The sequence below is a fragment of the Plecotus auritus genome (genome assembly GCF_963455305.1).
Source record: "Plecotus auritus genome assembly, chromosome: 13".
In the NCBI taxonomy this organism is placed as follows: domain Eukaryota; kingdom Metazoa; phylum Chordata; class Mammalia; order Chiroptera; family Vespertilionidae; genus Plecotus; species Plecotus auritus.
Window position 1 is genome coordinate 27,261,135 of NC_137779.1, and position 255,792 is coordinate 27,516,926.

At 53.5% G+C, this 255,792-nt stretch overlaps 7 protein-coding genes across 19 annotated transcripts; 3 read left to right on the forward strand and 4 right to left on the reverse strand.

Moving 5' to 3' along the window:
• Positions 1 to 3,960: 3,960 nt before the first annotated feature.
• Positions 3,961 to 31,374, reverse strand: THOC5 (THO complex subunit 5). Of its 6 annotated transcripts, none has more exons than XM_080650791.1 (21): positions 31,310 to 31,374; positions 30,060 to 30,175; positions 28,676 to 28,807; positions 27,901 to 28,044; positions 26,935 to 27,048; positions 26,687 to 26,784; positions 25,442 to 25,588; positions 23,955 to 24,069; positions 22,459 to 22,591; positions 20,462 to 20,539; positions 19,736 to 19,776; positions 19,393 to 19,492; positions 17,229 to 17,337; positions 13,644 to 13,745; positions 12,549 to 12,645; positions 11,850 to 11,964; positions 10,426 to 10,529; positions 10,216 to 10,303; positions 7,668 to 7,783; positions 6,821 to 7,011; positions 3,961 to 4,157 (listed from the first exon to the last, which is right to left on the reverse strand). In XM_080650791.1, exons 3-21 carry the CDS (start codon positions 28,769 to 28,771, stop codon positions 4,094 to 4,096), a joined length of 2,052 nt encoding a protein of 683 aa, XP_080506917.1. In that variant the 5' UTR covers positions 28,772 to 28,807; positions 30,060 to 30,175; positions 31,310 to 31,374; the 3' UTR covers positions 3,961 to 4,093. The 6 variants fall into 6 exon arrangements, with proteins under 6 accessions (XP_080506917.1, XP_080506920.1, XP_080506922.1 ...); XM_080650794.1 differs by having other exon boundaries at positions 30,060 to 30,205; positions 31,310 to 31,349; XM_080650796.1 differs by having other exon boundaries at positions 30,060 to 30,308; positions 31,310 to 31,344.
• A 1,913-nt stretch (positions 31,375 to 33,287) lies between these two features.
• On the reverse strand, positions 33,288 to 49,905 carry NIPSNAP1 (nipsnap homolog 1). The gene is made up of 10 exons (XM_080650004.1): positions 49,776 to 49,905; positions 42,653 to 42,780; positions 42,418 to 42,463; positions 42,072 to 42,166; positions 37,221 to 37,291; positions 36,921 to 37,061; positions 36,584 to 36,615; positions 36,145 to 36,239; positions 35,976 to 36,059; positions 33,288 to 33,602 (listed from the first exon to the last, which is right to left on the reverse strand). The coding sequence occupies exons 1-10, from the start codon at positions 49,862 to 49,864 to the stop codon at positions 33,538 to 33,540; spliced, it is 846 nt and encodes a 281-aa protein (XP_080506130.1). The 5' UTR covers positions 49,865 to 49,905; the 3' UTR covers positions 33,288 to 33,537.
• Positions 49,906 to 60,382: 10,477 nt separating this feature from the next.
• Positions 60,383 to 139,833, forward strand: NF2 (NF2, moesin-ezrin-radixin like (MERLIN) tumor suppressor). Of its 2 annotated transcripts, XM_080649840.1 has the most exons (17): positions 60,383 to 60,971; positions 86,413 to 86,538; positions 88,907 to 89,029; positions 92,550 to 92,633; positions 102,250 to 102,318; positions 103,670 to 103,752; positions 105,035 to 105,110; positions 108,360 to 108,494; positions 112,918 to 112,992; positions 113,708 to 113,821; positions 116,721 to 116,843; positions 118,063 to 118,280; positions 120,024 to 120,129; positions 121,271 to 121,398; positions 123,940 to 124,105; positions 125,746 to 125,790; positions 137,255 to 139,833. In XM_080649840.1, the coding sequence occupies exons 1-16, from the start codon at positions 60,858 to 60,860 to the stop codon at positions 125,779 to 125,781; spliced, it is 1,776 nt and encodes a 591-aa protein (XP_080505966.1). In that variant the 5' UTR covers positions 60,383 to 60,857; the 3' UTR covers positions 125,782 to 125,790; positions 137,255 to 139,833. The 2 variants fall into 2 exon arrangements, with proteins under 2 accessions (XP_080505966.1, XP_080505965.1); XM_080649839.1 differs by lacking the exon at positions 125,746 to 125,790.
• An 18,764-nt stretch (positions 139,834 to 158,597) lies between these two features.
• On the forward strand, positions 158,598 to 168,933 carry CABP7 (calcium binding protein 7). The gene is made up of 5 exons (XM_080650293.1): positions 158,598 to 159,126; positions 165,129 to 165,272; positions 165,977 to 166,089; positions 166,336 to 166,486; positions 166,717 to 168,933. The coding sequence occupies exons 1-5, from the start codon at positions 159,018 to 159,020 to the stop codon at positions 166,842 to 166,844; spliced, it is 645 nt and encodes a 214-aa protein (XP_080506419.1). The 5' UTR covers positions 158,598 to 159,017; the 3' UTR covers positions 166,845 to 168,933.
• On the reverse strand, positions 168,098 to 186,417 carry ZMAT5 (zinc finger matrin-type 5). Its single transcript, XM_080650292.1, has 6 exons — positions 186,324 to 186,417; positions 177,634 to 177,786; positions 174,665 to 174,727; positions 173,249 to 173,329; positions 172,208 to 172,319; positions 168,098 to 168,455 (listed from the first exon to the last, which is right to left on the reverse strand). The coding sequence occupies exons 2-6, from the start codon at positions 177,758 to 177,760 to the stop codon at positions 168,326 to 168,328; spliced, it is 513 nt and encodes a 170-aa protein (XP_080506418.1). The 5' UTR covers positions 177,761 to 177,786; positions 186,324 to 186,417; the 3' UTR covers positions 168,098 to 168,325.
• Positions 186,418 to 186,705: 288 nt separating this feature from the next.
• UQCR10 (ubiquinol-cytochrome c reductase, complex III subunit X) lies at positions 186,706 to 189,241 on the forward strand. The gene is made up of 2 exons (XM_080650294.1): positions 186,706 to 186,907; positions 188,984 to 189,241. The coding sequence occupies exons 1-2, from the start codon at positions 186,758 to 186,760 to the stop codon at positions 189,020 to 189,022; spliced, it is 189 nt and encodes a 62-aa protein (XP_080506420.1). The 5' UTR covers positions 186,706 to 186,757; the 3' UTR covers positions 189,023 to 189,241.
• A 12,307-nt stretch (positions 189,242 to 201,548) lies between these two features.
• On the reverse strand, positions 201,549 to 233,026 carry ASCC2 (activating signal cointegrator 1 complex subunit 2). Of its 7 annotated transcripts, XM_080650820.1 has the most exons (21): positions 232,926 to 233,026; positions 229,638 to 229,735; positions 224,695 to 224,853; positions 224,167 to 224,337; positions 222,604 to 222,733; positions 220,243 to 220,310; positions 218,830 to 218,940; positions 217,715 to 217,827; positions 213,549 to 213,623; positions 213,030 to 213,137; positions 212,711 to 212,779; positions 212,426 to 212,500; positions 211,935 to 212,115; positions 210,021 to 210,235; positions 209,062 to 209,181; positions 204,384 to 204,477; positions 204,168 to 204,298; positions 203,525 to 203,624; positions 202,619 to 202,698; positions 202,429 to 202,521; positions 201,573 to 202,127 (listed from the first exon to the last, which is right to left on the reverse strand). In XM_080650820.1, exons 2-21 carry the CDS (start codon positions 229,716 to 229,718, stop codon positions 201,956 to 201,958), a joined length of 2,346 nt encoding a protein of 781 aa, XP_080506946.1. In that variant the 5' UTR covers positions 229,719 to 229,735; positions 232,926 to 233,026; the 3' UTR covers positions 201,573 to 201,955. The 7 variants fall into 7 exon arrangements, with proteins under 7 accessions (XP_080506947.1, XP_080506952.1, XP_080506951.1 ...); XM_080650821.1 differs by lacking the exon at positions 202,429 to 202,521 and having other exon boundaries at positions 201,549 to 202,127; XM_080650826.1 differs by lacking the exon at positions 202,429 to 202,521 and having other exon boundaries at positions 201,549 to 202,127; positions 224,695 to 224,780; positions 232,926 to 233,020.
• Positions 233,027 to 255,792: the final 22,766 nt, after the last annotated feature.

The following is a 255,792-nucleotide window of genomic DNA, read 5'->3' on the forward strand; positions in this document are numbered from 1 at the left end:
AGGGTCCCAGGTTCGATTCTGGTCAAGGGCATGTACCATGGTTGTGGGCACATACCCAGTAGGGAGTGTGCAGGAGGCAGCTGACAGATGTTTCTCTCATCGATGTTTCTAACTCTATCCCTCTCCCTCTCTGTAACAAATCAATAAAATATAAAAAAAAATAGTAATGTACCAACATTAATCTCTTAGTTGTGACAAGTGTACCATGAACGTGTATGATGGTAACATTAGAGGGAGCTGAGTGAGGGTATTCAGGAACTCACTGTAAGTACTATCTTCGCAACTTTTCAGTAAGTTAAAAATTATTTCAAAATGAAGTTTTTTTAAAATTGATATATCAAGAGATTACATATGATTAAAAACACAGAGGTAAACACCGGAGCCTAAGACCTGGAGTTGATGATAGGGGTCAGGGAGAGGAGGCAAAGACCTCTGTGCATTATTATTAACAGATTGTAACCAAAGAACTAGGGACCAAGACATCATTCATTCGTTCATTTTAAAGTATATTTTATTGATTTCAGAGAGGAGGGGAAGAGAGATAGAAACATCAATGATGAGAAGAGAATCATTGATTGGCTGCCTCCTGCACAGCCCGGACCTGGGATTAAGCCCACAACCTGGCAGGTGCCCTGACCAGGAATCAAACCGTGACCTCCTGGTTCCTAGCTCAATGCTCAACCACTGAGCCACCAGCTGGGCTCATCAGCATTATTTCTGTTGCAAGTAGTCAAAACGGAACTAAACTAGTTTAAGCAAAATACTACTGCTACTGATAATTTATAATAAAAACTATATTATTTTATATAACCAAGCAGCTCAAGAAGTTTGCATTGCTTCAGCTATGGCTAGATCCGGGGGAAATCTCAAATGATTGTTCTCCAAGATGCTGCCCACTCACTTTGCCATCTCTTGACTGCTTTCGTGTAGGCTTAATTCTCAGGCAGGACCTTTCCATGAGGTCTCAAGCTTTAGGCTTACATTCCACCCGTTTAGCAAACTTGGGGGCAAAAAGAACTCTGTTCAATATTCTGGGGAAGTCCAGGGGTTGGTTCTCATTGGACTGGTGTGGATAAAAGGGGTCTTTTGGATTAATTTGTAAAGTTAGGAAAGGGCAAGCTGGGAAGAACACAATGGAGAGACTAGAAGATAAGAAATCAAGAACATGGATGGCAGCTTTAAAAAGGCAAGGAACCTGGGCTGAGTCCCTCCCAGGGACAGAACACCAGAAAGGGCCTGTAGTCTGGTACGTGTCCCAGGGCGGCAAGGCCAATTCTGGCTGAGGAGGAACAAGCCAAGCCCCTCCCGCTAGTCTGTCCAACCAAGCCACAAACGGTTCAGTTAAGTAGCTCAAAGGGGCTGGATTGTCCTGGGCTTCTCACTGGTTTTAAAACCCTCTCCTTAAGGCCAAAGGATTCTTTTGTTCAGCCTTCTCCTCCAAGGAAGAAAAACTCTCTTCGGGAGGGTGACAGGCTCTGACATCCCTGCCTAGGAAACCAAGCCTCCTCCCAGCCTCACAAGCTGTTTGCAACCTTGTCCCGGCCACCAGTTACCGGAGACAAGCTTTTGTGCTGAGTCAGTTTGGCTGCCTTCCAGCCAAGAACGCAGTGGAGACTGCAATGCAGAGGCCATTAAAGGAACTATTTTTAGGCCCATTTCAATCTTATTCAGCACAGGCGGTGAGATGCAAGGCCTGAAGGTGGCCAGACCAAGGGGATGCTGGCAGGGAGAGTCCCAGGCAAGTAGGTCAGAGAAAAGACAAGGAGATCTCATTCTGTGGAGAGGAAGAAGCAACCAGAGGCTCATACCGCTGCCCAAGGTGCAGAAGACAGAAGAGGGGGAGCTGCTCACAGAGAAAGGGGTCCTTCTGCATTATTTGAGGAGTCACCAAAAAAATGAGGGAAGAAAGAACAGTAACTTCCAAAGAGAGACCAGGCAATGTGCACCGGGAGCTCGTGAAAAACACTTCCTCAAGCCCACCTTGGGCCACCGTGTCCTATTCGAGTGGGGCATGGGAAACTGCATTGCTAGTTGGCTCCCGGGATGGGTGCCTCCTACGTGTTGAAGTTCAAGAACCTCTGGGTTGGAGAGGATCCATCTCTGGAATTCAAAGGAATGATGCAGGATGAGGGGAAGGAGAGGCACAGGTAGTGGAGGTTATTTAAGAGCCACCAGAGGTGCCCTTCTCCACTCCTCACCTGGAGGGCCCTGACTGGGCTAGGAGTCTCCCAGTTCTTCCTCAAGAAATCCTTGTCACCCTAACCGGTTTGGCTCAGTAGATAGAGCGTCAGCCTGCGGACTCGAGTCCCAGTTTCAATTCCGGTCAAGGGCATGTACCTTGGTTGCGGGCACATACCCAGTAGAAAGTGTGCAGGAGGCAGCTGATGGATGTTTCTCTCTCATCGATGTTTCTAACTCTTTATCCCTCCCCCTTCCTCTCTGTAAAAATCAGTAATATATATTAAAAAAAAGAAATCCTTGTCTCTGGGTGCTCAGCGATCAGCTGAGAGGACAGGAGAATAATAGCTTTTATACCAGAGGTCCACTTATCCAAGGATAATGAGTACAAGTCTACTTACAGTGAACACACATACATTGGGACCAAACTTCAAAGCATGTTGTGGGAGAAAAAACACATCTGATTGGGACTATCACATAAATAAAATTTACATACGTTAAAAGTTGCTAAGAGTAAATCTTAGAAAGTTCTTAACACATACACACACACAAAACTTACTCTGGTGATCATTGTGCAATATACAAAAAATCAAGTTGTGCCCTAGCTGGTTTGGCTCAGTGGATAGAGCATTGGCCTGCGGACTACAAGGTCCCAGGTTCGATTCTGGTCAGGGCACGTACCTTGGTTGCGGGCACATCCCCAGTGGGAGGTGTGCAAGAGGCAGCTGATAGATGTTTCTCTCTCATCGATGTTTCTAACTCTCTATCCCTCTCCTTTCCTCTCTGTAAAAAATCAATAAAATATATTAAAAAAAAACACAAGTTGTACACCTTAAACTTATACATTGTTATGTCAATTATATCTCAATAAAGCTGAAAGAAACTTACTTCATCTTATAGCTAGCAAACTTTAGGTCATACTTGCAACTAAGTAATAATTCTTATATATTTTTACATCTTTATATCTGATTGTTAAAATGAATAAAGAATGGACAGGGTACTGACTTGGGGGAGTATAACATTTCAGATGAACCGCCCAAGAACACTTGAGGCCACCCCTTCATTTTGTTCGGCTTTCGCAGGATTACAAAGAGGTAACTTTGCAAACATTTTAGCAGGTGTTACCTATTTCCCCCGGACTTCTCTTAATCCTTTGAGAGTCAAATCATTATTTTTGGAGGCACTCAGCCTGTCTTCATCATGAAGATTCTCAGATGCTACCTGGCCTCACTCTGCCAGAGCCTCACTGAGTGGTAGCTCTGCATGCGAGTCTCCAAAATCACTCATCGACTTCACCAAATCCTGCGTGATTTACAATTATTCTTTGTGATACCTTTGTCTCCTCTTTGCACTGCACTGTCAGACATTCATGACACCCAAAGATCAGAGAATGTGGCCATGGGAGACTCGGACACGACAGGTCCAGTGGGAAGATGAGGGGAGGGGAAAGAAGAGCTTTGGGTTTTGTGCTATGCTGATCTGGTTTCCCCTGCCACCTCCTAAGAGCACGGACTCAGGGTAATACATACCTAGATCAAGCATGTCAAACTCGCGGCCTCTGGGCTGCATGCCTCGTTTATTTGGTTGGTGTTAGCCTCAGAGTTTGACATGCTTGACCTGGATAATGAGGACTGCCCAAAGCAGAAACAAGTAAGGTGGGTTTGGCCACCCAGAGGAAGTCTATCCACAAACGCTCTTTCACACTGTGCTGTGGCTCCTACTGGCCCTTACAGACTGCAAAGCCACCCACTCCTCCCAAAAGAGCCACCAGAAAAAGGCCACTTAGTCAGATGACACTTTAATTGGCTAGAAATATAAAACCTGTCTCTGGAGCCTATCAGGAGCCACCCGTGGAACAGAAGAGAAAGCGGAGGCACAGCACTGAGGGCCCAGGGGAAAAAACAGGCCGAGCAGGTCAGCGGTGGCTGAAGAATCCTTGAGGATGGTTATATTTAAACGGCTTCATCCTGCTGGGACCCCTAGAGAAATAGGAGAGGGGGGTCAGTTCATACCATGCCCTTCGGGCTGACGGGAGAAATTACGGTTACCTGCACAATACCATACAGCTGTTAAGGGAAAAAATAAACGTGTGAGAAAAGCAGACGGCAGAACAATATGTAAGGTGTGATGCCATTTTTGTAAAAATGTCTATATGCTTGCAAATGCATGAACACAGGCCTGGAAGGGCCCTCACTAACAACGGGCACTTCTGGGGACAGGGTGTGGGCCCCCTCACTTTTTAATATATTTAACAACTGTGACTGTCTTTCTGTGTTTAACAATGTACATGGTTTAGTTCTAGAATTAAAAAAAATAAAGGAAAAAATTTAAAACCTCTTTTGCAGGAAGAGTCCCTGCAGGAGGGAGGCAGGACTCTGAAGTCAGGGGGTGAAAAGAACCTGCACCAAGTGCCTGCTCTTAGATGTCACTGCTATGATTTTGTAAGTTTTACAGATGAACAAACAGTCCCAAGGAGTTAAGCTATCTGCCCAGCATTATACGGTCAGAAGGTGGCAGAGCCCCAATTCAAGACCAGGTCTGACGCCAAAGCCTTGACCGCATGAAGCTTAGGTGCTCCAGCTATCATCCTGGGCCCCCAGCAGAACTTCACACAAGAGGCCCCTTCCACACAGCTTCCCAGTAACTGATGTCCAGGTGAAGGGCCTCCTTTATTCATCTGCCTATGACTGACATTCAGTAGTAACCCCTAGAAAATACCCTGGATCTTGGTCTGAGTCAGGGAACGTGGGGGGGGGAGGGAAGAGAGAGAGAGAAAGAGAGAGAGAGAGAGAGAGAGAGAGAGAGAGAGAGAGAGAGAGAAGAGGAGAGGAGGGGGGAGAGAGAGAGAAAGTGTGTGTATGCGTGTATGCGCGCACGCAATTGTAGATTACGGAGAAAAACGGTTTTAATTCCAACACCAAGAAAACCACTTACCTAAGTGTGGGTTTATTCGCCTGCACCGTGCTTGGCACTAATGCTCCAGCTGGTTTAATTTCACCCTCCCAACCATACCTGAAGTGAATGCTGTTTTACCAGCGAGGAATCTGAAGCTCAAAGAGACTAAGTATAGACCCTAATCCCATAGGTAGGAGCAGCAATTTGAACCTAAGTCTTTCTGGCCCCAAAACTTTTGCTCGTAACCATGAGGTCATATACCTCCCAACTCCAGAAGGGCACTGTCATTTGGGCAAATCTAAGCATACGTCTGATGGAGAACCTGCAGCCTGAAGGTACCCCCCAGCCTCTGTAAAGTTTTGTGCTGAATGTTGGGACTGGCTATGCTAAATAAAATTTGTTGCATTAAAAAAAAAAAAAAAAAAAAAAGTTCAGCCTCCTGGCTTGATCCCCAAGGGTCAGAAGGACTTTAGGCCAAGAACCTCACCAGTCATGGAGTTAATTAGATCTGAGTGGTCAAAGCAGCACCTTCCAATGCCCTTACAGAGCTCAGCGTGGGTGACATACAAAGCACTTCAGCAAATGGGTCCTTGGGGAACCATTAGATAACATCAGAGAAACACTGGCCATGTGAGAGATCCCACCCTAGGAATGTGCTACAGCAGCTGGGAGGGTGGGAAGAGCTGAGGTCTCACACAGACCCACCAGGGAGAGCAAGTCCTAGAAGGCACCAACATCCAGCCACCAGCACCACCTCCCAGCAGCCACTTGGGGGTTAGAGCTGGTTATTATCAGAGTACCACAAATCAGGCCAGGCGGAGGTGCCAGACACAGGGGGGAGAATGCTGGGGACACGTTCCCCAGGCTGGGACTGGCTGCCTGAGAAGGTGAGGGGCAGATAAGGCGCCTCTTAGACTGATAGGGAACAGGGGGCTGTCCTGATTAGAAACAGATTCGTCCTTCCTCTTCCCAGACACCATTCCTCTCTTGCCCCAAACAGAAAGGATGCCTGAGCAATATGAACTTGGGAGTTCTGGAATGGACTCTAAGAACATGAGTTAGGGGACAAAAGTGAAAGAGAGGACCCCAAAGCGAAAGAAAAGTATCTAGAAGTGCTAGGAAAGCAGGCATCATGCTAAATACCATTCTGGAAACTTTACATAAATTAGAGATAATTTATCGTGAGCTAGACGGTAACATTTCCACTTCAGCCTGTAGGAAACAGACTCAGAGCTTAGCTGAAGTGATTCTTCCAAGGTGAGCAGCAAAGGAGAGATCTGTACTTGTATTTGTCTTCCTTCAAGGCTGGTTCCTGCTGTCCAGCCCGACTGCCTAAAGCTATGGTTCTCAAAGACGTGTGAGCACCTCAGGAAGAGTACAGGAGGACTGGTGGAGGTGCGTGCCGATTAAAAGGCTTATTTGGATGGTACAGAAAGTATAAAGTAAAATTCAGCCAAATCCTCTTGGTTCATGGTTCAGGGCTGCTCACTCAGGGGGTGGTCCCCCTTCAGAGGGTGTTTGTGAAGAACAATTGGACCAGGCTGGTAAGAGCGGCTGCAGGAAGTTTCAGGAAAGAGGCAGCAGGCTCTCCCCAGGAAATTCGGCAGCAGGATTTTAAATTCCTCTGTGAACAGAGATCAGTGCACCTGGGAACAGGTACGCCCTCTATGCCAGGCTCTGATCTCTGCCCCAAATCCCCGTGTGAGGCAGGACTGGAGGTCCCTGGCACTCTGACCCCTCCCCTCACCTGAAAAGCCGCAGACACATCTTCTCCTGGGGAAACTCCTTGGGCCCCTCCACGCTGTCATCGTGGATCTCGGTCTCCAGGTAGACGTCCAGCAGCACGCACAGGCGCTGCAGCTGGTTGGTCAAGAGCTGATGGCCGGGCCGGGGTCCACACAGTTCCTTGTAGCACACATTGACCTCGCTCTCCATGGCCTACAGAGTGGGAAGTCTGGAAACTCAGCACGACTTTCAGACTGCTGGGTCTGACAGCTCCACAGAACAGCAGCTGGGCCTTGCAGGAGCTAGTGCACACCACATCAAGCCGGACTGGATTACCCTAAACCTACCCTCCTCAAAACATGGGATCTTCCTGATTTTGACGCATAGCTTTCCCTGCCTTGCACACCAACAGCCAAGAGGACGGAGGTGTGTAGAGAAGGAATCTCACGCTGAGATCCAAGTCAGAAGGTGTTAGGGTTAAAAACATGCTCCACAGCCTTAAGGCCACCGCGCAATCAAGTCATCAGGCATAATCATAATTAACAGCTGCAATGATCTCATACTCATCTCATTCCAGCAATCCTATGCTTCTGAGTTAATTCGCATTTGCACAGAAGCCCAAGAGAACCACCTCTTAAGGCAGGTATTTATATTTTCCCTAATTTGTAAATGGGGTGAAACCTGTGGAATTCCAACTAGGTAACTGGTTGAGATGGGCCCAGGTTCTTTCCTCCGTTACGGCATGCAACCTCCAGCATGTTCTCTAAATCCTGGCAGGCTCCTCCGTCCTAGGAATTACACCAGTGTCCCAGCCCTTAGCTCCCCAGAGAGGCTCTCCCTGCTCCCCTGGTCGCCCAGAAGGGCCTTACCCGAATATTGTCATCATTGCTGTTGGTTTTCTCCCCTTTCCAGTTCAGACAGAGCTGGAAAACGGGTGGGATGGCGGAGTAGCCGGGGTTCAGCACCACAGCTGCCTGGAGTTTGGCTGGGAAGGGAAAGGAGGAACAACCCGTTGGGACCCAGATTGCCAGCCACGCACCGTCCCCATCGGACCCCTAAGGCTAGCTCTGATGTCCCATATTGATCCGAGTGCTCCAGAGCACATTCTGGTACTAAACTGGCTTTTGTGTTTGTTCTGGAATTTCCGAAGTGGAACTGCCAGGTTGTAGAACATAATGTCTGTGACTCTGGTGCCTCTAAGGAGGCAGAGGGGTGTGGACTCCCCAGAGTCGAGTCCACACTGGGTTTGCCTGAGTTCTATTTGTTCCTTTGACAGAAGTTGGTTTTAATTGACATTTATTTGCCAGCAAGTTAAGGATTTTCCCATGTAAAGGCGTACTGTTTTTTCAATATTGTGTATCAGCTGTTACACCAAAGTTATCCTCTCTATTCTGTTCCTTTTATTTTTAGATATTTTGTTATGTAAAAACTCGTTAACAGCCAACATTTATTGAGTACTTACTCTGTTTCCAAGCACTGTGCTATTCTGCACACTTTATTATCCTAACAATGATTCTGAGATGGGTACCATTATCATCATCCCCACTGTACATATAAAGAAACTCAGGCTCCAAAAGGAACTGTTTTAAGATCAAACAGGTACAATGCAGCAGTGCTGACTTTACTGCCTGATGTCAGTGCTGTGTTCATAATCATTCAATGAACTATTTGTATTTCTTTAACATATTCATTTTTTCTCTGGGCGAAGTCTTTGCCACTCTCAATAGGATGACATGCATCGTCTCCACCAATGGGCTAAGTATGCCATTCTGCTTTCACTGTTTCTGGGAGGATTTAAAAAAGAACTCTCTGACACACCAGTAATTCAAGTAACAGCGGGCAAGAGAGTGCGGGTTAAGACAATTCTTCCTCGACAGTCACAAAAACGTTTATTATAAAGTGATTCCTTTCTTTTTTTTTTTTTTTGTTTTTTTTTTAAAATATATTCCATTGATATTTCACAGAGAGGAAGGGAGAGGGATAGAGAGCTAGAAACATCGATGAGAGAGAAACATCGATCAGCTGCCTCCTGCACACCTCCCACTGAGGATGTGCCCGCAACCAAGGTACATGCCCTTGACCGGAATCGAACCCGGGACCCCCCAGTCCGCAGGCCGACGCTCTATCCACTGAGCCAAACCGGTTTCGGCAAGTGATTCCTTTCTTTACTGTTGTGTTGCCTCGGTCACAGTAGTCTGCATATATTTCTGGATTGAACTCTATTCACTAACTTTTTGTTAATCTATACTATGTAAACTTTTCAAACCGATCTGTTGTAGATTTAAGGATTATATATGTACTTGGGTTTGTTGCCCACTTATTCATTTAAATTTCAACCTTAATTTTTCAAATTCTCCAATACAGCTAATGAAAATTTTAATTTTCCTTCATTTTATGGATGAATCTAGAATACTTATTATCATTCCAAGCTTTCATCTGATCAACCAGGAAGCAGAAGTAATGTCTTCCAATGACTTTCTACCCTTGGGGCTTCATAAATTTTTGGGCTGCATAGGGATGAGGTAAAAGTATATTTTAAAACAGGAGAGGATGAAAAGCAAATGCAAAGCCCTGGCTGGGTAGCTCCGTTGGTTAGAGCATCGTCCCAATACACCAAGGTGAGGGTTCAATCCCTGGTCAGGGCATAAACAGCAGTCCACCAATGAGTGAATAGATGATGTTTCTCTCTCTAAAATCAATAAAATAAAATTTAAAAAAGCGCAACTGCACAAATTCAAAATAGTAGTCCCCTACCATGAGGGAGAACATAAAGTGGGATTGAGAGCCTCACTGTATCTGAAATACTTAACTTTCTCAGAGTATTTTTAAAATCACACGAGGAAAAAGAGAAGGGAAGAAAAAACTACAAACAAGTCCCCCGACCCTGTGGCCACAGTACCAAGCCCCGGGAATCCGATCCTGTGGTCCGAGCCAGGCCTGCTGAGGCTGGGGCCGGGCTATAGCATCCCAGGCAGTATCTGGGTGGCTCAAGCAGGAAGCCCTGGCCAATCAGATCAGTTTTGATGCCTCCGATGACCGCAGAAACTGCAGAGGGAGGAAGGTCCTGCCACCCTGCACCTCACAACCTGAGAGGGACACGTCAGTCCTTCTGGAAAGGGGGGTGATTGATTCTAGAGAGCAGTAAAGCCAAGACGAGCTCAGGGTCAGAGGTCAGACTGGGTTTGTGACTAAGTCTTAACGTTTTCACCAATAAAATGAATATTCCCATCCCTAGGACAGTCATGAGAATTAAATGAGATAAAGTACTCACCTAATGATGGCTGTCACATTCATTACTATTTGCTAAGTCCTGCAGCAGGATTCCAGATATTTTGCTTTCTTTGGGCAATTTCCAGGAATGTTTTATTCTCAGCACTCCCCTTGCCTAGAACCACAGTTATGAGCAGAACAAATTACCTGTGCCCCTTTCTACGAGTGCCATGTAGTAGAGATTGGTGTCCCCAGCCAGTCCTGCCTCCACAATGTCTTTGGTGAAATGCAGCTCCTAGAAGTCACCACGGACAAGGAATGAATTGCTGGCTCCTTTAAAACCTCCTGCCCGCCTGGTGGAGACATCAGCCTACGATCCCCAGGACAGCAATGATGACCCGTCACTCCTCTACTTACCACGTAATCCTCATGGGCAATCGTCACCCACTTCACCAGGCGAGAGACCACCTTTGCAGGGAAGAGGTAGTGGCAATCGCTAGTAACGGGTACAATGCCATGTTCTAAAAGAGAGCAAGACAGGTGGAGTCACAGGTAGAAATCAGGTGCCACAGCTAGATAACCAGCATCCTCTAGAGGGCTCAGATGGCCTTGCCAGATGTCTAGGTACACCTGGCACTGAGTATGTGCCCAGGTCAACATGTGCCGGGAATGCAGGCACACCAACCTGCATTCAATTTTTTAAAATTTTATTTTATTGATTTTAGAGAGAGAAACATCAATTTGTTGTTCCACTTATCACCCAGGGCTACGTGCTTGTGGCCAGACCCAGCACCAGCATTCACGGTGCTTTATCCTTAATGCAAATGACAGTCAGCAAAACAAGAGCCCCCAGCAGCCAAATCCAATGACAGTGCCGCTGCAGCAGGGATGGTTAATTAGATCGAGTCGCCGAGAGGGCTGTTTCCATAGCTGACCTTGATGGAGGAAAAGACTGAAGTGTTCTGTGTCAGCTCCTCTAGGGGAGAAAGGCTGGAGAACTGTTCCAGCGTGAATTCCTGCTGGCATTTCAATAAGCAAATGTGCCAACACAGTAAATGCTGCCCAGGATGACAATCATCCAACCTTGAGACAAACAAATGCAGCAATGCTGATGGGGAGAAAGGCCCGACGGACAAGCAATGCTGCCCTGGAGAGACCAGGGTCCACGTGGAGCACAAGACCGAACCAGAGGGGTAGGGTCTCCCGGTGGTCCTAGAAACCCAGTGTCTGTCCTGACAGCCCTCTTGTATCAGAAAGACCTTAACCCTCACTATCTTTCAAGTGCCTTGTATGTAGTAAGCCTTTGACAAGCATTTACTGAATGAATAAATGAAAAGAAGCCCCATATGGCCACCACCGTGGTCAATGGCTCAGCAGAATCACCTGGGAGCTTAAGAAAAAGAGGGGCTCAGCCTTACCCCGGAGGGTGTTAGCTCAGTAGGTCTCAGGGAGGGATGAGGAGTGGATCCCTATACAGCTGTATTCAAAGAAGCTGAAGGTGGGCTCCATGAATCATGAGCTGGACTCCCACTAAATATCTGTAGAATGCACACCAGTCGGACATCCGCTAACTTAGGATGAGCTGCCCCTGACCAATTTGTGCCACCAGAATGCCTCTGTGAGCCGAAACCGCCCTGACGACCCTGGGGGAGCTCAGATCTGTGCCTGGATGGCCTGCAGCTCTCTCCAGTGGCCCTGCCAACGCCGCAGCTCAGTAAGAGCCCGAAATCCAGCCCTCTTTAATTTGTCGTCAGGATCCCAGACCTCTGAATGAAGAGCTAGGTTGTTTTTGTCCGTGTTGAGTGAATGGCTCTTGAGCCACAGCCCCAACACCAGCTTACCCAGGGACGCGAACTGTTTGTGGAGGGCCAGGCGGGACTGCACTCTGGTCTTTAGCAGTTTCATGGTGGTCTCCATGTGGCTGGAGCTCAGCGAGTGGTCAGCAATCACCGTATGCTGTGGAGGACCGCAAGAGGCACACCTGAGTGCTCGTCCCTTCCGCAGGCACCGCCTCTCCCCTAGGCCCTGCCTGCCTGTGGCAGCCGAGCTCACCCATGCCCTGAGGTGGGCACCTGACGGGAGAGGCAGGGTTTACCTGCTGTGACAGGCCAGACGCCGAGTCCCAGCAGGAGCGACACAAGCTGCTGGGGTCTCAGGAGGCTGTGGCCAGCTCCTGAGAAAAGGAAAGCTTCTGCTAAGGTGCCAGATGCCCTGGGTTCTGCTTCCACTTCCTGTTTGGCCTCTTTGTACACAAGACCAAGGGGCAGCAGAGCCTCCCGTTGCGCTGCACCCGGAGCAAGGACCCAGGTTACTTTGATCTAGAGGGTTTCTGGACTCAGGGAGAAGGCAAAGGCACCTCAACACTTGGAGGCCTTGGACATTTTAGTGGAGTCCTGATTGGAGGGAGGACAGATCACATCCTTAAGGGAAAGCATTCTGCTAGTGTAAAGCCCCCAAAGGCCATCAGAAGCCTTTCTGGATCTGTCTGGGTAGAGAGGAGGTAGAGCTCTCCAGCTAAGGAGACGGATCAGTGTACACACCTGGGGCTGCTCTTTAGGGAAGTGGAGGCCGCCCAGCTTCTGTACCCACAAGTAGGGGTGTCCTAAATCAAGTACGTAGTCTCTCAAAGTCAGGATGCTGCATAAAAGAATAAAACGATTTTGTAAGTCCTTTCTGCAATGGTCCCAGGATATAGTCTTCCTCCCAATCACCCCAAACAGATGGGTCCTGCAGGCTCAGCCATGCTTATAGCCAGGCTACCGGCAACGCCTCTTGACTTCAGCGGTTCCCTATTGTAAATTTCATCTCTCCCATGTTCACTTTTCTCTTTTCCCCTGACAGTCCTCAACTAATAAGCAAATCTCAATAAAAAGTCAGTGCACACGATCATTCTCCTTACTAGTTTACCAATTTATAAAGTACTAGAGGCCTGGTGCATGAATTTGTGCACTAGTGGGGTTCCTCAGCCTGGCCTATGGGATTGGGCCGAAACTGGCTCTGACATCCCCTGAGGGGTCCCAGACTGCAAGAGAGCGCAGGCCAGGCCGAGGGACCCCGCTGGTGCCTGATTGGGTCCGGGGAGGGATGTGGGAGGTTGGGGCTGGGGAGGGACCACCGGAGGGCTCCAGGGCATGTCTGGCCCATCTCGCTCAGTCCCGATCTGCCGGACCCCAGCAGTAAACTAACCTACCAGTCGGAGCATCTGCCTCCTGGTGGTCAGTGCACTCATAGCGACTATCTGCCCCCTGGTGATCATAGCGAGCAGTTGAACAGCCTTAGCATATCATTAGCATATTACGCTTTGATTGGTTGAATGGACGATCGGACACTTAGCATATTAGGCTTTTATTATGTAAGATTTTAAAATGTTTTTAATCTTCAGAGAATTAAAATGTTCAACATTTTTATTATATCACGTGTTCTTATCATGTTCCTCACCCACCCATCCATGACCTCCGTTTGCCTCATAAGCAGGAAAGATCATGTGTTCCCTTCTCTCAATAGAGCATTCTCTCCTGCCCCATGGTCTCCCTACCCCCTGAGAGGCTGCTGGCCCTACTAGGTCTCCTGCATTAAGCTTGAGCCACAACTCAGAAGCAGAGAGGCTGAGAAAGGAGGAAATGCTGCTGACTCACCCAACTTTATCAAACTGGTACTGATTGGCTGGATTCGGAGTTTTCTTTCCATGATCCCCAGGATACAAACAGCTCAGGACTGAGTCAGGAGACAGCAAGTCACTGGAAAGGGAGAAGACTGCAGTGAGAATGCGGTCCAAAACCTTGTCTCAAGGCAGACTTGGACATTCGGGGGTGGTAATGCCACTTTGCATTGATGATCAATGCCACCATTTAATGAATGTTTCCTGTGAGTCAGACACTTTATACACCTGAGGTCATTGGATCTTCATAACCCTATGAGGTTCAGAGTATTATCATTTCCATTTTATAGAGGAGAAACTCAAGGCTTTGAAAGATATGGTTTGCCCAAAATCATGTTGCTAGTTAAGTGCTGGAGCTGAGATTTGCACTAAAAAAAAGGCAGTAGTACTGCCCTAGCCGGTTAGCCTCAGTGGATAGAGCGTCAGCCTGTGGACTGAAGGGTCCCAGGTTTGATTCTAGTCAAGGGCACATGCCCGGGTTGCGGGCTTGATCCCCAGTAGGAGGCGTGCAGGAGGCAGCTGATCAATGATTCTCATCCTTGATGTTTCTGTCGCTCTCTCTCCCTCTTCCTTCCTCTCTGAAATCAATAACTATATTAAAAAAAAAAATGACAGTACTCTTACCCACCAAAAAACAACAACAACAAAAATATCCATCTGGCCAGTGTGGTTCAGTGGTTGAGTGTCGATTCAGGAACCAGGAGGTCGCTGGTTTGAGTCTCAGTCATCAAGGAACATGCCTGGGTTTTGGGCTCCATCCCCAGTAGGGGGCATGCAGGAGGCAGCTGATCGATGAGGTCCTTTCTCATCAAAGTTTTCATCTCTCTATCCTTCTCCCGTCCCCTCCCTCTAAAAGCAGTAAAAAAATAAAATTAAAAAAAACCCCAAAAAACCCTATCCCTTCAAAGTTATGGTGATCAGGGCCTTACCTAAGGGGAGCAAAGCTCCATGACACTGAAAATAGAAATAATCAATTTTTATAGAAGCAGAAAGATCCCTTTCTACCCCAGAAAGGAAGCGTGCAACTTTGGTGCTGTGTCTATCACACTTTGACCAAATTTCATGCTACTCACAAGAAAATGCCCCCTTTATACTGGAAGAAAACGACATCATCACCTGCACTGGAGACAAGGTGGCCCAGTGCTATAAACAGAACGACAGTGACACCACCGCCACCCAACTAGAAGGGCTAGGGCACAGCCCGTAATTAAGTGTGACACGCAGAGAAGAGAACTGGGGGGAGCATAATAATAGAGTAATCGGATCACAAAGGACAACAGGGCCCACTCTTTCCCTCAACCAGCACAGAGGTCTCCGTTTTTTCAGGAACAGCATCAGGAGCAGCTCAGGCAGGAGAGCTAATCCTGCTACTCCGAGCCCCCGAAATGACTTCGGGACTTAATACTGCGGCAGCGGCAGCTTTTGGCTCTTCTCTGTTCTCTGTCTCTCCCAGAATCTCCCTGTCCCCACTAGCCCCCAGCAAGGGTCTGCCCTTTCACTGCCTCACAGGGAAAACTGGCTAGGAAGTAAGTAAGAATTGCCAGTCTTTGGCCAATACTTAGTGACTATTACTAACAGAATGAATCAACCAAAATAAAACACAACAGCTAAAATTGCACATAAGGGTTTCTAATGGACAAATCTTGATGGAAGAATTGTATCTTTTTATTTTTTTTAAAGTTTTTATTGATTTGAGAGAGAGAGGAAGGGAGAGGGAGAGGGAGATAGAATCTTCAGTTGGCTGCCTCCTGCATGCCCTCTACTGGAGATCGAGCCCACAACCTGGGCATGTGCCCTGACTGGGAATCGACCAGGTGACCTCGTGGTTCATGGGTCTATGCTCAACAACTGAGCCACGCTGGCTGGGGAGAAGAATCAAATCTTCTTGACAGAACTTACATCTGTAACATGTGTCTCAAGACAACTGACTTTGGTAAAAACAACAGACATGAAAGGGGAAGCTATAGTCATAAAAATACAACATTGAAACAAAAAGCTATTCAATTAGTCAAATCTTTTTGTTACAAAATTTTAATGGAAAAGGGATTAAAAAAACCTTGGTAAAATGAAAATGAAAAATAAGTAAAAATAGTTTAATGGCTTAATGAAAAATTAATGGATTAAAATGCCCTACTGGAGATCACTCTGGAAAATAATTTGAGGAAAGTTCAGCAAGGCTGGTATAATTCTGATTAAAATGTTTGTGTTAAAAACATTAATTCCCTAATGAATTAATAGATCCTGGCAAAAGTCATCAATATCGCAAAGATAGATAACTCGGGTCTCCTGATGGAAGCACTCAACATCTATGACACAGTCCTGCCCCTCTCTCCCCTCCAAAAAATCAAAATGGAATTTCATCAATCCTCTAAATCTAACTACAATTTATGAGATACATGGGGAAGGAGTAACCCATAAAACTGTACTGTAGGGATGCAATCATCAAAATCTAATTCTGGAGGAAAAATACAGAGAAAACAACACTATTTCTCAACAAAAGATGGCAGAGACATTCGGATGAAAGGTGCCTGAGAGAAGCTTCACCCAATGGCAACATATGGACCAAATAGAGATCCTGAGTCAAACCCAAACTGTAAAAACCAAACAAAAACAACTAATTAAGGGAAAACCAGGGACTGACTATTGGGTGATATACTGTGATCATATCAAGGGGGACAAAAAGAAAGACAAATAAAACCATACATCAGGCTGGTGTCTCCAGGGGCCAAAGCAGCCTGTGCTTGAGCCAAGGCCTCTGGAGTGGGAGTCTGGAGCCCTAGACCCAGGGCTTCCACGATCATATGCTCCCTGGACCTCAGTTTATCCATCTGTACAATAAGGGGATGAGCTAGACAAAACCTGAAGGCTTACCTTCTTCAAAAACCCCGCAGGGCCCACCACAGTCGTCCTCCCACTGCCCAGGGAAGAACAATCTGGGATTGCCCTAACCGGTTTGGCTCAGTGACGTCCTGTGGAGTGAAGGGTCCCAGGTTCGATTCTGGTCAAGGGCATGTACCTTGGTTGTGGGCACATCCCCAGTAGGGAGTGTGCAGGAGGCAGCTGATCGATGTTTCTCTCTCATCGATGTTTCTAATTCTCTATACCTCTCCCTTCTTCTCTGTAAAAAATCAATAAAATGTATTAAAAAAAAAAAAAAAAAGAACAATCTGGGATTGAGCTGAGTTGTAAAGTGAAAACCCCAGCACCTTGCGATAGAAAAAGAAAATCCGTCAACCTGACAGTGTGCCAAATCTCATTTTCATTTCCAAGCTCTTTCAACACTGGCTGTAAAAAGCTGTTACTCTGCCCTACCTACTCGCTCTGCAATCTGCCGCAGTCACTTTTCTCATCTGCTGTGTAGGAGGACGTCACTAAGTCAAGTTGGTGAGTGCTTTCTAAATACCAGTGATGCGCCAGGACTTCCAGGCCAAGTGGACATGACGACAGAATTCAAAGTAGGCACCAACCTCTCAGAGCCAGAGAGAGAAACTGCGAGCAGCCCAGCACCCCGCCTCTCGTCACAGCCCCCTCCCCGGCCCCCCTCCGCCACGCCTGCTCATACCCTGCACTGATGGGGGTGATAAGCTCCGTGGCAGTCGTCACTTTGGCTTTTACTGTCATGATGTTGAGGTTCATGAGATAGTAGAAAGTCAGGTGAAGCACACTGTCATCTGGACAGGGAGGGAGAGAAAGGAATGGATGAGTGAAACATGAGAGCAGAGTTATTAGTTTTACAGAAAGGGAAGTCAATGAGGCTTTAAGATATCCTATATAATAAAAGAGCAATATGCAAATTAACCATCACTCTGCTACACCCACAAGCCACGCCCACCAGCCAATCAGGAGCGAATATGCAAATAAACCCAACCAAGATGGCTACGGCCACAGAGAGCAGGAGGGAGGCTTGGGTTTCCCCGGCGATGGAGGAAGCCAAGCTTTCTGCCTGCCCTTGCCGGCCTAGGCCTCCACTCAAGGCTACAAAGTTTCAATGATAGAAGATACATAAACCCAAACAGAAATGGCGGCAGCCACAGAGCTGGAAAGAGCAGGAGGCTAGGGTTGCCCCAGGTGATGGAGGAAGCCAAGCTTTCTGCACATCCTGGCCGGCCCACGCCTCTGCTTAAGGCTACAAAGTTTCAATTATAGAAGATACCTAAATCCAAAGAAAATGGCTGCTGCCACGGAGCAAGCAGAAGGCTTGGCTCCACTCCAGGCTACGAAGTTTATTTATAGAAGATACATAAATCCAAAAAAAATGGCTGCCGCCACGGAGCAAGCAGAAGGCTTGGCTCCGCTCCAGGCTACAAAGTTTCAATTGTAGAAGATAAATAAACCTCAGATACCAGGGCCTCCACTAGGGTTGCCAGGGGGTGTGACCGGCCTGAAAACCACCACAGGCCCCTCGCCCAGGCCACTCCATGCCCCAAGGGAACCCCCACCCTGATCCGGGACACCCTTCTGGGCAAACCAGCTGGCCCCCACCCATGCACCAGGCCTCTATCCTATCTAATAAAAGAGTAATATGCAGATTGACCATTACTCTAACACACAAGATGGCTGCCACCATATGGTCAAAGATCCTGCCCCCATGTGGACACAAGATGGCCACCACAAGATGGCCAGCAAGGGAGGAGAGTTGGGACGGACCAGGCCTGCAAGGGAGGGCAGTTGTGGGCGATCAGGCCAGCAGGGGAGGGCAGTTGGGAGGGACCAGGCCTGCAAGGGAGGGCAGTTGGGGGCGATCAAGCCTGCAGGGGAGGGCAGTTAGGGGTGACCAAGCCGGCAGAGGAAGGAAGTTGGGGGCAATCAAGCCAGCAGGGAAAGGCAGTTGGGAGGGACCCAGGCCTGCAGGGGAGAGCAGTTGGGGGGAACCAGGCCTGCAGGGGAGGGCAGTTAGGGGTGACCAGGCCTGCAGGGGAGGGCAGTTGGGGGGGGACCCAGGCCTGCAGGGGAGAGCAGTTGGGGGGTCCAGGCCTGCAGGGGAGGGCAGTTAGGGGTGACCAGGCCTGCAGGGGAGGGCAGTTAGGAGTGACCAGGCCTGCAGGGGAGGGCAGTTAGGGGCAAACAGGCAGGCAGGGGAGCAGTTAGGCATCAATCAGGCTGGCAGGGGAGTGGTTAGGGGGTGATAAGGCTGGCAGGCAGAAGCAGTTAGGGGCAGTCAGGAAGGCAGGCAGGCGAGCAGTTGGGAGCCAGCAGTCCTGGATTGTGAGAGGGAAGTCCGACTGCCTGTTTAAGGGCAGTCGGACATCCCTCGAGGGGTCCCAGATTGGAGAGGGTACAGGCTGGGCTGAGGGACACCTCCCTCCCCCGTGCACGAATATTGTGCACCGGGCCTCTAGTTTTACTATAAAAAACAAAAACTCAATGGCAATTTAATGTTGAGGGGAAAAAAGCAGAGTGTCTACAAATTCTTTGTTACTTCTCTCCCCAAAAGGTGGATCTCCATTTCCCTCCCCTTGAGTGTGGGTTGGACTTACAGACCCTGCTTCTGACACATACAGTAGGAAAAGGGAGTGATCCAGTGATCACCAAGTGGATCCGAGTTTACATCACCAGGAATAAGACACAGTGATACCATGTACCCCTGACAATGAAGATAATCAGAGAAATATGAAATCAGAATCTGTTCTTGGGCAAAGAGGCCCCCTCGCTTGCTGGGCCCTGTGTACCTACAGCTGGCTGAACTCCCAAGTGCTATGGGACCCCCAGAACAAGGGGAGCCAGACCTTTGCACTTGAGGTCCAGCATGACGGACAGCGGGTGCCTCTTCAGCATCTCCTTGCGTTTGTCATCCAACTGAACTCCCAGTGTGGGTCGCCGGCGTTTCTGGACAAAGAGAAGAATGGACATGATGAGCACTGGTCGTACAAAACCTCTCCCTTCCTTCTCCCTACCGGCCAGGGCCTCAGCACTGCTGCCTGGGACCTGATGCTTCAGCTATTCAGCGGCCAGGCTCCCAGCAGCCCTTTCTTTCAAACCTTTCTTCTGCTTCTGGGAAGGATGGCACCTGCCAACTAGCAGGCCCCAGGGCAGCTGCTTGGCATGCCCACAAGAGGAATCGGCTCTCACCGTGGTCTGCTCCTCCTCGGCATCCGAGTCGCTCTCGTCATCTGCAGACACGGAGAGAAGGCATGTAGAGTGGAGGGGGCTCCCGATGCCCTTAAAGCGCCTCAACCCAGGGCGGAAAGGGGCCCAGACTCTCTGTCGTTAATAAATTTTTTTTTCTTTAGGATAAATTAATTTGCTCCTTCATATTCAGTATAGAAAACATGATGATGCAAGAAAACAAAGAAAAGAAAAATGACCTGTAATCACACCACCCATCTTTTAGAGTTTTTTACATGTTTTTTAATGTTCTCCTATGGACCATAAGTCCCTCCACTGGTAGTGGTGGTGGTGGTAGCAATAATAGTAATAAAGTAACAATAACAGCAGCTCATATAATTTGAGTGGTTGCCATGTGCTGAGGATGATGCTAAGGGCTTTTGCATGCATAACCTTGTTTCATTCACATAATTCTACATGAGGTATTACTACCCTGTTTGGACAGGTGACTAAACTGAGGCTGAGGAAGATTAAAGAGCTTCTCTGGAACCAGTGAGCTGGTGAGTGCAGGGCTGAAATCCACAGGCAGGGCTTTTCCTGTCTCCCCCTGAACGTAATAGTCAAGCTCCTTCTTAAACAAATCCAGTACAGCTAACTTCCAAAGGACCAGCACTGCCCTCAGGTGGTGACTTAAGTGTCCCCGGAGCCAGCTACAGAAGACTTGGGGGAGGATCCTGACCAGCACATTACCTTGGGATTCCTCGTGAGGTTTAAACAGGGCCTTGGCTTCATCCACACTGCCTTCGATCGCCACAGACAACGTCTTATCTGGGAGCAAGAAGAAGCTTTGTATGACAGCCGCTGAGGGTAGGAGCTCAGCTACACAGGCAGGCCAGCTCTGGGACTGCATCTCTTCTGCCTTTGTCACAGCTCCTTACTGACTGGGGGTGGGAGGACAAAAGCTCTTTCTCCAGATGAAGAGAAACAGGTAGGACACTTAAGTATTTTTTGCATCATTTTCCGAGAACGAAGAACCCAAAGTGTAGATTCCTGGACAAGTATGACCTGAGACTGGTGTGAGCACCTCTGGTTTCAGGCTTAGACCAAGGTGCAGAAATCCCAGCCTCGGGCCTAAAGCTCTTTCAACACGGTACTCTTCTGCCAAATGCCTTAAAGGTTCTCATGCAGAAACCCGTAACTGTCACATCCCAGAAATAATGGCTGTCACCCGACCAAGTGCTCATTCTCTATTCCACATCATACCAAGCACCCGCTGGCACTGTGACATTTCACTGGGAGGCAGGAGGACAGTGGGCAGAAACTTGGACCCTGCAGTCCAGTCCTAGGCCTGAATCAAGCTCAGTTCTATGCAAGATCAGATCTATTCAACTTGAGCTTGGCATCTCAAGAACCATGCCCCCGACCCAACATCTTCCTGAGTAACGCCTGGGCCTGCCTTTGTAGAGCCCTGTGGGTCTAGAGTGGGAGATCAGACAGACCAGCTCCACTCCTGCTCCATTCAAAAGAGAACACAGATTACAGACAGTCACAGAAGCCTGAAATGATCTGTCCAGTCGTACTAAGGAGGGATGACAAACTTCCCCCGAGGGGCAAGCCACTGGGATAATATCCCCAGGTAGCCGACCACTACTCTCTCTGACAAACCTGCATGACCCATCACACCTTACCCCAAATAAGCTGGGTGCCCCCATCGACCACTGGCAAACTTTTGAGTAATTTAGTCCTGAAATTCTACCATGAAATGAGGATGGAAACAGGTCGGGGTTTAAACGGAAAAGAAAATTACTCACCCTGTCTAGGGGGCTGGGAGGATTTCATATGAGCTGATGATGGAAACAGGAAGGAGGACAACGGGGAGGGAGGACAATGGGGAGGGAGAGGACCAGAAGGACCCAGAATACATAAGAAGAGAGACAGTGATGTGGTGGTGCCTACAGCTGGGAGGAGAGGCATGCCCTGGTGGGGGTGGGGAAGAAAACTTTAGGTGCTGGGTGAAAGCGGCAGTAGAGCAAGAGGCAGGGTCTCCAAAATGTCTCAAAACCCTGGAGGAGTAAAGGGATGCCTTTAAGCTTATCACGAGGACACAGTCCCTCACTGGGCAATTCACCGTAATGACATGCAGCCTGTCTGGGGCGTGGAAAAGCCCAGGAGAGCTGGCGGGGACCTGTGTTCAGTTTCTGAAGCTGAGCAAGAGGTGCCAATCCACCTGCCAAGTGTGCTTTGGGCTGTCTGGGCACTGCACCCAACAGGCGACCAGCCAGGCTCATCAAAGACTCAAAGCCATTCTTTCTGAAATGCCCATCAGTTTAGTCCAGCCTCAGGCCAGCTAGTCCAAGCAGCCATGCTGGGTGGTGCACAGGGGAGGCGGTACTGGTCACCTGAGGGCGTCTGAGTAGGGCCTAGAGCAGGGGTGGGCAAACTTTTTGACTCGAGGGCCACAATGGGTTCTTAAACTGGACCGGAGGGCCGGAACAAAAGCATGGATGGAGTGTTTGTGTGAACTAATATAAATTCAAAGTAAAGGAGCGGAGGGGAGAGCAAGAGAACCCTCCGCTCTTTCAGCTCCACGGGCCGGATAGAACAGCTGAACGGGCCGGATCTGGCCCACGGGCCGTAGTTTGCCCACGGCTGGCCTAGAGCTTTCCTCCGCCGGCAGTGCTTCCAAATGACCCCATCAGCCACAGCCGCTGCTCCCACGGCCCCTCTTCACCAGGCCCCGGACTTACCACAGGCCTGCCCATACGCAGTGGCCTGGACAAAGAGGACATAGAGGGGCGGCGGCAGGTGTCTGGCTGTCTCGTATTGTTTGTGAGCCTGGTCGAAAGGCATGAACAGGTACTCTTGCACCGGGAGGGAAGCCTGCAAGCGTTGATGAGGATGAGGAGCAATTAGAACTTTCTTACAGCGCTGAAGGAAATTTCCGTAAATCGGTACAATCACTTTACAAACCTAAATATATTCAAGGCATATTTTTTAACAGGAAAAATTAAGTTCTGCCCACACTCTCAGTTTCCGTTTTTGTTCTGTCCCTTACCCCATTATAAAGTGTTACTGGGAATATTTCTGTCAACAATTCTAATTCTATGCCTAGTGTGGAAGGGAGGAAATGTAGACTTGCCAAACCCCTGAGAAGGGAATTTATAATTTCTCTAGGGTCCTTTTGCCAAGTTCCTTCCTATCAACCATTTACCCTGCTTCATAAACCTGTAAGGGCTTAGACCAAATCTGGCCTCACAAAGCAAACAAAATCAGGTCACCTATATAGAAAGACATTACGGTTTACAGGTCAAGTGGGGACTTTTCACCCTAGGGTACCTAATGGCTTTCAAATATGAGTTTTGTTCTTTTCAGAGTATGTCGATCTACTAAAGATCTTCTCCTGCAGTACAATCAGGGGGATCTAACAGATATCCACAAAAGCACACTTAGGCACCTATAGACTTCGGGGGCTGGCGAAGACCATGCAGGGGGTAAACTAAAGAGTTTGCAAAAGTGGGCCTGTTCGGTGTGGCTCAGTTGGTTGGGCATCAAAGCGTATTTGGGGCGGGCGGGGGGGGGGGGGGGGGGAAAACGGGGTGGCCAGTTCAATTTCTCATCAGGGGGTGCAGGAGGCAGCTGATCAATGTTTCTCTCTTACATTGATGTTTTTCTCTCTCTCCCTCTTCCTTCCTCTCTCTCTAAAAATCAATAAAAAAACTTTTTAAAAAAAAAGTGTTTTACCAGGATAAGGCTTTGGGATAATGCTGGCCAGTGTTGCTCAGTGGTTGGAGTACTGGTCTATACACCCAAGGGTCCTGGGTTCAATTCCAGGTCAGGGCACGTACCTGGGTTAGATCCCTGGCCCCAGTCGGAAAGCATATGGGAGGCAACCAATCGATGTATCTCTTTCACATTGATGTTTCTCTCCCTCTCTCTCCTCTTCCCTCCCTTCAACTTGCTGTAAAAACCCATGGAAAATATATCCTCAGGTGAGGATAAACAAACAAACAAACAGAAAGCACCCCAAGTAAATTTGTGTATATGTCCCTGAGTCCACCTGGCCAGCTTTTCTTCTACCCAGGACCATCCTCCAACTATACTCTAACTCAGGGCAGGGTGACACACCTGGCAAACCCCAAGGGAGACACGGCTGCTGACGGCTCGGGTCGGCAGGGTCTCACTGGTTCTTCAGTGGAGGCAAAGCAGAGGCTGATGGGGTGAGGGTTTTGGGGAAGGCCCTCACCTGCATGATGCTGTTCAGGCGAGGCTGGAGGCTGCTCAGGTATTCCTTCTTCACTTCAATCTCCTTAAGGATCTTCTCCTTGTTGGAGAGGGACTCTCGGTACTTCTCTGCCAACCTGTTGGCAAAGGACAGAGCACTGTCCCTAGATGCTCTCCAGAGATATCCTGACATACCTGTTCACTGTCAGAATCCACCTAATAAAAGCAGCTGGGATGAACTAATGTTTACCTAGCACATACTATATGCCTGGCACTTTGCAGAACTCTTTATAACCATTACTGCATTTACTCTTTGTAAAAACCCTGTTAGAGCCTGCTAGTGTGGCTCAGTGGTTGAGTGTTGACCTATGAACCAGGAGGTCACGGTTCAATTCCCAGTCAGGACACATGCCCGGGTTGCGGGCTTGATCCCAGTAGGGGCCGTGCAGGAGGCAATCAATGATTCTCATCATTCATGTTTCTATCTCTCTCTTCCTTTCCCTTCCTCTCTGAAAATCAATAAAAATATATTTAGAAAAATGAAAAAATAAAAACCTTGTGTCTGTTAAAAACAAGCAAACACCACCAGCCACCACCCTGGAAGAGGGTCCTTTCTATGCCCAAAGGAGGACGTGAGGCTCAGGGAGGTAGATAACCTGCCCAAGGTCACCCAGGGAAGAGCAAGCATGGAGCTGGGCTTTGAGTCCATGCCTGGCTGGCTCCAGAGGCTCTGTCCATAACCTCCATGGAACACCCGTGTCATCATCTGCTCCATTTCTTGCCTCTAGAGGCAAGACCCAAACTTTCACAAACATGTGGACCTACTAGCTATAGGACCCAAATGAGGCCATGGAGTGGCCTGAGTGGGGTGGGGTGGGGAAGGATCCCAGACCACAGGAATACAACACTCACAGTTTAGCCTGTGCCGCGAGCACAGGGGAGTGACAGGCCCATCTGCTAAAAATTGACACCAATCCCTAAGCATCAGACTTAGTACTTACTAAATTTATAACATGGACCAAAGGCACAGAACACATTCTATAACCAAAAAAGGCAAGGGATAAAAACAGCTGCTTCTCCAATGAAAAACAGTCCAATCCAATCAGGGAGCTATTTTGTGAAATACAATTTGTCTATACATGGAATGTCGTACAACCTTCTAAAATAATGTTTGCAAAGCTTTAAAAAACCGAAGGGGGAAAAGGCAAAATCAAAATTAGATTGATGGTATAAAAGGTACTTAGGTCTCAGGTGTTAAAATTTTAAAAGAAAGGTTACTCCAACTTTCCGTTAACAGCCTTAAGCATTTCCAACCCCACTCATGCTGCAGTTGGCCAAATCTGAACTATCAGGTGTGAATGCATCACAAGGTGGGGTTTGGTCTTAGAGACTATTCTGCTGGTCGCACAGAGCTTTGCTGTCTGATTGTGGATCATAACAAAGTGCCATCCCCGTGGTTAAAGGGCCGTGTCTGCACAGGTTAACAAGGTCAGGGGAGAGGAAAGCCACCTTTTCCGCTGCTCCAGCTCCCAATCCAGACGTGCAAGCGTTTGCTGGTGAGGGTCTCCCCTGGTGATTTCAGCCTTGCTGATATCTGGAGGAGCCTCTTGATAAAACTCCTCTACACTGACCAGGTCAATTTCTTCATGCTTTGACCTACAGACAAAAACAAGTGTCAAGCTGCCATTCTTAGGAACCCAAGCTGTGGCTTAAAGAGGCCCCAGTTCCTCCCCGTGTACACCCACTTAGCCCAGGTCTACAGCTACGCAGGGACATGCCTCACTCCAGGGCCACTGGCCTTTCCATGGGCCCAGTTCCACTGCGTCTTGGGTTTGCCAGCTTTCATCTGAGCAATGGTTATAGGCTGGGGCATCGCAGGCATTCTTACACCTGGAGTGAGTTTATTTCCTGCACGTACCCTTCCCTGGGTTCCTCCAATAATAATACCGTTTTAAACGGCACAAAGTCAAAACCAGGAAAGTGGCAATGGTACGATGCTATTAACTCAGATACAGACCTGATGTGGATTTCACCCCTATTAGTATTTAAGTATTACTATGTGATGAATTTGTGGAGCAGATAAAGAGTCCTCAAAAATCATCATCATTATTGTTAAAAATAAAGGAGACCCAATGTCTAATGTGCCCACTCACCCCAAGTTTATTACAGATAACACCTTCAGTTGGTAAAAATGGGTCTGACCAAGCAAGAACATGCGCCCTTCCCTTCTAGTCCTTCCTCCCTTCTCATCTCTCATGGTGGGTTTGCCAAGAGGCATTATTACATTTTAAAAAGAACACTGCCAAACTCTCGTTTGTTCACGAAGGCAGCTAAACAGCAAGAAATTCCGGTTCTAATTCTTCTGCAAAAATGAACTGTTGGACCTTTAGAGGTGAAAACTGGGCCAAAAGGTTAAAAGGACATGACTGGAGGTGAGCTGCTCCCACACAAGGCTGCTCAGAGATCAAACTGGTAATGAATGCAAAGGCCCCTACTAGGGAGAGACAACTGCTTCTGACCAGGTGCAGAGCTCAAAACTCAAAACGGTCAGACAGGCTTGGGAGTGTCTTTGTGCAGCCTGAATCTACTGCCTCCAATCTTCCCACCCAAAGTCATCTATTCATCCTTCTCCCAGGTCCCACGGTCTCCATAACCATCTGATTTCTTTTTAAAGAGACTAGCTCACACAGAGCTCTGCAGGAAAACGCAGTTACCAACAGACCATCTTGCCGAAGCCCTGTTCTCCAAACTCACTTAAACTCCAGACATTTAGTGATCTCCTTCTGCAGGTGCATCACCTCATACAACAGGTTCTGGAGCTGCAGGTGATAGGCGTCTACTTTCTGCTTGGCCTGAAAGGAGGACAAGGTCAGAGGTGAGTGGGGCAAGTCGGGGTGGGGCGGGGCAGAGCAAAGTGGCAGCAAACTCAGAAAAAGGGGTAAAGGGCATTGAGAAGGGGATGGGAAGGAGGCAGGAGGAGGGTTCAACTTCTCAACTCCTACCTCATGGGTCTGATCTCGTCCTTTCTTCAACCTGATGTGGGCTAATCGGTTGAGCTTCTTTAGAGTCATGAAATGAACACAGCTCAGGATCCTGCGATCTTCAATCTCAACTGCCTGCGGGCAAAGAAAAACTGGTAAACACGGAAAGAATGGGCACTGGCTCGCTTCCTTCAGCTCCAAAATAAGGCCATGGGAGGAGGCAGAACCATAAGAGTCAGAGAGAAAGGAAAGAACTGACTGTACAAGGGAAGGGCTTAAGGTTCTCAAGGAAAAAGGCCATTTCTGCTTGGACCAACGTTAACAGGAACTGAATATGGAGCAAGTGCAGCTAATGCATGGAAACATCTGGTCTTACAAATCGCACACAAGAGATCCAAAACCTTGCCATACAATTTTACCTCTATAAATAGCGTTACAGAATAATTTAAATGAAAATAGCAGAATTATAGCTGTAAAATTTGACTCTCTTTAAGAGATATAATAACATGAGATTCCTGTCAAAATATGGGTTGTTTTGTTTTGAACTTATCCATCTAGTTTGTAGTCACATTGTTTAGTTTCTCTGCCCAAAAGCCTGGTTTATTCATTTAGTATTAATAATTTTATTTTTGGTCTCTCTGATTTCCTTGTACATATCCACCCTTATAACAGCAAGGGTATTTACATGTCATTTCTCAACACCTAGCAGAATACTTGGCACTTAACACACATAACTTGGATAAATTATCAAATTATAGTTATGGAAAAAATTCATTATCCTGTACTTTCATTACCGTCATTTGTGAGTGGGTGGTGATGAGAAGTTCCAATAAATGAATAGGCAGGTCCCTAGAGCGCCCAGGCCCCAACAACCTATTCAGGGCTAGGACAGGAGGCCAAGGTCAGGATGGGCTCTCGCTGGTAAGTGCGACACAGGTGCATCTGTGCAGAACCACCAGGTTCATATTTGCCTAGTCCACTCCTTACCACATCTTTGCCTCCCCTGCTCTTCAGGTCCTGGATCTCGGCCATGAGTCTCTGCAACTCCTGGCACGTGTACTTGTACAGCTCATAGTCTCTTCCAGGGTCCCGCAGGTCCACCTCAGCCTCCTCACTGTAGTATTTACCTTCCTGTGGAGGCAAGGATACAGGCCTTGAGTAGGGAGCAAAAGTCTCCCAGTCGGGACCAGGGACATGGGCTGAGATCAATAACAATGGAACCCCAAAGCAGGTCTCTAAAGGATCTGGTCCTCAAATCAAATGTTTTTCTTCTTTTCAAAATGGAAAATAATTCCTCTCTTCTGATTATAGAGTAATGCATGCTTAGTGACAGATTCAGAACATAGTGAGGAGTCTCAAAACAACATAAAAAATGGGGGGTGGCGGTAAGAGATCAACCAAAGGACTTGCATGCATGCATATAAACATAACCAATGGATACACACAGTAGGGAGGTGAGGGCATGTGCTGGGGGGCGGGAGCAGCCGGGGAGAGATCAATGGGGGGAAAAGGAGACACATGTAATACTTTCAACAATAAAGAATTAAAAAAAAAAAAAAAGGCTTCTTGGTTCTTGGGATGCTGCAGCTACAACTGATGGGGATACTCGGGCTTTGTAGAGCCAAGTGCATTCTGGGCACCTTATTAAACAGAGGCTACCTGGAAGGTTGTCCCTGTGACCCTCCGCTGCTGCAAACCCACTGTCAGGTGCTCGGCAACAAGCTGTAATTTCTCAGCAGCATGGCAGCCTGGCGAATCTTACCTGCTCGGTGTCAGAACGATTCCGCTTCCCTTCCGCTGGAGCTCCATCACTTCGAATCACTTTGGGCTTCCGTTTCTTGCTCGACTCTGATGACATGGTTGTTCGGTGAGGTCAGGAAGAAGCGGTAGAGACCTGTTAGGAGGAGAAAGCTTTTGAGATTTTCCTGTGGTCATAAAACTTAAGTCTAACGAGCAGCTGTGGTCATTGACACCCCCGGTAACTCAAGAAAAGACTCAACCCTTAAGCCTGGCGGGGTAGCTCTGTTGGTGGAGCGTCATCGCGTACACCAAAAGGCTGTGGATTCGGTCCCCGGTCGGTGTGTGTGTACGGGAGGCAACCGATCGACGTTTCTCTCTCTCTAAGCATATTCCCAGGTGAGGATTTATTTGTTTTTTATTTTTTCGTGTTTTTTTTTTTTTCCGGGTGGGGATTTAAAAGAAAAAACGACAACCCTCTAAAGCTGTAATTAAATCCTCTGTAAAATGGGGGACGAGGGGTCATCCCTCAGTCTGTCCAAAATGAACTCATCTTCCTCCTCTCCACCTCCTTCAAGGGCACCACCACCACACCACTGACCAAACTCCTCAGCCCGGCCCTAGCACGTCCCCGATACTACTGCCCCATCACTGTGAGCTAGTCCTTGATCTAAGTGCTTTATGGGTAAAGTTCTCATTTGCTCTTTATACAAACCTTTCGGATAAGAACAAGCACCGTTTTATAGATGAAAACACAGGATCAGAAAGCGGAATGACCTGCCCCGGCTGACACAGCTCGGATGTCCCATCAGTGCTCTTAACCACATTATTGTGCCTCCTCCACTTGCCACCATCTCAGCTGGGGATGCCGTTAACTCCATGGTGACCCCTAACATTTAAGAGTAGAGCCTAGCCCTGGCCGGTGTGGCTCAATGGATAGAGCGTCGGCCTGAGGACTGAAGGGTCCCGGCTTCGATTCCCCGTCAGGGCACATGCCCAGGTTGCGGGCTCGATCCCCAGTGTGGGGCGTGCAGGAGGCAGCCGATCCAAGATTCCCTCTCATCATTGATGTTTCTATCTCTCTCTCCCTCTCCCTTCCTCTCTGAAATCAATAAAAAAAATAAAATAAAAATAAAAAAAGAGCAGAGCCTACATTTCACGGAGCTCCCGGATCACGCAGCACCCTCCCTCTGCTCTCTGTCCTGACTGCCACCACAGCCCCTTGAGGAGGGCAGCACCCCCTCCTGTACCCCAACAAATCAGCCACCAACCATCATCGAGGGAGCCAACAGCACGTGGTAGTGGATTCAGGGAAGCCCTGAGCTGGAGTCCGAGTCCTGGGACAAGTCACTGCACTATTCTCTGGGCCTGTGTCCCCCTCACAGACCCAGTGAGAAAAAGGTCCCTACCTCAGGGGTGGCTGTGGCCGAGAACACGGGAATGCCCTCCGCGGGGGAAGGCGATGAAGACGATGGGGAGCGGGGCCTCGGGTGGTACATGCGTGATCTTCAAGGATGGTGGACACCTGAGGAGGAAGTGACTCTCTTTCCGATTCCTGTTAGAAGGGGCTGATTGCTTCAAGGAGCGTCTTATTATTATTGTGCCTCCTCCACTTGCCACCATCTCAGCTGGGGATGCCGTCAACTCCCTGGTGACCCCTAGCATTTAAGAGAGCAGAGCCTAGCCCTGGCCGGTGTGGCTCAATGGATAGAGTGTCAGCCTGCGGACTGAAGGGTCCCAGGTTCGATTCCCGGTCAGGGCACCTGCCCAGGTTGCGGGCTCGATCCCTAGTTTACCATCGATGAACCCCGACGTTCCTTGGTGAACAAAGGGACTCCATCTCAGAGCCTTAGACAAGGAGATCTGGCCGGAATCATGAACAAGGATCTGTCTTCATTTTAAATATATTAATTTTTTTTATCGCAGCCTTCTGCATGACAAGTGAACGGACTTTTACATTTATGACAGACGATAGCTTTTCAAGTAATTTTAAATTTTAAAATTGACTCGATGAAGCCCTGACCGGGTGGCTCAGTTGGGTGGAGCGTCCTCCCGTGCACCCCAGGGTTAAGGGTTAGATTCCCAGCCAGGACACATATCCAGGTTGCGGTTAGATTCACCCCGGCCCCACGTCGGGGTGCCTATGGGAGGCAACCCATCCATGTTTCCTTCTCACGTCGATGTTTCTCTCTCTCTCAAAATCAATACAACGTATTTTTTAAGCGACTCCATTAAGAACCTTTAGTAAACAGTCCTACATGGTAAGTTGATTTTGGCCAAGCCCACAAAGGCGAGAGCCACAAAGGTAAGACCCGAAGGGCTTCAGTGTGAGCAACCACGACTTGGACCCAGTCAAGAGTGTCTTTCACACGCGAGCGCCCAATAAATGGGCGCTGTTTTCACCACCACCTTCGTCCTCGTCGTCTCCAGAGCTGCAGTGTGGGGCCTGGGATGCCGCAGCCAGCGTTTTCCACAAGAGGACACTGAGCGCGCAGCGGCCCTGAGGACCGAGAACCCGGGCCGGACTCCAGCCCGAGGATGCCCCCCGGGCGGCCCGCCCCTCCGTCCCCGAGCCCCCGGCTTCGCCCTGCCGCCCTTCCAGGGTCCCGACCCCTCCTCACCGCCCCGCGCCCCGAACCGGCCCCGGCGTTCCACTCACTTCAGGCGGCCGGCCGGGGGAACTGCAGCCCGCGCACCATAGAGAAGCGGAAGGAAGGAGTGAGCGGCCGGAAGAGCGGCACGGAGGCCGGAAGCGAGGCACGGAGGCCGGAAGCCGGAAGCGAAGCTCGAAAGCCTGCGATGGCAGCTGGCGCACCTTGCTGGCTGCGGTTTGCTGACTTGGGCTTCAGGGGCTGAGGCAACTGGCTTGCCAGGGAGGATCCCCACTGCCCATCACCTCACGCTGCCCTCTAAAACCAGGAAACTGAAGCTGCGAGGGCAAAGACTCAAGGTGTTTTGTTCACGCTTTCACCAGCGCCTAATGCCCGCAACTAGTAGGCTCTCTGCCAAGTATTTGTTGAATGAACACGTCTTTTGCCCAAGATAACACAAAAGCGGGATAGTGGAGAGCCCTAGTCGGGTAGCTCAAGTGGTTAGAGCACATACAAGAATCAACCAATGAATGCATCAACAAATCGGTGTTTCTAAAATCAGTAAATTAAAAATATTTTAAAGTGTGTGTGAATTTTAGCGAGTAGAAACGAGATGGTTTGTGACACATATGCTTCCTAAAAACTAGACTAGATTTTTACTAAATAGTGGAATATCTGATGGTATATGTTTCTTAAAGGTCCAAATGTAATAAATAAAAGGAAAAAGAAAAAAAAAAAAAAAAAAAAAAAAAAAAGTGTGTGTGAAGATTTGGACCCCTGTGAATTTGCCTCCATAACCTGGGTTCTTAACCATCATATTCACCCTAACATCCCACACTATTGAGGGGAGCAAGCCAGGGAGGGCAGTAACCCCATCTTACACGTTGTTTTTCCCACAGGTGCATCAGCAGTTTCCTATTTTAGGCCCGATCTGCCCAGGCAGTTGCAGTCCTAATGCATCGTTTTACAACTTCAAGTGTTTCTACCCCTGGTAGGAATTGCATGGGCAGGTTCAGGACTTTGGTATAAAACCTTACCTGGAGGTAGAAACATGGATGTCCTGAATCCCTAGTGACACTTCCTTCTGCCATGAGGGCGGCCCTCTGTGAGAGTAGCTCAAGGAAGCACAGTACCGTACCCTGAAAATCAGCAGTTGGACCTGGGAAGCTGGCCCTTCCTGGGGCACCAACCAGAGTTCCTCGCAGATGATGGTAAGACACCATGGTTTATAGTAAACATTTAATTGGTTCCATCAGCAATTCCAGCACAAGGGAGGCAGAATCAACCTACCCAGAGGTTCATGAGGTGTGGAGGTCACTACCCAGTGGTCCGGAAGAATGAGAGGGCGATCAGATGCGGTTGGAGAAAAAGGATGCCGGGTGAGGAAAAGCACAGAACCTGGCCCGGTATCTGCCTACAGGAAGGGAAGGGGAGGGCAGGAGACTCCCTGCACAGACGGACTGCAACTACACTTTCAAGTTTTCAACCTCATTGTGTAGAGGTTAAGCGATGAGCCTCTTTCCAGCTGTCCTGCATTAGGCAACCCTCCCAAGTGGTCTTGTCACCTCTGTGCTATTTCCCGCATTCTGTATTCCAAGTTCTGCAGTTCAAACCCAGGTTCTGAATTCTAAGTTCTACCTTCTGGGTTCCTGGTTCTTGTTCTGTTCCATTCTGTTTCCTGCCGCCAGATCCTTTCCAGCCCCATTTCCCCAGCCTTTCTGGGTTAATTAGGTGGACCTCCTGCTGACTTTGCTAACTTGGAGGATTTTCCTTTACTTCTTGCAATTCTAGGCAGTTCTAGGCTTTTCCCCAGCAGGAGGGACGTGGTTCAGACTGTCCAGCAAGTGGATGGCCAGTGGAGACCAGGGAATTTCCCCGAGAGCCTGGTCTGCTTTGACCTCTTCCCTTCCCACCCCACCTCTAACCACTAGACACACTACCTTTTGTGTAACTAAAGCTAAACTGTTGTTTTCCATGGTGCTACTTGGGGACTGGTGGCCTCGAGATGAGGAATTTTAGGGGAGGGAGGGAATATAAGAAGACATAAAAGGTTGTGTTCTTCATTCAAAGAAATTAAAAACTGCTTCCAGCACAGGGGAAGGCATGGGCAGGGCAGGCAGAGCTGCAAAGTCCTCCGAACTCTGTCATCCTCAGCTCCCCGTTGTCTGAGCTGAACACCAGCCCCCCGAGTCCTTCCAGATCAGAGAGAAAACCAAGACAGTGGGACTGGGAGCTCCTCTGTCCGTGGCTGCCCTAAGAGAAGGGCGGTGAGGCGGCGGCGGCAGCAGCAGCATCATCACTGGAGAGGCGAGATCTTCAAAGGGATCATGATCCGAGACTCCATGTGTCGCACCAGGGGGACTGCGGAGAGAGGCAGAGGTCACAGAGGTGAATGAGGCCAGCTCACCCAGGACACTGGCTATTGAAGGGGGAGAGTGCCTGGGATGCTGGGACAGGAAACGCCCCACTGTCCTTCTGGAATGGCCCAGGGAGAGCACCGGGTCTTTCAAACTGTGGGAGAATGGAGGACTTAGGTGGTGATGACATGCAACATGTAAACGTTTGTCATGATTATACATTTATTTTCCTGGGTTGGTGAAAACAAAAAAACAAACAAAAGAACTACCCTAGTAAAAAGTGATTTCAGCCCTAACCGGTTTGGCTCAGTGGATAGAGCATTGGCCTGTGGACTGAAGGGTCCCAGGTTCGATTCCAGTCAAGGGCATGTACCTTGGTTGCGGGCACATCCCCAGTAGGGGGCATGCAGGAGGCAGCTGATCGATGTCTCTCTCTCATCGATGTTTCTAACTCTCTATCCCTCTCTCTTCCTCTCTGTAAAAAATCAATAAAATGTATTTAAAAAAGAAAAAGTGATTTCACAGATACTATTGCCTGGTAAAGAACAAAGTAGGGGGATTTAAGGAAAAATACCCAGAAAATAACTGTAGCAGTAGCAGACCAGTAGGACAAAAGCTGTGAGGCGGTCCTCAAGTGCCTGAGGGCTGAGAAACGGATTTAGTGCAGCCGTCTCACTTTCCTGTCTCCCTCTGGGGACAGTAGCAGGTTAACCCAGAGCAGGTCAACCTAAAGTCAGACTCCTTCCTCCGGCTCAGAGCTATTCAAACTTGGCTAATAGTGTGGTGAAGGTCTGGGGTAGGGGACAGGGTGGACCAGAAGGGGTCGATGGAGAACAAACAATAAAGATTTAACGAATAACAAACTTTGCTTCACATACAAATTACCCCGAGTTCTTGTGAAAGCTCAGGGTTTGGTTGGGTGGGTGGGGGAGGGGTTGGCAGCCAGCACTTCTAAAGGTTCCGGGGTGGGGGGGGCGGGGTGGAGACTGATACTGCTGCCCGCTGGGACCACGCTTGGACGAGGGAGGCTCCTGCTAACGCCTTCAGGAGATGCATTCTCCCCACCCCCGTTGCTTTAAGTGTGGGAGCCCAAGTGGAAGCTCCTCAAGGGCAGGGACAGGCTCCTCTTCATTCTGGGGTCTCCTGCCCCCTCCCCCCACCCCGGCCACACGCCCACCACAGTCCCTGGCACACAGCGAGGGCTCAGCCCATCAACACCTACTGGCTCCAGGTGGTTCTAGGAGGCCCAGCGAAGGGACAGCTAACTCACTAGGACAGTGGTCGGCAAACTGCGGCTCGCGAGCCACATGCGGCTCTTTGGCCCCTTGGGTGTGGCTCTTCCACAAAATACCACGGCCTGGGCGAGTCTATTTTATTTTATTTTTTAAAATATATTTTATTGATTTTTTACAGAGAGGAAGGGAAAGGGATAGTTAGAAACATCGATGAGAGAGAAACATCGATCAGCTGCCTCCTGCACACCCCCAACTGGGGATGTGCCCGCAACCAAGGTACATGCCCTTGACTGGAATCGAACCTGGGACCCTTCAGTCTGCAGGCCGACGCTCTATCCACTGAGCCAAACCGGTTAGGGCTGGGCGAGTCTATTCTGAAGAAGTGGCGTTAGAAGAAGTTTAAATTTAAAAAATTTGGCTCTCCAGCCCTAACCGGTTTGGCTCAGTGGATAGAGCGTCGGCCTGCGGACTCAAGGGTTCCAGGTTCGATTCCAGTCAAGGGCATGTACCTTGGTTGCGGGCACATCCCCAGTAGGAGGTGTGCAGGAGGCAGCTGATCGATGTTTCTCTCTCATCGATGTTTCTAACTCTCTATCCCTCTCCCTTCCTCTCTGTAAAAAATCAATAAAATATATTTTAAAAAAAAATTTGGCTCTCCAAAGAAATTTCCATCGTTGTCCTGTTGATATTTGGCTCTGTTGACTAAGGAGTTTGCCGACCACTGCACCAGGAGATATTCGCTGTGTGCTTCCTCTGTGCCAAAATCTCTTTATCGATTGGCTTCTGGAACCCTCCCTCAAGCCCTCCAAGGCAGGCACTGTCACCACGGCCATTTTCCAGACGAGGAAACAGCCTTAGGGAGGTGGAGAACCGCGCCCGAGGTCACAGGGCACACTGAACCCACTCCTCAGAGGCAGGGACCTCCGGTTGCTATGGCATCCCCTAGAGCACTCACGTAGGCCTGCCTGGACTATGTGCAGTGAGCCACCAGGATGGAACCCCAATAACTCATGGTCTTCAAAGCAAGCGCCACATCACTGGAGGTAGCCAAGGGAGGCTAGATGCCATCCTCAAACAGGGCTGCTCGCAGATGACCTCCAAGGACCCTCGTGCCTCCCCCCACCCCCCACGAAGGGACTCACCTGTGTAGTAGACATTTTCGTCCCAACCCCTCTTCCTCCAAGCTGCATTTCTGGTCTCTTCCCGCGACTGCAGGTCTTTGTAGGCTGTGGGAAGGAAAGGCATTGCCTCATTCCTTGGGCACACAGGACTGGCTGTCCCCGCACTGCCCCTGGGGGGGCCCCAGCCTACCCCAGAGATGGTGCACCACGTAGAGCTCTCCTATCTGTGAGAAGAAGCCGCCCACCGCCTCCTGGTTCTCTTGTCGGTACTTGATGGCCCGAGCCCTGCACGGCAGAGGAGTGTTGGGGAGGCGCCAGGGCCGGTACAAAGGGCCCCCTAAGGTGTCTCTAGGCTGATTTCTCTGCTCCACCTTAAGGGAGAAGCTGGAGGCGCCCAGCTCTCGAGATGATCGGGAATGGGGTGACGGAAGTGAGCTGCGGGCTGGGTGATTCCAGGGGATCCTCTAGAAGATGCTCACCTCCTGGTTGCATCCCCCCACTGGATCCACGAGGGGCAGCGGTTGCAGGGTTCCCTGCCATTTGGCCCCGGGAAAGGTGGTACCCCAGGGGCCTTGGCAGGGCAGGTGGGCAGGGTCTCCCCAACCCGAGCCCCCGGCACTGCCACTCACCAGTTGTTCCCCCACTCGATCATGGTTCCTGGCTGAAAGAGAACCAGGAGAGAATCGAATGAGCCCTCACCTTGGATTCCAGCATCACAGCTGGGTGAAGACCGGAAACTGTCAGGTCTCCCCAGCTCCAGGGGTCACGTGGCCTCATTCAGGGGCCCTGGCTCGCACCTGGGTGTGCAGGTGCGCACAGGTGCATACCCACCTCCGTGCTGGGCCCAGAGGGAGGGAGAGGCCAGAACCCCCATCTAAGTGCTTGGGCACCCACTTCGGGGCCCCTTCCAGCTGCACTACAGCAGGGAAAGCGGGAGCAGGCGGGGGTCGGGCGGGAGGAAGGCACCTTGAGCTTGTATGTCCTCAGCTCATAGATGTTGGGACCTGCTCGGGGCTGCGGCTCATTCCAGAAGCTGAACTCCAGAAGCATCTGGTTTCTCCTGGACAGCAGCATCTGGCTCCGCTCCTTCCGGAACTCCAGGTACTCCTGCGGGCGCGGCGGTCAGGGCAGGACAGCCGGGGAGCACGACTCCCCCACCCCACACCCACCCCGCAGCGGGGCCCACGGGGTGGCGGTGGCAGCCCCCAGCGCAGGCTGGGCCGGAACCAATACGCGGAGAGGTTTGCCGAGCGGACACCAACGCACCTTGTTGTTTTTGAGCTTGTTCATGCAGTCCATGAGGGCGGGGTAGCCGCCGGAGAAGCGCCACAGGTGCACTGTTGTGGGGTGATGAGAGGTTCGGGTCAGGGGGCCCCTGGGCCCCTGGCCTGCTTATCCCCTAATTGGCTAAGCATGTATGTAGGGGGGTGGCCTCCAGTCTGGTTCTCTGTAGCACCAGGACCCTTTGCCTTGTGGGGGGGGGGGGGCGGGGGGGGGGGAGAAAAGAGGGGCAGTGCTGGGCAGGGCATGACCCCAGACACAAGCCCAGAAGACCTAGGTTGGAGCCCCAGCTCTGCCAGGTGGCCTTTGACCCCTCCAGGCTTCAATGTCCTCATCTTTCTTTTTTTTTTTTAAATTTTAATATCTTTTTATTGATTTCAGAGAGGAAGGGAGAGGAAAGAGAGATAGAAACATCAATGATCAGAGGGAATCATTGATCGGCTGCCTCCTGCACGCCCCCCACTGAGGACCGAGCCCGCAACCCGGGCATGTGCCCTTGACCGGAATCGAACCCGGGACCCTTCAGTCCGCAGACCAGCGCTCTATCCACTGAGCCAAACCGGCTAGGGCAATGTCCTCATCTTAAAAACGACAATAAGGCCCCCCCCACAAAGGTCCTTCAACCGCAACGAGAGAACCAGATGTGAATGTGTACCCACGGCGCAGGGCACCCGGAAAGCCAGGCTGCGAGGCACAGTAGGAGGGGGTGGGCCTGATGGGCTGAGACGGCACACTCCAAGACGGGGAATTTAAAAAAATAAACGGAGGAACAGGACAGCACGTAAGGTATGCCACCACATGTCTGGGGTGGAGGGACCTCTCCAGGGACACTGGTCTATGCACCGTCTCCCATGGGACGGCCCTGGGGCCGAGACCTGAGGCCTGGGGACCGCAGGCAGGAAGGAGGCTGACTCTGCACTGAAAGCTCTTGTCCCATTTGAAGTTTTCACTATGGCCTCTGGACTGGGTTCAATGTCCCCCACCCCCCGTTCACGCCTGCCCAGGACCTCAGAAGGTGACTTTATTTGGGAATATAAGCTCCTTGTAGGTATAATTAAGCTAATATTAGGTCATACTGGGTTGGCCTCAAATTCAATGACTGGTGTCCTTATAAGGGGGAGATCTGGACACGCACAGAGAAAGGATACCAAGTGAAGGGAGAGGCACGGGGAGAATGCTGTGTGGCTAAGGAGGCAGAGACGGGAGCGATGCCTCTACAAGCCAAGGAACGCCAAGAATTTCCAGCAACCACCAGAAGCTGCAAAAGGCGAGAAAAGATGCCCCCCTGCCCCCCTCGTCTTTGGAAGGAGCGTGGCACTGCCCACACCTTGATTTCAAACCTCTGGGCTCCAGACCTCTGTTGTTTTACGCCGCCTAGTGTTGGAACTTTGTCACGGCAGCCCTAGGAGACGAATACATCTTGAAATGCTCAAGAACCCTTAACTGTGGAAGCAGAGAACGGGAACAGTCTTCCCATCCCCTGGGAGAATGGCTGGGACACAGGAGGAAAGCTCCCCATAGAGCCATCGGACAGGCTCCGCTGAGGGCAGCTGGCTAACCAGCTTCCAAAATGCGGGTCCCCATCCCCAGCCTGCCCCTCACCTGCCTTTGGACTCCACCTGTGCCTCGACTGTTCCATCTGCCAAACTGTCTGACCCTATGGTTTGTTTAAAGGCCCTTCCCCAGGGGACACGGCGAAAGTACTGTATGGATGGAAGGCTACCAAGACCAGGGATGCTGACCTGGGGAAGAGGAATGATGTTAATACGGGGGGGGGGGGGGGGGGGGGTCGGGGCGGGGGGTGGACTCCCAACAGGAAGAAGTTACAGCAGGGCATTCTAGATTCACGAGAAGAAATAAATGTCTAACCATGAAAGTGGTCTTCTAGAACAGTGGTTCTCAACCTTTCTAATGCCGCGACCCTTTAATACAGTTCCTCATGTTGTGGTGACCCCCAACCGTAAAATTATTTTCGTTGCTACTTCATGACTGTAATTTTGCTACTGTTATGAATCGTCATGTAAATATCTGTGTTTTCTATGGTCTTAGGCGACCCTGTCGCGACCCACAGGTTGAGAACCGCTGCTGTAGAGCCCAAGACCATCGGAAAACACAGATATTTACATGACGATTCATTAACAGTAGCAAAATTACAGTTATGAAGTAGCAACGAAAATAATTTTAGGGTTGGGGGTCACCACAACATGTGGAACTGTATTAAAGGGTCACGGCATTAGAAAGGTTGAGAACCACTGTTCTAGAAGAAGGATGGGTGGTTCTCAGAATTTCGTTAAAATGTAGATTCCCAGAGGGTCTGCTCCCCAGCTGATTCTGCACAGGAGAAACACTTCAAGATACACAAAATGTAGGACGTGCTTTAAAAACTCAGAATCCCACGGCTCAGCATTCATTTCCCAACTAGCAGACACTTCAGAGAATCCAAAGGCTGCTGCTGGAGCTGAGGAAGTTGTCCCTAAAATGGGAAATCTGTAGGGGCTGGAACTGAAGACAGTTTGCTTTTTTCTTATCCACCTTTTGAAGGATCGATGACTATGACTGAAATAGAATAAATGATAAGAGAATTTATCTGGCCCTAACTGGTTTGGCTCAGTGGATAGAGCATCGGCCTGCAGACTGAAGGGTCCTGGGTTCGATTCCGGTCAAGGGCATATGCCCGGGTTGTGGGCTTGATCTCCAGTGTGGGGCATGCAGGAGGCAGCCCATCAATGATTCTCTCTCATCATTGATGTTTCTCTCTCTCTCTCTCTCTCTCCCTCTCCTTCCTCTCTGAAATCAATAAATATACATTAAAAAAAAAAGAGAGAGAGAGAGAGAATTTATCTGCATAGCACAGACTTTTTAAAAAGACACCATTGTCACTCAGCCAGCGGGGCTCAGTGAGCATCAACCTATGAACCTGGAGGTCACGGCTGCCCAGGTTGCAGGCTTGATCCCCGTGTGGGGCGTGCAGGAGGCAGCCAGTCAATGATTCTCTCTCATCATGGATGTTTCTATCTCTCTCTCCCTTCCTTTCTGAAATCAATAATAATAATAATAATAATAATAATAATAAAACCCACAATTATCAGGACTATGGAAGAATGAGATAAGCTGGCTTAAAAGGTAGTGAGCTCCCCATTGCTGGGAGAGTTCAAGGGAAGCGTAGAGAACCTTCTATCAGGGCAGCTCCAGAGGCGCTCCCTGTGCTATGTAGCGTCTAAATCAACCCCGTACAAAAGGATTTTCTCCTGCGATGCAAATGTTCTATAGCCGTGCTGTCCGACTCGGTAGCCACGAGTCACCTGTGGCTTGAAATGTGGCTTGTGTGACTGAGGACTGAATTTCTCATTTCATTTCATTTCACCTAATTTTACCATCAATAGCTACATGTGGTTAGTGGCTACCTTCCCGGACAGTATAGATCTCAAGGCCAAAGCCCCTTGGAGTGGCTGAGCTGCTGTGAGTCAACCAAATCCATGGGTGGCCCCTACCACCTGTGCCAACTGAGGTGGGTGAATAGGGGTGGGATGGGGCATGCTGGGGGGTAAGGAACCAGCTCAGACAAGAGACCCTGTTTGTTCCACAAATATGTGCCACACACTGGGGATTCAGTGATGAAGACAGACAGACAGGGGCCCCGCCTTCCCAGGACTCACCATCGACAAGGGGAGACAGACAAGTACACCACAGGGTGCACCATCAGGGCAGAGAAGAGGCAAGTCTTAGGTGCTGGGGATCCAGGGGAGAGGCCTGGCCCAGCTTGGGTGGAAGGAATCAGGGAGGCCTCCAGGAGGAGGTGATGTCTATCTCAAAATAAAAGACGCGCAGAGGCGTAAACCAGGGAAAGTGGGCAAGAAGAACAGTGTGGAACTAGAGGGTCACAGGGAGCAAGGAGGATGCGGAGAGACGAGGACACAGGCTGAGCAGGAAGGACTGCAAAGCCTCATGGGCCACCCCAAGGGCAGAGAGGAGCCACCACAGGTGTCTGAGCCGGGGAGTGAGTCGATGAGGATTGTATTTACAAAGACCACTCTGGCCCAGCCGGTGTGGCTCAGTGGTTGAACATCGACGTATGAACCAGGACAGTGGTCGGCAAACTCATTAGTCAACAGAGCTAAATATCAACAGTACAACGACTGAAATTTCTTTCGAGAGCCAAATTTTTTAAACTTAAACTTCTTCTAACGCCACTTCTTCAAAATAGACTCCCCTAGGCCGTGGTATTTTGTGGAAGAGCCACACTCAAGGGGCCAAAGAGCCGCATGTGGCTCGCGAGCCACAGTTTGCCGACCATGGAACCAGGAGATCATGGTTTGATTCCTGGTCAGGGCACATGCCCGGGTTGCTGGCTCGATCCCCAGCAGGGTGTGTACAGGAGGCAGCCAATCAATGATTCTCTCTCATCACTGCTGATTCTATCTCCCTCTCCCTCTCCCTTTCTCTCTGAAATCAATAACAATATATTTTAAAAAAGGAAGGAGAAAGGCCCTAACCGGTTTGGCTCGGTGGATAGAGCGTCAGCCTGCGGACTGAAGGGTCCCGGGTTCGATTCCGGTCGAGGGCATGTACCTTGGTTGCGGGCACATCCCCAGTGGGAGGTGTGCAGGAGGCGGCTGATCGATGTTTCTCTCTCATCGATGTTTCTAGCTCTCTCTCCCTCTCCCTTCCTCTCTGTAAAATATCAATAAAATATATTTTTTTAAAAAAAAGAAGAAGGAGAAAGAAAGAAATAAGCCCATCCGTGTGCTGCTGTAGAGGGAGTGGAGGGCAGGCAGGTGTAAGAGGTGCTGGGGGCCTGGGTGGGCGGGAGCGGTGCTGGAAAGGGGGGCACCTCACCTGCCTGGTCCTGCTCCCCATACCACGTGTTCCAGTTGCCCACGAGCGAGCAGGGGTAGTCCTCATCCAGGTGCAGCTTGGGCAGCACGGCCTCCCTGTGGGAGGGGCACAGAGATGGGGGAGGGCTCACACCAGCCACGTCGCACCCTGAGGTAAGGGATTCCACTCAGGCCCTCGGGGCTGGGTGTCAGCCTCCCCATCTCTAAGATGCAGATGCCGGACAAGACATCCTGAGGACCTGCGGCTCCGAAATGTACATCCCTGGGTTTCTGTAAGGAGAATGGGGCTGGGATATGGTCCCCACCCCAACAGGCACTGGAACAGGCGGATGGAGGAAGATGCTCACGTCAGGCTGTTGTAGGCATCCAGACACTCGGGCTTCACATTGTGAACTGCGAGAGAGAACAGAGAGTGGGAGGTGAAGCAGGGTGTGTGTGTGTGTGTGTGTGTGTCCGCGGGGAGCCCCACGGGGCCAGGGCTCCCGGGACAGCTCAGGATCTCCCAGCCCCTCATCCCCCAGCTGAAGCCCTGTGTAGAGGGGCGGGCTGGCGGGCAGGCTGGCGGGCACAGCAGCCACTCACACTGGATTTTGTAGAGGTTGCTGGTCTCCTTCTTGGATAGGAGGGTGGAGTGAGCGTCCTTCCGGGGATCCACCTTATGCACAAAGAGTGAGCGGAACCAGCTGCCTTCATTGTCCTTGGAATAGAAGCTGCGGGACAAAGGAGTTCAGAAGGACGTGCGGATATGGGGAGCCTCAGCCCTTCCACAGGCTCAGATGCCCCACTCCCCTAGGCTGGTGACCCACATTCTGGGAACGGGGCCACGGAATCCCATGGCAGCTCCAGAATGTAACATGTCGTTGGAGCCAGCTGAGCAGACCTGGTCCCTTCTGTAGGGTTCCTGGCACCCAGTTTGCTTCCTGAATCTTTGACGGGCCTCAAGAGGCCCAGAGAGGCAGCCCCACCTCCCATCTCTCTCTCCAGCCTCCCTGCCTCCTCTTCAACCCGTTCCAAGGGGTTCTCCACGGGGGCCACACGCCTGCAGCCCCTTTCCCGGAGGCATACCAAACCCAAACACACCTACTGCATATCCAAAGTCCTAACAGCCCAGCCTATACTGTCAGCCTCCCCCCAAGTGGACCCCTCTCCCGGATGCTCCACCCTGAACACACCAGGCTCTCTCCCTCCGCGCTTTCTTTGGAAGTTCTGTCCCCTCTGACGAGAACGCTGCACTCCCCATCCTTCCCAGCGCTCACACTACACCTGGCCTGCGCCCCCGCTTCCAGCCCCTACAAATGGGTGGCCAGAGATGAATAAGCTTTGTCCCTGTGGAGGTCCCAGTTGCTGGAAGCAACGAGCCTTGGAACACAATGACAGCTGGAGGTCTCTGGCAGAGCCCAGGAGCGTGAGCCTGAACTTAGCCTCTGGCAATCTGGGTGGGCTCTCCAGAGGAGGTGATCTGGCCAGTCTCCAAATCTCCAGGGTAGAAAGCATAGCAAAGCAAGATTCATTCATCCAGCCAACACTTAATTGACAAATATCTGCCTTGTGTACCTCCTTAGGGTGCTATGAGAATGAACGAACGAACGAATACTGTGCCTTGTTCAGAGTACAGGGACCTGTTACCAGGTCCTGCCAGACCATAACTGCATTCCCCACACAGTCCCAGCAGCTTCTGGCCAGGCCTGGAAAGCAAATCTCCCACTGAATGATTTCCGGCAGTGGGAACCCCGTCAGCAAGTCCTCCCCTTTTTCGAGCCTTTTCTGTGGTTAGAATGTCTTGTGAATTCAACGCATTACATCACCGCCCCCCCCCCCCGCCCCCCAAAAAAATATGGAGCAGCCACGGGGACAGATGAAATTTAAAAAGCATCTTAACCCTGGCTGGGTGACTCGGTTGGTTGGAGTGTTGTCCTGCACACCAAAAAGTTGCAGGTTTGATTTCCGGTCAGGGCACCTACCTAGGCTGTGGGTTCGATCCCCAGTCAGGGTGCATTACAGGAGGCAACTGGATTGGTGTGTCTCTCTCTCTCCCTTCCTCTCTCTCTAAAAACAAAACAAAACATGGTGTGTGTGGTGGGTTTTTTTTAAGTATCTTAAAATGGTGATACATTTGTATGAGCACAGAGAAAGGTAAGGATTATCCCAAACTGTTAATATTGATCACCTGGGAGAGGGGTGAGGGAGATGGTTAAAGTTTTCTTTATTCGTTATCCAACATAATAAAAGGCCAGTGACCATAACGGCGTAACGACCAGAACGACCGATCAACCAGCCGCTATGAGGTGCATTGAACACCTCTCGGTCCCTCCCCACAGCTCGCCGGCTCCGATTGCTGGATGGTGAACGGGGAACCACGGGGAACGGAACCACGGGGAGCCGGGGTGGGTGGCGGCGGGGCGGGACTGGGGACTGGGGAGCAGGCAGAAGATGGCCCTGATTGCAGGCTAGGCCTAGGGACCCTACCCGCACACGATTTCGTGCGCTGGGCCTCTAGTAATTCATAAAGCTAAAAAAATTGTTTTTTAAGTGTTTCTGGATTCATAGACCTTCTGTCCTTGTGCATATATTGGCTTCATTAACAAAACCCAAAAAGACAATTATCACCAGATGGGTGGTGCGGTCTATGAAAATTTTGGACCAGAATAAGGGAGTTTCGCTGTTGATAACATTGGCCGAGGACATCTGCCGCTGTGCCAGGGATCTGTGACCAACTTTTCAGTAACGTGATACCACTGACGCTGTGGAATGATGTTACAGTGTTGATACTCTCAGTGTCCCCATTCCCCACATGAGGAAAGAGAAGGTCAGGGAGTTGAAGGAACTTGCCCGAGGTCACATGGCAAGTCAGGGGCCAAACTCTCAGGCAGGGACCAAGCCAGGGCTCTTTCCTCGGGTCAGGGGCCGACCCGGAGAGCGCCAGGCAGATACCGCGAAGAACCAGGGGAGTTTCAACAAAGCCACTGGCAGAGCGGACGTGTCCCTGGAAGGGGCGGTGGCAGGGAGAAGATCAGCTCCTCCAGTTTGTCAACCAAGACCTTTGCTCCAAAACTGGGCTCCAAGTAACTGATTAACACCAGCACTGACGAAGATCAACAGCCAGGCGGCCACCTGGAGAAGAGCCCTGGAGTGGAAGGCAGGTCCTGGAGCCCTCCTGGGCTCCCACGTCTGCCCGACACCCTCCAATCTCTCCTGCCTACGGGCTTCCGTTTCTCCGTGTGTCTGAGGAGCGAAGATCTTTCCCACAGGTAAACCCCAGCAAGGGGCCTGGCCAGGATCCTAGGGCAGCGTCTGACCTGGAAGCCAGCATTCTCAGGCTCACATTTCCAAGTTCATTTTCTCAGTGAAATCACAACATTCTCTTGCCCTTGAACTCCTCTTGAGCTCTCTCACCTTTCTCTATTTTTCCGCAGCTCCTTCTAACACATATCTTTTTAAAAATATCTATATATATCAGCCGTGGGCAAACTATGGCCCACGGGGCCGAAAAAGCGGAGGGTTCTCTTGCTCTCCCCTCCGCTCCTTTACTTTGAATTTATATTAGTTCACACAAACACTCCATCCATGCTTTTGTTCCGGCCCTCCGGTCCAGTTTAAGAACCCATTGTGGCCCTCGAGTCAAAAAGTTTGCCCACCCCTGATATATATACATACACTGAGTGGCCAGATTATTATGATCTCTGAACGCATAATAACCTGGCCATTCAGTGTATATCCTATATAACAACAGGCTAATACACAAATTGTCCCCTCGACCAGGAGTTCGACCAGCAGGCAGGCTGGCCAACTGCCCATGTCCCTGCCCCTGGCCAGGCTGGCTGGATCCCACCCACGCACAAATTCATGCACCGGGCCTCTAATATATATATGTATACACACACACACACACACACACACACACACTGAGTGGCCAGATTATTATGCATTCAGAGATCATAATAATCTGGCCACTCAGTGTGTGTGTGTGTGTGTGTTTATGCGTTCAGAGATCATAATAATCTGGCCACTCAGTGTGTGTGTGTGTGTGTGTGTGTGTGTATATATATATATATATATATATATATATATATATATATATATTGATTGATTGATTTCAGAGAGCAAGAGAGAGGAGGAGAGGAGAGATAGAAACATCAATGATGAGAATCATTGATGGGCTGCCTCCTGCACGCCCCACACTGGGGATCGAGTCCACAACCCGGGCATGTGTCCTGACCAGGAATCGAACCTGTGATCTGGTTCATAGGTGGATGCTGAACCACTAAGCCATGCCGGCTGGGTTAACACATACCTTTTGTTTGTTTGTTTATTATGTGCCTTGTTTACTGATTCCCTGCTAGAAGCAGCACCATGAAGACAGGGATGCTGTCTGTCCTGCGAAGCCCTGCTCTCTCCCCAGAGCCCGGAACAGTGCTGGTCACGTGGCACATACTCAGTCCGTGATTGGGGAACAAAAGGAGAGGTCGGGCAGCTCAGACAGAGCTGCAGGGAAATGGTGAAAGGTGGAAGGCAAGAAAGGGTGGCCCTTCGCTTAGAGCAGTGGTCGGCAAACTCATTAGTCAACAGAGCCAAATATCAACAGGACAACGACTGAAATTTCTTTTGAGAGCCAAATTTTTTAAACTTAAACTTCTTCTAACGCCACTTCTTCAAAATAGACTCGCCCAGGCCGAAAACCGACTTCTGCGCATGGGCCACGAAGTTTCAATCGCACTGTACGTGCGCGCCCGCACGTGGTATTTTGTGGAAGAGCCACACTCAAGGGGCCCAAGAGCCGCATGTGGCTCGCGAGCCGCAGTTTGCCGACCACTGGCTTAGAGCATGGACACAGGGCTCAGGGGCCCTTTCTCTCCCCACCCCCAGCCGCAGAATTAGTGCTTTCAGAGCACAGATTCTGGACAAACGGGGGTTCTCATCCCAGCTCGGCTTCATCTCTCTGAGGCTCATATTCCTCATCTGGAAAACAGAGGCAAAAGGACAGGCCTTTCTGCCTGCAAAACAAAGGCTTGGGATTCCAGCTCTCATCCACTTTGCCAAGCTTTCCAGAGCCAATTCCCATTTGAATGTGATAACCACCGAGCCAGGATTCCCCATCCCAGTGGGTCTCAAATCCCCCGAGAAATTCTCAGGCCCCACCCCAGACCATTGCCACAGCCTCTCAGGGAATGGGCCTAGCGATCCGGGTTTTATTTTTTTAAATATATATTTTATTGATTTTTTACAGAGAGGAAGGGAGAGGGATAGAGAGTTAGAAACATCGATGAGAGAGAAACATCCATCAACTGCCTCCTGCACACCCCCTACTGGGGATGTGCCTGCAACCATGGTACATGCCCTTGACCGGAATCAAACCCGGGACCCTTCAGTCTGCAGGCCGACGCTCTATCCACTGAGCCAAACCGGTTAGGGCGTGATCCGGGTTTTAACAAGCCCACCGGGGATTCTGATGCACAGTCCAGTCTGAGAATCACTGCTCTACAGCAGTCCCAATTTTTTATTATTATTATTTTTATGTCATCTCGGGAAACCATCCCAGAAATGTCAAAGATTCTGTTATTGAAGCTCTACCAAGAATGCCTCTTAGGCCTAGAAAAAAACAATACAGCTTTGTCCAATTTGTGGGAAGGATCAGCCTTTTCCACAAAAACACCTCTCATATTTCCCCCTCAGCCCTGCTATCCTTTTCATATGACTACTAGAGGCCTGTTGCAGGAAGATTCCTGCAAGAATAGGGCTTTCTCGGGCCTATTCCTACATATGCAAATTAACCTCCATCTTTGTTGGGTTAATTTGCATACTCACTCTGATTGGCTGATGGGTGTAGAGGAGGGATGGTCAATTTGCATGTTTCTCTTTTATTAGTGTAGATGTCTCCTCTCCCCAAACACACTGGATGTCTTTCCACCCCCCGGGATACCTAGCGCAGTGCTTCTGGCATGAGAACAGCTCCATGTATGTCCCAGGTGAGAACTTTTCAGTAATGACACATTTGTACTCTTAATAGGTACCAATAGTCTGATGCTTCCCCCCCCACCCCAGGAAACGGCTCCAGAATGTTTTATTTATTTGCTAGGAAGCAGGGATCTATGCACATTCTGAAACACTCCTGTTTCAAGTGGGCCGACTCTAGAAAGGGCCCTATTTCTGCTTACTGTTCCAGAAGCAGGAAGACACACTAGACTAGAGCTAAAACCGAAGTTCTGTCAACAGGATCACTGGTACAGCAGTAACAACTGCTGTTTACTGAGCACTTACTATGTGCCAAGACCTAATCCTCACAATATGTTTTTGAGAAACACGAGGCTCTCATGCTCCTGTGTGGCCTCTGGATGTTTGCCACACAATCGGCTTCTACCACCCACGGATTCTGTAACTCAGTCTTTCATCTCTTCATCTGGCAATTAAGATGATCTCCCCAAAGCCCTTTCTGGCCTATTATGAGGGGCTCATGCAGAAACTGCCCCAGACATAGCCTTGAGCAAGGAGCAATACCTTCCATCCCCAGGGGCTAGCAGCCTCACATCACGGCCCTTTTAACCCTAACAACGCCATGAGATAAGTACTATCTTATCACTCCCATTTGACAGATGAGATATCTGAGATTTCATGAGGCCAAATGACTTGCCCAAGGTCACCCCACCAAGAAAGGCTGAAGGTAGCAGGCTCTTCCTATGCTATCAGCTTTCTCCCCCAAATATGGGGCAGTCCAGTGGGGGCACATGCCACTTCCTCTTTGCCAGCTGCCCCAAAGCCCCACTGCACAGCGCTCTGACATCTCAAGGCCCACGGCGGGCGAGGTCTAGGCGGGGGCAGTTGGGCAGGAAGGAACCCTGTCTCCTTTCCACAGGGCAGACGGGGGTCTTCACTTCTAACCAAATGTGCTAGAGCACACGCTGTCCTGAACCCTGGGCCAGGCAGGGGTTGGGAAAACAGAAAAACGAGGTGACGGTCTAGGAGGGGAGACAGGCAAGCGTGGACAGGGTGTAAGTGCAGAGATGGGGGAAGTACAGGGCGCTGGAGACGGAGGAAGGAGGGGAGGCCCAGGGCCAATCAGGGAGGCGCTGGCCCAGAGCAGGGCCCACACAAAAGCTCAGGCCGGGGGCATGGTCCAGCCAGCCGTCCTCTCCCAGGAGGCACTGGGTGTCAGGAGACCAGGGTCCAGGCCCAGTGCTGCCACGGAACAGCAGGGGGAGTGACCTTGGGCAATTCCCACCCATCCCCAGGCCTCCTTTGCCCCACCTGTACTGTTCAGGGTTGGGGAGCAAGGGGTCTGTGCAGCCGTGGCTCTTGGGGATCCTCCATTGCTCCCCTTATGGCTCTCTTTCCCCCCGCCCCCGCGCCCCCAGAATTCCAGAGGGAGACGTTGCCTCTCCCAGGAGCCCCCAATGAATGCTACCTCACAGTCACCGCAAAGGCCGGGGGCTGAGGCCACTCCTCCTGCCTCCGCTGCTCCAGGGCCCAGGACCGGCCCCTCCCATTCACCCCATCTTTCATCCCCTGCCCAGAGCCAGGCACCCCCTAGAACAAAGACCCTGCGCATACCATCTCCCCTATTCTTGCTCAGGGCTCTACCCCAGGCCTGGATTTTGCCCCCGCCTCCAACCCATAGATTCCAAGCCCGAGTCCCTGCGCATTCCCCACGCCCAGACCCTGGCCCCCGCCCTGCACCCCCGCGCACGCCGCCCCTCCCCGGCCCGGCTCTCACCGCGCCGCAGCCGCCACCTCCGCGCGGCGGGGCCCGGGGCCCCCCAGCAGCCGCGCCGCTGCAGAGATGCTGCACAGCCGCGGAGCCATGTTGGCGGAGAGCAGGTTGGAGGGAGACCCCGCCCCTGAACCCGGCGGCGGCCGAGCGTAAATAAGTCCCGCCTCCTCCGGGTACCCCGCCTCCTTCCGCCCCTTGCCGCCGTTTCTCCCCCCCCCCACCCCCCCAATTCCACTGTGGCTGGGTGGGAGGAAGTCGCGGTTCTTCTCCTCTGAACTCCTGCGCGCTGCTACGGACTTGCTCTGTGACCTTAAGAAAGCCCTTTCCCCACTCTGGCCTCAGTGTCCAGGTCAATAAAATGGGAGCGTTGAACAAGGAGATGAGGCATTCTTAGCTGGGCATTGACGGAGGAGCATCAGAGTAAGCCCCCAGAAACGGTGCGTTTTTCCGGGGATGAGGGGAGCCACAGGCAGTGCCTATCTCATTGTCAAAGACACAAACCCCTTAACAATGTAAGACTGGTGGAACAGGCTCAGGGCCGCACCATCTCTCCATCACCTCCTTTACTCGTCCCAGCCGCCTGTACCATCTCTTCCTGCGCCTCCTGGGGCCCCATACCCTCCTCCTGTCCCGTCCAGCTCATTTGCTCAGCCACAATCCCCCAGATCACAGACCTCAGCAGAAGCAGAGAGCCTGCAGACGCCACACGGGGGCCAGGGGCTTAGTGGCTTCCGGAGAGACATGGAAGCAAGCATGCATGCACACACCCCAGATGAGTGCCCACCGCAGGCAGGTGGCTCCTTGCTGCTGTGCTTGGAGTGGGGGAGTGGAGGGCAGGCATGCATGCACACCCCCCAGGTGAGTGCCCACCGCAGGCAGGTGGCTCCTTGCTGCTGTGCTTGGAGTGGGGGAGTGGAGGGCAGGCATGCATGCACACCCCCCAGGTGAGTGCCCACCGCAGGCAGGTGGCTCCTTGCTGCTGTGCTTGGAGTGGGGGAGTGGAGGGCAGGCATGCATGCACACCCCCAGGTGAGTACCCACCGCAGGCAGGTGGCTCCTTGCTGCTGTGCTTGGAGTCGGAGAGTGGAGGGCAGGCTCTAATTCTGTGGTTCCTTCAGCAAGTACTGAGTCTGCCTGGCTGGGGAACGTGTTAGCTCTGAGACACCAAAGGTGGGCAGAACAGTAAGGCCCCGCCCTCTTGGGACTTAAGGCCTGGTGGGGGAGGCAAAATCAAATCAGCACTGACTCTGAGCCCCTCCAGGGCAGGCAGGCACCTTCGGCCCCTCTCCCCTCACCCGCTCCTGCCCTGACACAAAATATTTACTGGGTAAGTGAGGAATGTAAACAAAAAAATTTTTGCCAATCGCAACCGAGGCTGTGCAGTATGGGGAGCTATGAGGAGGACTTATAATGGGGAAGAAGAGAAGAAAAGGGAGGTCCCATATAGACTTTGAGGGTCAGTGATGACTTCTATACGAAAGTGAGGCTCAAACTATGATTTTTCCCCCGTGTTTTCTAAAGTTGCTACAACGCACATGTAGTATATGTGTGATGTATTTAAAGAGGAAACTATATCATTATGATAAATGTAAAACCTGAATTGATTTCCATAAACAGCCCTGGCCGGTTTGGCCCAGTGGATGGAGCGTCAGCCTGCGGACGGAAGGGTCCCGGGTTCGATTCCAATCAAGGGCACATGCCTGGGTTGCAGGCTTGGTTCCTACTGCAGGAGGCAGCCAATCCATGATTCTCTCTCATCGTTGATGTTTCTCTCTCTCTCCCTCTCCCTTCCTCTCTGAAATCAATAAAAACATATTTAAAAAAATAAAATAAAGAAGAGCGGGGCGGGGGGTGTTAGACACAGCTGGGCGCAGTGGCTCCTTGGGGTGATCAGAGGACCCACAAGGGAGTAAGCTCCTCCTCCGTCAGTGTGATTGGGAGTTCCCAGTCACAGCCACTTCCGGGAAAGCCCAGGTGGGCATATGGAGGTGCAGCAAATAAGATGTCACTGGTGTCGTGTGATGGAGCCGTCCTTCCCTTAGGATCTGAGTGTGGCAGGCATGGGGAGGGGGACGTGACTGCCCCCTCATCTCACCTCACTCTGGGCCTAAGCCAGTGGTCGGCAAACTCATTAGTCAACAGAGCCAAATATCAACAGTACGACGATTGAAATTCCTTTGGAGAGCCACATTTTTTAAACTTAAACTTCTTCTAACGCCACTTCTTCAAAATAGACTCTCCCAGGCCGTGGTATCTTGTGGAAGAGCCACACTCACGGGGCCAAGGAGCCGCATGTGGCTCGCGAGCCGCAGTTTGCCGACCATGGGCCTAAGCCTTGAAGGATAAGTAGGGAGAGTTTGCCAGGAGCAGGGAGAACCTTAAGCCGAGCAAGCCATGTGTGCCCAGTACGCGGAAGGGCTGCCAAGAAGAAACGACTGTCCCGCACAATCCCACAGACTTCAAGGGTGGGGCCCCTTCCCACTCAGTACCAGGGGTGCTTTCCTGTCCCCCGTGCGGGCAGCCTGGATGACCTGTCACTGGATACGCCCACCGAGGCTGCATAGCGACGCGCTGGCCACGCGATCGAGGGCATCTGGAAGGCACGGGAAGCCGGGACCCTGGGGCAGGGAGACGCTGGCCCTCCTGGTCTCCATGGAGAGTCCTCAGCAAATTCTTGGTGTTTCTGGCTGCCTCTGCAGGGAAGAAGGAGGGAGGGCTGGTCTGCAGCCCCCTCACGCTGGTCTACTCTAGGCATTTCCAAAGAGGGTCTCCCCATCTTCCCCCAAGTCAGGCAGGGCATGCTCCCACCCCTGACCCAGAGGGATGTGGGAAATGGGCGTCTCTCGCCATGTCACGTGAACTGCTCACTTGGAATGCAGTTTTGAGAGCCTCACCCCTACCCCAGCTACAACGGTCAACTCATTCCAGTTTACCCAACAGTCTTTGTTTCATCACTGGAAGTGCCCCCCTCCCAGGAAACACCCCTGTTCCGGGGAAACCGGGAGGTTTGGTCATCCTAATTGTGGTCCTTTCCCTCTCCTCAGGACACACACCCCTTCCATCCCAGAATCTTCTCTTTGCTTAACTCACTCCATCCACCCTGCCTCGCAACGCCAGTTAACGGAGCAGCTGGTCTGAATGGGTTCTTGCCCCACGGACGATGCATTCTGGGCAGCAAACCAGAGAGATGTTGGGCAGTGATCCCACGAATAAGGAATCGGGCCATTTCCAATTACGGCGAAACAAATCACCCCCCATTGGAGCAGCTTGAAACAATAAACATTTATTAAATCCCACGGTTCCAAATGGGTCAGGGATTCAGAAGCGATGGGTTCGCCGGGCTGGTTGTGGCTCTGGGTCTCCTGCAATGTCGCAGTCAAGGTGCGTGCCTGGGCTGTGCAGGTCTGACTGAAGCTGTGGGACCAGCTTCCTAGGTAGGGTGCTCCCCCACCTGGTGAGTGAGTGCTGGCAAGCGAGTGGGCCAGACGCCTCAGCTCCTTGCCACCTGGGCGTCTCCGGGCGCTGCTGGGAGGTCTCCACCACCCAGCAGCTGGCTTCCCCCGACGTGAGGGACCCAACAGGAAACGAGGTGGAGACATCAAGCCCTTTTATAACCCGGCCGTGGGAGTCACGCTCCGTCATTTCTGCACATCCCACTGGTGAGACACGTCAGCCCTGCTCAGCGTGGGAAAAGGCTTTACAAGGGTGTGGATACTAACACTTGCCAGTCACAGACGCTGGCTACCACAATTAGGTTTTGCACCAGGCCCAACTTTTTTTTAAATTAAAAAAATTTATATTTTATTGATTTTTTTACAGAGAGTAAGGGAGAGGAAAGAGAGATAGAAACATCAATGACAGAGAAACATCGATCAGCTGCCTCCTGCACACCTCCTACTGGGGATGTGCCCGCAACCAAGGTACATGCCCTTGACCAGAATCGAACTTGGGACCCTTCAGTCCTCAGGCCGACACTCTATCCACTGAACCAAACCAGTCAGGGCTAGGCCCAAATTAAAATATATATATATATATATATATATATATATATATATATATATATATATATTTTTTTTTTTTTATTGATTTCAGAGAGGGAGAGGAAGAGAGAGATAGAAACATCAATGATGAGAGTGAATCATTGCTTGGCTGCCTCCTGCACGCCCCTACTGGGGATGTGCCCGCAACCAAGGTACATGCCCTTGACCAGAATCGAATCTGGGACCCTTCAGTCCGCAGGCCGACACTCTATCCACTGAGCCAAACCGGCTAGGGCAGCCCAATGATTAGGACTGGACTCAGCTCTTCAAGCAATTTTCAACGAGCAGGCCTCCTCAGCACCACTGTGTTCTGCCCTAGGAGCTCTCCCTCACCTTCCTCTCTGAGGTCCCTTCCTGTCCACCACCGAGTCTACGACATCTCTTTTCCCTGCCCCTGTCCATCCCTCCCCTCTCTGCGGAGAGCTGACCCATCCCTTCTCCCTCCCTTCCTTCCCAAAAGCAAGCTGCCCTCGTGGAAGCTGCCTCCATAAGTCACTGCCAAGGCCTGTTGCCCAATTTGTGAAATGAAATGAGAGGAGCCAGGGACAAAGACAGATGGGCAGCGCCGGGCGGCGAGGAGCAGGCCGGTTCCTAAGTGTGAAATATGGGCAGCCCTGCCATTATCTATCCTCTAGGACAAATAGATCATCACGGGATGGGCTGCGGAATAGCCGAGAGACAAATTACCCAGCTCTGGTAGTGTCACCAGCTCCTAACCGATGGGCTCTGATGCTCGGGCTCAACCGCTCTCGGAATTGCCTTTGCCCAGCTCCTGGGGGACCCCGAACAGGAGGGACCCCAAACAGGAGGGACAGGGGCAAGACAGCTTTGCTGTGTCAGCGGGGGCATGAGCTACACCGCCAAGTCCCGGCCTGTCTGTGGTATGTATCCCGTGCAGATATGAATTACGCAACTTTGACACGGTGTCACATAAAACCATCAACAAAGTGCCCCTCCACGGTGACATCAGAAATCATACAAATGTCAGGAGGGAAAAAAAAAAAAAAACAACAAAAAAAAGGAAACATTTTAACTCATTAGGGATGGGGCAATGTCAAAACGTCCCGGGGACGGAATGAATTTATCAACTGTGTTTATGCTACGGCCACAAGGCGGCGCCACTGTAGCCGGGAAACAAATGACCACATTGCGACATTACGGAGCAAATCACAAAGCTGTTAAACATACTCTGGATTCTAGCAACTGGTTTTTTGTGTGGCTATTCAGCTGTCGTTTTGCCATTCACTGTCATTATAAACCACTTTAAACAGATCTAGTAACCTTATCCATGCATTCACAAGGCAGTGATCTAGTACTGGAAAATACACTCCCGCGCCAAATGGTTATCTTTGGAGTGCATATCGGACCCGATGAAACACCGTGAAGAAGACTGAACTACCTCCACGACAGGTGATGCTGTTAACTTAGGAGAGTGCCGGAGGGCATAGATTATGCTGCAAAAGATACAAAGCAGCATCAAAAGCCAAAAAAATGTGGAAGACGGTTGTAGGGTGATGAGCTGTGCGAACGCATTTGATCACTTACTTTACAGGCATTCCCATGGGAAGAGAGGTTCTGGGAATACAAAGGTTTGAATCATGTGAAGTTTACCGAAGGCATCCTTCCTGAGAAATGGGACTTCCCTGGACCTCCCAGCTGTCCTGGCATAAATATGGCTCCTGAAGCCGCCTCCTGCAGGGGGAGTGCTGAGGGTTGAATTGTGTCCTGAGAAATAACGGAAGTCATATATCGAGTCTCTGCCTCCAGTTCCCGGCTCAGAGCTCCTAAAACTTCTGTAGTTCACTAAGTGGTAACAGCACTGGGCACACTTTTTGTTCAAATATTTGGTCTTTCCTTGCCTGCATATATGCATAACCCATGGATGCAGACAGTGGGGCGGTGAGGGCCTGGGGCGGGCGGGGTGGGGTGAGCTGGAGGGGGCCGAGGAGGGAAAAAAGGGGACATCTGTAATACTTTCAACAATAAAGACTTAAAACAACAACAACAAATGTTTGGTCTTTGACCCTGGCTCATGACACAGAGCTCCTAAATCACTTGGCAGGTCCTGGGTGATGGGGATGTCTTTCATTCTCATGAGGCAAAGCTTTGGTGGGCTTCTGGATGGGGCTGGTCACCAGAAAGACCAAGTCACCCTAAGAAGCTTGGGACTTTCGGCTCCACCTCCCATCCACCTGGAAGGGGAGGGTGACCGGAGATGGAGTTAATGACCCATCATGCCTACAAGGTGAAGCCGCCGTAAAAACCTCAAACGTATGGGGGTTCCAAGAACTTCCAGGTTGGTGATCACACCCACGTGCTTGGAAAGTGTTGCACCCCAACTCCGCAAGGACAGAAACGCCCGCTCCCTGGACCCTTCCAGACCTTGGCCTGTGTACCTCTTCATCTGTATCCTTGGTCATATAATAAACCCGTAAACCCAAGTGTGTCCCTGAGTTCTGGGAGACATTCTAGCAAATTATCAAATTCAAGGAGGAGGTCACAGGAACCCCAATTTACTTATTTTGAGGAACCGCAATTTATAGCCAGCCAGTCAGAAGCACAGATGACAACCTGGACCTGTGATTGGCGTCTGAAAGGGGAGCGGTCTCGTGGGATTGAGCCTTTAAGCTGTGGGGTCTGCACTTCCTCTAGTTAATGTCAGAACTGAATTGGATTACAGGCCATCCCGCTGGTGCCACAGAGAACTGCTTGGTGTGGAAAACCCGTTCATTTTGTTTCAGAGGTCCTGAGCACGTGAGAGTAAAGGAGAAACACGAGAATGCTTTTTCGCCGAAACCGGTTTGGCTCAGTGGATAGAGCGTCGGCCTGCGGACTGAAGGGTCCCGGGTTCGATTCCGGTCAAGGGCATGTGCCTTGGTTGCGGGCACATCCCCAGTGGGGGGTGTGCAGGAGGCAGCTGATCGATGTTTCTCTCTCATCGATGTTTCTAGCTCTCTATCCCTCTCCCTTCCTCTCTGTGAAATATCAATAAAATATATTTTTTAAAAAAAGAATGCTTTTCCCCATATGTGGCCCCTAAAAAAAGACTGAAGTCCTAGCCTCAGGGACCTGGTTTGAAAATAGGGTCTGAACCAAGGGAGTCAAGTTAAAGCAAGGCCATTGGGGTGGGTCCTGATCAAACAAGACTGGTGACCTAATGAAAAAGGGAAACCTGGACACAAAGGTAGACAGACATGCAGAGGGAAGACCATGTGAGGACACACAGACCATGTGACGGTGGAAGTGATGCTGCCACAGCCAGCGACCCTCCGGGGGTACCAGAAGCTGGAAAAGGCAATGAAGGATGGACCCTGACAGGAGCCTGGCCCTGCTGACACCTTGATCTTGGACTTCTAGCTTCCAGAGCTGTGAGACAATACATTCCTTTTCTTTTCTTAAAAATTGGTTTCAGCCCTGACCGGTTTGGCTCAGTGGATAGAGCGTCGGCCTGCAGACTGAGGGGTCCCGGGTTCGATTCCGGTCAAGGGCATGTACCTTGGTTGTGGGCACATCCCCAGTGGGAGGTGTGCAGGAGGCAGCTGGTCGATGTTTCTCTCTCATCGATGTTTCTCTCTTTTTTTTTTTTTTTAAATATATTTTATTGATTTTTTACAGAGAGGAAGGGAGAGGGATAGAGAGTTAGAAACATCGATGAGAGAGAAACATCGATTCAGCTGCCTCCTGCACACCTCCTACTGGGGATGTGCCCGCAACCAAGGTACATGCCCTTGACCGGAATCGAACCTGGGACCTTTCAGTCCGCAGGCTGACGCTCTATCCACTGAGCCAAACCGGTTTCGGCCGATGTTTCTAACTCTTTATCCCTCTCCCTTCCTCTCTGTAAAAAATCAATAAAATATATATTAAAAAATTGATTTCAGAGAAGGGAAAGGGAGAGAGAGATAGAAACATCAATGATGAGAGAGAATCATTGATCGGGCTGCCTCCTGCACGCCCCCTACTGGGGATCAAGCCCGCAACCTGGGCCTGTGCCCTTGACCGGAATTGAACCCAGGACCCTTCAGTCCGCAGGCTGATGCTCTATCCACTGAGCCAAACCAGCTAGGGAAAGACATTTCTATTGAATGGAAGCCACCCAGTGGGTGGTGCTTTGTTAAGGCAGTGGAAACTAATACAGAAGGTCAGCTCAAGACCCAAAGTATCTACTGCTACAGTAAAGAAACCGGGAAGAGCAGCAAACTGCAAATCAGGCACACGCATGAGTTTTAGGGCAGAAAACAGTCGGATTTTAGTGCCTGATTAGACAAGGGCCTTTGTTACAGGTAGCTCGCTGTTGCTGGGAGACAATGGGTCCAGAGCTGGACACCAGGGCCAGGTGATGTTGAATGAGTTGTCACTTTCCTGAGCCTCAGGCTGCAGACAGGCCAGAACCTCCCAGTTTGCTTGGTTTCTGTCTCCATCCCACTCCAGAGAATGTGGCGCAGCTTCCGAAAACACATCCGTCCAATCACGAGAAAACATGAGACAAACCTGAACTGAGAGACTTTCGGCAGATACGGGCGGATACTCTTTAAAAGTGTCCCGGTCAGCCCTGGCCGGCATGGCTGAGTGTCCGCCCTCAAACCGAAGGGTCGTGGGTGTGATTCTGGTCAAGGGCGTATACCGGGGTTGCAGGTTCCCTGCCCCAACGGGTGCAGTGCAGGAGGCAACCAATTGATGTGGCTCTCTCACATCGATGTTCCTCTCTCTCTAAAAATTAATGAAGCCCGGCTGGTGTGGCTCAGTGGCTGAGTGTCAAACTATGAATCAGGAGGTCACGGTTGGATTCCCGGTTGGTCGGGGCACATGCCCGGGTTGCGGGCTCAGTCCCCTCTGTGGGTCGTGCAGGAGGCAGCGGACCAGTGATTCTCTCTTATCATTGATGTTTCTATCTCTCTCTCCCTCTCCCTTCCTCTCTGAAATCAATAAAAATATATTTTAAAAAATCTTAAAAAAAGAAAATGAAGACACTCCCACGCCTGGACCATTTCCCCCCGGAACAGTCCCTTTGGAGGGGAGAATTTGCCAGCACTAGACAGAACAGAAAGTTTCCCAACAGTAGCCTCTCTGGGTGTGCCAGCAAATGATGCCTGGCACCTGGCTGGTGCTTCATGGCCTGGCAGGGGCCTGTGGGTTAGAGCTAGATTTATGCTATTAGTATAGTGTTAGCAACAGTGTGTGCTGGTTCTCCAGAAATGGAGCTCATGGTTCCTGGGGCTACAGCAGGAGCAGTTTGGCAGCCAGGACCAGAGAGGCAGAGCGGTGCAGTGGTCACACCAGCGGGCTCTGTGGGGCACAGACCTGGGTTCTAGTCCCAGCTTCGCCTGTCCCTGCCTGGATGACAGCCAGCTAGCGCTCTGTCATGCTGAGCCTGCTTCCTCCTCTGCAGAGAAGAGGCGATGGTTAGTATTTATGAAGTGCTTACGGCTCAGTTAAAACACAGGGAATGGTCTCTATTCAACCCTTAAGAGGTATTTAAAAGTAGGATTTATTCCTTAAAAACAGAAAGTTATGTCCTAGCATGTTTGGCTCAGTGGATAGAGCGTGGGCCTTCGGACGGAAGGGTCCTGCGTTGGATTCCGGTCAAGGGCGCAGGTATCTGGGTTGCAGGCTGGATCCCTGGCCCTGGTCTGGGGGCTCGTGCAGGAGGCAACCAATTGATGTCTCTCTCGCACATCGATGTTTCTATCTTTTCCCCTTCACTCTCTCCAAAAATCAATGGAAAAATACCTTCCAGTGAGGATTAACAACAACAAAAAAACCCCAGAAAGTTATGCCCCCCTCCCCAGCTCATATACATCCCGTCACAACCTTTGATAACATTTAAAAAGCAAATAATACACGTATATGGTTCGAAAACAGAAATCGTAGAGCACAAAGTGAGAAATGCTTTGATTTGCACCGTTTTGCATCAACAAAAACAGCTGTTGCATCGGATTCAACCTCGTTAGTGCCAGCCAGTTAATAGAGCTAACGCTTTTTACTAATTCGCTTATATTCCTTTTCAACCCCACGAGGCAGTTCCAACTACAGCCCCCTCCTGTTCATACTTACTAGTTCTCCTAAAGAGAAGCAGAAGGATCTGGGGGAGAGAGCCGGCAACCTGGGCGGCCTCCAAAGTGAGTTAAAAGTGTGGAGAACAGAGGTCAGTATGTGGAATTATGAAAATGCCAAACAGGATTCTCCGCCGGGTGTCCGAAACACGACCCCCTGGGCGCGTCCCACTCGGCGCCCTTGATCCGCAAGGACCTGGGAGGATCCCCACGCGCGCGCCCTGGGGCCAGCCTCTACGTGGTTTCCCAGGAAAGGCGGGTCGGGATCCGCCGCCTCAACCAGTCTTGCTAGAGTTCCTAACAAAAGCTTTCGGAGCGACCGACGCGGGAGCCAGTCAACGCCGAGCCCAGGCCCCCGGTTAGAGCGGAACTTCCAATTGGTGGAGTCGTTCGGGAGACGAGGGACGGAGCGGGCAAGTTCTGCCTCCCTCGGAGTCCTGCGCCAATCGCTGCGCCCGAGCGGTGGCCGCCGGTTAGGTTGCGTGGTGCATAGTGAACTAGGACCTGAGGGCGGGGCGGGGAGCAGGCGCGGGGCTGCGGGGAGGGGACGCTTCCCGCGGGCGCGCGGAGCGAGGACGGTGACAGCCACGCGCGCACGTGCGCGCTCGGCTGCCGCGCGCCCCCGAGATCTCCATCAGCCGCGGAGAGGCGCGCGGGATCGGGGTCCCCGCCGTCTAGGGGCCGGGTCCTGGTGACCTCAGCGTCCCCGACCCGAGTCCCGGAGAGCCGGGCGGGTTCCACCCCGTCGGTCCCAGCTCGCGTTCCTTCTCTACGGCCGCCAGGGCCCGCCCCGCAACTCCCCTTTTCCGCTCCCAGGGCAGGGTCCTCGCGGCCCATGCTGGCTGCTGGGGGCCCGCGCCGCCTAGACAGTTCCCGGGCCGGCCGGCCGGCCACCATGGTGGCCCTGAGGCCTGTGCGGCTCCTCCAGGGGGGCTAACAGTCCCAGAGCGCAGGCCTTGGGACGCGAGGGTCCCGGGCCTGAGCCCCGCACCATGGCCGGGGCCATCGCTTCCCGCATGAGCTTCAGCTCGCTCAAGAGGAAGCAGCCGAAGACATTCACCGTGCGGATCGTCACCATGGACGCCGAGATGGAGTTTAATTGCGAGGTAAGCGGGCGGGCAGCCCCGACGGGCTGCGGCGAGGTGGGAGCCTGGCGGAATCCCTGCTCCCCGGGCCCCTAGGGCGGCACCGATCGGGGCGCCCCGGCCCGGGTGTCAAGTCGAGGTGGAAACTTGAGGGATTCTGTTTATATCATTTCTGGGCACAGATAGAGATGGCCAGAACCGGAAGGGAGCCATCTAGGCCCAAATCCTCGTATCAAGGATACATTGCTGTCTTTTTTCAATAGGGCACTTGGGTTTGGAAGCACTTCCTGAAAGTTTTCATTCATTGTTACTGCAAGAGGCTGGAAGCATTGGCGGTAGCAAACTCTAGTGTTCCATGTCGGCTTCGGCTCCAGCTCGATGGAGTTTTCACTTCATTAGATCATTTGTGTACCCCGGGTATTAAAAGACATCTCGTCTTATTGGGGAGTCTATACTTGTTAACCTTTCCAAAACTTAAATTTTCTGGAAAAAAAAAACACACACAAAAACACCTCTTTGAGGAAAGAGAGGATGTCTTATACTTAAATTTCCTATACAGTTTGCATGATGATAAGTTATTTGTTGAATACTTTCCAAGTGGCAGACTTTCATACATTTCGTCCTCACAACAACCCAGTGAGGGAGGCGCCCCAAACCATATGCCTAATAAATGGTGAAATGGGGTCTTGAAGCAAGCGCTTTAGCCAACAGGGGACTTACTGTCTCTCAAGTAATTTAAGCCCTTGCTACTCAACGTGTGGTCTGTGGACCAGCGGCACTGGCAGCCGTGATCCAAGTCGGGGCTTGGCAAACTCTTTCTGTAAAGGCCCACATAATAAATATTTTCAGCTTCGCGGGCCATACGGTCTCAGCTGCAGCCACTCAGCTCTTCAGCTGTACCCTGGTAGCACAAAAGCTAACTTTCAGCGAGAGGCGGTCCACTGTAAAACTGGTCAAAATTATTTAAAAAAAAAAATACTTTAAACCCTCTAGGAATGATAGGGGCATGCATCGAGTGAAGAAATACCTATTAAAAATATACATCAGCCCTAACCGGTTTGGCTCAGTGGATAGAGTGTTGGCCTGCGGACTGAAGGGTCCCAGGTTCCATTCTGGTCAAGAGCATGTACCTTGGTTGCGGGCACATCCCCAGTAGGGAACGTGCAGGAGGCAGCTGATTGATGTTTCTCTCTCATCGATGTTTCTAACTCTCTCTCCCTCTCCCTTCCTCTCTGTAAAAAATAAATAAAATATATTAAAAAAATATATGCATCAATAGCCAGCTTGCGTGGCTCAAGTGGTTGAGCATTGACCAGGAGGTCATGGTGCGATTCCCGGTCAGGACACATACATGCCGGAGTTGCGGGCTCCTTCCCTAGTGTGGGGCGTGCAGGAGGCAGCCGATCAGTGATTCTCTCTCCTCGTTGTTGTTTTTCTCTCTCTCCCTCTCCCTTCCTCTCTGAAATCAATAAACATATATTTTTTAAAAATACGTAAACATGCCATAAGGAAGGTGAGGATTTGCGGCATTTGAACCAAGACCTCTATCACCCTCCCTGCTCCCAGCTCAGCAAGGTAGAGAGAGACTGTACTGCTGCAGCTCAGAACACAGGCCCCCTCTGCCCTTCGCGCCTCGTCTGAAGGCTTTCTTCCCAGGAGGAGCAGGACTTCGGTGTTCTTATCCTGCCCAAGGCTGCTTGTTGCTGGGACGGAGTGAGTGAAGTGGAAAGATGGGGCTTCTTTCTTTTACCCCCGCTCCTACTTAGGGAAGAGGGGCTGTGCCCTGGGTGTGGCACAGTGAGAATCCTGGGCCCATTTATTCTTGCCCCCAACAGTTTGTGAGATGGTGCTTCCCGCCAGGAGAGCTAAATGGGGAAGGCCCCACGCTGGTATGTCCCCATCCCCACTGCCACCAAGGGCTCAGAGATTGTGCCTAGAGGGAGAAGCCAGCTTTAAAATCCTTAGGGTTTTTTTGTTTGTTTGTTTGTTTTTGTTTTCTAGAGAGAGTGGAAGAGAGAGAGAAAGATAGAGAGAAATATCCATGTGAGAGAAACACATTGATTGGTTCCCTCCTGCACGGGCCCCGACCAGGTCCCGGGCCGGGGAGGAGCCTGCAACCGAGGAACGTGCCCTTGACCAGAATCGATCCCGGGACCTTTGGTCCGCAGGTCTACACTATCCACTGAGCCAAACTGGCTAGGGCCTGAGCTTCTTTTTAAAAAATTTATTCAATTTATTGGGGTGATATTGGTCAACATGAATGGTTTCAGGTGTGGGTTTCTATGTTACATATAGGTTTCAGGCGTGGGTTTCTATGTTACATATAGGTTTCAGGTGTGGGTTTCTCTGTTACAAAATCTGTATATTGCGCTGTGTGCCCACCACCCGAAATCAAGTCTTCTCCTGTCTCCATATATTAGGACTCCCTTCTCTCCCACCCGCTTTCCTCTGGCATTCACCACACGGCTGTTTGTGTTTACAAGTTTCAGTTTTATAGCCCACCTATGAGTGAAATCATAGAGCTCTTAGCTTTTTCTGACTTATTTCACTTAGCATAATGTTGTTGCAAGTGGCTCTATTTCATCCTTTCTTATGGCTGAGGAGTGTTCCGTTGTGTATATGAACCACATCTTCTTTATCCAGTCCTGTATCCCAGGACACTTTGGTTGTTTCCATGTCTTGACCACCGTAAATAATGTTGCAATGAACATAGGGACGCATGTATCTTTGGGGACACGTGATTTCAAGTTCTTTTTTTAAAGAACCTTAGCTTCTAATCTCTTCCCAAGGTAGTGACTTCATTTGCAGCAGAGTATGGAGAAGTTTATGCCTCGGGGTACTCAAGAACAGTGGAGGTCTTGGTGAAAGGCAATTGGGAGGGTATTTGTGGATTGCATAAGATACAGCCTACCAGGGGTCCTCAAACTTTTTAAACAGGGGGCCAGTTCACTGTCCTTCAGACGGTTGGAGGGCCGGACTATAGTTTAAAAAAAAAACTATGAACCAATTCCTATGCGCACTGCGGGCCCGGGACGAGTCAGCTGCTAAGCAGGACAGGCAGTGGCACCCGGCGGGCTGGATAAATGTCCTCGGCGGGCCGCATGTGGCCTGCGGGCTGTAGTTTGAGGACGCCTGGTGTAGGCCAGCTAGTTTGCAGGAGAGAATTGGGGAATATGACAGCTAGGAAGAGCCCTCCTGGGGCCAGAATAAATATCGAACACTGATCTGAGAAACTATTCCCTCAAAGAGCCACCCATTGATTGGATTGCTTCCTAGAGCAAGTTATGTCCCAGAGCATTATTGAAAACTAGAGGCCCGGTGCACAACATTCGTGCACTCGGGGACGGGGCGGGGGGGGGGGGCCTCAGCCCGGCCTGCGCCCTTTCACAGTACAGGAGCCCTCAGGGGATGTCTGACTGATGGTTTAGGCCCGCTACCAGCGGGGAGCAGGCCTAAGCCCGCTCGCCAGCCGTGAGCCCGGCTTCTGGCTGAGCGGCGCTCCCGCTGTGGTAGCGCACTGACCACCAGGAGGCAGCTCCTGCATTGAGCATCTGCCCCTTGGTGGTCAGTGCGTGTCATAGTGACCAGTCGTCATAGCAACCGGTCCACAGTTTGGTCAACTTGCATATTACCCTTTTATTATCCTTTCTAATAAAAGGGTAATATGCAAATTAACTGTCACTCAGTCACAAAGATGGAGGCACCCATAGCCACCAGATGGTGGTGCCCAGTCCTCTCAGCTCCCCCAGAGTCCCCAGTCCCGGGGGGGCGGCCACTGAAAGCGGGCAGCGTGAGCGGCCTGGCGGAATGCTTGCTTTGTTGCCGTGGTGACGAGGCAAGCATTCCACCCCGGCCGCAGATGGGCCTCTGGGCCACAGAGAGCCTCTGGGCAGCGGGTGCGGAGCGGCCAGGCCCCGCAGAGAGCTACTAGTGCACGGATTCGTGCGCAGAGCTACTAGTATAGGATAATGGAACAATATACCACAGTTAGTGGACTTTAACAGCTGGGTGTGTTAAGGGAAAGAGAACAAGAGTGATTCTAAAACCTTTAGGCCAGGGGTCCTCAAACTACGGCCCGCGGGCCACATGCGGCCCGCCGAGGACATTTATCCGGCCCGCCGGGTGCCGCTGCCTGTCCTACTTAGCAGCCGACTCATCCCGGGCCCGCAGTGCGCATAGGAATTTGTTCATAGTTTTTTTTTTAAACTATAGTCCGCCCTCCAACGGTCTGAGGGACAGTGAACTGGCCCCCTGTTTAAAAAGTTTGAGGACCCCTGCTTTAGGCATACCCGAAGATGTGCCTCCACGAGGAGCAGCAGCAGCAGCCTCCACACTGTGTGAGGGAAGGATTTCACTAAAACAAGTCAGCCAGCCTCTAAACAAATAAATAAGCAAATAACAATAACAAGCCCCGGAGAGGAGGGCACCAGTCCCAAGAGTTGATATAATGTATTATCTAAAATGTCTAGTTTCCAACAGAAATTATGAGGATGCAAAGAAGCAGGGAAGTATGACCCATACAATGGGAAGAAGCTAGCAAGAGAAATTGCTTGTGAGAGTGCCCAGATGTCAGATTTAATGAGAAGGTTTTAAAGTAGCCATTATAATAAACAATGACCTGTACATTGAGGAAGCTCAGTTAACTCCAAGGAGGATAAACAGAAAGAGAGTCACAAACCGACACATCATAGTAAAAATGCTGAAAATAAAAAACGAGCCCATTTTGAAAGCAACATGAGAAAAATGATTTTGCCCTTACAAGGAAACCCCAGTAAGATTAACAGCTGACTTCTCAGCAGAACATATGTGAAGTGCTCAAAGAAAAAAACTTGTCAACTGAGAATCCTATATCCAGCACCAGTGGCTATAAATGAGAAGGACATTTCAAAGATGAAGATGAACTAAAGACTTTCCTGTATATTCAAAAACTGAGAGCATTTGTTGCTTAAAGACTCACCTTACTAAGTACTAAAGGAAGTTCTTCAGGCTAAAAGCAATGACCTGAGATAGTAACTTAAATCCACATAAAAGAAAAACAAAGAGCACCAATAATGGTACTTATATAATTACTAGCGGCCCAGTGCATGAAATTCGTGCACATTAAAAGGGGATTAATTAGAGGAAATAATTTAATATTGCTATTTGCCCTTTATCTATAATACAAGTGTCAGAGATGAAAGAAAATTAGTAAAATGTATATGAAAACCTTCCTCCTGTCAGAGTCTGGGGTGCACCACGGGACCCAGAGTCAAGTCCCTGCCCACCCACATGCTCCTCAAAATCACGTGAGACCCAGACCCGGCTGCCCCTCGCCCCCATTGGGCTAGATCCAGACCTGGCCAGTCCCAACCTTGTCAAGCCTCGCCAGGCAGGGGGCGTAGCCTCAGGTCCCCTAGCCTGGAGCCAGGATGGGGGGCGTGGCCTGAGGTCCCCCATCAAGCCTGCTGGGTGGGGGCATGGCCTGAGGTCCCCCATCAAGCCCTGCCAGGTGACGGGGGGGGGGGGGCAGCCTCAGGTCCCCCGGCCTAGCACCGGGAGGGGGGCACAGCCTCAGGTTCCCCATCAAGCCCTACCGGCAGGGGGGTGCAGCCTCAGGTCCCCTGTCAAGCCCCGCTGGGCGGGGGGTGGGGGTGCGGCCTGAGTTCCCTCAACCCAGCACTGGGGGTGCACCTTGAGGTCCCCTGTCAAGCCCTGCTGGGTGGGGGGCACGGCCTGAGGTCCCCCGGCCTGGCACTGGGGCGGGGAGAGCAGTCTGAGGTCCCCTAGCCCAGCACCAGGATGGGAAACACACCTTGAGGTCCCCTGTCAAGCCCTGCCAGGTGTGGGGGCACAGCCTGAAGTCCCCTGTCAAGCCCCACGGGGGCGGGCGTAGCCTCAAGTCCCTGCTGATTGCTCGTTAAGGCTTCTTATGGGAACTTGGCCTCAGCTGTGGGTGCAGCCATCTTTGTGATGGAGTGATGGTCAATTAGCATATTCCCTCTTTATTAGATAGGATAAAGCATAAATACATATTTTTCTCCTCTTAACTGATTTAAAAAGCAATTATGTAAAAATGCATATAATATACTGTTGGGACTATAACAGAAATGTAATCTATGTGTAATATACTTGCCAATAATAGTGCAAAGGAGTGGGTAGGAACAAAGCTGTAATGGGCTAAGGAAATGACTATAGACGATAAAGTAATAATTATAACAATGCATTGCCAGGCTTGTAACTTTAGCAGATATAATATATGTAACAATACTACAAAAAAGAGGGGAGGGAATGGAGCTATATAGGAGTAACATTTCTCTATATCACTGGAATTAAGCTAATATAAATCTGAAGCTGATTCTGATAAATCAGGGTTATATGGTTAAACCCTAGGGTAACCACTAAAAAAATCTTTACAAATATAGTGGAAAAATTTATTAAAGAAATTTAAATGCTTCATTAGAAAATATTCACTTAATGCAAAAGCAAGTAGTAAAGGAGGAATCGAGAAATAAAAGACTTAAAAAAAACACACACAAAAAAAAGATGGCAGTTCTATACCAAATAGTTATGCAACTTAAATGAAAGGGACAAATTCCTAAAGACGCCAACTATACCAGCATTAGCTCAAGAAGAGACAATCTGAATAGACCTACAAGTGAAGAGTGTAACTTAGTAATAAAAATGCTACCCACGATGAAAACCCCAGGCTCTATCAGAGGACTGGATAGCTTCCCTATTGAATTCTGTCAAACATTTCAAGAAAATTAATGCCGCCCTAGCCAGTTTGGCTCAGTGGATAGAGTGTCGGCCTGTGGACTGAAGGGTCCCAGGTTCGATTCCGGCCAAGGGCACATGCCCAGATTTCGGGCTGGATCCCCAGTAGGGGGCGTGCAGGAAGCAGCCGATCAATGATTCTCTCTCATCATTGATGTTGCTATCTCTCTCTCCCTCTCCCTTCCTCTCTGAAATCAATAAAGAAATATTTTTAAAAAAAGGAAAATTAATGCCAAATTTTCACAAATGATCCCCCCCCCCAAAAAAAAAAAATAGAAGAGAAAGGACCACTTTTTAGCTCATTTTATGAGGCCGGCATTACCCTGATACCAAAACCAGACAGAGATAGCACAAGAAAACTAGAGACCAGTATCTCATGAATATGGAGGCAAAAATCCCCCCACCACATTGGTATCTGTGGAAAGGGATCATAGCAGTGCTATTCAGAGAGGCAGAATGTATACAGTCTGTCAAGCCTTTAAGTGCACATCAGTGACCTGAGGATCTTGGTAAGATGTGTGGTTCTGCATTTCTTTTCTTTTTTTTTTAAAAAAAATATATTTTATTGGTTTTTTACAGAGAGGAAGGGAGAGAGATAGAGAGTTAGAAACATCGATGAGAGAGAAACATCGATCAGCTGCCTCCTGCACACCTCCTACTGGGGATGTGCCCGCAACCCAGGTACATGCCCTTGACCGGAATCGAACCTGGGACCTCTCAGTCTGCAGGCCGACGCTCTGTCCACTTAGCCAAACCGGTTAGGGCTGGTTCTGCATTTCTAACAAACTCTCAAGTGATGCTGCCGCTGAGGAGCAAGTGCGTGGGCTTTGAAATAAGACAGACCCGGGCTTCATCGAATTCCAGCTAAACTGCTTAAAGCTCGGCTAAGGCACTTCAGCTCTCTGGACCTCAGCTTCCACATTAGTAAAATGGAACGAACATCACTGTCCCCGCAAGGCTGTGATGAGGACGGGTGGAATGCGTAGTGCTGGGCAGAAAGAAAGGGACAGTGATTGGCCTAGGAGGCTCAGGTCCCCCTGTTCCCTGGCATGCTGTGATTGGTCAAGCGGTTGCATCTCATTGAACCTCAAATTTCCAGTGAAAATTTACCCGATTGTAAATGATGTTCAGATGTCCCATTGAAAGTAACGGCCGTTTGATCTATGATGACTGAGTGAACTCCGCTTCGGAGAAGCCATCGGTCTTATTCTCCTGCCCTATTATTATGTTATACATTCACCGAGCAAAGTGCTAATGCATTTGAGAAAAAAAAAAAAAAAGAAGAAGAAGAAGAAGAGAGATGGTTCTTGTGGAATTCTTGGCTTTATCGAAGTCAAATGTAGGTGGCTTTTTTTTTTTTAACTAGGGAGTCAACAGACCTAATCGGTTTGGCTCAGTGGATAGAGCGTTGGCCTGCGGACTGAAGGGTCCCAGGTTCGATTCCAGTCAAGGGCATGTACCTTGGTTGCCGGCACATCCCCAGTAGGGGGTGTGCAGGAGGCAGCTGATCGATGTTTCTAACTCTCTATCCCTCTCCCTTCCTCGCTGTAAAAAAAAAAAAATCAATAAAGTATATTAAAAAAAAAAAAGGGAGTCAACTTCAGAACCAGTGGTAGTTAACATACGAATCATGTCACCTTATGTTAATAAGTTCAAACTTTTTTTGCTGCAGAAATGGGGGTGGGGGCGCTGCTTGCTGCATTGCACAATTGGCTGAATGCTTTAGAGGATTTTTCCACTCGAAAGACCTGGTATTTGTCATTTTGAGAGAGTGGGTGCTGAATGTAATTTGCCAGGAGGCTAAACGGTTCTGTTATTTCTTATCTAGGCTGGAATTTTACTCTAATAACTCAACCTACCAGGAAGAAGAGCCAGATATGAAAAATTTCTCCGAATTGAGTTGTGCGAGGTTCTGATACTATCTCATACTGAGAAATAAAGCCTCCTCCTGGTGTTGGTTGAGAGCCCAAATGTTTTCACAGACCCAAGTGGGGTCAGGATCGGTTTAACCACCAACACACACGTGGACACGAAGTTGTCCGTGACAGAAGGAGCTTTCCGAAGGGGAAAACAGAAAAGGACAGCTGGTATTTCCAGTAAGATGTGACATTTTATTTATTTATTTATTTATTTTTTAAATATATTTTATTGATTTTTTACAGAGAGGAAGGGAGAGGGATAGAGAGCTAGAAACATCGATGAGAGAGAAACATCGATCAGCTGCCTCCTGCACACCTCCCACTGGGGATGTGCCTGCAACCAAGGTACATGCCCTTGACTGGAATTGAACCTGGGACCCTTCAGTCCGCAGGCCGACGCTCTATCCACTGAGCCAAACCGGTTAGGGCTATTTATTTATTTATTTTTGGTTCCCTTAAATGGAATCGAACCTGGGATCTTCAGCCCTCAGGCCGATGATGCTCTATCCACCGAGCCAAACTGGTTAGGACAAGATGTGAAATTTTAGACGCCCTGAGATTTAGGCAAACAAACGATTTCCTTCTATTTTTTTTTAAATATATATTTTATTGATTTTTTACAGAGAGGAAGGGAGAGGGAGAGAGAGTTAGAAACATCGATGAGAGAGGAACATCGATCAGCTGCCTCCTGCACACCTCCTACTGGGGATGTGCCTGCAACCAAGGTACATGCCCTTGACTGGAAGCGAACCTGGGACCTTTCAGTTCCCAGGCCGACGCTCTATCCACTGAGCCAAACCGGTCAGGGCACGATTTCCTTCTAGAATGTAAACTCCAGGAGGGCAGCGGTGGTGATTCTGTTGCTTGGTAATATGCAGTAAGAGTAGTCTACAGGAGGCCACTGAGAAACTTTTCTTTTTATTTCAGAAGAAAGACGGACTCTACCTTATTTTATTGGTGGGCTCTCCCATGGGCGTTGTAAGCAGTGCCCCCATGGTGGGTGGCATGGGTGCTGCAGATGAAGTCAAGGGTGCATGATGAATGTAGCCGTGCCTTGCTGGTGAACAGTGAAGAAGGAAGCCTTTGTAATTGTAGACCTTCTAGGTTATAATTAGTCTACGTACGATGAACTTTACCATAACGCCTTATTCCTGTTCAAGGATCTTCTTTTATGAGGTGATATGTAACTGATCTCTGTTTAGCTTGGGGTCCACTGTGAGCGCGGGGTTCTTTTCTTATTTCTGCCATCGTTAATTATTCTCCACTCTTTTGTCCCCCATGTGTCATTTTGAACATTTTCTCTTTTCTTTGTTTTTGATGACTTCTCCAGTTATTCATGCTGGTGTTGCTTTCTCGTCTAAACGTTGTTGCTTGTTGAATTTTAATTTCACAAGTTGCAGCATTTGAGGTCTTTAAAAAAAAACACCCAGAACTGACTTTTCTCAGAGCGGCTCATCTTTTTCAGCCAGGCTTCTCTGGTTTGTTACGGGACGATGCCTTTCGTCCTCCTGCCTGTACTTCGTCTAATTTAGATTCTCAATCCACGTGTTTTAGTATATATATATTTTTTTAACCAAGTAAAACGTTATTACCAAACGAGTGCTGACTCAGGGGGGAAAAAAAAAATCTTTAATCAAATCTTCAGCTGCTCAAGGTGCCGGTCCCAGTGTAGGAATCGCTCCGGCACCACTAGGTGGGGTCAGAGCACATCATTTCGTAAAGGCATTGGGCCCTTGGCCTCTTCCGGCTCCTTTTTGCTTCTTTGGCAGATTTGGACCCAGCGCTGGCAAGGCTCACAAAACCTTTCTGCGGGTGAGGCCCGCTACTGACCGTTCTCCCGTGCGTCCTGCCAGCGTTCGTCTCCTGGTTTTAGTCATTGTGATCATTTGACTTTCAGATAAAACTGAAAGGCCCGAGTCATCACTAAACTCACCTGAACCGGTCTGTGGTTTTAAATTCGCCAGACAGTGTATTTATCCGGTATCCTACACCTGTTGATTTGAGATTCAATCAGTCCCACGAGTGTGTTTAAAAAGTCTTCGGCCCGCAGTAATTCCCCTCCATCGGCAGAAGATCTTACCAGTCCTACCCACTCGTACTCATAACCTGCCAGTGTGGTTCAAGTCAGTGTCCTTATCATGAATGACATGAAACTGAATCAGAGGTCAAGCTAGAAACAGAAACAGAATACTTTTAACATTTCCTTCTGGGCCAAGGTCTGGGTTCTGCAGGAGCTGATTGGCATAAAAGGATTGTGTTCCAGTCCTGTTGTCCTGGGAACTTTTTTTTTTTTTAATATATTTTATTGATTTTTACAGAGAGGAAGGGAGAGGGAGAGAGAGCCAGAAACATAGATGAGAGAGAAACATCGACCAGCTGCCTCCTGCACACCTCCCACTGGGGATGTGCCCGCAACCAAGGCACATGCCCTTGACCGGAGTCGAACCTGGGACCCTCAGTCCGCAGGCCGACGCTCTATCCACTGAGCCAAACCGGTTTCTGCTACTGGGAACTTTTTTGAAGGAATACACTTTTATTTATTTTTTTAAAAAATATATTTTTATTGATTTCAGAGAGGAAGGGAGAGGGAGAGAGAGATAGAAACATGAGTGATGAGAGAGAATCATTGATCAGCTGCCTCCTGCACGCCCCTGACTGGGGATCGAGCCCGCAACCCCGGGCACGGGCCCTTGACTGGAGTCAAACCCAGGACCCTTCGGTCTGCAGGCTGATGCTCTATCCACTGAGCCAAGCCAGCGAGGGCTGAAGAAATGCACTTTTATAAAGACAAAGTACAGCCCTAGCCGGTTTGGCTCAGTGGATAAAGTGTCGGCCTGCGGACTGAAGGGTCCCAGGTTCGATTCCGGCCAAGGGCACATGCCTGGGTTGTGGGCTCAATCCCCAATAGGGGGCGTGCAGCAGGCAGCCGATACATGATTCTCTCTCATCATTGATGTTTCTATCTCTCTATCCCTCTCCCTTCCTCTCTGAAATCAATAAAGAAATATATTTAAAAAAAAAAAAAAAAGACAAAGTACAATTTTTGCGACGGGCAGGCGGAGTTAATTAGTTAGGTAATACTTAATCATGGGTTGTATTTCATAGTCGGCTCATTTTGCCTCATGCCCGTATGAGGCAAAATGGTATGTGAAATTTAGCTTTGCGCCTGCACTGAATTTCCTATTTCCTGTCTGGAGCTCTGCAGAATTTTCATTCTCAGTATTTCAAGCAGTGCAATCATTGATAAATGCTGAATAGCTATAGCATACTTGGTGCTAAAACACTTTTATTTTTCCGCAGCGTTATCATGATCACTTTTGTTACATTGGAGAGTTCACGACCATGAGTCAGCTCTTGATTATTCGGAGAAAAAAAGACACATGATAGCAATAGCAGAACCCCAGTCAGGGGAGAAAATGGAGAATGCACACACAAATGAAATGTTCGGTGTCCTTTACACGCCTGAAAATGGTTTCGGGATATCCAATGGGGTGATACAGGATTAAAAAAAATTATGATAGCAACAGAAAAAGGTACTACACGGTGCATCCAAAACCATCTCGGCTCACAGACTGCGATGGCGTTCATCCTGACAGACCACGTGACGATTGTGGAAGCTGAGACCCCGAGAGGTCAAGTGGCTTTCCCCGCGCAGCGGGCTCGGGTGTTTTATAGCAATTTGACAAGGCCGCGATTGCCCTCATGTTGTGAGCTCAATTCCGAGGACAGAAATGGTCTTCTTTGCTTTGGGGGGGATTGTTGCTTTTATAGCACCATAATCGTATTGTTTCTGTTTGCTTTGTCATCTGTCAAGCCGCTTTTGAAGTGCTTCATCTTTTTAAATCCTCACCCGAGGATATGTGTAGAGAGAGGAGGGGTGAGGGGAGAGAGAGAGAGAGAGAGAGAGAGAGAGAGCGAGAGAGAAAGAAACATCGATGTGAGAGAAAAACACCGATTGGTTGCCTCTCGTATGCACCCTGACGGGGGCTCAAACCCGCATCCCAGTTATGTGCCCCAACTGGGAGTCAAACCTGCCACCTTTAGGTGCATAGGACGATGCTCCAACCAACTGAACCACCCGGCCAGGCCTCATCTTCTTTTCACAGCATCATAAAATCCGGGCATTGTAGGGGGCGTAAGAGATTGACAGGCGAGGACACTGCGCCCCGTTGAGCTGCGTGGCTCACCCAAGAGTGTAGGCTTGTGTGTGGCGGAGGGAGGGAGTTCAGAATGCAGATCTCCGCTCTGGGGTCACTGCGGCTGCCGTACCCTCTCTCTTTTCCAGCAGGAAACATGCCAGGAGCTGCGGACATAAGAACCGCCCCCCCCCCCCCCCGGCCGCAAGAAACTATAGTACCTTTTCTTTTTATTTTTAAATATATTTTATTGATTTTTTTACAGAGAGGAAGGGAGAGGGATAGAGAGCTAGAAACATCGACGAGAGAGAAACATCGATCAGCTGCCCCCTGCACACCTCCCACTGGGGATGTGCCCGCAACCAAGGTACATGCCCTTGACCGGAATCGAACCCGGGACCCTTCAGTCCGCAGGCCGACGCTCTATCCACTGAGCCAAACCGGTTTCGGCTATAGTACCTTTTCTTTTGAAAGACTTATCAGAGTTTAAAACCCCTCTTTTGTGACTTCCCAACGTGCTGTGACTCTCTTGCTCTGTGGAAATTTTTCTTGCTGGTTCTTTGAGAGGGAGAATTCCTTGCCAAGGTATTTTTAGAGAGAGGAAATCAGCCTGTGTCAGCAAAGGGGGGAAAGATATACCTTAAGGCCCAATTATGCAATTACGGTTTTAATAAGGAGCATCCTAAATCCTGGCTTCGCTGCAGTCATTCCTTAGAAGGCTGTTCGACTCCGGAGCCCCATCGAGGTGTCATATCATGATCGTCAGCCGCCCGCAAGCACGCATGGCGTGGCCACAGGCGACGCAGCGCTTGCTCGGCGTCTAGGAGACGGGAAGCAGCCCTTGCTCTGGCGGAGTGTGCGCTGTGCAGAACTGGAGGCAAGACAGGAAGCGCGGGGAAAGGCAGACACCTATTTTTCCGTACGTCCCGACTCACGTACCTGGTGTTGTTTGTGGGCAGGAGGACAGCGGTGAGATAAATGGATCTTAGAAAGGACTGGTTAGGGATAAATGGAAGCGCCTCGTTTTGCTGACTTGGGAAGGTGCAGGCTGGGTTGCGACAAGGCCGGGACATTGGCTGAAAGAGGGAGGAAGTAATTTCAAGGTGGAAGGTCTTGAAACCAATCATTTAAATAGATTTCAAATACTAATAGAGACGATTGGAGGACGGGGACAGGAAAATTACTTGCTATGGTTGATTATGACAGAAATTGACAGGACAAGAGAGTGGAGATGGGATTTTTTTTTTCCAAAGAGGAGGCTCTAGGTTTATGAGATTTTGCTCAGATTTAGATGAGTGACATAGGGCGCTGTGATTGGTAGACCAGAGAAATGAATTTCTTTTTTTTTTTTTTTTTTGCTAAAATCCTGTTTCTGTTTGGAGGGTCCCCTCTCCCCTCGTGTTGAGAAATAATGGCTCATTGGGAGTGGCGTCTCCTTTCACTGCAATAGGAAACGTCATGTTTTGTAGTGTGAGCTCATAAGCCACAGAACCTGTTTCTGTGTATGGTGATACCACACTGAGTTGGGGTGTGCTGGTTTTTTTTTTTTTTATATTTTATTGATATTTTACAGAGAGGAAGGGAGAGGGATAAAGAGCTAGAAACATCGATGAGAGAGAAACATCGATCAGCTGCCTCCTGCACACCTCCCATTGGGGATGTGCCCGCAACCAAGGTACATGACCTTGACCGGAATCGAACCCGGGACCCTTCCATCCGCAGGCCGACGCTCTATCCACTGAGCCAAACCGGTTTCGGCAATGATGAAATAATATTTTCATGGGACTCATTATTCACTGACTGTACAGCAAAATCATTTTTAATAACTCTTTAGATTGTGTTTATCTCGGATCTCGAGGTATTTGGCATCTGTGTTTGTTTTTTTTTCAAAACGGACAAATAAAAGTTGTATTTGGATCTGGGACGTTAGCATCTTCAGTTCTCAAGTCTCCTATAGTAAATCAGTTCTTGTAAGGCCAGCCATGACCGCAAAAGTCAGGGGTAAACACTGAGAGAAGGAGTCACAGCCCTCCTTGGTTTTCCGTCTCCGGAATAACGGCAAACACGTGTTGCATGTCCGGAACCTGGGGAGGCACAGTTCCTTCTGTTGCTCTATCTGTACGGGAGCTGACTGTTTGACACACTTTTTTAAAGGAGTTTTCTTTAAAAAAATTGTTTTTAATTGATTTCAGAGAGAAAGGGAGAGAGAGAGAGAAAAACATGGATGTGAGAGAGAAACATGGATGGTCGCCTCCCATAACACAACCTGGGTATGTGCCCTGATCGGGAATCGAACCTGCGACCCTTCGGGGCGTGGGATGGTGCTCCAACCCAACTGAGCCACCCCAGCCAGGCAAATAAATGGTAGTCTAAACCGGCCAGTTGTACGTTGACTGTCATGGACGTTATTCATGGTTAATAGCCCCCAATCAGCCCTGTGGGTTATTGGTGCCAGTTGCTTCCTGCAGCAGGTAAGTGCCGCATCCGGCCACGTCCCTGCTGCGGAGGATGAGTGTTTAGTGCTGTTTACTTAAAACATTCTAGGTTGATAAATTACAAGCACTTCACTCTGGCTAAAGCTCATAAATTCAGCCCCTAGAAAAAAAATAACACGCTGACAGCACTTAGTCCTGTTTATAAAGTTCATGCACATCTATCTTCGGTGCAGGCACAAGTACATGTCTGTGAAATAGCGCTGCGGACGGTTAATGTAATAGAGAGCACAGCCACAAAGCATGAAGCGTCGCCCTCCCGGCCTCACCACTGTTAGCCCCTACGCGTGAAGGGCACCTTGGGTTCGAGGTCTGCCGAATGGAGGGAGCTCACGTGCCGGGCAGTCCGGATTTGCGCCCCTTCCTGCTTTTCTTCTCCCTGCAAATCACCTCGCCCCCTCCACCTCGATTTTTTCTGTCTGCAAAGTGAGCATCTGCCGCTTAGCTCCCCTCCCCTCCGCGAGGCTGAGGTGAGGCCAGGAGCCGTTGCACTAGTGCGTGCGGAACGGTTTGAACACTGGGACCAGGTGGAAAGAGATGGGCACATACGGGTGTACAGGGACGTTTCATCAAAACCAGGAGCTATTCTATTTTGGGCAGCCTGTTCAGGAAAAATGACAAACCGGATGACAAACAAAACGGCCTTTAGGTGGTGTATACGTGCGAGGCCGGAAAGGCTTATTGTGCCATCGGGTGTCAGAAAAGGAAATATTTTATTTTTTAAAAATATGTTTTTATTGATTTCATTGATTTCTCTGGTCTACCAATCACAGCGCCCTATGTCACTCATCAGTGATGAGAGAGAATCATCGATCGGCTGCCTCCTGCACGCCCCACACTGGGGATGGAGCTCGCAACCTGGGCTTGGCCCCGACTGGGAATCGAACCGTGACCTCCTGGTTCATAGGTCGATGCTCAGTCCTGAGCCATGCCGGCCGGGCAAGAAAAGGAAATATTTTATTTTTATTTATTTATTTTTTTAAAATATATTTTATTGATTTTTTACAGAGAGGAAGGGAGAGGGATAGAGAGCCAGAAACATCGATGAGAGAGAAACATCGATCAGCTGCCTCCTGCACACCCCACACTGGGGCTGTGCCCGCAACCAAGGTACATGCCCTTGACCGGAATCGAACCCGGGACCCCCCCAGTCCGCAGGCCGACGCTCTATCCACTGAGCCACGCCGGCCGGGCAAAAAAAGGAAATATTTTAATAAAAAAATAAATAAACATGAGACTCATCCCACTGGTCGTGGCTTCTTAGAGACCTGGCGGGTGTGGTGACGGGATGCGTGGCTGCTCAGAACCAGCGGCCGAACGCCGTGGCTCCTGACCGGCCGTGGCGCGCCGTCACACGCACTGGGCTGGAGCTGCGTTTCAGTGCTGCACTGAGCATTCACGGCTGCAGCGAGGATCATTATGCTGCTTGTCAGACACTGGGAAAGTGCAGAGAACATCCCTTCATTTGCAACAGCTTGGGTCCAAGTGGCAGGCATGCTGTTCCCTCCAGCTGGTGTGACCGCCCCCCTCCCCCCGCCCCCCGTTTCTTAGCCCCTTCACCAGAGGGGACCAGCTACCCCACTTGGCTTTCAAGACCCAGCGCGGACAGCGGCTCCCCAGCGCAGGCCTCCCCACCCCCCCCCCCCCGCCCAAGGCCAGGGTTGTGTTCCCATAGCGCTCTGTTCTGTTCGCATTTGCCAGGTTGCATTTGCGTTATCCATTTACCTGTCTTCCCCTGTCAGACGTGAATAGGGACAGGGTCTTGCCCCGAATTCATCATTTATCTCCTGTGCTGAGCACAATGACCAGGACGTAGTGGCTGCTCAATAAATGTTTGTCCAATGAGTGATGGCATGGTTAGTTGAATGAGAATTGATGGTGCCCCTCTGATCTGTCATCCATCATCCGTGGAGCGAAATAGGACTGGGAGGCTTTCATCAGTGCCCCTTGAGGATAGAAGGAGTGGCGGCAGGGCTGGAATGAAGGAGTCGCTGCCCTCTGTTGAGTATTTACTGTGGGCAGGTCTCTACCTCAGGGCTTTTCGTTGTATTCATGCCCTTCATCCTTAGATCAATCTGCTCAGATCATCTGTTGGTTATCCCCCTCGAGAAGCATGAGGAAGTTCAGTAACTTGCCCAAGGTCGAGGCCTGACAGGGCTGAGATGCCTGTCAACGTCAGATAGCCATCCCCTGCCCAGGCCCTTTATTTATTTATTTATTTTATTTTATTTTTTTTTTAAATATATTTTATTGATATTTCACAGAGAGGAAGGGAGAGGGATAGAGAGCTAGAAACATCGATGAGAGAGAAACATCGATCAGCTGCCTCCTGCACACCCCCCACTGAGGATGTGCCCGCATCCAAGGTACATGCCCTTGACCGGAATCGAACCCGGGACCCTTCAGTCCGCAGGCCGACGCTCTATCCACTGAGCCAAACCGGTCTCGGCTGCCCAGGCCCTTTAGACTGGTTCCCGGGAAGAATGAAGTCCTGATGTCCCGAGACATCTGTCTTATCTAATGATGTAACTGCTTTCCTGTATCTCCGGAAGGGTCCTAGATGTAACCCATCCTTGGGGACGAGGAGGAAACGGTCACGCAGATAGCGTTCCGTGTCCCGCGGTGCACACGGGAGAGGCCGAGCCAGATGGTTCACAAAGATGTGCCGTTAGATGGCCCTTTTGGGAGTACAGCAGTCGATACTCTCCAGTCTTCACTACCTTCCCTTCCCACGAGGACCAGCTACGCTTTTTTGCCTCTCCGCCTTTGCACATGCTGTTCCCTCTGCCTGGAACACACTTCCCTGCTCACTCCTGCCTTCCCCACACCCAGTCTTCACTCAGCTCCTGTTTCCCACCATGAGAGTCAGTTTCGATGCCATTTCCCATTCCCCCAAGACAGAGGGTCCCTTATAGGGCGTCCCTACAGGCTCCGTGTCCCTGTTGTGGCACCCACACAGGTGTTGTTGTGCTGAAAAACTCAACACCTGGAGTGGATTTCTGTGCGTGGGGTGAGGGAGGTGATTATCTGTTCCTGACTGGTTCACGCTCAAGACCTGGTCTGTGAGAGCAGAGACCAGGGATCCTCAAACATTTTAAACAGGGGGCCAATTCACTGTCCCTCAGACCGTTGGAGGGCCGGACTATAGTTTAAAAAAACACAACTATGAACAAATTCCTATGCGCACTGCAGGCCTGGGACGAGTCGGCTGCTAAGCAGGACAGGCAGCGGCACCTGGCGGGCTGGATAAATGTCCTTGGCGGGCCGCATGTGGTCCGCGGGCCGTAGTTTGAGGACCCCTGGCAGAGACCGTCTCTTTTGTTCCCTGTTTAGCCCCTGCACCTCGGCGCTTGCTTGGACACGTTGGGCGTTGACCAAATATTTGCTGAAAGAGTGGACGGATGGAGGTTCACCTTGCTTTCAGTTTTTAAGGCTCGCGGGTTCTGGAAGCAGTCAGGACTTCCGCCGGACAGCCGCCCTTTACCGTGGCTTCTACGTCCATACTTGGCTGGACACCGTGGGGGTAGAGACATGGCAGATGGTGCTCTGTTCTGAGGTGCCTACAATCTAGGGAGACGTTCAGCTGTTCCGATCACGTCACAGCATCAGCACGGTGCAGTGGATCACCGATAAAACTCTGAGCACGGTCACATCCCGGGCAGTCGGCTGTCGCCAAGGAGGCCCCATTCACAGCCCAAGACCTCCCTGCGCAGGGCGTCCCGAGAACCACTCGGAGCCACTGAGAAACGTGGTTGTTGTTTCTAAAGAAGTAGAACCCCGCCCGAACCGGTTTGGCTCAGTGGATAGAGCATCGGCCTGTGGACTGAAGGGTCCCGGGTTCGATTCCGGTCAAGGGCATGTACCTTGGTTGCGGGCACATCCCCAGTGGGGGGTGTGCAAGAGGCAGCTGATCGATGTTTCTCTCTCATCGACGTTTCTAACTCTCTATCCCTCTCCCTTCCTCTCTGAAAAAAAAAAAAAATCAATAAAATATATTTAAAAAAAAAAAGAAGAAGAAGTAGAACCCTGAGTGAGGAGGACTGAGCAAGCCTCATGCGTCTTGGCGGGGGAGGGCATGTTGAAGAGTGCATCCTCGGGTAGGTAGACAACATGTTGGTGGTTAGAGTTAACCCAGTGGTCGGCAAACTCATTAGTCAACAGAGCGGCAAACCGCGGCTCGAGAGCCGCCGTTTGCCGACCACTGAGTTAACCTAAAGGAAAAAATTCTTAATCACTTAAAGATCGAACGTTTTATTTTCTAACTAGAGCGAAGACTTTACATCCAATGCATGTAGGTCATTTTTACTGGGTTTCCTCAGGCACCTTCACGGATCTTGTCTAAAAATTTAATTGCTCATCTGTTCCCCTTGAAACTTGCTGCTGTGTCCTCTCTCTCCTTTAAAGGAACCATCCGGTGCTCGAGCTAGAAACACGGGCGTCCTTGATGCTCTCTCCTTCGGGCCCCACTGGCATCGGGTACCGGTTCTGTGACTGCCTCCTCCCGGGCTGTCTTCTCTCCCGCCCACCGCCTTTGCTAAGACAGGCGTGGGCCTCCTCTCTGTCCTTCTTGATCCGAGGCTCCTTTCCTCCAACTCATTCTCCGTCCTGCTGTCAGAGCACATTCCACAATCTGATCTGATCCCACCACTCCTCGGCCCAAAAGTCTTCAGAGACTCCAGGGCGAGCCCCCTCCCCGCCCCCCCCGGGCCCACATCACGCCCCATTCCCACCACGCCCCCTCCTGCGTTCAGGCTGTCTGTTTCAGCTCTACCAGATGGCTTGCAGTTCCTTGTAGGTATTAGGATTTTTTAAAATATATACTTTTTTTAAAATTGATTTCAGAGAGGAAGGGAGAGGGAGAGAGAGAAAAATCAATGATTAGAGAGAGAATCATTGGCTGCCTCCTGCACGCCCCACACTGGGAATGGATCCCGCAACCCCAGGCATGTGCCCTGATTGGGAATTGAACAGAGACCTCCCGGTTCATAGGTCGATGCTCAACCACTGAGCTACGCCGGCAAGGTGGTACTATGATTGTTTTGTTTTTTGTTTTGTTTTTAAAATATATTTTATTGATTTTTTACAGAGAGGAAGGGAGAGGGATAGAGAGTTAGAAACATCGATCAGCTGCCTCCTGCACACTCCCCACTGGGGATGTGCCTGCAACCAAGGTACATGCCCTTGACCGGAATCGAACCTGTGACCCTTCAGTCTGCAGGCCAACGCTCCATCCACTGAGCCAAACCGGTCAGGGCTATGATTGTTTTTAAAAGATTTACTTCCTTTCCTCTTTCATCTCTCCCTTGTTCTCTAAAGACCTGGGTCTTTGCTGGGGTCTGGATGCCTGGACCAAGCTGCCACCGTTTTGCATCCTCGGCGTCTAACATTGCCAGGCATACAGAACATGCTCTGTAATGCTTGTTGAAAGAATAAATGAGCCCTAGCCGGTTTGGCTCAGTGGATAGAGCCTGCGGACTGAAGGGTCCTGGGTTCGATTCCGGTCAAGGGCACATGCCCGGGTTACGGGCTCGATCCCCAGTGGGGGGGCGTGCAGGAGGCAGCCGATCCATGATTCTCTCTCATCATTGACGTTTCTCTCTCTCTCTCTCCCTCTCCCTTCCTCTCTGGAATCAATAATAATATTAATAAAAAAAGAATAAATGAGAGGTGGCAGAGGCATTAATTCACTGTGAGCTGTAAAGGAGAAGTATCAGGCTCTTCCGAGAATGGGTTTTGTTTTAGAGCAGGAAGAGAGTGTTAAGATACTGGTTACTTACTGGAAAAGGTGGCTGGGGAGTTCTAGTGTAGAGAAACCCCCCAGATCAGGAAAAAAGGCGATTGAGGAATGGGGGTAGGGGGCCAGGGGAAGGTTTGCTCGCCTCCCCGATCACGGTGAAAAAGGTCAGGGTCTACGTTAGCAGGATCTGTGGCTCAGTTTCCTTATTTATACAAAAAGGGGATGGGTCTGTAGTAGGTAGACCCAGTAGGGTAGGCTTATTTCCAACTCGGACATTCTCAGATTCTTTTCTTTTCTTTTCTTTTTTTTAATATATTGTTATTGATTTCAGAGAGGAAGGGAGAGGAAAAGAGACATAGAAACATCTGGGGATCGAGCCTGCAACCCGGGCCTGTGCCCTTGGCTGGAATTGAACCTGCGACCCTTCAAGTCCGCAGGCCGACGCTCTATCCACTGAGCCGGACCAGCTAGGGCCATACGTTAAAAATCCAAGCAGGGCATTTTGAATCAGTGTGAGAATTTCCCCCCCCTTTTCCTCCCTGGCAACAAAGATGTGGGCTCTGCATTCCACAGGGATACTGTTGCATTTTAAGAGCAAAGAAGTAGGAAGGAATACAAGAAAAGTGCATTAATGCGGTATGATGCTTGAGAATTTAAACTCCCAAGTCAGGACATTCCCTCGTCATCCCCTCTGCAGCTTCCTCCAGATGACCGCGCACCCTGTTTGCAGCCCCTTCGTGCCAGCCTAGCCGGGGCTGTGACTTAGGGAGGATTTGGAATTACTTTGATCTTGGCCCTTGGGTGTTTAACTTCTCCAAGCAAATGTCTGTTTTTTTTTTTTTTTTTTTTTATTGTTCCATTATCCTGGAGCAAGGCAGTCATTTATAATTTATATACTGTGTACTGCCTTACAACAGAGACAAGAGAATAATCAGCGTCCCGAGGCTTCTCGTTTTCCAAAATAACATTTCCTCAGTGCCGTCTGCCCGTAGGAACTGAAACCCGCCGTGCGTTGAAAAACCCTTTGTCCTGTTGTCAGACAGGGACGCGGTGTGCCAGCGAGCAGTATTAAGCCCTACAAAGGGGGAAAGGGATCTTTTTCTTTTTTTTTTTTTTAAATTGTCATTTGATTTTATTCTCTGCGAAATAATTTCTAAAGACGTCAACCTTTTGTAGTGTCTCGGGGGCCTCCCTACGGTCACAGGGAGGGGACGGGGGCAGAGCGAGAAGGACAGATAGGAGACGCGGCCGCGGCGAAGGACAAAGGCCAGGGCGCATCTCAGCCACTCGTCTGCTGCGGTTTTGGAGTCCTTCCATCTGGGCTGCCACTCTGCTCTTTGATTGGACTGCAGGCCCGGGGGGAGGGACGGGCTCCCCTGTTGACAGCCTCGTAGAGAACACGCTGTTCATTCACAGATATTAAAAATAGAAGCCCTACGGGAGAAGTCCTCTGTAGATTCAGGGCTTAGCCAAAGCCAATCGGATATCAGAGGCCTAACTTACTATTTTTTTTCCTCTTCGCTTTTATACCAAGTCGTCTAAACCCTAATTATTCCCTCCTTCCTTTGCATTATGCACCTTCAGTGTGCCCGGAACTGGGTAGAGATTTCTTTCTTTCTTCCTTTTTTTTTTTTAGAGGTATGGTTAGAGACAGGAGAAACTGTTAGAGAACGCATTTTAAGAGGTTTGTACAGAGAGTGATTGTAGAGAATAATTGTTAGCTGGAATTTAGCTCTGTTACTCTGACCTGTGGGCTTCAGAGTATTACAGATTATCTCCATATTTATTTTTTTGCTTACCTCAGTGCCTTTGTGGATGTTTCTGGCAACCTCTTTTTTTTTTTTTTAATATATTTTATTAATGTTTACAGAGAGGAAGGGAGAGGGATAGAGAGATAGAAACATTGATGAGAGAGAAACATCAATCAGCTGCCTCCTGCACACCCCCCACTGTGGATGTGCCCGCAACCAAGGTATGTGGCCTTGACCGGAATCGAACCTGGGAACCTTCGGTCTGCAGGCCGACCCTCTATCCACTGAGCCAAACCGGTTAGGGCTCTTTCTTTCTTATTTATTCATTTATTTATTTATTTTAGAGAGGAAGAAAGAGGGAGAGAGAGAGAGAAACATCCATGATGAGAGAGCATCATCGATCGGCTGCCTCCTACAAGCCCCACACTGGGGGTCAAGCCCGCAACCCGGGCATGTGCCCTGACAGGGAGCCGAACCTTGGGCCTCCTGGTTCGTAGGTTGACGCTCAACCACTGAGCCACGCCGGCCGGGCCTGGGTGGAGATGTCTAATGAGGGCAGACGGAGAGCTGGGTCTGCAGTCAGTGGTGTCCGGCGACACTGTCAATTGAGTCCCAGGATCATTCTTGCTCTGCCCGCTGACGCTGTGATGTGTCTCACGTGCTCATGACTGTACCCGGTGAACATTTGAATGCCCACCTGGGACTTGGGGGCCCACGGGCAGTTTGGGAACAAGCTGGGTGATTTAACTCGAAAGCCACAAGGTGGCAACATTTCCTAAACCGCTGGGCATTTTCCTTCCCTGTGAAGACGTAAAACTTGTTTTTCCAGCTGCGAGACTGGACGGCTGAGGGCTTAGCAGCCGTTGCCCAGGTCCTTATCGGTCTCCATTGGTGCCCTGGTTCAAACGCTGAGCCTTTGAAATTGCTCCGTGCAGGCAAGTTGCCTCCCCTTCGGCCTGCGTTCCACATCGTGGTAGGAATGGACTGACTCGTCTCTAATGCTGTTTTTCTCCATGATTTATGACTTTGGTTACAACGTCTTTTCCTAGGTTGCTTTAAAAAAAAAATGTTCTGGTAAAACCAGCCTTTCCATTTTAAAACAAAGTGAAACAAACAAACAAACAGACCGCTAGCCTTTTATTAAAGGACAAGGTCGTGATTAAAAAAAAAAAAAAAATCGATGACCAAATCTCAAGGAAATCAGTGTGCCTGGAAGAGAGCCCCCTCCCTGGGTCAACGCCAGGGGCCCCGCCCTCCTGGGTGAGGATGCGTGTTTCCCTAAAGGAGCTCTGGGGACGTCGGGGCCCGCAGGGAACCGTCCGAGGGAGGCACTGTGGGTGCTGTGCGGCGACGGAGCCGTGCAGCTCGGGTTGGTATCTCCCCGCTCCCGGTTCGGCGGAGGAAGCCTGCACATTGTTTGGGAGCCCTGTGCCCGTCAGCCACCTTCGTGTCACCTCCACGTCTTGGCACCTGAGAGTGGAGAGTGCGGGGAAAAGGTTTCTGTGCGAGCACATTATGCTTTTGCTCACAGCGTTTTGTGTGTGTGGTTTTCTTTAAAAAATATATATTTTTTATTGATTTCAGAGAGGAAGGGAGAGGGGGAGAGAGGGAGAGAGAGAGAAACATCAATGACGAGAGAGAATTATTTTTTTTATTTTTATTTTTTTTTTAAATATATTTTATTGATTTTTTTACAGAGCGGAAGGGAGAGGAGGGATAGAGAGTTAGAAACATCGATGAGAGAGAAACATCGATCAGCTGCCTCCTGCACGCCCCCCACTGGGGATGTGCCCGCAACCAGGGCACATGCCCCTGACCGGAATCGAACCCGGGACCCCCGAGTCTGCAGGCCGACGCTCTATCCACTGAGCCAAACCGGTTTTGGCGAGAGAGAATTATTGATGCCCCTTACACACACACACACACACACCGGTATCTCCCATTCCCCTCCCCTTCCCCCCTCCTCCCAGCCCCTACCCATCCCTCAGGTCTTCACCGCCCTATTGCCCGTGTCCATGGGCCATGCACATAAGTATATCAGTTCTTTTTTTTTTTTTTCGTAATATATTTTATTGATATTTTACAGAGAGGAAGGGAGAGGGATAGAGAGCTAGAAACACCGATGAGAGAGAAACATCCATCAGCTGCCTCCTGCACACCTCCCACTGGGGATGTGCCCGCAACCCAGGTACATGCCCTTGACCGGAATCGAACCCGGGACCCTTCAGTCCGCAGGCCGACGCTCTATCCACTGAGCCACACCGGCTAGGGCTGTATCAGTTCTTTGGTTTATCTCTTCTCGTCCCCCCAGCCGCACATGGAGGTATGTCAGTCTGTTCCCTGCTTCGGGTCTTATTTTGTTGGCCAATGTATTTTGTTCATTAGATTCCACAAATAAGCGAGATCGTGTGGTATTTGTCTTTCTCAGCTTGGTTTCTTTCACTTAGCGTAATACTTTCCAGGTCCATCCATGCTGTCCCAAAGGGTAAGAGATCCCTTTTTTTTTTAACAGCTGCATAGTATTCCATTGTGTACATGTCCCACAGCTTTTCTGTCTACTCATCTCCCGATGGGCACTTGGGCTGTTTCCAGGTCTTAGCTATTGTGAATCACGCTGGCTCACAATGTTGTGTTTTTGTTTTTTCCTTTCCCCTCTCGGTTTGCTGTTCTGCAGATGAAGTGGAAAGGGAAGGACCTGTTTGACTTGGTGTGCCGGACCCTGGGGCTGCGGGAAACCTGGTTCTTTGGGCTGCAGTACACGATCAAGGACACCGTGGCCTGGCTCAAGACGGACAAGAAGGTTGGGCTGGGAGTGGATGAAACCCGAGGGGCTGGTGTGCGCGCCGGCTCCTCCCTGAGCGGGGGCCCAGCGTATCTGCTCACCGTGGGGCTTGGCGGATCCCGGGTAGAGAAGGGGGCTCTCCACCCCTCCCAGGCTCTCCTGGGCACGCAGAACCCACCGCCGTTAAACTGCTGCCACCCCTGGCTCCTCTCCTCGTCGTCACCAGGCCGACAGCTCATTGAGCCACTACCAGGGGTCCTCAAACTACGGCCCGCGGTCCACATGCGGCCCGCCGAGGACATTGATCCGGCCCGCCGGGTGCCGCTGCCTGTCCTGCTTAGCAGCCGACGCGTCCCAGGCCCGTAGTGTGCATAGGAATTTGTTCATAGTTTTTTTTTTAAACTATAGTCCGGCCCTCCATCGGTCTGAGGGACAGTGAACTGGCCCCCTGTGTAAAAAGTTTGAGGACCCCTGAATCAGGCTTTGTGAATAAAAGTGACATAACGTTACTTAGAATATACGTCGTCGAAAGATTTTCTTGGGGCTCATGTGCTTTATGAGATTTTATTTTAAATACGTTTTTATTGATTTCAGAGAGGAAGGGAGAGGGAGAGAGGGAGACAGAAGCATCAATGACGAGAGAGAAGCATTGATCGGCTGCCTCCTGCACGCCCCCTCCCCCCCACACCGAGGATGGAGCCCCCAACCGGGGCATGTGCCGTGACCTCCAGGTTCATAGGTCAATGCTCAACCACTGAGCCACGCTGGCTGGGCTAAAAGTCTTTTTGAGAAACACCATGGCCCAACTCAGTCTAACCATTCACGCGATCTAAGGAATAAAGAGTGCCGGGGTCCCTGTGATGAAGGAAGACTGTCCATTTATTTTTTTTATTTTTATTTTATTTTTTTAAAAATATATTTTATTGCTTTTTTACAGAGAGGAAGGGAGAGGGACAGAGAGTTAGAAACATCGATGAGAGAGAAACATCGATCAGCTGCCTCCTGCACACCTCCCACTGGGGATGTGCCCACAACCAAGGTACATGCCCTTGCCCGGAATCGAACCCGGGACCCTTCAGTCCGCAGGCCGACGCTCTATCCACTGAGCCAAACAGGTTTCGGCTCGGCAAGGTGAATTTAAGTCGTCTCCCTGAGTGTTGGCCAAATGGCTACCGGACTGGGGGCGTCAGGAGCCAGGATGCCTGCTGCTCGCAGGAAATCAACCGTGACCCATGTTAATGGGGACTCGGAGCCTGTCACATGGCAGGTTTATGGCCTGGAGGGAAATTCGTTCTGGAGAGCAGATGGCGCAGGCTTTTCGGGGGGTGGATGGGATTGCTGGAAGATGAAAGGCGTGTGGCTTTACTGCCTGCGCTCAAGTGTTTTTGTGGGGCTATCTCTGGAGGTTCCTTGAAACACAGGGTCGCCACGGGGGACACCACGTCTCACGTCTCCTGCTTAGCTGGTGTTCAGCTGATTTGACAGAGATTTAGTTCATCATCCTAAGCTCCATTCGAAGATGGACCTAAATGGTGGGGGCTGTTGGCAGCAAGAAAAGAGAATAAATATTCCACTACTTTAAAAAAAAATTAGAAAAAACATTCCCCTTGCCAGAAAGGGTAGTAGCCCAAGACCTCTGGGTCAGACATTTGTAATTATTGACGACCTCTGTGGCCTCGAGAACACTTGTGCCTTAATCTTAGCTCTCCTTACCCCTTGGGCACACATTAATTAGCTTGGTTCAGAAAGGCCAGTGGTCGGCAAACTGCGGCTCGCGAGCCACATGCGGCTCTTTGGCCCCTTGAGTGTGGCTCTTCCACAAAATACCACGGGCGGGCGCGCACGTACAGGGCGATTGAAACTTCATGGCCCAGGCGCAGAAGTCGGTTTTCGGCTCTCAAAAGAAATTTCAATCGTGTACTGTTGATATTTGGCTCTGTTGACGAAGGAGTTTGCCGACCACTGAGAAAGGCCATTTGAAGTAATGCCTCTTGTTAATCACAACCTCTGGGAAATGTGATGAATTTATTACTTTTTAAAAATATATATTTTTATTGATTTCGGAGAGGAAGGGAGAGGGAGAGAGAGAGAAACATCAGTGATGAGAAGAGAGTCATTGATCGGCTGCCTCCTGCACGCCCCCCACTGGGGATCGAGTCCCCAACCCCGGGCATGTGCCCCTGACCGGAATTGAACCGGGACCTCCTGGTTCATAGGTGGATGCTCAACCACTGAGCCACACCGGCCGGGCATGTGATGAATTTAGAGGGGGAAAGATATTTATATGCTCCTTGCTAGAGGTTCTTCAATAGGGGTACGGGGGGGCGGGCAGGGAGAGAAGAGGTGCCAGCGTAGCCTGTTTGTTTTTTGCTCTGCGATGCTGCAGGTGCTGGATCATGATGTTTCGAAGGAAGAGCCGGTCACCTTTCACTTCCTGGCCAAGTTTTACCCCGAGAACGCCGAGGAGGAGCTGGTGCAGGAGATCACGCAGCATTTATTCTTCCTGCAGGTACAGTAGCTCCTCACTCCGGGAAGGCGCACTCGGGCGTGGTTGCAGAGGCGCTAACGCGACCCGAGGAAGCAAGCCTGTCCGTGGCGTCCCCGGGGCTGACCGGGAAGGCCTCACGTGGTGAAAAGGTCCCAGCTCCAGAAGGCCGGTCCTTTCGGTTCTGACATGGACAGCGCCTTTAGGATAGGAGTAGATGGGAGTGGTGAGAAGTGGTGTCAGGCGAAATGGCAAACGTGTGACGGCGAACAATTGAAAACTCTTTGAGGATAGATCGCGTTTCTCTGCTCGCTGAGCCGAAAGCCCTCGGCCGTTGCACAGGGAGCCGGAAGAGAGGCTCACAAAGAACAGTCCTCCCAGGAGTTCAGCGTCCGTTCCCGTTCAGGCAGGACTCCAGGACGGAAGCGCCACCTGGTTCATTCACGCGCGTGGAGCTTCGCCCGTCATGCTTTATGCTACTCCCTGACTGTGGGCTACTCCCCGACTGTCATCGCCTCAGGTCTCCCTTCCTCCCTCATCGGTTACGAGCTCCTTAAAGGCTAGGGCCCAGGCGTCCTCAAACTACGGCCCGCGGGCCACATGCGGCCCGCCGAGGACATGGATCCGGCCCGCCGGGGGCCGCTGCCTGTCCTGCTTAGCAGCCGACGCGTCCCGGGCCCGCAGTGCGCATAGGAATTTGTTCATAGTTTTTTTTTTTAAACTATAGTCCGGCCCTCCAACGGTCTGAGGGACAGTGAACTGGCCCCCTGTTTAAAAAGTTTGAGGACCCCTGGCGCTAGGCCCACGGAGGGCGCAGTAGGCGTTCCGTAAGTAATCCCTCAACCAGACTGAGGGGGTTAGGACAGCGGTCGGCAAACCGCGGCTCGCGTGCCACATGCGGCTCTTTGGCCCCTTGAGTGTTCTAACGCCACTTCTTCAAAATAGACTCGCCCGGGCCGAAAACGGACTTCGGCGCATGGGCCACGAAGTTTCAATCGCACTGTAGGTGCGCGCCCACACGTGGTATTTTGCGGGAGAGCCACGCTCAAGGGGCCAAAGAGCCGCATGAGGCTCGCGAGCCGCGGTTTGCCGACCATTGGGTGGGTGAGGAGATCCGTTGCTAACTGTAGGTTCCAAGACAGCTAGCTGGCCGACCGAGGGCGCGGTGGGGGCTGGGGGGTGGGGGTGGGTTAGTGTGAGGATGAAAACCTTGTCCGTTTTGCCGCTTGATCAGAGCTTCCCCGGTGTTCAGGGTTGGTTACAGTGATTGGCGCTGGAGCTGCTTGTGTGCCCGCAGGTGCCCGCTGTCAGTCATGGGGAAGAGTGCAGCCGGGGTGTCAATCACACCGTCTCCCAGAAGTCGGTGGATGGTCTGTCACGTAGCCCAGGCTCAAAAATTAGTTCGAGCCTCGGGCTATTCATTTATTCAGGAAATATTAAGTTAATAGCATCCCCCCCCAAAAAAAATGTTTTTTCCGTTTGTTTTGTTAATCCTCACCTGAGGATATTTTCCCATTGATGTTTAGGGAGAGTGGAAGAGAGAGGGAAAGACAGAGAGAAACATCGATGTGAGAGAAACACATCGATTGGTTGCCTCCTGCACGCACCCCGACCAGGGCCCGGTCCAGGGAGGAGCCTGCAACCTAGGTACGTGTCCTTGACCGGAATCGAACCCAGGACCCTTTGGTCTGCAGGCTGACACTCTACCCAATTAGCCAAGCTGGCTAGGGCTCCATTGATTTTTAGAGAGAGTGGAAGGGAGGTGGAGAGAAACATCGATGTGAGAGAGACACATCGATTAGTTGCCTCCTGCATGTGCCCAGACTGGGGCTGAGTATCGAACCTGCAACCGAGGTGCGTGCCCTTGACTGGAATTAAACCCGGGACCCTTCAGTCCGAGGGCCGATGCTCTGTCCACTGAGCCACACCGGCCAGGGCCTCCAAATAATTTTTTACAAAAAAATGTTAGTAAAAAAAAAAAAGGATGTATGTATATATACACACAAATGCACATATATGCATACGTATTCCCCCATCCCAGTGGTCGGCAAACTCCTTAGTCAACAGAGCCTAATATCATCAGTACAACGATTGAAATTTCTTTTGAGAGCCAAATTTTTTCAGCTTAAACTTCTCCTAATGCCACTTCTTCAAAATAGACTCGCCCAGGCCGCGGTATTTTGTGGAAGAGCCACACTCACGGGGCCAAGGAGCCGCATGTGGCTCGCGAGCCGCCGTTTGCCAACCACGGCCCCATCCCAACACTTTCTGCTCAGTGGGACGTCCTCTCAGCGTTTCTGTAGTGTGGCTTTTCCCCCCTTTGTCAAGAAACCAAAGGACGAGGAAGTCACCCTGCTTTGGAGGAAACCACAGAAGGCCCCCCCCCGCCCCCCCCAGGCCCCAGAAGGCCCTCGTGCTGTGGAGATGGCCTCCTTGTAAGCCCTGGGAAGCGGTGCCCGTCCCTCACGCGCCTTTGGCGTACTGTCCCCTCGCACGGAAACGTCGGAGCGTCTTCGCGGCCGAGCCGGGCGCAGTTGACGACGTTTGTGGGTCTGGTGGCTGTCGGCATCGGTGAAGGGAGAGCTGGCTTTCCCGTTGTGTTTATTTCGCTGCCCCCACTCCCTGCGGCTCCCTCGCCGCTGTGTCGGGAACATCACCGTCCTGAGAAATTAAGTGCCGTGAGATATGTGCATTCAACATTACGGCCCAAGAGTTATATTTCCTGGACCTCACGTGTGCTTAACAGTTTCATCGATCCCACTTTATTGCTTCCTTTCTCCTTAGAGCGGCCGCATCGAAAGTGACGGTTTGTTCCCCGCAGTCATAACTCGGTGGCCTCGCCGCCTTTTTCTCCTGTGTTCAGACTAGAAATTAGACGTCATTCCCGCTGGTGCAGCGTGTGCTCAGCGGGGCTGAGGCTCAGTCCCCATCAGAGCTGCTCCTCTGTCCCGGCCCAGATGTTAGTCTCTCTCTCTCTCTCTCTCTCTCTCTCTCTCTCTCTCTCTCTCTCGGTTAATCCTCACCCGAGGATATTTTTCCATTGATTTTTTTTTTTTCTCTCTCTCGGTTAATCCTCACCCGAGGATATTTTTCCATTGATTTTTTTTTTTTTAGAGAGAGGGAAAGACAGAGACATCGATGTGAGAGAAACACATTGATCGGTTGCCTCCTGCACGAGCCCCGACTGGGGCCCGGGCTGGGGAGGAGCCTGCAGCTGAGGTACGTGCCCTTGACCGGAATTGAACCCGGGACCCTTCGGTCCGCAGGCCGACGCTCTGTCCCTTGAGCCAGACTTGGTTCATCTCGGTTACTGACCGTGGGCAGAAGCGATGAGGGGTTTCCATGCACGGCCGTCTCACCAATAACTTCTCAGCGCCTGAGCTCCCGGCCCGGCCGCAGCCATAAAATAAAAAGAAACCATACCCTTTTGTCGGAGTCATTAGCAGGCCGGCTTGGCAGGCGGCCCGCATCAGGACGCCCTGCGGCTGCCCGCCGTGACCAGCGGCGCGGCTCACGGCCACGTGTCCCCTGTCGCCCCTTTCAGGTAAAGAAGCAGATCTTGGATGAGAAGATCTACTGCCCTCCCGAGGCTTCTGTGCTGCTGGCTTCGTACGCCGTCCAGGCCAAGGTAGGCTCCAAGGAGAAAAACGCAGTTTTGTGGGGCAGGCACGTGTCGTGCGGGGTCCCGCCAATCGTCTGTTTCTTGGGGTTTTCTAGACTTTAGGGAGGCTTTCCCCAGCAAGGGGGGAGGGTCTGGGGGGAAGCAAGTCTCATGTCTGTATGATCTCGTGAGCATGTGTGTGTGTGTGTGTGTGTGTACAAGTAAGTGTGTAGCTTGATAACTTTTCTTTGTGATCTCATTGTGCACACGTGGTTTCTTACACTTACTGAACCTTTTTCTTTTTCTTTTTTCCTTTTCTTTCTTTTAAAATATGTTTTTGTTGATTTCAGAGAGGAAGGGAGAGGGAGAGAGAGAGAGAGATAGAAACATCAATGATGAGAGAGAATCATTGATCGTCTGCCTCCCGCATGCCCCCCACTGGGGATGGAGCCCGCAACCCGGGCATGTGCCCTGTCCGGATATCGAACCGTGACCTCCTGGTTCATAGGGTGACGCTCAACCATGCCGGCTAGGCCCAACCTCTCTTAGTATTAACCAGGAAAAAGGAATTTACCATCTCCAGCTTGGGTCAAACGTGGTCTTAGGTCAGAAAGGCCCAGGTCCTCACTGCAAACTCATCCTCTGTGGACCAGCAGCCCTGTGGGACGGGGTCCTCAACATCCCCTAGAGAGTGGCCCGCTCCATCCACCCCGATGGGCACGCCACCCTGCTCACGGCTGGGCACTGCGGCTCTTTGGCCGCTGAGCCCAGCTGAGCTGTCTGGTTAGCAGAAGGGCTTTGCAGTGATTGAGAACGGCAGGAAAGGGAGACCCGTGATCTTGTGTTTTTTGTCCTCCCTGTTTCTAGAAGACCAATGACAGGGCCAGCCCAGGGGGCCTGAGGTCCCCCCGATTTCCACTTGCGTCACGTGCCGCTTTCTCTCGTCCCCTCTGCTCACTCACGACCTTTCACCGCCACGTAAAGAAGTTCCGGAATTAGGGCATCTTGATTACTTTTGTGATTTTTGTATCGCCTTCTGCTAGCGTTTTCCTTTGCAGTTAGAGGTGTCCCCGGACGCCATATCCCTGCCGTGTTACCAAAGTGAATAAGACGCTCTTCGCTTCTTAGCCTACTTTTTCTGGAGGAGCTTAATGCGATTTCAGGTCAAAGTCAGGAAGTAAGCGGTTAGCGCCTGTCACTTGGAGGAGAAAAGAGTCTGTACATGCTAGTCAGACGGACGAGCCCCGGGAGTCACTCGATGACTCGGAGTCATCTGGCGACTGGGCTAATGGCTGCAGAGTGCTCACCGGCCTGAATGAGTGGGTGTTGATTCTGTCACAGCACAGACGAAAGCCATGTGCCCAAGGTCGTTCGGGCAACCGTGGGGTAAAGCTAAAAGCAGAATTCATGGCCCTGGGGTTACATTTTGTGCCTCCCCCTCTTCCACTGCCCAGAGAAATGAGTCATTGGGGGGGAAAAAAAAAAAAAAAGACCCACAGAAAAATGGGCCTTGATTCAACGAAGACATATGCTTCCTTTTATGCTTTGATTAAGAATATTAATAACAGGAAAAATGTGCCCTTTCAATCAGTCTCACCCTGACAGTGATGAAGCAGTCATTGTCACTCTCATTAAACCCGAGCACTTCCTGGCCCGGAACGGAGTTCTGTTGAGCACGCTCTCTCTCCAGCTGCGAGGAGGCCCCAGCGCGCAAGGACACCCACCGCCTCTCTCCTTGAAGGGTTTCCATCTCAGAGGCTTCGTTTTCTTTGCATGGATTTTGGGCCACACATTCAAAGGCCACGTGTGTGTGTGTGTGTGTGTGTGTGTGTGTGTGTGTGTGTGTGTGTGGCGGGAGGGACGGAAACGTGTCTGGGAACCAGCAGATGTTTGCTTACACAGATTTCACTGTAGGAAAGCCCTGCTAATTTAGAGATGAAAGTGATTCACAGAGCACATATGTGGCTCATATGGAGGAGGATGGTCTGTGTTTTTTTGTGTGTTTTTTTTTCCGGTGCAAATTCTCGGGATCTCACAAATAAAGCGAATCTATGACTTGGAGTCTGCATTTGGGAAACGAGGGGTTATTTTAACATGCTCCCAGTTTCCAGGACTGCTGGTTAATATTAAGAGGGTATTTCTGATTAGAGTATTTATAAGATCGTAGATGCCTGTAGTGTTTTGTCGTTTTACAAAGTGTTGTAACATGACTATTTTGTGCGATTCTCAGTGTAGTCTTTGCCATAAGCCAGGGCTTGAAAGTATCATGCCTGTTTTATAGGTGACGAATTTAAGGCTCAGAAAGGAGTAATAATTTGTCTAAAGTCACAATACTTTATATTAATTTTTTAAAAATGTTCATTGATTTCAGAGAGGAGGGAAGAGGTAGAGAGAGATAGAAACATCAATGATCAGAGAGAATCACTGATCGGCTGCCTCCTGCATGCCCCACAGTGGGGATCGAGCCTGCAACCTGGGCATGTGCCCCAACTGGGAATCAAACCGTGACCTCCTGGTTCATAGGTTGAAGCTCAACCACTGACCCACACCGGCCAGGCTAATTTTTTTTTTTTTTTTTTTTAATGGAATTTGTAGCCTGCAACTCGGTGGACAGGATTTGAAGCAGAATGGAGCTAGAGAATGGAGTCAGGGTGGGAAACCTGGGGTCTGGTTGCCTAACTCCACACTTTGCTCTTGCCCCTCGAGGTCTGTTGCTTGAGGGAGGTCTCCAGGCGGCACACATGCCGTTCACTACACCCCAGATTCAGCCCGTCTGGCGTGGCTCGGTGGTTGAGTATCAACCTGTGCACAAGGGGGTTATGGTTCGATTCCAGGTCAGGGCACATGCCCGGGTTGTGGGCGCGACCCCCTGTAGGGGTCATGCAGGAGGCAGCCGGCCAATGATTCTCCCTCATCATTGATGTTTCTGTCTCCCTCTCCCTCTCCCTTCCTCTCTGAAATCAATAAAAATATATATTTTTTAAAATCCCAGATTCATTCGTATGGTCACATTAGTTAGTCCAGACTTTTCGGTAAATCCCCCTGGTTCCTTCCATCATGTTCAGTTTGTTTTCTTCCACGGCCTTTCTGAGACGGAAAGGAGCTTTAGAAGTGTGGAGGGGAAAGGGAATTGAGCTCATTAGCACACGGACTGTGATTACCCACCAATCTGTTCATTACAGTGTTTTAGCTGTTTGCATGATATACACACAGTTAATTCCGAAGCATAAAGAAACAATTACCCTCCAAGTAAAAATACAAATAGTGATCATATGGTTCAGTTGACAAGAAGCACACTTCTTGGTTGGGGTTTGAGTTACAGATGAATCAAAAGTATGGGCTGGGTTTTTGGTTCAGTCACGGGGCCCGGCAAACCGTCTCGCCGTGTCCTAAAGCCACCTGTTGGATTGTATGTCGGCAGTTTGGCGTCTGAAATGTGTGCGCGTTAGACATGACTTTGGGAGAGAGGGGTATATAGTTTTATCAGTTTTGCAGTGCTGGCCTGCCGACTCCTAGGGTTCAGAGAAAAGAAGGGCGGGAGAGGAGACTGATGTTTCTTAGTCAGTATTCTTTGGGACAGATTAGGGACAGGGTGCCAGGAAGCAATTAAGAAGTTGGGTGTATGTGAGATACACGTAGAGGGTGGCAAGAGATGAGGCTGGAAAGGTCGGCAGGGGGCCACATCCTAAAAGGTCTTAACTTTGTCCTGTGGGTGATAAAGAGCCAGTGATAGGTTTGTATTTTAGGCAGATTTTTGGCGGCTTGCTGAAGGACATATTGGAGGGGGAGGCAAGTTTGGAAACAGGGAGCCCTTTTAGCAGACTGGGGTCCTCCCGGTGTGAGACTGTGAATGAGGCTCACACCTCGGGCAGTGGTGAGTTGGAGGGGGGGGAGGAGGGAGGGGGTTGGGGGAGGTGCTGACTTAAAAAAACCCCAGGAGGTAAAGGTTGATACAAAAGATGCTTCCCTCTGCTTATCTTTTCCGCACCTCCTTTTTACAAAATGCTCTTTTCCCCACTCCATGTTGGTTTTAAGATGTATCTGTGTTCTATGTATAGATTCAGCCCATTAGTTCTAACCGCTGTATCGGAACCATTGACAAATAAACCTACTTTATCCCTCCTCCCTTCTGAGGAAGAGGTAGGTTTAGTTCCTGCTTTTCCAACAGCGCTTTACTGAAAATCCCTTTATGCGATTCCTGGTATAAATGTGCAAAAGCTTTCTCCCCTTAAGGTAGGTTTCTAGAGGTAGAATTACATCCATATCCCTGAACGTAGGGAACTCTTCCCGTTTATAAGAAAGAGGCAGCAGAAAAATGGGCGCCAGGCGTGTGAACCACAGGCACTTTAAACAAGAGAAAATGAGAATGATGAGTAAAAACAAAACAAAAAAAAATGTTCCATCTCACTAGTAATCAAGAGAAAGAGAAATTAGAGCGACCGTAAGGCAACATTCCAAACCCGTAAGTAAGACTGACAGGGAGGAATAAACCCGTGGATGCAACAGCAGCGCCGTTTAGGCTCCTCATTTGCCTGCCGGGACGGTGTGTGCATCGGCATGGCCTCTGTAGAGCGATGGGTGAGGGAGGGGCCGGTCAGGTGAGGAGACACCCCGCCAACCCCTGAGTCCTCGCTCTGGGTGACTAATCCAGAGAGAGTCCCGAACAATGTGCCCTTTTCACTGAAAACTGCCAGAACAGAGAGATCCATCTCATGTTTTAAAACCACTGAGCCATCTATACTAATAACAGAGTAATATGGTAATTAGACCAGGAGACCTTCCGGAGACCTTCCGGACAAAGCCATGGTGGCGGGGCCGAGGCAGAGGAGGTTAGGGGCGATCAGGCTGGCGGGGGGCGGAGGGGGCAGTTGGGGGTGATCAGGCCAGCGGTGGGGGGGGGCAGTTGGGGGCGATCAGGCTGGCGGGGGGCGGAGGGGGCAGTTGGGGGTGATCAGGCCGGCGGCGGGGGGGCAGTTGGGGGCGATCGGGCCAGCAGGGGGGGGAGTTGGGGGCAATCGGGCCAGCAGGGGGGGGGGGGAGTTGGGGGCAATCGGGCCAGCGGTGGGGGGACAGTTGGGGGCTATCAGGCCGGCAGGCAGAGTCATTAGGGGCAATTAGGCAGGTAGGCGAGCAGTTAGGAGCCAGTGGTCCCGGATTGTGAGAGGGATGTCTGACTGTGGGATCGGGCCTAAACCGGCAGTCGGATATCCCCCGAGGGGTCCCGGATTGAAGAGAGTGCAGGCCGGGCTGAGGAACGCCCCTCTAGTATTTCATAAAAAGGAGGGACTCCAGGTTGTTTAAATCTCTCTTTATTGGGAGATATTTAGGTTTGTTTTTCTTTCTATTATTCTTCAGTTATTTGGACGGATGTAGCGAACATCCGTGAATGTGAGCACATGAACAGTTTCTCTGATCAATACCAAGAAACGGCATAACTGGGTCGAAAGATAAGAACATTTAAAACTTAAACCATGACGCGAGGGCCGCGGATGGGGTGGTTCCAATCCTATGAAATGTGCACTGTGGGCAGCTCCGTAGAGACAGGAAGCAGATCTGAGGGTGGCGATGGGATGGGGGGAGGAAATCGGGAGTCACTGCTAATGGGTACGGGATGTCCTTTGGGGCAATAGAATTGTTCTGGAATTAGATAGTGGTGAGCGTTGCACAACATTCTGAATATGCTGGAAACCACGAAATTAGACGCTGCAAATGGTGGGTCGTATGCACGTAAATTTTATCTCAATTAAAGAAAAAATAGGTGTGGCCACATTGCCCTCCAATATAGCTTCCAGGTGTGTGAGGATACCTGTTCTCCACATCCTCACGCTGTCAGTCTTCTACGTGTTTGCTAATCTGACAGAAGAAAGAAAAAAAAAAGATTTTTCAAAATTTTCATTTCCTTGCTTACCGTTGGGGCTGAGCGTCTTTTCGTAGATTTACTTTCCTCTGTGAGTCTGGTGTTTATGATTTGCCCATTTTTCTCCTCTGCTGTTTATCTTTTTCTCGTTGATTTATAGGAGCTCCGTTTATGATGGGTATTAACCTTTTATCTTTTCTTTTTTTTTTTTTTAATGTGTCAGACTGTCAATCTTTTGATGTTTGGAGTGACTCTTTAGAATGGCTTCACCCACCATTATTATACACATGTCCTTCTACATTTTGTCCTGGTATTTTGATGGCTTTTCGTTGATGGCTTAAGGCTTTAATCCACCTGTGTTCTAGCGACTGAGGTGCGTGCGGTAGGGATCTGATTATTTCCGCGGTATGTGTATTGATGAAATCTTTCATGTTTGGTGAGATCCTGTTCAGAGCGATTTGTCTAATTTTCCATGCATACAGGCAGCGGAGGACATTTAACCTCCAGAAGGATATTCAATATCTGCTTCACGTAAGAATGGATTCCCAGAACCCCATAAACGGTGAACTCCTGTCTTGAATTTAAATTCCGTCGGCTCATATCAGGGGTGGACCCAGGTTTCGTGGGGCCTGAAGTTTCTGTAACTTCACGAGTTTCTTGTTGTGTTGTTTTCGAACCCAAGAATACAAATTACGAGCATAAAGCTGGGCACAGAGACTTGAAACCCCAGCGTCGTTGGCTCCGCAGGAAACTCGGTCCCTGGCTACAGTCTCCGGATGCTTTTGTACATAAAAGGCGGAGGACCACGAGCTCTGCCTGCGCTGCGGCACGACTTCCCTTTACCTTCACCAGCTGCCGCAACCTAAGGCTTTTCTTCTTCTTTTGTGTCTTAAAGGCTCATTTAAGAGCCGACTCACACATCAAGGCGGCTTTCATGTGGCAAGTGGAGTTAGCCCGGGCTCTGTTAGCTGAGTCTTTGCTGCCTCTGCATTGCTCAGACGTAACCTATTTGATCAGCGGAGTCGCCGGGAGCTCAGTATGATAATGTGGGTCGTTAATCTTACAAGCCTTTGGAACCTGGATTTACAACCTGAACTCTGCATATCTGCTTACTTGTGCATTACAGTCCGGTCGGCACTCCTGAGAGGCATGCCAATGCCACGAGCAGGGCTTTCTTCAGCATCCTACCCCTTGAAAAATCTAGCTGGTTTGGCTCAGTGGATAGAGGGTTGCAGGTTGCGGGCTCGATCCCCCACTGGGCGAGTGGGGAGGCGGCCGATCAGTGATTCTCTCTCATCATTGATGTTTCTTTCTTTTCTTTTTTTTTTTTTTTTTAAAAAATATACTTTATTGATTTTAGAGAAGAAGGAAGAAGGAGAGAGCGATAGAAACATCAATGATGAGAGAGAATCATTGATTGACTGCCTCCTGCACGCCCCCTACTGGGGACCGAGCCCGCAACTCAGGCATGTGCCCCTGGCCGGAATCGAACCTGGGACCCTTCAGTCCGCAGGCTGACGCTCTCTATCCACGGAGCCAAACCAGCCAGGGCTCATCGTTGATGTTTCTCTCTCCCTCTCCCTTCCTCTCTGAAATCAATAATAGTAATGAGTAAAAAGATCATAGAGGCAGGCAGTGACCGGTGTCATTCTGAACCACGGAGAGAAGTTAACAATAACAACACGTGACATCGTGACTAGGAGCCAGGCCCGACGCAGAGTGCTTACCCGGATTGTCTTACTTCATCCTCATCACCCACCGTGAGGCAGGCAATGTTAGGACCCTTGCTTTTCAGATGAGGAAGTGGAGGTTTAGAGGGGGGGGGAGGGGTGCCTTACTCAAGGCCACAGCGGGGACGCACTCTGCAGCCCCCACTTCAAACCCTTTAGGACCGGCGCTCTCATTTGATGAGTTTAGGAAACATGCCGAGAGGTGACACAGCTTGAGCTTTTATCGGTTAACGTCAGGTTGTACTGAGTGCTGTGTGTCAGCCATCGTGTGTTTTTTTTTTTAAATATATTTTATTGATTTTCTACAGAGAGGAAGGGAGAGGGATAGAGAGCTAGAAACATTGATGAGAGAGAAACATTGATCAGCTGCCTCCTGCACACCCTCCACTGGGGATGTGCCCGCAACCAAGGTACATGCCCTTGACCGGAATCGAACCCGGGACCCTTCAGTCCGCAGGCCGACGCACTATCCACTGAGCCGAACCGGTTTCGGCATCAGCCATGGTGTTTTAAACGTCATGGGTGTGATGTCACTGAATCCCCGTAGGAGTCCTGTAACAAGGCAAATACTGTTATCATCCCCATTTTACAGATGAGAAAACCGAGTCACAGGGTTCCCACGGTCGCAGCTAATGCGTGAAAGAGCTGGGGTTGAACCTTAAGCAGCCCGCCTCCCGAGACAGTGCATTTCAAGCTCAGAGTTCCTGACTTACTCCATCCCTGGGCCTCTCAGAGGGCGGGACCAACCAGGCCCCTGGACGTTTTAGAAATAGAGGGGGTTACGAAACCTGAGGCATATCTTAAACGTTTAAATTTGACAGGTCAATTCAGTTAACACTCAGAAGACAATGCAACACCATCCCCTGCTCGTCAGATAATGACGAGATTCCTGAGAAAGAGTAATTCTCGGGGCTGCTACAGTAGGGTGGTGTGGGAATGAAGCATGCGTTAAGGTTGCTGAGAAACCATCTTTCCACCCCGCGGGTGGAGTGTCTGTTGCTGGGGGTGTGACTTCATTTGGAAAACACGCCAGGGGTCCCACTGGAGGCTCTTTGGGAATGAGAGGGCGGGCCACATCCTGGCCCCAGTTAGTGGTGTGCGGACCCTAACAGCTTGCACGCGACCTTTCTTTGTTTTCTCATTGTTGGTGGCTAAACGGGATGCACGTTTATAGAAGATTCTCCTGAAATACCGAGCGTTGTGGGTTTGGTCTCAAGAAAAGCCACTGAATGCTGATGGACGAGAGACGGGCTTTGATTTTTATATTCTTCTCTAGGTTTCCTCGTTCCTTTCCGTTTTAAAATTCCATCATTTCTTTGTATTATTATTATTCCCTGGGCAGACTTAGGTGTCCTGAGAAAGAAAAGGATTATTTTTCTTAAGTCGGAAAGCACATCTCCGCGTTCCTATCCTGGGAGAACACATTGCCGTGCAGGGCCCGTGTCTGGCCCGCCGGTGACCTGCGCCGCAGCTTTAGGAAAGCCAGGTCACCTTTCACACGTGTCTTTGTCTGGATGACCAACGTGAGTGACAGCGCTGGCATCCCATCTTCCCCGAGCGTTTTTTTTCAGAGCCTTGAATGAAAGGTATTAAACACGCCGCCAGCCGTATTCCCAGCTCCCACCGAGCCATCGGCTCCGGCCACCGGCCACCGGCCACTTAGCAGCCATTAGCAGGTAAAGGCTCTTATCACACCTGGCGCATCGCAACGGCCACGGTCGCCTTTCGTTTCGTTGCTTTATTTCCGAAGCTCGTGCTTCGGGAGCCACTGCTTCCTCTGCCGGTTTAGAAACCACAGCTCCCTTTCCCGGCGAATGTCACATTTTCATTAGCGCGTCGCCCGCAGGGATTACGCCGCCACGTCCAGAGATGTAATCAGCTTTGAATTTTCACTCGGGGATCACACACCAGCAAGGTTGAAATCTTGACTTGTCATTGGGATTGAATTGCTCCCTGGAGCTGGGAGGGAATGGAGCTGGAGTCCAGCTGTTCAGAAAATGACAGTTGTCTCTCGAATCTCAATCGCCCGCTTTCTCTCTCTCTCTTCTCTCCCCAGTACGGCGACTACGACCCCTCTGTTCACAAGCGGGGATTTTTGGCCCAAGAGGAATTGCTTCCGAAAAGGGTAAGGCATTCCATTCCCTGTTTGGGGAGGGATCGCAGATGTGTGGCCTGTAGGGAAGCAAACGGAAGGACCTGAAGGAATAATGGAAGGACGTGGCAAGAACGTTACTATAGATGTTTTGTCATCAATCTTTCTTTTTAATTTAAAAAATATATTTATTCTTATTCATTTCAGAGAGGAAGGGAGAGGGAGAGGGAGGTAGAAACATCAATGATGAGAGAGCATTATTGATTGGCTGCCTCCTGCGCGTCCCCCCACTGGGGATTGAACCCGCAACCCGGGCAATGTGCCCTGACCGGGAATCGAACCGTGACCTCCTGGTTCACAGGTCGACACTCAACCACTGAGCCACGCCGGCCGGGCTGTAATCGATCTTGAGTAAAGAGTATGGAATTTCTGTTAAGAATATTAAAAAAGGGAAGGTTCACGCAATGAGTTTGGGGCTGCCAGGACTCGCATGGCCTGCAAACGGTCCCTTTTTTTTTTTTTTTTTTTTTCAAATATATTTTTATTGATTTCAGAGAGGAAGGGAGAGAGCCAGAGGGGTAGAAACATCAATGATGAGAGAGAGCCATCAATTGGCTGCCTCCTATCGAGCCCATAACCCGGGCATGTGCCCCTGGCCGGAATCGAACTGGGACCCTTTAGTCCCAGCAGGCCGACGCTCTATCCACTGAGCCAAACCGGCTAGGGCCAAACGGTCCTTTCGTTAAAGGTTGGTGAGCGTCCGTGATTCCTGGGACGGAGCGTGGAGCAGCACACGTGCAGGCCAGGGAGCCGAGCACTTAGGAGCCGCGTGGGGCACGTAGAGGAGACGAGTTAGGGGTGAGCGTTGTAGTTTTAAATCCTGGGTGGTTGTCCGTCTCGTTCATGAGCTGCAGAAGCAGGCCCTCCCTCCCTCCCTTTTGCTGCTTCTGATTTGATAGCTCCACTCGTCCGTCACTTGGAACACAGGCCCGATCCTCACCTTCTGGGCCTGCCTTTCCCCGCTCCACTGACGGCTTCTGTGCAGGCGGAGGCCGTAGCACACGCAGCCTGCTCGGCTGGCCGGCCCCAGATCAGTGAGCCCGAGACTACTGAGGTCCTCTCTCTGGGACACACAGCCCAGGAAGGGGGGGGCCCTGCCCGGCAAGGCAGGCACCTAGGCCTGAAGTTGCGACTCAGACTGAATGGTGCCCGTTGACACGCCCACCCCTGCGAGCGACGGGCTCCCTGAGAGTGGCTTTTTGAAAACAGCCGTGCTGTTCTGTCGAAGTGATGCGTCATGATAAGCATGGCACACAATACCGAACCTCCGTGTGTGGGTTTTTTGTTTTTTTTTTGTTTTTTATGTTGCCCTCTATTTCGCCAGGTAATAAATCTGTATCAGATGACTCCGGAAATGTGGGAGGAGAGGATCACAGCCTGGTACGCGGAGCACCGAGGCCGGGCCAGGTGAGGTGGCTTCCTTTCTGGTTTCTATTTTTTTATGGGCTTTTTTTTTTTTTTTTTTTTTTTTTAAACAAACTACAACACGAGGACGTGCTTGTGGAACCAGGTGCATTACTGGAGGATATGAAAGAGAAGAGAGAGCTGGGAGTATGTTCGGTTTTGTAGGAATCCTTTTCCCAGCGCTTGTGAGCGAGGCTACTTCCCGCCTGCCGGGGTATTCGTTGGTGATTTCGTTCCCTTCTCAGAATTCCACCGTAGAGAGACACCCCACAGCTTCTGCGCTGATTTCTCTACCGGTGGCATCTGGAGTAGCTAGAGGTTTTTCACTTTTACAAAGCGTGCCGCGGTGTGTCCCGCGTTATATCGTTACATAATGGTCTGCGTGGTCTGCCTGCGGATTCCTTAGAAGAGTTGCTGAGTCACAGGATGCATTTTGAGTTTTGACAGGCGCCGCCAAATTGCCCCCCAAAGAGGGGGTACCTGTTCACATGCCCATCAGCAGTGTTTGAGTGTCTCCACGCCCCCCCCGCCCCCGCCAAGGTCTTCCCAACACCTGCTTTTTTTTTTTAATTATTTTTATTGATTTTAGAGAGAGGGATAGAAACATCAATGATGAGAGAGAATCACTGATCAGCTGCCTCCTGCACGCCCCCTACTGGGGACCGAGCCCGCAACCCCAGGCATGTGCCCTTGGCCGGAATCGAACCTGGGACCCTTCGGTCCACAGGCCGACGCTCTATCCACTGAGGCAAACTGGCTAGGGCAACACCTGTTTTTATCAATCCAATTTTTATCATCTAAAAGGTAAAACGTGTCTTAAATATTACTCAGCATTTCCCTGATCACTTTAGGAATTGATCATCTTTTCATTCCCTTTAACATTTTTTTAAAAAATATATTTTTATTGATTTCATAGAGGAAGGGAGAGGGAGAGAGAGATGGAAATATCAATGATGAGAGAGAATCACTGATCGGCTGCCTCCTGTACGCCTCCTACCGGGGATCGAGCCCGCAACCCGGGCATGTGCCCTTGACTGGAATCAAACCCGGGACCCTTCAGTCCGCAGGCTGACGCTCTGTCCACTGAGCCAGACCGGCCGGGGCTGTTCCCGTCTGTTGATGCGGATGGGAGATCCTGCTGGACCTCGCCGTGTAGCACAGACTCCGGGTCGGGAAGAGCGTGGCTGGGCTCTGCTCTGGCTCGCGTGAGCACCCGGCGTGGTGTGCGCCTGCCCTCCAGTTTCCTCTCTCAGCTCCAGGGACGGTGTCTTTCATTTCCCCACAGGGACGAAGCCGAGATGGAATATTTGAAGATAGCGCAGGACCTGGAGATGTACGGCGTGAACTACTTCGCCATCCGGGTACGTGGAGGCTTCTCCAAGTTTCCCTGCGTGCAACCAGAGACAGACCCAGGGGCCGACTGCGGAAATGGGTTACTCTCTCATTCTGGGTCGGAGACTCTTGTTTTTGTTTTTGTTTTTAATAAATATATGTTTATTGATTTCAGAGAGGAAGGGAGAGGGAGAGAGAGATAGAAACATCAATGATGAGAGAGAATCATTGATTGGCTGCCTCCTGCACGCCTCACTGGGGATCGAGCCCGCAACCCAGGCATGTGCCCTTGACCGGAATTGAACCCGGGACCTTTCAGTCTGCAGGCCGATGCTCCATCCATTGAGCCACACCGGCTGGGGCTGGATCGGAGACTCTTGCACGGTTCAGTGGTGAAGGGGAGAGAAGGGGAGAGGGTCCTACAGCCTCGTTGTCTGTTTTGGGGGCTTCAGTTAGATCCGAGGTAATTAAGTGTCGGTGGAGCCTCTGGGGCCTGGGGCCGGCCCCGGGCTGAGCAGAAACCTGTTTGAATGCTTGAGTGCAACATTTGATTATTTCCATCCGGCTCTGCGAGACCCGGGCCCGCGGGGAGCACCTGTGCGTACTTCCGCCCCCAAGGGCAGGAGGAGAGTGAAGCCGCTTTTATATCTCACGGCCGCGTGGGGTTGTGGACTCCTGTTCTCCCTGGCAGGCTAATTGGATTTTTATTCAGACCATTAATTGTCCACGGTCCTCTGGGAGCCGACGGCTCCTGCCTCAGGATGGCCTTTGTTTGCAGTCCGAGGCTGGGCCTTTGCTAGATGCTCCTTGCCAAGGAATCCTGCGAGTCCGTTGAGCTATTGCATCGCTAGCTCCAAACTACAGATGCGTAGACGGTAAAGCAACCATCGTTTTTGGGATCCCTGTAAATATTCTATTAAATCTGGGTACAGTGGAACACATTTAAAATAGTCTAGGTCCGTGGTCGGCAAACTGCGGCTCGTGAGCCACGTGCGGCTCTTTGGCCCCTTGAGTGTGGCTCTTCCACAAAATACCACGGCCTGGAGAGTCTATTTTGAAGAAGTGGCATTAGAAGAAGTTTAAGTTTAAAAAATTTGGCTCTTGAAAGAAATTTCAGTCGTAGTACTGTTGATATTTGGCTCTGTTGACTAATGAGTTTGCCAACCACTGGTCTAGGGTAAGCTGTCTACCTGATTTTTTTTGGTTGTTTTTTTTTTTCTAAATACAGATTTTTTAAAAATATATTTTATTGATTTTTTTACAGAGAGAAAGGGAGAGGGAGAGAGAGTTAGAAACATCGATGAGAGAGAAACATCGATCAGCTGCCTCCTGCACACCCCCCACTGGGGATGTGCCCGCAACCAAGGTACATGCCCTTGACCGGAATCGAACCTGGGACCCTTCAGTCCGCAGGCCGACGCTCTATCCACTGAGCCAAACCGGTCAGGGCTAAATACAGATTTCTAAATGGATTACTTCGCTTAAAATAAGGCACACCGACAAGTGATGTGGTGTCATCTCTGTGCAGGTGCCTAAAAGGTTTTCCATCCTAATGCGGAAGGTTGTTTTCTCAAGTTCTATTCATTTGAATCTGCTCATTGTTAGGTTTCTCCTGGGCCGGACTAATTTAAATGCATTTCCGTGGTTTGTCAGCACAATCCCTCTTGCTCCATCATGCCCACCACCTCGATTCAAAGAAAATTGGTGTTTTCCATTCTGTCAAGCAGCCCGATATCGTTGTGTGTGTGTGTGTGTGGTTTCTTACTTTACGCAACAGACAAAGCTAACGGCCCTCGTCGTCTTTTGTGTTCAAGTTCCTGCCTTCACCTTCAATGTGTGCACTGAAAGCAATTTAAAAGGGGCTGCTTGAGTCTCTCTCTCTCTCTCTCTCTCTCTCTCTCTCTCTCTCTCTCTCTCTCTCTCTGAAATGCTGGAGTCATAACGATAGAAGGCAGAGGGTGGAATCCTTTCTTTTCTAAAAGCCAAACTAAAAAAAAACCCACAAAAAACCAACCATAATGAAATACCTCGTTTTCCAGAACGTACCATAGGTTTTCAGAGCACAAAGCCTCACTTGTGTTAACATAATACGTAGTTTTCCGAGCTTTGCAGACGAGCAGAGGAAACTCTCCCACCGTTTGCTAATAACACCTGACTCTGGGGTGTGAGGAAGAGGAGAGAAATGGATCTTGGAGCACTCGCCCTCCCGCTGTTCGGTTCCTCCTTCTCCTCGCGGTCCAAGCACCTTCTCCGTTTGCAGGTCCCTTTCCCTGCCCTGGAGTCTTGGTTTAGTCTCCTTGCTGTCAGCTAGGGGTCACACGCTTTATTTAGTTCCTTGTGCCGGGAGCTTCCTTCCACCGTCACACAAAGGCCAGACCGCGGCCTCCAGACCACAGCCGGGTCGGTGACGTGGGGGCCAGGGCGCTGGGCCTCTGGTAGCTCTGACTGCTGACCAGGGCTGCCCTACAGAGGTACAGAGCACATGGGTAGTCAATCAGCTAAATTGCTAAGCAGCCTTATGGTCGTGTCATTTACATATCCTTCATTTTGATATATTTTTCCAACATTTTATTATAAAAAATTTCAAACATACAGGAAAGTTGAATTTTTTTTAACGATTACCCATATAAACCTGCGTAGATTCTACAATGAACACTTTACTATACTTGCTTTATCACATTAAGATACATTTTTTAAAAAATGTATTTTTTATTCATTTCAGAGAGGAAGGGAGAAGGAGAGATAGAAACATCAATGATGAGACAGAATCATGGATGGGCTGCCTCCTGCACGCCCCACACTGGGGATCGAACCTGCAACCCGGACATGTGCCCCGACCAGGAATCGAACCGTGACCTCCTGGTTCGTAGGTCGATGCTCAACCACTGAGCCACACCGGCTGGGCCAACAGTTTTTTTTCTTTCAACATGAGAAATGATTCTTACAGGCTTTTATTTTACATCTGTGACAACCTGGCTGTTTCCTCAGAGGTTAGCAATGCTTAGATTGCCGCTGCTTCAGCCATCGAGCCAGTGACAGGAGCCTCCCGCCGTCCCTCTCCGGGGACACGTGGGTCATCAGAATGGCATAGTTGTGTCTGCACCTGCCCCCGTTCAGGAAGCCGGAGGCCCCCTGGGTTTGCAAGAGAGCCGTGGCTTTGGTGGGGACCTGCTGGAGCTTGTCATCTGTCACACGGTGGCCCAGGTCCTGTGGGACGCGGGGCGAAACCTCGGGCCTCGGCCGGAGCTGACAGCGGCCGCTCTCTGTTGAACCCACAGAACAAGAAGGGCACCGAGCTGCTGCTCGGCGTGGATGCGCTGGGGCTTCACATCTACGACCCTGAGAACAGGCTGACCCCCAAGATCTCCTTCCCATGGAACGAAATCCGAAACATCTCCTACAGCGACAAGGAGGTAGGACCTGTCCGCTCGCAGCTGCACCCCGGCCCGGCCGCCGGCCTTCCCCATCGCCCCTCCTGACTGCGGGGTCCCCAGCCCCTCTTCTCCTGTTGCGGGAAAATCGTTTCATGCCCAGGCTGTGGGTGTTTTGGTTATTGATTTTTATAGCATTTACAGGGTAGTATCGGCATTCTATTTTCAAAGAGCATCCCTGCACCCCCTACACCCCCGCCCCCGCCCTGCTGACTAACAGCCTGTCGCCCTGCGAGCTCAGCCTGTCAGAACTGAGCCCCAAAGGACAAACAGTAAACCCCAAATGTAACCATTTCTTATTACTTGGCTTTCTGTTTTTGGTGAGAAATTCTCTTTGCATTTTAAGTGTGGTGGATATTAAACCCTTTCTCTGTGTCCAGCTTGTACGTATGGTGGGGGTGTGAGTGTGTGTGTGTGTGTGTGAGAGAGAGAGAGAGAGAGAGAGAGAGAGAGAGAGAGAGAGAGAGAGAGAGAATCAACAATAAATAATGATATCAGGCGAACCTGCTTACCAGAATTGGAGAATAATTAAGTTTAAATCACTTCGATCAACATTCTAAGTTAGAATTCTAATATTTCTATCCAGCATTTCCCAAACACTGTAATCCTGCATTCATTGGTTTGTTCACTTACTCATTCTTTGTTAGTTTTAAAGGATTTACTGAGCATCTGGGTTGCCGTATGTAGAGGTGTTCTCTCTTTTTTCCGAGTCAGCACGGAAAAGGAACCGGTCTGATTCTGAGTGGAGGAGCTGGGGATTAAGAAATAAAAGAAAGAAAGAGACCAGATAGAAAGATAGAGACAAAGCTGGGAGCCAGGTGGGACGCCATCCTCTCTGATGGAGAGGCAGCGACCCCGAGCCCACGCAGCACATTTATTTTATACCCCCAAATACCAGGAAGTATCACCAAAACTTAGGCTCAGAGGAGCTTATTTGCATTCTTGAGTAGGCCCTAGTATTCCTGGTGCTTGCCTGGATTTACATATCAAAGCCCGCTCCCCGGCACCTGGACAGAGGTAAAAAGTCAGTACTGATAACGCCCCCCACCTTCTTGGGGAGGGCGTAACCGAGACGTGGCTCTGCCAGTCGCCTGGGGCTCAGCTGACAACAATTTAAAGAAATGCCTAGCCGAAACCGGTTTGGCTTAGTGGATAGAGTGTCGGCCTGCGGACTGAAGGGTCCCGGGTTCGATTCCGGTCAAGGGCATGTACCTTGGTTGCGGGCACATCCCCAGTGGGGGGTGTGCAGGAGGCAGCTGATCGATGTTTCTCTCTCATCGATGTTTCTGACTCTCTATCCCTCTCCCTTCCTCTCTGTAAAATATCAATAAAATATATTTAAAAAAAAAAGAAAAGAAAAAGAAATGCCCATGTGCCTTCCCAGGCGGCCCTCTACACCTTAGGTTTTGTAGGGGAAGCAAAGATGTAGGAAATCCCGCCTGAGCCCTCCAGGAAGGTATAGTGGTGTCACGATGGGGCTGATGGGGCTGACGACGGAGGGGACACTGACGTCTTACAAGCCCTCTCACCCCGGCTCTCTCTCGTTCAGTCCTCACAGGAACGCTGCTGGGAGAGAGAGGGCTGTGTTTGGGGTTCCCGGGTCACATCCCAGGCGGTAGCGATGCAGAGGGATCGGGTGACCCGTGTCCGGGGAGTGGGATTGCAGGGCCTGCGCTCCAGGTCCCCGGAAGCCGCATCCCAGGGCACCAGGCAGAGGAGCGCGGCCCGGACAGTGCCCAGCGCAGCCAGGACGCCGAGTGTGGAGTAACTGACAGCTCATGTGGCCCGCGCAGCCGCCTCCCCCAGGCAGGCTTCCTGCTTTCTCTTTTCTGGGGGCAGTTCCCCCCAGTTCCTAACACGCGGTTGCAATCTGCTTGTCCGGGCTTGACGAGACAGATTGAGCTTCTTTTTAAAAAATATATTTTTGTATTGATCTTAGAAAGGAAGGGAGAGGGAGAAAGAGATAGAAACATCCATGATGAGAGGGAATCATTGATCGGCTGCCTCCTGCACGCCCCACCCCTGGGGACCGAGCCTGCAACCCAGGCATGTGCCCTGACCCATGACCAGGAATCGAACCGTAACCTCCTGGTTTATATAGGTCGACGCTCAACCACTGAGCCACGCCGGCCAGGCCAGATTGAGCTTCTTAACTCAAAACATTCTGGCTTTCGGATTTTGGTAAGTAGCCCAGGAGATGAGCATTTAGGGATTTTTTTTTTTTTTAAGTACTTAAATGGAAAGCTCCACGCGACTTCAAACAGTCGGTGTGCCAGGGGAGGGTAGTTTTTCGTTTCTAATTTTATGGAGGCTGTTTACTGCACACCCACACATGAGTGTGCTGAAGGCTCCCCAAACCTTCGTTCTCCCAGAACCCAAGGATTCAAGTGTCCCTTAGGGTGGCCCGACACACCAAACTCTATTACACCCTCTCCGGGGCAAGACGCCCTCGCGCTCCGTCCTGTCAGTAACTCGCACAGTAAGGAGACCCCAGACTGATGGGACTTCACAGGAAGCAGCCCGCGTGGTTCTGTATGACAGCCGTGCTGTCAACACAGAAACGTTGGTTTATTTCAAGCGACTCATTGATTCTCTGTGCGGCCCCGGCGTGGCGCAGAGCCCGCCGTTTCCACGCCACTTGTGGTTTCCCACTGACAGCTCCGGGACTTGACAGCAAGGCCAAAAAATAAGCTTACGAAATTCACAAACAGCAGCCTCCGGGGGAGCAGTACCGCTTCTAAATTAACTTGACCAAAAGCTACCCAAAGGATTATTTTCTGTCCTCGTGCTAACCCGTTGTTGGACAACATAACCTGAGAAAGAAACACCCGAGAACAGATCTTTCCAAACCTATTTGTCTGCGTAGCCGGTGTTTCTGGGGAATGGATACCCGTTTTTTTTTTAAGCACATCTTGGAAATGTGGGATCTGTCTGGTCTCATCAGGAATGGTTGAAAACAACCGTTGCCACTTGTTCTTTTTAAAAATATATATATATTTTTTACTGATTTCAGAGAAGAAGGGAGAGGGAGAGGTAGAAACATCAGCGATGAGAGAGAATCATTGATCGGCTGCCTCCTGCACGCCCCACCCTGGGGATCGAGCCTGCAACCCGGGCATGTGCCCCGACCAGGAATCGAACCGTGGCCTCCTGGTTCCTAGGTCGACGCTCAACCACTGAGCCACGCTGGCTGGGTGTGTGCGCCATTTGTTCTTTATACGCTGCCCTGCTGAGTGGTCTGGCCCTGGGTTCTCCCACGAAGCTACCACCCTAACCTTCCTTATTATTCATCTTTCTCTCCCCTTTGATTTCAGGAACTGTGTTTGCCTCTTCCGCTGCAGTCTATTCGTCTTCACGCTTTACTGTATTCCTTCCGCTATCAGTTTTCATGTAATAATCCCATGTTCAGAAATCTGAAGTGACTCCCTATACGCTATCTCACTGGGTCTGAACCCCTCTGTCTGTCTACTCCCAGCCCACCTCTCCACCCAGCACACCCCTGCCTTCCTATGCGTCGAAGCCCATGGTACCGTCTGTCATCAAAGAGCCATGCTTGATGACACACACACACACACACACACCCCGCTCATTTGCCCATCTCTGCCTTATTTGTATTGCTTTCCTTGTGTAGAATGTCCTTCCATCCTATCTTTTTTTAAAATATATGTGTGTATATATATATATATATATATATATATATATATTTTATTGATTTCAGAGAGGAAGGGAGACGGAGAGAGAGATAAAAACATCAATGATGAGAATCATTGATCGGCTGCCTCCAGCACAACCCCCACTGGGGATGGAGCTCGCAACCCGGGCATGTGCCCTGAACGGGAATCGAACCGTGACCTCCTGGTTCCTAGGTCGACGCTCAACCACTGAGCCACACCGGCCGAGCCATCCTATCTTTTAACTTCTGTACATATTCTTCACCAGCTTAAGTCCCTCCTACTTTTGGTAGATCCACTCTGAATCCCCCAGCACATTGGTGCCCCACAATGAGGCACGAATATGAGATGTGACTTCTCCAGTAACTGCCTGTGGTTAGTCTAGTTCCACTAGGTTGTGAGCCTACGTCAGGGCCATGACTTAAAGTCTAGCGTGGCCCTCCCAGTGTCAGCCCGGAGCTTGGGCCCCCCAGGGGTTTATAGTTCAGGTTTCTGAGCCCACGATGGTGCTGAGAGCACGCCTTTCAGGACCCTGAACTCCCACAGCCCTGGACTTGCGTCCTCAGACGCCTCTAGTCCACCGTGGTTTCGTGCCTGGGCCCCCGCAAGCCAGGGCACGGCGCAGCCTCGTGCTGGCCCTTTGCCGGGGTGGCTGCTGCTGTTGTGTGAGTCCCCGGTTGGTGGGAACATTCCAGGCCGTCAAACCGAAACCATCTTCCACTTCCTTCTTTCAGTTTACTATTAAACCGTTGGATAAGAAAATCGACGTCTTCAAGTTTAACTCCTCAAAGCTCCGTGTTAACAAGCTGGTAAGTTGAGAGGCTGGCTTTTGTGACCGATAGCTATGGTGTTTCTGAGAAATCGAATGCCCTTTTTGAAACTGAACCCACAACCTCGGCATATCGGGACAACACTCCAACCAACTGGCCTAGCCGGCCAGGGCGAGAAATTCTTCAGTTTTCATGTAGAAGAAGGTATCCGTCCTTTCCTTAATCGTTTGTGTCTTGCTTGACAACTTTCCTTATCCTGGGATCATAAAGATCTTCTTTTTTTTTTTCTTTAATATATTTTTATTGATTTCAGAGAGGAGGGAAGAGTGAGAGAGAGAGAGAAACATCAATGATGAGAGAGAATCATTGATCGGCTGCCTCCTGCACGCCCCACACTGGGGACCGAGCCTGAACCCCAGGGCATATGCCCTGACCGGGACTCGAACCTCCACCTCCTGATTCCTAGGCTGACTCTTAACCATGGAGCCACGCCCCTCGGGCTTCTCTCCTGCGGTTTCCGTCCCCTGGCACATTTGCGGCACCTTCAGTGCGCTGTCGGCACCTTCAGTGCGCTGTCTCCGGAGCTGAGAGCGCTGGGGCCATCAGCAGGGGTTTGGCGTCTCTCTCCACGCTTCCCTCTCGGGCTTCCTGCTGCCCACGAGGGCCCGCAGACCGCGGTGCTGGGGCGTGGGGGAGCCGCAGGCGGTGACGGAAATGTGTGGGTTTACCGTTCCTCCCGCTTCCACGGCCACAGATTCTGCAGCTGTGCATTGGGAACCATGACCTCTTCATGAGGAGGAGGAAGGCCGACTCTTTGGAAGTTCAGCAGATGAAAGCCCAGGCCCGGGAGGAGAAAGCCAGAAAGCAGGTGAGCAAGACCATGTCTGGGCTGCTGTCACCCCCGGCGGCCCTGGCCCAGGAGGGAAGGCGTGGTTACGGGCTGACCGGGGTCCTTTGGTCATGGATGACGGCTACTCTTTTTATATTGATTTCAGAGAGGAAGTGGGGGGAGAGAGAGAGAGAGAAACATCAATGATGAGAGAAAATCATGGATCGGCTGCCTCCTGCACGCCCCACACTGGGGATCGAGCCTGCAACCCGGGCATGTGCCCTGACCGGGAATGGAACCGTGACCTCCTGGTTCCTAGGTCATCGCTCAGCCACTGAGCCACGCCAGCTGGGCGATGAAGGGGACTCTTATCTCTTTTGAATCTTTCTTGGCTGGCGCCAGCTGGTGGGGTGTCAGCTCTGGAGTTGAGGAATAAACTCCAGTCGCGTATCTGAAGGAAACGTCTCCAGTTACTCCTCCACTCAGGTGAAGTGGGAAGAAGTAGCCAAGCCTGCCTGTCCCCGCCCGTGCATCCATCTCTCCTCCGTCCAGCTGAGCGTCCTCTTGCCTGCCCGTCTCCTCTGCCCGGCCTGCTCCTTTTCTCATTAGGTGGTGATGGAATGCATGGCAGCGTTTCTGTGCTGCTGCTGGAATGCTAATTAGCCTCTGGCTGCACTTCCCGCCTTAGGTCAGCCCAGGCGCCCAGCACCCACCCCGGGAGGTGCCGGGAGCGCTGATCAGCAGACCGGACGGTCTGCATCACTGTTTCCTGCCCGTAGACCTTCTCGACTCCCCGAATTCCACACCCCTGGCCCGAGTTTCGCTGCCGAGAATATTAATTGTGGTTCTGGATGGACTCCTAGGCAGAGCAGCAGCAGCTGCAGTCGGAGGCCCTCAGGACTCGCAGGCTCGAAGGTGTAATAATTAGTCTGCGTGCAGCTGTCTCTGATTTGGGTCCTCAGGCGCGCCTGGCTCCCCGCCAGCAGCTTCAGAATGAGATGCCCGGTTTGATCCAGTGCTTCCGACTCTCCATCTCTTAGCTTTCCGAGGTGGCGGGCCATCCGTGTGCCCTGGGGGATGCTTTGGAGGGGTGGATTGGGTTTTGTTGGACAAAGAGACACTCCTGAGCCAGCACAGGGTCCTAGTGGGAACTTTCAGAAGAAAAGTGACCTCTGACCCCTTTGTCAGCAGAGCAGGGCTCAGAAGCGAGAGATCTGAAAACGATAAGGCGCGTGCGTCCAGGGCCTCTGGGCCGTGGCAGAGAGAAGCGTGGACGCCCCCCGGACCTCCCCTGCCTGTAGCACAGCAGGGGCACGTCCCTGGCATCTGGCAACTGCGGGTCAGGGGCTCAGTGGCCCCTGTGCAGACACTGACCTCGGAGCCGGCTGGGAAACTTAGTACGTGAGGCGAGCGAGTGCCCCGACTCGCAGACCTCCGTGTTCTCCTCTGTCACATGGAGCTAATGGTTCTCCTCGTCTGCCTCCGATCAAAGGACGCGGCCAAGCCGAGAGTCTTTTTCACTTGAACCACTTTGCAAACGGGGGCCCCTCATTATGGGGGCGGAGACCTCAGGGAAGGTGCGGTGCTGGGAATGGAAGGGGATGGCCAGGCTTTTCTCATGTGCTGGGTAATGGACAAGCAGTTATCCGCCGAGTGGAAGTCGTCATGTGATGGAATGAGAGCACAAATTGGCCAAGCGTTTCATTGACCTGTAAGAGGAAAATTGGAGGAGAATTTACAGGATTTTATTGCTTGTCTTTGCATTATTCCTCCGAGGTGCAATGCTTTTTTTTTTTTTTTTTTCCTGGCTTAGTACTTAGAAAAAGCAGCGCTCTTAGAAATCTCCCATTTGAGAGAAGCTTGAAACGAGACGTGATTAAATGTTGCTTTAATTATTAAAGGAAATAGAACAGCGCCCTGGTCACTTCTGGCCTCTGCCTCCTGAATTCAGTACGGACCAGGCCGCAGGCTCACCGAGCCCAGCGCTTGCTCGCCTGATTAAGCTCGGCATGTGGCCCAATTCATAGGGCGATGCAGAAGGCGAGGGAGGCGGCGGGGGCTGGGCCGGTGCCGTATGGACGGGTGCTGTGCTCCCTCCCGTCGCAGGCCTGGCTCAGGGGGTGCCTCAGCGGGGGGCTGTGCGGGTCTGTGCCGTGGCTGCCGCAGCTCCCCCTGTGAAATACGACGTGCGAGCTATTGATGCATCACACAGAACGGTTCCATCTTCTCTGGGGTCCGAGGCGAGAGCGAGCCATTCTTGATGAGATTAGAGGTGCGGGAGAGGACTGTGTCCATGAGCAACAGCGAGGTGGCTCATCCACCAGATGAGAAAGCCGCCTATTTCGGGGTCTCCGTCTCAGGGACAAGGAACCTGCATTGTGTCCTGGCAGCCGCGGGGCACGGTGTGTGAGAGTGGCCCCTTCCATCCAGGTAGAGACCGGCCGTGGCTGTTTGTTGGTGGTTTCTTTTTAAAAAAATATATATTTTATTGATGTCAGAGAGGAAGGGGGAGGGAGAGAAAGAGAGAGAGAAAGAGACAGAAACATCAATGTTGAAAGAGAGTCATTGATCAGCGGCCTCCTGCACGCCCCACACTGGGGATCGAGCCCGCAACCCCCCGGGCCTGTGTCCTGACGGGGAATCGAACCCCGGCCTCCTGGTTCCTAGGTCGACGCTCAACCACGGAGCCACGCCGGCCAGGCTGCTGCTGGTTTCTTTCCCGCTCCATGTTTTCTCAAGGAGCGTAGTTTGCACCCCGGCGGCTGGTTTAGGAGGACAGAGGGTGGTGGGTGACGAGAATGGCACTGGCTCCCGGAAGGAAAGTGTCCCCACCGCGGGGACTCTGCACGCCGGGCACCCTTGGGCTCCCGTGGCACCGTAGGCCGTGAGCCCACGACTCAGTGGCTGCTCTCGTGTCCCCCGTTCCCCCGCCCCCCAGATGGAGCGGCAGCGCCTCGCCCGAGAGAAGCAGATGCGGGAGGAGGCCGAGCGCACCAGGGACGAGCTGGAGAGGCGGCTGCTGCAGATGAAAGAGGAAGCCACCATGGCCAACGAAGCGCTGGTGATTCCCGAGGGGTCTGGGTCCCAGGAGGTTGCACGGCGTGCCGCTCGCTCGCTCGCTTTGCTGGAGTTAGACCTCCCGGGCACCGCAAATGAGAGACATCTGCTGTGACGTTTCAGCTAAAAAAAAACAAAAAAATAAAAACACCCACACAAACCAGTGCCTTTTCCTTTCAGCGGTGCTGGCAGAGGCAGGTTCAGGTTGTATCTTTGTTGTTGAAAGTATCACAGGTGTTCGAAACCGGACATCCGTTTGCTTGCTTATCCCGTTGGCCCCCTCCACCCCGCCCCCACCCCGCCCCCGCCCCTCCCAGGCCTTCACCACCCCGCCCCCTCCACCCCGCCCCCGCCACGCCCCGCCCCTCCCAGGCCTTCACCACTCTTGTCCGCCTCCCGGGGGCTGTGAATAGATGCATATAAGTTCCCCGGTTAGTGGGATACCTTTAAAGCGGATCTCAGCTTCGGCACGACCGACACTGGGGCCAGATCGTCCTTGGTGGGGTCTGCCCCGTCATTGAAGGACGTTTAGTGGTGTCCCTGGCCTTGATCCATTAGATGCTGGTCGCACCATCTTACCCCTCGTTGGAGACAATCAAAAATGTCTCCAGACATCGTCAGGTGTCCCCCTGGGGGCAGAGTCTCCCCTGGTTTGGAGCTGACTTAAAGGGAAGGGAGAACGGGGTGAAGGTGGTTTTCCCCCTCATCAAGCCTCCGTTCTGTGGGGACTCACCATCCGGCGCCTCCATGTTGCTGCCATGGGTGGGACCTGAAAGGCCCTTCTGAGAAGAGGGGGGGGGGGTTGCTTGTCGTCTGTCGCCAGGCTGTCGTCTGAGGGGACACTCAGTGGCAGGGCCCCAAGGAATCCGAGACTCTGGTTTATTTTTTTTGTTTTTGGGGGTTTTTTAAAAATTTACTTTATTGATTGTTTACAGAGAGGAAGGGAGAGGGATAGAGAGTTAGAAACATCAATGAGAGAGAAACATTGATCAGCTGCCTCCTGCACGCCTCCCACTGGGGATGTGCCCGCAACCAAGGTACATGCCCTTGACCGGAATCGAACCTGGGACCCTTGAGTCCGCAGGCCGACGCTCCATCCACTGAGCCACACCGGTTAGGGCAAGACTCTGGTTCTTGCCGACCCGAGGGTCTGGGCTCAGATCTGGTGGGGGAACGGGCAGGGGATCCCCACCGACGCCCGCTCCCGGCGCCCTCCTCTCCAGATGCGGTCCGAGGAGACGGCCGACCTGCTGGCGGAAAAGGCCCAGATCACCGAGGAGGAGGCGAAGCTCCTGGCGCAGAAGGCTGCGGAGGCCGAGCAGGAGATGCAACGCATCAAGGCCACGGCCATCCGGACGGAGGAAGAGAAGCGCGTGATGGAGCAGAAGGTGCTGGAGGCCGAGGTGCTGGCGCTGAAGATGGCCGAGGAGTCTGAGAGGAGGTCAGAGGGGGGGCGAGAGTGAGGGGGCCCTGGGCACTGGGGCCCAGGCTGGGGGCCGCTCGGTCCTCACCTGCCCCGTCCTCAGGCTGCGTCTCTGTCCGGGGCGGGGACAGGCTCCTCCGCGGCCAGGCCGGCGCTGCCGGAGCTCTCGGCACACCGTTCTCGCGTGGAGTGACGTCTGTCACGCGTGTGCCTTTGTGATGAGCCCTGTCCCTCGGATTCCGTGTTTGCGGGAAAACCATCGGGCGCGTCCCAGATTTGCTTTAGCTGAGGAGACCTGAGGAGGCTCTTCTTACATTTAAAAAACGTGATTTTTTTTAAAAAAGATATATTTTTTAATTGATTTCAGAGAGGAAGGGAGAGAGAGAAACATCCATGATGAGAGAGAACCATCAATCGGCTGCCTCCTGCACGCCCCCCACTGGGGAATCGAACCTGCAACCCAGGTGTGTGCCCTGACCGGGAATCGAACCGTGACCTCCTGGTTCCTAGGTTGACGCTCAGCCACTGAGCCACGCCGGCCGGGCTAAAAAAAATGTGATTTTTTTTCTCGTTTGATTCAGGGGCATGTGGGGAGACAGCGGCTCTGTTTACCTTTAACGTAGACGCTAGGCACCGACCTCCCGCAGGCCTGCCTTGGTGCGGAGGGGCCTGCGGCAGACGGGAGGGGGGGGCCCCGATCCTCCCTGGCGAGGAGGCCCCGGCTCACAGCCAGGCTGGAGGACGGAGCGGCCGCCTGTACTTTGCAGAGACTGTTCTAGGTTCCGGATTGTTCTGGTCCTGCAGCCTCCAGACAAACACTGGCACGTTCCCCACCGCGTTTGGCCCTTTGGATTTAGAGCACTGGAATTTGGCTTTTCCCTACCGAGGTGTGATCACCACAGTCTTCCTGTTTATATATATATTGCTGATTGCAGAGATGAAGGGAGAGGGAGAGAGAGAAACATCAGTGATGAGAAAGAATCACTGGTCGGCTGCCTCCTGCACGCCCCACACTGGGGACTGAGCCTGCAACCCGGGCATGCGCCCTGACCGGGAATGGAACCGTGACCTCCTGGTTCCTAGGTCGACGCTCAACCCCCGCGCCACGCCGGCCGGGCCCTCTCCACTTTTTGCACGTCGGTCGGAGCCTACGGTTCCTTGTTTTCTGCCCTGTCCTGGGCCCCTTTCCCTGTGTCCGGTGGCCTCCCCACGTGTGATGCATGATGGGTTGGATCCTGTGTCCTCCAGGGCAAGGACCTGCACTGAAGTATGAGGCCCTCAGCGATGGTGCCTGAGGGGGTGGGCCCTTGGCCTGCAGATGAGTTTCAGGGGGTGGGGGTGGAGGGCGGCTGTGAAGAGTCCGTTCTTTCACCTCCAAAGGATCACAAAGAATCCACTGGATTCTCCCTGTGCTCATCCCACTCTCACCCAGAGACAACGCAGAGAATGTCCGTAGCCCCTTCCCCGTCTCTCCTCCTCCTCCTCCACCAAGTGCACGGGTTCGTTCCCGACTCTTCTCCCCACGGCTCCCTGCTCGTCCCGCTTAGATTCGCCGGTTGAAGTAAACGATACCCGGGAATGGTGTCCTTGGCTTGGAAGTTCTGGTTTTGGGTCCGTGTCCCCCCCGACCCTCCACCTTGTTTGTCTGATCTGGTGCCATCCTCGGGATTCACCCCGGTCCCTCCTCCCCGGGGGGGAAGGAAGGAAAGGGATCCATTTCCTCACCTTCGGGAGGAGTGACCGCTCCTCCTTCCCCTGCAGGGCCAAGGAGGCCGATCAGCTGAAGCAGGACCTGCAAGAGGCCCGCGAGGCGGAGCGAAGAGCCAAGCAAAAGCTCCTGGAAATCACCACCAAGCCCACGTACCCGGTGAGCCCGGGGGGGGGGGGGGGGGCCGGGGGCCAGGACGGGGGGGCCCAGACCCAGGAACCTTCCCTCCCGCCCAGCCCTTCACTTCACCGGGCGGTGCCTGCAGAGCAAGGGGTGCAGAGCCTACAGGGGGGGTCTGGGCAGGACGCCTGGGCTGCCGTTTGGCCTTGCACTCGTCAGGCACCTCTCTGGCTGCCAAGACAGCAAGCACCAGGGCCTTTTCAGCTCGGAAGTGTTCTTCTTATTCCGAGGACATAGTCCCACATGGCCCTCGAGAGAACGGGCTCTCCCGTCTCTTAGCACCAAACTGGACGTCACCTTCAACGGCCAGGGTGTACTCTGCACCGTGATCCTAGTTCCGGGCAGGGAGACCCTGTGTCTCCCAGGCGACCTATTGCCGTGCGAGAACCAGCTTCCAGGAACCGGCCTCCAGGAACCACCTTGATTTGGGACAGGGAGGCAGACTGCAATTCAGTGGGGTCACAAAACCAATAGAGAAGCCTATTGATTTATTTGTTTATTTATTATTGATTTCAGAGAGCAAGGGGGAGGGAGAGAGAGAAAGAGAAACATTCGTGATGAGAGAGAATCGTTCATCGGCTGCCTCCTGCACGCCCCCCACATTGGGGATGGAGCCCGCAACCCAGGCATGTGCCCTGAGCGGGAATCGAACCGTGACCCCCTGGTCCCTAGGTCGATGCTCAGCCCCTGAGCCACGCCGGCCGGGGGGATGTGTAAAACACACATGGGAGCAGACTTTATACCCTGCTCTGATAATAAATGCATAAACCCCGGAGGAGGTCACGCATACCAACTTTTTAATCATAGTTTGTTGTACGGATGGACTACAGTTCATCCAACCAGCCAGTCCCCAGCGAATGGGTACGTAACCTGTTTCCCTTTTCAACTATGAACAAAAACTGCAAGGAACCTCCCTGAACACAGATATTTGCACGTTCACGTGGGTGAACGGCGTCAGAGAAGGCCATGGTGGCAGGAGGCCGTGGTGGTGCTGGGAGGCGGGGCCCACGCTGTTCCCATCGCCTCCGTGGCTGCCCGGGGGGGGGGGGGGGTCGGTGGTCAGCACAGCACTCTGCTCTTGTAGAACCCGGACCTCCTAACTGGAGTTTCTCATTTATAGCCCATCAACCCAATTCCAGCGCCGCTGCCTCCTGACATGTCAAGCTTCAACCTCATCGGTGACAGCCTGTCTTTCGACTTCAAGGATACTGACATGAAGCGACTTTCCATGGAAATAGAGAAAGAAAAGTACGTAGTCTTCCCCTTCCCCGGAGCGAGCGGGCCTGGGCCCAGGGGAAGGGGCGGGTTGCGGCCGCGGCCTGTCGCCAGCTCCTGCCGAGGTTTGCTCTGTCCTCACCGCCTAGAGGAAACATTCCCTCATCAGAACTGAGGGACGACAGGCCAGCATTCCGTCTTCCAGGATAAAAATGTTACTTGACTGGTCGCCTGGGGATTACAGTGGCTCAACACCTCACCTAACACATGGGGCGGGGCTACCAGAGACCTCCGAGCCGGCCAGAGAGCTGTTCCCATGGTAACCGAGGGTGTGATCATGTGCCGATGTGGGAATGGAACGTGTTTCCTGGTTGTGTTCTCCGGCGGCTCAAATCTGTGACATGCCATGTTTGTTTTTGTTTCTTTTAAAAAAACATTTTTATTGATTTCAGAGAGGAAGGGAGCGGGAGAGATGATAAGAGAGAATCACGGATCGGCTGCCTCCTGCGTGCCCCGCAATGGGGATTGAGCCCGCACCCCAGGCAGGTGCCCCGACCCCGGGAAATGAACCGTGACCTCCCGGTTCCTAGGTCGATGCTCAACCGCTGAGCCACGCCGGTCGGGCTGACGTCCCATGTTTAGAACGAGGGCAGAGGAGAAGAAACAGGCTCAAGGCTGAGGAAAGCAGAAGCGTGGGGCAGCCCTGAGCCGAGCCCCGCACGCCTGTTCCCAGCAGCTGCGGCTGCCCTGTCCTCCTGCGTTTATGGTCCTTGGACGTGGATCTGGGATGGAAAGCCGTCCCGCTGCAGAGGAAATCTAAATGAGGTCCCCCCCCCCCACCCCGCCACCCCGTTCCCAGTCGGAGGTAAAGGTTAGCCAGCTGTGCCGTGGCCCGCCACAGAACAATCTCATTGGCTGCCGCGTGCCCCGGGTGTCAACAGTGGTTTAGCTTTTATCATGTTTTATTCCTATTAACTAGCATCAAACTGACATTAAAGGTAGGTTTTCGTGCTCCCGTTTAGGGACGGGAACCCAGACTCAGAGCGTTCAATGCACTCACCCGCATCACAGAGCCGGTGAGGGACAGAACCCGCGTTCGGCTCCAGACCAGCCAGTCCCAGCCCCTGTGCTTTCTCCTTGTGCGCTCTCCTTGGGACAGTGTCTCCTTGGAGTCCGGGGGGCCCCCCCACGCGCCGGGCCCCGGCTCTTTGGGCTCTCGCGCCGAGGTACAGACCACGCCTCTGTCTACCATGGCTTCTGGGGGCGTTCCCCCGCCAGCCAGTCGCCACTGCACGGGCGCACGAATAGCGCGACAGGGCTGTGGTCAGGCTGAGGGACGTTGGTCCGTGTCCTGCTTTTTTTACCGTTTCCTACTTTCTTACTTATTTCCTGAGCACGGGCGGACAGAGTCCATGTACCAGCGTGGGAATCACTTACAGAATATTCCTTGGTGTTAGTGTGGCCTGGGCCACGGCCTTGTGGCTGGACCCCTTAGGATGGTGTCCAGATCTGCCCCGTCGTGGATACAGTTTCCACCTCCAAGCAGTGATGGGGTTTTTTTTTTTTCTTCCTGGCGTTGGCTGAGTGAGTGTCCATCGTCTTGAAGTGACGACAACCCCACATAGAAGGGATGTGGCCACCGCCGGTCAGGAGAGGCCCCGGGAGTGGAATTACTTCTCCGAGAACAGCTGAGACAGGAAGAGCGTTTTGGGTGCCGATGGGCTTCTTTCCCGTGGTGTGTGTGTGTGTGTGTGTGTGTGTGTGTGTGTGTGTGTGTGTTCTGTGCAGAACTAAAAACTATCTACTTGTAGAGCACTCAGCAGAGTAGAAGAGGGATTTCCTACACTGTGTTTTTTTAAATATAATTTTATTTTATTTTAATATATTTTATTGATTTTTTACAGAGAGGAAGGGAGAGGGATAGAGAGCTAGAAACATCGATGAGAGAGAAACATTGATCAGCTGCCTCCTGCACGCCCCCTACTGGGGATGCGCCCGCAACCAAGGTACATGCCCTTGACCGGAATCGAACCTGGGACCCCTGAGTCACAGGCCGATGCTCTATCCACTGAGCCAAACCGGTTAGGGCTTAAATATAATTTTATTGATTCCAGAGAGGAAGGGAGAGGGAGGGAGAGAGAGAGAAACATCAGGGATGAGAGAGAATCATTGACCAGCTGCCTCCTGCACGCCCCACACTGGGGATCGAGCCCGCAACCCAGGCATGTGCCCTGACCGGGAATCGAACCGTGACCTCCTGGTTCACAGGTCGACCCTCAACCACTGAGCCACACCGGCAGGGCTCCTACACTTTATTTTATTTAATTCTGACCACAGCCCTGTGATCGTTACCCCAACATTATGGACCAGAAAACAGATTCGGGCCAGTTCAGTGACTGGCCCAAGCTCCCGTGGCCTGGGAGTGGCCAAGGAGAGACATGAGCTCCACGCCCGCCCCCCCCCCCGCCCCGCCCGGGCTTCAGACTCCGGGTCCCATGCCGAGCCGCTTGTAGGTCTGGAGCGTCTCAACCCTAGCTACACCCGGGCCGTGACGCGCGTGTCCTCTCCCCGCAGAGTGGAGTACATGGAGAAGAGCAAGCATCTGCAGGAGCAACTCAATGAACTCAAGACCGAGATCGAGGCCTTGAAACTCAAAGAGAGGGAGACGGCCCTGGACATTCTGCACAACGAGAACGCCGACCGGGGCGGCACCAGCAGCAAGCACAACACCATCAAGAAGGTACCGGGGTCTCCCGCCTCCCGCCCAGCGGGGTGGTCGTGAGTGAAATGTGAGGTCAGCGTCTGGTTTCCTCCGTAGCCGACTCATTAGGCTCCCGTCATGTTTAATAAGTCCTTAGTGCCTCACAGGGAATCTTAATCCGCCAGTGACTGTGCACCCACTGGCTGGAAGGGAGGGGGGGCCTTCTCACACAAGCATTTCACGATGCCATGAATCACTGTGACTGGCCGGGTTTTGATCCGTCATTTAGCAGTCAAGCAGTTCTGTCCTTTAAGCCGAGGGGAGTGCTACCCAGGGAGCTGCCTTACTTAATGAGAAAGCAAAAATGAGACGGAGGCTGTTGAGAATAGACGCTCCCTCCAGTCTTTGTGTGTGTGTGTGTGTGTGTGTGTGTAGGTGGGGGGGGGTGTTTAAGTGGCAAGGGCTCTAAAGTTCTGTTCTTGATTCAGAAGCCAAATGCGGAATTTTTAACTTTGTTCACGCTTACAGGGGAGTATCTAGAAGAACCTTCATGTTCTAAGAGATGAAACTTCATTTATGTCGCTAACAGTTCCACATCTTTCTCCCCTGATATTTCGAGCTTTGAGCATTTTAGAGGACGTTGATTTCCATCGTAAATATCCAGCCCAAGGGTGTACGTCTCTGATGTGGGGCCACGCAGGCCTTGATGTCTAGTCCTAACCGAAGCCCAGGGTCAGGTCAGCACTTGGGAGACAGGTGTCAGCAGGAGAAGGCTGATCGTGGAGTTTAGACGATGATAATTTAGATCTATTTAATTTTCAAAAAAAGATATTTTCATTGACTTCAGAGAGAAAGGGAGAAGGAGAGAGAGAGAGAAACATCAGTGATGAGAGAGGATCATGGATCAGCTGCCTCCTGCACGCCCCACCCTGGGGGATCGAGCCCGCAACCCGGGCATGTGCCCTGACCGGGGATCGAACCATGACCTCTTGGTTCACAGGTCGACACTCAACCACTAAGCCATGCCGGACGGGCTAGATAAGTTTAATCTTTTACTCTTTACCTTTAGTCTTTAAGGTGGTCTCCCGATTTCAGGAATATCGGTTTTCAGTGGTTAAGCTGTAGCTGAAAACGATCCCTGATGGGCACAGTCGGAACCTGGATTCTCTCTCTCTTTGACTGCAGTTCACATTGGCACCGGGTAGAGCGTTCCTTTTCGTAGCGTAACCCGGAAGGAAAGACCTCCCCACGTTCCGCATTCTTCTTCCCGCTGGCTTCTGTCCCTGACTGCATTTCCCTTCCAAAGCCCAATTATTGAGCAGTTAGCAAACGGGGAGCTGAAGTGAGGCCTCGGCCAGTGCACAGAGACGTAAAATGACTGGGCGGGGGAGCCAGCCAGGCCTCGGAGGAGCTGCCCCAGCCCCTCCCCGCCCCCCACTCGCTCATCTGGGCACCAGGAGCGGCCTCGGGGCTGTGGGGAGCTGGGCTCTCAGCCACAGGGACCCGGAGCACTGGAAGCTGGGGAGACCCGGTTCCCAGCCACGAAAGCGAACCAGTGCAGTCACACGTGTCACCCTGTCAGGCCTGACTGAGCGTTTTGCAAACGGCACATGTGGCGCTGTTGATATCACAGGGTTATTATGTTTTTTGTTTTTCTTCATTTTATTTTGCTGGTTTAGCCTCAAGCCCAAGGCAGAAGACCTATCTGCATTTGAGCCCTCCAAGTAGGTTGTCCGCAGGTACTCTGTGTTGGTGGCGGCCCTGCCCTCTGTGATACTAACCCGTGCATGAGCTTGCCCGTCTCTGTCCGCAGCCCGCGCCCGGCCCTCCCCGGGGCAGGGGGCGCCTGGGCGCCGGCCGCAGCATGCTTTGAGTCCGAGAGCAGGCGGCCACCCCGCACCCCCCACTGTGGGGCCAGCCCCTCCTCCGGGGCTCCCAAAGGCTGCCTCATTGGGCAGAGCATGTCGATGGGGCTGCGGGACCGGTGGTCCTTTACGTCTTGTGTCACTGTCGGTCTGGAGAAGGTCACCGCTTCTTGTCCAGTCAGGTCTGTCTGAGTCTTGTGTGTTGGTGGCGTACCTCTTAGGTAACAACCCGAGCATGGAAACACGGGGTACACGCGGGTGTCTTCGAGACGGGCGCCCTTTGACCCACGATCCAGGCCTTTCGCACGGTGACAGCCTCTGAAGACCCGGGGTCTTACCTGGTCGTGGGATGAGAGGGCTGCCCGCGCTCGCCCCTTTCCCGCCGAGCCCCCCCTCTCCGGGCACGTTCGTTTTTCTTGCCAAGCAAAGCACACGAATGGCACAGGGGCCTGATGGGTAGTCCGTCTCGGGGGACCGTCTGTCTGTCAGCGCTCTAAAGGCCATCTCCGCTTCCGCTCCTCCGCAGCCCCGGGCGGGTGTGATCGCAGGGAACCCACCCTGGGACAGTGCCGTGGCGGGCAACCCCCGTGGCCGGGCAGTCAGTGGCTGTTGGGGGAATGAATCGAACGATCGCCGCTTTGCATCTGCAACGGCGTGTATTCTGCCAAACGTGCCTGGGCAGCGGCGGAGAGAATTTATTAAACAGCGCCCTTCACCTAATCCCCGCGGAACGCAGGGCGGTCACCCACCTCTGACGGTCACGTGGGCTGTGTCCTTTGGCATCCTCGCCGCGTTTTCTGCCGCGAGAATCAGCTCATTGGAAGCTTTCTACCAAAAAATGAGATCTGGCATCAATAGACCCCTATTTGTGGTTGTTATCCAAGCAAGAGAGGTTAGCTATTAAAGTCCCAGATGGATCTCATTATAAGATGGATTCGAGCTGTCGGTGGCTCCGAGCACCCCTGGCGTAAACCCCGGTTTTATGTGACGCTTTTATCTAGCGGGCTCCTATCGTCTTCAGCTCTCATACCTCATGTTGGCACTGGGACGCCCCAGCACCGGGCAGCGCACGTTCCGAGCCGGGGTGACCGGCCCTGGAACGGGCAGGCCAGGTGGGTCATCGGCTCAAGTGACCCCCTGGCACCCAGAGGACCCCAGAAGGGCCCAACGTTGCTTTCCTGTACCGTGGCTAGCACCGGGGCAAAGCAAGGAAAAAAAATCCCTTTTCCTTTCAGCCCGTGCTGTCAGATATCCCCGACATCTGCCCGCGCTGTTCCACCGTGATACAATTTCCTCTCTCCTCTCTCCGTAATGATCCGGAGCGTTGAACGTCTTCAAGGGGCCTGCTTCTGACCGTCAGTTCTCGCTGAGCTATTATTGTAGACAAATGAGGTTTGATTTGTAGTCAGATTTGTACTGCTGCTAGGGCATACAAAAGCCTTTTTTTTTTTTTTTTAATGTCTTAATGTGAACTTGTTTTCAAAGCAGGCTGCCAATCCGTCAAGAATTCTGATGAGCCCTGGCCGGTTTGGCTCGGTGGCTAGAGCCTCCTCGGCCTGCGAACTGAAGTCCCAGGTTCGATTCCGGTCAAGGGCACATGCCCGGGTTGCGGGCTCAGTCCCCAGTGGGGGGCGTGCAGGAGGCAGTCAATCAATAATTCTCATCATTGATGTTTCTATCTCTCTCTCTCTCTCTCTCTCTCCCTCTCCTTCCTCTCCCTCTCCTTCCTCTCTTAAAATTAAGAAAAAAGAGTAAGTCAAGTGGCCCCTACCAAGGATTATTGCTAGGATTTAATGAGGTCACGCACAGGAAACACTTGGTTCACCGTGAGGGCACAGCGAGGGCTTAAACATATGTGAAGAAACAGATCTGCTCATGAGCCTGTGGGGACACACACAACTGCGATGCTCACGCCCACCAATCGTATTCCTTTCCATGTGTTTGGGGTCAAAACCTTTTATTTTATTTAAAATATATTTTATTGATTTTTTTACAGAGAGGAAGGGAGAGGGATAGAGAGTTAGAAACATCGATGAGAGAGAAACATCGATCAGCTGCCTCCTGCACACCCCCTACTGGGGATGTGCCTGCAACCAAGGTACATGCCCTTGACCGGAATCGAACCCGGGACCCTTCAGTCCGCAGGCCAGTGCTCTATCCACTGAGCCAACCCGGTTAGGGCTCAAAACCTTTTAAAAGCCAGAATTCGCTTCACCGGCTGCTCTCCGTTTTGGGTTTGCAAGGGTGTACTTTTTCCCACCCGCCTGCTCCCTGCATTTCCATTTGGTCCCCCGTTGGTAATCAAGGCAACTGGTTTGGCATTCGCACCCGAAGCAGTGGCCCCGGGGATCAAGCTCAGGCCGCCCTTGGGTTGGGAACCTAGGTGCGTGGGTTTGCGGGGGGCGGGGGGCGCGGTTGATACAGCGACACCAATGCCTGGCACCCGAGTCTTTGGGGTGAGGCGGTGAGGTCCGCAGTGAGGCTGGGGTGAGGGGGACACAGGTGTCAAGGGCTTGAGCTTCTTGCCTTCAGAGCCCCCGTGCTGAGGAGGGGGGCGGTGGCCAGCGTGACAGCCGTGCAGCACACCGTGGGGGTGAAGGTGCAGCCCCGGAGCACGCACACTTCAGGGCCCTGCTTCCGTCCCCTCGCAGGGGACCGGTCTCACGCCCCCCCAGTCCGGAGCTGGCCCGCGTGCCAGCAGGTTCATCATCGTTGTTGTGCCCGTGGTCTCCGAGGGAGCACAGCATTTCAAAGGAAATCGACAGAGGAGAAATCACGGCGGCCGGGGGCGGGGGGGGGGGGGGGGGGATGTAGCGCTTAGAAAGCCCGTTTTATTAGTCAGTGGTTTGCGCCCCGAAGGTCCAGCTGTGGAGGCTCTGGCCTCTCCTGGGTCAGGAAGACATAGAAGTCTCCAATGTCCTCTTCAATTTGCACGGACTTCCCTTGGAGATGCAGAGCTGTGGAGCGGGGGAGAACACTTAACACGCACGCCCGGGGGAAGTGATAAATCACAGGGCGAGAGCCGGCGCGTGAAAGGCGACCCCCGCAATTAAAGCTAGCGGCCAGCGCCTCCCCGGTGACCTCTGGTCCGCCCAGCAGCTCCTGCGGCCTGGCATGCCCCGCTAATGTGTCAGCCCCTGACCCCAGTGCTGGGAGCCAGGGGCTCTGCCTGCTGGGGAACCGGGGCATTGTCTCCTGGTGCATCCTCCGCCCTGACATGAAAGGCCTGTCTCCAGAGCCTTCCCTTTGTTGTTGGAGCGCCGCAGAGGGGGAGGGGGAGGCGAAGAGAGGGGAATGGGGCCGGATCTCCTTCCCTGGGAGCTGGCCCCTGCCTCTCCCCGCCCCCTCCCCGCCCCTTCCCCCACAGGCGCGCATCTCCTAAACTCTAAGGGACCCACGAGGCTTGCGACCGGGGCAGCCATGGGAGCGGTTTGTCCCAGACAGACGCCCCGACCCTGTCCCCAAGGCGCCCTTTTCTCTGACTTCAGAGTGAGCCAGAGCCGCCCCGCCCGGGCTCATTTCCCCAGCCTTTTCTTGTTTCATGGTCCCCACATTAAAAGAGAAAAGAAAAGAAAAAAAAGGGGATGGAGTGGGGTAGGGAGCAAGGGTCAGCAAGGAGCACGAGGCACCGGTGTGGACAGAGAACACGAAGTGAGCCTGCAGCAGGCGACCCGGACTCCTGGCTGTGCGGGAGGCGCAGGGAAGGCGCTGGAGGCGTGCGGGCTGGTCTCGGGGGTGCCTACCTCCTCTGGGCCACCTGGCTCGTCCCTGGAGGCCACTCCGGCCCCATGGTCACATGAGGCGCCTCTTCACTGCTGAGGGCTGGGGGTTTCCTTGCATGTTTCTGGCGGCGCTCTAGCTAGAAGGTTCTCCCAGCCTCTTTTCCAAAAGACCCCCCCGGCTCAGTCCGTTTTGGGTCGGGAGGCTTTAGCTTCTGGGGACCTTGAGGAGCCCGGAAAGCCCGCCTCGCCCTCCCGGGAGCTTTTACAGCCGCTTAGTGCACGCGGACATCATCGGGCCTCGTGCGATGCAGTAAAACATCCCATTGGGCCCCTCAGCACCGAGGATGCGTCTCAGTGCGGGCTTTCCTCCTGCTTTGTTCCTGCAGCCAGGGGAGGGAGGGGACGGGAGGCAAGCTCATTCTGCGGGCTCGGGGTTCTGTGCTTAGGATCCTCTCCCTGGTTCCCCTCTCCGATATTGGCAGTTTGGGAAAGACATCCGCATGTCGGCACCTTTTTCCCAAGGTTCTCGCTCAGCGTGCTCGCAGCCGTCCACCACCTCCCCCCGCCCAGGGAGGTGAATCAGGCCCGTGTGTCCGTTTTTTTCCAGGTGGGAGGATGGAGAAGCAGCAAAGGGTCCTGCCCACATCCCAGGGCAGGCACCCATTCCCAGGCCTCTTTCTGCCCCTTTCCGGTCCCTACAGGATTCATCCACAAAAGGGACCTTCTCCCTGGCAGCTTCTCTCTCTCTCTCACTCTCTCTCTCTCTCTCTCTCTCTCTCTCTCTCTCTCTCTCTCTCTCTCACACACACACACACACACACAGATAAAGTGGCTGATACCTGATAACAAATTGGATGTGTTCATTGAAATGGCCTAGGCCAGTGGTCGGCAAACTCATTGGTCAGCAGAGCCAAATATCAACAGGACAACGATTGAAATTTCTTTTGAGAGCCACATTTTTTAAACTTAAACTGTATAGGTAGGTACATTGTTACTAACTTAATTAGGGTACTCCTTCAATCGCACTGTATGTGTGCGCCCGCACGTGGTATTTTGTGGAAGAGCCACACTCAAGGGGCCAAAGAGCCGCATGTGGCTCGCGAGCCGCGGTTTGCCGACCACGGGCCTAGGCCTTTCCTGCCACCTCCGTTTAGGGCTGAGTGTGTGGGGCGCTCTCCCCGCGCACATCCCCAGATGGCATTTGGGGGCAAGCTGTCACTAGCGAGCCGGCAGAGCAGCTTGATCCGGCCGTTTACAGCAGCAGCTACCTGCCTTCACTGGCCCTGCCGCATCGGCTCGGCTCCGCACCGGCTCGGCTCCGGTTTGGAGGGCTGAGGGGGAGTGGGTATCACGCCCCAGATCAAAAGTGCTGCTGGGAGTTGCTGCTGCTGGATTTGCCGGCCTCCCTTCCGCTCCAGGGCCGGCTCTCACCCCGTGGATCTGTGCTTCCTTCCCCTCCTCCGTTTCCATGCACATGGAGTGAGTGGCGGCCAGAGGAAGTACAGCAGGTTTTAGGGCTCGCATTTCCATTTCACAGCGTTTTTATGGGACACGCAGAGCCCCAGCGCCTGGAGTGATTCGGTTAGTGTCTCAAATGGGTTCGGCCTTGTGGGTCTTATTGTTTCACGTGAATTAGACAGGCCCTTCCCTCCTTCTCTCTTCCCCGGGGACGAGGGGATGGAGGCGAGGCCCCCAGAGACTAGACTAGTTGGAGGAATCCTGCTGATGAGTTTTGTTCTCCTGGCTTAATGGTGGAGCTTCCTCTCTCTCTCTCTCTCTCTCTTGCTCTTGCTCTCGCTCTCGCTCTCTCGTCGCTGATAGCCCAAATAGCTCTCTGTCCTGCCCACCCCCACGCCACCCCCACCCCTTTTGCCTAAAGAACCACTTTATCGCAATGCGGCCTGTGAATCCGTTTTCCCCGTGAGCTGCGCTGATGAAAGTGTAATTCATTCCTAATCAAGCAGCCTTGCTGCTGCAGGCTCCGTGCCGAATACATTTACTCCCTCCCGTAGCTCTGGGAGGCAGTTCCCCCTGAAGGGCTTGGGGCTTGGAGAGGAGAGCTGGGGGTAACGCGATGGCAGTGCCCCCTTCCCTCCCTCCCCCCCCTCCCCCGTGCCGTGTCCTCCCAGCAGGGGGCACTCTAGGGACTGATGCTGGAGGAGCCTTTGCAGCCGCGGGGAGAGGGGGAGAGGGGGAGCTGGGCGGGACAGGTGGGCCTGCAGCTGGTCACAGGTGCCCTGCAGGCTTCTTTCTCCAGACCCTGGGGCCATCTCAGGAGTGGCCGGTGCCGGCCCTTGTGTCCCGGGGCTGCCTGAAATCCCCAGGGAGCAGGAGACTGTGCACGCATTTCCCTGCATGCCTGTGTCAAGGAGAACCTGCTGGGTATCAGGCCCCTCCTCCTCCTCCTCCTCCTCCTCCTCCTCCTCCTCCTCCTCCTCCTCCTTCTCCTTCTTTTTCTTCTTTTTTTGGTTAATCCTCACCCGAGGATATTTTTCCATTGATTTCTAGGGAGAGGGGGAGAGAGAGGAACATGGATGTGAGAGAGACACATTGATTGGTCGCCTCCTGCACAGCACCCCGACCAGGGCCAGGGAACCTGCAGCCCAGGTACATGCCCTTGATTAGAATCGAACCCGGGACCCTTCCAGCCGCGGGCCCGACGCTCCATCCACTGAGCCACACCGGCCAGGGCCCAGCCTCCTCCTTTCTAAGGAAACAGATGTGACCCCCGAAGGTGGACTTGCTTAGAGTCGGTGGACGTGCCCGTGTGGTCCCGCCACCCACCGTCTGGGTGAGGGTGAGGAGGTCTGCTTCCCCCTCGGCGGCGGCTCCCCCTCCTCCCTTTCACAGCCCCGGGGGGCCGCCGCCCACAGCTGGCAGTCTGGCGGAGAGATGACTGGGAGGAGCTGACCCTGTGGATACCGGACAGGAAGGAAGGTCCCCCCCGCCCCCCCCGGCAGGTGGCTGGAGCCCCCGTAAGGTACCGCTCTGCAGCGGCGACAGAAAGAGAAGTTCGTCTCCTCGGAAGGGAATCGGATTAGTGACAGACTGGAGCAGCCGGCTCAGTCAAGAGAGAGCTCCATTCCTCCTGCGTTACGCACGCGGCCTCTTTAATCAGAGGCGAAGGGGCGGCTGGCAGGGCAGCGGGCAGCCCGGTGTCTGTGAGGAGACTGCGTGTTCCTGCAGTCACGGCAGGGCACTGGCAAGAGCGCTGTGGCTGGAGGCTCGGCGCGGGCCCGTGGGGTTAGCGCTTCCCGCGGAGCTGGGCGAGGCAAGGGCTTGCGCCGTCAGCGCTGCCTGGACCCAGAGTTGGGGACAGTACGTGGCAGACGGGGTCACTCGGGAGGACTCGAGCCCCGGCGTGGCTCGGTGGCTGAGCGTCGACCTCTGAACCGGGAGGTCACACTTGAATTCCCGGTCACGGCACATGCCCAGGTTGAGGGCTCCATCCCCAGTGTGGTGCGTGCAGGAGGCAGCCGGTCCGTGATTCTCTCTCATCATGGATGTTTCTCTCTCTCTCCCTCTGCCTTCCTCTCTGAAACCAATACAAATAGATATATATTTAAAGGCGAGACCCAACACAGATGTGGGCTCGTACTCACAGCGTGATGGGTGGTGGGCAGAGCGGAACGCCTGTCAGCCAGTTCCCGTGAGTGTAAAGAAGGCTGCAGGGCCCTGGCCGGTGTGGCTCAGTGGATAGTGTCGGCCTGCGGACTGAAGGGTCCCGGGTTCGATTCCGGCCAAGGGCACATGCCCGGGTTGCAGGCTTGATCCCCAGTAGGGAGCGTGCAGGAGTCAGCTGATCAATGATTCGTTCTCATCATTGATGTTTCTATCTCTCTCTCCCTTTCCCTTCCTCTCTGAAATCAATTTAAAAAAAAAGGCCACAGGGAGCGTTTCCTTTATGAAGAGCTGGCTGTGTGCCATCCCCTCCGAACCTCTCCCTTCTCTCTCACGAAGGCCTCCTGCCCGTAGCTGTCCTGTACATGTGACACTCAGCAAGCTTTCTAGAAAGAGCAGGGGGTGAAGGACCCCACGGGTGAGGAGAGCGTGCCCAGGGGAGGCGGGAGGCTGAGCCAACGCCCTAGTGCAGCTGAGCTGGCAGACGCTGTCCGCTGTGCCCAAGCCGGGGGGTCACTCGCTGTCCGCTGTGCCCAAGAGGGGGGTCACTCAGCAAACCTCCCTGCCCTGGGGCCTCCGCGTCCCCACCTGGAGAAGAGCCGCCCCAGGCGCCTCCCTGCTGACCCTCCTCCACCGCCCGCCTGCCTCCCTCCCCTGCTCTCCCGTGTGAGACGAGACGCGGGGAGGCCGGCTGGCCCAGGAGGAGGGCATGTTCATGTCCAAGATAAAGGATGCCGCCGAGGGGGAAGCAGACACAGGCCGAGGTGGCGACGGGAAAGGTTCCAGCGGCAGCGGGCGGCTCGTGCAGTAATTTCCTCCCACAACAGGATTCCTGATGGAATTGTACGGTCAGGGCGGGAGACGGGGGCCGTGGCCGGCAGCCAGGTCTGCCGTGGGCAGAGGCAGGCGGCTCCCAGGACCCGCGGCGACAGCAGCCATACCGGCACCCGTGCCGGTGGCTCTGCCTGGACTTCTGCCCGGCTAGTGCACGGTGGAGGACTGCGCGCTCCTCTCTCCGAGGCCGTGTGTCTGCGGCGCTTGCCTACGTCTGCGTGGCCAGAGGACTTGACTTCGCTCTGTGCCTTCCTTGGGCTGGGGCACAACTTCTTTTTTTCTTTTTTTTTTTTTTTAATTGATTTGAGAGAGGAAGGGAGGGGGAGAGAGATAGAAACATCAATGATGGGAGAGAATCGTGGATCAGCTGCCTCCTGCATGCCCCCCACTGGGGATGGAGCCCACAACCCGGGCCTGTGCCCTGACCGGGAATCAAAACTGTGACGTCCTGGTTCATAGGTTGACGCTCAACCACTGAGCCACACCAGCCAGGCTCAGGTACAACTTCTGCTCCTGCAAGATAAGCGGGGAGGCTGAGCCACTGCCGTGCAGACTGGCATCTGTCCCCCCACCCCCCCGAAGAGGGCTTCGCATCCCAACGAACACATGCAAGTAACTGGCATCTGGTGCCACCAGAGCTGCCAAACCCTCCCCTGGCACCTCGTGGGGACAGCCAGCGCACAGCTTGGGTAGAGGATCCAGGAATTCTTGGAGCCAACGTTGTACACATGGGCAGGAGGCCTGCAGAGGCCCCCATCGCCTGGGCTCCCTGCCTGGGGAAGTGGCCAGGCCTCTTGGGGGCACCCGCTTGCCCTGCCCCCGAGGCCACGAGGGCCAGCGCAGCCCTGCCTTCCCCGGCACCTTCTCCTACCCTGCACTCTGCCCCGCTCCCCGCTGGAAGGAGAGGAGCCAGAGCTGGGGGAAGCGGGGGGGAACTGTGATGCTGCTGTTAGTAATAACAGCTGTTGAGCTCTGCTGTGCGCCAGGCACGGTGCTGAGCGCTTCCCATCAATTCCCAGCTACTCCACACGTTTCCCAGCTACTCCACACGCTACCCTGTGAGGGGCAGCCACCACCTCTGCTTCACGGTTGGGAGCTGAGGCCAGAGCGAGTAACCTGCCCCGGACCACCCAGCTGGCCCCCGGCCCAGATGGCTCTGGGTCAGGCAGGCAGCCTGGATGTGGCTGTGGGAAGGGCTTGGGGGAGGGCCCTGACCCCCTGCAGGCCCCCTGTCCCCCGAGGAGCCGTCCTGAGGTCTTCTCCAGGCCAGTGGGGAAACCTGAGCAGAGACTTTGGGTTTTACACCTTTTTTTTTTTTTAACTGGAATTCCCTTTACTTTTTTTTAAATTATATTTTTATTGATTTCAGAGAGGAAGAGAGAGAGAGAAACATCAGTGATGAGAGAGCATCATTGATCGGCTGCCTCCTGCACGCCCCACACTGGGGATCCAGCCTGCAACCCGGGCATGTGTCCCGACCGGGAATTGAACCCTGACCTGCTTTCACAGGTCGACGCTCCACCACTGAGCCACGCCGGCCGGGCTGGTTTCACAGCTTTTGACTTAAACTCTCTCCCGAGAGGATCTCTGTCCCCCTGGTTCTCTGGTTCTCCTTCCTCTTCTTTCCCGGTTCCCATCCGGCTTCCCTTCATCACAGAGCACGTGGCTGCTGGCCCTCCCGGCTTGCCTTCAGGGAGCAGCCCGTCCAGGCGCGGCTCCCTTCCAGCGGGGGTTCTGCTTCAGCAAAGGACTGAGCGCCCTCTCCGTGCCCATCGGAGCCGGGCTTTCCAAGGCGCTTCGGGAGCTGGTTCCGCTGCAGGAAGGGGCTCAGATGGCTCAGATGCCTCCCCGTTCAGCTCGTTAGTCGGAACGTCAAGGCCAGACGATTTGGCAGGATTGAAAGCCAGCTTTCAAGCTGTCTCATGTTGGCCACAGGGATGCGCCTGTCTTTGACGGTGAAGTGATTGATTTGGCGCCTCCCGCCCCCCCGCCCCCCGCCCTGCGCCTTTGAAGAGCCACGGATGGTACTGAGGACTTTTTGGATTCAGAGACTCCCAGAGGTCGAGGGAGAGGGCCAGGGTGTCCACGGGGGCCACACAGCGCGTGGCAGCCAGGCCTCCTCAGCCCCAAGTTCCTCTCCCCTTTCCCCGCGCGTCTCGCCTTTCCTTATCACGGTGGCCTGCGTCTCATTCACTCCGCAGCCGTGGGGGGGCCCCTCCTGGGAGCCAAGCACTAACGTAATGTAAGTGGTTTGGGGGCAGGAAGAGGTGGACGGCATGCACTCGGGGCCCTCCCTCCCTGAGCACTCTCCGCCGTGAAGTCCCCGGGCTGGTTGCGGAGCCCACGGTCTTAGCAGGGCACGGGGCATGATGCTCCTGTTTGGGGGAGATCCTGGGACGTGTCGCACAGCCGCAGAGTCAGGAAGTTGGGGTTCAGCAGCGCAGGGCGTCGCCAGCTCCAGTGCCTCATCCTCCAGCTCCCCCTGGGGCGGCGCTCACAGTGTCTGGGCAGAGCACAGGGCCTCCCCGCCGCCCCGCCCGTGTGCTCTGTCTTCTCTCTTCTCCGCCCGAACCAGCCCCGCCCGGAAAGCCCACCTCCTGGCTGTGCGTGGCCCCCCTCCGCTGCCGGGTCTGGGCGAGCCTGCTCTGGGGGCTCTGGAAGCCGGGAGCGGAAGGGACAAGCTCTTGCTCCTCTGGCCTGAGGCTGTCCCCTCGCCCCAGCCGTCCCCCCAGGATGTGGGGACTGAGCCCCCAGCCCGGGGGAGGCAAGCATCCCAGGCCGGCACCACGGCAGACGGCACCCCACAGGGGCCGGGGAGACTCATAGACAGGGACGCGCGAATCTGTTCAAATGTCCGGGGACCTCCTGCCCTCTGAAAAGGCGACGCGGCTGACATGTTCCCGCTGGCATGCTTCCGCCCACCCGCCATCCCCCCTGGCATGTCCTCCTGTGTCACCTCCTCATTTGAGTTCTGGGGGCCGATCTGGAGCCGTGTCTGGGATTGTCCACCCGCTCCTTGAAGGTCTGTTTGAACCACCTTCCCTTCCCCTCCAAGCCACCTCGGAGGCCCGCCCACCAGGCAGCCGGCTCCCCGTGAGGCGCAGAAGCCGCATCCCCCTCTCAGCGTCTTCTCTGCTTCCTTGCAGCTCACCTTGCAGAGCGCCAAGTCCCGAGTGGCCTTCTTCGAAGAGCTCTAGCAGGGGACCCGCCGCCCCAGGATCTACTGCCGCCGCTGCTGCTGCTGCTGCTGCTGCTGCTCCTGGCTCCGGCCGGATGGCCCGCCGCGCCACCGTGGGAGCCGGTGCCGGTGGCGGGCTGGGGCCCCCGTGGGAGCGCGGAACTCTCCCCGCCGCCGAGGGGAGCGCCCACCCTCTCGTGTGCAATGGCCTGGAACTGTGAGCCTGTGGAGGTTCCTCCCACGGGGCTCCGGTTCTCCTGACCTAAGTCTTTAAACGTCTTTCCTCGTCTAAGTCTGAGTGTGTGTGATCCCAAACTTCCTGCGTCAGAGGCTCCCTGGGGGGCGGCTCACTGCCCAGTGCTGACCCGGCCCTGGCTGCGAAGTCGGTGAAGGGCGTGAAGTGCACAGGCCCCTGGAGGCCAGGAGGCTGGTGCCTCCCCCACGCCCCCTGGTTTCCAGAACACTCCTTTGCTCCCCTGCGGAGCAGCTGGCCTGCCGCGAGCTTGCCCACAGCCCAGGATGAGCCAAGTGACGGGTCCTCAGCCCGGGCCCCGCGAGGCAGCGCTCTGGCTGCCAGGGGGTGGGAGCGGGCACGGCCGCCCGCCGTGACTGGGGAAGACTGATGACGGGCGGCTGCCAGCAGTGGGGCTGGGAGGCCGGAAAACGGTGTAGGAACCCGCACCATACGCTACACCCGCTGCCTCCTCCTGCCTCCCCAAACCAGGGTCCGAGGGGCAGGCGGGGGGGCCACGGGTCCTTTTCACCCGCTTCGGCCTCAGCCCCTCCTGCTGGCTGGGCCGGGGGCTCCCTGGCCACGCTCTGGTCGGCACCTGGTAGCCCCGCCATGACTGGGGGCCCCCAGGAGGCTCGGAGGCCCCACACAGACTGCTCAGTGGCCCAGACTCTGAGCTCCACTGGCCCCCGCCTGCCAGCAGGCCCCTCCCAACCCATTGTTGTACCTGGACCCTTATTTTCTATTCCCTTATGGGCCATACGGGGTCCCTTTGTGCCCCTGCCAGGGCGAGCTGGCACCCGATCACCCACACATGCTGCCAACGGGGCATAGACCACACCGGGGCCCACCCTGGCTCCCTGGTTTGGGGCCACTCTCATACCCTTTCTTTTCTCCATCACTTGGTGCTGCTGCTGCTGCTGCTGCGACCCACGGGGCCGGTCGGACCCTCGCAGAGGGGCTGTTGAGCAGAGCAGGCGACCAGCCTTAACCAGGGCACAGGCATCCATTAGAGGCCGGGAGAGGCCTAGAGACGTCCCGCAGGCGCGGTGGTCTCCGACACTCCTGTGTCGTCCGAGACATCGCACAGCCCCCAGAGCCTGTTCCCTACAGTCAGGCTGACCCCACAGGAAGCCACCCTCTCGGGCCACCTGCCCCCAGGAAGCCAGCCCCGTGTGTCACCCCACCCTTAGGACACACCGGGTGGGACTCCGCGTCGGGACCCTCGGCGTGGATGGCGGTGTCACACGTCCCGGAGACGTGGGGAGAGTCCTCCCGCGTCTGTAATGGAAGGTCTGGCTCTTGCGTGAGGCTCTGTCTCCTCCAGCTCAGCCCCCATCACTGCGTCCCCAGGAGTCCCTTCCCTCACCTGTAAACTCGACCCTCCACAGTGGCGTGGGCACAGAGCAGGGCGGTGGTTCATAAAGACATTGTCAGGCTTTTATTATTATCGTTACTTAACTGCCAGGCGTCTGTCTGAAGACTGGGCAATGCCAAGCTCCATGGCCACCAGGGAGCCGGGCTGGTGTCTGAGCTGTGGCAGGACCCCCCTGGGGCGCGGGGAGCAGGCTCAGCCAGGAGCACCCAGGCTCTCCTCGGGGGTGAGCTGGTGGGCACCTCCACAGATGGCCGGGTGGAGGGGATGGCGGCCCTCGGAAGGGCCTGGAGCCCCCGTAGAAGGAGCAGGACCGAGAGCGGAGCTTGGTTTACAGAAACAGTGCGCCCGCGTTCTTTCTAAGTGCCCGTGGTTAGGGCTGGGCGCTCGCTCACCCAGGAAGGGAGCCCTGACTCCCACAGAGAGCGGAGCCCCGGCCTGGTGATCGCATCGCCAGCACCGCCGAGGGGTCGTGGGCAGACGCACCCTCCGAGCACCCGAGGCCTCACCCTGCCACAGCCACGCTCTGACCTGTGACATCGACTCCATTATCCTCGTCCCCACCAGGCCCCGCTAGACAACACCCACGGCATCACATAGCACTCCTTAAGTGGCTGTGTTTTGTGACCTGGGGTGCAGGTTCCCCTCTCTCTCTTCCATATCAAAACAGCAAGTCCAGAGGCTGACGACCACAGACGGTGACCGGGCTGGAGCCTCATGGCCCTGGGGGGGAGGGGTGGCCTTGGAGGGAGGCCGCCCTGGGGCCAGGCCGTGGGTTTCCAGGGGAGCCCCGTCCCTTTTCAAAGACGTCGAACCCCATGTCTGCCTGTGGGGCCTGAGTTTCGCCTCCTGTCAGGGCCAGACCCCGGAAGACTGTTTTCTGTTTTGGGGAGATGGTTGTAATTTAAATGATTGTTTTAATAAAAATTCTAAGCTGTCACACATTTGTCTCGGGCCTCCTCTGTTTGCTTGTTGCTCGGGCCCATGGAGGTGACCATGGGGCTCGGTGACGCCTCTTGGGTGTTTGTTTGTCTGTTTAATATGTTTTTATTGATTTCAGAGAGGAAGGGAGAGGGAGAGAGACAGAAACATCAGGGATGAGAGAGAATCATTGGTCGGCCGCCTCCTGCACGCCCCACACTGGGGATGGAGCCCGCAACCCAGGCGGGTGCCCTGACCGGGAATCGAACCGTGACCTCCTGGTTCCTAGGTCGACGCTCAACCACGGAGCCACGCTGGCTGGGTGCCTCTTGGGTTTTGAAGCAGCGGGGCCTCTGCTCTCCCTGCCTGCCAAGGGCTTCAGCTCCAGCCCCGGTCTCTGTGGGAAAGGGACCGCCTTCCCTGGGCTGATGGCAGCGCCTTCACCTGGGAGCCCCCCTCCCTCTGCCTGTGGGGCCCTCAGAGTCCGGGAAGGGCCGTGGACGAGTCCCAGTGCCTGTGTCTCCTCTCCACACCCACCACCCGTCCTCAGTTCCAGACCTGGAAGCTAGGGTGCTGGGCGGGCCATCCCTGCAGGTGCTCTGCTTCCGGGTTCCCATCTGGGCCCTGGAGCGGGGAGTTGGGGGGGGGGAGGGGGGATGGCGCTCCCAGAGCCGCTGGGGCTGGCCCTGTCTGTAGGATGGACGAGGCCCAGCAGCTGTCACCGGGCCACACACTTGCACTTAAGGTTGGCAGCTAACTGCTTGCTGCAGAGCTTGGGGATTTCTGTCTCGTTTCCCTTTTTGTAATCAATAAAACCCTTCATCGTGACCGGAACGGCTGTAGGATGCCCCTATCCCAGGGCCCACACCCTAAACTTGGAGACGCGGGCGGCACGCGTGTTATCAGAGCTGCCGGGGGACCCCAGTGCCGCCAGCCACGCAGCCAGCAGAACGCAGGGCTCCTTTAAGGAAGACCACCCACCAACGTGCACGAACATTTCCAAGAATTTGAGCTACGTGTCAGTAGTTTGTATTTGGAAAGATCGTGTTTGAAGTAAAATGAGAACATTATCAAGTTGGTGAACGATATTTTGTAATTTTAAGCGTATAGAACTAGTAACCCATTAGGACATTTTTATTAGATAAATAATAGGCAACAGCTTCATTTCCTCAATAGAGATGGCGTCGTTCTCCGTGATCGGCAGGAGTTTCATTTCCTTTGTAGTGTGAGCCTGAGAAAGACCTTCACGGGGACTGGCCATGGGAAGCGGTCCAGACCATATTTTTACCTGAAATTTTTTTTTTTAAAGCCAACCCACAACCCCCCAAAGATAGTAATATGCTCCCACAGACCCTGAGGTTTGCATTAAGGAGGGTTAGAATTAATACCACCTGCCATTTGGGTGTGGGGAACTGGTTGAGGTCTGCTCTGCCTTTTTTTTTTTTTTTTTTTAAAGTTTGTTTTGACCCCAATGCTGTCAACCCAAAGGTGCCGACCGCCCTCCGTGCCTCCCTGTGGTGCTGGCGACCTGGTCCCAGGGGTCCCTGAGCAGCGCCTCTGACCCCCTCCCAGCCCTTGATCCTCTGCCTTTGGTCCTTGCCCGCCGAGAGCTGAGTACCTGGCCGCTGTTCCCAGGGCTTCCCGCCCCCGAAGAGCCACCCAGGGGTAACGAGGAGCCGGCAGCAGGACTCTGGGGGGAAAGGTGTTGGTGCCACCGTGTCCAATCCAGTTTCTTGCGAGTCTGAGGAAGCGACAGCCGAGCCACCCGCACATCCTCCGTCTCCCTCTCAGACAGCCCAGGCGGCGAGGAAGGCCACCCCGGCCCCAGCCCCTCCCGCCCCTCCCGGGGCTCCCTGGCAGCCTGTCCTTGCTGCATTACGGCAGGAGCTGCGGCCTCAGTCCCAACTCCGGGGGGGGGGGGGGGGGGCAGGAGCCCGGAGCTGGCTTCTAGGGAGGCAGCTGGGCCAGGCATCAGCAGCACGGCCATCAGCACACGAGGACCCGCGCTGACTCAGAGGAACCCCACCGCGTCATTTCCCGGTTTCCACTCGATGCCCATTTCTCCCTGGGATGCTCGCCCCAGAATAGCTCCTGGCAGGCTGCCCGGGAGCCTAGGAAATCAAGACATCTCCTTGATTCCGCAGCCGGAGCCGCCGATGCCCGGCTGGCCAGTCCGCTGAGCCGCACGCCTGCTCTGTGCCACCCCTTCCCCGCAGGGCCAGGCACTTGGCTTCCCGCAGCCTCTGGGCGCTCCGTCTCTGGAAAGAGGGTTGTCAGTGTGGCCCCGGGCACCTCCGGGACCGGGTCAGGGTAAGGCGAAGAGCAGGTGCAGAAAACACTCCGATTCCTATGACCAAAGGGGCGAGGAGAGGTAGCAGCATTCGCACGGTTGACAAGTGATAAAAGCAGCGTGCGCGGTGACCATGGAGTCCGTTCTTGGCACCCAGCCACGGGGAGGGCTGAGGGAACCACACGGCTGAGGGGCTCGGGGCCTTCCTGACGTGGAACTCAGAGGCCTGGTTCAAGGCCCGGCTCAGCCACTTGCCCGCCGGTGATCCCAGGCAAGTTACCTAAGCTTTGGGCCCAGCAGTGTCTTCATCTAACAGGGGTTATCAGCCCTAGCCGCTGTGGCTCAGTGGATAGAGCGTCGGCCTGGGGACTGATGGGTCCCGGGTTCGATTCGGGTCAAGGGCACATGCCTGGGTTGCAGGCTCCATCCCCCAGTAAGGGGCGTGCAGGAGGCAGCCGATCCATGATTCTCTCTCATCATTGATGTTTCTCTCTCTCCCTTCCTCTCCGAAACCAATAAAAAAATATATTAAAAATAAATAAATGAAGCCAAGACCGGTTTGGCTCAGTGGATAGAGCGTCAGCCTGCGGACTGAAGGGTCCCGGGTTCGATTCCGGTCAAGGGCACGTGACTTGGTTGCGGGCACATCCCCAGTGGGAGGTGTGCAAGAGGCGGCTGATCGATGTTTCTCTCTCATCGATGTTTCTAACTCTCTATCCCTCTTCCTTCCTCTCTGTAGAAAATCAATAAAATATATTTTTTTAAAAAATAAATAAATAAATGAAAATAAGAGGGGTTTTCTACGGTGTTGTGGGGATGAATAATGCCGGGTCTGAGGAGGGTGGCTCTTTTTCGGGGTGCTTCCTCGGGATGGGGGGGTGGGCCACAGGGGAAAGCAGAGAACAGAGCAGGGGTGACCCAGAGGAAGCCCTGGCTCAGAGGGACCCGGCCCACCTGTGGCCCCGACACGGGCCCCATCCAGCCACCTGGGCCAGGAGCTTAATGAGCCTGCATCTGGCCTGTTTGTCCTGCTGTGTTTGCCCAGTGCCAGCTGCAGAGCCCGGGAGATGATGGATAACCCAGGCGGGGGCTGCCAGGGAAGGAGGCTCTGGTTTGTCACATTAGCACTCGCGGCTCCGGTCGATAATGGACTGGAGGCTCCGGGCGGAAGAGGGGCCGGTGGGCCGCCCTGGACGCTGCCCCTGGAGCCCTTCCCAGAGCACCTGGGCTGTAAGAGCCACTGCAGGCACCACAGAGGCACCGCGGCGACCTAATTTTCTCTTTGCCACCACAAGGAAGAAGTCCCCGTGGAGCCTTGCCCATTTCCAATATAAATAATGTAATTCCCTGCCTGCCTGCCTGCCTGCCAGGGAGGAGGGGGCAGCCTTTGATCTGCAGGAATTAAGTCAGTAAACAAAAGTGGAGAAGGCTGCCGGGGTGCGGGGGGGGGGGGGGGGGGGGGGAGGGGGGAGGGGGGGGGAAGCGGGGGTGCCTGGAGGCTCCCGCTGTGCCACTGGCCCTGAGAGAGGAGTCGAACTCCAGCAAGCGGAGTGGTCCAGTGGGACCGCCTTCCCCGCCCCCGCCCCCATCTCCCTGAAGTCTCCCTGTATCCCCAGCGGAGGCCTGAGACATCCTGGGGCCCCCAGCACACACCTGCCCACCCTTCCCGACAACAACGGCCCAGGTTGCATCTGCATGATTTTCATTGAAGATGATTCTGGGACCAGCTGCTGAGAAGGGCCCTGGGCTGGAGACGGGCTCCCCCACCCCCATGGGAGGGAGAGGTCCGGGGTCTGGCAGAGCCCCCCCCGCCCCCACCCCCCCGCTTCCGTGAGTTCTCGTCTCTCCAGCTGTGTGGCCTTAAATAAGTCCCTTCCACTCTGAGCTTCCGTGTCCTCCGCTCTAAAAGGCCAGGTTTGGACCGCAGGGACTCTGAGGCCCCTTCCTGCCCCAACCGTCTTCGAATAGCAAGTCTCTACCGGAATTCCTCGGGCTGGTCTCCCAGGCGCCGTCTAACCAGTGTCACCGCCCAGGGAGCCGAAAGGGGACCGGCTGGCCCAGTATCCCACCGGGGCGGCCACAGGCACGCACTGGACCAGCACCAGGTGCCCTGCCCGGACAGCCAGCCTCACGCTGGCCCCGCTCACCTCTGCCACACACTGGGGAGGGGCGATTGTCGCGCCAGCCCCTGAGTTAATGGGAAGGGCGGTGGGCACAGGGGCAGGCGGTGGGCATCGCCACTCTGGGCTTCCCGCTGCCTCCTCCGGAAGGTAGAGGGTGGGGTGACGTGCCCCGCACCATCGGCCGGGCCTGCGGGGACAGGAACTGTGCCCTAAAACCCAGGGGCACCTCCCTTTGTGGCCACTCCCGATCCCTCCCCCGCCTTGCCCTCCCAGCCACAGCTCTGAGGCGGAATCTATTAAGTCCTTCATATTAGCCAGCAGAGGGGAAGCAACCCTCTTTCATCCTAACTGAAGTGAATTTGCATTAACACCTGGGGAGTTCTGTTTGCCTTGAGAAGGCACATTGCTATTCTGAGCTGCACGCTGCGGATTCGTTGCAGTATCGTCTTTTATTAATACGGCTGCTCTCTCCTCCTTCTCTTTGCCGGGGAACGGGGCGGGGGGAGCAGCTGGGGATGCCAGGGCTCCCCGCCCCGCGAAGGAAGATCCCAGAAATGCCGAGAAGGGGGAGCAGGGGACGGCTTCCAGGTGGGGGAGCCATTCCCCGCCCCAGCAAGGCTGGCCTGTGTGCTGCCCCCCAACTCCAAGAGGCCACCAGGCTCCACCAAGGCCTCCGTCCCAGCCAAACTCGGGGCCCCCGTGGGCTGAGCTCTGCTGAGGCCAGTCCATGCCTGGCGCCCCGCGGAGAGGCCCAGGAAGGCAGCCGTGGGGGGGGGGGCGTGGCCCCCTGAGGAGCTCCTGAGGCAGGGAAGGGCCCGGGAGATGCAGGTCCCTCAGAGATGTTCCCACGGGGCTGGCGGGCCCCGAAGTCACGATGTGGAAGTCACAGCGTTGCAGGTGGGCCTGGCTCAGTGGCTGCTCCATGTCTGTCCCGAGAGCTCGGCCCCGGCCCCTCCGGCACCAGGACTGTCCTCGGCCACTGCGCGTCCTGTAGGGCAGTAGCTCATCCGTGCAACTTGGGGTGATGGCACCCGGGAAATGTTGATCTGGGGCGATGTGGGTGGGGCAGATGTTGGTTTTCAGGTCTCAGATCCGGAGACCCAGGTTCTAGAAGGAGAGCAAGCCGAGGGCAGGAGGAAACCATGAGCAGCGCCCCGCCCCCGGCCCTCCACTCACTTGCCTGCTAGCCTTTCTGGAGGCCCAGCTCCTCCCCTGAGTCCAGACCTGGATTGGATATGAGCCCCCCCCCCCCCCCCCCAGCGCCCGTCCCTCCGGCCTCCATGGGCTCAGGAGCTGAGGGGGTTGAGAGCCCAAGGTGAGCAGTGGAACCTCCCCCTCCCTGAACCCCCCACCTCCTGGTCATCCCAGGACATAGGGAAGGAGGGGGGGAATGTAGGGCAGACAGCAGAGGCCAGGCCCCATCTCCTGGGGCTGGGGAGCCAGGCCGAGAGAGGGAGTGAGGGTGGCACAGCAGAGGGGGAGCGGGGGAGGGGGCTTGGCCTCTCCACCCTCACATTCCTCTCCCCCATGATAGACCCAGTTCCCGCCGACCGCAGGGTCATGGTGGGGTGAGTGCGACCGCGGATGCCAGGTTCTGAGCCGGTGCTAGCCGCCGCCGAGCGTTGATGAAACGGGGCCTGCCGCTGGGGTTACACAGCGCTTACTGGGAGCGCGGGCAGAGGAGGCGGCTCAGGGAGGCAGGGGCGGTCACGGGCCCGTGAGCGGCTCTCCCGTGGCTCTCCCTCCCACTCCCGCACCCCAGGCAGCTGGGCTCCTCTCCGGACCACCCTGAGCCCCCTGCCCCACCCCCCAGCCCGCCGGCATGAAGAGAGGGGCAGGATGGAGCCACGGGGAATCCTCCCGGCACTGGGGTTCGGGCCCTTGTGGGCTGACAGCAGGAGAGGGGCCGGGGCAGCCCCCTGGGACTTGAGGGGGGGGTCTAGAGAGAGGGTCTGGAGGCTGGGGCTGGCATCAGCATTCCACGGGCATCCCGGCCCCTCCGGCAGCCGGCCCAAGACTGGGTCCGTGCCAGGTGCCAGGGCTGCTCTCTCAGTGACATTTACCAGCCGGGAGGTGGCCACCCAGACGTGAAATCAGTGCCAGCCCGAGGCTAGCCCACTTCATTAGAGCCGGCTCCGCTCCGCTGCGAAGGTCGCTGCGTAGGTCGTAGGTCGGTAGGTCGGTAGGTCGGCAGGCCCAGCCCAGCCCCGCGGCCTGGCTCAGGAGGGCAGGCCCCACCCCTCACCCCTGCACTGACCCTGTCTGCTGGAGTCAGGGCCACAACACCCCCGGAGCAGCTGCCCTGGCCAGGCCCCGAGGAGAAGGAAAATACTAGCGACAGTGATGCGTGTTGGCCTGGGCACGCTCGGTCTGCCTCTTAACCCTCCGCAGGCCCAGGAGGCCACGCTCCCATGGTGCACACCAGCCCCAGGTCCTGGCGGCGGCTCCCACGTCGGTCACGCCCAGGTGGCATCACGAGGTGCCACGAGAGCCCTGGCAGCCACCGCCCCCCCATGTGAGGCGGGAGGAGAGGCTCAGAGAGGCCAAGGGCGTCTCGGAACTGGAACCCCATCCTTCCCTCCTGCCCGGGCCCATTCCGCTCTTGGGCTTCAGAGGAGGCTCCCCCTCAACCCCAGCTCAGAGCAGGCGGCACGGAGCCCTCCCTCACGTTACCTGGGTGGCCACGGGCCTCTGAGGCGGCTCTGAGCACCACAGGTGTGGGGGAGCCTGTCCAGGGACAGAGCCAGATTCTGGGAGAGGAGGTCCCCGGGGATGAGTGGGTGATGCGGGGGTTGGGCTTGGTGCATTTGGGGTGCATATGCTCATTCATTCACGCGGCCCCCCTTGGCAGTTCCTCACTGAACGTGTCGCTAGTGGGGCCGTGGGGCCCTGATGGAGGAGAAAGAGCGGAAGTGCTGGGGGCAGGTCTGGGTTTCACCTCTTCCTGGCCGGGGGTCCCCCAGCAAGTCGCCGCTCTAGCTCGTGTTCGAAGCTGGAAAACGGGGTCACCGGTATCTGCCTTGGATGAGTAAGTGAGACAATGCACTTCCCGTGCCCAGCACTCTGCCTGGCAGCGAGCACCCCACAGTCACCAGGGAGCGTCGCCCCCCACACAGCGATGAAAACTCAGTCCCGGGCCACCTGTCCCTTGCAGCGTGCCCGGGGCGAGCAGGTGGCCGGAACCTTCTGCCTGACTCCGCGCCGCCCCCACCCCGTGCCCAGCACAGCGCCTGGCACAGGGCAGGGGCTCAGCACCGACTTGCTGAGTGAATGAGTGAGCCTCTGTTTCCCCTGCTGTGGGAGGAGGATCTTAAAGTGCCTGCGAATTTTACCCCCCTCCTCCCAGGCCCTTGTGCGATTCAGGTGACATGATGGCTCGGAAAGCATTTGTTTTTATAATTAAAAAGGAGGAGGAGGAGGAGGAGGGAGCCAGAGACTTCCCAGCAAACAGCGTGGGGCTGGGAGAGAGCCTGGGGCAAGCTGTACCCCCACGCCCTGCCCCCCGCACCACCCCCCCCCCCAGCCAGCTGGTCGGGACAGCTGAGCTGTAATCACCACGACGCCTGGTCATCACTCAACACGAGCCCCCCCCCCCAGCCCCTCCAGCCGAAGGAGCATCCATCAACGTCCCCTTCCCTCTGACGGCCAGACAACTGGCCAGTCCTGCCTGAATCGCTGGCCCTGCCCCTGGAGGCCCGAGGAGACTGCTGGAGGCTGCCCGGCAGGCATGAGCCTCAGTGGGAATCCTTAACCCGCCCCTCTTCTGGGGGAGGGGCACTGCTGTGCCCCCATTTTACAGATGGGGACATGGACTCCCAGAGCCTCCCCCAGGCCTCAGTGTCCCCTGCACACGAGACAGCTGCAGACTCCCTAACCTTTCCAGCTCCCTGCCACCCCAGCCCAGTGTCCCGTGTCCCGTGCCCCGGGGACAGCACGACGGATGGGATCCCGTGGGGGGGGGGGCAGGTGCGACGCCCACACGTGCTTGGACCAACCGTCGGGTGATGGATCTTTTCCTCCTCTCCCCGCCCCAGGGACTCGGCTCCATCTGGTCAGGCGTCTGAGCCAGGTCCCCCGCACGGTGGCCGCCGCCGCCCGCATCCTCACTGCTGTGCTCCGGGGTCAGAGGGCAGCTCCGCGGTCCCTCACTCAGTCACTCAACAAACACATCAGGGGAGGGCCTGCTACATGCGGGAACACAGCGCACGCAAGACCGACCAGGAAACGAGCGGTCGCCCTCCGGTGTGACCAACGTTGCCACAGGGCAAAGGGGGGGTGGCTGTGAGAGCCAGAGGGGACTCGGACCCGAGGGGCCAGGGCGAGGGGTGTGACTAAGGCGGAGGAGCAGCTTGTACCAAGGCCTGGACGTGGGAAAGAGCAAGGTATGTTCCTGCGGCTGCAACAAGTCAGGGGGACGAAGGCATGGAGATGGGATGGGGACGGGGCCCAGGGAGGCTGGGGGTGGAGTGGGCGGGGGGGGGGGTGAGGCCAGTTTGGGTGAGAGGAGTGAGGTGCCAGATGGGAACTTCCAAAAGACCTTGCCTCTCGGGGGAGGGTCTGCTATAATTGAGGAGCAGGAGAGGGGGGTGGGGTGGGAGGGATGGGAAAGACTGTTTACCCCCAGCAGCCAGGGGAGCGATCACGTTAGCCCCGCTTTATAGATGAGGAAACGGTGCTTTGGCAACGGGGAAGGCCTTGCCCAAGGTCACGTAGGGGGAGAGAGGCAGAGCCGGGCTGGAGGTAAGGTGGACGCCCCTCGAACCCCAGCACCCAGGCCTCTGGTCCCAGGACACCCCCCACCCGCACCGGCACCACCTCCTTCAGGGAGGCAGCTGGCCCTTCCCGCTGCCACAGACGGGAGCCAGGCAAGAAAGATCGCATCATTAAAATGACAAATCCCTTCACTAACTGAACTGGAAGGCCTGTCTCCTGCCTCCGATCCCTCAGCCCCCCTCGTCCCGCTGCCCCCTGGCAGGAAAGCAGGGCTGGGACCCCTGCCTTGTCCCTGAGATGACCTTGGGGCTCCAGGCCTCCAGCAGGGTCAGGGTTGGGTGAGCTCTATTCTCCAGCTGAGGGAAGAGGCTCAGACGGGGACAAGACCCTCGGCTGGGGCTCCCTCCTCTGCCAGGGGCCCTGCCACGGACCCACCCCTGTGGAACGGAAGGTGCTCAAGTGACCCCAAAAGCCCCGTCCGACCCGGGGGCTCCACGGCCATGCCCCGCCCCTACTCAGAACCTAAGTCCAAAGCAACCCTCACCTTCCAGAACAGCGTCCCAGCCCGAGATTGGCTACAGAGCCTTTCTTCGGGGTCAAACCGGTCTCCCATCTTGGGGGGCATTTTCTTGTCTGAGCCCCACCCTGTGGAGGACGGACAGAGCAGGGTTCCTTCTCCTGAATTCCCAGGCAGGAAACCCTGCGGCCTTAGGCAGGCTGCTGTCCTCAGACCCCCCTTCTGACAAGGGGGGGCAGACCCTGTTTTTTTTTTGACTGAGGCTGAGGCCGAGCTTGTGCAGGGTCTGGGGGGTGCTGGGGGAGAACATGTCTCTCCCCACATCCACCCACATACGTCCACGTCTCATCTACGCCTGTGCGTGTGGAGAGGCCCACACTTGCAAAGTTCCCTGAGCCACAGACATTCTCCAAGAGCCCCAGGTGTTCAGACACAGGTGCGCATGCACGCCAGGCCCCAGAGCCCACACCGGGGCTGTGACGCCCACGTGCACCCTCGCGTGCCCACACCCCCCATGCGTCCCCCAGACCTGCGTGTGCGTGTGTGTGTGCATCTGTGTCACGTGCACAGCCACCGCGAGCCCCATGTGCAGTCCGGGCTCTTCTGGGAAGCGGGGCGGGTGAACAGATGCCGGGAGGCGCTGGCTGCCCAGCCCAGCAGGCGGCCCGGGTTCCCAGAACGAGCCCCCTCTCCCCGTCCCTCCTCCAGGCCAGCCAGCAAGGACGTGCCGTTCGTCTGCCCGGTGTCCTGGTCTCCTTGGACGCAGACAGAGCCCACGGAGACGTCTGGCGCATCCTGACTCAGTCCCAGCAACTGCAGAGCTCCCCACCCCGCCCACCCCGCCCCCTCCCTGGGCCCAGAGCCGTCCTGCGGTCCTTCCCCACCTGGTGGGCAGCTGCACCCGCCCCCCCTCTTGCCCCCCACCTGGGTCCATCGCGGGGAGAGCGCTTCTCTCGGCATCACCGGGAGGGGTCACCCAAGCCCTCCCACCTGCCTTAGGCTGGGCCCGCCTCTCTCAAGACCCGCGTTCCCTTCTGAAAAGCGGGAGGCAGGTCCAAGGCCCTGTCCATCTCTGGTTGTGTGAGTCCCCCAAAGGCCAAGAGAGGGGGGTGGGGAGGGGCCGGGGGGGGAGATACAGGGAGGAGGAAGCGGAGTTGTAGGGACAGCGCCTCCCAAGCCAGCACCAAGCCTCGCAGGGTTGGGGGTTAGAGCACCCCTGAGCCTGGGGCTGTGCCTGGGGCGTAGTCTCTCAGTTGATCCTTCCTGCCTCCACCCCCCCCCCCAGTGGGTGCTTCATTGCCATTTTACAGATGAGGAAACTGAGGCCTGAGGAGACGCCATGAGCAGCCAGGAGCCCCCAGCTCCCTGCACTTCCCCACAAGAAGGGCCACAGCCCGGGAGCCATGCCTGAGACAACTCGCACTCCCCGTCCTGCCCTTGGTCAGCGAGGGTGGCCTTCCGGGAAAGGCTCTCTCCGGAGCCAGGCACCTCCCTCTCCCCGCTCCGGCTCCTGGCTCTGAGCCCACCCTCCGCACTGCCCATCCGTCCGTGCTGTCGCTTCCTGGCAGGGCCCCTGGGCCATACATCACCTGATGGAGGCGGAGGCAGCCGGCCAGGCGGGTGGGCCGGGGGTGCTGGGAGCTCTGGGCCCCAGTGCTGGGCCGGGGTGCGGCGTGTATGGGTGCTGCTGGTGGGATTTCAGGCACCGCACTGTCTCCTGCCTGTGAACAGGGAGCTGGGCCCAGCAGAGGAGGGGCCCCTTCCAGTCCCAAAACCCACCCTGGAGCAGCCACCCCTTGTGGGGGAGGAGGCAGGAGGCAGTCGGAGGCCACGCGGTGACCTGGCTGAAGGGGAGTGTAGGTCGGGCTGAAGGCTGCGCAGGTGGAAGGCACCGAGGTTGAGCATTTGGCAGCAGGACAGAGATTTTTATCACCCCACCCCCACCTGCCAAGTGATTTGCTGATGTTGGTCGCTGGGGTGCCATCTCCTGACTGAGTTACTGGTGGGGGGTGGGAGTCAGGGCGGGAGGGAAGGGCTCACAGCCAGGGTGTCCCGGCCCAGCATCAACCTCCTGCCCCTTTAGCCCCACAACCTGCCCTCACCTGCCAGGGCCGCCTTTTTAGGGAGCCTCCTATTCATTCATTCATTCATTCATTCATTCAACATCTATGCAAGAGCATCAACTGTACATCACAACACAGGGATGCAGTAATGAACAAAATCAGCACCAGGCAGGAAAGCAGAGTCCACAGCACGTTGGGTCGGGGTAAGTGTGAGCCAGGAGAATAAAGCAGGGCAGCGGGAGAACGGGTGTAGTTTGTCTGTTTTGCGGTGTTTTTTTTTATTTTTTAAGTTAGGATGGCCCCTGGCCCCACAGGGCCCCCCAGTTCACCCCAGCCCCACACAGCTCCTCTAATTACACAGCCATAAAGCACAAATCTCTAACGATCCAATTAGTAACGCCATTACTGCTCTGTCCAGGATTAAAATTACCAATTAAACTGCTGTCGATTTTATCATCACTTAGGCTCAACGCAACCCGGGCACTGCGGGCCACAGAGGATCATTAGAGGGCCTGGGGTGGGGGTCCAGCTCGGGCCAGGCCTGCAGGCCTGGCTCAGCCCTGGAAACGGCGTAGCCCCAGTCCCCAACACTGGGGACTCCAAAGGATCATAGCCCCGTTTCCTACGGAAGTGGTGGTGGCCGGGATAGGAGGGGCTTCTGCAGGACCAGCCCCTCCCTGAGCGGCACCTCCAGGCTGGGTCACCCCCACAGTCCCTCCTCGTCAAAACTCACCCATCTGTGTCCCCGTCTCTCGGGGCTAGGCTAAGCTTTGCGGCTGGGCCCTGGGACAAGGGGCTCCTCTGAATGCGTGGCCCCCACTTCCCCTGCCTCCTCTCTCGCCACCACAGCGCCCTGTGCACACAGGCCCAGCGTGCCATCCTCACGCGACGTCGTTGGGGGAGGGCCACTCTGATGAGCTGCTCGTCAGTGGTCAGCGCTGTCTGTCTCCCAGGTGACACGCAGGGGTCCCTTTTGGGGGCTCTCAATGCCTTGTCTCAGAACAGGGGCGCTATTGGAGTACAAAGCCAGGACCCAGGGAACAAGCAAGGGGTGGTTCTGCCTCTTGGAGGCAGCAGCTCATGCCTGGGGAGAGGAAGTGCTGGGCCGGATGCCTGAAGCCAGGTCAATAAGCTGGCTCTCCTGAGAAGGAATTAGAGGGGCGGTGGGCAGCTAGAGACAGGGAGGCGCCTGAAAACTCAGCCCAAGGGGTGTGCTAAGGGCTTCTGGTCCCCGGAACCCCGAGGGTCCCTGTGAGACACAGCTGGAGCAGTGATGGGGAACATCTGTGCTCCGCCTGGACCCTGGGCTGGGCACCTGTGTCCCTCCTCTCCCTGTGCTCGCCCTGCCAGACAGGTGCCCTTATTCCCAGGAGTGGCACCAACACTCCACATCCCAATGACTTGCCCAAGGTCACACAGTTTCTCTCTTGGGTCTGATCCCAGAAGACATGCTCATGTCCCTGGGCGGGGGGGTGAGGTGGGGGCGGGGTGCCCAATGAGGTTGCAGAGTCCTCCCACAGAGTCCGTGCATTTCAGCACCTGAGCAGCTCCTTGTACAAGTGGAAACGCACACATAGCCCTTCGTGTCATCCAGAGAGATGCTGAGAGGAGGGGGCAGGTGCCATGGGAAGTCAGGGCCCCAGTCTCACCCTGCTCCAGAGGTGGAGAGACCCTGCAGGGAGACGCAACTCCTCCCCCAGCCCCCCCCCCGCCCCCCATCGTAGGCCAGCCGGAGATAGGGCCTCTTGTGGGAGAGCAGGCAGGTTGGTGGAGCATCTTGTCAAAGGCGACAGACAGGCAGGGATCTGGGAGCCCAGAGCAATTAGGAGCTGCCTTGTGCCTCGTCTCCTGCCAGCTGTCACAGCTGTCACTCAGGAAGCGGGCCTGGAGCAGGCGCTGGGCCCTCAGTACCCACCATCTCCCTCCCGGCCAGCAGCCTGGCCATGCCCCGGGGGTCGGTTCCCACTTCCCAGAAGGGGAGACGGAGGCCCAGAGGGGACCAGAGTCAGGGATCTCTGTCATTATCTGGGTGGGACAGGCCTACAATCCTCCTGCCCTGCCCAGACTCAGTTTCCCCCATCAGGCCTTCTGCCTCTGGAGCAGTGGTTCTGACGCTGGCTGTGCCTTAAAAGTGACTGGAGAGCTTGATAAAAATGCCCCGGCCCAGGCCCCAGCCCAGGCCCCAGCCCAGCCCAGCGGGTCCTCGGTGAGTGCCTGTGCCTCCCTCTCCCTGCCAGGTGTTCGCACTCATTGACAAACCCTGCCCTGAGGGCTAGAAGCTTCTCTGCTCCTGTGGCCAGGCCTCCCTCTCTAGAATCTGGACCACTCCTTGGCTCAGGGGAGTCTGGGTGCCTGGGAGGGAGGACCTGCAGGTCCAGCCTCAGCAACAGGGTGAGCACCGCGTGTGCCAGGGACAGTGAGTGGCGTCAGGCACTGTCGCCTTCGGCATCTCACCAGGTCCTCGCGGCAGCCCCGGCTGGGTGGTGGCAGCAGCAACCCCATTTTACAGGGGAGGTAACTGAGGCAGGACGGGTGCCACACGCAGGGCACAGCGCTGGTGACAGAGGACAGGATTCGTCTCAGCCACACTGGACTCTGAGTCCGGTGCTCCTTCTCCATCAGCAATGCTTCTCAAAGAGCAGCAGGTTCTAGGACCCGCCCCCTTCGTCCCATTTCCTCCTCCTGGGCTCTGCCACCTGCTCGGTCCTGTCTAGCCCGGTCTCCTGTGGGAGCTTGGGCATCTAAAGGCTCAGGAGGGGGGATGCCCAGGGCAGGCCAAGAGCAGAGCAGACAGGGGCCTCTGGGATCGGGCCTCCACCCCGTCCCGGCTCGGTCTGCCTCTGCAAGTCTATAAATCCCATTATTAATCAAGTGATGGTGTGAGTTTGCCCAGACGATGAATATTTTATTCACCTCCAGACACTGTCCCCAGCGGGTTCTTGGAATAATATTGTCCCCTAGCCAAGGAGCAGAGGCCAGGGCCCCTGCCCTCCCTGGACACCCCTCCCTCACCCCACTTACCTCCTGCGACCCCCAGCAGCCCCCCTGCTCAGGCTGGCTGAGGTCAGCAGTCCTGACATGACCTTGAGCTTGGTGCTTGCCCTCCTCCACTTTGATTTCCTCCTCTGGACAATGGGTTCATTTATTGCCTTATCAGGCTCTGCATGTCCCTCAATAAATTCACCCTACTCTGCAGGGCCCTGCGGCTGCCAGGAGCTCTCCCTGGTGCTGAACGCGAGTGGTGAGAGGATGCTGGCCTCAGAGCAGCAGACTCCTCCTGGTCAGGGAGGATGGGGAGCAAACTGGCTTTGACAGGGGAGGGATCCAGGCCCCCCACCGCCCCCCTTGCTCAGGATGGTCCCCACTTCTTTCTCCCTGCCTCCCTGCCACGTGGCGGATTCTCCCAGAGTCACAGGTGGGTTACCTCTCCCCGTGTCTCCAGCCAAGTACTAGTGGGTGAGGTCTGTGGAGACCCTTCTTAGGAGGTGCCTGCACGTCTCCTGGGGACACCCCAGGGAGTGCAGTGTGATGGCAGCAGCACCTTCCCCAGATGGGGGAGCGACAGACATAATTCACACCCTGCAGTCACGCCAGCTGCTCCCCTGTGACATGCAGAGAGGACGGAGCTACAATGCCAAAGGGTGGGTGCACGACCGTTCATTCATTCACTTATTCTTTCTTTCTTTCTTATTTATTTTTATTTTTTTATTGTTTAAAGTATTACAAATAGTAGTACATATGTCTCCTTTGTTTTTTCCCCATTGACCTCCCCCCTCACTTATTCTTTCGTTCACTCATGAGGAAGATGTTCATCCAGCCCCCTCCCTTCCCCGGCCCAGCCCAGCCCAGCCCTGGGCCAGTTACAGGATCTGGAGGATGCAGACTAGACCCCGCACCCCAGAGCGGAGGGTGGTCCCCTCACACTTCTGAGCTTCTGCCCACCTGGCTCCTCCTCCCGGAGTTCCCCTGACATGTAATAAGAACCTCCATTTCCGTGCACTGAGCACTTAGGTGTAGGACCTGAGTGTTCACTCCGGGGGTTAGAGGTGTTCCTATTGAACAGGTACAAGGTGAGGGTAGGCACCCAAGGTCATACAGCTCCGGGTTCTCCACACAGAGCTCCTCCTGTTCGTGACACTGCCTCTCCCACCACAAGGTCAGACCACTGTCTTCGTGTCCTTCCTCTGTAGAAACTGTCCTCCCCCCTGGTCCCATTCTCTGCTGCCCTTCAGCAGGCAGTGAGCTGCGGCCTCAGCTACACCGTACAGCCCTCTGGAGCTTGCTGTGTGAGCCCCAGGTACAAGCAGCTCCCTCCCGTCCTCTGACTCAGCCGGGCTTACCCAGGGCTGCCCAGAGACCCCAGATGTGCAGCGGGGGAGGGCCAGGAGGTTGACAATGGTTCCCAGAGGAGGCAGCGTTCCTCCGAGGCTGAAAGGGCAGGGAGAGATCAGCATGGCTCGGAGCCTGGCCCTTAGAGCCTTGGCCCCTGGCCCTACCCTGCTCCCACCTTGGGCTTGAAGCCCCCCCCCCCCCCCCCCGCTCCGCCTCCTGCAGCTGCGTGACTCCACGTGGGCCTTGCAGGGCCTCTGTCCATGAGTGGGGACAAAGCCAAACTGCCTTCAGAGGTTCAGAGGACTTAGCGGGGTTACACGCACAGCCCAGGGGGAGCCCACGATCTACTTGAGAAGGGGGAGCAGGCGTAGCTGGTGGCATGTGGCAGCCCGCTGGACCACAGCCAGCTCTGAGGGCCTTGGCTTTGCGCCAGAGGAGAGGACAGGGCCTGAGTCACCAGGGGCCTGGGGTTCAGAGACAGCCCTAGCAGCGGGGTACGCTCCTGCCTTGGGGCGATAATCCCCAGGGAGTCCTGTCCCTTTGTCCTGGTGGAGACAGACGCAGGCTGAGGCCTGGAGGAGACCTGTGGCAGGCCTGCGGGGCCTGGCCAGGTGCGGTAGGCCCACCCATGTGGCTTTGGTCTGGTTTATCTCAGGGATTTGGCGCCATCCTTTCTCCACCTGGGGAGCAAGGCTGGGAGCCACAGGAGCCTCAGCAGGAGGTGCCTCTGCCTCCCTCCCTCCCTCCTTCCCTTCCTCCCTCCCGCCCTCCCTCCCTCTGGAGGGCGAGTACTAACACGCCCTGCAGCAGCCTCTGCCCTGCCGCAGCCTCCTGGAGCCCCCTGGAGCTGGGTTTCCCACCAACCCCTCAGAAAGCTCCAGCCCACCCTCCCTTGGTGATTGAGGACGTCTGGCCTGGGCTGGGACAGCCTGGCCACTCAGTAAGCGCTACAGGAGTGTGCTGCTGCGGCTCACACTCTCCATCAATCTGTGGCAGCTATAATTATTATTAATTCATATCTCTCGGGGGGATTGTCATGCTAATAGGAAATTCCCAAGAGATCCGGGGAGGCCCTGCCTCTCATATGTCAACTTCACTTTACCCTCACCACTGCCTGGGAGGTGGCCTTGCCACCCTCCCTTCACAAGGGGGAAACTGAGGCCCCAGGAGGTTAAGGGAAATGACCACGTTCCCACAGCAGAGGTGGGAGATGCAGGAGCCCCGGGGGTACCTGGCTCTGAGTTCTAAACTCTCACGTCCCCAATCATCTGTCCACCAGCGGATCCGAGGGACCGCAAAGCCCACAGAGACAATGGTGGGATGTCGGACAAGGGGCGGGGGGCGGGTGGTGAGAAGAGCTTCAGGTGTGGGCTTTTCTGGGGCCTCTTAAAGCCACAGGCACGGGTCTTAATGGGCATCTGACCAGTCCACAGAGGCTGGGGAGACATAAATAGTTGAGGTCCTTCCTGACTCCTCTGCAGGTTTCAGATGCCGTTGGGACCCCCTCCAGAGCCACGCCAAAGAGGTGCTGGGGCCCAGGCCCAGCCCAGCCTAGCTCAGCCAGGACTACCACCTCTCCCTGAGCCCCCTCTCCCGGCCCCAAGACAGGGCTGTGATTAATCAGCGACAAAAGCAGAAACAAGCAGAAAAATGCAATCAGCTTGGGAAGGGCAGGGTCAGGCAGGGCTGTGACAATCTGCTTCCCGCTGGGGCCATTGGCCGATTGCATCAAAGGGGGCAGGGAGAGGGTTTCGAGGGGGCCTCCAGGGGCAGGAACCACAGCTGGGGCCACAGCAAGGCCAGGGGGTCATCCCCTCCCCCACAAATACATACTCACCTCTGTGCACACAGGCCCACCCCACTGCCCCAGGTCTGCCCCCTGCCCCCCACCCTCACTTAGACTTCTGCCAACCAGTTCCTGCCCTCCCTTCCCCTGCCAGCTCACAACCCTGGTACGTACAGGTGTCCAAACACTCCTGACCCACGCCCATGGGACTTGCAAACACTTGTACGCACCCTCGTGGATAACAGACAGAGGCACGCACATGCTGTTCCGGCGAACATCTACCGCCTCACCCTCATGTGCACACATGCTCTGGGGCCTGACAGGCCCTCACACAGGTCCCTGCAGGACACTGGCCACCCCTCTGTCCCTCAGCGCCCCCCTGGCCATGACACAGACCCTGGCTCCTCCTCTGAAGGCTGAGGGGGTGGGAGCCTGAGAAGGAGCCACAACTGAGGCTCTATGGGGAGGGGGAGGGGAGGTCAGCCAGGAGGTCTCAGGCGCAGGGCGGGGGAGCCTTCCCCGACCCGGACCAGCTCCTGCTTGCTGCCCCTGCTTCATGACCTTGCTCAACGCCCTTGTCTCTCAGCCTCAGTTTCCCTACCTTGGAGCCTCTACTGGCACCCACACTGTGATTCTCCCCGAGGTCCCAGCCGCCTGGGGCCGACCTCACCTCACTGCCAGGCTCGGGTCTTGGGTTCCCTGTTCTCAGTTCGAAGGGTTTGGGGGCGGGCCAAGGGGCAGGAAAAAAAAAAAAAGGGCCCACCCCACCTTGATCCTGGTGACTGCGGCGGGGGGCGAGTGGTCCTCCGCAGGGAGAGAGGGGAGCCTGGGTAAGGGGAACAGGAAGCCCCAGCGGGCTTGGGGTGGCCCGCAGGGGCCCGCGGAGGGCAGGGGCGGGAGGGGGGGCGGGAAGCGCGGAGGGGGCGGGCGGCGGGTGGGGGAGGCGGGAGCGCAGCCAGCCCGGCACAGAGCGAGCGAGCGAGCCGGGAGGCGGTGCGAGCCTGAGCCGCGGGCTGGGGGACCGAGCGCGCCAGCGGGCCAGCGGGAGGCGAGCAGCGCGGAGCGCGCGGGGCCCCGAGGAGCGGGTGCGGCGCACGGCGGCCCGAGCGGGGAGGCCCGAGCGGCGCCGCCCCCGCCACCCTGCGGGGCCCGGGCCGGCAGCCCAACGCGGGAGGGGGCGGCATGGACCGGCGGCCTGGGGCGCGGGGGCTCTAGGCCCCCGGACGGACGGGTGCCACTCGCCTGGTCGCAGTTGCCGCCGCCGGGCCGCCCTCCACAGCTGCGCGTCCCGCCCGCTCCCGCCGCCCCCAGGGCCGCCGCCGGCCCATGAGCCCCGACCTCAAAGTTTGCGGCGGGCGGGCTGGCGCGGAGCCTCCAAGATGCCGTTCCACCCGGTGACGGCGGCGTTGATGTACCGGGGCATCTACACCGTGCCCAACCTGCTGTCGGAGCAGCGCCCCGTGGACATCCCCGAGGATGAGCTGGAGGGTGAGTACCCCGGGACCCCCGCCCGCTGGCCCTCCTACCTGTGCGCCCAGGTGGAGCGCGAGCTGGGGGCGCCGGGGGCGCGGGGCGGTCCGCAGGTGCCTGCTGCCCGGTGGGCGCTCCGGCGAGCAGCTGCGCATGGAGGCCGGGCCAGCGCGCACCCCGGGGCGCCGCGGGGAGGGTCGCCGAGGCGGAGGGGCGGCCCGGCCCCTGCCTGCGCGGTCCCCGGCGCTGCGGAAACTTGCCGGGTCCCGCCGCAGGGTCACGGGCCCGCGCAGTCCGCGGCGACAGTGCGGCAACGCGACAGGTTGGGGTCGGGGTCCGAGCTGCGCCCCTGCGCCGGCTCAGGCGGAGCGCCCGCGTCCGGATCCCCTCCGCGGCGCCAGCCCGCGGCTCTGCGCTCGCATTGACATTCCACTCGTGTAGCTTTTGCCATCCAATCTGCTCGGGCAGCTGGAGAAGGGGAGAGGGCGGCTGCCCTGCGGCGGGGCTGCCCCCAGCCCCTCCTGCGGCCTGAGCCTCTTCCGCCCGGCCCTGCGGGGACCCTCGCCCAAGGCTCCCGGAAGGCGGCCGCGGAGGTGGTGGCGACAACAAGTGGCCAGATCCAGCGGCTTGATCGTGATAACCAAGCCTGGGAAAGGAGAGGCAGGGAGGCAGGGACCCAAACTGCCCTCCCACCCACCACCCATCTATCTAGGCATGAATGGGGACACAGAGGGGGACTTCAGGCAGGGGTCTAGGTGAGATCGCGGGGTCCCTGGATGGAGAATTCTGGGGAGCAGGGAGACCCCTGGCGCCTGGGAGCTCCTTCCCTACTGGGTTGTGGGCAGGTGCTCAGCTTCCACTCCCCACAGACCTCCTGGGGCCCCATATGGAGTGGAGTGGGGGGCTCTGGGCTGATGGGAGTCTTGACCCCCTGGGATCTTCTTGTCTGTTGTTGGGGGAGGGGCGGAGCTCACCAAGAGGCTGGGCCTCTTTTTGGGTCTCTTGGGTCCAGGGGCCTCTGAGATCTGGGGTTCAGCAGGGCCTGGAGGAAGGTTGCAGCCGAGACACCAGCGCAGTCAGGGATGATGGGGGGAGCACAGGGGAAGGCATGGGGAGAGGTCCCCCTTATCCCCAAGCTCTGGAGGGGGCAGGTCTTGGTGGGGGCGGTCAGACTGGCTTAAGGGGAAGATCAAATGAGAGCAGGCAGCTCCCCTCCCCACAACTGCACCACAGGCTCTGAGCCACCTGCTCCTCACCAAGTCCCCCCAAAAGCTCCCCGAGGCCAGGAGAGCCTTGGAAACGGGGTCTGGTGTCTGATGCGGGCAGGACGGATGCATGGGTGCTGCTGCTGGGTCTCTGGCCTTGAACCCCAAACCCAAATCCCTGCCCTGTCTGGGCTGAAGCCCGGGAACCAAAGCCTCATCCAGGGCCTGGAACAAGGAGGGGGGTATGATGAGGGGCGAGAGGGCAGGGGATGGGGCGTACGCTGTGTCTTCCCTCATGTCTCCTCCTGCCAGTGCCCCCTTCTATCGGCTCGCACCCCTTCCTTCCTGCTGGCCACCGAGGCAGGGGTTCACCTCGGCCCCCACACCCCAGGCCAGCCAGCTCCCCCCTCGTTCTCTCCCCTTGCTCCCTGGCAGTCCTGCTCTGGGCCTCACGAGGTCCCGCTTCTCGCCACCTCTCAGCCCTGAAGTGAAGACCCCAAGGAAGGGGAGAAGCTGAGAGGAGCCTAGGGTGCAGGGGTGAGCGGGGCGCAGGGCTGGCAGCGCGGGGGCAAGGAGGCCGGGCCGCAGCCTCCCTTGGGCTGCCCGGCGGGCACACTGGCAGGAGCCCAGGAGCATTAGTCACCAGCCACACCAAATGCCCTCCCTGCCTCTCTCCCGTCCTCTTCTCCTGGGCCCCGAGGAGCCGAGGGGCCTGGCACAGGAGGCATCTGAAGGGCAAGGCCCTCTCTGGTGTGGGCAGGCGGGGGTCTTGGAGCAGGCAGATGCCTGGGTGGCCCCAGCCCATCTCCCGGCCCACGGCAGCTACAGATGAGGGCAACGAGCCCTCCAGGACCGACCCCTTTCTCGGCTGCAGGCACCCTGAGAGTCCGCCTTCCAGGAGACCAAGTCTCTGCAGGCCCCAGTGATCCTTGAATGGCAGGGCTGTGTGGCCAGGGTGACCATTCCTAGCACAGAGTCCCCCCTCCGCCCCCTCCACCTCCCCAGTGCCCCATCAGTGCTTCTGCTCCCCAGGGCAGTCTGGGTAACACCCAGGCCCTTTCCTGGGAGGATGCCCACAGTGGGGGAGCCACATGTGCCGAGAAGAGGAGCCTGGCAGCTTGGGATGCAGTGCTGCAGACAGTATGTGCCCGGCGCAGAAACCAGGGGGCGGCTAGTCCGAGGGGGAGGAGGACCAGGGAGGGAGGTGGAGAGCTCGGGGTTAAGATGAGAGCTTCCAGCCAGGCAGCGCTGGGTCTGAGTCTCTGCACCCTTGTCTCATGGAGTGACCTCGGCCATCACTTGCCTCTCTTGCCTCCGTTTCTCCATCTGTAAAAGGGGTTTGGCATTACCCCTCCCCGGGCTGCTGGTGACAGAGGATGTGATGCAAGTGCTCAGTGCGGCCCCCGAGGAGCCATGGGGGCGGGACAGATGCAGCAGTAGGGAAGGCCAGGGAGGGGGCCTGCAGGGTAAGAGGCTGGAGTGTAGAGGGATCGGGGAAGGCTCAAGAAGCAGGGATGCAGGGTGTGCAGGGTGGGGAGGGGCTGGGTAGAAGGGGCCATGGGATGGATGGCAGTTGGCGGATAGACATGGCCTGGCAGGGCCGGCCTGGGACCTCCTGCCCCTGACCTCCCCCCCCTCCCCCCCTTAAGAGACTCTCCCAGATTCTCCCTGTACCTCCTCCCTGACAGACACACACAGCAGAGGCCGCAGGCCTGCAAGAGCTCTGAGCCTGCCCCAGCGGCATCGACAGCCTTGAGCACCTGAGGGTGGGAATGGGGCAGCTCAAGCTGCAGCTCTGTCCCCTGTGGCTGGTGGAGGAGGAAGGAGACAGACAGGCAGCCGCCAGGGCAGGGCTCTGAGCCGGGTCCTTGGCCTGCTCAGGGGGACCGTGGAGCCTTCACTGGGAGTGGCCAAATGGGGACATTCGGAGAATGGGGGTAGGGGAGCGCCATCCTGCTTCTTTCCTGCAAGCCCAGTGGCTGCCTCTGCGCGGGCCAGAAGCTCAGGGAGGCCACAGTGGTGGGGCACAGGGCCAGTGTCTCGGAGAGGACGACACTGCCCCACCCCCGCAGCGACCTCGGGCACCCCCTCTCTGGACCCCAACTCCCAGACAGAGTGCTGGCATCCCCTGGGGCCTGTTAGGGACTCGGGCCCTGACAGCCCCACGGGCCATGGGAGGGGGTTGGGGATGCAAGCTGGAGGCATTAGACGGGGGACAGTGTGGGCCTGGAAACCCAGAGGCCCTGCCAGCCCTTTCCCGGGCCAGGCATCCTCATGCCAAGATGGAGCACGGCAGGCTTCCTCCGGCCTCGTGGGCAGGAACCGAGCGCAGGGTCAGAGCGAGGCTTTCGGGGAACGCGCCGGCTGGGAGGTGCCGATGGCAGCAGCAGCGACAGGGAGTGATGACACCCACCCCACTCCGAGGGCCCCCAGCAGGTCCAGCCTCAGCGATGGGGCAGGAGTCACCTTCCCACTTCACAGGGGAAGCACTTGAGGCTCAGAGAGGGAACGGCCTTGCCTTCCAGCTGGTCCTTCAGCTGCTGAGCGGCAGAGCTGCCTTCAAGGCCAGGCCCCCCGTCCCGGCACCAGCCAACGGGAAGGCCACGTTGGTGGCCAGAGCTCACCCAGTCCTCCCTCTCCTCCCCACTCTGCTGTCTGTGACGCTCTCATTTGCAGTGTCCTGTTCGGAGCCACGCCCGGCCGGCCCTGTTAAGCACTTAACACCCTTCATTTTCATGTTTAGTCACCCCTGGCGCCGCACTGGACAGGTGAGCAAACACTGGCCAAGGTCACCCAAGCCAGAATGTAGGAGAGCTGGGATTTGAACCTGTGTCTGTGTGACTTAGAGCTGACTCTCTGGTTGAGAAGGTGGTCCCTGAACTTGGCCTCAGGAGTCAACTGGGGCTGGGGCAGGGCTCTGGGCATGGACAAAGGTACAGAGGCAAACCTCAGGCGTGAGCTGGGCGTGCCAGGGAGGGGTGGCGGGAGGGCGGGAGGGACGTGGCAGTGGCAGTCTTTGGATGTATCTGGTGATCTTAGGAGGCTAGTCCTATCTGAGAAATGGCTGTGGGGCTTGTTTGGCTACCGCTAGGTCTGTTGCCTGCCCCATACCCACAATTCCCCTGACCTCCACTGTCTCCCATCCAGCCGGGAGCTTCCAATGGAAGCAGCCCTGGTGTGCCTGGCTACATGGCCAGTACCCCCATCTTCCGGCAGACTCCCAGGCGACGGAAGTCCCTCCGCAGTCTCCGTACCTCCGGGGATGGGGAGCTCACCACCCCTCAGTGGCTCAGGAAACCTCCAGGTGGGAGTTGGCTCAGGGTCCCAGAGCCCGGGGATCTCCCATCCCGGCTGCTCCCCTGCAGGCTGTCAGGCCCTGCTGGGATGGGTAAGGGAAAGGCTGCGAGTCAGAGCCCTGGGGCAGCGCAGGGACGGCTCGCTGCTTCTGTCTTGGCCTGCGTGTCAGCTGGTCTCACCGCCAGGCCTTGGATGCAGACACCAACGGGGGAAGAACCTGATGAAGTCTGGGGCCTCGGTCCAAGCCGCCTTGCTGTGTAGCCTGGGACACACGGCTACCCTCTCTGGGCTATCGTGGGATCAGCAGGATCAGGGAATGACCCCGAGGTGTAGGACCCCACAGTTAAGTTTTTAGGGGTTCACAGACCCCTGAGGTCAGGCCCAGGCCAGCCTAACTTCTGCCCTCACCAGTGACCTCACACTGACCCTAGACTGTCCGCCTCGTCTTTCTGGGCCTCACTTCCCAGGTCTGCAGCATCAAGGCATCAGTCAGTACTCCATATATGTACGTATGTACACACCCCACACATGTGCACACCTGAGCTCGCTCTGTCTGCTGACGTCCCGCCCAGGAAAACAGCTCGAGCCAAGGCCAGGAGGCTGGCAGGTGAACTGAGTGAGGAGACGGGAGTTGGAGCAGAGGGTGTGAGGGAATGGAGACCTGCTCTCTCCCAAAGGAAGACGCTTCTTAGGGCCGCTCCTGGCTGAGAGCCAGGGAAGGGACAGCAGGGAAAGGTTAGGACCCTCCACAGTTCGGGATGCCCTCCGTAAAACCCTTGTCCTGACATCGTTTGCACCCATTTCGCTGTGGGTAAGCCTGAGGCCCACCCAAGGTCACTCATTGGGGTGCTCATTCCCAGGCTCCCAGCCCGCTGCATTGCTCCCCACCCTGAGTCACCCAGGCCCTCAGGCTGGTCTCCCTCTGTACAATGGAGCGAGGGGAGCGACCCCCACATCTGAGCTGGCCTGCGCCTGCTGGGGCCCTTCCGTCCGGCCTCCCTTTCGCCCAGACCTTGGGCTCCCAAGGCAGTCTGTGCTGAGCTGTTCGCCCGCAAGGCCGCCTCACGTGGCTGCCATTAGCGTGTTAACTAACGGGCTGAGCTGCTGAGCTAGGGGAGGACGTGCGGAATGGGGACAGGGAGCGCGGGGATGGAAGGAGTGGGGGGACCCATGGTTCCTGCCACAGGGGGTCACTGTGAGGACGCCTGGAGGGGCTGTAAGGGCCTGGGGCACTGACACTGAGACCCTGGGGCGGCCTCATGGGGTGGGGGTGGGGAGACGGTGGGGGGGTGGTGACCGCCGAGGGCCTGGGCACCCCTCCGCTGCTCGCTCTGCCCTGAACTCCAGCAGCAGCGCTATGCGGACTCCTGGGCCACCTGCCCGTCGTCTCTGCCCAGACCTGCAGGCTCTGGTGGACTCGGTGCTGGGCTCAGGCTGCAGGTTTGGGGGTCCTCGTGGTCTGGGAAGCAGGGTGTTGGACCAGGAGTGAAGTCCCCACCTGCTCTGCTCCCCACACAGAGATCCGAGAAGCCTTCAAAGTCTTTGACCGCGACGGCAATGGCTTCATCTCCAAGCAGGAGCTGGGCACGGCCATGCGCTCCCTGGGCTACATGCCCAACGAGGTGGAGCTGGAGGTCATCATCCAGCGGCTGGACATGGACGGTGAGCGCTGCCCCCCCCGCCCCGCCCGTTTCCTCACCCTTCACCGGGGGCTGGGGCATGAACCAGGGGGGACTCGCTCCCCCCACTAGCAGCCACCCCCAAGCCCTTGGCTGCTGACAGCCAGAGTGTGAGCGTCGCAGCCACACCCAGAGGTCAGAGACTCCACCCGTCTTGGTCTGTATTCTGAAAAAAACTTAAGTCAGAAAAGTAGAAAGAAGTATATTCTCAACAGCCCAGGTCTCGCCATTCAAGATAAGAAATAATTTAGTTGTATTTGCCACCTGGCATTTTATTATGGAAAAACTCGTAAGGAGCAGTAATGCCCAGCCCCCTCCATCGTCCCCCTGAGCCCCCACTTCGCTCCACCCAGAGAGCAGGTGGTGGCCTGGGCAGGCTGTCCCGGTCCTGAGCTCTGTTTCCTGTCTGTGGTGGGGGAACGTCAGGACCCGTCCCCGCCCGGGACAGCAGCAGGGCCTGGGAAGCCACGGAGGTTCTGAGTGAAGCGTGAGGGTCCCCGCGTGCTCAGGGCCCACCTGCCCACTACACCGCCACCTCAATGGAGCCTCACCACGCTTGGCCTCACCATCAGCCCGGAGCCTGGCACATTAGGTGCCCCTAAAACTGGCAAGGCTTGGAGGAGGGGACCTGCCCGAGGCTGGGCAGGTGCAGGCTGACCCTGCTGATGAGCCCTGTGCCCACTCTAGGTGACGGCCAAGTAGATTTTGAGGAGTTTGTGACCCTCCTGGGACCCAAGCTCTCCACCATGGGGATCCCGGAGAGGTTCCATGGCACTGACTTCGACACCGTCTTCTGGAAGGTATGCCACGACAGGTGGGACCCAGGGCTGCGCACACTGTGGAGCGGCCAGTGAATGGTGGGGCCACTGGGTAAAGGGGGTGACCACGTCAGTCTGTCCACTGGGCTCCCTGGGGGAGGCTGGTAAAATGGAGCGAGTGGCTCCCAGCCTTCTGGAATCGGGAGGCCCCTCCCGGCTGGGGTGGCTGCAGGCGCTGGGTGGGGACTGGTGGCCGTGGTGGCCTGAGCGTGCGTCTCCTCCCCCAAGTGCGACATGCAGAAGCTGACTGTGGACGAGCTGAAGCGGCTGCTCTACGACACCTTCTGTGAGCACCTGTCCATGAAGGACATTGAGAACATCATCATGACGGAGGAGGAGAGCCACCTGGGCACGGCCGAGTGCCCCGTGGATGTGGAGAGTGAGTGACTGACACCTGGGACCATCCCCCCCTCACCCGGGTGCGGGCCAACTGCGTGAGCAGGGGAGGAACCGGGGGTTGGCAGAGGGGCCTGGGCCTCCTGGCTTGCCCCAGCCTTGTGCCCCTGTGCACATGGGACCAGCCCATGGGTAGCAATGCAGGCGGCTCCTGATCACATCGCTCCGCTGTCCCCTTTTGTCTCTCTCTGGTGCTCCTGGCGGTGGCCACAGCCTGCTCCAACCAGCAGATACGCCAGACATGCGTGCGCAAGAGCCTGATCTGCGCCTTCGCCATCGCCTTCATCATCAGCGTCATGCTCATCGCAGCCAACCAGGTGCTGCGCAGCGGCATGAAGTAGGCGCCGCGTGGACACCTCTCCACACCCACCACCGCCTGCAGCCCTTTCCCGCAGCCGCTCCCTGGGCCTCCACCACCTCGTGTACTTCAGGGCCTGGATGTCTGGCAACCCCACCCGCCCTTGCATGGGGCTGTGGCCCAGCTGTGGAGGGCCTGGGGGTGGCTCTGAGGACGGCCTCCAGCCCCGCCAGCATCCTGCCCCTGCCTTGCCCCACCCTGGCCTGTATGTAGCACTAACTCTTCCCCCTGTCCAGGGGCTCCTGGGAGATTAAGGAGGAATTGGTACAGGGCCCAGGAGCTGCTGTGGCCCCTTAGACAGGAAGGGACCCCTGTGCCGAGGGTCACATGGCTAGCCTGACCCTGGTCCCTGAGGTTTGGGTCATAGGGCATGGGGTGGACAGCCACTTTCTGGGGAGGGGGCATGAGGCCAGCGTCTCCTGGGCTCTATGCCTTGGCATTGGCTAAGGCCTCTGGCCTTCTGCTGGGCCCCATTCTCTGACCCTCCTTATACTCAAACCCAGCCTGTCACACCCACTGGGCCAGGGAACCAGCCCATTTCACAGGTGAGAGCTCAAAGGGTCCCCAGGGTCGGCCTCAGTTCCCACATCAACAGGATTTCCAGGAAGAGCAGAAGCTCTTGGAGGAGGCGGCACCTGAGGTGGCCCTGCAGTCCCCCCGCACTCGGGTTCCCCCACGAGAGGCCCAGGGCCTGAGGGCTACATTGCCCACCCGCACCCCAGCACAGAATGCAGAGCTGGAGTGTAGTGAGGAGGGAAGCAGGGGGCCCAGAGGCTCCCCACTGCCCGAGCAGCCCACCATTCCCCATGGGCGGGGCTCCCCCAGGGCAGACGCCCTGCAGGGCTCAGGCCTGTGCCCGGAAGCTCACCCAGGCCGCTCTTTCCAGCCCAGGGCCTGTCTTCCTGGGTCCCCCATTCTCTACACCGACCAGGCTGAGACCCAGCTCCCATCCCTGTCCCAGCTGAGCCATGTCACGCTCGGCACCAGCTCAGCACGGACAGATGTGGAGACAGGGAATGGCAGACCAAGCCCTTGAGCTCTCCCCAGATCTGAAGCCGCTTCTCAAATGGGTGATGGTCGCAGCCACACCGGCCACCCTCTTCTGGTCCCCCAGGGAGCAGGGCAGCGAGCGCAGCCGCCCTGGAGGAGACCTCCTGTCACTCTAGCCTGTCCATCCTGACCAGAGGCCAGAGCACGGGGCTGAGGGCACCGGGCAAGGGGGAAGCGTAGCCATATCGCCATAGTGACACTTTCTTTATAAACATCCAGCAGGAAGTTTCCTCACCCGTCTCGTCAAGATGTCCCATGAGGGAGGGAGGGTGGCTCTGACTGGCCAGGCCAAGCTAATGGCTTCAGTGGCTCTGTGGGCACAGCAGGAGGGACCTCAGCGTCCCCAGCAGGAGCCCTTACTTTTACTGTGACTGCCGTGGGAACCAACCCGGAGGGGTCAGGGTGCATGAGGGACTAGCCCCACTGGACACGGGGCTGCAGGGGCCACCCCCCGGGTGGGGGTGCCCGCAGAGATGGAGGCAGCTCCTGGACTGGTGGCCAGCCGACTGGGTACTGGAAGACGGTGGCTCTGATGGGTTCAGCCCTAGAGAGAAGGAGCAGGCAGAGGGTTAGAGTGGGGCACGGCCAGGCAGGCCCAGGCTGGGGCATTGCCCCGCTCGCCCTCCTGCCACCCCTGCTGTGGGGGAGGGTAGACCTTTCTGGAAAGCAGAGCCTCAAAAACATGGCAGACCCCTTGGGCCAGCAACCTCACCTCTGGGAATGAGCCCCAGGACGGAGCGGGCTATGGGCAGGGATTGAGGGACTGGGAATAACCTGAGAGCCCGCCTGCGGGGGACTGATTACCTACATATGCACGCCCACAGCAGCGAATGCCATGCAGCCTGTGTGATGAAGGCGGGCCTGTGTGCACTGATGAGGAAGGGATCATGATGTATGTGTGAGTAGTAGAAAAAGCAGCTTATAAAATAATGTATATAGCATGACACTATTTTTGTTTAAAGATATACAACATATATAAATGCATAAAAAACCCGAAAACAACAAAATGGTCATAGCGGTTCTATGGGTGTTTTGTTTTTTTTTTTAACTTCTTCATACTTTTTAAGAAAAGTTTTACAGGCACGCAAGCCTTTGACCGCCCCCCCTTCCAAAAAAAAATAATAATACTGTATAACTTTAAAAAAATTCATCTCAAGCTATTCCCTCTCCTTCCACCCCGGGAGCCACGTCCGCCGGGGAACCCGGGGCCTGTTGGAAGTGCCGCCTGGTGCCCGGTCGGGGCCGCCCTGTCCTGAGGACACAGACGGAGGTGCAGAGGCAGCTCCCCCACCAACTGTCCCATATTCCAGTCCCTCGGGGCGTGCCCCCCACTCAGGCTGCCGCTCCGGGGAGCACTGTGGCCTGTGAGCGGTCTGGAGAGGACTCAGGCCTCTGAGGTGGGGCTGAGGGACTTGGGGCAGGAGGCCCAGCAGTTTGCCTCGCTGTACACCCCACCCCCCCACCGCCAGCCCCTCTCGGGGCCTGACCGGCTGTGCAGAGCCCATGTGAGGACTGAGGGCAGCCCAGGCACAGCCTCTGGGGCCTCTGGCTGCGAGGGGGGGAAATCCCTGCTCAGCGGCTTGCTGCTTGTGGGGAAGCGCAGAAAGCAGCTCCCAGCGTGATTTACGGCTCTGGGGAGATTTCATAAACTCCCCCAGCCGGGAGGCTCCACGGTTGCTGGAAGGGACAGCCCCAGCTGCCAGCCAAGCCAGGGCTCCCTGCAGGGCTGGGGTGACCACAATTCTCCACAGAGAGGGTCTGATCCTGGGAGCCCCTCCCCGTGAGCCTCAGCCCCTTCTTCTAGGAGGGACAGATCCCTGGGCAGCTGGGACTCAGCCCCTGCCCGCCCTGAGGCCTCCCAGCAGGAGAGGGGCACCCCCACGTGTGCTCACAGACACAGGCCCCTGAGCCCTTGAAGTGTGCCCTCAGCCCCGCCCAGGGCAGACGGGGACCCTGAGTCGCACAGTGGCCTGTTTGTCCCGTACACAAGGACAGGCGCAGCCCTCACGTTGCCCAGCCCTGGTCTCAATCAGAAGGAAAGGGTTCAGGAGGTACGTGGGCTGCAACAGCAGCGCCAGCCCGGAGCGGGGTGCAAAGGGGGAGATTAGGAGGGATAAAGCACAATCTGAAGAGCCAACAACAGAGGGCAGGGACAGCACTGGCCTCGCCGGGGGATTAGTCCGCTTGGCTGAGGCCAGCCGCTCCGCCGCCCGCTGCTCTGGGCAGGTCCCTCAGGGTCAGGAACCGGGCACAATGCCCCAGGCTGGGGCCCCACGGAGCCTCCATTCCCCCTTTTACAGGACGGTGGCCCGGCCCCCCTTGAGGGCTCTGCTCAGCGGGGAAAGGGCCCTTGAGTCTGGGTGTCCCCAGGGGAGGAAACAGACACCCAGAGAGGAAGAGGGGTCACCAGACCAGTCCCCACAAGTGGCCCACAGCACTACTACAGGAAACAGTCCTCCAGGCCAGGGACCCTGCTCCCCCAAATGCTCTCATTTGTCCACATGTCATCCAGCGCCAGGCCCACATGACAACAATGCAAGCTCAGGGCCGCAAGGGGAGGCCTGGGGCTGAAAGAGGGGATGTCTTAGCTGAGCCTGAGGATGCGTCTGACTTTGCAGGCGTGGCGGGTGGGAGGCAGCTACAGGCCGAGGAAAACAGCAGGCCCATGGTGCCCCTAGCTCAGAAACACCCACCACAGCTAAGGCGCTGCCAAGCGTCCCGTGGTACTGACATAGAGGCCAGCTGGGAGAGGTGAGAAGGTGACCCACGGGCCGGGGAGGTGGCAGGGAAGTTCCACCTGAGGTGGAGGGAGCCCATGAGGGTTTAAGCAAGGCAAGGCCGGTGTGTGGTTTAGAAGCTTGCTGGGCTGTTGCATGGGCAATCTGGAGGAGCAGAGGGGAGGCGGGAGGCCAGGAGGGGCTGGAGACGAGGAGCGGGCTGGTGTTTGAAGGTCACAGAAAGCCTGCTTTCAGGGCTGCCTCGAGGATGGGAGACATGGGGAACAGAGCAAGGCCCCCGACAAGGAAGGGGGCCAGCTCCAGTCCCCCTCCCGCCACCCTGCGGGGCAGAGCCCAAAGCTCTGGGCCCAGGATTCAGGTGTCATTTTTCACGAGACCAGCCTGCAGGAGAGGGCAGCAAGGGCACAGACAAGAACAAATGTTCCTCTCCCTTCTAACAGCCCTCGCTTCTCAAGGCTGGACAGACCTGCTCTGCCCAGAGAGTAATCCATTTTGGCTCCGAGCCCGCAGGAGGCAGGTGGACGGCAGGTGGACACAGAGAATAAGTGGTTGCCGGGAAAGCAGGTCCCCAGGAAGGGCTGGGGGAGAGGTTCACATCCTCTGGAGTCTAGGGGTCCCCAGTTGCAGGCTCTATTCCAGAAGCAGCCGGGAGGTGAGCAGCAGGGAGGAGCACGGCTCTGAGCACTGCGCTGGGCGCCCAGGCAGCTAGTTACCCACCCCCCCAGGACCGTGGTCGGCAAACTGCGGCTCGCGAGCCACATGTGGCTCTTTGGCCCCTTGAGTGTGGCTCTTCCACAAAATACCACGGCCTGGGCAAGTCTATTTTGAAGAAGTGGCGTTAGAAGAAGTTTAAGTTTAAAAAATTGGGCTCTCAAAAGAAATTTCAATCGTTGTACTTTGATATTTGGCTCTGTTGTCTAATGAGTTTGCCGACCACTGCCCAAGGAGAAGTGTGGGCGGAGCGGGAGAACAGGGAAGACCCCAGAGCTCTCTGGGGGGCCCCCAACTGGCTGAAGAAGCCTGAGGTGCAGAACGTAAATCTCTGGATCACGAGGGCCAGCCCCGGGGGCCCATATGACTTCTGACAGGACCTGGAGGAAGGGATGGGCCCCCACATTTGCGTCATTTCTGTGCTGTATCTTTTCAAGGTGGGAGGGACAAAAACTTGGCACGGATGTAAAACGAAGGTGAAAACAATGGAAGCCGATTGTAAAACAGCCTAACGAATGCTCTTGATGGGACCACAGAGAAGGCAAGAAGCCTGACCTACCCCTCTGGCGGTGCCCGAGGGAAGGCCTCATCCCCTAGACTGCCAGCCAGGCATCCTAGGCCCAGGCCAGGCCGCTGTCCCATGAAGCCACTCCACAGAGATAACTGGGTCTGAGGCGTGGTGGTCCAGGGTGGGGAGCCCTCGGGGAGCTCTGCCGGGGGAGCGGGAGTCCCTGTCTGGTGCCTAGGCCGGGGCAGTTCATGGAGATTGCTCAGCTTCAGGCCAGGGCGGGCTGGCTGGGGTCTTGCTCCCGGAGGACACGGGAGGAGGGCACGCAGGGGCCTGTACCTGCTGCTTGGGGCCGAGCTCAGCCGCTTGGCTCTCTTCTCCAGCCAGTCCTCCAGATGGCCCTCGGGGAGGTCCGTGATGTCTAGAGGCCACTCCCTGGCCCGCCGCTCCTCTGTGGGGATGGGAAGCAGAGGCGAGTGAGGGGCAGGTTCACCCCAGCTGAATCCCAGCCTCCCACAACACAGCCGGACCCTTCCTGGGAGGGCACAGGCGGGGAGCCAGGAGCAGCCTTGGGCCTGTCCCCACCGCTGCCACCTCCCAGGCCCGCCCCTCTGGGCCTCACTCTGCTTCCCCATCGAATGGAGATAAAGCATTGCCTGCCCCCCAGGCCTGTGGAGCTGGACACAGGATGACGCCTGCAGGGAGCCTGGTCCTGGGAGGAAGGAGGCCACCCCTGGGGCAGGTGGCCGTGGGGCGCAGCAGGTGGGTCTCAGCTCAGCCGGTGCCGGCTCTCTGACCCTGGGCAGGAGAAGCTCAGCTTTCCCTACTGCTCTTCTCATAAAATGTCCTATGAACACCTTTGCTCACTGAATGAAGACGGAGCAACGGGTGGAGTTCCAACAAGCTGGGTATGAGATGGGGTCAGAGCCTTGGGGGGCGGTAGGGATGAGCCTGGGGCCGGAGGAAAACCTCCACCCTGGTGGACCAGCGCTTCCTCTGGGCCAGGCCCTGGCTAGCACTGCACGTGCGTAGGCTCACTGCATCTCAAAAGCGGCCATATTCACAGGCCAAGACACTGCCTCTGGGATTAAGCCAAGGTCACAAGGGGTGTAGCAGAGCCAGCTGGGGGCACGCCTCTGCTCCCGCCCCCGCCCCTCTCCCATCCCTGGCTCCACTAGGTGTCGCCTCCAGCTTCAGGCTTGGAGGCAGTTTCTGACACCCACCCCATCGCCCCAGCAGCTCTCAGCCTACCCCACACAGTGACCATAAGAGATGGGGAGGAGAGGAGGGACAGGCAGCTAACCCCAGCCTCAGCTCTTGCACACTCCCCCCAGCACCCCCCTACTCCCATCCCCGCCCCTGGTCCCGACCAAAACGCACCCTCCACCTGGATACTCAGCTCCTGCAGGTCTCGCTCGGACATGTGGGAAAATCTGCAGTTGGGGCCGAAGTCACACTGGCCTGCAAGGGGGAGACAGAGTTACTCGCTGCTCTGGCAGGGAGGACCCCGCTGTGGGCTGGGGGGTCACTGGAGGTTTAGGGGAAGACTTTAGGGACTCAAGAGTAGCACCCCACCCCGGAAGAAACACTTGACTCTCAGCAGCCAGAGCGACCTGTCTGGTCCGTCACGCCCGCTCACGGACCCTGCCCTGGCTGGGGGCCAAACCCACTGACACCTCCCACGTTTAGGACACGCAGCCTCTGCAGGCTTGGCTCTTGCTGCCACTCGGTGGCCCCAGCCTCAGGAGCTACATGTGGGTCCCTGAAAAGGTCATGCTTCCTCTCCGTTCCAGGCCATGGCCCACGCCGCGCCTGCCGCCTGCTGGCCTGTCTGCTCCCTTGGCCTGGTGAGCAGCTCCCAGCAAGGCTGCCATGTGCACCATGAAAGGAGGTACACCGTCCAGGGTGCTTTCTGAACCTCAACCAGGAAGGCCAAAATATGTCTCAAAATAACAGAAGCCTGGCGGTGTCCTAAGCCAGCGCCACCTCCCAGTGACGTGTGCACTCCACGGGGAGGTCCTGGGGGGGCCCCTGATCTGCAGGCCTGGGGCCCGCGCTGGGGACAGCACCACCTCCTGACCTCGCTTCCCTGGGTCAATAGCAGCTCCTCTCCCCAGTGCTGCGTCTGTACACCACGTCAATCATGGTGGCTTTCACCTTTGCCTTGGCCGCTAGGAAGCTCAGGGCCAAGCCCTTAGAGAGTTCACAGGCCCTCAGGGCAGGCGTGGAGGAGACGAATGCTCCTGGCTTTGTCTTACTTTTCTTGCCCTTGTTTTCATCCGCCTTGGCGCCTCACTGACCGAGGTTTTTCTCTCTAAACCACACGCATCTTTCCTGGCTGGACACTGAGCAGTCAAATCAACACCTAGCGCCCTTGGCTCTTCTTCCGCACCTTCTGGGCACTGCCGGACCTGCTGCCCCTCCAGCCCTGCCTGCCGGGAGGGAGGCTGCGCTCCCAGGCTAACTTAATCCGCTAGTCTAGCACCCCCATCGGTGTCTCCAGGGTTACTTGCCATCTCGCAGGTTTGCTTGCTCCGGCCGAGCTGATAAAATCCCGATCTAGGTCTGAAGAACTGAGGACAAGCCCCTGGAAGTCCTCAGGCACAACCCCGGGGAGGACCCCACCTGATCCGTTAGCTGAGGCTCCAAGGCCACCAAGTGGGTTCAGGATGATGGCCAGGGTGGGGCAGGGGCTCTGCAGAGGTCCGAGCAGGCCGGCCTGGCAGGCTGGCCCCTGGGGAGGGACAGGGGCAGGGAGGGGGCGGGGCAGAAGCGGAACTGAGTGGGACACTTGACCTGTCAGCAGAAACTTCCTGCAGGGCCGCTTGTTCTGTTCATCCAGCAAGATGGCAGCTGCATCTGTGAGAGGAGAGGGGGGCTGGGCTCAGACCTGCGCTGAGGTCAGGAAGGAAAGCGCTCCCTATCCATAAAGGGACAACCACAGACGGGGATGCTGGGCAGAGGGGTCTGAGCTTCGGGTGACCTCAACCCCTCCCACCCCCCACCCCCCCCACCCAGACCCAGCCAAAGGCAAGCTTTTCGGTCAGAGGCTCTGACCTCTGCACAGCAGAGTCACCTGGGAGTGGTGGGTTGTTGTGTTCTTGTTTGCTTTTTAAAACATGGTACCACAAGGGTTTTCTGCCCTGTCTCTGCAGCCTCTTAGAAATCTATAATTACTTCAAAATAGAAAGCTAAAAACACTTCTGGTGCCCAGGAAGCTCACAGGAAACAGGACCCAGGCCCTGCTCCGCAGGCAACACTGCGGAACGCTCCCCGTGCCCTCCGCACACCAGCTGCGGGCTCTCCGCGCCGGACCAGTCCCTGGCTGCGGGCTCTCCGCGCCGGACCAGTCCTTGGCTGCGGGCTCTCCGCGCCGGACCAGTCCCTGGCTGCGGGCTCTCCGCGCCGGACCAGTCCCCGGCCTCGACAGACTGGCAACAATCTTTCTGGATACAAACCTTAACCTGGTTTCTTCTGATTTTTCCACCTTTATTTTCATCGTCTATTTATGGGGTAAATTTTGTGTGCTTCTTGGTAGGCAAAGAATCAATCAGTCAAAATCTGGGAGTAAGACACGTGAGCAAGGTGCCCTGACTCAGAGGCCCTGGTGTCACCCTGGGCATAGGACACTGCCCAGGCCCCCCGGGGGGTAGGACAGCTGAGGCTGGCAGGATGACGAGCCTACGCGAGGGACTCTGGCTGGGTGGTTCGGATTGAGAGGAGACTGCCAGGCTGCCCAGAACCTGACGGGTGGCTCTCAGACCCAGCCACACGGCAGAATCTTCGGGCAGCCATTCAAGTACACGGGTGCCCCAGCCCGTCCTTCTCAGGCTGTGCTTTCACCCGTCAGGGGGAGAGCATGAGAACTGTTCAAAGCTCCCCCGTGACCCGGAAGGGCACCCAGCGCTGAGAACCCCGGCCCGGGCCCTGCACACAGGCCCATGCTCCTCCGCCTGGTGTCAAGGCTCCTCGTGATCTGACCCCACTGGTCCTTCTCGCTTCATCTCCCAACATTAACACCAGCCCTGATGCCCCGTGTCTGTTTGCTCGTTCATTTAGACATTCATCTGACAAACACTGACTGAGCACGTCCTGTGTGCCAGGCTCCGTGCCAGGATGAGGATTTAGTGGGGAACAAGGCAGACCTGGTCCTTCCTTCCAGTCCAGCAGTCACACTAATCCATGCGGATGTAAACGGGGTAAACAGCATGAGGCCAAATGACCTGCCCTGGCCGGGGTGGGGCGGGGGTCGGAGGACACCCTGGAGGAACTCTGCCTGAGCTGAGATGGGCGCCAGGCCGAGGGCAGGAAGGGCATTTCTGCAGAGGGTACAGGAACTGTAGTGGCCTGGGTGGCTAGAGCTCAGAGGGAGAGGTCAGCCGAGAGTCTGGGACTAGGAGCAAACACCAGGGTGATCTTGAGGCCCAGTTCCATGCCAGGTCACAGCCCCCTGGGATTTGGGGGACAAGGCGTCTCTGCCTGACACCAGGGTCAGAGGCCTCCCACGCACCCCCACTCCCAGACCCCTGCCACAGTCATGTCTGGCCTGCTGAGCAGCCTGGCCACCTGCCCTCATCCACGCCAGTGAGCCTTCTCATCTGAAATGGGGAGAGTCAGGGAGAGCTTTCAAAATGCCATGCCCAGGCCCTGCTTCTGGGGGCGGGTCAGGGGATCCGCGTTAAGTTCAAGGTGTCTGGGTGATCCTAACTCCAGGGGCTGAGAGCCGCTGCTTTAGAGAATCACTAAGAAAAGCGAATGAAGACACCTGGCATACAGCAGGCACTCAATAAATGCTCACCCCCTTCTTGTGAATTCTGAGTCACAGACCAGGGAACTCTGTCTCACCTTCTCCTTCCGTCTCAGCTGCTGGGACCCAACTCCTTCCCTCCAGGCTCTGGGCCCTGTCCCTGAATCCTGCTTCCCAGGTCCCCCTGAGACCGGACCCGCCTCGGTTCATTCCAGGAGCTCTCGGTCCCCTTCACCCCACTGCCCAGCTCCCTCTCCATTTGACCTGGCTCCCAGCTGAACCCCTCTGGCCCCTCCCTCACTGCTGCTCGGTGTGTGTGTCAATGACACAGGGCGGAGCAGCTCCTGCAGTGAGTGCCGGGGGTGCCAGGCCTGTGCGAGGTGCTGACAGCCTCAGCCCATTCACCCGTCACAGCTGCTCTGAGCAACCTTTCCCGGAGGAAGCTTCGTTATTCAGCCATCCGTCCAGCCAGGCACTCAGCTGCCATTCACTGCGCTCCGCTGCTTACACAGCAGCCGGTTATCACTGTCACATGTAGCTCTGGGCACACCGGCTGCTGCCTACAGCCCCTCAAAGATCGCTCTCTCCCTTGGGACAACCCATCCTCCTGGCTGTGGCCTCCAGTCCTGCGTGCGTGGCCCCTGCCCTGCCCCCAGCTTTACCCCTACCAGTCTTCTCTCCGGCCGGCCCTCTCCTGCCCTGAGAGTGCCTGCTTCCGCATGCCCTCTGCCCGGAGTGGTGTGGCTGGCCTTGCCCTGTCTCCCAGCTATTGGCTCCAACATCACCTCCTGGGAGAGGCCTTCCTCCCCACCACAGCAGCCCCAGAGCCTGGCAAGGCATCTGAGAACTCGCCCCAGTCAAGCTTGCTGGGGAAAGGCGCTCCGCTCCAGTCTGACCTTCGGAGGCCCCTCTGCGCTGGGGGCCACTGGCCCACAGAGCTTCCTTGTCTGATGATAAGAAAGAGCAAAGCGCCAAGGGCAGGGCCCCATCAGCCTGGCGGCGAGCCAGCGGCACCCACCTCGGAACATGTCGTACCAGGCCTTCTTGGCCTTGAGGTGCTGCAGCCCGTTCAGGTGCTTCTTGCGGTTGTGGAGGTTGTCCTGGAAGGAGCGGTCGCAGTAGTCACAGAAGTAACGCTTCCCCATGGCGCCGCGCCAGGTGCTGCCCCTGCCTGGGGGGCACAGAGCATGTCAGAGCGGGAGGCAACACCACGCCCCGAAGCCCACGCACGCCACCCTGACGGAGCGCTCCCTGCGGGCCAGGCCTGGGCTGTGTAGGGAGGCTTTCCAGACACCCAGCACCTCATTTAAAACTCACCACAGCCCGTGAGGGGCTGCCCGGGCCTCATCCCAGGGGGGTCTTTTAATCATTCTGATGCCCAGCCTCCACCCCAGGCCAGTTAAAGCAGCACCAGCATGGGTGAGGCTTGGGCATCTGCATTTTTAAAAATTTCCATATGTCGCCCTGACCGGTTTGGCTCAGTGGATAGAGCATCGGTCTGTGGACTGAAAGGTCCCAGGTTCGATTCCGGTCAAGGGCATGTACCTTGGTTGCGGGCTCATCCCCAGTAGGAGGCAGCTGATTGATGTTTCTCTCTCATCGATGTTTCTAACTCCCTCTCCCTCTCCCTTCCTCTCTGTAAAAAATAAATAAAATATTTTTAAAAATTTGCATATATCGCCAGGGAACCACCACCTTACCCCCTCTCTCCAGCTGCCACCCTCCACCCTCTGATCTCCTCGACTGTCTCTCCATGCCGACCACACAGGCCTCCGCTCTGCTCCTGGGCCCCAGGCCCACCTCCCAGCGTCTCCACCTGCCTGCACACCCTCTGCTCCCTCTGCCTGCATGCCCTCCCCCAGGACCTGCCAAGCTTGCTCACTCGACTCCTTCAATCCTCGCTCAAACACTGCCTTCTCTGGAAGCGACCGTGACCACTTGACTTAAAATGGCAGAACCCTCCACCCTCCACTTAGCTTTCCCCATTTCCTGCCTCATCTGAATCCCCTGTGAGGTAATAGTTCCTGGTTACGCTCACTGTCTCTCCTCCCAGCAGGAAGGTAAATCCACGCAGGCAGGGCTATTTTCGTTCCGTTTATCGCTGAAGCTCCAGCACCCAAAGTGGTGCGTGGTGCAGGGCAGGCAACCAAATAGTTGTTGAATAAGCAAATTAGTTCCCATTTTCCTTAAGGGACCACCGAGGTTCAGTAAGAGGACGTGCCCAAGGCCACACGGCTGGTGAGCAGAAGGTAAACCCAGGTCCCCTAAGCTCCAGCCACCGAGAGTCCTCTTCCACAGCCAGCTCAATGCTCAGAGAAGCAGAGGCCCGGCCAGAACCAACAGCTTCCCCAGGAGAGCGTCTCACATGGCAGGTCCCCAGGCAACCGCAGAGGGAAATGAATGGCTCAGGGTCTGAAGAGCCTCCAGCCGTGGTGACCACAGCTGCTATTCCTGACCCAGGAGATCTGCAGCCCCAGGCCGGGGTGCTTCTCTGGGGCCAACCCTTGCGTCTCCCCGTTTGGTGCCACAAGACCAGAGGAGGCCCGAGTCCCCTGGGGCCGTCAGGTAGGACCTGCACAGGTTGAGTCCAGACAAGCCCCTCCCCCTTCAGGTCCTATATTCTGACCCCTCGTTTCACAGAGCAGGTCCCCGAGGCCCAGAGGACCAAGTACGGCGGCTTCCCCAAGGTCGTGAGGTAGCAGCTCAGGCCGGCAGCACAAGCTCGACTCCCAGGATCTGGCAAATAAATACAAAGCTGGGGCCTGACCACAGGGTAGACAGACGGGGAAACGCATCTTGTCAAGAAGAGGCTGGAGAAAGACCCAAAAACAAACAAGCCCCCTGGACAGTGCGGGCGGCCGTGCGGGCTGCCGGGGAAAGCGGGCCTGCGGCAGACGGGGACAGCAGCCATTAAGTCCAGGGCTCTAATGGGATTAGGAACAGACAGTCATTCCGAATGAAAACATATAAAACCTCTCTTTTCTCCAGTCACTGCTGAGAAACCACATCCCAGACACACGGACTTGATATATTAAATTTGGCAGCTCTAATACACCCATCTTGCCAATAAACTTATAGGAACTGGATTGAAATGGTAAGAGATGAATGTTTAACGGCTGAGAGCTAACCCAAGCCATTCACGAAGCCTGAAGCGCTGAGGAGCTGCGGCTCTGGAGAGTAACGGGGAGGGGCGGGGCAGAGGAGGGTGTCCCTCTGGGAGGCTGAGCCCACACGGTGCTCTGCAGCGGACTCAGCGGGACGAAACCACGCAGGGCACTGAGCAGCCGGCTGTGTGACCTTGGGCAATTCACTGCCCCCCTCTAGGCCTCTACTTTCACTGCAGAAATGGGTCTGCCTGGCTGCCTTTGGGGAGTGATACACAGAAATTTGCTTCTCCCAATGAATTATCAACCACAAAAGTAGGAGCAATACAAATGACACTGGCCGTGCCCACTGAGCCAGTGCTCAGTCAGTGCTACCTAGGGTTTGGTTTATTGTGCACCTACTGCACTGGCACCAGGTTAAAAGCTTTATAAACGGCATCACCTCAGGACACCCTGTGTGGTGGGACCTGTGACACCTTTTCAGAAGAGGGCACTGCGGCTCCAGTAAGTGAATGACGTAGCCACGGTCACACCGCCAGCAAGCGGCAGAGCTGGGCTCAGAATCCAGGCCGAATGGCCCTAGCGCTGCTCCCCATCACTTACAATGTCTCCTCCTGACAAGCCCACTGCTGACAGCTCTCCTTTCTGAGTCACTCGCTACACCCCTGCCAGGCCTCTTCTCCAGTTTGAATCTGGGGACGATGACGACGAGGATGGATGAGGAAGACAGCGAGAAGAGAGACCATAAGACCCCAAAGGCAGGCCTCTCGCGCCACCACCAGCCTCCCCGAAGGACTTCTGCCTCCGGCAGAGCCCAGCTCTGGTCTTAGCCCACACCTGGCCACCCATGGCACCTGCCTTCCGTCCTCTGGGCTCAAGGAAAAGATGACCAACTAGTGGGGACACTGGGATAGAAGAAAGGACAACAGAGAGGGGGTGAGCTGGGGCGAGGGAAGCTGCAGCTTGGACTCCTGCGTGAGTCCCCTGGCTCTCATCCTCTCATTTAGCCCTCCCAGAGAGCCTCCCCATCGAGGTGAGCTTTCACAGATGAGGACCAGGTTCAGAAACGCTCCCAGGGTGCTCAGCGCCACGGCTAGGAGAGACACTGAGCAAGGTCATTTCTCATCCGCCCGAGTGCTGCTGGCGGGGAGCAGTGCGGGGAGCCCCACGCCCTGGGAAGCCATGTGCCGAGGCCCCGCAGCCACACAGGCCAGAGCCAGCACCCACAGGGGGGCTCTGCCTGACCCAGCACCCTTGCTTTCCCCCTCCCACTGCTCCGCTGCGAGGCTGTCGCGGGGCAGACCTTCGTGCTTCATTGACATTCTTGGTTCCTTCCATTGTGCGCGGCTCGGGTCCAGAGCGAGCTTTGGCACCAGGCTAAAATAAGCCAGCAGCTCGGCTGCGGCCAGGGGCTGGGACACACACTGTAATTACCCAGGACTTGGGCTCACCACATGCCGCCCCCAAGCTCACCTGTCATTCCTTCTAATTATGGCGCTGCCAGACCCCAGGTAAACAGCCATCCGCAGCCAGCGGACGGCTTTACTGCACACCCACCAGCAGCCTGGCGACGGCCCAGCGCCACATATGCCTGCCGTCTGGAGTGGATGGCATCGGAACCGCCCGGTGGGGGTGGCCCGCAGACTGCCCACTGAGGACCCAGCTCCAACAGGAATGCCAAGAAGACCCAGATGTCTTCCCTGAGAGGAGCCCCAATATGTTAGGGGTCTCCCTCAGAGGCCGCGGTGTTTTGTAGCAACCTCACAGCTTTCTCATCCTGACCTTGGTCCGTTCCACCCCTGGGAGTGAGGCGCATCCCCTTCCTCTCAGCAGAATAAGGCAGAGGGGCCCTGCCCACAGCAAGTTCCCACTCAGCAGGTCTGGGAGAGGGCCAGGATCTAGGGGGGCTCCGAGGCAGAGTCCACAGACCCCCACTGGGAGAAATGATGGTCCTTTAAGGTAGCAGATGACGGACTGAAGAACAGAGGGAGGGACAGCCAGCCTGAAGTCACACTGGTCACCCACGTCAATCCCTCCTCTAATCATTCAACCCAGGTGGGAATCCCATCCCTGCCACTGCCAGGCCAGGAAACTCACAGCAAACTGCTTACCCGCTGAGCCTCATCTGGAAGAGGAAGGTAATAATACTATTTGGTAACATTACCATGAGGATTAAAGCATGCGTGCTCATTGTTATCGGAGGATTAAAGCATGCGTGCTCAGTGTTAGGGCCGCACCTGACATGCTGATGGTGCTCAACACTCATTTGTGGATGTGGCAGCCAGCCGTGGCCGCAGTGACACCACCTCCTCATGTGTGTGCCGCGTGTTGTTCCCTTCTAAGCTCTATCACGGTTTTGTGAGACTAAGAGAATAGAGCAGAGGTGACAGTATGTCACTTACAGGATCAAGTCATAAAAGGACACTGTGGCTTCCATCCTGGGGTCTCCCCTCCTCTAATCACTCACTGTGGGGGAAGCTGGCTGCCATCTTGTGGGGAGGTCCAAGTGGCAAGGAACTGAAACCGGTTAGCAGTCATGTGAGTAAGCTTGGAAGTGGACCCTCCAGCCCCAGTCAAGCCTTCGGATGAGTGCAGCCCTGAGCTTGAGTGCAACCTTCTGGGACAGTCTGAGCCAGAACCACCCTGCTAAGCCCATCCCAAATTCCTAAGAAAATGTTTGTTAATTTCCCTCTCTCTCTCTCTCTTCCTCTTCCCCCTCCCTTCCACTCTAAAAAACAAAACAAAACAAAAACAATGGGGAAAAACTCATTATCACAACAGTATATATAATGCCACTATTTTAAGGAAAAAGAACCTCCCACACTTATACATAGACTAGAGCAGACACAAAATATTTACTGTGGTAATGCCTGGATAATAGGATTACGCACAGGATTCCCCCCCCCCCCCCACTTTGTGTTTTTCTATTATTCTGTATCTTGACATTTAGCATGTCTTGTTTTTAAATGTCCCCCAAAAATTCCCTTAAAAAGAGGGAAATTTGTCAGGCAGGGATAAATCCCATTCCTTCTTCCTTAGGAAATGCCATGGATGGTTCCAGTGACCTGGTTCGCCAGGATGAACCTGGAAAGGGATCCAAGGGAGACGTTTCCCTCGGTTCCTGGCTGAAGGCTGACAGGGTGCGCCCTGATTCTAAGCAGACCTGGCCCAGCGCAGGCGGCTGAACCCGAATCGGGCTCTAGGGAGCCGCAGGCTGGAGACACGGTTTCTCGTCAGACAGTTACAGGCCTCAGGAGGCCAGAGCTTCCAAATAGGAAAGGTAAAAATAGTCTGAAGGAAGCTCCTGCACCAGATACCCAGGCTCAGAACGGCGTGTGCCTTCCCCTTCTCCTCCCCTCCAGTCTGGGCTTCAAATCCACCCGACCCTCTGTTACCACCAAGTCAGGTCTCTCTTCCTGACACCTGGACCAGCCTCCCCAGTTTACCTGCCCTGGGCAGCATCAGGCCAACCCTCTTTTTTTTTTTTAAATATATATTTTATTGATTTTTTACAGAGAGGAAGGGAGAGGGATAGAGAGTTAGAAACATCGATGAGAGAGAAACATCCATCAGCTGCCTCCTGCACACCCCTTACTGGGTATGTGCCCGCAACCACGGTACATGCCCTTGACCGGAATCGAACCTGGGACCCTTCAGTCCGCAGGCTGACGCTCTATCCACTGAGCCAAACCAGCTAGGGCTCAGGCCAACCCTCTTCAAATAACTCCTGCTCCAAGTTTCCCATGGCTCCCTGTGTGGGGTTTATTACAGAGGAAGTCTCCTGGGTCAGGTCTCCAGAATCCAGACCCAGCGCGTCTGGAGGGGCCCAGAAATCTGCGCTGTAACCAATGAGTCACACCTGCTAGGAGGCACCCACTAAGGAACAAAAGCCTGGGGGAGGCTCACTGGCGTCTCCATTCCCTGCGTCCAAGGCAGCCTCTGCGAGGGACAGTGACCCTGGGGAGACACAGCCCCCGATTCGTGTCCCAGTCACCAATCGGTCAGCTTGCTGAAGTGGCAACCCCGACTTGGCATTCACTTCCATGAATAAAACTGTTTTTCCTACTGGCTAGGCGTCCTGCCACACTCCAGGAGAATTTAGACTTGCAAATAGAGGGAGTAGAATAAATCAAACTGTTCCTACAGGGTGGGGCAAAGTGGGTTTACAGTTGTTCCTATGGAAAATAATACAATAATTAATAAACAATAATACAAGGGAAAACGCTGTGTTTCGTGTTCTCACAACTGTAAACCGACGTTTGCCCCACCTGTACTTACGTTCCTGTCCTGAATTAGTAATAGTCAGTGCATACCTGGTATTTGAAAGTCTCAGTAACATTGAAAAGAATGTGACATGTTGAGTAGATGACAGATAAGCAATGTGATTCCAATTTAAAATATAAAAGTTAAAATATATAGCTAGGTAATTGATAAACTATATGTCAGTAATTGACATTAGACTTGTGACTTTAAGTTGAGAGGTTAGCAGTGGTTGGAGAAACTGATTACAGATGAGGATCTCCCGGGGTGCTATAATGATACTAAAGGTGCCCCCCCCCATGTCCTAATTTTATGTCAGAGATGTAGTTTACTAGCTCCCCCGACTGAGAACCAGTGGCAAGAGAGCTTGACTGTCTACTGAAAGCACTGAACTGTTTACAAGAACTTAAAATTCATTGTCTATAGGCTTAATTTATTAGATTTTTTAGTAACTGTTTAAGTATTCTGGGGAAATTATGCTTGTTAGGTTATGTGTCTGAAATACTTAAAAAGAAAATCAAATATATTACACTTATAAGTGGAATTAAATATGCAAGGGAATGCAATTAGGCTGTTAATAGGGCTGAATGTTTAAAGGGATTTAGTTTGTTCAACATTACTCAAAATGAAAAGGTAAGGTCATTTTTCTTATTTTTCTAGGTTTATGTATAGCATAATAATTTCCAAGTTGAATTTGACGGCTTACAGAACATAGGTTGTTAAAAATGGTTGCTCCAAAGAGAATTAACTAAAAAGATAAAAAATAAAACAAGCCACAGCCTAACTGTGTCTTCCCCACCCATTCCACCTAAAATAATTCCTTCCTCCTCTGAACTTCCCATCAGCCAGATCTGTTGTTAGCAACACATAAGTCTTCTTTCCCACACGCGTCAAGCAGCCTATCCCAAGGGGCTACTGGGATGCTTTGCAAGAAGAAAATAACCGTAGTAAGGATGTACAGCATCTCACGTTTTCCCTCCCAGGCCCCTACTGGGGCATTACTGCCCATTTTACAAGCCAGCTCCAGGCCTTAAATCCATCCAGTCCCTGGCTTTCAATGCCACACCTATGTCAATGGCTTTTATCTCTGGCCCAGACCCGAACTCCAGAGCCACATCCCCATTTGCCTGTAGACATCTCCACTTGATGTCTAAGGGGCAGCTCACACTTAACTTGACCAAACAGAGAGCAGCCAGAATGAGGCCATTAAAATGCAAATTAGAGCAGGTCATAACCCAGCCTAAAACCCTTCAGGGGCTTCCTAGTGCAATTAGAGAAACATAAGGCTCCTTAGCACAGGCTGCGAGGCCATGTGGGAGGCGCCCCAGCCCCCTCTTCACAGCCCACTCTGCTTCTGTCCCTCAAACACCCCAGGACAGCAGCAGCCTCAGGCCTCGGCAGCCACGTCTTCCTTATTTGACTTCCTACTATTCGACTTCCTACTATTCGTTCAAGTCTCTGGCTAAGTGTCACCCTGGGCACCCTGGCTACAATAGCCAACCCGTGTTCTGCTCTTCAAAGCATTACTGGTTTGTCCTTGCTGCGCCTCCCCACCCACCCGCACGCAGCAGAATGGGTGCTCCATGAGCAGCGACGTGTTCACTGCAGAGTCCCCAGCGTCTGACCCAGAGAAGGCACTCAGAAAACCTTTGTTGCCCTGGCTGGGTGGCTCAGTTGGTTGGAGCGTGGTCCTCCTGTACATGAAAAGGCTGAGGGTTCGATTCCCAGTCAGGGCACATACTTAGGTGACGGATTCGATGCCCCATCTGTACGGGTGGCAACCGATCGATTAGATGTTTCTCTCTCATGTATAGGTGTCTCTCTCTATCCCTTCCTCTCTCTTCTAAAAAGCAGTTAAAACACAAACACACACACACACACATCCTCCGGAGAGGATTAAAATAAGTAAGTAAATAAATAGAATGAATGAATGAAGTATTTGTTGACGGCCGAGCACTCCAAAGCCCCTGTTCTTTCTGTTCCCAAGTAGGAATGAATGATGGTGTCAGTCCTCCTGACTTGCAGGCCAGGGTTCTCGGATGAGAAGCCCAGAGATGAGGGAAATAAGAAGAACCGCCCTTTTCCCTGAAGTCGGGCAGATGGGTTCAGCCCCCAGGACCGGACTTTTTGCCACAGGCTCCAACTTTAGCCCTGAACTTGAAACTGACCGAGGAATCAGGAATAAAGATGAGCCGGGGACCCAGACGCCCAGGCCCCTCGCTCTGCTACTTCGTAACCCGTGCGGCCCACCGGGAGGAGCGCGGACTTGGAAAGAAGAGCCCAAGTCCTCCCGTGAGGGACAGGAGACTAAAACTCAACCCTCGATGTCCCGCAAAGAAGGTACCTGGCTCGGCCGGGCCCGACGGCCAAGCGCTCCTCCTCCTTCGCCCTTGCGTTGCGAACTGCTTGCTGGGATTCGTAGTCCTTCCTTAGGTATCAGTTCTCGCTTCCCAGAAACCTTTGGGAATTAACATGAGGGTAGGTGGGGGAAGGCGCAAGGGCTTCTGGGTGTTGTAGTTAGAAATATTCAATCAACAAGAAATGATTGAGGAGTAAAATTGTGTAATAAATATTACCAAACAGTTTGGGCTACTGTGATCTGAACCTTATAAGACTTTTGTCCCGCGTAAGCCATCTGTTACCTCCGTGATTCAAAACGACGAGTACGGAGATTCAGAGGGACTACATGTCCCATAAAGCGCTGCACGTTGAAGGCCTTTGGAGAGCAAGGTCGGCCGCGGCGCAGGCGCGGTGTCGCGACTTCGGCAGTGGGGAAACATGGCGGCTCCGACGCTAACTGGGAAGCTGTATTCCCTGCTATTCCGCAGAACCTCCACCTTCGCCCTAACCATCGCCGTGGGTGCCCTGTTCTTCGAGCGTGCCTTCGATCAAGGCGCGGACGCGATCTACGAACACATCAACCAGGGGGTGAGGGCCTAGGCCATCCCTGACCTTGGGCCCACCTGAGAGTGTCAGTGGGAAGGGAGGTGGAACCGGACGCGATTATACCTTGACAAGGAAGAGGGGTAAACCCTGGGCGTCTTCTGTCTGTAGACTGCCATCTGGCCTTTCTGCCGGGTGTGAATCCTAAACCGTTAAACGAGGTCAATAGATTCCACTGTGCAGGGCGTTTAAACATTGCGATCGCCCACTCTTCCATGTGCAGAAGCAACAACTGACGCCTAGTCAGAGCAAAGGGCTCATTAGGGCCGCAGCACCAGGAAGTCAGGGCTGGGACTGAACCCCTGTCTCCGCGGAGGGTTTCAAGGGCAGATCTGAGCGGTGGACGATCGCGAAAAGGACAGCTCCTTAGACATCGTGGCTGCCTTTTCAGATGGCGCTTTCGGTGACCAGGGCTTTCCGCGCAAGCAGCGTGGTGTTAATTCTGGTTCGGAGTTGGGGCTGTGAAATCAGAGAGCCCTGCATGGGAATACTGGGCCTCGGGACTTAATAACCGTGACATGAAGCTGGGCAAGTTTCTTAACATCTCTGAGCTTCACTTTCACTTTCACCTGTGAAATCGATCACAGTAACGACCTCGGGTTTACGGTGAATGTTATTCGAGACATAGGCAAGATGCCACAGTGCCTGCTAGGTGCTGCCACTCAGAAAATAACACTTGTATACCCAGGTTGCGGGTTCGATCCCTGATCCCGGGTGGGGGTCGTGCGGGAGTCAACCTACCAATGTTTCTCTCTCACGTCCATGTTTCTCTCTCTCTCTCTCCACCTCCCTTCCTCTGTCTCTAAAACACCAATAAAAACATGTCCTCTGCCCTGACCGGCTTGGCTCAGTGGATGGAGCGTCGGCCTGCGGACTCAAGGGTCCCAGGTTTGATTCTGGTCAAGGGCATGTACCTTGGCTGCGGGCACATCCCCAGTAGGGGGTGTGCAGGAGGCAGCTGATGGATGTTTCTCTCTCATCGATATTTCTAACTCTCTCTCTCTCTCTCTTCCTCTCTGTAAAAAAAACCACAAAAATATGTCCTCACATGAGGATTTAAAAAAAGAAAGAAAATAACATGTTACATTCCTCAGGAGAAATTGGGAGCATAAGGTAGGGAATAAGGCAGGCACTGGGCTAGGTGGTGTGCATACTTTATATCATTAAATTGTGGCTCATACGAGGGCAAGTCTTGCACAGATAGGCCTGTTCCACCATTCACTCTTGTCTGTAATGCACAGCTGTCTGACGATAGATAGCCCGGGCAGGCTCTGTTCACAAATGCTGTGTTGCCTGTGGCAGGGCCACTTTCTGCCCCTATAAAGCTACTACCACCGTTCCATCTCCTGCAAGCAGTCAGCCATTCCCCATGTTTGGGAAAGACGTCTAAATATGTTGTCATCACTTCTATATTTTTAGGAATGAGCGTCCAGCTAGTCCCTGACCCAGAAATCCCAGGTCTGAGGAAACTGAGAATGGCTCAGTGTGAAGTTTTGGGGACTCTATACTTAGGATCCCTGAAGTAATACCTAGAGTTGAAGAAGTGAACCAGCTTCCAGGCTCTGTTCCTTAATAAGTGTGCTTTGGGGCAGATCCCTCAATCTCTGTACCTCAATTTCCTATAAAAGCAATATCATCTTTTCCCACTTACTTCTCATGGTGATTGAGAGCATCAAAGCATTTTTCTTTTTCATCCTCACCTGAGGATATGTTTTTATTGGTTTTAGAGAGAGAGGAAGGGAGAGAGAGAAACTGATCAGTTGCCTCCCTTCTGGGGAATGAACCTGCAACCTGTGTCCTGATGTCTATTGAACCCATGACCTTTCGGTGTACAAAACGACGCTCCAACCAACTGAGCCACACCAGCCGGGGCTCAAAGCATTTTATAAACATTAGGAATGTGTGACACGCCCGGTATTGCTTCCACTTTTCCCGCTGCCACTGTCAGGACCTGGTAAGAATTTCTCTCAAGCTTGTTTTAGGGACCAGGGCAGTGGGAATGTAATTGTAAAATGTGAGGGGCGACACTGAAGGTTTGTGGCCTTTGTCTTTAAAATGCAGAAGCTGTGGAAACACATCAAGCACAAGTATGAGAACTAGTTCCTCGGAAGCGCCCATCAAGGCCAGATGGACCAGGTCCACCCGCCAGCTGTTTGCCCGGAGCCGGGGCCTCGGCGTGAGAAGATGCTGACAGCACTGTCCACGGACCACGTTTAGCTGTTGTTACAAAATGCCTTCACCTGACAGACTCTTAACTTCTGCTGTGTTTGAAGTATGATTAGTCAGAGTCATCAGCAAATAAATGTAAGCTGTCCTTGAGACCTGCTTCCGCATTGGCGCTTTATTTATTTTTTAAATATATTTTACTGATTGTTTACAGAGAGGAAGGGAGAGGGATAGAGAGTCAGAAACATCAATGAGAGAGAAACATCGATCAGCTGCCTCCTGCACAATCCCCACTGGGGATGTGCCTGCAACCAAGGCACCCGCCCTGACCGGAATCGAACCTGGGACCCTTCAGTCTGCAGGCCGACGCTCTATCCACTGAGCCAAACCGGTTTCGGCCGCATTGGCGCTTTATTAACTCGACCCGATCGTCACTTGTCAGTTACTTGGACCACTTCAAAGTCCTCTGCAAACTTCCGAAGGGCAGTTTCCATTATTTTGGGTTTCCCATTAACTCCCAGAGAATTCTGGTTTTCAAAACATGAGCTAGAGTTGGAGATGTTACCTTCAACTTTGTCTTCCAAACCGGTAATTCCATTCTTAAATCATGTAGAGGGGAGCTGACTGGCTTGGCCATGGGGAGGCACTATGGCCTCAGCTGGGAAAGAAAAACCCTGGCCTGAGCGTCTTGGGGCACCCCAGTCCCCAAGAGTCTAGTCTCCATCCTGCCTTTCACTTGCTGTGTGTCGGGGCAAGCTGCCATACTTCTCTAGGCCATAACCCATCTGATGAGTGAATTAGGCCAGAACTCGAAGCCTCCTGCTAGAGTTCTGCCCTCTAAAGAGATTGGTTTATCACGGCACGCACAGGTTTGAATCCTTACTCCACCAGTTCTAATTGTGCCAGGGAAAAGGCTTCCTTTATTGTTTATTTTTATTGATTTCAGAGAGGAAGAGAGAGGGAGAGCTAGAAACATCAATATCAATGATGAAAGAGGATCATTGATGGGCTGCCTTCTGCATGCCCCACATTGAGGTTGGAGCCTGCAATCCAGGCATGTGCCCTGACGGAATCAAACTGTGACCTCCAGGTTCATAGGTCAACGCTCAACCATGGAGCTATGCCGGCTGGGCTGAGCTGAATTTTGGATGGAAATTTCAGCCAAGTAAAGATCAAGAGTAAGAGCGTTCCAGGAAAAGAGAACAGTCAGTGCGAAGCTTGGTTTATCCACCGAACTGAAACAAGGGAGGGAGTGAGAGAGAGGGTCAGACCCTGTGTGGCCTTGTCGGCCATGCTAAAGGAGTTCGGATTTTATTCTAAGAAAGGGAAGCCCCTGGCGAGTTTCTGATCAATCGCTTGCATTTGTCAGCTGCTTAGTATGAGCCAGGCATTGTACTAAGTGCTTTGCAGTTTCCCTGTCACTCAACGTGAACAATGTTTCAATAATCCATGTTGTTATTACCACTGAATGGCTCGAAGTGTAAAGAGCACTGGTTTTTAAGAATGGACAGTCCTGCCCTAACCGGTTTGGCTCAGTGGATAGAGCGTCGGCCTGTGGACTCAAGGGTCCCAGGTTCGATTCCAGTCAAGGGCATGTACCTTGGTTGTGGGCACATCCCCAGTAGGAGGTGTGCAAGAGGCAGCTGATCGATGTTTCTCTCCCATTGATGTTTCTAACTATCCCTCTCACTTCCTCTCTGTAACAAATCAATAAAATATATTAAAAAAAAAAAAAAAAAAGAATGGACAGTCCTGGGTTAGAATTCAAGCACCATCGCTCCCTGGCTGTGTGAACTCAGGCAAGTTACTTACCTTCTCTGAGCCCATTTCCCCATCTGTGAACTACCCGCGGTGAGAGTGCACATGGCAGCTACGACTCCTTATTTCTGGAGATGCTGTCATCTTCAAGGGGTGTCAAGAGGAGTAAGGGTCACTGTGCAGTAAATCTTCCCCCGCGGACTGCTTCATTGACCCAGCCAGAGGCTACCCAGAAGCCTAGGTCCTGCAGGGCTGCCTGCCAAGGCTCAGAACTCCTCAGCTCGGGGTGGAGTCCAAATTGTCCTGGCAGCTCAAAGCAAAAAGGAAAGCCCAGCCCTCAGAACATTCTAGGCTCGTCCCCGGTGGACACGAGGATGCCGCCTATCACAGGCTGGGATCCCTGGGAAACAGACTCTTCACTGCACAGGGAGCTTTATTAAGAAGTGCCCTGGGGGTCAGCGAAGGAAGGGAAGGAAACAGAACTGGCAAAGGGAGGAGGCAGATGCTGACCCCGACCCCCAGGGAGTTCTGAGAATGGGATGACCTTTCAGAGCTGTCTGAGCAGGGTGAGAGGGCAGCTGTTTCAAACATATATATATATATTTTAAATATATTTGTATTGATTTCAGAGAGGAAGGGAGAGGGGGAGAGAGAGAGAGAAACATCAATGATGAGAGAGAATCATTGATCGGCTGCCTCCTGCATGCCCCACACAGGATCCCGGTGCTGCAACCTGGGCATGTGCCCTGACCGGGAATCGAACCGTGACCTCCTGGTTCATGGATCAACACTCAACCACTGAGCCACACTGGCCGGCGAGAGGGCAGCCCTGTACAGTCCCGTCTATCACCCACTGAGGCTGCTGCCTAGGAAGGAGGCAGAATGGGGCAGGGCAGTTCTCGGCGTGGCTGGCCTCTGACGGGGCCATTGGCCGACAGCACTTCCAGCATTACACTCCTGTAGGGGATCCGGGCACCAAATCTGAGGATCCACCACACCCCTCCACGTCCTTCTCAGGCCCATGAGAATGGTTTGAAAAATAGAAATAGCTAGATATGCTTTTACTTATTAAACTCAGAAGGGTTTTGTTATTGTAATACCTGTCATGAGCAAAGAGATGCGGTCTGGTCATTCTCAAATCCTGCTGGTGGGAAGGCCAACTGGACAGTAAAAAACTTTGACCCAGCCCAGCCAGCGTGGCTCAGTGGTTGAGCGTCGACCTAGGAACCCGGAAGTCACGGTTCAATTCCTGGTCGGGGCACAGGCCCCGGGTTGCAGGCTTGATTCTCAGTGAAGGGCATGCAGGAGCCAGCCAGTCAAACGATTCTCTCTCATCATTGATGTTTCTATCTCTCTTTCCCTCTCCCTTCCTCTCTGAAATATCAGTAAAAATATATTTTTAGAAAAACTTTGACCCAGCAATTCTATTTCTAAAATTTACCCTGAGAAAATAATCATGGGTGTGGATGAACATTTAGCCAGCAGGCTGGCTGCTCTTTGTAGTTTAGTAGCAAATAATGAGGAACAGCCCAGGGCACTGGTACAATAGAATACCATTAAGACCTTAAAAAGGATGAAGATGAGAAATGGGGAAGATGTTCACCATGTCTCACTAACTGACACAGTGGTGATAACAGCATGTGTCTGTGGTAAGATCCCTTTTGTGTGTGTGTGTGTGTGTGTGTGTGTGTGTGTGTGCGCGCGTGTGGAAAACCAATGTGTATATTCCTTTTTCTGGAATAATGCTAGAAGGATAAGAACTAAAATCCCAACTGTAATTATGTCCAGATGGTAGGATTATGGTGGTTTTCTTCCTCTCTGAGGTATTACTGCTTTTGTAATAAGGAGAGGGGGAAGCAATGTAAGCGATTAAAAAGAAATAGATTCCATCCTGTAACTCAGCCAGCCCTTCCAATTAGAAGGGACAAGGGCTATCCTACAAATGAGTCTGGAGTCTTCCAAGGAAAGAAGAGAAATCAATGAATTTAAAGTGTCTGAGCAGCCCTAGCCGGTTTGGCTCAGTGGAGAGAGTCGGTTCGATTCCGGTCAAGGGCACATGCCCCGGTTGTGGGCTTGATCCCCAGTGTGGGGCTTGCAGGAGGCAGCCAATCAATGATTCCCTCTCATCATTAATGTTTGTATCTCTCGCTCCCTTCCTCTCTGAAATCAATAAAAATAAAAGAATAAAAAATTATCTGAGCAACGTGCCAAGTTGGAGGGAATACAAATTCTTCAGGCAAGATGGAAGTCATGGCAGCTGCTTGAGTGTTAGTGAGGGACAGGCACTGAGTACCAGGGGCAGGCACAGTCCCCACGGGAGACACACACACACACACACCTGCCTTCTCTGGACACTCACCCAAGGCCCGGCCCAGGCTGGGTGCTGTTAACATGTCCTGTGTCCCTGGATCTTCATGCTGAGGTGGGCGCTAATCTCCACCCCATTTTAAAGGTGGAAGTGATGCTCAGAGGTTAGTGCCTTGCCCAGGGTGACAGCTAGTGGGAGCGGAGCGTGACAGCTGGCTCAAGGCTACACCCACATGCACTGCTCCACACCCTGTAAAAACCATTTTTCTCTTTTCATTGGGGCCTTGGCCTGAGAGGCTTGGATTTATGCACCGACTGAATGTCAAGGGCAGACTCCAGCCGGCCGCAAGGACGAGGCGATGGTGAAATGCAGAGGAAGCGCTGGCCAGGAGCCATCCTGCCGACAGTCTGAGTACAGGGGTGGCTGCCCGCCTCCTTGCTGCCTAGAGCCCTCCTGAGCGGCCCTTCCCCTTCCCTGCGTCCTTGGAAGGCTGCCAGATCAATGCCCCTGCTCAAGCACCGTCAATGGCTCCCCACGCCCTGCACGATCAAGTTCAAATTCCTTAGCCTGACATTTAAGATCCAGGCTGCCTCTAACTGCGCTTCAGAAACCTTCCAGCTAGGGTTGCTGCTGTGGGTCCCTTTGCCCGCCCATCACGTGCCTGGGCATGGACTGCGGACACGGAACCTGCCTGCGTTTGAACTCTAGCTCTGCTATTCTCCAACCCAGCGGCCTGGGGTGGGGTTGCCTCCTCTCTGTGAGCCTTGGTTTCCCCGTGTGGGAAGTGGGGTCATAATAATAATCCACAGACGATACGTGAGAAATGCCTGTGGCACGTTTAGCACAGGCTTATGAGCCAATGTCGCCGGCAGCGAGTGAACTAACAGGGGCTCCCTGCATGGTCTTCAGGGGCCAGTGCAGAGCTTTGGGGGTGACTGTGCAGCGGAATCACCCAGGTGGCCCCCACCCCACACCCCTGCTGTTGAAAACCATGTTCCCCGACATCCTTCCGTCCCTCGAGGCCCACTCACTGTCCTGTGACCCCGCTTCGTGTCGGCTGGCAATCTCGTTTCAGCATCTCTGACACGGTCCAGACCGCGGCAGCCCCGTGTCATCCATCCGCAGGCAGCCCTTATCTGCTCCCCACACCAGTCACCATGGAGCCCACGCCTCTCCGCTCTGTCTCCCTCCTTCCCGAGGTCGCAGCAGACTTGTCTCCCTCCCACGCAGATCTCCCTGGGGCTGCGATTCCCTGTGAGTCCTTGTCGCCAGGGCTCCCTAAGTTCTCCTAATGAAACACCCTCTTTCCATGGGGTCCTCCAAGGGACCACCCTTCCTCCCACAGGCCGACAGGGGAGACCGGCAGAGGGGAGATTCGGAAAATACGTTCTGCTCGCCTTCCTACTGCCCCCCTCCCCCGTCCCTCTGTCAGTGGAACAACTTGATTATATCAACAGAAGCATGGTGTTTAGGACAAGGAAGGTGGCATGCCCTCTTTCCCAGTCTTAGTCGACCACCCGTGGAGTATGACAGCTTCTGGCTCTAGGAGGCAGGAAAGCCGAGGTCAGCAGAAGGTGGCCGAGAGCAAAGGGAATTGAGTAGCTGTTGTTTTTGTAATTCAGAGACTGGCAAACTCTGGGTTTGAATCCTGGCTCAGCCACGAGCAAGCGACGGAACTGCTAAATGAGGGTTATAATCACACCTGTCACCTGTCTTCATTCAGGGATTCAGTGAGATGATTCCCAGTCCCACAAGGCTGAGCAGGTGCCTCCTCCGGGTCGCCAGGGCACCCATCACACACTGGTGAGGCACACAGAAGCGGGCCGGGGCCTTGGCAGGCACCCCGGCCCTGTGAGCAGGGCCCTGTGGTTCACTGGCCGGCCTCACGGTAGGCCAGGACCCACCTTATGCCAACGTCCTGCCAACATCTCCCCTTCATAGATAAGACGCCCGTGAGAGGCAAAGACGCCTGTGAGAGGCAAGGCCACCTGGTTCAGAGTAGCAGAGCCAGGAAGTGGCTGAGGCCAGCTCCATTCTCACCCCAGAACCAAGCCCTGCTCTGAACGACAAAAGCAAAACAGGCCACTGGCCATTCGGGACCCTGATCCCCAAGGAGAAGTTCTGGCCTGGCCATTGCAACCCAAGTACGTGCCCTTGACTAGGAATCGAATCCAAGACCCTTCGGCCCAAAGGCAGATGCTCTAACCACTGAGAGACCAGCCAGGGTTCTTCTCTCCCATTAGAACAAGGTTCACTGCTTTTTTTTTTTTAATGTATTTTTTTTAATTGATTTTAGAGCGGGAGAGAGAGGGAGAGATACTAGGTGTACCAGTTAATAATGCGGATTAGCTGTCAACTGGTTAAAAATGAGGATACTGGTTAAAAATGAGGATACCGGTTAAAAATGCGGATTTTGTAATCAAAGAAAACATGATAATTTGAAGAGAAACATCAAAAGTGCTTTATTCAAAGTAATGTCCATCGCTAGCCACACATTTCCCCCATCTTTCAGGTCATTGGTGGGTACCGTCCCAATAGAACTTTTCTTGTTTGGAGGCAGACCATTCAGAGACCCCATTTTCCACTTCTGCATACGTGTTGTGCTGCTCAGAAAGTGTGTGTGCCATCGATCGGAATAAGTGGTCATCTGAAGAAGCAAGGTCTGGTGAATACAGCGGATGGGTTAATACTTCCCAGGCAAGATCTTTTAACGTGTCTTTAACGGGTTTTGTGCGTTTGGGATTCTCAAAATAAATCCACTTTTCATCGCCAGTCACAATTCAATGCAAAAAAGACTTTTTTTCGTGCCATTGAAGCAGCATTTTCCTGATGACTTTTCGGTTTTCCATTTGTCTTTCGTTCAGTTGATGTGGCACCCATTTTCCTTCCTTTAAAATCTTTCCCATTGCTTGTAAACGATCAGAAATTGTTTGCTGAGCAACGTTTAATCTTTCTGCAAGTTGTTTTTGAGTTTGACACGCATCTTCATCCAATAATGCTTGTAATTGTTGGTCTTCAAACTTTTTTGGTTGACCCGGATGTTCTTAGTCTTTCACATCGAAATCATCCCTTTTAAAGCGTTTAAACCAGCGTTCACAAGTATGTTGAGATGGAGCATGTTCACCATAAGCTTTCTGAAGTATACGATAACTTTCAGCAGCACTTTTCTTCAAAATAAAGTAATGAATTAAAACGTCCCACAAATGCTCTTTTTTGGGGGCACGAAATTCGACACTTTTAAGTGTAAAAATATCTATGATGTTAACACCTTCAAAAAATTTCACATATGAAGTTTTGAAGCTTGCTGTCAATACAACAAAATAGCATACATATCAAATCGCATACATATCAACATATGTGTAACTCCATCTATTGAAAAAAATTCGCTTTATTAACTGGTACAACTATTAGAAACATCAATGATGAGAGAGAACCATTGATTGGCTGCCTCCTGCACGCCCCCTACTGGGGATCGAGTCCGCAACCCGGGCATGTGCCCTTGACCGGAATTGAACCTGGGATCCTTCAGTCCGCAGGCTGACACTCTGTCCACTGAGTCAGAACAACCAGCGCAAGGTTCCCTGCTTTTAGAGTGTCCCCCAAGTCCTGATCTCCCTGACCCTTACAATCACCCGTGTCCACGAGTCAAAGACAGGGAGGACGATCGTCCCCACTTCTCACAAGAAGAAACCGAGGCTCAGAGAGGCCCAGAGACAGACCGAAGGTTACACAGCTTGTTGAAGTCCAGGGCCCAGGCCCCAGCCTGCCGATCCTTCATCGAGTGGTCCTGTCACCACCCAGGCCACCTTTGTGACCCATGAGTGATAGAAAGGATGGGCATGTGCGACCTGGGAAGGTTACGTGTGAAAGAACGCTAGGTAGATCAGACCAGGCGACGGGAGATGGGGTGAGGATCTGCAGGCAAACTCTGCAAGTAAAATCCCTAAGTGTCCAGGAATCATAAAGTCGGTCCTCATCCCGCTGGGGGCTGCTTTGCTACCAGGCTCCTCTGTGAAAACCGCCTTAAGGAGGAGAAACCCGTAATGACTGCTGGGGATGACAGCACACTTCGGGGACATGCCACCGTGCTGAGGGTGGGCTCACGCAGCCAGGAAAGCATGATCTCATATTTGGAAAACAGGAATTCAGTGCCCGCTGTTTTTGGAATTCAGGGCACAGCAAGTGAAGCTTGGCACGGCCTCCCTGGCTGGCAAAGACCCACAGGAGCCCCGTGGATTCCTAAGCGGGGAAAGCTCCCTGCCTCCGGGGGAGGAGGGAGGATCCGGGATCGCAGGGCCTGCGCCTGGGGGAGGTCGGAGGTTTACATAGGTTAGGAATTGCGGGCTAGCTGCCCTTTAAGGCTCTCCGCGTTCTGCCAGTCTGTAAAATCCTCTCGGTGACGATGGATTGTGGGAAGAGAATTCCCAGCATGATGTGGAGTCAGAGTTTCGTGCTCATTTTAAGACACTGCCACCCCCACCACACCAAGGGCTGCAATGGTCATGTGCAGGCTGATTTGTTAACCTTGGTTCAAGCTGCAGAACTGCGGCAACCTCAGGCCGCAGCCAAGGCCCCTGCCGGCTGCTCCGGCACCTATAGATTAATATTGATTTGTTGTTCCACTTATCCACACATTCATTGATTGAGTCTTATATGTGCCCTGACGGGGGATCGAACCTGCAACCTTGGCATATCCGGACGATGCTCCAACTGAGGTACCCAACCAGGGCAGCACCTATCGATTTAGGAAAGACCTGACCCCAGGCTGCCCCTTGCTCTAAGGGGTGATCTGGGGAGCTCCGCATGGGCCTTGGCCCCCCTCTTCCCCTCGCTGAGGACGACCCTTTCCCAGCGGGGTTCTCTGGGGCTCCCCAGCTCCTTCTAGCCATCCCATAAGCATGTTCTGGGGTCCAGCACTCCCTCCTCAACGCTGAGTCCTCTCGCCCTCCTCTTTGATGTCAAGTTCCTTTCAAGGTAGGCTCATTCTCTTGCTTGGTCTTCCTCATTTTCTGTTCTTCCCACTGGCTGCCTCCCCTCTGCTTCCTGGCCAAGCTGGGGCAGAGCCTTAGCCTGGTTGATCTTGGCTGCTGCCTGACACTGTGACCACCACCCTCGGCTTCTGGAAAGTCTCTTGGCTCTCAGCTACTTTCTGTTGACCTTGCCTACTCACTTCTTCATTTATTTATTAGGACTTAGCCAAAAGGTTACTAATAATTTTTCCAAAAACGTCTTAACATCCAGATCCCCCTTGGACTGTGAACCCCATGAGGGTGGGTACCAGGGCTTTCTCACACATGCCTGTGCAGTGCCTGGCACCAGCAGATCTTGGTGAGCGTGTGCTGAGTGGACACACTTGTCCTCCCCTCCCCTGGCCCTCCCAGCTGGGCTGAGCACCCATGCCCAAGCTTTGAGGGCAGGCAGCAAACATTCAAAGCTAATACTCTGGCCCAGCCTGTGTGACTCAGTGGTTGAGTGTGGACCTATCAACCAGGAGGTCAGGGTTTGATTCCAGGTCAGGGCACATGCCCGGGTTGCGTGCTCAGCCCCCAGTAGGAGGCGCGCCGGAGGCAGCCAATCAATGATTCTCTCTCATCCTTGATGTTTCAATTTCTCTCTCTCTCCCTTCCTCTCTGAAATCAATAAAAATATATTTTAAAAAAGAAAAAAAAGAACGTGGGCTCTAGGGGACAATCGTGGGACTGAATCCCTCCTTAGCCACTTGCTAAATGTGCGAAATTGGGCAGGTTGTCTGCCTTCTCTTAACCTCAGTCTTCTCACCTGTGTCTGAGAATTACCAAGATAAGGAAAGAGCCCAGCGGACACTCTGGCCATGTAAGTCCTCAGTAAGTACCTTTATTTTCCCTACAATTCATCATGGTCTCATCATCATGTTCGTTCATACACACTCCCTTCCAGATTTGGTCTGTATGCAAATCTGTTCTTTTTCTTTCTTTCTTTTTTTTTTTTTTTTACATTTCCACCAGCATGTATTCTGCTTCCAAACTTTAAAAAACATTATTCTTTTTTTTAAAATATATATTTTATTGATTTTTTTACAGAGAGGAAGGGAGAGGGATAGAGAGTTAGAAACATTGATGAGAGAGAAACATAGATCAGCTGCCTCCTGCACACCCCCTACTGGGGATGTGCCCGCAACCAAGGTACATGCCCTTGACTGGAATCGAACCTGGGACCCTTCAGTCCTCAGGCTGACGCTCTATCCACTGAGCCACACCAGTTAGGGCAAAACATAATTCTTGAATATTTAGTTTCCCATGTGGCTAGCACCGTTTCACTGACATCATATAAAAGGGGGTGTTCCACACCTTCCCCCCGGCCCCCCGGGCATTTTTGGTGGGTTTGTTTTTATCTTTATTCCCTCCCTGTATTATTTACCCCAAGCTCTTGGTGTAACAGGGACAGGCAGGTTCTTCTTGACAACCATCTCCTCCTCCAGCTGCACCTGCTGGCTCAGGGGCCCTCAGAAAGGCTCTGCACGCAGGCCCTGCCCCTAACTCGCCCTGGGCTCCGGGCAAGTCCCTCCCGGTGCTCCCGGCTCCCTTCCCTTCTATAAACAATGACGCGCTCTGTCCACCCACTCACAGCACAGAAGCTGTCCAAACAAACATGCTAACCATCATTGCCACTCGCGGACTAGAAACAAACACAAGGCTCTCTCAGAGGCACAAGGTCTTAAAAGCTTCCTGGGAAATGCCTGTAAGAGTCATGTTCTCTGCCAGGGACCAGAGAAGGCACTTGAAAATTCTTGCTTCAGAAGCAGGAGTGGTGGGACCCCGTGAGCCAGCAGGCAGGTTCGGGGCCCCCATCCCACTTCACTTAGAGCACTTGTGCCATTGCTCATCTTAAATCTTGGGGCTGCCTCAGAGGATTTAATGGGCACCAAATGTAAACCATTCATCTGGGCCAATGTACCCACTTTACAGATGAGAAAACTGAGACCCTATGAGGTGAAGGGGTGTGCCTGCCAGCACCATTCTGCATGACCCTGAACTGCTTTCCAAGCATCCCTGAAAGGGTGCCCTCAAGATCTGAAATGAGAAAACATGCAGATCCTCCAGGGAGGCTAGGTTTGACCTGGCGGCACGTTCTGGAAAATTAGAAAAATCCCTTCTGTCTTCTCAAGGCCTTTAAACCAGGAAGCGGGTGCAGCCTGGACACCACTCTGGTGGTCAGGGGGTGCAGACGACAGAGTGAAAGCGAGAGGGGCCAAGTGAACAGCAACAGATAGGACATGTAAAGGCCGGGAGCCCCCCTGACCCGCCTCCCTTTGCTCCAGGGACAAGCTGGGTCGGTGACAGAAAAAGAATGGCCCGGCCCTGGCCCTGCCCTGGCCCACGCCTGTAGGAGGAAGCAGTCTTCCCGCCGCCTGCCGGGATGGCTGACCTGGGCCTCATCTCAGCTAGTTCGGCAGCACGAGGGGAGGACACCACCCCCATCTCAGCGCTGCTTCTCCAACCACCAAGAGAACGGGCGTGACGTGGGAGAATCGCTATCGATTTTCACTTGAGCGGGCTGACCGCACAAAACCAATTTGTCAGGGGCCTGTCTGCCTCGCTGCTTCGGAGGTTCATCCTAACCACATGCAAATAAACTGTCCTGCCAACCAGAGTGATTCGTCAGGGTCCAGCTGGGCAGGGGCCCGGCTTCCGCTGCTGGGATCAACCCAGCCAGTGCCCCACTGCGGACCCGCCATTGTTCAGCCACATTCTGAAGGCCCAGGAATCGGGGTGACAGCAGCTGCTGCCACGCTAGGAGCCAGTTGGCCATGCCTGGGAGGGGACTCTGGGGAGCTAGGCCCAAGTCCCACTCGCTCCAACAGGGCTTGGCAGTAACATCCTCACTCGCTTCTTCGGATCTCCGACTCCTCCTTTTCGGAGAATTTGTGAGTATACGCATAACCAGGAGGCACTGAGTTCTGGTCCTGGCTCTGCGGCTGGCCAAGTGTCCTCAGGCCAGCAGAGATGGAGATGACACCACCCGGGGTCTGGGGCCTTACAGGGGCCAGGGGTCAGTCTGCGTGTCCATCCCTGTTCTCCCACTTCCTAGCTAGGGCCCAGGCAGGCACTGTCGGCTCTCAGTGCCTCACCTTCCTCACCTGTGCTCTGGGGCTGACAACGGGGCGTGCCTCCTCGGGGGCAGGTGGTGGGGACTAAAGGAGAACAGACAGGACTGCAGGGCCTCACCCCGAGTCCTTTCTTCCCCAGCAGGAGCTGGAGGTGCAGAGAAGGGAGTGATGTTCTCAGGGACATACCGCAAGGCAGAGCAACCCCGGGAGGGGTGCAGTGTGAGACAAGCACGGGAGGCTGATGGGAAGAACCTGGTGACGTCCTGCCCTCCTCAGTGGCTGTCACGGAAGGATGGGACACGGGGAGAGCGGGTCACGGGCACATCATGGATGATTGCTTAAAAGGGTCAAACACTTTATTCGCAGGCCTTTTGTTTTTGTTTTGGAATATACAGGTTTCCTGCCGTCCAGAGGACAAGGGTGCGGTGTCTTGCTGCAAGAGGTTTTGGGGGCTCGCCTAGGGGCTCTGTCCCGTCCCTTTTGCCTGCTGCTGGCCCCAGGGGCTCCCCTGCTGTGGGATAAGGCACTGTGTGTTCTGCAAGAGGGTGCTCACGGCTGGCTGGTGGACAACGAGGCGGCCTTCTCAGGGGCTGCAAAGCTGAGGCTGCTGAGGGGTCGAGTTGAACTTGGGTCTCTGGCGAGGAGGCCCTGAGCTATGGAAACAGCCTGGCGGGGTTGGCACCGCTGCCTCCTCGCTGGCCCTGGCGTGGTGGCTTCAGGATGGAATCATGCCTTTATTTCTTTTGCGGTCGGCCATGGCTCTCCGGTTGTGATTGGCTCGTGCAGACTTGTTCGCTTCCTTCTTCCTGCGTTCCTGGGTTGTCTCGCGGTTCTGCCCGTGGCCCCGGGGGCTGCCGGCCACTGCCGCTGAGCTGTCATGTCGGTACCTGAGGGAGGGACAACCCATCCGCAGGAGAACCATCAGCCGGAAGAGCTCCGCTAGGAAGAGGCACGGCCTTCCTGGGAGGTCCCTGGGGCCGGGCCACCCACGCCCCACGCCCCCGCGGGAGAGGCGGAGCCTCGCAGGGGCACGGCTCTGGGCCCTGGCAGCTGTGCCTGGTGATGGCTCTTCGCTGGCCTGGCCTGCGGATGGGACCCCGGCCGGGCTGTGAGGAAGGACCTGCTAGGGGGCAGCCCCCACCGGGAAAGGAGGAAGGCTGGGGGTGGCGGCCACCCAAGACCACGTGCCTTTCGGGCTCTTTCACATGTTGGTCGGCCTGACACCAGCCAGCAGGCTGGACACATCGGGCTCTCACACGAGGGGACACACTCCTCCGGCGTCTGTCGAGTATCAGGTGTAAGGGCGGGCCGCAGAGCTGGGCCACCTGGGCTTCCCGATGGGTTCCCTCCCCCCAGAAACAGCACCTGAAATGCTCACCCCTTCCTGGCGAGGAAGGCCATGCGCCTGGCTTCTGCCTTTTCCCGCAGCACCGCAGGGTCCTGCACAAAGTGGTCGGGCTGCGGAGAGAGGGGGAGAAGGAATCGCGTGTTGTCCCAGATCCCCAGGCTGTGGTGAGACGGCACTGGCTCAATCTCGTAGATGCCTCCATGCCAGGAGTCGGGGGAGCCACAGCACGGCAGGGCCAGGCCCCAGAAGGCCTCCTCTGTCCCTTCCCCCAGTTCCCCAAGGGGGAGGTGGCACAGGGACGGAGTGGGGGTCCTGGACGGCATGGTGGGGGGGTGACCACAGCTGGAACGTAACGATGATAAATGGGAGCCATGCGGGCTGGTGGCCTGGCCCTGGACACATCTGAATTTATCACCCTGGGAGGGGGGCCCGAGGGGACCCAGGGGTCCTGGGCTGCCCCTCCATTCAACCTGAGCATCACCGCTTTTCACTGTCCTATATGTTGAGGTTCTAGTTAAGATTCTATTTGAAGAAAACGTTTAGCTGCTAAAAAATAAAATTGTCAAACCCACCAGCCCAGATGGCCTCCCTGGGCCCCTGGGCTCTAATGCTGCTCAGATTTTAGGAATTGCCATCCTGGGCACGGAGGCAGGCAGCCGCCCTCTCCCAGCCCCAGGCTCCTGGGCCGAGGGAACCCAGCAGCTCAAAGGTCTGGCCTCTGATCCATTCCCTGGGCCCTCCCTGGGCAGTGGAGGCGAGACCTAAGCCAGCAGCTCTCCGAGCAGACGGAGCAGACGTCTGGGCCTGAAGGTGCCCTCTTCTCCCAGCAGTGAGGCCGGGGCTGCCTCCAGGCCGACAGGAGGGGGTACAGTGCTCTCCGGTTGCCCTTTAGAACTGCACCCTCCTCCCTTCGTCTGCCACCTGCCGAGGACGTACCTTGGGGGCCTCGTCTTCAGCTTCCTCCTCCTCTTCGTCATCCTCCTCCTGCCCTTCTGTGGGCACTTTGGTTCTTAGCACTTGAGGGATGGTGAAGGGCCTACGGTTCAGAGAGAAGGTAAATCAAAGACCACATTAAACTCAGAGCCTCAGGGCAGAGGAACTGGGCGGGTGAGGGGCTGATGGGACAGGCTCAGGAGGCTGGGAAAATGCAAAGTGCTTTTCAAGCCAGCTTTGCTCCAGCCCCTGGAGTCCCTGAGGGTACCAGGGTCTAATGTACGGGCCTGGGGGGACTGAGCCTGGGCTGGGGGGCTCTCTAGTTCAGTTTTCATCTGTATTGGGTAATCTCCATGTAAATCCACTGGGAAAGGCTTTCTACAGTTAAGAACAATGTGAAACTACGATATGAAGTTAAATTAGGGGACCCCCCTGAGGGTGGGTTGGACCAACCAGCCAAGGGGGTGACTGGGGCTGGAGAGAGCACTGGACTCGGAGTTTGGGCCCTGGTTCTGCCACTGACTTGCTCATGTGACAGGGCCTTGGCTTCCCCACCTGTATAAACAAGAGGCTATGGGAGAGCCCCAGGGGCCCGAAAGCCACTCTGCCCCCGGAATGCCACCCTCTACCTGCCCTGTGGCCTCACCTGCGGCTGATGAGCTCATCATCGGAGTCGGCATCATTGGCGCCCACCTGGTTGCCATCATACGTGTCGTCATACTCATCCTCATAGTCATCGCCGCGGTAGGACAGGCCCTCACCTGGCTGCAGCGGCACCTGCAATGGCGGACGCGTGGGTCAGAGGGGCCCAGGGCCGCTGGTCTCCCCAGCCAGTCTGCACCCCGCGGCCCGGGACACCTACCTCCTCCACCACCACACTGTACTGCTCGTAGCGCTGCCGCTGCGCCGCCACCTCCCGCTTGTCGTTCAGCAGGCTCCTCGCGTTCTCCTCCTTCCTGGCATTGAGAGGGGGCAGCGAAGCAGAGAGGAAGGGTACATCAGGCTCTGAAGGCTGTGTCAAGGGTCCAGAGAGACTGTGGGCTCCCTTCTTTACTCCTCAGGCCAGCACAAACGGGGACAACTCTTATCAAGCCCTGGCGGGGTGTGGGCAGGTGGGCCTCCCCGCTGCTGGTGCCCACGTGACCGGGCCCAGCACTTTCGAGGCATCCCAGGAGCCGTTGTTAGACTATAAAACACCCTTTAACCAGAAAATTCCCCTTCAAGGCATCCACCCCAGAGAAACACTGGCTGTGTGCACCAAGAGGTCTGACTGGGGATTTTGTTTTCAGCATCGTTTGCTAATCGGGAAAATGGAGAGCAACGAACGCCCATCCCCAGGGAGATGGCTAAATGACCTGGGCCACATCTCTACTACCGAACGCCCGGTGGCAGCTCTCAAGAATGACGTCGATCTGCTGATGCTGATGGAGAAAGAATTCTGAAGAGGAAAACACCCAGCCACAGAAAATGCATACAGCACGATCCCATCTGTGTGAGCAGTGAAAGCAAGTAAGACTGTCCGCTCCTGTGGGCGCGTCTATACCTGTGTATGTAAACGCATAGACAGGGGTAGTGAGCCCCCAACCAAATGACATGGGGACAATGGGGACTCCCGGGAGGGCCAGGGGTTGTTTGAATCTTTTAAAACAACATTTAAGAAAGAGCAAGGCCACATGTGGCTTTCCTACTGAGCTCAGGGGAGCCCCAGGGGATCTTGGGGTGTGAGGGTCAGGAGGGGTCCTGACCTCTTCTTTTCACCCCCACTTCACCATGGCGGCCTTCTCATCAGCCTGTGTTCAGTCTTGCCTGTCAGATCGCATGGGGGAAAGTGCCTGAAAGTTCCACTCCCGACGTATCCCAGAGGAGGGGACGAGGGTGCAGGGAAGTGGGGGGACTGCCCGGGGCAGGCCATGAGCTCCAGCACAGCCACAGTGGGGACTCAGGCCTCTTGACTCATAGCTTTGCGAATCTGTAGAAAAACCTGGCTTGTCAGACAGAGGCTTGTGGAATGTAGTTCTGAGCCTGCAGGGGAAAATCAATATGAGATGCTAGGCAAGAAAATCCAGCTCAGCTGTGAAATCAGGCCTCTGGAATGTACCAAGGGGAAGGGTGGGAGTGGGAAGAGACACAAAGCCATACGCAGCCTCCATAAAAACCTTCTATTAACTGGCTTTTGATACAAGCAGGGGTAGGCGCCTGTGTCTGTGGGGCTGTCTGCTGCGGAGCCTGGGGCAGGTCAGGCCTGTAGCCTCCAGCATAGGCCTGGACTTCTCTCAACAGTCTTTGCTAAGGGCCTACTGTGTGCCAGGCAGGATACTAATACTGAGCTGGGGAGACATTCAGGAAAGAGTAAGCTATGGGTCTGACTTCATGGAACTCACAGTCTAGTGAGGGTGATGGGCAAATAGCAGACAACATGAAGTGTGCCGGATGGAAGCCGGGATGCCTGGGAACTCAGAGAAGGGAGTCGTGAACTCTGGCTGAGGCGGGGGGGAGGTCTAGCTTGGGGTCTGGGGAAGGGGTAATGGAGGCTCTATGGTGGAAGGGCGTTTGATCAAGACAAGGGGAAATTCCCCACCCACAGAAATATTTCACCTCACCAGGAAAGGGGCCTTGTGACCTTGGCCCTTACCTGGCTCTCGTCGCCAAGCTGGGGGCTGGAGAGGAAGTGACAGGGGCCCAGCTTGCCTAAGTGGTTGGTGCCACGGGGAGGAGCACATCCATTGGTTCCCACACTTCCTGAGGGCCTACAAGTGCCAGGCTCTGCGCTGGGCCAGGGGACCAAGGGTGCATGAGGCGTCACTGTCCCTCTGCCACCCCGTGGCTCCTGTCCACACTGTCCCAGGTCCTGGGAAGCAGGGCGGTTGTTGTACTGGTGGCCTCTGGTTGTATGGCTCCACGGCCGGAACGAGAAGCCTGGCAAACTTGCCCACCCTAGCCGGGCCCTGGCAGGGGACACAGCTAGGGACCGAGAAGCCTGGCGCCCTGTTGATCCCATCTAGGGAGGTGACCTCATTCGGAGTCAGGAAGAGCACAGACTTTTTGGCCAGAGAACCTTTTTTTGGGGGAAACATTTATCATCTTTCAGCACCACTGTTAAGTCCAAAGGCGTTAGGGGACCCACCTGGAACATTCTTTCTCCTTCACTTAGCTGTGATGCCCCTGCAGCACCTGTGTGGGGTATCTGTCCACCAGCCACCTTCTGTCTCATCTCCACCCCTAAAAGCTCCTCCTTTTGTTCAGGTCTTTCCACCCCTCCCCCCTTCTTCTGAAGCCCTGGATCCCAGGCCTGGGACCCAGTTCCCCAGTGAGATGTGGGGGATTCTGGAGACTTCTGGGAGAGGTTTCCTGGTCTCTGAGAGATTCGGGAAGACCTGGTCCAGAATGCCTCTGGGCACTGTCATCTCTGGAGTCATGGATCACACAGCAGCAGCCACCCAGGGGCCTGAGGGAACCAGCTCCCCGAGATGGAAAGGTGCCTCCTAGGATGTGGCTGCCACAGGTGAAGCCTAGACGGCCCTAACCTGCAAGTTCTTGTCATGCAAGGGGATACATTTCCTTCCTACTTGAGCCACTGAGTGCCTCCTAGCTGACGAAGAACACAGGCACATTTTAATTCAAGCGTGACCTGCCTTGTGCTACTTAATTTCTCCTGTGGTCCTGAGGGCAGGGCCAGGGCCCTGCGTCCCTCTGCCCTACCCAGGTTAGGACAGGTGTCCCCACCAAGCCCCTCACGCCCCCCCCCAGCCCCTCTCCCCCTTTATCACTGCGGACTGCATGGCCTGTCTTTCCCACAGTCTCTGTGCCGCTTTAAGGCGAAGCCTGGGTGCCCTGTTCACGTCGTCTCCCTACTGTTTAGCTCGGGATCCAGCGCTAGTAAATTGCTTAATAAATATTTGCCGAATTAATAAATAATGAATACACGGAGAAAGGCTTTGCCTCTGCAAACCTCAGCCCCGAGCTACCCGGTACAATGAGTTCAGTAAACAGCTGCCACCCAGACTCTGCCCGGCGGCTGGGAGCGCCCGGTGCGCAGCCTTCCTGTCTGCCCCTTGACCCACAGTCCAAGCTACAGAGGCTCATTCTGGCCGGGAACAGCGGCCACTGAGGCAGGAGACCATTTCTGGCCTCGGATCTGGGGATGTTGCAATGTGTGTGACTAAGCAGATTCCAATTGCTTCCTGTCCAGCCAGCCAGATAACTTCAGAGCCGGCCTGTGCCCGCTCTCCAAGCACTTGGCCAGCCACGCTTCCCGCGGCCCCGGGGAGGGGGAACAGCACGGCGCCTCACTGCAGCAGCAGCCTGCGATTCTGCCACTGGGGATCCTGTCCTAAGAGCAGGGCAGGTCCCCACCCTGTCTGAACGGCACTGTCTCCATCACATGACGGGGGAAAGGGCAGGCTGCACTCGTCCACCAGGGCCCAGATTTCTGGATCTCATGAACCACCACCACTCGGCACTTTGGGAGACCAGCACAGTGTGGTGAACGCCTTGTTTTTGCCATTCTCTCCTATTTCTGCTGTCTTCTCCGCCACCACAACTGACTCTCAGTCCCTCCCCTGGGTCCCCCTTCCAAAGTCAGGTGATCTTTCCTCGTGGGACCATCGCCATTTCCCCGTGGCCTCGGGCCTGCTGCCCCAGCTGTTCTCTCTGCGTGGAAGCGTCTCCTTCCCCGCTTTGCACGGCCCCTTCCTCCTTCCTCTCCTGGTCCCAGGTCATTTCCTCAGCGGAGCCTTCCTGCCTGGATTGATCGAAGCCCCTGCCAGAGGCTTGGAGGTCTGCTCACTCCGCTTGTAGCTCCTGTTATGACTGACTTTACGTTGCTGTTTGATGAATTGATTAGCACAAACTCATGTGGGCAGGGGCCATGTCTGTTTCACTCCCGCGACATCCCAGCACCTAATCAATCCAGGGCCTGGGAGGCCATAAGCACTGGGCAACTATTTGTTGATTGAATGAATAAATCGTGAATAAATGGTCTTCCAACGCCAAAATGTAGGAAGGACATAAGCTAAATAGAGCATGGAGAAAGGCCTTGAATGAAACACGCTCGCCTCTGGAAAGCTCGCTCAGGGCGGGTCCTTCCTTTCCTGCTTTGGCCGCAGACTGGAGAAGCCAGGTCTCGGAGAGGCTTTTGGGGAGCACTGCCCAGCCCCCCACCGAGGCCCGATGGCCGGCATATCCGACAATGCAAGGCGAAGGGAAGAGCTTGGGCCCCTCTGGCCTTTTGCTACCAACGAGGAGGACTCACTGAAAACCACCCTGTGCAGAGCCGGAGCCTGAAGCATAATTTTTTTTGTGCATTTTTTGTTTTGTTTTGTTTTTTTGCTGCTGCTCCAAAATGGGTTTTTAACTGTTGCGATGATTCTGAAGTACAACTGTGAAAGAACCCGCGCCTAGCCGAAAACGAACAAGCAAGCACACAGGTCTCGGGCTGCCGGGAGCCCAGTTTCCTCAGGATGAAGCCCATGGTTTCGCTCGCTTTCTCGCTGCGCTTGCAGAGTTGGGGTGCCTGCAACCCCGCAGCCCATGGCACTCACCTCCTGCCCTTGTGTACCCGGCTCAGGTCCACGGAGTCCCTGCTGAACACGTCAAACTCATCGTTCTGGAAGACGTTGTGACGAGATGTCAGCAGAGGCGTCGGGTCTGGCTTCATCTGTCTGAGGGGAGGGGGCACAGAAAGCAGTTTAAGGGGGACTTGCCAGCTAATGCCCACCTGTACCCCACTCCCCTTTACCACGCTCCTTCAACAGCCACACCTGGGACACAGTCTAAACACCTGCCCTCTCTGGCCCCTGCCTGGAACGACCCGCACTTTACACAAAGCTCCCCCTCAGTCCCGCTTCCCGTTCACACAGATTTTCTTCAAAGTCCCCTCCCTCATTTGCTGCTCACGACAGCCCTCTGAGACAGGCAGCCAGGGATCACTCAACCTCTTGGTGCCTCAGTGGCCTCATCTGTAAAATGGGCACAAAGGGGCTGAAAAGCTTGTCCAAAGGCAGAGCTAACTCAATCCACTTGTTTGATAAACATCATTTGTTCATGGGAGAAACACCCATTCACGCACTCATTCTCGCTGCCCCCCGGGCTCTTAGGGAAGCAGTGGGCCAAACGCAGAAAGGGCCGCTATGGAGGGCGTGAGAGACTCTGGCTGTGCTTCCGCAGGGATCTATGGGAAGTGGCAATGCCGGGGCAGGCCAGTCCCTTAGGAGCTCTGCACGGCTCGGCAGCCCCTCACATCCCGTGTGCAATCCTCTTCCCACAAAGTCCAGCTGTGCGTTCTGCCCTACGGGGCCTGTGAGGACCTCCTGAGGGGACATTAGTTTCAATGGTCGGGAAACCCCGCTCTGGGGAGAGAGCAAGCTGAGTCCTGGGACGCGAGGGAAGGAAGAGTGGGACGCAGAGGAGCGAAGGCGGGGCCCTGACAAGGCCCGCAGAGCACCTCTGGCCAGGCCCTGGGCAGGCGGCCGGCCAGGAGCCTCCTCCCCGGTCTCCCCACCTGTCTAGGCCGCGGTCCAGCTGGCTGAGGGCAGGGGCCAGCCGCTCCTCCAGGATGTCGTTGATCACCTGCTCCGGGTCGTAGCCATAGTGCTCCAGGCAGGCCAGGATGAAGCCCTCCCCGAGGTCCGGGAGCAGGTCCTTCACTTGGGAGATGAGCGAGTCCAGCTCCACACCACGCACGGGGGGGCCCAGGGCGGCAGCGGCCCCCAAGCACTGTGAGAGCCAGGGAAGGAGGGGCAGTGAGGCCAGGTGCGTGCTGGGGCAGCAGGCCCCAAACAGCACTGGGCCGGGAACCCGGGGGGGCCTGGTGCAAGTCCCGGCCCTTCCTGGCCACAGGCCCTCCGCCAAGTGCCTCAAGTCCCTCTGAGCCTCCACGTCCTCCCTGTGGGAAGGACTCTAAGACGGACCAGCTGAGCTGCTTCTGGCCGTGCGACCTTGGGTGGTGCTTCTCCCCGCGAGCCTCAGCCTCCCCTTTATAGACAAGACTCATATGCCACCGCCTCAGAGGTTGCTGCCGATGGTTTAGGAAGTAATGCACATAAAGAGCCAAGCGCAGCCGAAACCAGTTTGGCTCAGTGGATAGAGCGTCCGCCTGCGGACTGAAGGGTCCCGGGTTCGATTCCGGTCAAGGGCATGTACCTTGGTTGCGGGCACATCCCCAGTGGGAGGTGTGCAGGAGGCAGCTAATCGATGTTTCTCTCTCATCGATGTTTCTAGCTCTCTATTCCTCTCCCTTCCTCTCTGTAAAATATCAATAAAATATATATATATAAAAAAAAACAATAACAAAACTTGACCATCACTAATAAAAAAAAAAAAAAAAAAAGAGCCAAGCACAGAGCCGGGCACCAGCTTGACTCTCCATAAACAGCCTCGGCTTCTACTAACCCAGGTCCCTTCAGCGCTAACCAGCTGGCGGCTGGCCATGGGGGGACAGCAGCCTCCAGTCCCGGGGCCGTGTGGCGATGCTCCCCTGTAATTAGATGCTTTTCACTAAGGGAGTCCGTTTACAGACTGCTTGATGTGGCTTCATTTTGTTAGGCTTTTCATTTACGGACATTCCCAAATAAAAAAACAACAAAACCTTCCATGACTCGGCTAAGAAGCCAAATGGGGAGGAGGGTGGGGTTAGGTGGAGGGGATTGTCACTCCCCAAGGCCCTGCGACAGTGAGGGCACCTGGGCTCTCAGAAGCAGGGCAGTGTCTATTGACGAGGCACCGAGGGCCGGCCACGTTCAGCGAGCTCCACGCAGCAGCCCTGGGAATCCTCAGGGAGGCGGGACGGCGACGAGCCCCCCCTGACAGATGAGGAACCAAGGCTCGAAGTGGGTGACGCTGCCTAAGGCCACGTGGCTGGCGAGGGGCGGGACCCGGATAGACCCCTGAGCTGCCTGACCCCAGAGACGGGGTGGTCTTAATCCCTAAGTCACGCTGCCTCCAGACACATGGGAAGAGTCGTCCTGGGCTCAGTACAGCCACAGACCTGGTGGTTCTGGAAAAGCCTGGACAGGCGGCACGAGAGGAGAGGTTCCCACACGGGCTCAGCGGGGCCCGCAGCCCTATGGAGGGGCTTCCAGGGGGCCGAGCAGTGAGACCTGACACCGCACCAGCTGCACCAGAGCGGCGCCACCGGGACCTGCTCAGAGGGTTGCTGCATCGGATGGAGGGGAAACGGAGGCTTTGACAGCTCAGGAGACTAGCTCTCCTTACACGGCCCAGCACCCCCAGCTCAGGACTCTCTCTCTAAGGCAGCGCAGGCCGACAGGCAGGTCGAGGCTGCCCATTCCAAAAGAAACCTCCCTCCTCTCACCCCCCAAGGTCAGAAACCAAGAAGGGAGGTTTCCCCTGCCCCCACCCCCCAGATGAGGACAGGAGCGGCTGCCACGGGGAGAAGGCGCTACTCCAGACACACCTCCTCTTCCTCCGAGTTCTCTGGGTGTGAGGCCGGTCCACTGACTGGCTCCCCGGTCGCCACGACGCCATTAAGATCCTCGGCCACTGGGGAGTCTTTAGCGTCTGTGGGTTTCCGTCGGTCCACCCCTTCCCACGCACTCTCAACGGCCTGGAGGATGTAGGCAGCCCGTGTCTCATCTCTGAGGATGTGTTAAGGGGTCTCTCTTGGGGACCACAGCCTCTCTGCTCCCTCAGCTCGGAGGCAGCTTCATTTCTCAATCCCTCCCCGGCATCTGATCACATGGCTTCTGCCAGGGCTGTCTGGCTGCACCCGGGCGGCATCAAGGCCCCGGGCTGCATGAGGAACCGGGCTCGGGCCTGGGCAGGGGTCCAGGGGAAGCCAGCTGCCTGTGTGTTCTCGGGTAAACCTCCCTCTGCTCCCCTGGGCCCCAGCAGCCCATCTCTGGCCTGGTCAGGCCAGGCCCCATCCCAGTGCTGTGAGAAGGATACAAGACGGACGAGGCCTGCTGCAGCAAGCTGACGTCATCGGCCACAGGGAAGAGCGAATCGTAGTCCCGGAGGAACCTGCCAGACAGACAGCAGATGGGAGGGAAGGGCTGGGCCACAGGGGCACTGGCCTGCGGTGGGCCACTCCCCGTGTCTGCTGCCCAACCACCAATTCCAGAACCTTAGACCGTGGCGATTACGGCAGGAGCTCTGTTATGCAAGGTCTGTGGGGACTGATGAAGCACCGTGGGCCTGTCTCACTGCTGGTCCCAGCTCAGCCACACTCACCTCTTCTCCTGCAGCAAAGAGCTGAAGATCTGCAGGAACTCTTCAATGAAGCCCTGAATGTTGTCACAGCTGCAACAGGACACCAGGGGAGCTGAGCTCACTCCAGCAGATGAGCTGCAGTTGCTTCCCGCCCGCCCCGCCCTGCCCTGCGCAAGGCCTCTGGCCAGTTGGAGGAAAGAGGCTTTTTTTTTTTTTTCTTGGTTTCCCTTCCTGCTCAGCAACTCGGTAGCAGGAGAGGGGGGCAGATAGTGAGGGCGATGGCCCTGCCGGGCTGGGGGCGGAGGCTTTCCACCTGGGGGGGCGGCGCCCAAGGGCTTACCTGCTTTCTAGGATGGGGAGAAGGCAGATCTGGTAGAGGAGGATGTGAAAAACCTCCAGTAGCTTCTTCCTGGAGTGGGACAGCCTCTGCCACAGGTCACCTAGCAGCCTTTGAAGGCCAAGGGGAAGGAAGAAATAGAGATTTGAGAGACTATCAGGCAGGGAGCTTAATCCCACTCCACCCCGTACACACCCTGGGCTGAGAAGGCCTCACAGCTCACTGCTGGCAGCCGCTGGGAAAAGGCTACAGGCTCGGAGAGGCTGGCTGGTCCCAGGGATACCTCTGGTTCAGTGGGCCTCCCCAGCAACAGCTTCGAGCCGTTAGCAAGAGCTTAGCGCAGCAGCTGAGGGGAAAGGGCTGCGATGCAGGGGCCAGGAGGCTGCTGGGTAGGGATGCACCAGCCAAAGGTGCATGGTCCTTGGTCCCACCCGTTGCCTTGGAGATGGGGATGCTGAAGCAGGGCCTGTGCTCAGGCTTCTCTCACCCTAAACACCACCCAGAGTTCGGTCCCCACCTCACCTGCTGTCTTCAAGCCTCCTCTTCTTAATTGCAGACTCCAGCTCAGGAATTGCTGTTTCGTAAAAGGAAGCGAGTCTGTGGAGGCACACGTGGGTAAAAGGCTACATTCGTTCATAAACACGCCACTTCGTTAGAAAAGCAAAGCAAACCCAAGGGAGTAGGAAGGCGTATTTCTTGCTCCCAAGTTATCTCCACAATTTTCTCAGCTCGGAGGCAGCTTCATTTCTCAATCCCTTCCCAGCATCTGATCACGTGGCTTCTGCCAGGGCTGTCTGGGCTGCACCCGGGCGGCATCAAGGCCCCTGGGCTGCATGAGGAACCGGGCTCAGGCCTGGGCAGGGGTCTAGGGGAAGCCAGCTGCCTGTGTGTTCTCGGGTAAACCTCCCCCTGCTCCCTGGGCCCCAGCAGCCCATCTCTGGCCTGGTCAGACCAGGTCCCATCCCGGTGCTGTGAGAAGGATACAAGACTGTCCCACTGTGGCGGGTCCCAGGAAGTGACTAGCAGCTACGTCTCCCATTCAGATGGGAAACCATCTGATAGGCTCATTCTAACAGAGCAACGGGACGGCCACCCAGGACTCACTGAGGTTTAAGAAACAAACACAGGCCACTCTCTTTTCTGTGCTCAAAACTTCTAGCCGCTGCCTACCTCCTCAGACATCAAGTTGTAACTCCTCTCTCTGGTACACCCTCACCTGGCACAGCCTTGCTTCACCCACACCTTCCCAGGTGGAATCAAAGCTCTCCATTCCAGCCACACGCTTTTTTTTTCAACCCCTCAATTAAGCCAGCCACACGCTTCATCATCATGCTCCCCCTCCCATGATTACTCCTTCCCAGAACTAGATGCACAGAACCAGAACATGCTGTCCTTGGAACGTCAGTGCGGCCACCTCTCTTCTGTCGAGCACTTCTGTCTGAGCATCCTCACTTCCCAAAGCCAGAAAGGCAGACTACACACTGAGTGGCCAGATTATTATGCGTTCAGAGATCATAATAATCTGGCCACTCAGTGTATATCCTATATAATAAAGGGCTAATATACAAATTGTCCCCTCGACCAGGAGTTTGACCAGCAGGCAGGCCAGCCAACCACCCATGTCCCCACCCCCCTGGCCAGGCTGGCTGGACCCCACCCATGCACGAATTCATGCACTGGGCCTCTAATATATATATATATATATATATATATATATATATACACACACACACACACACACTGAGTGGCCAGATTATTATGCGTTCAGAGATCATAATAATCTGGCCACTCAGTGTATGCCTGAGACAGTACTGCATTCGTAGCACGTACTCTGTGAATGTTTACAGGCAAATGTTTGTCAACTGGCTGATTTCTGGCAACTTCTAGCCGGGTGTAATGCCGCATGTAGCCGAGGGTGACTAGGCCAAAAGAGGCAGGCCTTAGTGGACCCAGGGGATGGCACGCAGAAGACAGAGAGGGCATTTTGGCCCAGATGCAGGTGTTGCCAGGATACATTGCTGGTGGGAGAGTCAGGTGGAACAACTCCTATGGAGGGTGATCTGGCGAGATCTATCAAAATTTAAAATGCATATATCATCTGCCCCTGCAATGCTACTTCTAGGAATTCAGTCCTCAGAAATACTTGCGGAAGTGTAAATGGGTGTGCAAAGTTATTCTTTTGTTTTGTTTTGATGATTTGCAATTTTATTTTTCAATTACAGTTTACATTCAGTATTATTTTGTATTAGTTTCAGGTGCACAACATAGCATTAGACAACCAAAAAGTTATTCTTTATAGCATTTTTTTTGGTAATAGCAAACAACTGAAAAAAATCCTAAAGGTTCATCTGTGGGGTCTGGTATTCCATGCAATGGAATTCTATCTAGCCATACCAGAGATTGAGGGTGCTTCATGCACTGACATACATCAAATTTAAAGGTACAATGCAAACAGCACATAGAGCACTCATATGCCAGCAATACACTTTAAAAGGAGCCGGGTGATATATAATACACATACTTGCTTATACATGCCTGTTTAAATGCATATCTCTGGAAAATTCCACATAAAAACTAAGGACAATGGTTCTGTATGAGGAACAGATTAGAGTAGGGGAGAGGGAGACGTCACTATATATTTCATACTTTTTTGAGTTTTGGACTGTGTGCATGTATTATTCATTCATAAAACCAAAGGACAGAGAGAGAGAGAGATTCAGGTGCACTCAAGTGCATACTTGCAGGGGTCCTCAAACTACGGCCCGCGGGCCACATGCGGCCCGCCGAGGATATTTATCCAGCCTGCCGGGTGCCGCTGCCTGTCCTGCTTAGCAGCCGACTCGTCCCGGGCCCGCAGTGTGCAAAGGAATTTGTTCATAGTTTTTTTTTTAAACTATAGTCCGGCCCTCCAGCGGTCCGAGGGACAGTGAACTGGCCCCCTGTTTAAAAAGTTTGAGGACCCCTGCTAAGAGGAAGGGGAGTTGTCATGAGAGGGACTAGCAAAGCTGTTGGGTGACTCGTCCCTCGTCCCTCGCAGAAAGTTCTCGGGATGAGGTCATGCATTTGCTCAGTGGGCGTGCCTGGCCTCCAGCACAGTTGAACAGGCTGGGCTGGCCCCAGGCTGTGTGTGGGTCAAAGGCAGTGTCATTTGGAAAAAATGTTTCCCTCTCTTCCCCCCCGTCACCCTGAGATGCCCAGCTGCTCCCCTGCCTCCACTGTCCCTCGCAGGAAAGTCCGTTCGCCCAAAAATTAACCCCAACTCCAAAAACCCTTTCAAAAGCTACCTGTACCGCATTTGGGAAGCTGCTGGAAGATATGGGAAAAAGCCAGTGAGAAGGGGAAATAAGCAGGCACCGAAGTCTAAGGATCACGTGATCTACCAGTGATTTTTTTCATTTCCTACCTTTTGGGATTTTCCAAATTCCTACAAGCACTTGCCAGATTTACCATGAGAAAAGATGCCTTTCCAACAAAATGGACAGCTCCAGCCCCAGCCTAACCCCTTTCTTCTTTCAGAAATGCTTTATTCTAACATTCCTGGGGAGGCTGATGCATCTTAACATCTGATCGTCGCCAGCTGAGGTGATCCAATACGAGTCAGGCACCACTGCCATCTCTGGCGCACGTCAGTGCTAGGTAAATGTTTTGTCGCATGGGCGAGTAAACGACTGAATGGCCTGGCGGCTGGGCGGACAGAGCTGGACAGCTCCCAGAAGCTCCTTCAGACACTGGAGAAAGATGCCTGGCAAGAGCAATAGCCAGAGGCCAGCCCCGCAGTTGCCAGGCAACGTGCAGGTTACCAGCCCATGCCCTGCACCCCTTTCTTCCTGCACCAGGAACAGGTGCTCATGGTGCTAAGGGGGCAAAGAGGGCTCCCTCCCTGCTCCATACCCTCTTCCACCTCTCCCTGTCCCAACAGGATCCTCCTATGACTTCTTTGGATAAACACTTCCAACGGCTCCCTTCTGCCTGCAGAATAAAGGCCCCGCTCGCTCCCTGACAGCCTGTTCAAAGTGCCTCTCAGTCTGACTTATCTCAGCTTCCCCCAGAGCATCTCTCTGTTACCCACCCTGTTTCCCGCTGCCCTGGTCTCTCCAACCCCCGCCATGCGTCGCCCTCCACTCTCTGGCTTTCCCAGGAGCACACTCTGGCCTTGGAAGGCCCCACTCCACCGGCCTGGCCTGCCCTTTCTGCCACTGCAACCTTTCTCTGTCTGGAAGGTTCTAGTTCATTCTTCCAAACCTTGTTTGAGGATCCCCATGAGACCTCATATTTCACCAGGCAGAATTCTGCTTCCCTCCTCTGTTCCCAGAGCATTTCATAACGCGGCCACAACAGCCCCCCCAAGTGTAAACGTATCTGCTTGTCTCCCTGTGTGTGTCTCTCTGCCTGGACTAGATGCGGAGGTCCTCAGACCACTTCTTGTTGTCTATTACTCCCGTACACCTGCCAGGATAGGGGCCTTGAAATCCAATAGAACTGAATGGAATTGCCCTGTTCTTGGTGGTTATTTCCCCCCCTATCCTTGGAGTGCTTCTCAATGCAGGCTCCACACCAACAGGAGTCCGATCTGTCTTCTTTTCTGCTGTGTCCCAGGCTGGAGTAGGGCTCTCAGCACCCAGTAAACCCTTGCTGAATGAGGGTGTGAACTAGGACCTCTACTTCATCCGCCAGAACGATCGTGGTACCTGTAACAGAAGTCGTGTTTCTGGAAGGTTTGGCAAGCCAACGGGAAGATATCCAGAAAGGCCCAGAGCGTAGTGCAGGTGTCACAAAGGTAGAGAACGATGTCCTTTAACTCCTGTTGCCGAAAGGAAACACTGCGTTATTCTCCTCGCCCCCGTTACAGCTCTGCAGAGGGTAGGAGACAAAGCTGACAAAGCCAGGGGTCCCCAACAGGCAGGTGCCTTGCTGTGGGAGGAGAGCACGGGAGGTCTGGGCAAAGCCTGGCTGACCCGTTTCTAAGAGCACAATCCGGGCAAGTCCCTCAACCTCCCGAAGCCCCGGGTCTGGCTACCACAGCTCCAATGGGTGTACACCCCGTGGTCTCTAGGTTTACGTCTAGCTCCAGGGTTATATCCTTCTCTCTTCTAAACTGAAGGCGAATCAACCCCTGAATCTGACACAACGCCTGTGGTCCCACACAGAAAGTACATCCCAGTGAGAGCAAGAATATCAAGCCCACACTTTTCTTACATTTTGAAGAGGGTATTCAGGATCGGGAGTGCTTTCTCATACACTTCCTGATCGTCATGACAGCTTATGAGCTGGCAGCTGTTAGAATCTCTATCGCGCAGACAGGAACCGGAGGTTCAGAGGGGTAAAAAGGACTTGCTCCCACAGCACCTGGTGCGGGCGCCCCTTTCTGAAACATTTAATGCCTGTTTCCCAGGAGACCACAGGCTCCCGGCGGCAGCTCCCGGCTGCCTCGTTCCTGCTCTGTCTCCGGTGCTAATTTACCTTCTGCCTGTCCTCTCCAGGAGACTCTACGTTCCACGGGAGAGGCGACATGTCTGCTTTTGAGCACTGCCTTACTCCCAAGGCCCAGCACAGGGCCTGGCACATGCCAGGGGCTCCGCAGTACAAATTCGCTGATGAATGAACAGCTCAAACAATAGCACACGAATGAACCTGTTGAACTGAACTAAACTCCTGCCCCCTGAATTCTAGTTCCCCGTTCGTTCCACTACTCCCTAAACGAAGCTTCCAGAGAAGAATGAAAGTCTGCCGAAGTGCTCTTAACGTGACAGGAACAGCTGCTTATGGAATTGGGGAATAGGGACCGTGAGCAGGGCAACCTCACCAGGAGAGGCATGTCACTGGGGGTCAACCGGCCCCTCTCTTCAAGCTTCTGGGGTGTGGAGCTGGCCCCGTCCCCTTGCAAACCGCTGTGCTGGAGGATATTGCTGAAGACCTGTGAGACACAGAGGTGACTCTCCCACCAGCTCGAACCAGCAGCTCGGACCCCTGCCTGCACCAGGGGTGGGTGATCTGAAACTGCCGTGGCCTCTGGAACCTATGCCAGTGCTCTCAGGACACCAGCTGAGACAATGACCCGCTCAGAGAGCAGGGTCAGGGTGGACACTGTGAAATAGAGATGATGGGGGATTCTCTTTACAGAATTACAGTGAGGATGAAAAAGATTAAATGTATGTAAAGCCCCCAGAATCATGCAGATGTTATCCGACTGGAGAGGCTGGGCAAGTGGACGGTAATATTTAAGATATATATTCAGTAATATATAATGTGTTTTTAGATCCCCTGTAGATGGCATTTATGGAAACTATGCTGAAATAAAAGACAAATTAACAGTGAAGGGGAAACAGCGCTGATGGTAAAATCATGTAAATCTTAGACTAACTGTGCCATCTTTAAGTATGCTAGTGTCCCCAGCGTCCTTCGGGAACTGGTTCTAGGACCCCCACCGATACCAAAACTCACAGATGTTCAAGTCCCTTATATAAAGTGGCGTTGTGTTTGCAGATAACCTACACCCATCATCCTGTATACTTTAAATCATCTCTAGATTACTTACAATGCCTCATCCAATGTAAATGCTATATAAATAGTGGTTATACTGTACGGTTTAAGAAATGACAAGAAAAAAAGTCTGTACATTTTCAGCACAGACACAACCACCATAGGCCTAACTATTTAGTACACATCAGCAACAATGTAACATTTAAAAAAATACGTTTTCAATCCATGGTTGGTTGAATCCCCAGATGCAGAACCCATGGATACAGAGAGGGCCGAATGAATTCTAAAAGTCACCATGAACAGTGAATTCTCTTGGTGATGGGATGGAATCATATTAATCTCTTTTTGTTTTGTTTTTTTATATTTCCCCATTTTTTATAATGAGCATTATTATTTCATGAAATGATTTTATAAAACTTTATAGCTCTTATTTGAGAAACCTAGCTCTCTAGAGGGGCTCTTAGAGCTTGTGGCTGTCAGCAAACACACAATGCAATCCAAGCCTTTCTGTACAAGTGCGGTACTCGACAGTCCTTAGAGCTCAATCCTGTTTGAGAGGGGAAAGAACGAACGTGAAGTGGTGTGTGAGAAGCAGGACACTGAGACCTTCTGGGGATGGGGTGCGGGGGGGAGTGAACCTTTCTCCCAGGCTCAGGAAAGTCAAGGTCACCAACAGGTGGGGAGGGGGTCTGCTTCCCAAGCTCGCCCTCCCCGGGGCAGGGCTGAGAGCCGGTACCTGAAGGATGGTGGGCATGCTTTCATCCAGGTCATTGTAGTAACTTGGCTGCTGGTTAAAGATGTTTCCTGAAAAGAGAAGCGAACGGTAGAAACTGGGAAGAGAGCGGGGGCGGAGAGGATATATGACAGAGGGTTGCCAGCAGGTTCTGTGACCTTTCTCCCCTTTCCTGAGCCTGCCTGAACTAGAGCAGTCCTGGCCCCGGGCCCTGCTGGCACCCAGCTTTGGCCCAGCCTAGAAACCTCCCAGGGTGGGGAGGAACTTGTGTGGTACAATTTAACCTCTTAAGCACCTGCCCCGTCAGACCAGCTGCCTGACATCCCCAGGGAGGGATCGCGCTTGGGCACTGGGCCTTACGTGACAGCATCGGCTTTGGAAGTGGGAGCTAGTCATCCAGGAAAATTAGGAGATAGGAGCTCTTTTCTAAGAAATCTGGATGCCAAATCCAGGATTCTTGCCAGGCCACATCTTCAATATTGTGAAGGAATCGAAGGAGACATCTCTTTGGAAAGTCACGCCCGGCTGCTGAATATGTGAGCCATGCCAAGCGCCCCCACTCCAAGGTGAGAGGCCTGCAAGGGACATGACACCCTCCCCATTCCTGGCACCGCACCTCCTCCTTTGCACCATCCTCAGCCTCAGAGAGCAAGCCCTGACCCCTCCTTCTCTAGGAAGTGACCTCCCCTAAGGCAGGTGTCACCTTCTCCAGGCAGTATCTCCTGACCCAGGCATCAGGAGATAATTCCCAGGGCCACACCAGGGTCCCCTCTGAACCCGAACAGCCTGGCATGAGGGAAGGCACTCTCTCAGATCTTTCCAATGCTTAAGCCTGGGTAACAGGGATTTTTATAAGCATCAAAAGAGATCAGATTTCACAATCTACCCGTGGGGACTTTGAAGTCCCTTTCCTCTCCTTTATCTGATTCTGATGATGGCGAAGAACTTTTGATCTCTTAAAGAAATAATTTAAAAAAATATATTTTATTGATTTTTTACAGAGAGGAAGGGAGAGGGATAGAGAGTTAGAAACATCGATGAGAGAGAAACATCGATCAGCTGCCTCCTGCACACCTCCCACTGGGGATGTGCCCGCAACCAAGGTACGTGCCCTTGACCGGAATCGAACCTGGGACCTTTCAGTCCGCAGGCCGACGCTCTATCCACCGAGCCAAACCGGTTTCAGCAAGAAATAATTTAAAAGGTATGGGACAGCACCCTGGCACATTTGACTCAGCTGGCGGGAGCATCACCCATGGACCAAAGGGTTGCGGTAAAATCATGTACATCTTTTACCGCTTACTGGGCAGGGCACATACCCAGGTCTTGGGTTTGACCCCCAGTCAGGACATGGGAGGCAACAGATCGATGTTTCTCTCTTGCATCAATGTTTCTCTCTCTCTCTTCCTTCCTCTCTCTCTAGAATCAATGAAGGACATATCCTCAGGTGAGGATTTTAAAAATAATTAATAATAATAATAAAAAACACGGATAGCAATGGCATCCTTTGAAACGTGTTCCTCAGCCGAAACAGTTCAGAAACCCAGGGTGAGGAGAAAGTACTGGGTGTTTGGAACTGTGTCCTACAATTTCAAGGTGAGCAGGACTGACAGGGGTGCTGGGGGAGCATCTCTCCATGCAGGACCCACTGCCGCCGCGATTCAAAGGGCATTGTTCCCTCTGTCGCATCTCAACAAAGCTCCTGTCTCTGATGGAGCCTTCCAGCCCACTGCCTCCGGACAGGAGCCAACTGCTGACGTCATTCCTTTCACAACTCAGAGATCCTCTCTGAACTCTGCCCCTGTCTGTTCTCGGCAACAATGCAAATCATGTCACTTCTGAGGCGGCCCCATCATCCCTGAGGCAGGGAGTGGCAAAGAACAAGAGCTCGAGAGTCAGGCCTATGTGACATAAATCCCAGCCTGGCCACTTATTCGTCTCGGCCTCTGACATTTGAAGCTCAGTGTCCTTGTCTGTAAGTGGGAGGTGACAGCACTATATCACAGGGCTTGTGAGGATCAACTGAGATAACGTGAGTGTCAGCCCCCCAGTGACCACTCAGAGACCACTCTGTCCCTGCTGCTCTTCCTGTTACCAGCTTCCCTACTCCTTCAACTGCTTAACACACAGCCTCACACGAGGACTCCAAGACCCTCGAGGAACCATGTGGGACACATTTCTGTCTCCCCTCCCCCATCGCCACTCATTTCAGAGTCGACACACATGTATCTAAGTCATTTCCAAGCACCACCCCCCACTGCTGCTCCGAATCCCCCCGCAATCCTCTAGGCGCCCACCTCTGGGACCTCCAGTTCGATGTATGGGGCCATCTCCATGCACCCCCCAGCCCCACACCCTACACACCTATCATCTTCTTGAGCAGCGGCGAGTTGCCTTTTCCAAAGAGCACGCAGAGGTCCAGGATCTTGGGGATGTCAAACAGGAAGTTGTTGTAGAGGATTTCTCCAAACGCAGAGGGGGAAATGAAGTGATCCTGGGAGCAGGGCAGAGAGAGGCTGAGAGACTGTCTGAGTGCAGATGCATTGCAGAGTAAGAGCAGGCGCACGAGAAACAACCTCAGGCCCATCACAGGGGACTGGACAGCAGATGAGGCTCCACCCACACCGTGGACACGTCTGCGAGTCCTATATTGACCTGGGGCAACAGCCATTTCATGTAAAAAGAAGCAACAGTACACGGTGCAGCATTTGGTTGGGGATTCATTCTAAAAACAGTTATGGCTGAATTACCAGGCTGTCTGCGATCACTTTCAAATACTCCAGGAAAAAAAAATCTCTGGAGGAGAGAGAAAATGAGATCGGCAAAATGCTGATAATTGTTTAAGTTGAGTGATGGGTACATGGGGTTCATTTGCTTTTGTGATTTTTGAAAATTTCCATACTAAAAAAAGTTTAATAAACCCCACAAGATCCGATTTTTAAAATAAACACACACACACACACACACACACACACACACACACATCTCTCTACTGAAAGGGAAAAAAAAATTTCCCTAAAGAAACATGTACCTTGCCCTAACCGGTTTGGCTCAGTGGATAGAGCGTCGGCCTGCGGACTGAAGGGTCTCAGGTTCGATTCCGGTCAAGGGCATGTACCTTGGTTGCGGGCACATCCTCAGTGGGGGGTGTGCAGGAGGCAGCTGATGGATGCTTCTCTCTCATCAATGTTTCTAACTCTCTATTCCTCTCCCTTCCTCTCTGTAAAAAATCAATAAAATATATTAAAAAAAAAAGAAACATGCACCTTAAGAGTAGTTATTGGGGGGAGGGGATTTTGTAGGTAACCTTCACTATTAACAAATATTTCTGTAATGTTTGTATTGTTTAGAGACAGTATTATTATTATTATTTATTGGTTTTAGAGAGAGGAAGGGATAGAGAGAAACATTGATGTGACAGAGAAACACCAATCAGCCTCCTCCCGCATGTGCCCCAACTGGGGATGGAACCCACAACCTGAGTATGTGCCCTGACCAGGGATCGCATCCACCACCTTTTGGTGTACAGAATGACGCTCCAACCGACCAGCCAGGGCAGCAGCATTATTATTTTTAAAATTGGGGGGTGGGAGGAGTAAAGGTGTTTAAACAGCACATACAAGTTCCTTTCAAAAATCGGAATCAGGATTTTCACCCTCTGACGCACAAGAAAAGGCAGAGTCACGCGTCAACTGGCACAGGGCCCTTGGCTCCATTGATGAAAACACTGGGTGTAATGCAGACGGACCCGGTGAGCTAGGGGATAAGGGAGGCGGCACAGATTTCTTCCCCAACGGCGGGAATAAAGGCAGAGCGGAGACAAAGAGGAAACTCGATACTTCCAGAGCCTTCCTTCCCAGGACGGAGAGAACGCACCACGGAGGTGTTGGGTGTCGGTGGTGACCTGTCACGGGACCAGGGGCTTACTTTGGATTCCTTGTGAGTGGACATGCGGAGGAAGGTGAGAAAAACACTGCGATGGAGACGCTTCTGCATGTCCGCAACCTCGGGGGCCGGGGCCACCCACTCGTCGAACTTGCGGGGCACATAGTGCAGGTAGGAGTCCAGGCACTTCTGCAGGGTCTCATCGAAGATGACCTAAGCCAGGCAACAGAGGAGAGCAAGGGTTTGTTCCCGACACCCAGGGGCTTGTGGGTGGACTGAGCAGGGGCTCGTGGCCGGTGGCCAACACTCCAACCCCAAGGGACTAAGAAGGCATGAATGAGCGAGGGCTACACACAAGTTTCTAAAAAGGACACGTTGGAAGGTGTTGGATAAACATCATTAAGACTGTGATACAAGACAGGGCAATCCAAACCCCAACTTCCTGTTAAGGATCCAGTGAAAAAAGGAGAGAAAAAAGCATCTCCTAGGAGGAGAGAAACAACAACAGAAAAACCAACCCAACAGCATGGCATGTGCGTTGTCTTAGCGTTAATTTTGATAGAATGTTACCTGGCACCAGAATTTAGCGTGAGGCAAGGCCAGGAGCCAGTCGAGGTCATTGGCTACGAAGGTGGCGCGCTCCAGGTACTCCTCCACTAGGGCGGGAATGTTGTCTTTAGGGGGCGGTTTGTATAACACAAAATACCGGTCTGCCTTCTGCTCGGGGTGCTACGGATCCAAAAACCACGTGTTAACGTGGCAGAGGTTAGTCAGCGAGGGCCCATTTGCCAACCCACAGCAATGACAACACTTGGCTGTTCCAACCGGTGACCCTCCAAGGAGCTTTTAAGCATAAAGAACCAAGTGTCTCTAACAAAGGGGCTTGGTTGCTTGCATCCAGAGAGCACTAGGCGGGCATTAAAAACCATGTTTTTTGGAGAATATTTTCATCACATGGGGAAAGGTTAAGAAAAGTAAAAGCAGGATACAAACCTCTCTAGTGAATATAATGTTTTTGGATTAAAAAATAAAGCAGACATTAGATAGATAGGTGATAGATAGATAGATAGATAGATAGATAGACAGACAGACAGACAGACAGATGTAACACATTCACATACAGGCTAAAAAATGAAAGTGTGTGTGTGGGACAACACTCTAAAACTGATAGCGGTTGTCTCTGGTGGGGAGATTTTGACTTGAAAATGCTTTCCAATTAAAAAAATGAAGATGTATTACTTTTTTAAATTATTTTTTAATTATGTAAGTGAGACCTGAGCATCTTTTCTTTCAAAGATCACAACACTGCAGAGAAGGTGAGCTGCCTGAGACTACACTCCCAGTCCCCGTGTCCGTCCATCCAGCGAGCATCCTTGCAGACCTTCTCTAGGTGTGGACGTTAAATTGTACCCACATAAGGTATTTGTTTAGATGCTTCCTCACAAAAATGGTATTATTCTAGATGTATTATGCCATATCCATTTCGTAATCAGGAAAAAACACCTCAGTAATTTTTTTGTAAAGACAAGATGCTAGTCGAATAGTTGCAGGTCTTGGCTTAGATTCACAAGTTCTCTCTTCCAATCCCGACCTTGCCATGAACAGACCCGACTTTGTTCACCATAAAGGAGAGCTCAGTTTTCTCCTCTGACTACATAAGGGCTGCTTTCTCCAGGGGAGATGGTAACAGGAGGAAGACCAGGCAACATCTCAGCTGTTATCAAACACATCCACCCACTTCCAGGTCTGTCAGTCCAGGGGGGACCGGAAAATCATGATGATTGCTAGTCTCCTTGACAACCACCTATGCCTCCCTACTGCCTAAGGCAAGTTTTCAAACTGTGGAGTCTTTGGGTTCCCCAAGGATTCCTGGGGGGCCGGGGAGGGGCATCTCTTGGGTGGGTCCTTAGGACCCTTCCCATTTAAATTAAAATGTATACAGTGGCGTTCCAGGTACAAATCTTTGAAAAAGGAATCCTGCTGACTGAACCCAGTTCAAAACTACTCTCTAGGGTCTAAATTCATCTCCTTGGTTTCCTGGCTTCCCCAAAACTCTTATCTGTTTGACACCTCACCTCTTAGGTCATTGCTCAGGCCAGGTTCCTCACCCATCCTCCACTCCGAAACAGACACCCCCCCACACACACATACACTGTCCCAAGATTCTACTCTCCTTACCATCCTACAAACATGGACTGGAACCCTGCGGTGCCACGTGTGGTGTAGCACATGAAGAAAAGCATCTGTGTGCTCAGAGACCGTGCTCCAGCGGGGAAGATGCACATCTAAGCCATCAAGAGAGCATAAAACAGAGCAAGTGACAGCTCAGACCTGCCAGAGGGACCGTGGGAGTGCAAGGGGCATTGACGATGCTTGGAGGACAAGGGCCAGCTCACTTCCCAAAGCAGGCAGCATCTGAGTTGGGCCTTGGAGAATGAGAAAGATTTTTAGAATGAAGAAACGGTATTTTTATGGAGGCATAAAAATGCGCCATATGAAAGGGAGGGCACAGATTGCACTGGGTGGTAGGAGATGGATTTGGAGGGAGAGAACACTGGAACGAAGACAATAAAAGCCACTAGTTATCGAGGGCCTGTCCTGTGCCTGCTGCTGAGTAGGTATGTTCCCCATCCTTTCTTTCTTACCTACAACAACTTCTGAAAAGGGAGATGGCATTTTTTTACAGAGGAGGAAACAAAGACTCAGTAAGCTTCAGGAACTTTGCCAAGGTCACATGGCTAAGGAGGCAACTGAGGCAGCGTGTGAACCAAAGCTTACACTGCAGACCTACTAAGTGACCTATGGTACCCCTGTGCTATCCTGGTCTCACTGCTTGTCCTTTTGAGGCGAGGAAGGACCAGATACTGCTAAGGTCTTTGAAGAACCTTGAATGCCAAGCTCAGAGTAGGGACTTTATTTCTTAGGAAATGGGGGCCACGGAAGATTTCAGGGCAGGGAGCGGCAGACCCCAGCTGTATCTTCAGCCTTCAGAGCTGGCTGAGGTCCCATTTGGTCAAAGGAGCTTTTGAGACATTCTCTGCCCACCAACCTTCTTGATAAGAAACCATTTGCACCATTCTCCAAATGCTCCACTTACATGCGTCTTGTCTTCCTCCAAAGCTCACTCACCCATTCTGGCCCAAGACTTGCTTTGGGATATTCAACAGCACCGAGTATGCACGGTGCACACAGTAGGTACTCAATAAACATTAGCGTGACCCATCACCCTGCAGAGGCAGCATGGTGGCTGTCCCTTGGCTAGAGATCTCCTTGTCCCACGTTAGGACTGAAGACACAAGTACAGGGTGGGTACAAACCCAGAACAATCTTTTAAGAGCTTCCAGCGGCCAGCAAGGTAACCCTCTTCGGCATGGCCAGCAAGACTACTCCTCGATCAGGCAACTGTCTCCCTCAGCTCATCCCTCTTCCCCCCCTACTCCCATTCAATGCTCCTGTCACGGTCACTCTTATCACCATCACTACTGAGTGTTTACTACGTTCTAGTACAGTGCTAATTCAGACGTCTCGTTTAATCCTCACAGCCACCGCACAAAGCTGGTTCTATTATTACCCGTTTTAGATCCCGAGGTATGGAGAGGTTACGTAACCTGCCCAAAGTCACACAGCCAAGTGTGTGTGACATTTTACTCAAAGCCCCTGGGGTACTGTTTCCACTTCAAGTGACTGGTGGCTGGTGTAGGAGTCAGGCTCTCTCAAAACAGCAGGACCTCTCGGGTCCTCCTGCCAGGCCCACCCTTGGCCCGTTGCTCTGCCTGGCTAACGCGTATTCATCCTTCAATACCCAGGTCAGGATCTCCCTCGTTCAGGAGCCTTCCCTGGCTGCGCGTGTCCTCCCACGACTCCCGAGGCCTCCCTGCCTACACACCCCGCTTTGGTCTGGATCAGCAGCCTGGACTTCCTCCTACCACCACCCTGATCACACTGCAGAGAAGCTACTGGTCGGCTTTTCTCTCAGGCCCCGGGCAGCTCCAGGGCAGGAACCATGTCTTTTCTCTTTGCAGCTCCAGTGCCCGTCACAATGGCTGCTGGGGTCCTTGACTCATTTACTGAATGTTCCTGGCCCTGGGAAGCCAGAATGAAGAGAAGGCACCAGGTCCCTGCTCGCCCGGAGCCCACAGTCTAGCAACCCTGGCGTTCAGTGTGAGGGGAAGGACCGAGGTGGAAAATCAGACCCAACCACTCAAGGAACCCGTCCCCACCAGTCCTGTCCCACAGAACTTTCTGCAGGAATGGAGCTGCTCTGCACCTGTGCAGGCCACCACTTACCCATGGGGCTATTTCCACTTAACTTAACTAAAGTTAAAATACATATCCGGTTCTTCAACTGAACAACCCACATTTCAACGGCTCAATTGTTATATTTGGCAAATGGCTACCCTACTGGACAGAAGAGTTTTCGATTTTCTGACAAATATCCTCCTTACATAAAAAGGTTATAAAAAAGAAACAAGAGGTTTTATAGCAGAAAGATGATGGGTCTGACCTCTAGGGTCAGCCTAGCTGGATTCCCATCCTGGCTCCCCTAATTTCCTATTTCTGTGACCTTGAACTCTCCGTTTCCTCATCTGTAAAATGCGGACAACCAAAATGCCTACTCATAGGTCTACGGTGCCGCTTACAAGAGATAATACAGGTGAAGTGTTTAGAAAGGTTTGGCCCAGCGCGAGTGCTCCGTGACTCTTAAGTACTATTAATAATACTCTTGGGAGCAATGGGAGGGCATGCGCAGCCTAGACAGCAGTTAGGAAGTAACAGGAAGCCATTCAGAAAGCAGGAAATAGAACACCAAGCTCTTGTTTCCCACGACTTCACTCAAGCCCCGGGAAAGCACTTCCTCCCACCTTGCAGGAGTAAGCTCATATTCTTGGGAAAGCAGCAAGGGGGCAGGGGGACTCCAGGCCCTGGGTCTGTCTCCTTCAGCAGCCTGGCACCTCCCTGTGGCTCTAATCTCCCTCTGCAGCTGGTAACTGGCATGCTCACAGCCTCCTTAGCTTTCAGTCTCACAGGCCCTGCCGGGTCTGTATGTGGCACTTCTTAGCCCATTGACGTTGAGATCAAAGACGGCCGGACCTCTGAAATCATTGTCCGCCGCCCCCGAAGTGTGGATAGCAGCTGAGATAGCTCTGAAAAAGGCCTACCTGAAACCTGAACACCTCCCACAGGGTCAAATGCCCAAACCCGGCTTTGGGATGGATCCATTTCCAGGCCAGCTCAGGCTAGCCAGAACTGCCCTCCGACTCTGATTCAAGATGCAGTGCTTTGAGGGAAGGTGTGGGGAGGTGACGTGGAAAATACTACTCAAATTCAGGCTGCGGCTTGGAATGGGAACTTCTACACTGGGCCTGGGAGGACCTAGGAGTGTCCCAGCTACTGAGTTACTGACCGTGGCTGTGAGGTCCTTCTCGGAACAGATAGAGAAGGAATTTACTTCGCACTTTTGAAATTGCAAGAATGATAATATCAGTCCGAAAGGCCTCAAGGCACCGGCTCACCAGCGCTGGTGATGTCCTCAGCTTTCCTGTCTTCGGGTCCTTGTGGGTGATCTGGAGTTGGTCCAGGGGCAGAGCTGGCATTGTGCTGCGTGACCCTCCTGAAAGGAATATGGATGGGAAGGAGAGAGCAGACACATAGGCTCCGGGTGCAAGGGGCCTGCTCTGGGCTGATCCCAGGAGCTGCAACCGCTGGCCTCAAGGGACTCCTGATGTGGGCCTCACAGGCCTGGTTCCCGGACTAACCCAGGCTACAGTGACTACACACTCCCCCGGTGACTCCCACACGCTCCCACCCTTTGAGGACTGGCTAAACGTGCCTACATGATCTTCACTGCGGCTCCAGCTCCGTGCCCTCCCTGGCCTGTGAGCTCTGTGAAGACAGTGCCCGGGCTCTCCTCCTCTTGCTAACTTTCCCACGACCAGCACAGGCCGGTGGAGAGGTGGCCTCATCCAAAGGTTTGATGAACCACGGAACAGGAGACCTTTCTTAGAACTCCAACCAGATTTTAAGTCGTTTGAGGGTGAAGCCATGGGCCTTTCCTCACTGGTAGAGTGTGTTAAGATTTTATAACCTTTCTAGGCATCAGGGAAGAAGGACATGGATGAACAGAAGGCTCAAGGAGGATGACAGAATTCACAGAAACTTGCTAAGTACAAGCTCCTTTCTACAGAGGCCCAAATCGGCTCAGAGTCAGTGAACGGCAGATCGCATGAACGGCAGGCGGATCGCACGTCTTCTGTCTTCCCATCCAATGCTCTTTTCACAATACCACGTGACCTGACCCACAGGAGGGCTGTGCACATTGGCTGTATCATGGAATGAAGTGAATTAGGCCCTTTAAAAGACACGCCATAAAGGTCAGCACCATCTCAATGACAACATGAAGACATACCATCACCTCCTGAGCCCTTTCAGATAAGCTGAGGGGCATGATCATCCAAGAGTTACATGGACTATAACATGTACACATGGATGTCCAGATCTCCGGTATCAGGCCAGGGCCTGGTGTTCGGAAGACACACCGATAAGGCAGGGTCTCTTCCCTGAGGAAGCTCACGTCCAAAAATAATGACAAGAGCCGCAGGAGCAACATGCTTATCACGTGCTGGCAACTCTTTCTCGGCATTAACTCAGTTCACACATGTTAACTCACTTTGCATGTATTGATGCTCATACCAACTCTAAGGTAGCTTCACTTTACCAATGAGGAAATAGAGGGTAATAACGCTAAGTGTTCAACACAGGACTTGGTGTATAATAAGCACTCAATAAAGTTAACTTGCCCTGACCCTTTTGGCTCAGTGGATAGAGCGTCGGCCTGCGGACTCAAGGGTCCCAGGTTCGATTCCGGTCAAGGGCATGTACCTTGGTTGCGGGCACATCCCCAGTGGGGAGTGTGCAGGAGGCAGCTGATCGATGTTTCTCTCTCATCGATGTTTCTAGCTCTCTATCCCTCTCCCTTCCTCTCTGTAAAAAAAATCAATAAAATATATTAAAAAAAAAAAATAACTTGTTGTTATCATTCAAGTCCCGACCATAGGCAGAGTGCCTTGGGCTTCTTCGCTTACTCAGCACTGACTTCATACGTTCAGGGTCCTGGGAGGGTCAATGACTATGCTTTGGCGTGGCTAGAGCTGTAACAGGAAATTTCCCAAACAAACACAGCAGAGAAAGGGAGAATGCCACAGAGAAAGTGACCTGTCACGTGGTTGTGGAAGGGTCGTATGACAAGATGGGAAGGAAGGGCATTAAAAAGCAAAGAGTAAGCATGAGCCAAGGCTCAGAGCCTGTGGTTTGAAGGAAGGGGAAGACATGGTTGGAAATGCAGGGTCAGGGAGGGGATGACAGACGTAGAGCGAAGGTGCTGGATAGGAAAGATGGGGCCAGTTGTTTAGTGGTGTTTTTATAAAGCCTTGAATGCTATGCTAAAGATTTTGGCTTTCCATCTGAAGGCAGCGAGGAGCCATTTAAGTAGAGGAGAGACATGATCAGAAAGAGAAGACAATAACCTGGTGGCAGGAGAGACCTCCGAGGAACCATTGGAGAGCAAAGTCTGGGTTAATCCTCTCACTCATCCACCCAAAGATTTCTGAGCACCTTGTATCCAGGCACTGAAGCCCGCAGAATGCTCAGGTGCACAAGTAACAGGCCCGTCTGCCCTTCACGGAACTTAGTCTTGAAGGGAAAGACAGCAGTGAGTCAAACAGTCATACAAACAAGTGAATCTCAACACCATGACGTATGCTACGTAGGTCAGGCCCCTGCAGCTATGACAGAGAGCCGACGGGACAGAGGAAGGCTGTCAAGGAAGATGTGCGTTTTCCTCTCAAGTATGGGCAGAAACTAACGAGGCAAAGAACGAACGTGAAGACCTAACCGGTTTGGCTCAGTGGATAGAGCGTCGGCCTGCGGACTGAAGGGTCACGGGTTCGATTCAGGTCAAGGGCATGTACCTTGGTTGCGGGCACATCCCCAGTAGGAGGTGTGCAGGAGGCAGCTGATCGATGTTTCTCTCTCATCGATGTTTTTAACTCTCTCTCCCTCTCCCTTCCTCTCTGTAAAAAATCAATAAAATATATTTTAAAAAAAGAACGAACGTGAAGTTTCCAAAAGAATAAGGACAACGATCACGGCAATGTCTGTGCCCACCACTGCAACCCCAGTGCCAAGCGGGACAGCAACGCCAAGAGTTAGGAGAGCACTTTCTTTAGAAGGGGAGCTGGGTGCAAGCACCAATTACTGTCAGGCCGGGGCGCATTCCCAGAGCTACCGCTGCCTCAGTTTCCCTGTCATCACCCTTCTGGTCTCAATTCAACGCGACTCTCCTACAGACGGTCCTATCTCAAGTATTCACTCCCCCAGTCCCTGTCCTATATTTAACTATCTTGCGCCTTTACCTGTCATTGACTGTCTCCTCCCACTAGCCTGTGCACTCCATGCGGGCAGGAGTCCTGTCTGTCTTGCTCCGTGCCTAGATCTGCGCCCGGCACGTAGGAGAAACGTGACATATATTTGTTGAACTAATGAATGAACCCCGAGGAAACTGAACGATGCGCGGTCCCCTCATCCCAGGATGAAGTTGCGGGGACCGCGACTCGTTCAAGTCACTCTGGGGCCGAGCCTCGAACCCCGATACTTTCTGGCCTCGTGGGGGTAAGGGGGCGACTCCAGGCCCCTGGGGCAGCACAGCCCAGGCCCTGTCGTGGACACAGAGTGTCCCGAGGCAGCCCGAGGCACGGCCGCGGCTCCTCCCAGGCCCGGTGCCCCGCATCCAGCCACGGACTCACCTCGGCGGCTCCACTACCGGCTCTGTGCCGCCGCCGCCGCCGCCACCGCCGCCGCCGCGGTCCACGGTGACAGCTCCCAGTAAGCCGGCACTTCCGGGGTCAAACGGCGATTCCGCAGACAATGATAGGAAGCCTGGACCCGGCCCCGCCCCCGACGCCAACTGCCACCAGGAAGCCGGGCCCGAGGCCACGCCCCCAGTCTTAAGACTCCGCCCCCACAAGGACCGGTCTGACTGTGGCCACGCCCTCATCCCTCCTTTCTCCCTGCGGGTGGAAGGTAATATTAGGTTGTGATTCCACCTTTTGGAAAATCCAAGTAGAATGCTCAGAGAACCACCCCTCCTGCTTCAGCCCACTTGGAGTAGGACAGACTCCTTAACCAGAGTGGAGGGGCATGCGATTGTGTGAGTTCTCTACTCCTGTGCAACAAAATTACCCCCAAACTCAGAGGCTTAAAACAATGCCACACACATAGTAGGTGCTCAAGAAATTTTAGAGAGGAGGAAGGAAGGGAGGGAGGGAGGGAAGAAGGGAGAATCCTCTATCAGGGTTAACTCTTGTATTTCTTTCATCTCTGTTTTCTCCCCTTTGCATGGAGAGATGAATGAGGAAGTGACCTTCTAAAGGCGGCATCCTTGTCTGAGCTAACATATGTCCAACTGGAACTAAATTAAAAAGCAATTCTGGGTATTAATAATTTATTATTGCACTTGGTTCCTGTGGGTTAGGAATGAAAAGAAAAACAGTTGCTGAAGGATGAGCCTTCAGCTTTGTCCTATTGCACGTGTGTTCTCTGCACGCTCCCCACAGTGCTGCTCCCCACAGTGCTGGGTGCACTGGCTCCCACAGCGGCTTCACCACCTCTGGCTCCTTAGAGCCACAGAGACTACGGTAGCAGCAGCTCTCTCCAGGTTGGGGGAGATTTTGGTTATTGTTTTCCTTGGTGGATTTTGTGTTTTCTGTTATCTGTCTTGATCATGTATTATTTTTATAATTGGAGAAAAATTGCATACTTTAAAGTAAAAAAAATAGGGGGGGGGGCGCTGCTTGAATATCCCTACATCATAGCCCCTGGCTTCCTTCAGAGGGAGCCATCCAAAAGATCAAAGTGGCTTGACGGGTGGTTCTGGCTCAGGGTAGGTATCTCATGAAGATGCAATCGCATGTCAGAGGTGACTGCATTCATCTGAAGCCTTGATCAGAGCTGAAGGATCCAAGGTGGCTCGTTAATGTGGCTGGCAAGTTGGCACTGGCTACTGGCAAGAGGCCTCACTTTCTCTCTGCAGGGCTGTCTGACTATCCCCACAACATAGCCCCTGGCTTCCTTCCGAGGGACCCATCCAAGGGCTCAGGCGGAAGCAGCAAGGCCTCCATGACCTAGCTCTGGAAGCCACACATCACCCCCTCCGTTGGGCATGTAGGCTAACCTTGGTTTAGTGTGGGAGGGCACTGCACAAGAGCGTGAATATCAGAAGACGACATCATTGGGGGCCATCTTGGAAGCTGGGTACCACATCAATTTAAGATGAGCCTTGCCAATTGGCATATTCCAAACCCTCAGCAATAGTGATTGGGTGAAAAATACATACATGATCCAAATTACCCAATGATAGCTAACTCCAGGATCTTTATTGGAGTCGAAGTGAAAGAAAAGCTCTCTTTCTGATGAGGTTGCTAGCCGTAGGAATGAACTAAGCCTGGAGGTTACACTAAGCCTGCCAGAGGCTGCTACTTGGAACTCGGGAATGAAGCCTACACAAAGGAAAAGAGAGCTAAGGAAAGAAATAAGCAGGGGAGAATGAAAGAGGGTATGGCCCTAACCGGTTTGGCTCAGTGGATAGAGCGTCGGCCTACAGACTCAAGGGTCCCAGGTTCGATTCCGGTGAAGGGCATGTATCTTGGTTGCGGGCACTTCCCCAGTGGGGGGTGTGCAGGAGGCAGCTGATCGATGTTTCTCTCTCATCGATGTTTCTAACTCTCTACCCCTCTTCCTTCTTCTCTGTTAAAAAAAAATCAATAAAATATATTTAAAAAAAAAAAAAGAAAAAGAAAGAGGGTATGGCATCATTGGATCCTTAGATCTACGTGCACCTGAATACACCTGGACTTTTCCTGTTTCGTCTAAGCCCATGGTCGGCAAACTGCGGCTCGCGAGCCACATGCGGCTCTTTGGCCCCTTGAGTGTGGCTCTTCCACAAAATACCACGGCCTGGGCAAGTCTATTTTGAAGAAGTGGCGTTAGAAGAAGTTTAAGTTTAAAAAATGTGGCTCTCCAAAGAAATGTCAATCGTTGTCCTGTTGATATTTGGCTCTGTTGACTAATGAGTTTGCTGACCACTGGTCTAAGCCATTTTGAGTTGGGTTTCTGTCCTTAACATAACTTCTAGATGCTGAGTCCTTCTTGTGCCACACTGATCAGAACCCACTGGGACAAGAGGAATGAGGTTGCTAACTCATGACCAGGAGTTGCTGGTATCACAAGTCACTACATAGCGATGAGAAGTCAGTTTATGGATTGACCAGGTCGGTACACCTTGAGTATCCACCAATTGGTATCCTTTAACTAGACCAAGGGTGTTTAGGAGAGGTACATGGTGAAGGGCATGGATTGGGAGTAGAGTCTGAAGACCTGGGTATTAGGCCCAATTATACTTCCTATTCACTGGGTAACCTTGGACAAGTGGCTTAGCTTTACTGAGCCTTCATTTCCTTGTCTGCATAATGGGAACAGTAATACTTGGTCAGCCTACCTGTCCACTCAGCAAACATTTATTAAGAACCTACTATGTGTTGCCGAGACCGGTTTGGCTCAGTGGATAGAGCGTCGGCCTGCGGACTGAAAGGTCCCTGGTTCGATTCCGGTCAAGGGCACGTACCTTGGTTGCGAGCACATCCCCAGTGGGGGGTGTGCAGGAGGCAGCTGATCGATGTTTCTCTCTCATCGATGTTTCTGGCTCTCTATCCCTCTCCCTTCCTCTCTGTAAAAAAAATCAATAAAATATATTAAAAAAAAAAAAAAAAAGAACCTACTATGTGGTAGGTACTGTCAATAAAGCAATAAAAGACTTAGTTCTAGCCTTTACGGTTTTCACAGTCTTGTCAGAAATATGAATAAAACATGATTTACCACATGGTTTAACATATATGTACATGGTGGAATAGATATACACCTGGGTGTTTAGAGGTCATAAGGGAGAAACGGTCTCAGGTAGTGGTATCTGCATTGCCTTTCATTCATTTTTTTTTTAATTAAACATTTTTATTGACTTCAGAGAGGAAGGGAGAGGGAGAGAGAGATAGAAACATCAATGACGAGAGAGAATCATTGATCGGCTGCCTCCTGCATGCCCCACACTGGGGATCAAGCCTGCAACCTGGGCATGTGCCCTGACTCATGACCGAGAATTGAATCGTGACCTCCTGGTTCATAGGTCGACGCTCTACCACGGATCCATGCCAGCCGGCGGCACTGACTTTCTGAGGAGGATGCTATTTAGTCTGAGTTTTCCGGAAATTTGGGAACCGACAGGCTGGAAGAGCTCAGGCAATGACGAAGTATCTTCATGAGAAAATGAAATAACAGCCTGAAATCTCTTTGCAAAGTGTCCCATAAATATACTAATTTCATAATCCACGCTCTCCCCAGCCAGGAAATGCTGTCTCCAGCAGCTTTCTGTTAAGCCCAGCTTTCTCTCAGTAGGCCTCAGCTCCATGTCTGTCCAATACCCTGCCCTCTGTCAAGTTCATCAAAGCTTCTGCTGACTCCGGAGGAATCCAGAGAATGATCACTGCAGTGAAAGTCTCAAATCGCCCCCCAGGGCCCCGAATAACAAAACATCTGCTTGTCATTCTCCCTTACCCCTGTGGGTCTTAGAGAGAAAGCAGCATTAAATGGTGATAATGAGAACTTAAAAACGCAGTTTCCTGGCTTCCGAGAAGGGAGGCTTAATTTGAAGGCAGCTGATTATCCTCTCATTATAATTTACAGTGAGTGCTTGTTGCTGGTCTGTGAACAAAAGTCAGAAAAATGAGGCGGGGGGCGGTGCAGGGGGGAAATGTCCAAGTGAACACATTTTAGAAAGCGGAGGGCAGAGAATCCCCAAGTCAAAGTAAGAATCTTCTCGAACATGTGGCCCAAACCTCTGGTTTTACAGTTGAGGGAACTGAAGCCCAGAGACAGGGTGGAACTCTCCCAGAGTCACCCAGTAGCTGGTGACGGAAGTCTCTGTGCTGGCTCCCGCCTAGACCCCGCCCAGGGAGATGAAAGGGGAGCTCTGTCTGCCCCACGCAGCTAAGAGGCTGCGCTCAGACCACCCAGCGAAGTGGCAATGGGCAGGTCCTAGCCTTCCGATAATCACCAGGGTGGGACGATGGAGCCACGGAACCAGGAGGTGGAATAATTCCTCCAGGCCTGGGACAGAGGGGGGCTAGGCAGGAACGTTGCTTCACTTGGATGGTCAACACTTTTCATTGGGTAGCATCGTGGACTTTTCATGCAGGATCAGCATGGAAGAGCTGTCAAAAGGCAACTTCAGCTTCTGGTGATGGGAAAGGTTCATACTTGATGTTTGTAACCATCAAACCTGGGTTGTAATGTAGTGGAATAGTGCCAGCTCTTTAGCTTTTTTTTTTTTTTTTTTTTCCTAGCGAGCATCGAAAGAAGCTCCTGGAAGATACGCCTTGACCATTATGAAGTGAGGAACCTAGCCTTCCCAAGTTTCTAGCTGTTTATTCCCTGGGCCGCACAGTCCCCAGAAGGCTCCAGAATGCAGCTGTTCTGACCATCTCATTTCTTTTTTTTTTTTTTAATATATATATATTTTATTGATATTTCACAGAGGGGAAGGGAGAGGGATAGAGAGCTAGAAACAATGATGAGAGAGAAACACCGATCAGCCGCCTCCCGCACACCTCCCACTGGGGATGTGCCCGCAACCAAGGTACATGCCCTCGACCGGAATCGAACCCAGGACCCTTCAGTCTGCAGGCCGACGCTCCATCCACTGAGCCAAACCGGTTTCGGCCCATCTCGTTTCTTAAGTGTCCTGGCCTCCTCACACGTCAGGGCACTAGCGCATGCTGCTTCCTCTGTCTGAAACGCCCCCACGCTCCCCTCGCCCAAGGGAAGCCTCTTCATCTCTTCCTTCTGCAGGCGACTGTTGTTGCCCTGACACGCACGGCCCTAGCCAGCTCCCTGCACGTCCCTGTGTAGCACTGATCACAGCTCATCATCTTGTATTTTTTTGCACGTGATTATTTAATCAGTGACTGGCTCCCTCATTAGACTACGCATTCTGACAAGTGAGGGACCTCCCTCATCTGTTTTGTTCACCAACCTTATCTCCATTTCTGAGCTTGGTACCTGGCACCTAATAGGGTGCAATGAATATTTGTTGAGCGAATGATTGAATCCAATTACTAAGATGATCTAGACCAGCTCTTACGATTGCAAGTAAAGAAACCATGGTCCAGAGCTAGGCAATGACTCACCCAGAGTTAGACATAGGCATCGAATAGCTCCTTGCTAATGATTCACTTCCTTAAAATACCTTGGCACCTCGGACAGGGCCATTTTTAAGGCAAGGTTCAGGGGCTCCATTGTTTTTTATTTCCTGGACAATTGTAGTTCTTCTTCCTCTTCCTCTTCTTCTTCTCCCTCTTCCTCTTCCTCTTCTTTCTCACCTGAGGATATTTTTTCCAGTGATTTTAGAGAGAGTGGAAGAGAGAGAGAAAGACAGAGAGAAATACTGATGTGACAGAAACACATCAATTGGTTGCCTCCTGCACGTACCCTGACCAGAGTCCGGGCCAGGGAGGAGCCTGCAATCGTGGTATGTGCCCTTGACCGGAATCAAACCAGGGACCCTTCGATCTGCAGGCCCACAATCTATCCACTGAGCTGAATCGGGGAGGGCTGTAGTTCCTCTTTTTAACAGAAAGCTCCCCGTGAGGCAGGAATTCTAAACCTGGGTCCATGAAGTGGCTCCCAGGATCTAGGCACCCCTTGCCTTATACATGGATATACTGGGCAGTATTTTCCAGTAAAGGGGCTGCAAGACTTTCGTCCAAGCCTCAAAAGAGCTACATGGCCCTGACCGGTTTGGTTCAGTGGACAGAGCGTCGGCCTGTGGACTGAAGGGTCCCGGGTTCGATTCCGGTCAAGGGCACGTACCTTGGTTGTGGGCACATCCCCAGTGGGGGGTGTGCAAGAGGCAGCTGATCGATGTTTCTCTCTCATCGATGTTTCCAACTCTCTGTCCCTCTAACTTCCTCTCTGTAAAAACATCAATAAAATATATTTAAAAAAAAAAAAAAAAAGAGCTACATGCCCACAGTGCTAAGAACCACTCCCATCAGCTCTCTGCTGAATCTCCTCTCCCCGTTTAGCTAGAAAAGCCACACCATGGTCCGAGAAGCTCTGGTGACAGAAACATGGCTTATGTGAGGCCACGGGTAATCAATGGTCAGGGCTAAGTGGCTAACACATGGGTCAGAGAGCAATGCTTTTCAGCTTCAGTTGGTTGGGGTTATCAGAGAAAGTTTCCTGGAATAGGTGCCAAGGAGCTGGCTGTAATGAACTGTGAAGGTTAGAGAGGCTGGAAGTGGGGTTGCGGAGGGGGGGGAGATAGGGTCCTGAATTCCCTTCTGGAAACCCCAATACCCTCACTGTGCTCTAATCTAAACTGTCTAGTTTCAGGGTCCTTTGGGTCCAGACACCAGCCTGGCTGTAGAGTTTCTTTCCCCCTCTCCCTTTAGAAGGCACCGTGGGCTGCTTTGTGACGCCAGCGGCCCTTTGTCCCCTCTGTTGAATTATTCATCCTGAGAGCTGAATTATTAATTTCCAATTTTGTATAGCAAATGCCAGCCAACCAGGTAGAAATGGGGTTGGTATTCTGGGCATGGAGCCACAGACCTCCCCAGGTGCCCTGAAGCACAGGCCTTCGGGGCCAAGAAATTATGCAAGAATCTGCCGGGGGCTCACCCTGGAATGTATTTCATTGAGGGTGAAGTTGGCACAAGAGCATGGTGCCCTGAAGTGGCTGGGCTCCCTCCTCCCCTGGCTCCCAGGCCCCTTCCCCTCCTGGCAGTCCCGACTGCCTCTGGTGCTGGGCTGCACTGCATGTCCACAGTGGGCTCAGCTGGGTTCAGCGGAGTTTGAGCTTTCTGAGTTTGATTCTGAGCCTAGAATCCTAGTGGCCCTGGGTTAGTCGCATAGGGATTCTCAACCTCAGCACTATTGATCTTTTGGCCAAGATACTTCTTTTGGGGGGACAGTTCTATGCACTGTAAGATGTTGAGCAGCATTCCTGGCCTCTACCCACTACATGCCAGTAGCACACCTCCCTCTCCCCCCGAGTTGTGGTGACCAGAAAGGTCTCTAGACATTGTCAAGTGTCCCCTGTGGGGCAAAACTGCTCCCACTTGACGGCCACTAAGTTGGTTCTGTCACTTCTTTCTTTCTTTTTTTTTTTTCCTTTTTCTTCATCTCATCTGTGAAGTGGGGATCCAAGTAGTAATTACCAGGGTGAGATGATGATGATGCACTGAGATCACATATGTGAAGTCTCAACTTGTTTGGAGTCTCCTCCCTGGGACGTTTCTGTTATATGAATTGATGGTTCTCGTTCATGCTCAAGTCCATGTCTCGGTTAGGATTGTGTTCAGCTGCCAGTAACGGAACATGCCCCTTAAATTGACTTGGACCATGAAGGGCAGTGATTCACATAACTGGAGACCCAGCAGTAGGTTGAGCTCTTAGGTTTGGTTGATTCAACGACTCACCCATGTCCGCATCCTCAGGGACCAGTGCTTTCTGTCTTTTTGCCCTGCCATACAACAGTGAGGGCTCTGACGGAGATGGGTTCACTTCAGAGTCCGAGGATGGCCTCCTGCAGCCATTGGCATCGTGGGCTTTCTTACTATATTGACTTCAGTGCCAACAAGAACACACCTGTCCCTGTGGTCCAAACCAGAGTCCTTCAAGTCTCACCCCTGCAATTTGGGATGGAATCGCCTCCCCCAGTGTGTGGCTGTGAAGATACCTAAATGCACATCTAAGCACCGACCGGATCCAGCGACTCTTCCTGAACCAATCACTGTAGCTGGAGGGGAAGAACGGACTTAGTTGATTGGATGAACCTAGAACTTGACCAACCCTTGGGAGGGAGGACATGGGAAGATGGGGAGGTCAGCCTCACCCAACCACAAGAACTGGCAGTGTGGGGCAGGTGAGGGCTTGGCTTCCCAATCCCCAAATAGAGACGCTGCTACCAGAAAAGGTAGAATGGAGCCAAAACCGGTTTGGCTCAGTGGATAGAGCGTCGGCCTGCGGACTGAAGGGTCCCGGGTTCGATTCCGGTCAAGGGCATGTACCTTGGTTGCGGGCACATCCCCAGTGGGAGGTGTGCAGGAGGCAGCTGATCGATGTTTCTCTCTCATCGATGTTTCTAGCTCTCTATCCCTCTCCCTTCCTCTCTGTAAAATACCAATAAAATATATTAAAAAAAAAAAAAAAAAAGAAAAGGTAGAATGGATTCTGGGCGGGCAAGAATGGGAGGTGTCCATTGTCTGAGGTCAAGAGAGTGGCTGGGGGTGGGGACATGTCCGCGTACCTGTAGAGTGGATCAGACATCTGAGTGTAATACTTCAGGTCCTCTTGGGCTCACCTTTTATTCCAACCAGTGATAAATGCGCTCAGTGGCAACTTGACAACACCTCCTCTCTCTCACTTTATGCCACCGGGATGGGGTACCTGTGAGGCTCAATATGTGCAACCTGCAAGTGTGAGATGTTAACACCCCATGAGGCAACCTTTGACTAATGGGAATGGGAGCTGATGGCCAAATGCTTCCTCCTTTATTCCTCAGAGTGGATGCTTCCAAGGTGTATTTCCCAAGGCATCTCAGCAGGTCCTGAGGAATCCAGCCACCAGTCACCCATATTAGAGCCCCTCACGCGCCCCCCCCCACCTTGTTCTGGCTCTTGCTCCTGGCCTGTCTTTTTACTCCTACTTCCAGGGGCCACTTGCTAGATAAACTATCAATACAGAAGCGTTTATCTCAGACTCTACTTTTGGGGGAACCCAGGATAAGTCATAGATTTTAGGTAGTCTAAGATTTAGATGTACGTCTTTATACTTTTTAGACAACTTGTGAACATTTTTAAAAAGTTAAGTTTTGTGTCTTTAAATTGGCCTCCTGCCTGGTGATCGGGGTATTCTCAGAAGACACTGTATCCAGGGGTTGAAAGTCAAGACTGGTTTGGCTCAATGAATAGAGCATCGGCCCGTTGACTGAGGGGTCCTGGGTTTGATTCTGGTCAAGGGCATGTACCTTGGTTGTGGGCTCAATCCCCAGTTGGGGGTGTGCAGGAGGCAGCTGACCGATGTTCCTCTCTCATCGATGTTTCTCTCTCTCCCTCTCCCTTCCTCTCTGTAAAAATCAATAAAATATATATTTTTAAAAAGACTCCCATTGTCCAGATACACCAAGGTTTCAGGTTCAATCCCTGGTCAGGGCACGTTCGAGAATCAACCAACGAATGCATATATAAGTGGAACAACAAATCGATGTCTCTCTCTCTCTCTCTCTCTCTCTCTCCCTCCCTTCCTCTTTCTCTCTAAATTAAAAATTTAAAAAGAAAGCCAAGACTCTTGAGATCCAGTGAGCCTCAGGCCTTTCCTGGCAGGGGGGCAGCGGCCTGCCAGCTGCTGTGCCCTGGGTGGGCAGGCAGGCAGGCAGCAGGGGCGACCCAAGATGAACCGCTACCCGGGAAAGCTGTCAGGAGCTGACTGCAGGCCTTGAGAACTTCATCAAGATATCACCAGCCAAAACCAGAAGCCTGCCCTGCCTCCAGCCGAACCCCTGTGGTTCTGACTGACGTGTCCGGACATCCACGTGCCCCTAACTCCACTCGAGCATCAAGTGCTCGCTTGGGGTGGCCTGCCAGTGACAAGGCACAAAGCAGCCTTTGCGGAGATCGTGAGAAGGGGCCTGGACAGCGGGCCGCCTCCCTTTCTTTAGCTGCCTTGTCTCTCGCCCACTGGCTGCAGACCTATGTTGCTGTGTGTCTCTGCTTCCTGCACCCCCGGGCTCGATTTCCTCTCCCCGTACCCACTGACAATCCCTGACACTGTTCAGATGAATGCCCCATTTTCTCAGCCTCCTGGCGGCCGCCCATTCACCTACTGCGCCCCCCTCCTGGTGGGGCCCTCGGCCACCTCTCCTGGGCACAAGCCTTGCAAGTCGCTGCCAACGAAGCCAGCAGCCCAATGCGTTTGCCTTTTGACAATCCTCTAGCTCCCCGACAGAAAACCACCGCGGTGCCAGAAGGCCACGGAGGAAGCCCCATGCGCTTGTGGTCAGGCATTCCAGGGGAACTGGGAGGCGGGACCGCATGGTTACTGAATGGCCCCCATCTGGCTGCGTCCCTCCTCGGCTTCATGTCTTCCAGTGGCGCCCCCCTGGCTGTTCAAGGGCCGGTGTGGGGTAGTTCAGACTCTCCACCTTGTCTCGTCTTATCCCACAACTTCCCACGATTGAGCCTATCGGCCCATGACCATCCCACACTCCGTCCAGCTCCCATGCCTATGCCCAGCTGGTTCCACTGTATAGGATGCACTTCCTACTCTTTTTTAAAAAAATATATATATTTATTGATGTTTTTACAGAGAGGAAGGGAGAGGGAGAGAGAGTTAGAAACATCGATGAGAGAGAAACATCCATCAGCTGCCTCCTGCACACCCCCCACTGGGGATGTGCCCACAACCAAGGTACATGCCCTTGACCGGAATCGAACCTGGGACCCTTGAGTCCGCAGGCCGACACACTACCCACTGAGCCAAACGGGTCAGGGCTGCACTTCCTACACTTGTTCCCCTCGTCCCTGACTTGCTTTGAATCCATTTTCAGCTCTCAGCTCACTGACACCTCCTCCAGGGAGCCTTCTTACTTTTCCAAACGGAGTGAGGTTCCTCCTATAAGCTCCCAAATTTCCTAAAATTGGCACATTGCCTGGTACCTACACCTGTTTATGTGTTTGTCTCCGGCAGCAGGCAATGACTAATTCCTAGACATTTAGGAATGTATCCCGAGCTTACTCATCATTCCCTCCGGGCCAACCACTGCGCCTGATGAGAGAAGGTACTCAGTACGTGATTGTTGAGTACAAATTAGACTTCAAAGTGTCTAATAATTCGAGCTCAGGGTTTATTCAGAGGAAATGAGATCTTAGGTTTTATATAATAACCAAAAGTAGAAAAAATAATTCATGTGTGAGTGCATGCTATTTCTACCCTTTTACTTAACATTACAGGAGCAACCTTTTTTTTTTTTTTTTCCCATCTTGGAATCGTGGTCTTTGGAGTTCAAAGGAAATTTAGAAGTGGTCCCATCCTTCCGCTTCGTCCTCAGAGGCGCTGAGTCCAGAGTGGTGGCTGGCTCCAAGTCACCCAACAAAATGACAACTCTAGTTTCCTAACTTCCCGACTGACATGGAATGTCACCTTCCTGCCCCACCGCCTGAGCGCTTTTCTGAGGCACTTTCTCCACTTTGGGATCGGAACAGGAAATCACTTTGAAACGAGGATTCTGAAGGACCAGTGGGTCGTAGTTGGACTCGCTACAATCCCTTTTTGAGAGGCTAACAACATATAAAGAACTTTATACTTCCACTGGACCTCTCACCGCTGCTGGAGGGAGGGGCAATGGAATTGGTACAACCACTTTGGAAAACTTGTTGGGACAAGTTTGGGAGTATTTCCCAAAGCTGAACCGCCACCTCCTCTATGACCAGAAAGTCCTCTCCTACATATGACTCCCATCAGAAACAAGCCCTGATGCCCTGGCCGGTTGCTCAGTGGTTAGAGCGTTTGCCCGTGCACCAAAGGGTTGCAGGTTCGATTACCGGTCAGAGGCACATACCTGGATTACAGGTTCTGTCCCGTACGTGGAAGGCAACCAGTCTATGTTTCTCTCTCCCTCCCTCCCTTCCACACTCTCTCTGAAAATCAATGGAAAAAAATATATTCAGGTGAGGATTAACAAAAAACACTTTGTAAAAAAGAAATGAGCCCTAACCGGTTTGGCTCAGTGGATAGAGCGTCGGCCTGCGGACTGAAGGGTCCCAGGTTCGATTCCATTCAAGGGCACATGCCCGGGTTGTGGGCTTGATCCCTAGTGGGGGGTGTGCAGGAGGCAGCCGATCAATGGTTCTCTCTCATCATGGATGTTTCTATCTCTCTCTCCCTCTCCCTTCCTCTCTGAAATCAACAAAAATATATTAAAAATCAATAAAAAGTAAAATTAAATAAAAAATAAAAGATGTATGTGCTTTATATGTGAAATAAATTTTTACAAATATATGATACTTCCCAAACTGGTGCGGTCTGAATAAGGCCTGTAGTCTTGTCAATTGCATTGTGCCAATTAATTTCCTGGTTCTGATAATGCCCTGTAGTTATCTGAGGTGTTCCCACTGGGGCAGCTGGGTGATCGGTTCACAGAACCTCACTCTACTATTCTCCAAACTTGGTGTGAGTTGAAGTATTTCAAAATACAAAGTTTGAAAAATTTGTATGATCTCAACTCTCCATTACAAAATCAGACAGTTTAACCCTATTACTTTTTCAATCACACTTGTCCCTTTCTTCAGCCAAATTTATAAATCAAATCAATTTATTTTATTTTCTAAGTGGTTTTAGAAACCCTCCTTCTTTTTTTCCTTCCTTCTCTTGAATATCAGTGGATCTGGCCTGTCCCTCTTCCCTGCCCCCCTCTGTCTGGGTCACCCCACTTCAGCGGATGCCTGATCCAGGAGGGCATCGCCATAGGATCTTGAATCCAAGGGCCGAGAAGCCTAGAATTCTTCATTTCACTCTCCTCCCCGGACCGACCCCTGGTGACCCATGGCCAGGCCTCTAATTTGTAAGTCTGGGCTTACCTGTTTGGGAAATGGGTTGAATAATAGATGCCTCCCTCACCAGGGTGTTGAACTTTAATTACTGTTTGCAACATTGCTTGAGCTGTCCAGATGAAAGGCAGTTTTAAAAGTCCATGTTATTGGCATTAGTAATAAAGCTGAGGAATTTGTTTATGAGTTTGCAAGGTTGTCATAAATGGGGAAAGGGGGTGGGGGCGGGAAGGTTGATTTTATGTGGAAAACGTTGCCCAAAAAACAGCCACAGATCCTGGTTGGTATAAATAGCCAGAACATGTTGTGCCTCACACGGCTTCACAAATTTCACATTCTTCCACGCCGCTGAAAAGATAGAATCCACATTTCCAAACGTTGAAAACAAGGAGTTACCTGGGGTTATAAGGCAGGAAATTCAGGAGCCAATTTTGGGCTGAAAAACCATTCTCAGCTCTCCTTGCAATGGACAAGAAAAACGCAGGCAAAGCCCGGGGTTCTTTATTTTTATTATCAATGCTTTGCTTTTTCCTTTTGCATTTGATCACATTTCTACCAATCGAGCAGCTAACAAGGACTTTTAGAAACCTACCATTTTTTTATTTATTTTTTTTTTTTTGTGTGTGTGTGTGTGTGTGTGTGTGTGTGTGTGAGCCCTTTTTAAAGGGAGGTTAGGATAACATAAAAAGCTAAAACTCAGCCCATGCCCTTAAAGTGTTTACCATCAAGCCAGAAGATAAATAGGAGTGGCCTATATTTAGAATTTATTTCATGGTGCCCTGTTATTAATAATAACTGCCCCCTTTGGAGTGTCCAAGGCCCTTTGAAATGCATTACTTCATTGGATCCCCCGGCAATGCTGGGGTTGCAAGCTCTGGCTTGAAGGTGAGAAACCTCAGATAGAAGTGACTTTCCTAAGGCCACACAGCCTGCAAGTGATGGTGTTGGGACTTGGACTTAGTCTTGGGAATTGGAAAGGTCTAGGGCAGCGATTTTCAAATGGTGTGCCACGAGAATTTTTAAAACGTGTAATTCCTAACTGGTCAGGGGCACTGACCTCTTCCCCTTTACATTGTTAAATAAAAAAATGACAACAATAGCTGTCTGGTGTGAATGAATCAAAATTATATCTCTTTTTTTTTTCCAGATAGGCAAAAAAAAATATTTTTTGGTATGCCGCAGAATTTTAGTAATTGGTTTAAGTGTGCCATGGCATGAAAAAGGTTGAAAATCACGGTCTAGAGAGAGGAATCTAGTGGAAGGTTCTAGTGTTCTTTCCACTGTACTGCCACTCCTGGTAGCTACTCAAGGAGAGCCCTGGCCTTTTGGTCAGGGTTCAAGGCCAGCCTACACCAAAGACCCATGCCACACAGCATCTAATCAGAGGGAGGCCTAGTGCAGAGGTTAAGGGTGTGCGTCTCGGACTCAGAAGCTCTGGTTTTATTCCTATTAATTGCTATGTGCGTTGGGACAAAGGACCTGATTTTGCTGAGCTTTAGTTTCCTTATATATTAAATGGAGATATAATGACATCGTTTTCTTCTTCACTAGGTTCTGTTAAAAGAGATAATCTATGGAGAGCACTCAGCCCAGTGCCACACACACATACACACACACACACACACACACACACACTCCAGATTGGCTTTGCTAAAGATGATCAGGTTGAGACCTTAGGACCCAAATGAATGGTAAATGGTACCTTCACCCCTGAAAGGAACCATCTTGGGCCAACAACTCAAATGAATTAAAACAAACAAACAAAAACCCCAACTTTTATTTTGAGATAATTGTAGATTTACATGCAATTGTAAAAAATGGTACCAAGAGAGATCCCCTATGTTGTTTATCCATTTCCTCCTCATGATAATATCGTGTCTGACTAGAGTACAATGTCACAACCAGGAAATTGACACAGTTGACCCACGTTGTCTGTATTTCGCCAGTTTACATGCACTCATTTATGGCACGTGTGTGTTTAGTTCTATGAAATTATACCACACGTGTAGGTTGGTTTGACCACCACCTCAATCAAGATGCAGAATGGTTCCATTTTAAGGATCCCTCCTGTAACGCTTTTAGAATCATATCCTGCTCCTTCCCTCTTCATTTCCCTAACCCCTGTCAACCATACATCTCTTCTCCATCTCTATAATTTCGTCATTTCAAAAATGTTATATATGTATTCATATATCCAAACTGGATGTAGCCTTTGGAGGTTGGCTTTTTTTCTTTCAGCGTAATTCCCTTGAGATCTCAGGATGATGTTGCAGGTATCAGTATTTCCCTCCTTTTTATTGCTTCACAGTGTTCCATGGTATGGACGTAGCAGCTTTTTTTACATTCACCCACTGCAGGATATTTGGTTTGTTTCCAATTTGGGGAAATTATGGATAAAGCTATGAACAATCATGTACAGGTTTTTGTGTGACCATATTTTCATTTCTCTGGAGTAGGTGCCCTAGAGTATAATGGCTGGCCCTAGCTGGTTTGGCTCAGTGGATAGAGCGTCGGCCTGTGGACTGAAGGGTCCCGGGTTTGATTCCGGTCAAGGGCCCATGCCCGGGCTGCGGGCTCGATCCCCAGTAGGGGGCATGCAGGAGGCAGCCGATCCATGATTCTCTCTCATCATTGATGTTTCTATCTCTCTCTCCCTCTCCCTTCCTCTCTGAAATCAGTAAAAAAAATATTTTTGAAAAACAGTATAATTGCTGGATATTGGTAACTGTATGTCCAGTTTTGTCAGAAACTGCCATACTTTTGGCCAGAGTGACCCTGCCATTTTACATTCCCGGCAGCAATGTTTGCATCTTCACCAGCATTTAGCGTTATCACTATGGTTTACTGTAGTCATTCCGATAAGCATGTCGTTACATCTCCTTGTGGTTTCAGTTCGCATTTCTCTTCTGACTAATGAGGCAGCGCATCTTCTCACGTGCTTATCTGCCACGAGATGCCTGTTCGTGTCTGTTGCCCGTTTTCTCATTGGATTGTTTGATTTTTACCGCTGCGTTTCAGAGTTCTTTGCCAGAAATGTAGCTTACAAATATTTTCTCACAGTCTGTAGCTTGTCTTTTCATCTTCTCCGCAGGGTCTTTCCCAGCGTAAGTTTTTGTTTTAAGGTGGTCCAACTGAGGATCGTTTCCTTTCCTGGGTTACGTTTTTGGTGTCAAGTCTAAAACCTTTAGGCCTAGTCTTAGATCTCAAAGATTTCCTTTTCTTTTCCCCCCATAAAAGTTTAATAGTTTTACATTTTACATTTAAATCTTTGATCCATTTTGAGTTAATTTTTGGATATGATGTATGGTTTAGGACAGTGGTCGGCAAACTCATTAGTCAACAGAGCCAAATATCAACAGGACAACGATTGAAATTTCTTTTGAGAGCCACATTTTTTAAACTTAAACTTCTAACGCCACTTCTTCAAAATAGACTCGCCCGGGCCGTGGTATTTTGTGGAAGAGCCACACTCAAGGGGCCAAAGAGCCGCAGGTGGCTCGCAAGCCGCAGTTTGCCGACCACGGGTTTAGGTCAATGTCTTGCGTTTTGTTTGTTTTTTGTCCATGAATGTTCAATGACACCAGTACCATTTGTTTAGAACACTTTCTTCTGGTGAATTGCTTTTATACCTTTGTCAAAAATCAATTGGGTATATTTGTGTGGATCTATTTCTGGGCCAAGATCCCAGAGCAATTTTGACTCAAATATTGAACTTGGGTGAAAAAAAACACACCAAAACCACAAGGAATCAATCTATACAAAGACTGAATGAAGACTAACATGGGAAGCACTTATCAAACAATCTAATGCTCTATGTAATTAAGTGTGAAAGCGTAAGAAATTGACTGTGAGTACCCTGATCACTCAAACAGGGAAGTGGCCCAAAGCAGCAGAGTGTCTGAAAACAGGCCCTGACTTGGGAGCCAGGGAGACCTGCCATTGAACTGTGATTCCATCTTTTATCACCTGAGAGATGATGGGCAGGTAAGTGAGTTACCAAACCGCCTGGAGCCTCCCCTTCTCTATTGTTCAATGGAGATCACATCACCTGCCTCACAGGATTAGTTTGTGGACTAATGAGATAGCGGGGGCGGGGGAGGGGGGCTACACTGTGGTTAACCGTGAACTTGGTCCACGTCGCTGTCTTAGGGACAGGTAGGAGGTGAGGGATGGTTTGGGAGTGTTACCTCATAGTCTCTCTCATGCTCCTCCCAAACATCCACAGCAAACGCGCACCGTAAGTGAAAGGTGGGCTTGCTGTGCCAATGTGCCTTGCAAATGCAGCTTGGAGACGTTTCTTAGCCCCTCTCTTCAGCCCAGGTCCTGCTCTCAAACCCTTCTCTTACAGAAATCGCCGAGACGCTACAGGTCTACCGTGCAGGTTGGACGTCTTTTCCACTGAGCATCAGAGCTGAGCGGTTTTGTCCTCGGGACTGGCATCCAAGGGTCCCCATTTCAACCTTGTCTGGCTACTGACCTCCCCGGGAAAGGAGGCTCATTTTCATTCTTTGGACAGCAGCTTTCCCCCTAGACAGCGGGTAAAGCTTAGGACCTACCTCCCAAGGCAGCTTAGGAGGGCCAAATAAAGGAATAAATAAATAAAATCACAAAATGGAGAATATATAGTGGATTTCCTCATACCTTAATGTGTTGAGCAGGGGTTGGTAATGGCTTGGGCCCAAATCCTACCCTCCCCCCCACACACACATCACACACACACATCTATTTTTGTATGGTCTGAGATCTCAAATAATGTTTACATTTTAAAGGGTTTTTAAAAGACAGAAAGGAAGAAAGGAAGGAAGAAAGGAAGGGAGGGAGGAAGGGAGAAAGGAAAGAAAGAAAGAAAGAAAGAAAGAAAGAAAGAAAGAAAGAAAGAAAGAAAGAAAGAAAGAATATGCCATAGAGTCATATTTGGTTTGCAAATTTTAAAATATGTACTACCTGGCCCTTTTCAGAAAAAGTTTGTTGGTCCCTATTGTAGAGATAAAAGTGAGGCTCAGAGAAAGGGAGGATGTCATATCCTTGAAGTAACATGACAAGGGAATGGTCCAATTATGCATCTATTCATCCACCCAAAACACATAGATTGGACTCCCTTTATATACAAAAACATGGCATAGTTAGTGTAGTATTTCCCAAAGTGGGTTCCAAGGAGGGTTCCCAGAAACAACAACTCCTTAGCTCAAATGAGTTCCGGAAACTCTGAAAACTCCACAACCTTTTCTTACGGTCACTATGTATATCCGCGTATCAAGGCTCTGAGAAGTCCTGCAGCAAAGAAAACACCCTGGTCACCTTTGTTAAAGTCAGCATGTCCTAAATTTATTGAGCTGGAACACTCTTGTTGTGTTCTGCTGATTTTGGTGAGAGCTCTGCAATATCATTCCTCAGAGACACATTCTGAAATCGTAGGCCCATCCCTTGAAAGGTGGCCCAGCCATTTCCTTGCTTCAGGACCCTGAGCAAGGAACCCAGCCTCCCTGAGTCTCATTGGTGGGAAGTGAGGACTCATTCCCACCTACATCTCTGACCCCGTTTCCTGCTGTTAGAGCCAGTTTTCCCCACAGAGGCATTCTTGGCAATTTCCCATGTCATTGGGCTGGCGTTAGAGAATGTTAATGCTTTATTTATTTTTTCTCTCTGGTTGGATATAATTTTGTAATTTCCCAGAAACACTGAGGCCTCCAGATCACACCAGCTGCACTTGGATGCCATGGATGCCCGAGTAAAGGATGATGGTATGGGTCAGGTTCTAGAACACTCCACCTAAAAAAAAAAAAGTCAAGAACGTAGGATTCGTGGAGACAGATGGAATACAGCCAATAAAAGGATCTGTCAACATCCAGAGACTGGCTGGAACGGGGCTGATTATTTCCTAGAGGTGCTAACGAAGGAATTTGTAGTATTAGAAGAATGCAGCTCTTATGGAATCCAGCCTATACGCTATGGTTAACACAGCATTAAATCATAGAAATTCGGCAAGATTCCAGTCTTAGAATGGCAAGCCTGCCCCAGAGAAAGATGCCCAAATAAATCTCTACTTCCTATTTAAAAAAAAAAGCCGAGACCGGTTTGGCTCAGTGGATAGAGCGTCGGCCTGCGGACTGAAGGGTCCCGGGTTCGATTCTGGTCAAGGGCATGTACCTTGGTTGCGGGCACATCCCCAGTGGGAGGTGTGCAGGAGGCAGCTGATCGATGTTTCTCTCTCATCGATGTTTCTAGCTCTCTGTCCCTCTCCCTTCCTCTCTGTAAAATATCAATAAAATATATTTTTTAAAATAAATAAATAAATAAATCTCTACTTCCTCCAATTGGTTGGTCAGTGAATAGGTTGGCTCTCTTTTGCCTGCGGGTCTTTTGCATGTGCTGTTCCCTCACCCCGAGTCGCCCCTTTTCTTACTTTTGCCTGATTCACTTGTACACTTGCAGTTTCGGCATCAGTGTTGCCTGGACCCCTGTATGACCTAATCGTTGCCATACATCCTGTATCTTTTCCATCAAAGGACTTACCTGGCCTTCTGTTGACTCTGTCTTGCCAACTGGATTATAAGTCCCAAGGAGGCAGGGCCTGGCTTTGTCTTGGTCGCTGTGGCATCTGCAGAGTTTGGCGTGGTGCTAGACAAAGGGATGACTCAACAAACATTTGCAATAAACAAAGAGATTCACTGAGTGAGTGTGTGCACTCTTGGGACTCCTTGATTCTCAGACACATTGGGGAGATTGAGGCAGCTCAGCAGACTCCCTAGAGCCGTGGTCGGCAAACTGCGGCTCGCGAGCCACGTGCGGCTTTTTGGCCCCTTGAGTGTGGCTCTTCCACAAAATACCACGGCCTGGGCGAGTCTATTTTGAAGCAGTGGCGTTAGAAGAAGTTTAAGTTTAAAAAATGTGGCTCTCAAAAGAAATTTCAATCGTTGTCCTGTTGCTATTTGGCTCTGTTGACTAATGAGTTTGCCGACCACTGCCTAGAGGTGTGGATGGAGCTGGGAATAGGACCAAGACCCTCTGACACTAGGTGTGAGATTCTACCTCATACCCCTTGACCACGTCTCAAATAATGGACTTCCTCCCCACCAGAGTGTCCATGGCCTCACTCTAGTCTTTCTTGTCATCCCTGTAGAGGTTAAGACGATTTTGGAGAATTATTTTATAACCAAGGGGGTCTTGGGGTAGAGAAACACTTCTCTCATTCCTAGGAGTAGGAGAAAGGTATGCTTTTGGACCTTGGATTTAAATGAGTCAGCAAATCCCTGTTCATTCTCTTCCCTTGCTGGGTCTTGTCTGCTTCTCATTCAGCAGAGGAGAAAGCCAGCCTGTGTCACCCATGATTTATGCCCTGCTGTTTGCTCTCTTCCCCTAGAACATTAAACACCCTGAGCAGAGGGGGATGAGGAGGTAATCTCAGGATGCCTGGCTGCCAGACGGGTGTCTGGGGCGGGCTCTCTGCTCCAGTGGGAAACGAGAGGAGGTTGAAACGTGAAAAAAAAAGAAAAAGAAAAAGAAAAAGACCCATGGGGCTTCTACATAAAAGGAACAAGCGAGCCTCTGTTTGCTTCAACCTCTGCAGAAAACATTGGCCTCTGAGCTGAGAGACCTGGGTACTTGCTTTACTTGTTTTCTGAGCGCCTTTGGGCAAGACTTCCCTCTCTCGGAGTCTCAGTTTCCCCCCGTTGTTAAAGGAGGGTCTGGAAGGCTTGAGCTCCCCACTGCCTCAGGGATCGGAATGAAGCCAGTTGGTGCGGAGGCCTTGGGGGAAAGAGAGACACGAGCGTTGTGCAGTGGTTAACCGTGTGGACTCGAGCTTCACCTCCCACTGGCTGTGTGGCCGTGGCCTTGGGCAAGCCCCTTGCCTCTCTGAGTCTCATCTGCATGAGTGGCTGAGAACTAAAGCACCCATTGGTACTGGCACTGAGCCAGTGCTTTTTTAAAATATATTTTTATTGATCTCAGAGAGGAAGGGAGAGAGAGAGAGAAACATCAATGATGAGGGAGAAGCATGGATCGGCTGCCTCCTGCACACCCCACACTGGGGAACAAGACTATAACCTGGCCGCCCTAACCAGTTTGGTTCAGTGGAGAGCGTCGGCCTGTGGACTCAAGGGTCCCAGGTTCGATTCCAGTCAGGGGCATGTACCTTGGTTGCGGGCACATCCCCAGTGGGGAGTGTGCAGGAGGCAGCTGATTGATGTTTCTCTCTCATCGATGTTTCTAACTCTCTATCCCTCTCCCTTCCTCTCTGTAAAAAATCAATAAAATATATTTTAAAAAATAAAATAAAAAGCAGGATACTGTAAAAAAAAAAAAAAAAAAAGACTATAACCTGGCCCTAACTGGTTTGGCTCAGTGGATAGAGCATTGGCCTGCAGACTGACGGGTCCCAGGTTTGATTCCGCTCAAGGGCATGTACCTTGGTTGCAGGCACATCCCCAGTGGGGGGTGTGCAGGAGGCAGCTGATCGATGTTTCTCTCTCACTGATGTTTCTAACTCTCTATCCCTCTCCCTTCCTCTCTGTAAAAAAAAAAAAAAATCAATAAAATAAAACAACAACAACAATAACAAAAAACCCATAACCTGGCCATGTGCCCTGACCAGGAATGGAACCGTGACCTCATGGTTCATAGGCCCACGCTCAACCACTGAGCCACACCGGCTTAGCTGAGCCAGGAGTCAGCCTGAGATGGTTCCCACGTGTGGCCTTGGTGTTTCTCTACCTGAGTTCCCTGCTTGGGGCCTGGCTGATGGGGGCAGGGCATCCCCGCCGGCACTTGGAAACTCTGGGCAGAAGGGAGGAGGAGCTATTTTCAGTGGATTCTGGTTCTATTTGTGGCTGCGAGTTGGCCCAGGCTGCAGGGAAGCTTTGGGTAGAGCAAGCTGGGCGCTGAAACGGGTGTATTGTCTAACATCAAGAGGGCAGGGAGAGGAGAGGGAGGAGGAAAGGGTCCCAGGGTCCTCCTCCCTGGCAATCCCTTTCCATCCTGTTCTTGTCCATTTCATCTCCTCTGCCTTCTCTGGGGGAAGGAGGAGTAGCAGGACCGGCCTTTCAAAGGCGGAGTTAGTAACGCGGAGCAATCCATCCATCCATCAACGTGGTTAACACAGTGTTCCCAACCAAACAGCACGATTTTCTCAAACTGAAGCGAGGTTTGTATTCCCAGCGGAAGCGCGGCTTACTTGTTAAGGTGTGAGGAAGTTATTGATCCAAGGGTAGAGGAAGCACTGTCCTTTCCCCACGGAACCCTGGGGCAGTACCTGGCCACAGCCCGCCTCCCCCAAGTCCCCGCCATGTGACGAAGCAGCTTGCTTGACTGGTTAACTTCTCTAGGCCTCAGTTTCTTCATTTATTGTAATTTGGGGGTGTGTGGGGGGGCCTACCCGGAAGGCTTTGGGAGTTCTTGAGTTCTTTCCAGCTGCAATTCTGTGATGCTCTGATGCAATAATCAAACAAGGTAAGTCTGATCCTTTCATCAGAGAATGGTTGGCAAGACTGGGAGGCTCTGAAGAGAAGATGACATCGCAGCCTGTGATTTTCCGGATGAGAAAACTGAGGCCCCGAGGGTGGGGTCAGGTCAGACCATGAGTCAGCTGGGTCAGGAATCCAGGCCTCTCACCTCCCATTGCAGCAGGCCTTCCCTGACTGCGCTGCCAGGCACCTCTGCCTGGGAGGGGAACAGGGTGGAGGCACATCTACTGAGCACCTCTGTGAACTCAAGTAACCCCCCCCCCCCCCCAGTCATTCATTTTCTGGATGGAGTGACCCACATAGTAAGGTCTGGTGGCACAGGTCTGCCTCATTAAAAACTCAATCACTATTTGAGTGTTTCCCCAAATTCAGTCATTTGGATACTATCCTCATTCATTTCTTTAAAAAAATATATATTTTTTAATTGATTTTAGAGAGGAAGGGAGAGGGAGAGAGAGAGAAACATCAATGATGATAGAGAAGAGAGATTCTTTGAT

Bases quoted from the DNA above. Each gene is read 5' to 3' on its own strand.
- UQCR10 (XM_080650294.1), top strand. From the start codon at position 186,758: ATGGCGGCTCCGACGCTAACTGGGAAGCTGTATTCCCTGCTATTCCGC. The intron at 186,908-188,983 runs GTGAGGGCCTAG...TTTAAAATGCAG, and splicing joins ACGAACACATCAACCAGGGG to AAGCTGTGGAAACACATCAA.
- CABP7 (XM_080650293.1), top strand. From the start codon at position 159,018: ATGCCGTTCCACCCGGTGACGGCGGCGTTGATGTACCGGGGCATCTAC. The intron at 159,127-165,128 runs GTGAGTACCCCG...CTCCCCACACAG, and splicing joins CCCCGAGGATGAGCTGGAGG to AGATCCGAGAAGCCTTCAAA. The intron at 166,090-166,335 runs GTATGCCACGAC...TCCTCCCCCAAG, and splicing joins TCGACACCGTCTTCTGGAAG to TGCGACATGCAGAAGCTGAC.
- ASCC2 (XM_080650820.1), bottom strand. From the start codon at position 229,718: ATGCCAGCTCTGCCCCTGGACCAACTCCAGATCACCCACAAGGACCCG. The intron at 218,941-220,242 runs GTACCGGCTCTC...TGTGTCTCACAG, and splicing joins GCATGCCCACCATCCTTCAG to GTCTTCAGCAATATCCTCCA. The intron at 213,624-217,714 runs GTACCACGATCG...GTGCCTCCACAG, and splicing joins AAACACGACTTCTGTTACAG to ACTCGCTTCCTTTTACGAAA.
- ZMAT5 (XM_080650292.1), bottom strand. From the start codon at position 177,760: ATGGGGAAGCGTTACTTCTGTGACTACTGCGACCGCTCCTTCCAGGAC. The intron at 173,330-174,664 runs GTCAAGTGTCCC...TCCCCCTTGCAG, and splicing joins CAGGAAGTTTCTGCTGACAG to GCCAGTGTGACTTCGGCCCC. The intron at 168,456-172,207 runs GTACAGGCCCCT...CCTTCTCTCTAG, and splicing joins AGCTCGGCCCCAAGCAGCAG to GGCTGAACCCATCAGAGCCA.
- NIPSNAP1 (XM_080650004.1), bottom strand. From the start codon at position 49,864: ATGGCTCCGCGGCTGTGCAGCATCTCTGCAGCGGCGCGGCTGCTGGGG. The intron at 42,167-42,417 runs GTGAGCATCTTC...CCCCTCCCACAG, and splicing joins GATGCCTACAACAGCCTGAC to GGAGGCCGTGCTGCCCAAGC. The intron at 37,062-37,220 runs GTGCGTTGGTGT...CCGCGCCCGCAG, and splicing joins ACAAGCTCAAAAACAACAAG to GAGTACCTGGAGTTCCGGAA.
- NF2 (XM_080649839.1), top strand. From the start codon at position 60,858: ATGGCCGGGGCCATCGCTTCCCGCATGAGCTTCAGCTCGCTCAAGAGG. The intron at 113,822-116,720 runs GTGAGCAAGACC...CCCGCCCCCCAG, and splicing joins AGGAGAAAGCCAGAAAGCAG to ATGGAGCGGCAGCGCCTCGC. The intron at 121,399-123,939 runs GTACGTAGTCTT...CTCTCCCCGCAG, and splicing joins ATGGAAATAGAGAAAGAAAA to AGTGGAGTACATGGAGAAGA.
- THOC5 (XM_080650791.1), bottom strand. From the start codon at position 28,771: ATGTCATCAGAGTCGAGCAAGAAACGGAAGCCCAAAGTGATTCGAAGT. The intron at 19,777-20,461 runs GTAATGTGCTGG...CCGTGTCTGCAG, and splicing joins ACCTCACGAGGAATCCCAAG to ATGACGAGAGCGACTCGGAT. The intron at 12,646-13,643 runs GTGAGTCAGCAG...TCTTTTATGCAG, and splicing joins TACCAGTTTGATAAAGTTGG to CATCCTGACTTTGAGAGACT.